Source organism: Anser brachyrhynchus (genome assembly GCF_964034855.1).
Source record: "Anser brachyrhynchus genome assembly, chromosome: 28".
Taxonomy (NCBI): domain Eukaryota; kingdom Metazoa; phylum Chordata; class Aves; order Anseriformes; family Anatidae; genus Anser; species Anser brachyrhynchus.
The window spans coordinates 3,480,195-3,720,614 of NC_137721.1; the positions used below are offsets into that span (position 1 = coordinate 3,480,195).

General features: G+C 54.1%; 22 protein-coding genes across 41 annotated transcripts in view; 11 read left to right on the forward strand and 11 right to left on the reverse strand.

The window, feature by feature from the left end:
- The window catches only part of EFNA3 (ephrin A3), a 10,752-nt gene extending 5,099 nt beyond the window's left edge, over nt 1-5,653 (forward strand). Inside the window, exons 2-5 of the mRNA XM_080570357.1 lie at nt 3,620-3,909; nt 4,426-4,491; nt 4,642-4,719; nt 4,831-5,653. Coding sequence (XP_080426483.1) covers nt 3,620-3,909; nt 4,426-4,491; nt 4,642-4,719; nt 4,831-4,952 — 556 coding nt within the window. The 3' untranslated portion in view covers nt 4,953-5,653. The remainder of the gene's footprint in view (nt 1-3,619; nt 3,910-4,425; nt 4,492-4,641; nt 4,720-4,830) is intronic.
- A 4,517-nt stretch (nt 5,654-10,170) lies between these two features.
- On the forward strand, nt 10,171-13,605 carry EFNA1 (ephrin A1). The gene is made up of 5 exons (XM_080570356.1): nt 10,171-10,329; nt 11,910-12,205; nt 12,296-12,361; nt 12,649-12,699; nt 12,816-13,605. Exons 1-5 carry the CDS (start codon nt 10,214-10,216, stop codon nt 12,929-12,931), a joined length of 645 nt encoding a protein of 214 aa, XP_080426482.1. The 5' UTR covers nt 10,171-10,213; the 3' UTR covers nt 12,932-13,605.
- A 479-nt stretch (nt 13,606-14,084) lies between these two features.
- SLC50A1 (solute carrier family 50 member 1) lies at nt 14,085-19,779 on the forward strand. Of its 2 annotated transcripts, none has more exons than XM_080570375.1 (6): nt 14,085-14,416; nt 15,272-15,402; nt 15,542-15,665; nt 15,744-15,905; nt 15,987-16,106; nt 16,401-19,779. In XM_080570375.1, the coding sequence occupies exons 1-6, from the start codon at nt 14,099-14,101 to the stop codon at nt 16,500-16,502; spliced, it is 957 nt and encodes a 318-aa protein (XP_080426501.1). In that variant the 5' UTR covers nt 14,085-14,098; the 3' UTR covers nt 16,503-19,779. The 2 variants fall into 2 exon arrangements, with proteins under 2 accessions (XP_080426501.1, XP_080426502.1); XM_080570376.1 differs by having other exon boundaries at nt 14,288-14,416; nt 15,325-15,402.
- On the reverse strand, nt 19,462-19,769 carry DPM3 (dolichyl-phosphate mannosyltransferase subunit 3, regulatory; the record flags this gene model as incomplete). The annotated part of the gene is made up of 1 exon (XM_080570378.1): nt 19,462-19,769. One exon carries the CDS (start codon nt 19,767-19,769, stop codon nt 19,491-19,493), a length of 279 nt encoding a protein of 92 aa, XP_080426504.1. The 3' UTR covers nt 19,462-19,490.
- Nucleotides 19,780-20,221: 442 nt separating the features above from the next.
- Nucleotides 20,222-29,446, forward strand: TRIM46 (tripartite motif containing 46). Its single transcript, XM_080570359.1, has 11 exons — nt 20,222-20,225; nt 22,920-23,018; nt 24,298-24,553; nt 24,668-25,011; nt 25,144-25,287; nt 25,461-25,556; nt 25,688-25,941; nt 26,051-26,172; nt 27,356-27,655; nt 27,766-28,063; nt 28,168-29,446. Exons 2-11 carry the CDS (start codon nt 22,956-22,958, stop codon nt 28,541-28,543), a joined length of 2,253 nt encoding a protein of 750 aa, XP_080426485.1. The 5' UTR covers nt 20,222-20,225; nt 22,920-22,955; the 3' UTR covers nt 28,544-29,446.
- Nucleotides 20,704-22,453, reverse strand: KRTCAP2 (keratinocyte associated protein 2). The gene is made up of 5 exons (XM_080570377.1): nt 22,320-22,453; nt 21,656-21,810; nt 21,518-21,581; nt 21,162-21,228; nt 20,704-20,910 (listed from the first exon to the last, which is right to left on the reverse strand). Exons 1-5 carry the CDS (start codon nt 22,321-22,323, stop codon nt 20,790-20,792), a joined length of 411 nt encoding a protein of 136 aa, XP_080426503.1. The 5' UTR covers nt 22,324-22,453; the 3' UTR covers nt 20,704-20,789.
- A 2,254-nt stretch (nt 29,447-31,700) lies between the features above and the next one.
- On the reverse strand, nt 31,701-38,436 carry MUC1 (mucin 1, cell surface associated). 2 transcript variants are annotated; one of them, XM_080570372.1, is made up of 7 exons: nt 35,990-38,436; nt 34,421-35,103; nt 34,078-34,151; nt 33,813-33,955; nt 33,460-33,575; nt 33,199-33,345; nt 31,701-32,251 (listed from the first exon to the last, which is right to left on the reverse strand). In XM_080570372.1, the coding sequence occupies exons 1-7, from the start codon at nt 36,036-36,038 to the stop codon at nt 32,180-32,182; spliced, it is 1,284 nt and encodes a 427-aa protein (XP_080426498.1). In that variant the 5' UTR covers nt 36,039-38,436; the 3' UTR covers nt 31,701-32,179. The 2 variants fall into 2 exon arrangements, with proteins under 2 accessions (XP_080426498.1, XP_080426497.1); XM_080570371.1 differs by having other exon boundaries at nt 33,813-33,958.
- Nucleotides 38,437-38,565: 129 nt separating this feature from the next.
- Nucleotides 38,566-47,385, reverse strand: THBS3 (thrombospondin 3). The gene is made up of 23 exons (XM_080570358.1): nt 47,179-47,385; nt 45,770-45,976; nt 45,359-45,615; nt 45,159-45,261; nt 44,681-44,707; nt 44,174-44,256; nt 43,933-43,984; nt 43,699-43,847; nt 43,370-43,510; nt 43,098-43,175; nt 42,861-43,013; nt 42,630-42,740; nt 42,409-42,516; nt 41,993-42,152; nt 41,763-41,881; nt 41,578-41,630; nt 41,278-41,471; nt 41,021-41,199; nt 40,878-40,926; nt 40,503-40,699; nt 40,237-40,409; nt 39,187-39,326; nt 38,566-38,835 (listed from the first exon to the last, which is right to left on the reverse strand). Exons 1-23 carry the CDS (start codon nt 47,273-47,275, stop codon nt 38,777-38,779), a joined length of 2,889 nt encoding a protein of 962 aa, XP_080426484.1. The 5' UTR covers nt 47,276-47,385; the 3' UTR covers nt 38,566-38,776.
- Nucleotides 47,386-47,899: 514 nt separating this feature from the next.
- On the forward strand, nt 47,900-52,131 carry MTX1 (metaxin 1). The gene is made up of 8 exons (XM_080570374.1): nt 47,900-48,841; nt 48,936-49,005; nt 49,578-49,657; nt 50,317-50,409; nt 50,549-50,731; nt 50,916-50,992; nt 51,448-51,602; nt 51,737-52,131. The coding sequence occupies exons 1-8, from the start codon at nt 48,761-48,763 to the stop codon at nt 51,961-51,963; spliced, it is 966 nt and encodes a 321-aa protein (XP_080426500.1). The 5' UTR covers nt 47,900-48,760; the 3' UTR covers nt 51,964-52,131.
- A 1,705-nt stretch (nt 52,132-53,836) lies between these two features.
- Nucleotides 53,837-63,555, reverse strand: LOC308183547 (uncharacterized protein). Its single transcript, XM_080569745.1, has 20 exons — nt 63,098-63,555; nt 62,756-62,947; nt 62,533-62,679; nt 62,262-62,398; nt 61,761-61,933; nt 61,414-61,648; nt 60,498-60,722; nt 60,266-60,429; nt 60,007-60,132; nt 59,837-59,938; nt 56,509-56,585; nt 56,177-56,368; nt 55,938-56,084; nt 55,676-55,809; nt 55,308-55,480; nt 54,969-55,206; nt 54,654-54,878; nt 54,414-54,577; nt 54,206-54,331; nt 53,837-54,125 (listed from the first exon to the last, which is right to left on the reverse strand). The coding sequence occupies exons 1-20, from the start codon at nt 63,162-63,164 to the stop codon at nt 54,017-54,019; spliced, it is 3,153 nt and encodes a 1,050-aa protein (XP_080425871.1). The 5' UTR covers nt 63,165-63,555; the 3' UTR covers nt 53,837-54,016.
- A 3,322-nt stretch (nt 63,556-66,877) lies between these two features.
- Nucleotides 66,878-70,982, reverse strand: LOC308183862 (lysosomal acid glucosylceramidase-like). Of its 2 annotated transcripts, none has more exons than XM_080570366.1 (11): nt 70,835-70,982; nt 69,751-69,864; nt 69,384-69,575; nt 69,161-69,307; nt 68,902-69,035; nt 68,644-68,816; nt 68,314-68,551; nt 67,934-68,158; nt 67,660-67,823; nt 67,386-67,511; nt 66,878-67,237 (listed from the first exon to the last, which is right to left on the reverse strand). In XM_080570366.1, the coding sequence occupies exons 2-11, from the start codon at nt 69,815-69,817 to the stop codon at nt 67,135-67,137; spliced, it is 1,569 nt and encodes a 522-aa protein (XP_080426492.1). In that variant the 5' UTR covers nt 69,818-69,864; nt 70,835-70,982; the 3' UTR covers nt 66,878-67,134. The 2 variants fall into 2 exon arrangements, with proteins under 2 accessions (XP_080426492.1, XP_080426491.1); XM_080570365.1 differs by having other exon boundaries at nt 70,839-70,974.
- A 94-nt stretch (nt 70,983-71,076) lies between these two features.
- Nucleotides 71,077-77,201, reverse strand: ENTREP3 (endosomal transmembrane epsin interactor 3). Of its 5 annotated transcripts, none has more exons than XM_080570364.1 (12): nt 76,347-77,197; nt 75,619-75,675; nt 75,344-75,454; nt 75,065-75,190; nt 74,876-74,983; nt 74,520-74,680; nt 74,292-74,391; nt 74,131-74,215; nt 73,417-73,995; nt 73,061-73,126; nt 72,562-72,824; nt 71,077-71,840 (listed from the first exon to the last, which is right to left on the reverse strand). In XM_080570364.1, exons 1-12 carry the CDS (start codon nt 76,563-76,565, stop codon nt 71,670-71,672), a joined length of 2,046 nt encoding a protein of 681 aa, XP_080426490.1. In that variant the 5' UTR covers nt 76,566-77,197; the 3' UTR covers nt 71,077-71,669. The 5 variants fall into 5 exon arrangements, with proteins under 5 accessions (XP_080426490.1, XP_080426489.1, XP_080426487.1 ...); XM_080570363.1 differs by having other exon boundaries at nt 73,061-73,129; XM_080570361.1 differs by having other exon boundaries at nt 75,065-75,454; nt 76,347-77,200.
- Nucleotides 77,202-77,665: 464 nt separating this feature from the next.
- Nucleotides 77,666-81,421, reverse strand: SCAMP3 (secretory carrier membrane protein 3). The gene is made up of 9 exons (XM_080570373.1): nt 81,238-81,421; nt 81,068-81,145; nt 80,805-80,939; nt 80,608-80,728; nt 80,386-80,514; nt 80,037-80,196; nt 79,512-79,613; nt 79,313-79,430; nt 77,666-79,179 (listed from the first exon to the last, which is right to left on the reverse strand). Exons 1-9 carry the CDS (start codon nt 81,283-81,285, stop codon nt 79,033-79,035), a joined length of 1,038 nt encoding a protein of 345 aa, XP_080426499.1. The 5' UTR covers nt 81,286-81,421; the 3' UTR covers nt 77,666-79,032.
- A 1,992-nt stretch (nt 81,422-83,413) lies between these two features.
- CLK2 (CDC like kinase 2) lies at nt 83,414-92,208 on the reverse strand. 3 transcript variants are annotated; one of them, XM_080570369.1, is made up of 13 exons: nt 91,994-92,208; nt 90,097-90,266; nt 89,659-89,893; nt 87,809-87,902; nt 87,395-87,461; nt 86,946-87,062; nt 86,552-86,718; nt 85,984-86,078; nt 85,498-85,627; nt 85,137-85,219; nt 84,825-84,904; nt 84,501-84,591; nt 83,414-84,061 (listed from the first exon to the last, which is right to left on the reverse strand). In XM_080570369.1, exons 2-13 carry the CDS (start codon nt 90,264-90,266, stop codon nt 83,879-83,881), a joined length of 1,512 nt encoding a protein of 503 aa, XP_080426495.1. In that variant the 5' UTR covers nt 91,994-92,208; the 3' UTR covers nt 83,414-83,878. The 3 variants fall into 3 exon arrangements, with proteins under 3 accessions (XP_080426495.1, XP_080426494.1, XP_080426496.1); XM_080570368.1 differs by having other exon boundaries at nt 87,809-87,905; nt 91,994-92,187; XM_080570370.1 differs by lacking the exons at nt 87,809-87,902; nt 90,097-90,266; nt 91,994-92,208 and having other exon boundaries at nt 89,659-89,789.
- Nucleotides 92,209-92,601: 393 nt separating this feature from the next.
- On the forward strand, nt 92,602-102,222 carry HCN3 (hyperpolarization activated cyclic nucleotide gated potassium channel 3). Its single transcript, XM_080569723.1, has 8 exons — nt 92,602-93,037; nt 95,124-95,553; nt 95,711-95,872; nt 96,322-96,540; nt 96,964-97,110; nt 97,199-97,439; nt 98,022-98,186; nt 98,676-102,222. Exons 1-8 carry the CDS (start codon nt 92,709-92,711, stop codon nt 99,818-99,820), a joined length of 2,838 nt encoding a protein of 945 aa, XP_080425849.1. The 5' UTR covers nt 92,602-92,708; the 3' UTR covers nt 99,821-102,222.
- Nucleotides 102,223-103,401: 1,179 nt separating this feature from the next.
- On the forward strand, nt 103,402-106,318 carry FDPS (farnesyl diphosphate synthase). The gene is made up of 9 exons (XM_080570416.1): nt 103,402-103,697; nt 103,995-104,135; nt 104,217-104,297; nt 104,408-104,530; nt 104,768-104,856; nt 105,127-105,199; nt 105,348-105,425; nt 105,500-105,634; nt 105,917-106,318. Exons 1-9 carry the CDS (start codon nt 103,557-103,559, stop codon nt 106,115-106,117), a joined length of 1,062 nt encoding a protein of 353 aa, XP_080426542.1. The 5' UTR covers nt 103,402-103,556; the 3' UTR covers nt 106,118-106,318.
- Nucleotides 106,319-106,353: 35 nt separating this feature from the next.
- Nucleotides 106,354-114,512, forward strand: RUSC1 (RUN and SH3 domain containing 1). 2 transcript variants are annotated; one of them, XM_080570386.1, is made up of 10 exons: nt 106,354-106,475; nt 107,195-108,906; nt 109,731-109,829; nt 110,286-110,362; nt 110,642-110,816; nt 110,953-111,058; nt 111,159-111,205; nt 111,524-112,541; nt 113,006-113,134; nt 113,806-114,512. In XM_080570386.1, the coding sequence occupies exons 2-10, from the start codon at nt 107,337-107,339 to the stop codon at nt 113,972-113,974; spliced, it is 3,390 nt and encodes a 1,129-aa protein (XP_080426512.1). In that variant the 5' UTR covers nt 106,354-106,475; nt 107,195-107,336; the 3' UTR covers nt 113,975-114,512. The 2 variants fall into 2 exon arrangements, with proteins under 2 accessions (XP_080426512.1, XP_080426513.1); XM_080570387.1 differs by lacking the exon at nt 109,731-109,829.
- A 1,567-nt stretch (nt 114,513-116,079) lies between these two features.
- Nucleotides 116,080-174,794, reverse strand: ASH1L (ASH1 like histone lysine methyltransferase). Of its 3 annotated transcripts, none has more exons than XM_080570382.1 (28): nt 174,626-174,794; nt 166,414-166,933; nt 154,282-159,031; nt 149,386-149,487; nt 144,346-145,087; nt 143,101-143,280; nt 137,078-137,172; nt 134,432-134,505; nt 132,834-132,879; nt 132,520-132,628; nt 131,928-132,134; nt 130,769-130,915; nt 129,148-129,256; nt 128,812-128,973; nt 128,528-128,622; nt 128,104-128,261; nt 127,211-127,363; nt 126,702-126,756; nt 126,467-126,599; nt 125,745-125,993; nt 125,219-125,305; nt 124,879-124,969; nt 122,936-123,074; nt 122,175-122,347; nt 121,559-121,725; nt 120,357-120,397; nt 119,342-119,643; nt 116,080-118,386 (listed from the first exon to the last, which is right to left on the reverse strand). In XM_080570382.1, exons 2-28 carry the CDS (start codon nt 166,831-166,833, stop codon nt 118,295-118,297), a joined length of 9,078 nt encoding a protein of 3,025 aa, XP_080426508.1. In that variant the 5' UTR covers nt 166,834-166,933; nt 174,626-174,794; the 3' UTR covers nt 116,080-118,294. The 3 variants fall into 3 exon arrangements, with proteins under 3 accessions (XP_080426508.1, XP_080426507.1, XP_080426509.1); XM_080570381.1 differs by having other exon boundaries at nt 127,205-127,363; XM_080570383.1 differs by having other exon boundaries at nt 127,205-127,363; nt 158,968-159,031; nt 174,626-174,780.
- A 115-nt stretch (nt 174,795-174,909) lies between these two features.
- On the forward strand, nt 174,910-189,458 carry DAP3 (death associated protein 3). 2 transcript variants are annotated; one of them, XM_080570418.1, is made up of 14 exons: nt 174,910-175,042; nt 175,289-175,368; nt 176,319-176,365; nt 182,179-182,301; nt 183,913-184,014; nt 185,261-185,369; nt 185,695-185,787; nt 186,335-186,465; nt 186,838-186,918; nt 187,322-187,480; nt 187,952-188,011; nt 188,750-188,839; nt 189,108-189,225; nt 189,342-189,458. In XM_080570418.1, exons 3-14 carry the CDS (start codon nt 176,324-176,326, stop codon nt 189,425-189,427), a joined length of 1,194 nt encoding a protein of 397 aa, XP_080426544.1. In that variant the 5' UTR covers nt 174,910-175,042; nt 175,289-175,368; nt 176,319-176,323; the 3' UTR covers nt 189,428-189,458. The 2 variants fall into 2 exon arrangements, with proteins under 2 accessions (XP_080426544.1, XP_080426545.1); XM_080570419.1 differs by having other exon boundaries at nt 174,928-175,042; nt 175,116-175,368.
- A 19-nt stretch (nt 189,459-189,477) lies between these two features.
- MSTO1 (misato mitochondrial distribution and morphology regulator 1) lies at nt 189,478-194,320 on the forward strand. Of its 4 annotated transcripts, none has more exons than XM_080570409.1 (14): nt 189,478-189,611; nt 189,697-189,805; nt 189,901-189,955; nt 190,029-190,104; nt 190,615-190,663; nt 191,015-191,153; nt 191,284-191,401; nt 191,499-191,633; nt 191,743-191,895; nt 192,690-192,821; nt 193,017-193,201; nt 193,442-193,543; nt 193,625-193,743; nt 194,001-194,320. In XM_080570409.1, exons 1-14 carry the CDS (start codon nt 189,534-189,536, stop codon nt 194,237-194,239), a joined length of 1,689 nt encoding a protein of 562 aa, XP_080426535.1. In that variant the 5' UTR covers nt 189,478-189,533; the 3' UTR covers nt 194,240-194,320. The 4 variants fall into 4 exon arrangements, with proteins under 4 accessions (XP_080426535.1, XP_080426536.1, XP_080426537.1 ...); XM_080570410.1 differs by having other exon boundaries at nt 193,445-193,543; XM_080570411.1 differs by lacking the exons at nt 189,697-189,805; nt 189,901-189,955; nt 190,029-190,104 and having other exon boundaries at nt 189,484-189,611.
- On the reverse strand, nt 193,586-224,035 carry LOC308183873 (GON-4-like protein). Of its 2 annotated transcripts, none has more exons than XM_080570385.1 (31): nt 223,570-224,035; nt 221,430-221,591; nt 220,488-220,684; nt 219,337-219,411; nt 218,949-218,999; nt 218,140-218,190; nt 217,264-217,359; nt 216,956-217,060; nt 215,922-216,092; nt 214,951-215,143; nt 214,071-214,172; nt 212,753-212,793; nt 212,345-212,448; nt 210,042-210,240; nt 209,248-209,334; nt 208,555-208,726; nt 208,215-208,359; nt 207,873-208,023; nt 207,135-207,251; nt 204,227-205,963; nt 203,407-203,650; nt 202,273-202,454; nt 201,543-201,623; nt 200,838-200,981; nt 200,213-200,356; nt 199,795-199,914; nt 199,391-199,504; nt 198,695-198,902; nt 197,265-198,057; nt 196,643-196,745; nt 193,586-195,063 (listed from the first exon to the last, which is right to left on the reverse strand). In XM_080570385.1, the coding sequence occupies exons 1-31, from the start codon at nt 223,934-223,936 to the stop codon at nt 194,914-194,916; spliced, it is 6,606 nt and encodes a 2,201-aa protein (XP_080426511.1). In that variant the 5' UTR covers nt 223,937-224,035; the 3' UTR covers nt 193,586-194,913. The 2 variants fall into 2 exon arrangements, with proteins under 2 accessions (XP_080426511.1, XP_080426510.1); XM_080570384.1 differs by having other exon boundaries at nt 201,543-201,740.
- Nucleotides 224,036-224,394: 359 nt separating this feature from the next.
- On the forward strand, nt 224,395-238,342 carry SYT11 (synaptotagmin 11). 3 transcript variants are annotated; one of them, XM_080570413.1, is made up of 4 exons: nt 224,399-224,713; nt 229,260-230,083; nt 233,401-233,524; nt 235,335-238,342. In XM_080570413.1, the coding sequence occupies exons 1-4, from the start codon at nt 224,680-224,682 to the stop codon at nt 235,643-235,645; spliced, it is 1,293 nt and encodes a 430-aa protein (XP_080426539.1). In that variant the 5' UTR covers nt 224,399-224,679; the 3' UTR covers nt 235,646-238,342. The 3 variants fall into 3 exon arrangements, with proteins under 3 accessions (XP_080426541.1, XP_080426539.1, XP_080426540.1); XM_080570414.1 differs by having other exon boundaries at nt 233,401-233,521; XM_080570415.1 differs by lacking the exons at nt 233,401-233,524; nt 235,335-238,342 and adding an exon at nt 232,958-233,347 and having other exon boundaries at nt 224,395-224,713.
- Nucleotides 238,343-240,420: the final 2,078 nt, after the last annotated feature.

The following is a 240,420-nucleotide window of genomic DNA, read 5'->3' on the forward strand; positions in this document are numbered from 1 at the left end:
AGCCCGGATCTGTCCCCAAACCCTCCGGGCCTTTCCTGGGACGGATCCCGTGGTGTGGGGGTCCCCGTGGGGGTCTGTTTCCCCCTCGTGCTGCTCCTGCCAGGGGTGGCCCAGGCGTGCTGCAGTGCACCAGGCGTTCCGTAGCAGCGCGTTAGCGAGCGTGCAGCGCTCAGCCCAGATTTATCGCAGCAGATGGGAGCGGAGCAGCCGCCCAGCTCGCCAGCGGCTGCGGCGTGCCAGGTAGCCGGGGTCCTGCCGGTGCAGGGCCCACGGGCGCTGAGCCCAGCCTGTGCTCGGGATGGTTCTGCCAGGGGAAATCCATCTGCCCAGCTCCGACAGGATGCTGGAAGGTACCACTGCTTTGCGAAAGCCCTGCTCTAAAAATGCAGTCGTGCAGAAGTGATGCTGCCCGTTCTGCTCCCACGCTTAACCCTTCGGGCCCTGCCGGAGCCCGACGTGGCCCGCCAGCCACAGCAGGGCTGTCTGCACCCAGAAGGGCTCTGGGATCTGTCCCGACCGGGGTCACCTCTCCCTGGGGCTTCCTGATAACCACGTGGGCCGCCAGGAACCTGGCGCCCTGCGCGCTCTCTAGGGTGCGTTTCAGTGGGGAAAGGAGGCTCGGGACGTCATGTTGGGGTCTGTCCCATCCTTCTGCCTGAAAACAGGGTGCTCCGGAGGTGGCACTGGGACTGCTGGGATTCAGGGGCATCCAGCCATGCCCTGCCGCGTCGCTCCTCACCCTGCAGGTGGGTGGTCATGGGGGGCTCACACAGTGCAGGAGCCGAGGATGCAGCATCGCAGCCAGATCTGCTGCATCCCCGGGAAGGGGTGGGGACACCCTGGGGCTGCTCTCCCCCTGGTACCAGGGAGCTGGCAGCTCTGTGGAGGGGGCAGCAGCTCGTGTCCCGCCAGAGCCCCTTGCCGTGCCCCAGGCCATCGTGGCCCCCCAGCTCTGCCCGCTTTGGGGGTGATCCCCAGCCCTTCCCGGCTGGGGATGGTGCCCTAATGCCTGTGAGCTCCTTGTGCACGGTGGCCGTGGGGCTTGTTGCTGGCCGTGGGGCTCGCTGCCACGGGGCACAGAGCCCCTGCAGCACCTCCTGGGCTCCCCAAACCCCTCCACTGCAGTGCTGGCATGCCCCAGCCCCATCCCTGCCCGGGGGAGCCCGGCCCTCGGTGCCCCAGGGAGAGCGCTCGTTAGTTAGCGAGGCTGTTTATCAGGAGCCATGTTTCCTAATGGGCCCCGGGGGGGTCCCAGGTGGGGGCACCCTCAGTGCTGGGTGCACCGGGGGAAAGGAGAGCTTCCAGCTCCGCTGCTCCCCGGCACAGCGTTTCCCTTGGCGCAGCGGGATGCGGCGCCTGTTTTCACTCCCGTGCAGCCTCAGCAGTGGTCCCGGGGGGGGGGGCGGCGGGGAACGGCTGCCCCAGCTCCTTGCTCCTGTAGTGCTGAGCACCAGCTACCGGCCCCCCCTCATGGTGTGGGGCAGCTGGTTCGGGGTGTGCTGGCGTCCCAGCCCTGAGTCCCGTATGGAGTTAATTGCAATTTTCTCCCCGGGGCCATTTCTTTAATAACAAGCCTCCCCCCCCCCCCCAACACCTCCCTTTCACACCACATCAAAGGTGGAACATGAAAGGTCGCCGGCACCGCGCGGAGCTAGGGTGGCTGCCTCAGCACCTTGATGTCGGAGGAGTTGCCCGGCGGCCGGCGGCTTGCTGGGCTCCTGCCTCGCCGGGCTGTGGGGCTGGGACGGGGAAATAGCGGCTGCGCGGCGAGGGAGGTGCCACGGGGGGGCTGCTCCCTGCCCCGTGGGGTCTGGCTCAGAGCCCCCCCCGGCACTGGCAGCACCGCCAGGAGGGCGGCAGCGCTGCTGGGGTCCCTGGCGGATGCTCGGCCCCATCCAGTTCCCTCCACGGTGCCGATCCGGGGCGCTGCGTGCCGGGTGCCCCGGGCCCTGGCCGGACGCCCGGGCTCCCCAAATGGTGCCGGGGGCAGTTTCCAGGGTGGGGCGTCTGCACGCGCAGCCTTGCCCGCTGCCTGCCGAGCCCTGCCGGGCGGCCATGGGAAGCTGCGCTGCGGGCACGGGTGCCAAGGGGTCCCCGAGCTCTTCGCCAGGGCCCCGTGCACCAAGATTCACTGGGAAAGAAGGGAAAGGGGCCGTGGGGTGGCGGTCCCAGGGGAGCGGGGCAAAGGGGAGGCTGCTCGTCCCTCCGAAAGCAGCAGGGTGGTGGCACCCAGGGGTGCCGGGGGGGTCCCCTCGCCGCAGCGTGGACACGGAGTCTCTGCCGAGCCGGGCGATGGAGCCGGGTCTGGTCATCATCCCAGGGCTGCTGCGGCATCTCGGTGCGGAGCCAGCGCCTCGCAGCGCCGGTTGGTAATTAATTGGCAGGAGCAGGGGGTCAGCGCCAGGCGGCTCGGCTGCGAGGATTACCGCGGCCGGGATTTCAATCGGGCACGGATTAGGAGCCAGCAGAGCCTCTCCTGAGTGGATCTGAGGGGATTGCCGCTCCTAATCAATGTAAATGAGGCTCCCCCAGGGCCACCCTTTACGGCATTAACAAAATAACGGGATTAGCCAGAGCGGGGTGAGAAATCCTTTCTCTGAGCCGCAGCGCGTGGCGGTGCTGGGGCTGCGGGGCTGGGTGCGCAGTGGGCAGAGGCTGCCAGAGCACGGGGAGCACCGGGGCCATCGTGGCCGGGGTCCTGAGCCCCTCCTGTGTATCCATGGCCGTGCTCTGCCCCAGGGCTGCGCAGGCTCTGTCCCCTCCAGGGTCCCTGCATGCCTTTGGGACCCTGGTGTCCCTCAGCCCCGCGCACTGCTTGGTGTGTCTGTCTGTCTGTCTGTCCGTCCCGCTCTGAGGCTGCCGACGCGTTGCCTGCAGCACCCAGCACCCCCGTCTCACGCTCCCGTGCTCACACGGCGGTGTCACCCGTGCACGTGGCTTGGCATCCGTAGCATCCTTCCCTGTGTGGCGGCGTCACTCCTGCCTCAGGCAGCCCAGGGGGGTGGTGAGCGCCCGGGAGCCCCCACCCCAAATCAAGCCCCAGGTCCGTGGGGCACCGGGCTGGGGGGATGGGACTGTGGGGAGAGGGGTTTGCCCAGCCTGATGTGGGGACACAGGGTCCCCCCTGTCTCATGTCGCAGAGGTGGCCCAGCCCCGCTCTGCCCCCCGAGCCCCCCATGGCACGGCCCTACAGGAGCAGCAGACCTGGCTGCAGCCCCCGCGGGCTGGGGGATGTGGGGCAGCCCCAGTGTGCCACGAGCTCTGGACCAACGTCCCCGTCTGTGCCGTCTTGCCGCATTGCTCAGCCCCACTGCTGCCTTCCTGGTGTCCCGTGGGTCTGGGAGGCTCGCAGCTGCCCTCGGGTGTCATGCACGGTGCTGCAGCGGTGCCTCCCGGGACAGGGTCTGGGGCCTGGAAAGGGCCGGATCCTGCCCCAGGCTCGCCCCCATGCTGGGGGTCCGTGAGGCTGAGGCTGGGCAAGGCGGGTGCGTGGGGTGGCTCAGATGGGGGGGTCGGGAGGTTGGTGGTGGGGGCAGAGCACTCTGGGGCCGGATCCTGATTGCCGTAAGCAGGTCAAGCACGGGTGTCTCTAACCCCATCTCCATCCCTTCCCTTGCAGCCTGCGGCGGGAGGGCTACACGGTGCAGGTGAACGTCAACGACTACCTGGACATCTACTGCCCGCACTACAACGCCTCGGTGCCCGAGCACAGGCTGGAGCAGTACGTGCTGTACATGGTGAACGCGGAGGGCTACCGCACCTGCAACACCAGCCAGGGCTTCAAGCGCTGGGAGTGCAACCGGCCCCACGCGCCCCACAGCCCCATCAAGTTCTCGGAGAAGTTCCAGCGCTACAGCGCCTTCTCGCTGGGCTACGAGTTCCGCGCGGGGCAGGAGTACTACTACATCTGTACGTGGGGCAGCAGGATGGGACCCCCCCCCAGACACCCCTCAGCATGCCTGCCCCTGACGCCGGGTCCCCTGAATCCCACCCCAGCTCGTCCCCAGGCTCTGAGGGTGCCTTTCCACATCCCCCCGAGCTGGGACCCCCCCGCACACCCCTGGCCAGGCGGCTGTGCCCACCCCTGCTCCGAGGAGGCTCCCTGACCTCAGGGATGGGGTGAGGGTTTAGGGGTGCTGTGGAGGGACGGGGGGTGGGGGGAGCTTGGGGGTGGGAGTGCCAGCGTGAGGTGGGGATGCCGGAGCAAATCTGGGGTGCTGATGGGTGAGGTAAGGGGGTACTGGGTGGGGATGCAGCGTGTTTCGGGGTGCAGGGTGGGGATGCAGTGTGTTTCAGGGTGCAGGACGGGGGTGCTGCAACCCTCCCACACCCAGAGCCAGTGGGCGGCAGCTCACTGAGCCGGGGGGGTGCCCGGCACTGGGGTCCCCTCCACAGGAGCCGCCCCAACCCGCTCTTGCTTTGCAGCCACACCGACACACAACCACCGCCGGGCCTGCCTGAAGATGAAGGTGTTCGTGTGCTGTGCCTCCAGTGAGTAACCCCCCCTGGCACCGCGGGGTGGGTGCTGCAGGGATCCATCGGGTCTTAGGGGGCTCCCAGGTCCCCCTGTCCTGGCTGGTGGGGCTGCGGGAGCGGGGTTGGCCAGGGTGCATCACCCCGTCCCCTCTCTCCCTCTTGCAGCGTCGCACTCTGGGGAGAAGCTGGCACCCACCCTGCCGCAGTTCACCCTGCGGCCCGAGGTGAAGATCGAGGACCTGGGTGAGTCTGGGGCAGCCCCAGCCCCACAGCACCTGCACCCCGCAGCCGCCTGGCGGGGGGTCAGGGCCAGCAGCCCCCGCCGCTCCGCTCACCGCCTCTCTCTTCCCGCAGAAAACTTCAACCCGGAGATCCCCAAGCTGGAGAAGAGCATCAGCGGCACCAGCCCCAAGCGGGAACACTTGCCCCTGGCTGTGGCTGCCGCCCTCTTCCTAATGACGCTGCTGGCCTCCTAGCTCCGAGCGCGGCGGGGGCCCGGCCAGAGCGGCACCGCGGAGCGGGGACCCGTCGTCCCCCCAACCTGCTGCTGTTTGCCAGGATGGAGCTGCCCCGGGAGCTGCGCCCGGCCCCTCTGCACCATCAGCGCCTCCAGCCCAGGGACCCTTCCCGTGCGGGGCAGGGGATGGTGGCACGCGCCCGGCCCCGCTGGGACCTGCATGGGACTCGCCCCCACCCACGTCTCCAGCCCCTGCTGGGGGGACTCGGCTGGGTGCTGCCGCCTCCCACCGATGCCGTCCCACAGCGTGGAGCCCCCAGCCCTGCCCGGGGGCTGCTGCGGCCTCCCAGGTGTCCCATGGCTGGGAGCAGCGCTGGGCCCCGTGAGGGCAGGGCGCCGGGGCCGGGCAGCCTGTACATACCTATATAGAGATCTATACATACTGTACAGAGAGCGACTATATAGATATATCTATAATGTACCATAGGCAGCGGCGCTGGCCCCGGGCTGGCTTGTACATAGTCAAACGTGTTGGATTTTCCTCGTCTTCCGTGAAGACCCGACCTATGCAAACGCACAGACACTTTTTGGGGAAAAAAAAAAAACAAACAATCTCGACCTTTTTTTCAAAGTGCTTTGGCTGGTGATTTTCATATTCTGCTCTTAGTCTATAAAAAAAAAGGAAAAAAAAAATCAAATAAAAGGATTTAAAAAAAAAAACACGAACGACCCTCCATGTCCCGGCCGTGCGCAGCGCGCCCCGGCGCCCAGCCCTGCCGGTGTGGTCCCTCCATGTGCAAACGGACCTTCCACGTGCCCCCCGCCTCAGGCACAAAGGCGCCATTCGTGGGGCTGACAGCAAGGCCCCCCCCTCCTGCCCCCCGGCTCGTAGCTGCCCCGGGGCTCTGCGCTCCCTCCTGGGGGCTCTGCTGCCCCCCGACCCCGAGGCACCGACACGGAGGCAGGAGGGAAGGATCCAGCTGGGACCTGGCGCTGCAGGAGCCCGGAGCACGCAGGTAAGGGCAGTGCGGGGCCATCGTGTTTGGGTGCCGGGTTGTGTCCCCCAGCCCTGGGGGGGAGCGGGACCGGGATATCCCCAGCCCATCCCTCTTCTGCGGGCTGGATGTTGCAAGCAGGGGGGAGAGGAGGGGGTGTGCAGGCACCCCCACGTGCATGGTGGCCCCACGGGAATCCCTGTGGTCCCCTGCTCATGTCTCTGGCTGTGCCAGGCACCCCGGGGCTCCTGCTGGCACTGGGGGGGTCTCACATGCCTGTCTGCATGGGGGTGCCCCCGGCGCTCAGGAAGGACCATCGGTGCCTAGCGGGGGCTAAGGGATGCGTAGGGAGGGGACTGTGCCCTGGGACCCCCTGGGAGGGGGGCACACCAAGGGGCGGTGCTGGGTCTGTTGGGGAGTGAAGTGCACCCAGCCCCACGCCTGGCACCCCACAGCCCCCACGGGGTGAAGGGGAGCAGGCACCTGGAGCAGCCCCGGGCCTGACCCCGCACCCTGCTGCGCCCTGGGGGGGCCTGGTCAGCCCCAAGGGGGGGGCAGCCTGCTCTGCCCACCAGGCAGGGTGGAACAGGGCTGCACCCCCTTCTCCTGCTGGGGACGAGCATGCTGTGGACATAGCCTCAGGTTCGGGGGGGGGGTCCCCACAGCTGTCCCGTCAGCGTGACGTGGCCGCTCTCCCCCCAGCCGGCGCTGCTGGGCGGTGGCTGCGCTTCCCGGCCGGCCTGGGCTTGTCTGGGTGCAGGACGAGGCGGCAAACCCGTCCAACGGGTCCTCGCAGCGCTCCCAGCAGGCGCCGCGCTCCCCAGCTCCCCGCGGCCCCGTCGCGCTCGCGCAGACCCGGCCCAGCTGTGGGGCCAGGGCCCCATCCCCCTGAACCCTCACCCTGGGGGCTCGGAGTGGGGCTGCCACGGCCAAGCTGGGCCACGTGGCCAGGTCGGGGGCCGTGGCACGCCATGCTGCCCGGTGCCGTCCCCACGCTGGGTGCTGGATTTTGGGGACCGGCCGCAGCCCCCGTGCCGGCACTGGCTCCCCGCAGCACACGGCAGGGCAGGCTGGGGAGCCCAGCGCAGCCCTGTTTGCCATTGCGTCGCAGTTGGGGGAGCCAGGGACTGAGTCAGCCACCCCGGCAGGGCAAGCTGCGCTTGCAAAATCCCTCCTGCCGCTTGCCTCGGCCTTGGCACCATTCCCCGGGCAGTGCGTGGCACCGCTGCCACCTCGCCGGGCACTGGCCACGCAGCCCTGCTCCGCTCCGTGTCCCCAGGTGCCACACAGGCGCTGGTGTGGGGACCCCCAAGCCCCAGGCAGGGGGGAGCCCTCGATGCAACCCCAGCTCTGGGGCTCGGGTGCTCCCCACGTGCAGGGTGGGCTTCCCCAGGACCCGGCAGCAGGTCAGGTCTGGGCTTGGGCGCAGGATGGGTGCCTGGACCAGCTGCATCGCGTGAGGCTTCGCACCACCCCACAGCAGTCCTCCAAGGTCGGGGCTGGCTGCACTGCGCTCTGGCCAAACGTGTAGGGGCCTGGCGTGGCCAGACAGCCTCCGGGACGCCGCACTGCCCCTGCCACGCGTGGGGCCGGCCCAGCCTTTGCCTACCTGCCGGGCTGCACGCAGCCGGCGCGGCACGTCACCGCGGCCTTCGCTCCCCGCATGGAGGGGACGGCTCCCGTCCCTCCTCCGGCCCCGTGGCCGCTGACGTCAGCCCAGGTAGTGGCTGGAGTGCACCTGGGTGTCCCGAGCCGATAAACCATAAACGGTTTGTCACGAGCTCGGTGGCCTCCAGCCAGCCCCACCTGCCCTGCTCTGTTTTGCTTCGAGTGTTTACGGTGTGTAAAGTTTTCACCTTTGGCTGGCGAACCGCGCCTGCGCGGCGGGAGCACTGCCTGCTCGTGCATCGACACCGTTCCGCGTGATGTGTGCTGGCCCCATGTCCTGCACGCACGCAGGGGGTAGCGTGGCCGTGACCTTGCACCCCCCTGCTCCTACCTCCGGCGTGCTGCGGGCAGGTGCCCACCCTGCACAACGCGACGCTGGCTCCAGCAGTCACCACGTGCCTGCAGCAGCCTGTCCCCCCGCTGTTGAGACATGGAGAGCCAGCACGGGGATGTAACGGGGCACCCTCCAGCCCTGGCTTGTCCCCAGGCTGTCCCCAGCATGGCACGCGTGCTCGTCCTCCCTCCCCAGGCCCAGCCTGCCGCCGCCCTTTTGCTGTCAGACTGGGAGGGAACGACGCTGGGACCCGGCCAGGTCCCTATGGCCTCTCTTCCAGCCCTGTCCCATGTGCTGGGGACCCTGTCCCATGTGCTGGGGACCCTGCCCCAGGGCTGGGGACCGCAGCACTCTCACCTCCGGCCATCCAGAGCAGGGGGAGCCCCTCAGCCACAGCACTGGGTGTCAGATCCTGGCCGTGTGTGGTGCTCCAGGATCCATCCCCGGGATGGATGTGGTGCAGTGCTCTTGCCGCACACCAGTGCTTGCACCAGCCCGCTGCGGGGGCAGCCCGGGGTGCTGGGGTTCGCTCAGCGCTGGAGCAGTGGAGGTGCCCACGGGGAGGGGACTGCGTGGCCCCCCCCACCCATCACTGCCTCAGTTTCCCCAGGCGCTCAGGCTGGCCTGGGGCATGCTTGGGGCAGGAATGGGGACAAAGCGAGGGGTGGGAAGAGGCCGTGGCGCTGACCCGCTCCACCCACCCACCGCAGCCTGGCTGCACCCAACCCAGCATCTCGCGCGTGACACGCTCGGGTGCTCTGATCCCGGCGGGCCGCAGACCTGAGGGGTGTTCCCGGGAGTTCCTCCCTGTACAAGCCGCAGCAGCGCCGGCTTCCCGGGAGCAGGAGGCCTCGCACAGTCATTCCAGCTCAGGGGATGATGTCAGGCCTGGCCACAAAGAGGGAGGATGAAAGGCAGCGAGCCGGGTCCCCGCTCCCCGGGGAACGTGGGGTGCAGGGACGGAGGGTGGGGAGAGTGGCCTGGGGTGGGACACGGGGAAGGATGTGGGGCACGGAGCTGCAGCCCCGCACAGGCCCCGCACCGGCTCCTCGGGCAGCCGAGAGCCGTGGCAGCCGCTCTCCGGTTACAACCGCGGTGCCGCCGCCTGCCCGAGCCCTTGCCGAGCGTCGGGGGAGCAATCCTCGCACGGCTGCAGCCAGCCCGCACCGCCTGGGCTGCGCCGGGCATGCAACATTACCCACAATCAATGGATCATTATGTAATAAACAAGAGGAAAGTTGTTTTGCAAATGCAGCTGAGTTATCGCTCCACGACACGGTGGCGAAGCATCTCTCCGCCGGGCTTAACAAGAACGGATCGGTGTCGGGGGCGGACGGGAGCAGGGAGCGAGCAGAGGCCAGGCAGCCGGCGGGGAGCCCGTGCCCCCCCTGCTCCTGCGGCTGGGGCTCGGAGGTGGAAATTTCACAATATCGAACCGACAGAGAGCGAATGTGAGCGGGGTGGGGGCCGCCTGCTGTGTTTGTCTGGCAAAGCCCTGGGGAGCGGAGGCAGCTGGTAAGGGCAGCAGGAGGACGAGGAGGAGGATGAGGAGGATGAGGAGGGCTGCGCTTGCTGCTCCCTGTCCTTCTCCCTACCCCCACACCTTATCAGCAGCCGCTCTCAGCCCCCAGCCCCCACCTATCCAGGTGTTTCTGAAGTCCCCAAACATCTCAGATAAAGTTTTTTTTTTTTTCTATGGCAAGGGCCGGGAGGACAACAGCAAGGCCCTGCGTGCCAGCAGCCTGCTGCCCGTGTCCCCTCTGCCATGTCCTCAGCGGGGGGGGGGGGGAACGGACAGTGGCAGCTCCGTGCCCAAACCCCCGGCACAACCCAGGTCCCCCCCTGCACAAACACACGCGTGTGCGCACGGGACCCCGGCCTCCACGGGTGCCACCACCACACGGTGCCACCGCAGCGGGTGGCAGCGCCTGACCCCGGTGACCTTCGTGCCGCATCCGTGCCTCCTTCATGCTGCCCCCCGGACCCCCCAGCACAGCCGGGGGGGGGGTTCAGGCCTCCCAGCCCCTCCCCACCTCGTCCCGGGGCCGTCCCCGCGTGGGGACGGGGGAGGTGGGGGGGGGATGTCCCCGCGTGGCACCGTCCCCGCGTGGGGGCCGCTGCCCGTCCCCGCGCCGCCCCCGCCGTGTTGTTGTTGTGTCTCGGCCCCGCGGCCCGGTGAGGCGAGGCGGGGCCGGCGGGGGCGGGCGGGGCAGCGGCGGGGCCGCATTTAAGGACCGGGAGCGGGCGGGGCGCGCAGCCCGGCGGAGCGCACCGGCGGAGCGCATGGAGCGGCTGCGGGTGGCCCTGGGGGCGCCCCTGTGGGTGCCCCTGCTGGGGCTGTGCTGGGCGGCGGCGGCGGCCGAGCGCCACACCGTCTTCTGGAACAGCTCCAACCCCAAGTGAGTCCCGGGAGCCCCCCCGACGCCCCCCAACCCGGGGCGGGGGGGGGGGCAGCGCGGACCGGGCGGGCCCCCGAAGGCGCGGACGGCGGCGGCGGGGCCGGGAGCGGGGCCGCGTTCCCCGGGGCTGCGGGCTTTGTTCGGGGCGGCCGGGGGGGGCCGCACGCTGCCCCCCGTTTTGCTCTTCCCCTCCCCTTGGCTCCCCCTCGTTCTCCCGACCCGGTACCGGGGGCGCCCCCGGGGCCGGGAGGGGCCGGGGCGGCAGCGGCGGGGTGAAGTCCGCGGGGCCAGGTGCGGGCCCGGAGAACCGGGAAGGGGGGGGTCACGGAGGGGGGGGGCGCCTTTCCGTTCCCAGGGCCGAGCGGAGCGGGGCCTCTTCCTTCCCCGGGGGGGTGGCGCGGCGCCAGCGGAGGCGCCGGGGCTCAGGGAAGCCGTGTTGACAAACACGGGGCTGGCCCCGGGTCCCGCGGCACGGGCAGGATGTGCGCGGCCGGCGGTGCCCCCCCGGAGGTGGGGGGGGAGGGGGGTGGGCGGCAGGGGCCCTGGGCAGTCCCTGTGTCCGCCCCGGGGCTCGGTCCCCAGGTAGGGCCGGGTTTGTGGGGTGCCCACCCGAGGTTGCGGGGTTCCCTTTAGCGAAGTGCTCCTGTGTGTTGTAGGGGTGCCCCCCTTCTCTAGGCCGTGCCCCCCCCCCCGCCTATGGTTGTAGGAGTGCTCCCTTACATGCTGTGGGTGTGCTCCCCAGCTGTGTGCCCCCATGTGCTATAGGGGTTACCCAAACCCCTGGGATGTGCTCCCCAGCTGTGTGCCCCCATGTGCTATAGGGGTTACCCAAACCCCCGGGATGTGCCCCCAGCCCTGTACCCCCACAAGTTACAGGGGTTGCCCAAACCCCCAGTTTGTGCCCCCCAGCTCTATGCCCCTACATGTTATAGGGTCACCCCCCTTCCCCCCCCCCCCCCCCCCCGGGATGTGCCCCCCCCAGCTCCATGCAGGGCAGCAGACCCAGGCGGGTTCCCACAGGGGGGGTTGGGAAGCTGGAGCCGGCCCCACTATGGAGGCCGTGCCTTCCCCGGGCTGCCACAGCCAGCGAGGTGAGGAGACCTCTCTGCGGCCCCTCGCAGGCTGCCTGCGGCCCCCTTCATCCCCCCCACAGCGGCCCCGGTGCCGTGCAGCCTCCCGGGAGAGCCGCGCTGGCGGGAGAGGTGTGGGGAGCAGCACCCTGGAGCCGGGCTGGCTGCCCCCCCCCGGGCGAGAGCTGCTCACACCTAATGGCTCCCCGGAGCTTTGGGGACAGCCGGGGAGCGCGTCCCAGCCGGTCCCCTCCCTCCTGCAGTGGGGCTGGCCCCAGGGGGGGAGGGCTTTTCCTTCCCCAGCACTACCAAAAAAAAAAAAACCAACCAAAAAAAAAACCAACAAAAAGCACTCCCAAAAAGCACCGCGGGGGCTTTGTGCAGCGCTGAGCAGCTCTCAGGTTGCCCTGCGTTAGGCTCTGAGGGTTTTGGAGAGTTGTGGGGCATGCTACCTCCGTGCCCCAAATCCCCCCTCCACACGTGCTGACCCCCGCCGCCCCCCTGCCCCAGGTTCCTTTGGAGCGACTACACGGTGGAGGTGCGCCTCAACGACTACCTGGACATCATCTGCCCGCACTACGAGGAGGGCAGCGTGGCCCCGCACGCCATGGAGCGCTACACCCTCTACCTGGTGGACCTCGAGGAGTACCAGGCCTGCAAGGCCCGCTCCAAGGAGCAGATCCGCTGGGAGTGCGACAAGCCCAGCGCCTTGCACGGCCCCGAGAAGTTCTCGGAGAAGTTCCAGCGCTTCACGCCCTTCACGCTGGGCAAGGAGTTCAAGGAGGGGCACAGCTACTACTACATCTGTGAGTGCCCGGGGGGGCTGTGTTCCAAGCCCCGTGGGGCTGGGGTCCCTCTGGGTTTTTCCCCCTCTAACCGCCGCCTCCTGCCCGCAGCCAAGCCGATTCACCACCACGGGGAGACGTGCCTGAAGCTGAAGGTGACGGTGGTTGGCAAAGGCAGTGAGTATCTGCGGGCTTCCCCCTGCCTTGTGCTGCTTGCCCTCCTCCCCCCTCGAGGCCTTGGGTCCTCCGAAGGCTCTGCCTTTCCTGCGCTGAGTCACGGCGGGGCCGTGGCCCCCTGCCAGCCCCGGCTGCGGGCGCTGTGGGGCCGGGGACGGTGCCAGCAGACAGAGTGGGGATGGCACGGGGGAGACCGGGCTCCTTGGCTGGGGTGGGGGAGCGCTTGGTTGGGGGCTCGGGGCACTGGAGCAGCCCCTCACCGGCGTGTCTTTGTGTTTGCTTTGCAGCTCAGGCGCCGCCTGCCCCCGCCTCGACGCAGAAGGGGAGGATCCAGGCAGGTAGGTGTCGGAGGACGCATCCGAGCGGCTGCAGGGCTGGCGGGGAGCTCCCCGGGGCTGGCTCAGGAGCAGGGTGTGGGGCACGGGGGCCGCTCACAGCTCCTTTCGCCCCGCAGACGACGCAGCCGCGCATGTCCTGAGGAGCGTGGGGCAGAACTCGGCGATGCGGGCCAGCAGCCCCTTCACCTTCATCAGCCTCCTGCTGCCCCTCCTGGTGCCGCAGGGGCTGTGAGCGGGGTCGCCGGGACGGACCGCACCGCGCCGTGCCACCGGGGATGGAGCCCTGTGGGGTGGCCCCCGCCTGCTCAGGGACCCCGTGGTCCTGCACGCACACCTGTGGTGGGCTTCCCTGCGGACATCTGGGCAAAGCAAAGGATTTGTCAGTATTATAGGGCCAGCGGGCCTGAACTGGAGCAGCCAAAGCCCTTGGGATGCCACCTCGCCCTCGCAGGAAGGGCGCTTTCGGCAGCTGGAGGTTGAGCCCTGGACTGGATGGGCTGGGGGCTGGCCCCCCTGCCCCAGCAGCATGCAGCTCCCTGGTGGACGTCTCTGGGGGGGGCTCCGACTGTGAAGTGTCCCGCGGGAAGGGACACGGTGCTGGCCCAGCTGTGGCGGTGCCCTGGGGCTGGCTTTGGGAGCCTGGACGTGCTCGAGATGCCAGGCAGCCGGCGGAGCGGAGTCGCAGGGGACGGCGACTGCATGGCGCTGGGACCCCCTCCCCAGCATCCCCCCTCTTGGGTGGGGGGGGGCTGTGGAAGCTCCCCCTGCCTGGTGCCGCAGGGGCACGCGCCCCCTGCCTGGGCCAGCACAGAGGCCGTTTTGCCTGCCTCTCGATTTGTACAGCTTTGTACAGCTTTCTAACACTGGAATTTTTATATGATTGTCTTGAATAAATAACTGAGACCATGCCTGAGTGCGGGGGGAGGAAAGGGCCTGTCCCCTGCACTGGGGGCTGCACCTGGGTGGGGGAATGGCTATGGGGGGGTTAATTAATTAATGGGTGTTTGCACAAGGCTCTGGAGGGGGAGGTGTCACACGGAGTAGTGCCAGGGGTTGGTTTCAGGTGGAGGTACAAAGTCCTCCTGGGGCTGGGGAGCAATCAGGGGGGGGGGCGGGGGCCTGGAGCTGTGGGTTTTGGGGTGCAGCTGGAGCCCCCTGAGCTGCTGGGGGGGGGGGGGGGGGAAACAACAACCGAGGGTGGTTATGGGGAGAGCTGGGCTCCAGAAACTGGGGGACTCTGGGGAAAAGGGGACCCCGTGGGGTGGGGATTCTAGGAAAGGGGGATCCTGGGACCCCAGGAATGGGGGAGGTGGGGTGCTGGGGGGGGTCACAGGGCTGTGACCCCAATCCTGGGAGGCCCTGGGGTGCTGGGGGGGGGTGTCACAGGACCGTGGGCCCCATGCACGCAGCGCCCCGGGGTGCTTTGGGAGGGGGTCACAGGGCCGTGACCCCAAACCTGGGACACCCTGGGGGGTGGGGGGGTGCCACAGGGCTGCGGGTCCCGCGCGCAGCACCCCGGGGCGCTGCCCGCAATCCCGGTGCCGGTCCCTCCCCGGTAGTGCGCCCCGCGTTCCCCCCGCCCCGCCCCGCCGCGGGCAGCACCGCCCCCGCCCCCCCCCCGCCTCCGGCTCCCGGTGCCCGCGGCGAGCATGGAGCCGCTGCCGGTGCTGGCCGCCGCCTGCCTCCTCTTCACCGTGGGCATGTTTTGCAGCGGCCTGTGAGCGGCCCCGCGCCGCCGGGAGCCCCGGCACCGGGAGGCGGCGGGGGCGGGGCGGGCAGCGGGGAGCGGGGGGGGGGGAGGGGGAAGGGAGGGGCTCGGGGTGCCGGGGGAGGGTCCGGGGGGGGGAATGGGGGGTGCGGGGGAGTGGGGGGGTGCAGTGGGGGGTTGGGGGGGGCAATGGGCGTGCAGTGGGGGACTGGGGGGTGCAATGGGGGGGTGCAATGGGAGGCTGGGGGTGCAATGGGGGTGCAATGGGAGGCTGGGGGGTGCAATGGGGGGGTGCAGTGGGGGAGTGCAGTGGGAGGCCGGGGGGTGTGCAATGAGGGGTGCAATGGGGGGGTGCAGTGGGAAGCTGGGGGGGTGCAATGGGGGGTGCAATGGGAGGCTGGGGGTGTAATGGGGGTGCAACGGGAGGCTAGGGGGGTGCAACAGGGGTGTGCAATGGGGGTGCAACGGGGGGTTTCAATGGGGGAGCAATGGGAAGCTGGGGGTGTGCAATTGGGGGTGCAGTGGGAGGCTGGGGGGTTGCAATGGGGGGGAACAATGGGAGGCTGGGGGGATGGAATGGGGGGATGCGATAGGAGGCTGGGGGTGCAATGGGGGGATTCAGTCGGGGGTGCAATGGGGGGAGCAATGGGAGGCAACATGGGTGCAGTGCGGGAGGCATTGAGGCTGGTTGGGGGGGTTGGGGGTCCAGGCTGAAAGCCAGGCATGCAGGGGAAGGTGGGGGCTCTGAGGGTGCCGGGGGGGGCACTGGGGTGTGGGAGCAGAGGCAGGGAAGGTCACAGCTGCTGAGGAGGGGCTGGCGGTATTTAAGGGGGTTAAGATTGTAGCCCCCCCCCAACACTGTAGGGGCCCCCCCGTGGCGCTGGGCACCCAGGAGGCCTCTCCCCCCCTGGCCCTAGGTCTGACCTGCGCTGGATGATCACCGCCAAGAGCGTGGAGAACATCCAGCTCCTGCCCTTCCTCGCTACTGATGCCAAGTACACAGGGGTCAAGCTGCGGGGGTGGGGGGGTGGGGGCACATCCTTCTGGGGCCGGAGGGTTAAATTTCGGGGGTGGGTGTGGGCAGAAGCCCCCAGCCTACAGCAGCAAGCAGCGCCTGTGCCGCTCGCCCTGCAGCAACCTGGGCTGGCTGGGTTACGGGTGCCTGAAGCAGGACCGGACGCTGATCGTCGTCAACAGCATCGGGGCGGCTCTGCAAAGCCTCTACATCCTGGTGTACTTCTACTACAGCACCACAAAGGTGGGTGCCGGCCCGGCTGGGTCCGGGGGGGGCACACAGCAGACCCCCACACTGATGGCCCCGCACTGTGTGCCGCAGCGCGAGGTGCTGCTGAAGGTCCTGGGGCTCCTGGCCCTGCTGGCCGCGGGCTATGGCTTCTTCACCTGCCTGACCCCCGACGAGGACACACGGCAGAGCTACCTGGGGCTCTTCTGCAGCACCTTCACCATCGCCATGTACGTCTCGCCGCTGGCCGACCTGGTGCGTAAAGCTGGGTGGGACTGGGGGAGGGTGTGTTGGGGGGGGCTGCGTGGCACCGGGCCAGCCCCTCGCTCCCCGCAGGCCAAGGTGATCCGGAGCAGGTCGACGCGCTGCTTGTCCTTCCCCCTGACCGTCACCACCTTCCTGGCCTCCAGCAGCTGGACGCTGTACGGGCTGCAGCTCTCCGACCTGTACATCATGGTGGGTTGGGGGCAGCGGGAGGCCGGGAGCTGCTGTGGGTTCCTCACCCCCCCCCCCCAAACCTCCAGCCCCTTTCAGCGGGGCGCTTGGCACCGGGCCGGACCCCGTCCGGCGTCGCGTGTGTGTCACACAGCAGAGCCCGTGACTAGGCTCAGCAAGATGAGTATTGATTTTAATTAATTAGATGGGATAAGGCCAATAAATCTCCCCCGGCGACGCGGGGCTGATGGCGGGGGGGGGGGGGCAGCAGCACCGCGAGCTGGGTAACGCCGCCCGGCCCCGTGTCCTCCGCAGGTCCCCAACGTGCCGGGCATCGTCACCAGCGTCGTGCGGCTCTGGCTGTTCTGGCGCTACGCCCCAGGCCGGGACAAGCCCTACAGACCCCTGCACGCCTGAGGGGGTCCTGCCGATGCCGGAGCCCCGGAGCCAGGCCGGTCTCAGACACTTGGTGACCAAGGAAGGCCCCCCCAGCTCGTCATTCTGCTCCTGCTGCCGCAGCGTGGCCAGCTCCTGCTGGGTGACACCAGGGCGTCCCCATCGGCCGAGGGCTCCCAGCAGGACTGGGGCCCTGGGGGGGTGCCTCCGGCCCTTGCCACCGTGGTTTGCCCTCTGGCAGCTCCTCTCTGTTGTCCCTCGAGCCGGTTTTCCTGCGGTGGTGGTTGGTTTGTTTGCAGCGATGCCTTTGGGGCGGCGGGCTGCCCCTGCCCCCGTCCCCGCGATGTTCTTCCAGGCCCTGCCCCAGCGCCGGGCTGGGTGGGCAGCCCCATTTTGTACGAATCGAAGTGCCTTTTAATAAATCGCAGACTCTTCCCAGCGCCTGCTTGTCGTCCCCTCCCGCTTTGGGCTCTGCTGGCTGCAGAGGCCGGCACGGCTCCTGTCCCTGCAGCGTTTTGGCCTCGGGACGCTGGGGGCTAATCCTGGCACCCTCTGAGCCCCGCAGTTCCTCATCCACCAGCACCCGCTTGCCCGTGGGGTGCAGCAAGCCCCCCGCAGGGGGCTCCAGCCTCAGCCTGGGGAGGGGGCAGCAGCACTGGGTGGCAGGGGCAGGGAGCGGGGCACGGAGGAAGGCAGCGCTGCCTGAGGGCGCTCCTCCGACCTCCCCAAGCAGCAGCACGGGGACACCGGTCACGACGTGGAACGAAAAGTCCTTTCTGTAGCATCGACACAGGGCTTGCTACCGCCCATTATGCCAGCAAACTTAAAATCAATTAAAATCCTCGCTAAAACCACGACGCTCGAGTGTGCGCATCAAATCAAGGCAGCCGTTGGCGTCGACCCAAGCTCAATTAATGAATTAACAATGATCTGGAATGAAGTTATCAGGCAAGCGCATCAGCAGATGGACAGGAGCGAGCGCGGGTGACCAAGTTACACAACAGAGGCCGGAGCCGTACAAAACCGGCGGCCCGGGGTGGCGGTGGCCCCGCGCAGCGAGGAGCCCCGTCCCTGCCAGCTCCCGGGAGGCCCTCGGCGTGGGCACGGCCGCAGCCCGGCTGACGCAGGCCGGATTAAGGAAGTGTTGACGAGGAATTTGGCCGCGCTTGTGCACTCAGACGCTCGCTCACACCTTGCGCCGTGTCCTGGGAAAAAATCAATACGGCGGCAGCGGCCCTGCCACGCCAGCAACAGGGCAGGGACAGGAGAGGGAAAGATGAACTCCAGCTGTGCTGCGGCACTGCGGGGCGTGCTGCGTCCTGCTGCCATGGCCTGCGGGGTCCGAGCCCTCAAGGAAGCTCCTTCGCTGGGCTCCCCTTGGCTTTTCCAGCTGCGAGTGCAGGTGTTTCTGCCCTCGGGACTCCCCCATGGAGCTGCGCTCCCCAGGGCCCCACAGATGCTTTTCCCACCAGGTTGGAGCCACCGATCTGCTCCTCCTGGCCCAGGAGGAACATGGGGGGACAGGGCAGCTTTTCCCGGTGACGCAAGCGAGCAAAAACCCAGCTGCCAACCGGTCACTCCGGCTGGCGTGTGCCGCGAGCGGCCGTGACGCAGCCCCGCTCGTGAGGCTGGAGGTGAGCAAGAGCAGCCACCGGCTACGCGAACGCCCGCAGCGGGCACGTGCCCGTGCAAGGAGAAGCCAGGGCCGTGCTGCTACCTGCCAGCCTGCAGGGCTGCGGGGAGCCCGCCGAGGGCTCCCAGCCTCGTGCCACGCCAGCACCGCGGTCCCAGCCCCGTAAAGGCTGCGCTGAAGCCGAGGGGCTGCCACCCCCCCCCAAAACGGCCGCACACGGGCACGGGACTGCGGGAGCCGCCCACCCCGCTCCGAGCTGCCACTGTTGCTCAGGAAACAGCTAATTAGTCGCTCCTGCTAATTAGCCCGAGTCCTCCCTCATGATACCAACTGCTCCTTTTTGCAGAAGGATGCGCAGCCGATAATTAAAAAAAACAAGAAAGTCCTTCGGCTGGTATGCGAAGAAGCCGGGGAGGCTGCCAGCAAGGCAGGCCCCAGCATGCGTCACCACCAGCAGCGCGGCTCCGCCAGCCGGGCCGGCAGCGCGGCTCTCGCGCACCCCCAGACAGGAGGCACCCCCAGACCGAGGCCACCCAAGGCTCCCCCCCTGCTGTGGCAGGGACGTCCCTGCTGCAGGAGCCCCACCCGCAGCTCCGGAGCACCTGCGCCCCGTTTTGCCCGTGGAGGCGTGGGGCAGAGCAGCAGCAGCCGCAGCCAGTGCTCCGCCGGGATCCGGGAGCAGCCCCCCGGCGTGGGCTGCGCCGCCCCAGCAGGCTGGGGGAGACCACAGGCTCTGGGCACTCTGCATTTTAAAGGCTGCGCCACCCGCTCCACCCAGCCACGCTCTCTCCTCCTTCCCCGGGAAGCAGGCCAGCAGGGCCGGGCCGACTCTTTTTTCCAGCTCCCACCTGACGGCGCAAACCACATCTGAAGGGCTGCCGGGAGCCCGCTCTGCCCGCAGTGCTACCCAGCGCCGCGGGCTGCTGAGGCAGGGCCCGATCCTGCCCTCCCTACCTCGCATCCCTGCCTGTGCGGCCAAGCTCGGGGATGCTCGGAGGCTGGGTGGGACGGCGCAGGCTCCCTGCAGCACCTGCGGAGGGGCGCGGGTGCTGAGAGGGGGCCGAGGGGACGCCCTGCTCTGCTTGGAGCCCGCACGAAGACAGCTGGAGCCCGGCTGCACGGGGCAGGGCGGGCGGCTGCCCCCTGAGCAGCACCGGGGGGACTTGGCCACCCCCTGCCCGCAACCAGGGCGGCACAGCCCAGGCCGGGGTCCCCCTTTCCCCTCCTGGCAGCATGGCACGGCCCGGTATGGCCCGGTACAGCCCATCACGGCCCGGCACAGTCCATCACGGCCCAGTATGGCCCGGTACAGCACAGCACGGCCCGGTACAGCACAGCACGGCCCGGTACAGCACACTTTGTCGTCTTTATTGTGCTCAGAAGCGCAGCCCCCGCCGCCGCAGGTCCTCCCGCGCTGCGTTGATGTGCTCCCGGAGCTCGGCGGCCGCTTCCTCGCAGTCGTTGAAGGTGGCCACGCGGTAGCCCACGGTGGCCAGCGCGTAGCAGCCGAAGGCCACCAGCAGGTAGACGGGCAGCGGCAGCAGGGCCTGGCGGTACGGCGCCGGTAGCCGCAGGCCCGGCGGAGACAGCGCCAGGGCGGCCCAGGCCGAGCCCAGCAGGGCGAGGCCCCACAGCCACTGCGCCAGCTTGGTCATGGCGGCCTGCGGAGAGACGGACAGCGCCGTGAGGGAGCGCCGAGCCCCCGGGGCCGACCCCGGTCCCTCCCGGTGCCCCCGGGGCCGGCCCCGGTCCCCCCCAGGCCGCCCCCCCCCACCTGCAGCGCTCCCAGGCCCGGCGCTGCTCTCCCCGTCGCTAGATGACGTCACCGCGGCGCGGCGGGCGGCGCGGGGCACGCTGGGAGTTGTAGTCCGGGACGGGGCCCCCTGGCGGCGGGGCCCGGCCCCGGTCCCGGCTCAGGAAGCGCCGCGCTTTGGCCGCCGGGGCCGGGGCCGGGCCGGGCCCCGCCGCAGGAAGCACCTGGCTTCCTCCGCGTCCGGCCGCGGCGGGGGGCGCGGGGGCGGCGTGGGAGCGGGCCCGGCCCGGCCCTCCCACGGGCCTGAGCTTCCCACGGGCCTGGCCGGGCACCGAGCCCCGGGGGGCACCGGGCGGCCACGGCCCCCAGGGCCGGGGGTCTGCGTGGCCCCCCCCCCCCTCCCCGCACCCCCAGCTCGGGGGTTTGGCGGCGCAGCAGCTGGCAGCGAGGGCAGGAGGTGGCCCCGGGGGCTGCTGACGGCGCTGCGGCCACGGAGCGCGGCGGTGCTGGAAACGTCCGAGCTCAGGAGGCAGCGGGAGGAGGCCGGGATCGGCCCGCGCCCCGCTGCTGCAGGGGGAGCGGGGTCCCCGCGGCTCCCAGGAGCTCAGTTAATCGCACCCGGGGCTGCTGGCGCCCCTCTTTCAGCACGTCACAGCTGCTGTTCCCGGAGCAGAGGGCTCCGAGCATTTGCGAGGTGCCAAATCCACCGCAGGCTGCCGCAGCTGCAGGGTTGAGCCGGATCAGCAGCACACATGAACACACAGCAGCTCGACAAAGCCGGGCTGAGGGCCAGCAGAGGGGACCCCTGGGTGCTGAGGAGGAACCAACCCTGAGGCTACAAAGAAACTGCTTTATTGCCTGGCTCAGAGTCCGAGTCCAGGCTGGAGGAGGGGGAACTGCCCCAGGAAGGGGCCCCAGGACATCAATTCCTCTTCCTGCCTTTGCCAAGGGCTTTGGTGGGAACAGCTGCGGGTGCTGCGGACTGGTAGAGCGTGGAGGAGATCTTATTGATGTAGTAGAGGCCGACCATGGAAAAGATGAGGCTGCAGGTAAAGAAAAGAAGAGGCTACTCAGCTGCACCCCTTGTGCTGCAGGCAGGAAGGAATACGCCAAGGCCAAACTGACAGCACCCCCGCGCTCCCACTGCGCTGCAGTGCCTAGCACCGGTCACCCCAGGTGCCCCCGGCCAGCCTTGGCCCCGCTGACAGGGAGCACGAGCCACCAGGGCCCCTGACAGCCGCCCCGGAGCGTGACAAGCTGCTTCCCCACCCTCCGGGGCAGGCTCTGGTCTTACCAGGTGGTCACGCAGACTCTGTGGATGAGGCCGGAGGCAAAAAGAGCCAGCAAGAGGCAGGTGAGAACTGCAGGGAAAAACAGGAGAGAGGAGAGATGCAGTCACACCGTTCTGTCAGCTGCACAGCCCCTCCTGAGAACCTCAGCAACGCGGCGAGACAAACCCACATAAAGCACAGAGGGAAAGAGCAGGATGGGCTCTTCCCCTAGCTGATGGCTGGCATGCCGAGGTGCCCAGGGAAGCAGAGCATCCGCTGGGAAGAGCCGCGCTGCGTGCCCTCTGCAAACCCAACGTGGGGCTGCACGCCCAGCGCCCGCAGCCGACGGCGCCTTCCCCTCCCCGCCGGTGGCACTTACTCTCGGGGAATATCTTGGCCTGGAAGCCTTTGCCAAACACCAGGTTCTCGAGGTTGTTGAAGGCCTGCGCAGGGGGTTAAGGCATGGAACCGGGAACCACCTCCCCAGCCCCGCTCCCCGCGCGGCCCCAAAGGATACGGTGAGGGAGCAGACGAAGAGCGCGGCGCCCAGCAGCCCGCCCTGGATGGTGAGCCACTCGGTGGAGGCCAGCTGCCGGCTGTACATCTGCATCCCGGCGAACAGCAGCAGCGACAGCAGCGACGAGAGCGCCAGCGACGTGCCCGTGCCTACGGCTGCGGCACAGCCCCGGCTCAGCAGGGTGGGGGGCTGACCCCCAAAGACCCCTCAAGGCCCTGAAAGCCCCCTGAAGCCTCCCCAAGGCCCCGATTGCCCCCTGACCCCCCCCCAGGGCCCCGATCGCCCTCTGCACCCCCCCCGAAGCTCCCCCCACCCACTCAGGCCCCGGTCCCAGTCCCTGCAGCCCCCCGAGGCCCCCCTCGCCCCCTGAGGCCCCGGTCCCAGTGCCTACAGCCCCCCCCACCCCCAGGCCCCGATCGCCCCCTGCAGCCCCCCCAAGGCCCTGATCGCCCCCCCCGGGGCCTCCCCCGCTCCCTGAGGCCCCGGTCCCGGTCCCCGCAGCCCCCTCCCGGGGCTGCAGCCTCCCCCCCGAGTCCCCCCCGCCCCCTCAGGCCCCGGTCCCGGTCCCTGAACCCCCCTTCAAGGCCTCGATCGCCCCCTGACGCCCCCCTCAGGGCCCCGATCGCCCCCCGCAGCCCCCCCCCCGCCCCCCCGGTCCCGTTACCCATGGTGCCCCGCGGCGTCGCCCCCCCGGCCCTTTCCCCTCCCGGCCCCTCTGCCGCCGCTCCCCCCGCACTGCGCAGGCGCGCCCCGGATCCGCGCACGCGCACTGCGCGGCCCCCCCAACGGGACACGGCGGCAGCCGCGGGCACGCGCGGCTCATGCGCGCCCCCGCGCGGGGCTCGGCCGCGGCTCTGGCGCCCCCTAGCGGCCGGGCGCGGCGCTGCAGGCCCCGCCGGTCCGCGCGCCCCCCGGCGGCGGGGAGCGGGGCGCGGGGAGGCCCCGGGGCACCGGGCGGGGGCGCGGCCGCCCCCCCCAGCAGCCCGCCCCCTCCTCTCCCACCCCCCCCAACCCTCCAGCCGGCTCCGTTCGGCCCCTTCCCGGCTCCGCAGCGGGCCCCGGGCCCGGCGCCGCGCTGCCGTCCGCGGGGAGCCGCCGGGGGCCGCCCCGGGGAGCGGAGGGGGCGTCCCGGTACCGGCCCGGTGCCGCCGCCCCCCGCCGCCCCCCCCTCTCCGGGGCGGGTCCCTCGGAGCATGCGCGCCGCCGCCCCCCCCCGCCCTCCCCCCGGTTCCGCCGCTCCCTGCACCAGAACCGGGCGGCCGCTGCTGCTGCCGCCGGGACCGGCCCCGGGCGCGGAGCCATGGCCGAGGGCGAGGACCTGCAGACCTTCACCTCCATCATGGACGCCCTCGTCCGCATCAGCGTGAGCGGCGGCGGGGATCGAGCGGGGACCGAGCGGGGACCGAGCGGGGCCGGGCCGGGCTCTCCCGGGACCGGCGTCGCCATGGCAACGCGGCGGGGCGGCGGCGGGGCCGGGGCGGCGGCGATGGCCGCGGTGGGGGGGGGGGGAGCGGCCGGGGTGCCCTTGAGGGCCCGGCAGGCCGCTGAGAGGCCTCGCTGCCTCGGCCCGTTCCCCGCCGGGCCCGGGGGGGCCGGATCGGCCCTCACCGAGCCCCGGGCGGGGCGCACCGGGGAGCGCTCCCCGAGGCCTCCCAGGACGCCGAGAGCCCAGCGCCCCCCGCGGGGACCGGGGCGGGGAGTGCCCGGTGCTACCCGTGCGCCGTGGTGGGGGTCCTGGGGCTGGGGCTGGTCCTGCTCCGGACTTGATCCCGGTGCTGGCCTCAGCCTGCATGCAGGTCCTGGTCCCTGTCCTGGTCCTGGTCCTGATTTTGGCCTTGATGCCAGTCCCTGATCCTGGTCTTTGATCCTGGTCCTGATCCTGGTCTCGATGCCGGTCCCTATCCTGGCCCTGATCCTGGCCCTGGTTCTGGTCTCAGTGCTGGTCCCTGATCCTGGCCCTGATCCTGATCTCAATGCTAGTCCTGATCCTGGCCTTGATGCCGGTCCTTATCCTAGTCCTGATCCTGGTCTCGATGTTGGTCCCTATCCTGGCCCAGATCCTGCTCCTGGTCCTGGTCCTGGCCCTGATTTTGGCCTTGATGCCAGTCCCTGATCCTGGTCCTTGATCCTGGTCCTGATCCTGGTCTCGATGCCAGTCCTTATTCTAGTCCTGATCCTGGTCTTGGTGCCGGTCCCTATCCTGGCCCTGATCCTGGTCTTGATGCCGGTTCCTGGTCCTGGTCCTGCTCCTGGTCCTGCTCCTGGTCTTGATGCCGGTCCTTATCCTGGTTCTGATCCTGGCCCTGATCCTGGTCTCAATGCCAGTCCTGTTCCTGGCCCTGATCCTGGTCTCAATGCCGGTCCTTATCCTAGTCCTGATCCTGGTGTTGATGCCGGTTCCTTTCCTGGTCCTGGTCCCTGCTCCTGGTCCTGCTCCTGGTCTTGATGCCGGTCCTTATCCTGGCCCTGATCCTGGTCTTGGTGCCGGTCCCTATCCTGGTTCTGATCCTGGCCCTGATCCTGGTCTCAGTGCCGGCCCGTATCCTGGCCCTATTCCCAGTCCTAATCCAGGCCCCAGTCTCCATCCCGCCCCGGTCCCCGGCCCGGCTGCGCCCGGTGACGCTCTCCCCCTCTCTCCTCAGACCAGCATGAAGAACATGGAGCGGGAGCTGGTGTGCCCGGTGTGCAAGGAGATGTACAAGCAGCCGCTGGCCCTGCCCTGCATGCACAACGTCTGCCACGTCTGCGCCAGCGAGGTGCTGCTGCAGCACGGCTACCTCTGCTGCGACCCCACCTCCGAGCCCTCCTCGCCCGCCGCCACCCCGGCCACCCGCAGCCCGCGCCTGGGCCGCAGGGGGGTCCCCAAACCCGACCGCCTGGACCGGCTCCTGAAGTCAGGTGGGACGGCCTGGGGGGACGGGGACGGCGTGGGCAGGGGGCAGAGGGGCTCCGCCGGCCCCGAGGAGCCGCAGGGTGCTGGGCTGCATGTGACGCCTCCCCGGCCTCCTGTAGGGTTCGGCACCTACCCAGGGCGGAAGCGGGGCACCGTGCACCCCCAGACCATCAGCTTCCCCTGCCCGGCCTGCCAGCGGGACATCGACCTGGGCGAGCGGGGCCTCGGCAGCCTCTTCCGCAACCTGACCCTGGAGCGCGTGGTGGAGCGCTACCGCCAGACCATCAACATCAGCGCCGCCATCATGTGCCAGTTCTGCAAGCCCCCGCAGCTGGAGGCCACCAAGGGCTGCACGGAGTGCAAGTCCAGCTTCTGCAATGAGTGCTTCAAGCTCTACCACCCCTGGGGCACCCAGAAGGCTCAGCATGAGCCCACGCCGCCCACGCTCACCTTCCGCCCAAAGGTACGGCCTCCTCCGGCAGGGGATCTTTCCTACTTGGGGTTCCCCGGGTGCCACAGCAGACGAGCTGGGGAGAGACCCTTGAAGGGGGGGGGGGGTCCTAAAACTCTGCTGAGCTTCCTCGTGTCCGTGCAGGGTCTGATGTGCCCAGAGCACAAGGAGGAGGTGACTCACTACTGCAAGACCTGCCAGCGGCTGGTGTGCCAGCTCTGCCGCGTGCGACGCACTCACACCAGCCACAAGATCACGCCGGTGCTCAGCGCCTACCAGGCTCTCAGGGTAAGGGCTGCTGCGGGCGCGGGGCTGCGCGCTCGGGTCGGGGTCAGGACGCCCACGGGGAGGCAGGGAGGAACCAGGGGTGCGAGCTCAGCTCGCAGCACAGATGGGGCGAGGGCTCTGTTTGTAGGTCGGGGGCGCACGAGGCCAGCGGTGGCTAACCTCCTTCCTTGCAGGAGAAGCTGACAAAGAGCCTTGCCTACATCTTGAGCAGCCAGGACACGGTGCAGACCCAGATTGCTGAGCTGGAGGAGACGGTGAAGCACACGGAGGTAAGGGCGCGAGGTCCCTGAGCAGTCCCTAGGTGGGGATTGGCACCGCCTGGCTGGTCCCCCTTTGTCCCGTGCTGTCTGTGGCGTGGGCAGGGGGCCGTACAGCACGCTGACAGCGCCGTGCTTGGCAGGTGAACGGCTCGCAGGCCAAGGAGGAGGTGTCCCAGCTGATCCAGGGGCTGTGCGCCATGCTGGAGGAGAAGCGGGCGTCCCTGCTGCAGGCCATCGAGGAGTGCCAGCAGGAGCGGCTGGCCAGCCTGCACTATCAGATCCAAGAGCACCAGGCCATGCTGGAGAACTCGGGCATGGTGGGCTACGCCCAGGAGGTGCTGAAGGAGACCGACCACCCCTGCTTTGTCCAGGCTGCCAAGCAGCTGCACAACAGGTACCGGGCTGCGGGGACCCATGTGGGTGTCCCCGCGGTGGCGGGGCTGGCCGGTGCCCAAGGCAGCCCTCGTGTGCCACCCTGACGTCCCTGCCCTCCTGTGCTGCAGGATCCTCAGGGCCACTGACTCGCTGCAGAGCTTCCGGCCTGCAGCCACGGCCTCCTTCAGCCACTTCCAGCTGGATGTCAGCAGGGAGCTGAAGCTGCTCACAGACCTGGCCTTCATCAAAGGTAACCACAGCAGGACCCTGGCACCGGCTGCGGCCCGTGTGGAGGCGCAGCCCCCGCGGGCAGAACAGCTCCATGCCCGCCCGTCTCCTCCCCTGGAGCCAGAGCTCGGCTCCGGCCACAGAGGGATGCGCTCAGGCAGGCGCTCGTGGATCTGTCGGCCCCCCTCCCTGTCAGGAATGGCCCCAGCAGCCCCCAAAGTGCTCCCTGCCCTGCCCTGTGCCAGGGCTGCAGGCAAGAGGGCAGGAAAGGCAGGGCTGTGGTGTGAGGTAAGGGCAGCAGGAGGGTGAGTACGGAGTGGAGGCTGCCCCAGGTGCAGGGCAGGTGCTTCCCCCCAGGGCAGGTGCCGCCCGGGCCCTGCCGGACCGGCTGGCAACACTTTTCAGACCTGCTTCTACCTCTCTTTGTTTATAGGCTGCGGCCGCTGCTGATCGTCACCGAAGTAACTGAGGCAAGTCACTCCCCTGCCCCAGAGCCACCCCTGCTCTCTCTGTCCCATCCCTCCATCCCCACTCCTGCCCCATTCCCACTCCGCCGCCATCGACCATCCCCGTCCTGCCCGCTGGTGGTGGCAGGCGGTGGCTTTGCCCGTGCTTGCCACCCTTCTCTGCCCCCTCCCTCCATCTGCTGCAGCTCCTCCTGCCATCCCCATCCCCTCCTCGCCCCATTTCTGTCTCTGCATCCCCTCCTCACCCCATTTCTGTCTCTGCATCCCCTCCTCACCCCATTTCTGTCTCTGCATCCCCTCCTCACCCCATTTCTGTCTCTGCATCCCCTCCTCACCCCATTTCTGTCTCCTTTCCACCCCTGCTTCCCTGCTCCAGTTCCGCTGGCATCTTCACACCACTCTGCCATTCCCATCTCTTTCTCCTCCTCCTCTCCTGCTGTCTCCATCCTCTCTCTCTCTCTCTTTCTTTCTTTCTCTCTCTCCCTCCCTCCCCCCGACTTGCACTCAGCCTCTCTGGTCCCTGGAGCCTCACAGCAGCCAGCTCCTCTGTCTCCCCAACTCTCTCCCCCCTCTGGTGCCTACACACAGTCTCTGCAGCCAGATTCCCCCTAGACTCCTGCTGGTTGTGCGTCCGTCCGTCCGGAATGCCCCCTCCCTGCGTCTGGCCGCCTCCCTGCCCGCGGGGGGGGGATGCTGCCTGATGCCTGCCCCCCCCCCCCCCCGTGCCTCTCCCCGCAGTGCCCGAGGCCCCCGTCATCGACACGCAGCGCACCTACGCTTACGACCAGATCTTCCTGTGCTGGCGGCTGCCGCAGCACTCGCCCCCCGCCTGGCACTACACCGTGGAGTACCGCAAGACGGACACCAAGGCCAAAGGGCTCAAGCTGTGGCAGCGGCGGGAGGAGGTGCGCGGCACCAGCGCCCTCGTCGAGTACCTGGACACCGACAGCGTCTACGTGCTCCGGGTGAAGGGCTGCAACAAGGCGGGCTTCGGGGAGTACAGCGAGGACATCTACCTGCACACGCCGCCCGCCCCAGGTGAGGGGATGCCCACGGGCTCCGATGGGGAGCAGTCTCCCCCAACCCGCCCGTCCCTCGGGCTTTTCACCGTCCCCTTCTCACCTCCTCTGCTCTCCTCCTCCCCGCAGTCCTCAACTTCTTCCTGGACAACCGCTGGGGCTTCAACCGGGACCGGCTGGCTATCAGCAAGGACCAGCGCGCCGTGCGCAGCGTCCCCGGCATCCCCATGCTCTTCGCGGCGGAGCGGCTGATGACCAGCTGCCACCTCTCCATCGACCTGGTCATCGGCGACGTGGCCGTCACGCAGGGCAAGAGCTACTGGGCCTGCTGCGTGGATCCCAGCTCCTACCTGGTCAAGGTGGGCGTGGGGCTGGAGAGCAAACTGCAGGAGTGGTTCCAGGTGCCTCAGGACGTGGTGAGCCCCAGGTGAGCAGGGTGGGGGCGCAGGGGGGCTTTGTGGGTGTGCGGGAGGTGGTGAGGCGGCCTTTGTAGAACCTCTGCGCCGGGCCTCACCTGTCCCCCTGCCGCAGGTACGACCCTGACAGCGGCCACGACAGCGGGGCAGAGGACACGACGGTGGACGCGCCCCCACCCTACGCCTTCCTCACCATCGGCATGGGCAAGATCTTGCTCTCGCATGGCTCGGCACTCACTTCTCGTGACCCCAACGGCTGCACCGTGCCCTTGCCACCGCGCATCGGCATCTGCCTGGACTACGAGCAGGGCAAGGTGAGCTTCTACGACGCCGTGTCCTTCCGTGAGCTCTGGGAGTGTGGCGTGGACTGCTCGGGGCCTGTCTGCCCCGCCTTCTGCTTCATCGGAGGGGGTGCCCTGCATCTCCAGGAGCTGGTGGCCAACAAGCAGGAGCGCAAAGTGACCATCGGGGGCTTCGCCAAGCTGGACTGAGCCGCGCGTGCGCTCCCTGCACGCACATCTGGTGTGACCCCTTATTGTCAAGCGAGCTTCAGGGCCTGGAGGGGACGCGACCATGCAGGGAGCGCAGCTCAGCAGGGGCGGCCCCAGCCCCGCCCGGGGCTTGGAGCAGGCCAGGTGTTTGTTTTGTGGGACTGGGGGGGGACGGGGACAGCTCCGCCGTCCCCTCCCTTCCCCATCCACCTGCCCCTTTCACCAGCTCGGCTCTGTGGCGCAGACCTGGGGCTGCAGGCAGAGGACGGCAGCAGGTCCTGGCAGAGGGTCAGCCCTAGAGGTGGAGCAGGGAGGGGGACGCCAGGGGGACGCAGGGCTGCACGGGGAGGGGGGAGGCAGGAGCTGGTTGGGGTGATGGTGGGGGGAGCGGCTGGGCAGTGGCTGGGGCGGGGGAGGCAGATGGGCTGGGGGAGAGAGGGAGGGGGGAGGCTGGGCTGGAACAAGGTACGAAGACTTTTTTGTAAAAATGGCTCATTTTTGACGCGGCTCACCCGGCTGCAGCATCGCGGCCAGGCACAGCCACCGCTGGGTCCTGTGGGGCTGCGGGACCTCGGTGTCCCCCCGCCCTCCTGAGGGGCTGCGGAGCACTGCCGGGTTCTCTGCTCCCTCCCCGCTGCGTGGGGCCAGCCCAGCGCGGCACCCGCCCCCAGGACCCGCTCAGTGCCCCCCTTACACCGCTCAGTGCCAAACCGCCCCTGCCAGCCGGGGCTTGCGGGGTTGGGATCCGACGTGGCCAGGAGCCACGGGGGGGCTGCCCCCCGCTGCAGGGGCCTTGGGGCTGCGGTCCCACGCTGGGAGCCGTCCGAGCTGCTGTAGTTTCTCATGGGTTCTGTTACAATTGCTGTCTTTTCATGGTTTCCTACAATAAACTGCAATGCCAGACTTCTCCAGAGCCGCCCGAGGGCAGCCGCAGCCCCCTGGGGGGTTGAGGACAGAGCAGCAGCACCCACCTGTGCTCTGCGGGCCGCTCCCCGTGGGGCAGGGCCCCGTGGTGTGGAGGCCGTGGGGCAGAGCTGTCCTTTGGGCTGTGGCCAGCAGAGGCCAATCCTGCCCGGGGCCGGCCTGGGCAGCGCTGACGTGTCCGATGCCCGCTCGGGCTGTGCCCGGCCACGTGGCCGCTGCTGCCCCCCTCTCGCTGCTCAGCCTCCCCAGGGTCTCGCTCCCGTCCCACCTGGGAGCAGCGGCCATCTCCTGCTGGCCCTGCGAGGGACAAATCCTGGTAGCGGGTTTAACATTAGTGGGGTATGGTGAGAGGGAAACATCGGGGTCCTGGGAGCGCTGGCGCAACCTCCTGGGCTCTCTGGCATCCTCTCGGGGTGAGCGGCAGGGGCAGGAACCCCCCCGGGACCATGAGGGCAGGCGGAGGAGCTGCCTGTGGGGCTGGGCCCCCTCCTCGGGGCCGGCTCCTGCTGCTGGGAGAGGCAGCACAGGTGGGGCCAGGCAAGGAGCGGGGCCAGAACGGGCACCCTGCAAACAGGAGTTTCATTGTGGGGCCCAGCCCTGCTCTCTGTTTCGATTCCTCCAGGCCCTGCCCAGGGCTGGGAAGGGGGGTGAGGGGAAGGGGGGTGAGGGGAAGGGGGGTGAGGGGAAGGGGCACGTTCACAGGGCTGGTGCACCCCTGGGGCTCTGCCCCAGCAGCATGGCCCCGCTCTGCTGCCCCGTCCCCAAAGCTGGCTGTGGGGTGGGAAGGGTGGACGTGGCCCCACGCCGCAGCCCACCTTCGGGGCTATTTTTAGCTTCCTTCCTTCCTCCCAGCAAATGGGGCAGGATCCGGCACAGCCCTCCCCACCTGGGCCATCCTGCTGCGGCCGTGCACGTGAACCCCCCCCCCGCGGTGCTGCCCTGCCTGCTGCCTTCTCCCACTGCAGCCCCTCGGCCCCGTGCCACCCGGCTGCTGGTTTCGGTTGCTGTTGGCAGCTCTATCGGCGAGGCACAATGGAAAATATAAAGCATCACCCCCCCTCACACACACACCGCATCCACACCCCTCGGCCCCATCTCCAGCCTCAGGGCTTGCGTCACCCACCCTCGCAGCCAGCGCAGCCATGCCCCGGAGCTCCCAGCCCCTCACCCTCACCCCCTGGCACCCCCCTGGCACCCGTCCGGGTCCCCGGGCACCCAGGTGACGTCCCCCTGCCCGGCGCCCACGTGCTGTGGCCAAGGGGCCCGCGAGCCACGTGCCATGGGGTCACAGCTGGTCCCGGTCCCACGGCTGGTTCCTGTTGAAGCTGCTGGCCCCGCGCCCGATCTGACAAATGATTTCTTTATATAAGTTGTGTTTCCTTGTTTTTCTGGCCCTTCGGTAGTTGCCAAAACTCTCCCAGCCCCCAGAGCAGGCGCCCTGGCCCAGCCCGAGCCAAGCAGCTCAGCCCGTGTCCCCACACCGGGGCAGGATGCGTCCCCAGCCCCGGGACTTCCCGCTGCCCCTCCGCACACCCTGCAGCCCTGCAGCCCAGCTCCTCCTCCCAGGGCCTCCAGGAGCAGTTTCGGGGCTCTGGCTGTGCCAGGATGGCTTCAACCACAGCTTTCCAGGCTCCTGAGGCCAGATGCAGCCCTGGCTCAGGCAGGGGACGATTTTGGGAGCAGCCTGGCTCAGACATGACTGCAGCCCGCAGGCGGCTGTGACAGTGATGCACATGATACATCTTTTACAGCTCTGTCCCCACGGCTTTATGGCTTGACTGTCACCTTCACGCGCTGCTCGTGCAGGGTGACAGGTTGCACTGACCGAGCCCCGTGTTTGCACTAAACAAACCCCAAGAGAACAGTGCTGGCCAGGCAGGGGGGCGATGTAACAGGAGCAGGGGCCTGGAAGGAGCCTGTGTCACACCCCGGGGGTGGGGGGGACGGACACCACCCACATGCAGGTGACTGTAGGAAAAGTGACAGAAATAACCTCATAAGCCGGAAACCTGAGAGTGCCTAGGAAGAGAAACGAGAGCAGCCGCCAAGCTGAGCGTCACTCGAGGTGATGGCGATGCCGGGGAATCTCCACCAGCCGCTGCTCCTGAAGGCATCAGCAAAGACCCCCCCCCCCATGGGAGCCGCCCCACGGGTGCTGGGGATGCCCCCCCACAGGACGCTGCGCCCAGAACCACCGCAGACCCCCTCGGCTGTGCAGGGAACCAGGCCCGACTGCGCCCATCCTTTTATTGTGAAATGCGATAAATACACCACCGCCAAGGACCCCGCGACCCCGCAGCCCCGCGGAGCCCAGCCGCAGAGCCTGGCACCGCCATCCCCTACATATATATATATATATATATATATATTATATAAAACAACACCACAAAAAGAACAATTGGAGCCCCGGGGGCGAGTGCAGGCAGGATGTGAGCCCAGCCCCCCGCCCGCAGCACGGAGCAGGGGGTGCACAGCCAGGCTGGGGGGCTTGGAGTGGGGCCATGGGGGAGGAAAAAAGGGTGTGTGGGGGGCACTCGTGCCCCAAATCTTTGTTCTTCCAGTTCTGTCATGCGCGCGAATCCGGCTGCTCCAGAACCATCCGGCTCCCGCTGCCCGTGGCGAGGGGCTGAGCGGCGCCGGGGGACGTGCCCAGGGCCGGTGCTGCCGCCCCAGGAGCTGGGGGGTCGCGGCCGTCCCGTCCCCTCGCATCCCTCAGAGGTTGTCGGAGGAGGCAGACGGGTTGGTGTAGGTGAAGGTGCCGCCCCCCGCAATGGTGCCTGCCACCTGGGAGGGGGGGAAACAAGAGGGGGGGGGTCACAACAGAGCCGGGCTGGGGAGGGCTGGGGGCTGAGCCCCCCCAAAGTCCCCACAAGGCCTGGGGGCAGTGGGAGACCCCCTGGCAAGCAGATCCATGGGGGTCAGCCCTGCAGCAGCCAGTGCCATGGGCACCACGAACAGCCCGGTTTTAACCAAAAATACCCATGTGGACACCCCCGGCCCTCCTCTGGGGCCGTCCCAGCCCCCCGGCCACGGGAGCCAGTGGAGGATCAGCGCAGCCAAAGCAGCCTGGGCCGCTTTTCTCTCCTCCCGCTGGCTAAGCCTGCCCAGCAAGAGCGAAGGTAAATATTTACCCAGGCCCCTGGTATTTGAACAGCGCGAGCTGCTTGCACAGCGCGGAACAGCTGGATACGGCCCCCGCCCCGCAGCACCAGGCGCAGCAAACAGCGGGGCCGGGGCCAGCCCCGAAACCCGCACCGCTCAGGGCAGCCGCAGCCCCGCACGTGCGCGCGCGGCGCCCGATGCTGCTGGTGCCAGGTCTGGACCCCCCCACACCCCACCCCCCCTTTGCCCCCTCGTGCCCCAGCTGCAGGGTGCCAGGATCTGGCCGAGCCTGAGGATGGGGCACGGGGAGGCAGCGGTTCCGCCGAGCCCCCGCGCACCCAGCGAGGGTGGGCGGGGGGGGGCGGCCGCCCAAGGTCGCCGGCAGCTTCCTGGCTCCGGCCACGGCTCCATCCAGGCGTGAAAGGTACGCTCACCTCCCAGCTCACCTCCCAGCCAGCCACAGCCCAGGGCAGGCTCCCAGGGACCGGGGCCACCAAGTCCCCGTCCCCACCGGCTGTTTTCGTCCTGCCGGCTCCGTCAAGGGCAGGGTCGAGGGACGCGGCCGCACCGAAAAGCAGAGGCCCCGGCACCACCTCGGTGCCAGGGCACCGCCGGCTCTCGGCTCTCACCTGGCTGTAGGGGTTGTGCTTGCTGTTGGGGGACACGTAGCGCCCGTGGCTCTGGTACGGGGGGTACTCGGCCATGGGGTGGTAGGAGTCCTTCGTGCTGAACAGGTCCAGCTTCCCTCGGCTCTTCCGGCGGCAAGAGCAGGTGGTCTGGGGGGACAGGGGGGCTCCGTGAGTGGGACGGGGCCAGGGGCCCAAAGGCAGCGGGGACGGGGACACGGGCTCAACAGCGGAAGGCCGGTGAGGATGAGGATGGGGACTCACCAGGAGAGCACAGATGAGGATGCTCAGCAGCAGCAGGATGCAGACCAGGACCAGCAGAGCAATGGCCCAGTCCGGAACCTGAGGCTGCGCCACCGGGGCCGTCACTTCCACGCCACCTGAGGAGCAGCAGAGCCGTGTCCGTACCATCGGGCACAGCCCCGCCAGACCCCCGGGAAGGGGCCAGAAGGGAAAGAGCCCTCCTCCCCTCGGGCCCAGCCCAGCACACTGACACAGGCACTCGTCCCACTTGTCCCACCAAGGATAAACCCAGGACGGGTGCAGAAGCCACCCAAAGCGGCCGTGCTGGGCTCCCCCTGCTCAAAGCACCCCCGGGGCCCGAGCCCCCCGCTCACTTTGGATGTCGGCCAGCTGCAGATCCATGATGTACCCGTTCGAGTCCAGCTGGCTTCTCAGCTTCTTCTCGGCAGAGTCACTCGTGATGGAGTCGTTGCTGTGCCCAAACACGAGGGTGGATTGCACTGCCACCGACCCTTGGCTGCTTGAGAGAAGAGGTGTTTGAGCTGGGACCGCCACCTCCCGCTACCCCCCCTGCTGTCCCCCCTGCCAGGGGCTCTGCACTGCGCTGGGCTTCCCAGCCTGAGCCCCTGCCCACGGTACCTGAAACGGAGCTCACTGCATCCCTTGTAGGTCTGCCTGCCCATGCAGCTTGTGCAGCCAAAGACACTTTCAAACTGGAAAAAAAAAGCATTGGGGGGGATCACGACCACATCCCCAGCTCTCACCCCACTGCCTCCCAACCCTGGCATCCTCCCCTTCACCCCAGCATGGCCCCATCTTCTGCTGCCCCCACTTCTCTCCCCAGTGGGACGGGGCTGCAGAAGCAGCTCACGGAGCTCAGGGCACGTTTACAGGGAGCCCCTACCTACGGTGGCTCCTTCCTGGCACAGACCACGAGGTCTTTGCTTGCCCAGGGCAGCCAGCGGGCAGGGCTGGCACTCACCATGGTCAAGACAGCACGGCTCAGGCTCCTGTACTCCTTCGACGTGGGATCGAGCAGGCTCTGGCTGAAGTTTCTGTTCAGAATGCGGAAGGACAGCGGGACGCGGAGGAGCAGCTGGACCACGGTGGGAGGCAGAGCTGCGGCTTTGCTGGGGTTGGGACCCCCGCTGCTCCCGAGCACGGCCGTGGGGGTCTTGCCGTGCGCTGTGCTGCCCTGAGAGGTGACAGAGGCTGTCTTTGTGGGGACAACCTCGGCGCTGCTGTTCGCGGTGGCGTTGGTGTTGGACGTGGGGATCACGGTGCCACCAGCCACGGGGGAGGTGGGAACCACGGAGCTGCCGTTGGCTGCGCTGCTGCTTTTGGAGGGGGGGACCCCATTGCTGTCATTTGCGCTGATGTTGGAGTGGGGGAACATAGGGATAATGGAGACGGGCACCGCGGTGCTGTCGGCTGTGGCATTGCCAGCAGAGCTGTTGCCTGTTGTTGGGAACGCTGTCACATGGGAGGGGACAGGGCCAAGGGACCCATTGCCGCTGGTGTTCTGGGAGGTCATGTTGTTCAGAGCGGGCGTCATCACCGTTGTCTCAGTGGTGGTCTCGGTGGTGGTGGTCTCTGTGGTGGTGGTCTCGGTGGTGGTGGTCTCGGTCGTGGTGGTCTCGGTCGTGGTGTTCGAGGCGTGCGTACCTAAAGGACAAAGGGGGTCAGGAACTGGGGCTACAGCATCAATTTGGGAAGAAATTCTACACAACGAGGCTCCTTTATGAGACCTTCCTTGGGACAAAAAGGTGCAGAGAAGTCCCACAACCTCCATGAGACCAACGCCTGCGAGGCCAGCAAGAACTTCAGGAACAGCCCCGGTGAGACTCATGCTGGGCGCATGTGGCATGAGCAAGGGGTGCCTGGGCGGCTGCCCCATGCCCAGCCCTGCAGAGCCGTGCCCCGCTCAGGACCCACTGCCACGTTGTGCCACTAAAATCTTTGTGATGAATGCAAACGGCTGGGCTACGAAGGCAGAAAGCCCCACGGCGCTCACACCCCTGCTCCCCAGGATGTGCATCGCCTGGCTCGCAGCCAGCGCAGGCGGCTCCTCGCGGGCGCTTTCCCAGCAGGTGCCGCAGGAGCCCTGGAGGAGCGCCCGGGGTCCGGACATCTTGCTGAGGCACACGCCCGCATACCAGCCTGCGAGCCCCAGGCGCAGCCTGCTCCATCCAGCCCCAGCACAGCCCGTCCGCCCCGTGCTCAGCCGCGGCCGATCCCTTCGGTCGGCGCTAAAAGGGACGTGGACACGGCCAAGGGCTGAGCAAGGTCCCCAGCTCCTGGGTTTTTTGGGGACAATCAGCCCTGGGGCACTGCACCCCGGGGACAGAGCACACCAGGCGGTGATGCACCCGCTGCTGGGTGCTGAGGGTCACGGGGTGCCACCAGGTCCCTGCTCACAAAGCCGACCGGGAGACCCCCCCCCCCCCCCACCTCCCCACCCCGTTACCACCCCGCGCACCCAAGTCCCAACCCAGCTCCCACCAGCTCAAGGTGCCGCCAGCCCCCGGTGCCACCAGCCCCAGCGCCTCACCTGCACCCAGAACCACGAGCAGCAGCGGCAGAAGTGCGGTGAACTCCATGGGGCTCGTCCGGGGGGGTGGGCCCAGTGCCTGTGGGGGCTCAGCGGCAGCTGCTCCTCCCGTTAGGCAGCGGCGTTGCGCGATCGGGAACTGGTGGCTCGGCGGCGGCTGCGGCTTTATAGAGCACCTGGAGCAGGTGGGGAGGCCCCACCCCGCCACCGGCCCCGACCTGCACGTGGTGAAGGGGGGGCCCCCTCCACCCTGCTTGACGCAGGGCACGAGGGTGCCATCTCACCACCGGGACCCCTGGGGCACCCTCCGTCCTGTGCTGGGGTCCTCCTGCAGCTCCGTGCCTTCCGTGCTGGGGTCCCCTCGTGGCTCTGCGCTCTCCCAGCTTGGGGACCGCGGAGGGGACACTGCCACAGCGTCCCCTGTGCCGTGGGACGTGGCCTCAGGCAGGGGCGCTGGGTAGGGGGCAGCCATCGGATGGTCCTCGTGCACGGGGGGTCCCGGCCGTGCCATGGCCCCTGGGAGCTGGTGGGGAGCATGGGGTGGGGGCCAGAGCCCCGCAGCCCCCCTGTAGATGGGGGGGCCTCATCCTCTCATTCAGCCTGGGGTTAATCATTACCGGCCCGGCCACTGCCTCGCCCTACACTCAAATAAACTCTGGCACCCCCCCCCCCCCAAACTGCTTACGCAGGTGAGGCCCAGGGCCCCACTAAACCCCAGTCCCTCCCCACCGCCAAATGTCCCCACCTGGTCCCTGGGTTGGGCACAAGGGTCCCAGGGGGCACAAGCCCCCCTCTGCTGCTGGAGAAGACTTTCCTGCTCGCCCCGGGGGACACCAGGAGCAAACCCCGTGTGGGAGACGTGGCCCCCCATGCCTGGTGCCAAGCCGGATGCCCGAGCCCCACCCCAGAGGCACCAGGTGCCACCCAGGCCAGGCACAGTGCCCCCGTCCTCCCCTGGGGCCATGTGCTCCCCCCACGGCCAGGCTGCGGGGTCCTTTCCGCCCCCCTGCCCCTGCCCAGGGGGGAGAGCCCCAGTTCCTGCGGAGGGCTCGGTGTCCCCGCTCCTGCCCAGCCCCAAACTCCCCCCCCAACCCCATGCAGGTGGTACTGCTGTGCGCTGGGGGTGGGGTCTGGGGGCATTGGGGCAAGAGGGAGGGCAGGAGAGGGGGGACCCCCGGCTGCAGAACAGCAGCACACAGGAGAGGTCGCCTGGGCACCAGACCCAGCTGCACCCAGCGCCCACAATGGGACCGCGCTTTCCTTACCCAGCCCCTCAGTTCTGTGCCCAGCTCGGCCTCAGCACCGGGGATGGGGGTCCCAGGCTGCGAGCCGTGCCCCCCCCCCCCCCCCCCAGCTCAGCACACGGGCACAGGTTTGTGGTTGTGTCGTCGTTTGGCTTTGTTTTTGGCGTTTTTATGGGCTGCGAAACTCCTCTTAGCAGAAAAACACGGGGGGGGGGGAAGGAAGGGGCCGGGCACCCGGAGCTGCGCCCCCGCGCCCCCAGCGCCCCCCAGCACCGGGCTCGGGAGCCGCGGGGCCGGGCCCCAGCCCCCCTCCACGCGTGGACGCGGGGCACGAACCCCACGCGCGCCCCCGCCCCACGCGCGTCCCCGTCGCCCCGCCCGGCGGCGCTGGAGCTGCGGCGCCTCCTGGCGGGCGCGGCCCCGCGCAGCGCCCGCACCGAGCCCCGGTGGCGCGGAACGGGACCGGGACCGGGATCGGGACCGGTACCAGGGCCGGGACCGGGGCCGGGAGCGGGGCCGGCAGCGGAGCCCCCCGCGCCTCTGTCCCCCGCGGCAGCCCGCTCCCTCAGGCCCGGTGCCGAGGGCTGCCCGGGGATACGGGCACGGCGCCGGGCCGAGGGCGGACGGGACGGGACGGGACGGGAGGTGCCCGGTACCGAGCGGTGCCTCCCCCCGTCCCGTCCCGTCCCGTCCCGTCCCGCTCGGCGCACGTGCCCGCAGCCCCGCCGCTCTGCCCGGTACCGGCAGCACCGTGCCGGTAGCAAGCACCGGCCCATCCCCTCCAGGCTCCGGTACCGACGGGGCGGCGGCTGCCCGGTACCGCTCGCGTTGCCCTTTTAAGAGCGGGGCCCACCTCCGCCGCCGCCGCGGGGCCGGTGCCGGTGCGGGCCCCGCGCGCTCCGGGGCGGGGCGGGGCGGGCTCGGGAGGGATGGGGGGGGTTCGGGCGGGGGGGGGGGGCACATTCCGCCGCGTTGCCGGGCCAGCCGTCGCCATGGCGACCGGGCACTGCCGCCGGGGCTCGGCGCTCACGGCGCAGTTCCCACGGAGCGGCCCCGCGCGGCGGCGGCGGCGGCGGCGGCTCCGCTCCGGTCCCTCCGGGGCGGCGGCAGGGCCGGGATGCGGTGCAGTGTTGTGCCCTCGCCTACCAATATTGCACTCGTCCCGGCCTCCCGCCGTCCCGGGTTCCGCCGGTAGGACCGGCCGGGCACCGGGCTCCCCCCCCGACGACCCACGGGAGGACGGCGAGGGAAGGAACCGGGAGCACGGGGCGGGGGGGGTGGGGTGGGGGGGGGCCGGGGCCGCCCCCTAGGAACGGGGCGCGCAGGCGAAAATCCGGTGGAAACTTTATGGCCCGGCGGCGGGCGGGGCAGGGCCGGGGGGGGGGACACGGCCCCGCCGCCCACCGGAGCCGCCCCGCTGCTCCCGGCAGTGCAAAGTCCGCGGGGGGGTGGGTGGGGGTTGGGGGCGTCGGGGGGCAGCGGAGCCCGGACCGAGCCCCGGTGCCGCGGGCGGAGGGGGGGCCCCGGGCCGGGGGGGGGCGGCTCACTCGCGGCCCTCCAGCAGGAACCGGCGGAAGGGCTCGAAGTCTGCGGGGATCGTGTCTGCGGGGGGGCGACAGCGGGGGGGGGGCCGTGAGGAGCCGGGGCGGGGGGGAGATAAAGCCCCCTCCCGGGATAGCCGGACCCCCCCCCGAGCTGCCCAGCCGAGCCCCAGTGAGCGGGACAAAACCCCCCGGGCACCGGGACAGGCCCCGGCCCACGCGGGGGGGGGTCCCGAGGGACTCCCTGCTGGGGGGGGCATCCCGCTCCCCCCCACCCCCCCCCCGTTCGCCACGGGGCAATAGGGGCGAGGCTGCTCGCTCCCCGCCCCGGTGCTCGGGGGGGTGCCGGTGCTCGGGGGGGGTCCCGGTGCTCGGGGGGGGTCCCGGTGCCCGGGGGGAGCCCCGTGCTCACCGTTGCAGCGGTACTGCAGGTTGGACCAGATGATGTTCTCCTGGGAGAAGCAGAAGACCCCCAGCCGCCCCCCGCGCATGGTGGTGTCGATGATCACCCCCGAGTCCGCCACCAGCCGCGGGCCTTCGTACAGCCGGACCCTGAGGGGGAGGGTAAAGGGGGGGGGGGTCAGCCAGGACCGGGGACCCCCAACCCGGGGTGGGGGGGTGCGGCACGCTGAGGAGCGGGGCGGGGGGGGGTGAACCGGGGCACCGCGACGGGGCCCCCGTCGGGGCTGGAGGCGCACCGGGGGGCTTCTGTGAGCCCCCCCCCCCCCCCTTCCCCACCCCCAAAATAATAACCACCGCCGGGATGGAGGCCGGGGCCCCCGCGCCGCCCCCGGCCCGGCCCCGCTGCCTTTTGTCGGGCGCTTTGCATGTGAAAGGCCCCGGCGGCCGGCGGGGTCGCCATGGAGACGGGACAATGGCCGCGGGGGCCCGGACGGGGCGGACGGGCCCGGCCCCCGGAGCCTCCCCCCCCCCCCCCCCGCGCCGCGGCGGCCGCCCCGACGGGTTCCTTAAAGGGGAAAAAAGCGCCGGGGGGGGGGGCAACGGGGCCGGACCCACCCCCAGCGGACGGAATCTGCCCCACAGGTCTGATCCCCGCTCCCAGTGGGTGCCGCCTCCCCCCCCGCCCCGTCGGTCCCACCGGGGCAGGAGCCCCTCCGACGGGATGGCGTCCTCCTCTCCGGGTCAGTCCCAAGGGGACAGGACCCCCCTCCCGAGGGGACAGGACCCCCCTCCCGAGGGGACAGGACCCCCCTCCCGAGGGACGCCATCCCCGCCACCGTGGCAGTCCCACGGGGGCAGGACCCCCTCCCCATTGCTGTCACCCCCCAACTCCAGTCGGTCCCACGAGCCCAGGACCCCTCCCCATGCTGTCACCCCCTCACCAGGCCGGGACCCCTCCCCGAGGACCCGCAACCTCCGCGCTGAGACTGGCCGGGCTCCTGCATCCCCCCCCCGGGTGCTGCCAGCCCCAGCGTCCCCCCCCCCGTGGCCCCCCGCTCACCTGATGTAGCCCACCTGGGGCCTGTGCACCAGCTGCCAGCGGTACGACGTCTTGTCCCTCCAGCCCACGTTGCGCGGGTCCTTCCACAGCAGGCGGACGTGCTCGGGCGTGTGGCCCGTGTGCCACAGCGCGTTGCGCAGGTGCTCGCCGGGGCCCGTCGTGGACTTCACCGCCTGGGGGTGCGCGGGGCATCAGGGGGACCCCGCTGGCAGGGCCTGACCCGGTCCGGGGCGGGGGGGGACACACAGGAGGGTGGCAGCACCCACCTTGAGCTGCAGCCCCGGCTCGGCCACGGCACGGAAGGGGGTGGCCTGCCAGTACGTCTGCTCCGTCTGCTTCCACATCACCACGTAGAAGCTGGCGCTGTCCTGGTAGCTGAAGATGAAGCCAGCGTAGTCATCGTCGGTGACGGTGTTGACGTGGAAGGTGCCCTCAAAGTCCACCCCGTTGAAAGCTGTGTAGCCTGCGGGTGGGCAAATAGAGGAAGGAGCCCCCTCCCCAGCATGGGGACGGGACCCCGCGCACTGCCGCCATCCAGGGCGGTTTTTACCCCTCTCCACGGGGCACAGAAGTGGCCCTTGCCCCCCAGCGAGCAGGGGACAAGGATAAAGGGGCTGTCCCATGGGGTCTGCACCTCTTACCAACAGCCAAGCCTGGGTCGCTGTTCATGGTCTGCACAATCTCCATGCCCTGTGGATGAGACCTGGGTTAGGGGCGTCCCCGGGGACCTCCCGGCCCCTCTCCGCTCCCACCCCAGCAGAAACATGGGGGGCAGCACCCACACCTGGTTGAGGACAACCCAGTTGGGATCAATCTGCGCATCCCCCTCGGGGTCCAGGATGACGGTCTGGTAGGCGCGGAAGTCGGTCAGCGTCACCTCGGCGCTCTCCGGGCACACGTCCAGCTGGTCGATCACCGTGTCGTTGTCGAAGTCCTCCTCGCATGCGTCGCCCACGCCGTTCCCTGGGCACACGCGCACGGGTCACGGAGGGACGGGTCCTTCCAGAGGGCTCTGCCTCCCCCTGCCCGCCCAGCGCTCACCATCCGAATCCTTCTGGTTGGGGTTGGGGATCAGGCGGCAGTTATCCGGGCCGGGTGGTGTGTAGTCAGGGATGCCATCGTTATCATCATCATTGTCACAGTCGTCCCCCAGCCCATCGTTGTCTGAGTCCAGCTGGGAGCTGTTGGGGATCTCAGCGCAGTTGTCCTTGGTGTCCTGATGCCCGTCCCCATCACTGGCAGGAAGAACGCAGTCAGGGCAGCACCACAAACGCGGGGACCTGGCGCTGAGCTCCAGCACCTTCACCCACCCCAAAGACCCCTCATCTCAAGGACCCTCACCTGTCCTCGTTGGTGTCACAGATGTCCCCTACCAGGTCACTGTCCATATCTGTCTGGAAGAGACCAAAGCCCTAGTTCAGCGGGCACCCCAGGGCGACAGGACCCCAAACCCCGCCAGCCGGGGGCAGGGTCCTGCAGACCCCAGGACACCCGTCTCGACGTGTGCTGGCTGCCCAAGGCCATACCTGAGTTGGGTTGCTCATTTCAGGGCAACTGTCACAGGCATCCCCAACGCTGTCCTCGTCCCGGTCTGTCTGCAGCGGGTTGGGCACCTTGGGGCAGTTATCCAGCATGTTGGGAATTCCTGCAAGGACAGAGGCGTGTGGGTGCCCTCAGCACCCCAGCGTGGCTGTGACAGTCCCCGCTCTGCAAGGAGCCCCCCGCCACACGCAGTCAAGCCTCATGAGCCGCTCACCGTCCCCATCGATGTCATTGTCACAAGCGTCCCCCTCGCCATTGCTGTCCGTGTCCCGCTGGTCATTATTGGGCACGTTGGGGCAGTTGTCGCAGGCATCCCCAAAGGAGTCGGTGTCCGAATTCTGCTGGTCTTTGTTGGGGAAGAGCCGGCAGTTGTCCTGCAGGGAAGGGAAGGACAGAGATGCCCCCATTGTGGTGGCTGGCAGAGCAGAGCCACGCTCTGGCATGGGTCAGGGCAGGGGGACATCTCCAGTGTGCCTGGTGAGACCGTCCCAGAGCCACAAGCCCCGGTCTGCTGCCCCCCAGGAGCAGCATCCTGGGGGCGCCAGAATCAAGCCAAAGCAAGAAGCTGTGCCCCTTGCGCAGCACGAGCCCTAGCGCCACGGGCATGTCCTGCCCGCATAGCACAAACACCTCCACGTTCTTGATGCCATCACCGTCTGCGTCATCGTCGCACTGGTCCCCAATGCCATCGTTGTCGGCGTCCTCCTGCCCTGAATTCGGCGTCAGGCGGCAGTTGTCCTGGAAGCACAGACACCAGTAAAGGCAGGGAGGAGGACAGCTCTGGAGCCCAGCCCCATGACAGGCTAGTGGGCTCCCAAGCCCCTCGCGCCCCTCGCCACGGGGAGGCCCACCTGCTTGCAGTGCTTGTTGTTGTCGATGCAGGGCAGGGGCTCATCGGGGTAGCCGTCGAGGTCCGTGTCTTGCCCGCACACATTGCCGTTGCCAGCCCAGCCCACGTTGCACTGGAGAAAGGAGGAATCAGGGGCTGGGAAACAGGGAAGAGTCCTGGCAGGAGCAACCACTGCTCATGCCAATTCCTCCGGCACCCTCTGCTTCTCGGTCGTCCCCGCCTTCCCGCTCACCGCACAGGAAATTTCACCGTTCCTCTCAAACACGCAGAAGCCGTTGATGTCGCAAGGGTTGGAGGTGGGAGTGCTGCAGGACCGCTGCGGGATGCAGCCGGACGTCTGATTCCCCACGAACCCTGACTTGCAGGGGCCACATTTGTAGGAGCCCTGGGAGAAAGGGGGCACGGGGCAGGATCAGGAGAGTGAAAAGGCCCCCGATGTCGGGCAGGGGAGCAGGGCAGCTCCGCTCACCAGCGTGTTGGTGCAGATGGAGTTGGGGTCGCAGCCACCATTGTTCCCATCGTTGCATTCATCAATATCTGTGCAAACCTGCAAGCAGGATGGGAGAAACCATCGACCTTCTGCCCCCGCAGCTCCTGCAGGAGACCCACCCCATGCCCGCAGCCTGCCTTCGGCACTGCTCTCCTTCAGAGCAGATTCTGGCAGGCTCAGCATCCCCTGCTCGTCGCTGCAGCCCAACAAACCGGAGCACCCATGGCCAAGCCCCACAGCACCGCACTCACCTGCTTGCTGGCCTTCGCGTAGTCGGCCCCCACACCAGAGACGGTGTTGCCTCGATAGCCACGGGGACAGGGCTCACAGCGGAAGCCGGGTGCCGTGTTGATGCACTTCGAGCCGGGGAAGCAGGGGTTGGCATGAGCGCACTGCGGGCACGGGGAGAGAGAAAAGCTTTGCCCCGGGTACGGCACCGGCGAGAGCACCCCGGTGGGCCTGTCCCTGTCGGGTGGCTTAGGGACACATACGGTGAGGGGAAGCATCTCGTGTGTGACACCTGCCCATGCTGTCTGCCAGCTCTGGGGCTCAGACCTCCCCCATTGACAGGCCCGCTCACCTCATCGATGTCGGCGCAGTGTGTGCCGTTGCCCTCCAGGCCCGGCGGACAGGGCCCGCAGCGGTACCCGGGGTACTCGTACGTCTCCATGCAGTCCACGCCGCTGAAGCAGGGGTTGGGGTTGCAGCGAGAACGGTGCTCGTGGAAGCCTGCGGAGATGAGGGCCGGGCAGGGTGGTGAGCCGGGACAAGCGCACTCTCCCCGGGGTGGCAGCCGAGCCACGGCAACACTCACCGCAGACCTGGCACTCCATGATGGTGTTGCGGATCAGGGACATCTCCTTCACCTGCGAGGCAGCAGAGCACAGGGAGTTAGGGACGGGGGTGACTTGGGGAACATCACGCCCCTGGGGTGCAGAACCCACATCCAAGCCCTGCCATGTATCTTCGAGCTCCACGCTGCCCTCGCGGTGCCCAGCGCCCTGCCCTTGGCCAAGCCCAGCCTGGGCAGTGCCGGTACCACTGCCCCGCCTCACCTGGTCCCTAATGTCTTCTCGCAGGTCTGTCAGGATGCGGTTGAAGAGGGTCAGCTGCGTGACCAGCGCCTTGGTCTGCTCGCCTGCCACAAGCAGGGAGGACAAGGTCAGCCCCAGCCCCAGGACAGAGGCAGCCTCCTGGGGCCAGGGGCTAGGGGCTGCCGTGCCCATCCCACGCCGCACCGGGGGGCACGAGGCAACCCCCGATCCTTCCTTCTCCTCCCTCGTCGGGCGCAAAGTCACCCAGGTCCTGGGCCTTGCACTGCAAGGACAGGTGCCAGCAGCAAGGACCTGCCCAGCTAGTTCATCCCCACTGGGGTCCCAAGACCTCGCAGGACCCCTCCTGTACAACACATCCCATGCCCCTCTGATCTGCCCCATGCTGGGGTGCCCAGCAGGTGCTAGGGACTCTGGGACAGGCTCCAAAGGGTTTTACACCTCCATGGAGCCTCAACCACCATCACAGTCCCCACAGCTGGAAAAAGGGGAAGCAGAGCAGGGACTTACCCAGGATGGAGGCCAGCGCGTTTGTCACTGCAGGGAGGAAGACAAGATCTTGTTGAACACTGCTTTGGCCAGCACTCGGCCTGGAGACCCAGCACACCCCCTGCCAGGGTGTGCTCGAGGGACAGAGGAGCCACCAAGGAACAAGTTCCCCACGTGGAGGACTGCAGTGCCACCTGCCATCCCTGCACAACAAACTGCTGGGCAGGCTCTTGAGGCTCCGTGGCCCTCCAGACCATGGTCCTCACCTTCCCTTGCATGGTTGCTCCTGGCCACCACGTGCACAGGAGCTCCCGTGTGCATAGGGCTGTCTGGCATGGGGCAGAAGCAGAAGCTCCACCTGCACGATGTGATGCTGTGCCCCCTACGCACCAGCCTGTGCTCTTTGTGGTGCCCACCCAACGTGCCGTACGACACGTAGCACGCATGGGGGAACCAGCCAGCCCCCCGTGCTCGGAGCAGAACATGGACGTGCCGTTACCTGCGCTGTGAATGGATTCATCTCCCTGGAATGGACACTCGCTCAGGGCCCCGACTCGGCTCATGGAGCCTCCCAGAATCAGCTTCATGGACTCCACGAACCCCTGACGTACCAGAGGAGACGCAGTCAGCCACGGGAGGCTCTGCCTGTCCGAGGGGTGCGAAGGACACTCGGCCCCAAGCGGGGGTCCCGGCACTCACCTGCATCCTCTGGTAGGCCTTCTGTCCTGTGCGCACCTCGATCGACTCCACCTCTGCCAGGGGGATCTCGGACAGCTCGGGCAGCCCCACGCTGGAGTCCACTTGCTTGCAGTCCACGTAGAGCTCCACGCTCAGCATGTCCCCGCGCAGCCCACTCAGGCGCACGATCACCGTGTGGCTCTGCCCGTCCGCCACGTGCGCGTGCTGCAGGTTGACCGAGTGGAGCTTGTTGTCTTCCCGCAGGTAGCGCACCAGCACTGCGGAGGAGTGGGAAGGGGCCGTGAGCTCTTCTCCCCGGCCCCTTGGGACCAGTTGCAGCAGACCCGAGCAGACCCCGCCGAGCTCGGTCCCTGTTTCTCTTGCCACATCCCCGGCGTGTGCCCCCCACGTCCCCACGCAGCAGGCACCTACCCTTGTTGATCTTCCCCACCACGGACACCTCCAGCCACCTCGTGTTGTCTTTTTTGGAGTAGAGGCCAAAGAGGGTCCCCCCCTGCTTGGGGGGCAGGCGGAAGGTGGAGAGGAGGAAAACGTCGTTCACCGTCAGGAGCTCCATCCGGATTTTGTGCGTGATGCTGGCCATCTGCCGGGCCTCGCTCACCAGGAGCAGGTCGATGACTGCGGGGAGCCAAGGACGGGGGTCGCATCCTGCCCGGCCGCGCGGGATGCAGGGGGATGCCCGCTCCGGGGCACCGCCGCCGGCCCGACCCGCTGCAAATCGGCCCCGCCGGGCCCGGGGAAGCCCCGAGGACTCCCGGGGAGGCTCCGCACGGCCCCGCCGGCTCCGCCCAGCCCCGGCCCCGCGCGGTGGCGCTCCAGGACCGGGAGCGGGAGCGGCCGCCCCGCCGAGAAGGATCCGCGGAGTCCCCGCCACCGGCGGCCCGGAGCCCGGGAAACGGGCGGGGCCCCCGGCTCGGGGCCTTCCCCGCTCCCCCGTCGCTCCGGGGTTTCCCCGCGGGGGCGGCCGCACCGCCCCGAGCATCCCAGCTGCCGGGCGGGGAAGGCTGGCGGAGCCCCCGGCCCGGCGGAGGCGGGGAACGGAGCGGAGCGGGGACGCGGCTCCCGGGGAGGCTCCGGGAGCGGGAAGCGCGGAGCCCCACCGGGGCCGGGCCCCGGGAACCGGCGCGGAGCAGCCACCGCGGCCGCCCCGCCGAGGCGCTGCGGGAACCGGAGCCCCGGCGAGGAACGGGCCGGCTCTCGGCGCAGGCCCGGGGCGCTCCGGGGGAGCACGGAGAGCCCGGTCCCGCCGGGGCACGGCAGCCCGCTCGCTCCGTGCCGCCGCACCGGGCAGACCGGGAGGAGCCGCGACCCCGGGGCGAGCGGCGGCCGCGCAGCCCGACCCCGGCAGCCTCCCCGCTGGCCCCAACGCCCCTCGAGCCGGAGCCCTCCCGCCGCGGGCACCGCTACACGGAGCCGGGACGGGGACCGGCGTCCAGGCGGGACTGGCGGCGGCCCTGCCCGCAGCTGGCCCCGGGACTGCGGGCAGCGGCGACCCTCGGGGGTTCTGGCGGCCGTCCCGAGCTCCGGGGATGAATGTCCCTCTGTCCCCAGCGCGGAGCGCCGGCTCGCCGCAGCTGCCCGCAGCCCGGCTGCCAGACCTCCCAGGGAGAGCACAGCCGCTGTCAGCGGCCCCGGGCCGCCCGGCGGGGGCCGGCAGCCCCCGGCTCAGGGCAGCGGGGCAGAGAACCGCCGCCTCCCCGGCTCGCAGCGGGCCGGGAACGGCGGGGGCGCCCCGTCCGCGTCGCCCCGTCGGGGCTGTCCGACCGTCCCCGCGCCTGCCGCTGCCCGGCGGGACGGAGCGGCACCGGGAGCCGCCTTACCTTGCAGCCCCTGGCGAGCCGCGCCGGCGGCGCCCAGCAGGAGCAGCGCCAGGAGCGCGCCGAGCGCCGGGCCCCCCGCGGCCGCCGGTGCCCCCATGCCGCCGGTGCCGCCGGTGCGGAGCGGAGCGCGGCGGGGCGGAGTGGCGCGAGCGGGGAGGGGCCGGCGCTGGCGGCGAGGAGGAAACAAAGAGCCGTCAATCACGGACGCGCATCCCGGGGACCCCGGCGGGCGCTCCGCCGCGGCGGGCCGGCCGCAGCCCCGCCAAGCGGAGAGGAGCGGGGCGGGGCGGGGCGGGGCGCGGTGCACCGGGACCGGCCGGCGGCAGGGCCCGGAGCTGCGGGCGACCCCCGGGCACCTCGGCGCTGCCCGCCCCTGCACGGCTCCCGCTCACAGAAATTGAGTGTGGCAGGCGCCGGTTCACCGGGAGGTCAGGCAGTCTGGGGCCGCCTCGCTGAAAGCCGGAGCGGCCCCGGCAGCGCCGGAGCGTCCGGCCCGGGAGAGACGGGGACCGGGAGCCGCGGGGACAGCGCGGGGGACGGGGGGTGGCCGAGGCGGAGCCGCTTTGCCAAGGGTGCCTCGCGGCGGGGTCCCAGCCCCCGGGGCCAGGCGGCGCCCCCCGGGCAGCGGAGCCTCCGGGGCCGGCCCCGCTCCCCTGGCCGGAGAGGAGCGAGCGGAGCCAGGCCACCTGGAGCCGGCTCAGCGGCATAAATCAGCCTCAGGAACCGGCCCAAGCCTCCGGAGCAAAATAATGAGCTCATCCGAGAAGCTCCTTCACCTCTGCCCCGGGCTGGGAGCGGGAGCCCTGGGGACGCCGCAGGAGCCCCGACGGCGGGTCCCGACGGCAGCGGGGCGCGGAGCTCGGGGTGCGCCCAAGCCCCCGGACCGGGGACGCTCAGCCCCGGGGGCCGCCTCCGCTCTCAGGCCTCAGCCTCCCGGAGGGCTCGGGCAGAGCTCGGGGCACTCGGCCAGGCTGCAGCTGGAGGCCGCGGGGAGCGGAGCCGCGCAGCCGGGAGGCCGGGGCGGGCCCGGCGGCGGAGCAGCCCCGGCAGCTGGCCCCGCAGCTCCCGCTGAGCGCCGGCCAAGGCGAAGGAGCAGCGCGGCTCCCCGGCCGTGTTTACGGCTGTTTCCCCCGCCTCCATAACAACGGGCCGGGCCGGGCCGAGCCGAGCCGAGCCCCGGGGGCCGTCCCAGCCCCGCTCCCCCCCCCCCCCCAGCCGCTCCGGTGCACGCCAGGGCTGCCGGGGCCACACGGCTGCCTCCCCCTGGTCCCCCCCGTCCGGTGCGTGCCCGCTGTCCCCCGTGTTTTTTTTTTAATTATTTATTTTTTATTTTTTTTCCCCATAGCAACGCGCGGAGCGTCCGGTAACGGACCGGTGTGGGGGGGGGGGTGGGCTCCGCTCCGTGCTGCTCGGTACCGGGATCCCGGCCGCGGAGGGGCCCCGGGCGCTGCGGGAACTGCCCCGACGGCGCGGCCACGGCTGCCGCCGCCGCTAACGGGCTCGCCGCCGGTGCCGCCGGTCCCGCCCCGCGGTGGTGGCGGGCGGAGCCGCCCCGCCGTGTGGTTCCGGGTCGGGCGGGAAGATGGCGGCGCCCATGGAGCTGTTCTGCTGGGCCGGGGGCTGGGGGCTGCCCTCGGTGGATCCCGACTGCCTGGCCGTGCTGGTGAGCGGCGGCGGGACCGGCGGCGGGGCCGCTGCGTGCCCCCGGGCCGGGCCGGGCCGCCCCCTCCCGCCCCGTCCCCTCTCCTCTCTTGCAGACGTACGCGCGGTTCACGGGAGCGCCGCTGAAAGTGCACCGGGTGAGCAGCCCCTGGAGGAGCCCCTCCGGTAAGGGTCCGCACCGGGGCACCAAGCCCCGCTGCACCCCCTGCCCCATTGACGCACTGCCCCATTGTACCCCCCACCCCGTTGCACCCCTTTGCCCTGTTGCACCCCCATTGAGTCATCACACAGCCCTGCTCCACTGTACCCCCACCCCACTGCGCCCCCCACCCCACTGCGCCCCCCACCCCGTTGCATCCCCACCCCACTGCGCCCCCCACCCCCTTGCGCCCCCCACCCCGTTGCACCCCCTCTCCAATTGCATGCCCCCCATCGCAGAACTGTACCCCAGTGCACGCCCCATGCCCCGTTGCACCTCCCTTTGCCCTATTGCTTACCCCCCCCAGCGTGCTCCACCTATCCCATCACGCAGCTTTCATCCCCTTATCTGCCCCCCTCGCATCGTCCTAGCCCCCTAGCCCCGTGCGTGTGCCCTCCCTCCCATCCTGCACACCCCTCGTTCTGCCCTGCGTGCCCTCACCCCAGCGTGGGGGCCCTGCTCCCCCCGCGGACCCCCCCAGCCCCTCATCACCGGTTGCAGGGGGACGCCCTGCAGCCACCCCTCTCCCTGCCCTCAGGGCGCCTGCCTGCGCTGAAGACGCGGGACGAGGGCACCATCTCCAAAACGCAGCAAATCATAACTCACCTCAGGAAGCAGGTAGGGGACGGCGACGGGCACCCCCTGGGTGCTGCAGGGGGCAGGAGCGCTCGCTGGGATGGAGGGAGCTGGAGCTGGAGCAGCAGCAGCGAGGGCATCCCCGGGGATGGGGCCAGGGCGCTCTGGAGGCAGCATGGTGCAAACCGGTGCGAGCTTTGCCCTGTGGACCCATCTGGCTGTCCCAGTGGTGGTGTTTGTTCTGGGGGCAAGCACAACCCCATCTCGAGCCTCATGTATCTCGGGCAAGGTGGGCGCTGTCCCCTCCGTGCTCTGTGCTCCAGCGTGGCTCTGAGCAGGGAGCAGACCTGCAGGGCCCCTGGGGCACCCTCAGCTGCCCGCTCCCAGCTCTTCCCTTTGGGCCTGGAAGTCAAGACAAACCGTAACTCTCCTAGCGCTGGGTCTGGACACGGGTGGGTAGCGCTCAGAGGGGGCACAGCACCAGATCCTGCCCGCTCCGCTCCTGGGGTTGGCCGGGTGTCCATCCGGATAACCTCCCAACCTCCCAGCACACAGAGGAGTGAGAGCAAAGGGGGGTACGGAGCAGGGCTGGCCCTGCTGGCCGGTCCCTCTGCTCGCAGGCACTCGCTTTGTCACGGTCCCCTGAGGTTGCAGGATGGCTGCTTCCCTGCCAGCTCAGCCCCGTTTCCTTTCCTCCGCAGAAATACAATGCAGACTACGACCTCTCAGCCACGCAAGGAGCAGACACGCTGGCTTTCGTGTCCCTGCTAGAAGAGAAGCTGCTGCCAGTGCTGGTGAGTCTCAGTGTGGCCGCAGGGAACATCTCAGAGGTGCCTGCGTGCGCTGGGCACGGGCTGTCCTTGCGCCACCGCCATCGGCTGTGCTGGCTCTGGCACTCCCCGGAGCGTCGGCACGGGTTGTCCTCTGCTGCAGATCCACACGTTCTGGGTGGATGCGAAGAACTACGTGGAGCACACGCGGAAATGGTACGCCGAGACCATCCCCTTCCCGCTGAACTTCTTCCTGCCCAACTGCATGCACAAGCAGCACGTGGAGCGGCTGCAGCTTATGTGGGGAGATGGCTACATGGAGGATGAGGAGAAGCTGGAGAAGGAGGTGAGGGGATGTGTGGGAAGGAGGTGCCCAGCTCCGGGCACCGGGGCTCCTCGGGGATTGCCCGGAGGGACCATGTAAGGCCGAAATCTCAGCCTGGGATCTGGGGTTCCCAGCCTGAGCACCCCCTCCCCGTCGCAGTGACACCGCGACGCTCTGCAGCCCTGGCTCTGTCTTCATTCTCTAGCTGTACCGGGATGCTCGGGAATGCCTGACACTCCTGTCCCAGCGCCTTGGCTCCCAGAAGTTTTTCTTCGGAGACTCGTACGTGGCTACAGGGAGAACATACTGCGGGGACTGCAAACCCCCTGCACCCAGGCAGGACTGAGCCCCCGTGGCTCACGGGGAAGCCGTAGCCCACAAACATTGCTTTGGGGAGTTGGACAGGCTGGAGGGGATGGAGCAACATGGGCAGGAACGATGTGAGAGCTTGTGGGATTTGCCACCAGCCTCAGCATCGTTTTTCCCCGGCTGCTGGGCATTTGTTGGAGCCGGCAAGGCTGCTCAGAGACAGGACTGTCCTGCATCCCACACCCCTGCCCTGTCCGCACCGCTGGGACTGGGAGCAGGGAGCCCTCCCGGCAAGGAGGAGCTGCTCGCTATCCCCAGGAGCGTGGCAGGGTGGCACAGAAGGGTGGGGGTGGCCGCTTCTTGGTGGCTTCGGGTGGGGACGGGGGATGGAGCTGCCCATGACCCAGTGGAGGATCTCTGTGCCCCAGGCCCGCTTCCCTCGACGCCTTTGTCTTCAGCTGCCTGGCGCCGCTCCTGAAAGCGAAGCTGCCCAACGGGAAACTGCAGCAGCACCTGAAGTCCCTGCAGAACCTGTGCAACTACTGCACCTCCATCCTCAGCCTCTACTTCCCCTGGGACGGAGGTGAGATGCACCCCCCCGCCTCACGCTGCACCTTTGGGGTGCCCCCCCCCCTCAAAAGAAACCACACTTGAAACCAAACACTGGTGCTCTGCTGCACCCTGTTCCCCCCCCCCCCCCGCTCTGTTCCCCCCCAGGTGACCCCCCCACCAGCGCCCCGCGGGTTGGGGGTGCCGAGGGTGGCGACGCGGAGGAGGACCCCCACAAGCGGCGCAACCAGCTGCTGTCGGTGCTGGTGGGGCTGGCGGCCATGCTGGGCTACGCCTTCCTGAGCGGCATCGTCTCCATCCAGCGCGGCGCCGTGGGGCCGGCTGGCCGCCAGCCCATCGCCCTGGAGGAGGAAGAGGAGGAGGAGGAGGAGTGAGGAAGAGCGGCCGCTCTCAGAGCTGTGATTATTTACTCGTCAGGCCACTTGAACTGACTGTTTTTACGCCGGTGGCCTCGCAGCGTTGCTCCCTGCAGGTGTGCCGCTCTGCGTCCCAGCAGAAATTACAGCCCTCGCCCGCCGCACCAATAAACCTCACTTTCTCCACCCGCGCTCTCCCGTCCTCCCTGCGGCCTCTCGTGCGTGCAGGGCCAGCCGCCTTTCCCCCTTCTCCCAGGTGCCCAGGCTGGGGGCACTAACGCGCTGCTCCATGGTTCCTCCAATCCTGTCTGCCCCCCCCCCCCCCCCCCCCCCAAATCCTTCCCTTATCCCCAGGAGGTGGAGGTCTGCAGGGTCTACAGCACCGGGAAACGTGGCGAAGAGGGAAAACTGTGGGTTTTCAAGGTCCTGTAGCTGCTCAGCACCTTTGTTTGCATCTGTGGCAGTGCTGGGAGCATCTCCCTCCCTCGGCAGTCGTGGGGCTGAGCCCTCTGCCTCTTGCCCTCGCAGCTCCCCTGCCCTCAGGCTGGCCAGGCAGAGCCAGCAGCACGTCCCATGGCACTGGTGTCCCCCTCCTGCTGTGTCACAGAAGGTGGTGCCACCCAGGTGGTGCAGCAGAAAGCAGCAGCGCAGGAGCCCAGGCTGGCAGCAGGACGTGTCCCCGGCCCGGCAGGCCACGAGCTCTCCCCTCGCTGCTGGAGGGCCGCCCGCCAGCCCGGCTCACCGCAGCAGCGCGCGTGGGGCGGCGAGCAGCCACCGGGCCTGTGGCTGCAGCAGGAATTCCTCCAAGGATGACAACTCTGTTTGCATTCCTCCACGCCTGCCAGGAATGGGGAGTTCCTTGCAGCTGGCACTGCCAAAAAGCACGTAGTGCGGTGAACGTCGCTCCGCAAGCGCTGCAAGACCCAGGGCTGGGGGGTCAGGGGGGGCTCTGTCCCAGCACCTAGCGGAGCTGCCGCTCTCACCAGGGGCTGCCCGGCCTCAGGGCTCAGCACCCGGCCCCGGGGGCGAGCGGGGCCATCAGCGATGCTGCGGTTTGCCCCAGCTGCCGTCAGTTTACGAGGATGTAAATGGAAAAGCGGTGTCTGGCCAGGCTCGCACACGCGTGTGCCGGCTGCCAGGCGGCACACAGCCCTCGCTTGTTCGGCTGCATGCTGGGGCTGCCACCCTGGCTCCGGTGCCCTCTGGGGTGGTGGGGGGATGGGGGTTGGTTCTGCACCCTGGGAACACAGCCCCATGGCACACGGGGTCCCGGTGCAAAGGTCCTGCACCGGGCATGGGTTTGCAGGCCGGGGGCCCCCGGGTTTGCACCGGGGCCGGGAGAGGAGCCAGGGTGTGAATGGTTTCCCTCACCCGCGTGGCGGCCGTGGAGCCTCCGGTTCGAGGGGCCCTGCCGGGAGGGGAATGACTCAACGCAGCTCCCCCCGGCCCCGCTCCCCCCATAACGTCACTCGGGAAGTATGCGCCCGACGCTCCAGTTTCCCATTAGCGGAGGGGTTTATGGCTGCTCCAGCAGCAGAAACCGCAGCGAGCAGCCTCCTGCTCCTGCCAGCGGGAGAAACTGGGGCTGCTGACGTCAGGCCCCGCACCGAATCCCAGCGGCCGAGCCCAGCTGCCACTGTCCCCAGGCCCGCACTGGCTTCGTGTCCTGGCTCTGCCACAAGGACCCTGCCGGGGGGGGAGGGGGGAGAGCAATGTCCCCGAGCCCCCCCCGGGCACAGCCTTCATGAGGCTGCCTCCCACCAAGGTCACGGCTTGGGGGGGAGTGGTGGGTGCCCAAGGGGTGCCACGGGTATGACCGCTTCCATGCCTGCCTCCTCACCCAGCTCCAGCACCATGCGGCGGCAGCAAGGCAGGGCAGAGGACGCACAGGCAAGGTTGTAGAAAACCTCTTTATTTTATGAAAACATCTAGAAAACAGCAGGCGTCGTGGCCTGTTTGTCAATCAGGTCCCCTGGGGCGGTGCAGGGCCACAGGGGACTGCCCCCGAGCCCCCAGGGGGGTGAAGCAGCCCCCCAGCAGCGCTGCTGGCACCGGAACCGCTGCAGCCACGCTAGGCCGGCTGCTTCCACAGGAACGTCTGGATGGAGTCGCTGGGAGCTGCGGCCTCAATGAAGCCGACTCTGGGGTCTGAGATCCCAAAGGAGACATCCAGGGGGGACCTGGGGGGGATGCGAGGAGGGAAGTGGGTCAGGGGAGGTGGCTGGGCTTTGGGGTCAGGGCACAGGGCCAAGCTACTCACCGGTTCAGGACCACCAGGACCACAGCGCCGTCGGGGCGCAGGAAAGCCGTGTGCTCCAGGTCACACCTGCGACACTTCTTGGAGACAGCCAGCCCCACACGCTGTGAGCCCTCAGGGATGAACTTGCTGCAAGGACAAGCAGGGTCTGAACGCAGCACCCAGGGGTGCTGTTGGGTCCCCTTGCCGGCCGCCCCCAGCCCCAACCCACCTGAAGTGCCCCATGTGGTAGAACATGGGCTGCTTGTAGAAGACGTCCTTGCTGCTGTCCACGATGATGGGGCTGTCCACATAGTTCTTGCTCCAGTTGGGGCCCCCCTGAAGGTCCAGCGCCAGGTTCCAGTCAGTCCAGCCCGTAACATAGTTGTTGAGGTCCTGCAGGAGTGGTCGCGGTGCTGAGCTGCACGCAGCCGAGGGGGGCAGCACATCCCACGGGCCCACCCAGCCCTACCGTGAGGATGCTGTGGCTGTACTTGCTCCCGCGGTCCCAGCCACCAAGCACCACCCGGGGCTCCCAGAAGTAGGAGCCAGTGGAGGCCTCTGTAGAGAGGAGGAAGTAATTGGGGAAGAGGTGGTGGGTGATGGAGAGGGTGAGATCGATGGGTGCCAGGAAGTCCAGGTACCAGTGGATGCCAATGCCGCTGATGTAGCTGGCGGCCACGGGGTCTTTGAGAACCTGGGAGGAGAAAAGAGCAAGGCCCTCAGAGCCGCTGTGGGGCAGGGCAGAGCCGCCGTGGGGCAGGGCAGAGCCGCCGTGGGGCCTCACCACTTGAGCCCAGTAGGGCAGCATCACGCGCTGGTCATCCAGGATGATGAGCTGGACGTTGCGGTGGGAGCTGTTGGCCAGCGCAGGGCCCAGGTCCTGTGCGATGAAGTCCCGCTGGTGCTCCGGGGAGAAGCCCAGGCACTGGAAGGGGTAGAAGACGATCTCGCCGGCCGTGGGCTCGTTCCCTGCTGTCACGGCCCAGAAGGTCAGGTTGTGCTTGGCATATTCGTCCAGGAACCTGGGCACAGGAGCAGCAAGGTGAGTGACCTCATCACAGCAGTGCCAGCCTGGCTCTGGGGTGCAGCCCCCGGTGCCCTTTGGGGTCCCTCAGCTGCTCACCGGATGAAGTATTTGGCCCAGGCCTTGTGGTACTTGTCCCCCGGGTTTCCCTTCAGTGTCCCTCTCCCTGTCATGGCGCCGTTTGTCTTCATCCAGACCGGGGACGTCCAGGGGCTGGCATACAGTGACAGGGGGCGCTTGGCTACTGCCTGGGCTGCCTGGAGGATCGGGATCTGGGGACAACACAGAGATGGCAGCGAGTTCTCCCAGGTCCGTGCCAGCTCCAGCACCATGGGTGGCAGGGTGAGCCCTCTCCCTCCCCCTGCCATGGGGAGCCACCTTCCCCAGGCCACCCGTCCCACCCAGGACCCAGCCCCAGCACCTCAGGCTTGCCCAGCCCATGTCTGCCCCCCATCCACGGGACTCGCCTTCATCCGCGTATCCTCCTCCGTCAGGTTGAAGTGCTTCAGCTCAAAGTCACCCTCCGCATCAGCATAGGTGTAGAGACGCACAGAGAAATCGGTGCTGGCCATGGGGACGCGCACGAGGTTGTACTCAATGCCTGGGGATGGGGCGGGGGGTGATGGGGGGGCCCTGGGAGGCATTCGGGGGGTGCAACCCCCCAGTCCCTCAGCTGCTCTCCAAAACCAAGGCCAGGCACCCAGCGCTCTTGCCCTGCCCCGGGCTCACCTTCCTCAGAGAAATAGGAGCGGAGCAGGTGGCTCTGAGCCTCCTTGGACAGGGACTGGATGTTTATGGCAGCCGAGTCTGTGACGGAGCCTCCAAAGCCCTTCACCTTCTGGTAGCGCTGCGCCGTGTCCAGAGTGAGGTGGAAATCTGCGAGGGGTGAGCAGCATCACAGCCGCAGCATGGGGACGGTGCCTCCGTCCCTGGGGATGCGGCACCGCGTCTGCACCCGGGGCAGGTACCTGGGGTCTCTGCGTTGCGCTGGAAGCTCCCCTCGCTGCGCTCCAGCCGCTTGCCGGCCTTGCTGCTCTCGTACTTGACGTAGGTGCCTGGGGCCGGCAGGACCACGGGGTCCAGCGTGTCGCAGTACACGGCGCTGCAGGCACACACCAGCGAGCCGTGCCCGAAGTCCTTGGCATTGCAGGGCCGGCCGCCTGCAGCGGGAGGAGAGGGGCAGGCAGAGGTCTGCCGCAGACCTTCCCCTGCCAGGAGGGAGCTCCTCTGGCCCCCAGCTCACCCCTTCTGCCCCGCACAGATGCCAGACCCCCCCTTGGGACACAGCCCAGCTACTCACCTGCCACGTGCGGTGCTGCCTGCAGCAGCAGGAGCCAGCCCAGGACGCTGGCACACCCAGGCCACATGGCGCCTCCACTGCCGTGGGACTCGGACAGATGCAGTCAGCGAGCTCCGGGGCTGGCAGCAGGGCGGTGGATGTCAGCAAGCAGCTCCTCTGCCCCGTCCCAGCCCCACACAGGGTCAGAAACCCCAGGCAGTGACAGCTCCTGATCTGAGACAATGGGGTCTGGGAGCCCCAGGACCCACCAGCACCCTGGCCCGGCACTCGCCCTCCCTCTTGCCTCACTGGCAGCATGCTGCTCCCATGGGGCTGTCACCCATGGGTGTCTCCAGCCACACTGAGGCCCAGAGCATGCGCACCCCAGCCAGAGGTGCAGCCCCCAGCATGTGCCGCGCTATGCCTGGTGTTCTGGCACAGCCAGCCGCCCACGCTGGCGGCACCCGGCGGGTCGGATCACTCCCGTCCTCGCCTTCCTCCTTCCCTGCTCACGGTGCATGCCTGCCTCCTTCCCTCGTTGTGTGACCCTCAGCCGTGCCATGCCCCCGGCAGGACTGGGGGGCTAGCACATGCTGTGGCCCCGCGGGATGGGCTCTGGATGTGTCCCTGGTGCCTCCTGAGCCACGGCCAGGAGCAAACAGCTCCGTGCTTGCACCCCAGAGCGTGGCAGCCAGGGCTTGCCCAGCCAGAGAGGTTTGGGGCTGGAGCCCAGAGCATGGGGAGGTCCCACATTTCCCTGTCCTCTGCAGCTGCTCCCACACTGTCTCGTCCATCCCGCTCTGCTGGGCAAGGAGCATCTCAAAGAAAACACGGGATCAGCCACCTCTGTGCCTCCCTGCGCTGCTGGCACCAGGACAGGGGGAAGCAAAGTTCGGGACAGTGCCACCACAAGACCCTGCGGGATGGGGACCGGGGCCAGGAGGGCTCTCATGCACCCGTCATCTCCTGCCAGCAGTGACCAGCCAACACGGTGCTCACAGCCTTAGCCTGGTCCCAGGTCCTCGGCCAACCCCATCCCTGCTGTCTGAAAAAAAGCCATTCCAGATCCAGGCTACTCACCTGCTCCCAGAAAACCTTCTCTTGCCGTGTCTCTGCTCGGGAGCAGGGCGGCGAGGCGGCAGGACCTGCTCCCTGGGCTGCAGCTGGGTAGGAGGCGACAGCTTCTGGCTGAGCAGGAAAGGTGAGTCCCAGGCGAGAGGACGGCTCATGGGATTTGGGTGCGTTTGAAGAGGAGCCCGAGGAGGGTTTTGCAACACCGCGCCAATGAGAGCTTTCAACACTTCCCTGCAGCGTTTGCAAAGTTCTCCCGAAACCTGTCCCAGCATCTGCAAGGCAGCCAGGGAGGGGGACGGGACTGCCCACCTGCACCTCCCTGCAGCAGCTCCCCCTTATGCCTTGGTCATTCTGGCCACATCTCCCCATGCAGATACCATCCCTCAGCCCTGACGTGGTTCTCTCTGTGTCTCCTGTGCCGCAGACGCAGGCAGAAAGCGTCTCTAGCAAGTGCTGTGGCTGAGACCCACGTCCCACTCATGGGGAGCAAGCACCAGCTGGCTTTCCCCATGTGGCAGCCGTGTGGCCAGGGCTGCAGGGCACCCCAGGACCATCCGAAAGCAGCAGGAGCCATCACACCACCCCTCACCGCTCCTCCTTAGGGGTGATGCCAGGGGCCGCAGGCTCTGCACCGTGCTCCCCTAACTCGCCCCTGCCGTGGGGTCGCATCCCCCGATGCCAGCCCCGGCCACGCGGCAGTGCTGGGTGGAGCGGGCTGCAGCACTTCATCAACCGCATCGTGGGCTGCGGAACAAGCCCAGACAGCGCACCTTCTAATTTAGGATCCTTTCTAATTGCCAGCACCTGCCCATCAAGAGAAACAGGATGGGGGCAGCACCTGCCCCATGCCAGCCCCACTCCCCCCCAGGCTCCCCCCTGCAAGGTCCCCAGGGCAAATCTCACAGCCTGCGCCTCTCGCAGCCACGGCACGGCACCGGGGATGGCATGGCCCTCGCCGTCTCCATCGGCGCACGGGGAGGAAGGCAAGGCACCAGCCTGCGGCAGCCGTGCTTGCAGCTGGCAAGGGAGCACCGAGGCTGGCTGCTGGGGCTGTGCCGAAGTGCTGCAGCACACGCGTGTGCTTCAAGCATGGCAAACAGCAGCTGCAGGCTCCAGACATGCCCATGTGTGCCTCCTCTGCATGGCAGAGCTTTAATTTAAATTAGGAAGGGAAGGAATTCCAGCTGCGGTTTGGTTCAGCACTACCCAGAAGCATCGACAGAAGCGCAGGACGGGCAGAAGTGCCCTATGAATAGGGCTGAGAATGAGCCAGGTGCTGTCTTCATGTCGAGCTCCAAGACAGCTGTTAAACCTCTTTTTTTTTTTTTTTCTTTTTCCTCCAACATCAGCAACTCCGCAGCTTACACACAAGTGGAATTTGCTAAGGAGCTCTCTGGCTTTCTAATTCCTGGACTTCAAAGATACTGGTAACCTTCCCAAAGACTGGAGCAAGCAAAAACTGTAACTGGTATTTAAAAAGAGTAAACAGGATGGTCAGGTAATTGTAGCCTGTCAGCTTGATTTCAGACAGAGCCAGAATAGAGGGGAGTCTGTCATGAGGCTCTATTAGCAGAGGATTACTGGAGATGGCAGGCGGTGTGAATTTATGGAAGAGATGGTATCAAATTAATCTGGCTGCCGCGGCTGCGGGGTTTGGTCGATGGGGACATGGCTCCAGCATACTCGGCCTTTTGTGCAGCATCCCCCCTGATGCAGCATGACATTTTGATTTAAAAAAAAAAAAAAAAAAAAAGCAAGCTAGGAAAACCAACGGCACATATGAAACGAATCAAAAGCTGGCCCCCGGCACAGCCTCTGGCTGCAGCTACAAACGAGGCAGCCACACGGAGGACGCGGGGACGGAGGCTGCCCTAGGACCCCCTCGGCACTCAGCGCCTCACCCACGTTGTGGAGGAAAAGGGAGGAAAACGGAACAATTTCCGAGCACGTAGGGGAAACAATGACGGGGAACGGTGCATACCGGAGAGAGCACGTCAAGGCTTTACTTGGCGTGCGAGACACACGCGAAGGTTTGGAGGGAGCCACGTGTGGAAGCGTGGCCTGGTGCAGGGCATGGTGTCCCGGGGGACGCTGCTGCACCAGGAGGGGGATGCAATGGGACCGTGGCACCCCTGGCACAGAGGTGGGAGGACCCCTGGGCCACCCCATGTCCCCGGGGTGCCACCACTGCTGGAGAATGCTGGAAATGGTGTGGGGAGGGCTGCCACCCGCAGCCCCCAGCACCCACCCCCAGCCCTGGGGACAGCCCCGTCACTGCTGCCGCCACAGGTAGGTCTGGATGGAGCTGGCCGGAGCCACGGCCTCGATGAAACCGACCGCGGGGTCCGAGATCCCGAAGGGCACATCCCAGGCAGACCTTAGGGGGAAGACGAGAGGGGCTGAGTAGGTTGGCACCGCAAGCCCCCCTCCCCAGCCCCCACTGACCTATTGAGGACCACCAGGACGACGGCGCCGTCGGGGCGCAGCAGTGCCACGTGCTCCAGCTGGCAGAAGAGGCACCGGCGGCTGCTGTGCAGCCCCACGCGCCGCGAGCCCTCGGGGATGAACTTGCTGCAGGAGGGGAATGGGGGCTCCAGGGGATGCCAGCAACCCCGTCCCACTCCCAGTGACCGTGGGGGGCAGGCGGCCTCATCCCAGGCGTAGGGCACAGCTCCGAGGACCACTGGAGCCAGCCCCGACCCACCTGAAGTGCCCCATGTGGTAGAACATGGGCTGCTTGTAGAAGACATCCTTGCTGCTGTCCACGATGACGGGGCTGTCCACGTAGTTCTCGACCCAGTTGGGGCCCCCCTGAAGGTCCAGCGCCAGGTTCCAGTCAGTCCAGCCGGCCACAAAGTGGTTCAGGACCTGGGCAGCAAGGAAAGGGGCTCAGGGCGGCCATGCCGTGCTCGCGGCCGTGCCGGGAGAGGCCGTACCGTCAGGATGCTGTGGCTGTAGCGGTCCCCTCGCTCCCAGCAGCCCAGCGACACGGAGAACCGATAGGTGAGGAAACCACTGCAGGCCTCAGTGTAGAGGAGGAAATGGTTGGGGAAGAGCTTGTGGGTGGCCTCCAGGCTGCAGCTGGCTGGGACGATGCTGTCCAGGTACCAGTGAACGCCGACGCCAGCCACGTAGCGGGCGGCGGTGGCATTGCCCAGGACCTGGTGGGACAAAGGAGATGCCTCAGGGGCCACCCCGGTCCCCACGGGGCTCGGCACATGGACCCCATCATGCTCTGCCAAGACTGCATGCCTCCCCTCTTGCAAGCACCAGGGGCTCCTTCACCTGCACCCTAACTGGCAAGGAGCACCCAGAGGTGGCTCCAGCACCCTGCTGGGCACACGGAGGGACACCTCCCACCCTTCCTTCCTCATCCTTGGCACCGCTGACCCCCAGGGTCTGCTGTTCTGAAGGAAGGAACACGCTCACGCTTTGTCCGCCCCCTGCAGCTCCATCCTTGCTCAAGGCAGAGGCAGGAGCAAATTTTCCTTTCCTTGTTCCTAGTCTAGATGAATTCCCATGGCGGCTCTTCAGTATGGCAAAGGAAGGAGGGCAAGGAGTAAAACAAAGCAGCTGAAACTGCCTGGAGAAGCAGCCGGCGTACAGGCAGTGCCTGTGGCTGCCCTGCTGCAGGAACATGGGACGAAGAAGCCACCTCCCGTCCCTGCCTCAGACAAGAGCGCAGGGGTGGCTGCTACCAATTACCCAGCTCCTGCTCCCTCTGCAGCACGCCTGATTTGCCTTCCCGTCTGTCTAGGACTGGGAGCGGCTGCAGGCCTAATTTCAGTTTAACATTCAATGGTTAGGCGTGAAGCAGAGCAGACCAGCTAGAGGGGAAGCCCTGCGCCTCACCGCTTTGGCCCAGGCGGGGAGGTGGATGCGCTGGTCGTCCATGATGATGAGCCGGGTGCCGTGCGAGCTCCGGGCCAGCGCAGGGCCCAGGTCCTGGGCCACGAAGTCCCGCTGCTGCACGGCGGTGAAGGCGATGGTCGGGAACTGGGGGTGCGCTAAGAGCGCTGCGAGGGGCTCGTTCTGCGCCGTCACCGCCCAGAAGGTCAGGTTGTGCTTGGCGTATTCGTCCAGGAACCTGGGAGAGGGGAAAGCGGAGGGATGCTGGCCACGCCGCGAGCGTCCCCTGCCCCAAACACGCTTCCCTGTTTGCCCCAGCCCCAGGGCATCCCAGCCGCAGGGAATGGTACTTGATGAAGTAGTTGGCCCAGGTCTTGTGGTACTTGTCCCCCGCCTGCCCCTTCAGCGTGCCCTTCCCGCGGACATCCTCATTGCTCTTCATCCAGGCCGGGGAGGTCCAGGGGCTCGCGTACAAGGACAGCGGCCGTTTGGCCATGGCCAAGGCTCGGTGCAGGATGGGGATCTGCAGCACGGGGCAGAGAGAGGCTCAGCTCCAGCTGCAGCCCTTCAAAACCCCAACAGGAGGAAGGGGAGCACCGAAGGGCCCTTGCGAGGGACGGCAGCCAGAGAGCGCCACCCATGGCACGGTGCCCCGGCTCCGCTCCCTGCCAGCACCAGGCGGGCACAGCGGGACGCACCCCAGAGGAGGTGCCAGCTCCTGCGGGCTGTCCCCACGCACCCCTCACCGGGATGGCAGTGCCCGGGCACCGGGGTCCCCACACAGGAGCTCCTACAGCTGAGCCGATGGAAAGAGAGGGACCCAGGCACTGGCGGTGGGCTCAGCCTCCTACCTTCATCTTCACGTCCTCCTCTGCCAGCTTGAAGTGCTTCAGCTCATAGTCATAGGGGACATCATCGTCGTAGCTGTAGGGGCGCACGGAGAAGTCGCTGCAGGCCATGGGGAGCCGGACGAGGTTGTACTCAATCCCTGTGGAGAAGGAAAGGCACTGAGCAGCACCGGAACAGCAGCTCAGGCGATGCATGTCCCTGCAGCTGGGACACCGCAGCTTCCAGCAGGGACCCAGTGAGCTGCCCCATGCTGCCGGCACCCTCGCTGCTCACCGTTCTCGGAGAAGTAGGACCGCAGCAGGTTGTCCTGGGCCGGCTGCGACAGCCCCAGGATGTTGAGGGCAGCAGCATCTGAGAGAGACCCACCGAAGCCCTTCACATGCTGGTACAGCGCAGAGATGTTGAGCGTCAGCAGCAGCCCTGCGAGGGACAACCCAGCCTGGCTCAGCTCACGGGGGACCCGCAGGACCACCCGCTGCCTGCACACAGCAGGTACCTGGGGCACGGAGGCTGCGCTGGAAGCTCCCCTCGCTGCGCTCCAGCCGCTTGCCGGCCTTGCTGCTCTCGTACTTGACGTAGGTTCCCGGGGCCGGCAGGACCACGGGGTCCAGCGTGTCGCAGTACGTGGCATTGCACACGCACACCATGGAGTCACGGCCAAAGTACTTGGGGCTGCAGGGCTGGGCGCCTGCGGGCACAGCAGATGCTGGAAGGAGATGCTCCCTAAGGGGCTGCGGCCCCTCGAGAGCTCTCCCTGTGCCTTGGGGTGCTCCCTAAAACCCTACAGCCCCGCAATCCCCACCCTGCTCACCCCACCCCGCCACGTCCCTGCACTCACCTGCAGCTCTGGGCACCGTCTGGAGCAGGAGCAGCCAGCCCAGGACCCCGGCACGCTGGGCCCACATGGCACTGCCACGTCCCCTCGGCTCGGGCAGACCCCAGGGAGCAGACTCTGTGTTTGGGGGGCACGCCGTTAGGAAACCCTGAGCTGGCGCAGAAGGGGATGGACAGGGCAGGCTGTGCCCTGCATCGGGGAGCAGGGCTGGATTGGCTGCTTCGCCTTCAGCTGCTGGAACTGCTGCCTCGCCAGCCGTCCTTGCCCTCCTGCCAAGACCCTCGTTTGGGGCAGGGGAGGTGGGTCTATCCTGCCCCCAGGGAACCCGGAGCCCACCTGCCTCTGTGTCGCTTGCCGTGCGTTGCTGCCTCCGGCCCCACGCTGCACCAGACCTCCTCCTCCCGAGGCAGCTCCGAGCTCCCCACCTTGCCTTTAAGGGGAGCCGAGTCGAGACCTTCCCTCGCAGCACACCCTCCTCTCCCACCCCCACAGCTCCTCCTTGCTCTCCCTCTGGTCTCGGACCCGGACCATCAGGTATGTGTCTTGCCACAGGCTGGCGGGGCCAGGGCTGAAGGAAATCAGGTCCCATTTGCCTCCCACTGCTTTACCCCCAGCAGAGGCAGAGCCAGAGACATCGTGCTGATGGATCCGGCTGTGCCACCAGCCCTGCCAGCACGGGGAGACACAGCGTGGTGCAGCTCTGAGAAGCCGTTGCAAGGTTCTGAAGAAGAAACTCATTTCTTTCTTTTGTCAGACAGGCTCTGGATGAATCCCAAAAACCACAGCAGAGCCCACAAACGCACTCGGGGACATTTTGGGCTGCCCTGCTAATGATTTCCAACAGCACGTTGGGCAATTTACCCCTGCCCGTCACCTTATTTCCCTAAGAGCTGCCACAGCCACACGCTGGGCTGAGGAGGGTCCTGGATGCCCTGGCAAGGATGGCAAAGGGAGAGCAGCCACCAGGCACTGTGCGGGAGCCGGGGTTGCTGCCATGCCCGAGCCTTTTTGTGTCGCTCACCCCCACCCCAGCACCGCTGGCGGAGGGCAGCAGCAGGCTGCCTAGCACCGCCGTTCCTCCGTCTCAGCACCGAGGAGCCAGACCTGTGGAGGGGAACCCGCTGCGGTGCCAGCGGTGCCTCCACCCCGACAGCAGCGCTGCCAGGGAGCAGAGCTCAGCTCTTCCACGCCCGCGGGGCCAACTCCGGGAACGCTCCCTGCCACGGGGCTGCTCCTCGAGCAAAGCTTCGCAGTCAAAATTGCCAGGGCTGAAACTGGCTGGGCACACGGGTACCGCCTGCTCCTGGTCACATCGTGCGGGACACGCACCCGTTTCTGTACAGGCACCCTCAGCAGCCCGGAGCAGCAGGGAACAGCTCGCCCCCTGCCCAAGAGCACCAAAAGCTGGGGCTGGCAGCAGAGCCCAAAGCTCCCCGCTGCTTCTCCACCAGCACTTGGTGAGGGTTAAACTGCTCAGCCACCCTCTGCGCCGTTAGCTCTCCCTCTCCAGGGTGGAGCAGCAATTTATGACTAATTTTCTCCTTTTCAGCCATATCAGATACAGCTGTAGGGCAATCCGATCCATCTTCCCCTGCCCTCCAGCACCGTCCCGCTGCGGTGGGGTGCACACCACAGCCCCCCACGCGTGCCCGGGGCCAAGCCCCAGGGCCACCCACTGGAGGAAGAGGGTTCCTGGGGCCAGGCAGCCCCCGGATAAAACCTAGGGAGCCAACAGCCAGCCCCAGAAGGAAGCTGCTGGCCCGTCCCCTCTGCCCCATACGACTCCCACCTCCAGCTGTGACTAACCTGTCAGCCAGGTGCTACGCCCAGGCTAATTAGCCCCAGTTTTGGGGAGGGATTAATTGATCAGCTGCATCCTGAGGCTGCTGGCCTGCTGCCCCTGACCTGGGATGCCCCGTGCTTGCCCCATTCTTTTCCTCCCCGTTTTGGGGTCTGGCACGGCTGGGACCCCGTGGCCAAGCTGGGTTCCCACCGCAGCCCCAGCAGAGCCTGGCAGCCCCGAAATGTCCCCAAACAAAAACAGCGCGGAGGCTGCCGGGACAGCCGGGAGCTCGTCCCTATCAACAAGGGCTGATAAGAGCTTCTTGCTCAGCAGGAAAAGTGAGACCCAGGGGAAGGGCAACGCCTCGGCGCTGAGCTGGTGGCACAGGAGCCGCCGGGCAACCCCATCGAATCCCCAGCCAAGCCGTTCCTTGCTGACGTCCCCAGCACATGGGATTTCTCGCTCCTTCTCGGGTGAAGGAGCCTGGGGCACGAGGAGTTTGTCCCTCAGCCAGGCCAGCGCCGTCCTGTGGGGACGGGAACCTGTGCAAACACAGAGCTGGGGCTGAGCTGCCTGTGCAGGACTGGGGGGTCTTGTGTGTGCCCCAAATGTGTCAGTGCTTTGTATGTGGGTTAATGAGCCAAGCCCCGAGCGCAGCGATGGGATTTTCCCCTCTGCGTTTAACCCAGGCTTGTTTGGTCCTTCGGGGCCGAGCAGAGCAGCAGGACGGGGGGATGTGCGCGGAGGAGGTGAAGCATCTGGACACTGGCTTTTATTACTGAGGCTGGGAAAACCTCCAAAAGCGTGTAAGTGAGGGACCTGCGAAAAAAAAGAAGCGGGTGGGAGAGCAGCAGCTGCTTGCTGGAGCCTGGTGCTGGGCTGTGGGGATGCCTGGAGCAGGCTGGGAGCCGCCGCGATCCTGGAGAAATATTTCCCTCTTGTGGACAAACGCAAAGGGCCTCTGGGCAGCAGTGGGGTCCAGCAGCCACCCCACTCCCCAAATTGCAGCTGTGCCCCCCCAGACATCAGACAGGGGGCTTAAGGGGAAGTCCCTTCACTGCTGTCAGCCCTGATGGCACCGGGAAGCTGCATCTTGCCTGCCCTGACCCAGCCCCAGCCTCCCTTCCCAGCCCTGCCTGCAATCGTGACCTCCCCTGCCCTAATCCCCTGCCCAGCACACCCTCGTCGCTGCCTCCTTCCTTCCTGGGTGTGCCGGCACTCTGCACCCACTCCTGGTCCCATGCCTGCTTACTCACCCTGCCTGGCCCCGCAGCTCCGGACGGTGCCGAGTCCCACTGGGGACAGCGTGCCCCCTCGCAGGGCTGCTGCTGCCTGGCGGGTGCCATCTCGGCTCCTTCCCTGAGGTCTGTGGGCTGAACCTGCCTTGCCAGGGCTGAAGCTCACCCAGGTGATTCAAAACCTCAAGTGGCTCGTGGGGATGAAAGCCACCCGAGCTCCAGCTACATACAGGGATCCACCTCCCTGCAGAGCCCCACGAAGCTTGCAGACCCGTGACCCCATCCAGAGCAGACTCGTGTCCCAAGCCCCCCACGCTGCAGTGCTCCTGGAGCTGGTTCTGCCTCCAGCCCCGGTGCTGGGGAGCTCCCTGCAGCCTGGGCTAAGACATGGCCAGGGAACATGCAGCCCTGCAGGGCTGGGGAGCCCCAGGACAGAGCAGAGACGACAGGGGGCAAGCCCCAGCTCCAGGAGAACGAGGCCAGGCCACATGTGAAGCCCCCAGTGCTGGCCCAGACGGCTCCCACCCGGCAGGGTGGAAAGCTGAAGCCTCCTCCTGCTCCAGGAGCATGCGTGTGCAGGGTAAACCTGGAACCATATCCTAAATCTGCCCACAGCAAGGCAGCTGGGGAGCATCCAGGCTTGCTCATCCCCCTGCCAAGGATCCCCTGGTGCCTGGATCCCCTCCCAGGGCTGCACCCAACCACTGCACCCACGGAGCAGGGCAGGGACCCGGAGGTTTCTCTTCCAGCCACAGACACAGAGCCAGCATCAGCATTTAATGTTGGAGCAGCAGAACCAGCGCTCACAGCCTGTAGGATCCCCACCCTGGGGGTGCCAGTGCCCCTGGCCTGTGCACGGCGCTCCCTGTCCCGTCTTGCCCGAGCGCTCGGCTCTGCCACGGGGCACAGCACCGCGCCGCCTCGGCCACATCTTCCCGGCCCGAGCACGCGAGCAGCGTGGGGCCACATATTCACTGTCTCAGTCCAGCCCCTGGCCAGCCACGGGCATCTCAGCCCCGTCACTGCCGCCGCCACAGGTAGGTCTGGATGGAGCTGGCCGGAGCCACGGCCTCAATGAGGCCGACCACGTCAGCCAGCCCGAAGGTCACATTTTGCAGGGACCTGGAGGGTGAGGAGGGGCAGCAGGGTCAGGAGGACCCTGCAGCAGGTCCTGAGCGCCAACAGTGCACGAGGCCCAGCAGGATGGGTGCGCACGTAACGGCCTGGCTGGCTGGGGTCCCGTGCTTGCAGGCCGGGCTGCATCGCTCACCTGTTGAGGACCACCACCACCACGGCACCGTCGGGGCGCACGAAGGCCGAGTACTCCAGGTCGGTCTTCTTGGACTCTTTGGAGGCGACGAGCCCCACGCGCTGGGAGCCCTCTGGGATGAACTTACTGCACGAGCAAGGCCAAGAAGCAAGCCCAGGAATGAGGTCAGACCCCAGCAGAGCTCTCTCAAGACGTCCTGCACGGCTCTCCTCCCAGCAAGCTGCTGCTGTGACCACAGAGCTGGAGGCCAGGCAGCTGGGGAGCCCCGACCCACCTGAAGTGCCCCATGTGGTAGAACATGGGCTGCTTGTAGAAGACGCCTTCACTGCTGTCCACGATGACGGGGCTGTCCACGTAGTTCTTGACCCAGTTGGGGCCCCCCTCCAGGTCCAGCGCCAGGTTCCAGTCGGTCCAGCCAGCCACAAAGTGGTTCAGGTTCTGCAATGGGACAGCACAGATGTCTGCCCAAGCAGCAGGGCGATGAGGGGAGAGGGGGGTGCCAGCACCCCTCCCGGGGGCCCACCATGCAGGGCAGGGCAGGCTCTCACCGTCAGGATGCTGTGGCTGTACTGGTTCCCCCGCTCCCAGCAGCCCAGGATAACATCCCGCTCCCAGAAGTGGGCCCCGATGCACGCCTCCGTGGCCAGGATGAAGTAATCCGGGAAGAGCTCATGAGTGGGCACCACGGTGTCCTGTATGGGACCGATGAAGTCCAGGTACCAGTGGATGCCAATGCCGTGGACGTAGCGAGCTGCCTGTTCGTCCTCCAGCACCTGGAAGGGACAAGAGTCGGCCAGCGCCAGGTGCCGGGGGGCAGCACGCCAGCACCCGAGCCCCAGTGCCGCAGGACGGAGCAGCCGAGCCCTCCGTAGGGACGCACGCCCCAGCGGGACCGGGCTCAGGACCCCCTCTCCTTCGCTGCGCTCACCACTTTGGCCCAGTGCGGGAGGTGGAGGCGGTTGTCATCCAGGATGATGAGCTGGACGTTGCGGTGGGAGCTGTTGGCCAGCGCGGGGCCCAGGTCCCGCGCAATGAAGTCCCGCTGCTGCTCGGCCGTGAAGCCCAGGCACTGGAAGGGGTAGTTGTTGATCAGCCCGGCCGAAGGCTCGTTCTCGGCCGTCACCGCCCAGAAGGTCAGGTTGTGCTTGGCGTATTCGTCCAGAAAGCTGAGCGCAAGGGAAGAGGTGTGATCCAGGGATCTCCCCAGCTCCACCGCCGAGGATCCCCTCGGCGTCTCCCCCCGTCTGCGCCTCTGTACCGCACGAAGTAGTTGGCCCAGGTCTTGTGGTACTTGTCCCCCGCCTGCCCCTTCAGCGTGCCTTTCCCAACGAAGGACTCGCTGGTCTTCATCCAGGCCGGGGAGGTCCAGGGGCTCGCATACAGGGACAGCGGCCGTTTGGCCATGGCCGAGGCTCGGTGCAGGATGGGGATCTGCAGCACAGGGCAGAGAGAGTGGCTCAGCTAAAAGCCCCTGTGCCCCTTCCTGCGTGACCCCTCGCTCCCGCCCACTGCTCACCTTCAGCTTCGTGTCCTCATCCCGCAGGCTGAAGTGGGTGAGCTCGTAGTCATAGGGGACGTCGTCGTAGGTGTAGGCATGGAGGGAGAAGTCACAGCTGGCCATGGGGATGCGGACGAGGTTGTACTCAAGCCCTGCCAGGCACAGAGGGGTTGGGATGGGCAGTGGGACAGGTGGGCTCCAAGTCCCATCGGCTCCCACACAGCAGCTCCCGAGGGTCCCCATCACCAGCCCCTCTGCCTTCCCCACGACTCCTCACCTTCCTCAGAGAAATAGGAGCGCAGGAGGTGGTCCTGGGCTCTCTCGGGCAGGGAAAGGATGTTTATGGCAGCCGAGTCAGTGACAGAGCCACCGAATCCCTTTACCTTCTGGTACCGCTGCGTCGTGTCCACAGTCAGGACAAGATCTGCAGGGGAAGAAACCCAGCGTGACAGAGGGTTGTGGGAAGGGCTGGGCCCATTTCCACCAGCCACAGCAGGTACCTGGGGCACGGAGGCTGCGCTGGAAGCTCCCCTCGCTGCGCTCCAGCCGCTTGCCGGCCTTGCTGCTCTCGTACTTGATGTAGGTTCCCGGGGCCGGCAGGACCACGGGGTCCAGCGTGTCGCAGTACGTGGCATTGCACACGCACACCATGGAGTCACGGCCAAAGTACTTGGGGCTGCAGGGCCGGGCGCCTGTGGGCACGGGCAGATGCTGGAGGGGGATGCTCCCTAAGGGGCTGCGGCCCCTCGAGAGCTCTCCCTGTGCCTTGGGGTGCTCCCTAAAACCCTCCAGCCCTGCTCTCCCCACCCTACCCGCACCCCAGAGCCCCCCAGAGCCCTTGCCACCCCGCCATGTCCCTGCACTCACCTGCAGCCCTGGGGACCACCTGGAGCAGCAGCAGCCAGCCCAGGACCCCGGCACGCTGGGCCCACATGGCACTGCCACGTCCCCTCGGCTCGGGCAGACCCGGGGGAGCAGACTCTGCAAGTTGGGGGGCACGCCGTTAGGAACCCCTCGAGCAAACCCCAAAAGAGCCGTTCGCAGCTGTGCTGGCACCGTGTCCGCGCTCGCTGCCAGGCCGCCTCCGCAGCGCCAGTGCCAGCCTCGCCTTTAAGGGGACCCGAGCTTCCCGTCCCTCCCACGCCGCAGCTCTTCTTCCAGGAGCAAGATGGGGACAGGGCGTGATGGGGACAGGCCGCGGCCCATCCCGCACGCGTGCCTGGCACGGCAGCGTCTTGCTCAACCGGGGTCACGGAATCACGGCACCGCGGGCTGGGGTGGCGGGGAGCTCAAAGTCCCCGTCGTTCCTGCCCCCACCATGGGCACCGCTCCTGCCCCCATCCCCATCCAGCCCCCATCCCAGGCTGCCCCCATCCCCATCCAACCCCCAGCCCCACCCAGCCCCATCCTGCCCCCAGCCCCATCCTGCCCCCACCCCCATCCTGCCCGCAGCCCCGTCCAACCCCATCCTGCCCGCAGCCCCATTCAGCCCCACCGTGCCCCCAGCCCCACCCAGCCCCATCCTGCCCCCACCCCCATCCTGCCCGCAGCCCCATCCTGCCCGCAGCCCCATTCAGCCCCACCGTGCCCCCAGCCCCACCCAGCCCCATCCTGCCCCCAGCCCCATCCCGCCCCCAGCCCCCCCAGCCTGGCCTTGCTCCCCCCATCTCCCCCGGGCAGCCTGCGCCGGTCCCCGCCCCCCCCCCGGGAAGGATTTGAAGGATTTCCCCCCGGTACCCGCCCCAAAGCTCCCCCCCGGTCAGCCCCGAGCCCTCCCCCCCTCTCCTCTCGCCGCAGCCCCGTGCAGAAGCCGCTCCGCGGGGCAGGAGCGGGGCCGCCCCGGCAGCAGCAGGGCCCCGCAGCCCGGTTCCCGTTCCCGGGACGCCCGAGGGGAGCCGCCCCGCCGCCGGCGGAGCCCCGGGAGGAGGCGGCCGGGCCGCCCCGCGCTCACCCACCGCCGGCCCGGGGCTCGGCCCGGACCCAGGCTCCCGGACCCAGGCTCCCGTCCCCGGGCACCAGCCCCGTCCCCTCGCTCCCCGCCGGCCCGGCAGCCAACGGAGCCGCCACCGGGAGCCGCTCCGCCCCGCCGCTCACGTGACCGCCGGTGTCAGCTGACACACCGGCACCGGTTTCCCCCCCCCCCCCCCCGGTCCCCACGGAGCCCCCAGGCGCCCATCCAGCCCCCCCCGGCCCTGTCGGGCAGGCGAACACCTTTATTTGGTTCTCTAGCGAGTGGCAGAGCAGCTGCAAGCGCCGCGGCCCGGTGGCAACGGGACAGGCCCCCCCCACCGCCCTTACCGACCCCCCCCATCTGTGCAGGGACCCCCGGGGCGGTACCGGGGCGGCGGGGGGCGCGGGGACACGCAGGCACGGCCGGTGCGGGACAGGGCTGGAGGGGCCAGGCACAACTGGCGGGGCTGGGACGTGGGTGCAGGGCCAGGGCGCTACCGGTATGGGGCCAGGGCACTGCCGGTACGGGGCCGGGGCACGGCCAGCGCAGGGGACCAGGGACAGCAGTGGGGACAAGGCACGGGCACTGCGGGCACAGGCACAGGGTCGGGGCAGGGGACGGGGGCACAGCCCGCTTGGCCCCACAACAGCCACCCCAGGGGACCAGCCCCTCGCCCCCGACCCCGGGAAGGGGCCATGAGGAAGCCCCAGGACAGTGACACCAGGGCCCAGCCCCGCAGGTGGGCAGCAGCGTCCAGGAGCGGGGCCCTCCTGTCACCCCCAGCTCCGGGGGTCGCTGCGGAGGCCGAGGCCGTGCCACGGGGCCAGCGACACCCTCAGAGGACGCTCTCCTTGCAGGTCCCACTGAGGCTCCGCGGGCGGCCACGCTCCAGCCGGCGGGCAGACAGGAGCCGGCGCAGGGACGAGGTGGAGCTCAGGTCCCCGCAGCTCCGCAGGTGGATGCCTTCCTGGGGCTGCTCCGCTCCCGGCCAGGCGCTCCAGGGGACCTGCAACCCCATGGAGACAGGCTGTGGCAGTGCTTGCCCACCCCGTGGGACGACCTCCCGCAGTGGGAGGGGAGGCCCGTGCTTTTTGGGGAGCCCCGTGCTTTTTGGGGAGCCTGTGTGCTCCAGCAAGGAGGCTGGAGGCAGGCGGGCGTGCTGGGCAGGACAGCAGGAGTGGCAGGGGATGGCAGAGGCGTGCATGACACGCATACGCTGTCATTAAGGACAGACTCATTCCCATCGCGGCTCCCCAGGCTGCGCAAGGCCTCCAGTGTCCCGCAAGGGAGGGCTAATCCCAGAAAGCAGGAAAAGGATCATTACGCTCCCCGGCTGGGAAGTCAAGGCTGGGATGTCACAGCGGCTTCCTCGAGGCTGCAGTGACTCAGGAGCAAAGGCAAAGCCATTGCAACACACGGGGTTCTCACACTCACGGCTACAGCTGGTCAGGGCCAAGGGGAAGGGACGCATCCTGGCTCCCGGAAAAAGGAGCTGGCGTGGGGAGAAGGGCTGGGCAAGGGACGGTGCTGCGGGACGGAGCCCCTGCCTGCAGCCAGGGCCCCGACACCAGGACAGGCAGCACCCAGCCACAGGGGGCCAGGGGAGCCAGGACCCCAGAGAGGCCAGCGCCGAGGTGCTGGCAGGTGGGAGAGGGCACGCGTGGGGCTCCCTGGGGAAGGGGAGCTGGGGAAGGGTGGGCAGGGATGCCCCGGCTGTCGGAGCCTACCTGCTTGTGCCCCTGGGGGCTGTGCCCAGGCACCTCCACTCCAGCTGCGGGGTTGCGCTTGGGTCTCTGCAGGAACCTGGCCACCAACCCGCGGGTGCCCCGGCAGACCTTCAGGTCCCCCAGGGAGCGGGTCGTTGTCTTCGACAGCTGCTGCGTCACCTTCTTGGACACCGGCAGCTTGTTCTTCCCCACGGAGCCAGCGCGGAGCAGCGGGGGCGAGTTACAGTGCGAACGGTGGAGCAGGCAGGCCTCCGAGCACAGCCCTGCAGAGACGCAGCTGTGAGGTACCAGGCAACGTGGCCCTGTCCCTGCAGTCCCTGTCCCCACTGTCCTTGTCCCCGCAGCTCTGGGGACCCTCTCACCTCCTGTCGCCTACCAGTGGGCACAGAAGCACATGCAGATCTCCAGCATCCCATCGCCAAAACGGGTGGTGCTGACCCCTCAAGGGGCTGCCGAAACCCTCCCCCTAACCCTCCCCAGTGTTCCCCAGTGCCCTGACCTGTATCTGCAGAGGAATTGGACACGGTATCCTCCAGTGCTTTGGTATAAAGTACTTCCCTGAAATCTGCTGGAAGCACAAAGAGCACGTTCAAGGTTTGGCGCTGTCCTGTGCTGCTGTGCAGCCCCACAGCACCAGCCGGTGCCCCCGCCAGGCCCAGCACCAGCATCCCCATCCTCCCAGCCAAGCACTCCGTACCTGCCTCTCCCCCATCCCCCAGAGCAGCCGCCAACCCCAGCCCAGCTTTAACCCTGCCCGGCCTCAAAGAAATGCAGCAAACCCCACGGAGCATCCCAGCTGCACCAGTCAGAAACCGCTGCACACATGTCCCCGTCTCGGCAGCCGTTCCCACCTACCGGTGTCACCAACCATCAGGACACCGGGGTCGCTGTGCGATCTCACGAGTGGCCGCTGGCTCAGCCCCGGGGCTGGAGACGAGGGGCAGGAGGTCTCACTGTTGCGCCGTGGGTGGAAGAGGCGCCCGCTGCCGGGTCCTGCGGAGCGGCTGCCCCTCTGCCCCTGCAGCGAGCTCTTGTCCTTGAGCCGCACCTCGGGGAAGCAGGGCCCGATGCAGCGGGCCAGCCCCTCCAGGCGGTTGCAGCTGTGGGTCACGGCTCCCCCCACCAAGATCCCGTTGTGGCCGGGCTCTGCTGTGGAGCAGGAGTAGGAGCGCTCGCCACGTGCCCGGGGCTGCGGCGTCTCCTCGAAGGGCCCCTGCAAGCCCAGCATGGGGCTGCGCGCGTGGTGGCTGCACTGCACGCAGTCCACGCTCAGGCAGTAGTCAGCGCGGCTGCGCTGGATGGAGCGGAAGAGGACGTAGTCCACGGAGCGCATGGAGCCCTGGAGCTCCAGCAGGCATGAGTCCTCCGAGGGGCTGCTGTCCCCGGGGATGTCCACGATCTCGGACATGATCAGGGACCCGCTGTCCATGGACACTGCAAGGAGAAGAGCGGGCGTCAGCAACGAGCTTGCTGCAGAGGGCAGCTCCTGCAGCGCCGGGCCCGGCCCGCTCCCTCCTGCCCCGTGCCCTGCGCTTCGCAGCGGGGGTGCGCAGACAAGGCTGCGCTCACCTTCTCCGCTGAGCACGATGGAGGGGACGCGGTCGCAGGTGCAGGCGTGCGAGCCGTCAGTCAGCTGTGAGTCGAACAGCGTGGCCTGCAGGACAGCACCATCAGGGCACAGGCAGGGCAGGAGCGGAGCCGCGCTCTGCCCACGGCCCTGCGGCTCCCACCTGGCTGTCCCCACGCAGCCCCATGACAGTCTCGTAGGAGGGGGGAAAGTCGGTCGGGTAGAGAGGCACAGGGCTGTCCATGGAGCCATTGTAGGTGATGCTGAAGAGGCAAGAGGAGAAAAGCCACCTCAGGTAGGACAAGCTCCGTTCGGTGACAAACGGCCCCCCCCTGCTCCTGCACCAAGGCGCGCAGGCCCAACTACACCGGCCTTGCTCCCTGCCGGGTACCTCTGCGCGTCGGTCTCGGAGCTGCACGTGTACTCGGGTGGGTAGTACGGGGGGGGTGGCACCGGAGGCACAAACTCCTCGAAGTCCAGCATGCTCTGCAGAAAGGTGTCGGGGGGCGACGTGCATTCCAGCGTCACGGAGTTGGAGCGCTGGGGGACCAGCTGCAGGGAGAGGGAACAAGGAAGAGCTGGCACAAGGGGCAGACCTTGTCCAGAGATCCGGCAGGAGCGCACGTCCAGCTCCTCTTGGTCCCCGCAGGGCCCCTGGGCCACGTCCTGCCCCGGCCCCCTGGTGGCCCAGCCAGCCTGGGGACGCTGCCTAGTCCCGTGTCCTCCCGGGTCAGGGCTGGGCCTCACCACGTGGACGATATCCAGGGAGAAGATCTGGATGCAGCACACGACGGCAGAGAGCGTGCAGATGATGGTGGAGAAGACGGTCAAGCCACAAACGCTGAAGAGGAGATCCTGGGGAGGAGCAGGACGAGCTACGGACGCCTGCAGAGCCTGGAGGGGTGCGCAGCTGCTCTCCGAGGAGCCCTCACCCACCTTGAGTGCCACGCGGATGCTCCGGCAGTCAGGGTTGGGGAACATGGTCAGCATCTCGTCCTGCTGGCTGCAGGAAGCAGGCGCGTGCCCTAGGCGGGTCTGGCAGCAGATGCACGAGTCCTTCTCCTGGGGACGAGGAATGCCATGAGGGACCTCCAGACCCCGTGCTCTCTCCCAAGAGCCACCAGAGAGCCCTGTCACCAGCTCCCCACGTCCTCGGAGCCCTGCAGCTGGGGACGATTCGCTGTGCCACGGCCTCTCCGCCTTGTCCAGCCTCACCCTCTCGCAGGCCTCCAGGGACTTCACCAGCTGCGCGTTCTGGCAGGACAGGATGGACCCGGCCAGGCTCAGCATGACACCCAGCACCGACAGCAGCGTGAAGAAGGTGATCTGCAGCAGGGAGGAGAGGGCCTGAGAGCTGGGCAGGGCTCGCAGCGCAGGGAGCCGAAATGCGGGCACGGCCACGAGTGCGAGGGTGGTGGGGGGGGGCACACGCGGCCCCCTCCAGCCTGCCCCAGGACATCTGCAGAGGGGAGGGTCCCCACGACACCTACCACCAGGGTGAAGGGCCGCTTCCAGGAGACGATGCCGATGAGCCCGGACAGCGCCAGCTGCAGACACATGCCCAGCAGTGAGGATGGGGAGGGGTCCCTGCTGGGCAGCGTGGCCCAGAGCAGCCCCCCCCTGCCTGGGAAGAGCCCCCCAAGTCTTGCTGGCCCAGAGCTGGCCCGGGAGCAGCAGGGCCATACGGACTGCTCCTGCGCCGCAAGCCTGGAGAAATTGCTGATTCAGGGCAGCGGAGAGCCTGGGGACTGCAGGCAGCTCGGTGCCGGGCAGCAAGGCCAGGCCCGGCCCGGTGCCGCAGGGTCACACCAGGGTCCTGCCCTCGCCCAGTGCCCGTGGCAGGCAGAGCGTCCCGCGGCACAGCTCGGGAGCAGGGCCAGGCTGCCCCGTACCCCTCCATGCTTGCCACTGCCGCACCCCGCACACCCTTCCCCTGCCCCTTCAGGACAGGGCCGTGAGCACATCACCTCGATACGTACCCCCCACCACCAAGACAGTGCCCTGGGGTCCCCATCCCTGATAGTCACCCCAGGGGAACCCCTGGGATTCTCCCGCGGTGCCTTGCGGCAGCCCCCGGCACAAGGTGGAGGAGCAGCGGGGCCGCACTCCCCCCAGGGACCGGCAGCGAATTCAGCACGGCGCCTTGGGAGCAGCGGGGACCCGGAGGAGCAGACCTGCCCCGGGCCCCTCGGCACGCGAGCCCCTGCCCGGCACTCACCGAGAAGCCAGCCCAGGAGGGGCAGGAGTGACGGATCTTGGCGGAGGGCGTGATGGTGGCTGCCACCAGGCTGAAGGTGACGATGAGGACGCCCAGGATGACCTGGATGAAGCCCAGCACCAGCAGGATCTGCAGCCAGGTCCTCTGGACGCGGAGGTGGGTGAGGCTGCGAGACGTCCGGCCGGTCAGCGAGCGGCTGGAGTCGCTGGGGGAGGGCATGGCGGCCCCGGGCAGCGAGCGGGAGCCGCCAGCCCCAGAGCCCCCTGGAGCTCCGGGGCCGCCGGTGGGACCACGCCAGGACGGGGACGAGCGGCCCAGGGGAAGCAGGAGCGGGCGCTCGCCACGAACAGGCCGGGCTCCACCTTTTGTCTCCCGGAGGATGCTGAGGGTGGTTCTTCCCAGCGCTGGGTGCTCGGGGCAGCGCCCACGGCCACGCAGGACCCGGGGCCGGTCCCGCCGCTCCCAGAGGAGGTCCGGGGGACGGCCCGGGAAGACAACCGGCCTCAGCGGTCTCTGCGCATCCCACCGCTGCCCTGGCTCGGGTCACAGAGCCCGCCCGGAGCTGCGGGCTGGAGGCAGCGCTCGGGCCCGGGGCTTCTCCTCTCTCGCCGGCCCCCCAGCCCCAGGGTCAGGCCGCCAGGCGCCGGGGCTGCTCCGCAAAGGCCGGGAGACGGGGCCGGGAGCGCGGCCCCGGGGCCGTGCAGCGGGTCCCCGAGGTGGCAGCGGTGGGCAGGGGCGAGCTCGGGGCTGCGCTCCCCCCCCCGAGCCCCCGAGCATCCTCCGGAGGCGGCGGGCGCAGGGGCCGGGCGCACGGAGCCCCGCGCGGAACCGGCCCGGCCCGGCCCGACGCCCTCCCCCCCTCGACCCCCCCCCCCCCAAAAAAAAAAAAAAGAAGAGCCCCGGTTCCTCCGGTTTCCCCGCAGCCGTTATCGGCGGCCGCGCCTCCCCGGGCCCCCCAGCCCCGGCTGCGGGCGGAGGGAGCGCCCGGCCGCCGGGATCCCGCGGGGAGCGCGCCCGAGCATCGCCCCCGCCGCGGCCTCCGGGGCCGCTTCCCGGAGGGCGGCGGGGTTGGGGGCGGGGGGCGCCGGTGCGGCGGCGGAGCGGGCGCGCCCCAGGCAGAGCCGGGCGGATCCGGGCACGCTCCCGCAGCCCCGCCGGGAGCCCCGGGATGCGGCTGCCCCCCCCCCCCCCCCGGCCCGCCCCTGCGCGGCACGCCGGGAGCTGTAGTCCGGGAGGCTCCGGTGGGGCCCGGCCGTCCCCCCCCCCCGTCCTCCCCCCCCGCCCTCCCGCGCCCCTCTGGCGCCGCAGCGGAGGCGAGGTAGGAGTCGGAGTCGGTTTATTTCTTAAATAAAACCTGAAGGCGGCGTGGCGTTGGGCACGGCAGCGCGAGAGAGGCCCGAAGGGGAGCAGGAGGGGAAGCAGAGACGGGGCCCAGCCGTGGGGGGGGGACAGGGCAGAGCCCCCCCCCCCCCCCCCGCGGCAGGGAGCCGGCCCCCCGGGGAAGGGCCGACCCCTTCCCACCAGCCCAGTTTCAGCAGGAGGGGAACCCAGCCGCATCCCCAGGTGGATGAAAGCAGAACTAGCGGCCCCCATCGCCCTGGGGGCACCGGTGGATGGGGCTGGGGCCACCTGGGACAAGGGGACACAGGGCACAGTGCGGGCAGCGCTGCACGCAGGGACCGGCTCAGCTCCCCCCCCCGAAGGGAGGAGGGTGAAGCCACACAAAGAAGGGACACGGCTGACTGAGGAGTGCCAGGGAGAGGGAGGGGGGCACCGGCCCCACAGCGGGCAGAGAGGAAGAAGGGAGAAGCTGTTCCCCACGTCCCCGAGGGCTGGGAGCGAGGAGGTGCAGAGGGAGCCCAAGCTGAAGAGGTACGAGGAGCCTTCCTCAGCACCCAGCCCACAGGTAGGGTCCACCAAGCACCAGTCCGAGAGAGGGACTGCACGCAGGCTAAAGGCAAAGAGCCGCCATCAGAAGCTGATGCGCCATCGCTGCCTGTCCAAGCAGTGCTCTCCTCACGTCCCCATGCTTGGAGTAGGCTCAGCCCAGCACCATGAAGGACAAAAGAAAGGGAACTGGATGGAGTCTGCCTCCCAGCTCAGCGCGCTGGGGGCAGAGCCAGCCCAGTCCCACATGAGCACTCCCCTGGGGAAGACAGGAATGATTTCTGGGCAGGGACTGAGGTCCTGCTTCAAAGGAAAGGCAGGCAAAAGCCTCCAGGGCTGAGCCAGCCCACGCACACCCTGGGACTGGACACAGGTGGGAACCCTCCGTGCCCCGGAGCACACAAGTGGCATCACCAGGTGGGGAAAGAGGAGATCCTGGCCAATAGAGGGGGGAAGGGCAGCAGCCATTTCAGTCCCTGTCACACACCCGGAGGAGACTCCTGCCCCCCAGCAACTGGTGCTGGAAGGGAGGACAATGACTGGGCCACTGCACCTCCCCACCCTGCTCCTTCCCCCAGTCCGCTGAGGGAAGGGGACCAGCACGAACCAGACCAGCCTCCATCCACGAGGAAAGGGGTTAGAGCAGCAAATGATTCAGGCACCAGCACTTCCAAGCTGGGATGAGGCAGCCTCTGACAGCTGATGCAGACACACGGGGATCCAATGAAAGTGCAACTTGCATTTCCTCTTCTTTACCAAACAGCCCACGTGTGAGGGAGAAGCCAGGGCCCCCACCCCGCTAGGGTGCCCGGAAGGCGTTGGTGGCTGCACCCGCGGCAGCGTTGGCCGCCGCTGTGCGCACCGCCTGGTTGGAGAAGACCCCTGCGGCAAACTCCTCCTGCGCCTTCTGGAAGCTGGCACCCGTCCGGCGGTACAGAGAGTGAATCTGCAAGACAGCAGCAGGCTCAGGAGCCAGTGCCCCAGCCCCATTCCAACACCAAATGCACAGAGCCGTGCTCCACGCCAGCCCAAACCCACCCGTCCCAGTATTTCGCCCCAGCGTTCAACTCCTCACTCACCTTCTTCAGCATAATGATGCCCAACACAGCCACCGCCGTGAAGAACAAGGACACCAGGATCATCATCACAGCCACAGCCGTGTTCTTCCTCAGCGCTATCAGGCTCAATATCCAGCCGCTGTAAAACAAGCAGCGGCTGTCCCCGTGTTCTCTCTTCCCCACCCGCCTCCTCCCGCTCCGGGGCGAGCGCAGCACGTACCTGAAGCCCCAGTTGGGTATGCCGATGGCCTGCAGCACGTACATCACGTTCTGGGCAAAGAAGACGAAGAAGAAGACAAAGAAGTTGAACGAACTGTCACTCCTGGGAGAAAGAGACAGGCGAGGTTAGGCCAGAGAAAGCGATTCTCAAACCTTCCTCAAAAGCAAGGAGAACAGGCAGGCGCCAGACGTGCAGCCACCGGTTAAGGGACTTGTAACGGGGAGAAGGGGGAAGCAAGAGGAAGAGGCACGAGGCAGTACAGGGACCTCCAACAACAGCCACGGGAAAACACTCCTGGGACCTCCTTAGGGCGGCCCCATCCAGAGCAAAACGTGTTCCTCACAGCGAGGTTCAGCCCAGGAGCACGTCTCTGAGACCCGTAGGGAACACCGACACGGAGCTGGGCCACCCTCCACACGCAGTCCTGCTTTAGCACAGAGCCCCGCTTCCCCCGCTACAAGCGCCAGCCTGGCAGACATCCCACCCCGCCGCTTTGCTGGCCAGTGAGCTCCAGCAGGTACACACCTGAAGGCTTTGTACATTGGCCTATACCAGCAGACGAAGGAGCAGGGCGTGTAGAGAAGAGCCCAGAGAATGGAGAGGCCGAACCCAGAACCTGACGAGGGATCCACGCAGAACCAGGCGAGCGAGGACAAGAAGTTCAGGAAGAGAGCAATGGTGCTGGCTGAGGGAGAGGACATTGGTCAGGCCACCCGAGCGAGGCTCCCCGCTCCCCATGCTGAGAAATCATCCCCCCGGGGCCTGGGCACCAAGCTGCAATCGCAGCTTCTCCAGAGCGGCAGCACTCCCTCGCGGGTAGGAGGCTCGATCCTCTACCCGCTCCCCAGACCTCAGATTCCACGCGGGGACTCACCCATCCAGAGGTAATACATGGTAGAGACGGTCTTCTGGAAGTCCGCGGGGATCTCCACGGGGATGTCCTGGTAGAAGCAAGGCTTCACGGGGCAGAAGGACGGCAGCGGGGGCCAGTTGTTCGGTCTCGCTGCGAAACGAAAGGAGGTGAGAAGCAGAGAAGAGCAGCAGCCGTGCAGAAGGGGCCCGAGGGGACCTCAGCCGCCACCCTGGGGGCACTCACCGGCACCGCTGCTGAGGGCGGCGTTCTGCAGCTCCCGCTCCCGCCGGTCCAGCTCCTCTGCCTTGCGGTTCAGCTCCTCCTGCCGCTTCAGCAGCTCGGCCGTGGCTGCCGCCGCCGAGGCCTGCGGAGGACACGCAGCCCTCAGCTCCCGGCTTCTCCCCCGGCCCACCCGGGCTGCCCGCCGCCAGCCCCAGTACCTGCGTCCCATAGGAGCCGTAGTTCCGGGGCTCAGTAGGGCTTGGTCTCCTCGGGGGCTGCGCGGTTCCCTGCGGCGGCGGCACTCCTGCGGCGGGCGGGGCCCCGGCCGGGGCATGGTACGGCGGCGGTGGAGGCTGCGGGACCGAGAAGGGGGCGGTGAGCCGCCGGTACCGCCCGGCCGCGGCGGGCAGAGCCCCGGGCAGGGCCACCGGGAGGCGGTCCCGGGGCACCGCGGGGCCTGGGCCCACCACCCCCGCCTCACCGCGCCGTTCTCGAAGGGGTTGTAGGCGTCCAGCGCCGCGCTCTCGGGGCCGGGCCGGTGCTGCACCACGGCGGGGTCCTGCAAGAGACGCGGCGGAGGCTGGCACCGGGAGCGGGACCGGCACCGGGGCCTGAAGCGAGGCCCTGGGGCAGGACGGAGCCGCCCCGCACCTGGAACGGGTTGTCCGGGAGCACCGCGGGGCCACCGCGCTGCGCCATGGCCGCACCGGGACCGGCACCGGGAGCACCGGGACCGCCCCGCGACGGCACCGGCGGCTCCGGGGAGGCCTCGCCGCAGGGGGCTCTGCGCCTGCGCGGGGCGGGGCGGGGCGGAAGCGAGCACGTGACGCGGCCACGTGGCCCCAGGGTCACGTGCCGGTGAGCCGTTTTCTCTCCCCCCCTTCCCTTTTCGGTCGCTCTCCCCCGGCCCCAGCGCAGGGGCCGCTGGGAGCGCGTCCCCATGGCAACGCCGTCCCCATGGCAACGCCGGGATGGGGCCCGGCCTCTCCGAGGCCTACCAGGCTCCACCAGGCCACACCGGGCCTGTGCCTCCCCCCCCCCACCCCCCGGGCCGGTTGCGCTGCACGCAGGGCCCCGTTGAGCCGGGCCCAGCACAAAGCCGCCCTCCCCTGCGGGTACCCAAAAGGCCTCAGCCCCAAAGGCAAAGGTTTGCCCAAATCTCACCGCTGCAGCCCCCGCGGACAGGCGAGCGTTAGCCCCAGGTGCTGCAAGGTAGCTGCTTCGCTACCCCCCCCCTCCCCCCGGCGATGCATGGCTGAATTCGTGGACGTGAAGGACGTGAAACGGTCGGGGATGGATTTGTGGCATGGCAAGCGGTTTGGATAATTAAAGTGGGGCCTCCCGGATCAGTTATTCGTAGGGATCGCTGATTCCAGCAGCTACAGGCAGCATGCCGACAGCCCCCTCCCAGAAAGGAATTCCTCAGCATCCCGAGGGCTGGGACAGCAGCATGAGAGAGAAATCCCCACCTGCCCTTAATTGCCATCCCAGACTTCAGTGCTTAGCGGCAACTACACCTCTCATCTAAAAATATTCCCTCCCTCTGAACGGAGGAGACTTAGAGTTACGCACAAAGCAGTGAGTTCCTCCCCCCTCAGCCCAGACAGCTGGCACCTCAGCGTGGTGCTCTTGGCTGGGAACTTAAAAGCTGTGGATTCAGATTTTGGACACCGGGGTGCTGTGTTTTTTGAAGTCCGAGAGACCGCAGATATTATTTGCTCAATTTAATTCTCATCCAGGCTCACCCAGGGGCTGGCTATGGACGCAGCAGGACCAGGTCTTCCCCACACTCTCGTTCCCTGGCACGCACCGCCTATGAGCTGCATGGCTGTCTGCCCTCTGACTGAGCAGTACCGCAGGAAGCAGGTAAAAGCTCCCAGCCCAAGCTCTTTAAGACCACAAGCGCGTGAAGATGAGCCAGTGTCGCTCCTTTTGCACCTCCCCCCCACTAACTCCAGGTGAAGCTGGTGTTTTCCTTTATCTCTTTGCATGATGACATGGACAGAGCCTGCCACAGACTGATGGCGCAACAGCAAAAGGGACACACTCGTGTAGAACAGACCATGTGTCTGCTGTTCCTGACGCAAGACTCTTCCAGACATGCGTGGGCAAAGCAGCAACACAGAGGTCCCATCAGGTCCGTGACTTCCCCCAGCAAATCCCATGGAAAAGTCCAAATCCCATGGAAAAGTCCAAGTCAAGGGCCCAGCCTCACAGAAAGGCACAGACAGCCCCAGTTCCCTGTGCTGGGCTACAGCGTACACCGTTGGGCCACCCACCGTAGGCATCTGGACAGCCATCGATCACCCTGTCCGTGGAGCGAGGGGGTTTCTCTAGTAAAGAAAAAGCACCTAGGCTGCTCCCTTCGGACCTTTTGGGCCTGCATTTACCACACTTATCGAAGTAGCCCCTGTTGTCCTTTTGCTAGAAGAAAGACTTGTTTCGTATACTAAATCTTCCCACCTTTGAATACCGGTCTCAGGGCACAACACAGGATCCATGTTTCGCCACCCACCGTGCCAGAATCTGCTTTCCCTGGGCCTACTTCAGGCCCAGCTGCAGCAGCTCAGAGCAGGTGCAAGCTCAGGCAACAAGGCCATCATCCAAGCTCGGGAAGAACTGAGCAGGTGGGTGGATAAAGCTGGCTTTATCACACAGGGTCACAGAGGGGTTTACCAGACTGAAGCAGCTTTCTTCCTGCAACCCGAGGATTTATCTTCCTTCCCTCTGCAGGGTGCAGCACACAGTCACTGCCTCTCAGGAGTAAAAACAAGCAGCAGAACAGCCTCACGATAGGCTGCTGCTGGTCCGAACACCAGCCGGAAGGTTTATTCACTTCATATTTATTTTTCACAAAGACTGTACAAAATTCTTATAAAACTCTGGTGTGGGGATGGGCTATGACATCGATCCAAAAAATAATTCCCATGCAATCCCACCAGTTTCATAACTTACAAGGAAACAGATAAGCTACAGAGCTGCGAGTCCTGGAGTATTTACACTGAGGCGGGCAGGAGAGAACAGGAGACAAAGCAACACGTGAACAGAGGTATTTACAACATGGACATACAAGCCCCTCGCCTCATGACAGCGGCAGCAGCAGCAACGGCAGGAGGTTGTGGTGCTCAGAGGCTGATAGAGAATACGGGCTATTTACAGTATCTCACATATTAACAGCTTTACAAACATGTCCAGGGAGTTTATGTATAAAAAAAAGCACCAAATGTCTGAATAGAAATCACACAGGCCTCCACGGGGGCTAGAATCTGAGGGCAGGCTGGCACCTGTGGCGTCACCGGCTGATGTCCCGGCTAGAGTCCCACATTTTTGTGCTTGGCTCCATCTCCAGCATGTCAAAGAACGGGTGCTTGAGGGCTTCAGCCAGGCTGATGCGCTTGGACGGCTCGTACTCCAGCATGCTCTCAATGAGGTCAAAAAGGCGGTGATGGTCCTCGGCCTCAGAAGTCAGGTACCGCTGCGGAGAGAGAGGGGAGAGGTCAGGGTGGAGGACGCTGCACGCCGTGCCGGTCACAGTACGCTCCCTGGGCTGAACAGCTAAGGTGGGGGAGGACTGGTCTGTTCAGACCTTCATTCACCCTAAACCTGAACTCTAGGCCACTTTAACAAGCACGGAACTGTCGAGGGTTTCCCCCAACCCCTCCCCATCTTCCCCAGACACTTCCTGAAGTCTCCTTGCCCTCCTCCTCATCCACTTGAGGTTAAGCTCAGGCTGCTGCAGTCTTCCTAGTTTATGTCTGGGACAGCCAAGGCTCCTTCAGGAAGGTACTGGTCTGACCCTTTCAGTGGCCCAACCTTGCCCACGGGAAGAATCTTCAGAACCGGGGCTGGCACTGTAAGACTCTGCAATGAGAAGAGGATAAAGCAACCAGGTGCTCCTGCCCACCCCACCTTACCCGCAGTGGCTTGCAGTTTTCCCTAACATAACGGCCAGCAGAGGTGTTCTCATCCCAGTCCAGGCGGCCATGGTAGAAATATTTTTGCTTCCTGTCAGAGTGAGAGGTGGGAACAGGTTACACCCAAGCACCAAACGCCTTGCAGCAGAAGCAACATGCCAGCCCTGCCACTACTCTGCCAGGGGCGCACAGATCACTCAGGACACTGCGGCAGCACGGACTGACTCAGGACGCAGCCACAAAGTTTGATCCCTTGAAGAGAACCGCTGCACATAAAGCGAGAAAGAGCCGGGAAGCCTGCAGTGCCCAGCTGGCCTTTCTCACCTGGTCTTCCGGATCATCCGAGAAGGAATTGGCCCCAAGATCCTCTCCATCATGGCCAGGTGCTCCCGGTTGTCATGCGTCTGAGGGAGACAAACACAAAGGGGAGGCATGGAACGGCTTGCGGTCATTCTGCCTCCAGACCCGGGTGATTCCCAGTTCAGGACCCCCTGCTGGCCAACACCTCGGTCATCCCTACAAGCCTGCAGTGATGGAGGGAACTCCAGCAGCCCCTGAGGCTCCTGGCTGTGCTGGGACACAGCCAGCGTCCTCTTTCATCAGCTGTGAGGAAGCCACAGAGCGCACGGTTCTCACCTGAAACAGGGTGAAACCCACATAATACTCAAAGATGATGCAGCCGATGCTCCAAACATCACAGGGCTGGCTCCAGCCAAGCTCTAAAAAACAATGTTTTTAAAACAAGATATAGTTATGGCCCAGGATTCCAAGCCCCTCTCCCTCACCCTTTCAAAAACCAACAAGTAACTGGAAAAACAATTCCCATCCTGGCCTTCCCCTGCTGCGTCAGTGGCAACACACTGCCCAGCTGATAGCAATGCCAAACCCACCAGTTTCAAGTTGTTGCCCCCAGCCCTCTCTGAATTAATCCAGCAGGCACCACCCGGCGCCCTTGGGACAAAAGCCTGCCGCTGCAGAAAGGCCAAGGAGAACCTACCCAGTATGACCTCCGGGGCCCGGTAATGCCTGGTGGAGACAATGGTGCTGTGATGCTCGTGATCGAAGGTGGCACTGCCAAAGTCCACCACTCTGATGGCCGTGCTTTTCACACTCCGCTCATCTCGCTTCTTTGAGAGGGAGAAAGACAGCAGTTACTCAGGAGCTTCCAAACAAGGACTGACACCCTTCCTTACACAACCGAGGCTTTGCCACAGGGGAAGGGAATGCTCTGCAGGGTCTATTAGGGCTGGCGGATACCCTCCGATATGCAGCACAGCCCCCCCCCAAAAAAACCTCTCACTCAGCTGCAGTCTGTGGTCTCCATAGCTTACTTGTATACAGGCCGTTCACCCAAATTTGTCCTGAACAAATGCGTGAATGCAGCCGGCCAATGCTATCTGCTATATTCCAGCTCCTCCCCCTGCTAAGGTCAGGGACACCAAGAACCCGAGAGGAGACTTCTAAAGCAAGGCTGTTGCGTTACCTTTTCCAGGTTATAGGTGAGCTCATAGTCAGAGTTCACAAAGAGGATGTTCTCGGGCTTGAGGTCAGTGTGAGTGAGTTTATTGTCGTGCAGAACTGAGGAAGCAAACAGAACCAGGGTCAAGAAACAGAAGCAAAACGATGCTGCATCCACCTGAGGAGCGAACAGCATTAGCTCGGGTTGCTGCTGGCACGGTTTTAGCCCGTGTTTGAAACTGGGTGTGAACAGACAGGCGACTCTAGGCCAAGGTGCTTCGACAGAAGCACAAGGATTGATCGTATTGATCACCACAACGTACACAGGAAGGTGGACGCTGACATGCTCTGGGCTGCCGCCAGCCCACAGGCATCAGAAACACAATAACCAGGCAAAGAAAAAGGATTCGCTCCAAGCACACGTTCACCACTGAGGGGCAGGGAAGCTCAGTCTGAGGACTGGCAACAGCAGCACCACGGCAAAAACTCGTTGCATCGGGCCAGCAGCTGCAGAACTGGCGCTCAAGTTGGGAGCCGCACAGCTCTCCAGGTCAGTCTAGGACCAGCAGAGAAAAAGAGCAGTGAACACTTACATTTCACGGCCTGGCACACCTGGTAGGCCATGTGCCGCACTTGGTGGATGGGGTAAGGCAGATAGTTGTTGTCCTTCAGGAAATCGAAAGTGCTGAGCCCCAGCAGTTCGAAGGAGATGCACATGTGGCCGTGGTAGTCAAACCAGTCAAACATCCTGACACATAGGCTGAAGAGAAAGATTCAGATTCGGGACGGATCCGCACACACCACTCAGACGGGCTGTCCCTGCACCAGGCTCGCCCCTTCCTTGCTCGGTCTGTATCCCATGCCACCGAGAGCTAGCTACAGGTGAATTCAGTCACGCGCCAACCCAGTACCTCTCTCATCCCATCCCTACAGCCGCGCTAAGGTGATGCTTTCCCTTCCATTTTGTCACACGCTGAGCGCACTCACTTCTTGTTCTCGGGATCCTTCTCGTTGATTTTCTCCAGCACATTTATTTCTAGTCGGGCAGCCTCTTTGTATTTCTCCACGTTTTTAATGATTTTGAGAGCAACGCGTGCACCACCCCTGGGGAGAAACGGGAAGAAAACTCGAGGTCACTCTGGAGTTGGGTCAGAGAGACTGTGCCCTGCAAAAAAAGGGCTTTCTGAACTGGTCTCTTCCTGCGAAGATTTATACATCCTCCCCCTCCCTGTGAACAGCCCTGAGACTCCCCCCAGTCCCTCTCCACTACACAGACGACCCACCGGGTGGAGCACCCACACCAGCGGAGGAATACTAGAAATCGAGACACCCGTTTCCACCCCAGGCTCCTGCTTTAAGCAGGGGACTATTTCACCAGCTGCGCTGTCTTTTTTCCCTCATCGCCGCAGCCCTCCCTGCCCCAGGAGCAGGCGTACCTCCGGTGATCCATGCACTGCACCACTCTGCCGAACGTGCCTTCCCCTAAGGTGCTAATAATCTCATCTGGGAGGGAGAGAAGAAGAGAAAAGCCCATGAGAGAGTGAGCACGACCTGGATGCAGCGCATACACAAGGCAGAGGAGAATGCATTGCAACACCTAACCTGCACACAGCTTGAGAGACCGGAGCAGCGGAAGGCTGACACCGGCTGCACAAGGCAACTGCCCTAGTTCCCTGGCACTTCAGTAACAATACAAAATATAAACGTAGTTTTAACAAAAGGGGAAGGAAAAGGAGAGGGTTTCTCTTTAATAAACAATGAAAATAAAATGAAACAGAAAGATAAGACAGATCTGCGACTGCGATGGGAGCTTAACTAGAGAGCTAAATTATGTTACGATTTGGCTGTACATCTTTCTTGTAGCCAGTCGCCGACGCGATAGATCAGATGCCCCTCGTCGTCGTCCTCCACACTCTTGGCCCTTCTGCTGCTCTGTCGACTCCGCTGCTGGCCCAGGCAGACAGGGAATTCATCATTCACCAATCAGATTTTCAAACCAGCGCAGCAGCCAGCGTCACGCATTGGTTGGTTTGGAAATTCACATGGTTGTTTGAGGAGGGGTTGCAGGAGGAGATTCCCAGCCAATTCATACGGCACAGAGGAATATATAACGATAGGGATATTGCAAGGGAACATGTCAAGATACAACACACTAGCTCAGAAAAGAAAAAAACAGTTTGCTTTTCGTTGTAGCAAAAAAAAAAAAAAAAAAAAAAGAAAAAAGAACCTACAAACAGCCCCACCCGAACCAGTGTGAGAGCAGAGACGGGCAGAATGAGGGCTAGCAGAGGGGCAGTGGAAGGAGCCAGCTGCTCTTGCTCCTGTGGGGGCTTGGAGAGGAACGGCGCTGGCCTATGGGTCCCGGATCAGTGCCAAGAGAGCACGCCAAAGCACGACTCCGCAGCCGGGCACTCAGTGACCGCAGGGAGAGGCTCGCTTCAGCCCCGCATCAGCCACTGAGGAAAGGCAGCAGGAGGCAGGGGCTGGGAAGTCCTGCACAAGCAAAGGGCCAGACTGCCCCACAGACACTGCCCATCCCATTCCAACAACCTCCCACGGTGGCTTCCCCCAGCCCCACCACTCGGATTAAGATGAATTCAGAGGTTTCAGAAGCAACTCTTGGTATGGTACAACGATCCGTCAAAAAAACAGAGGATTTACAAGTAACTGCCTGGGGGCAGATGTGACACTTCTTTCTAGACCCTCCCCCAAAGAAGCTGATCCTGGAAAGGCCAACTTCCAGGAGAGAAGCAGAGGCCCAACAGGGAATAGGGACAGCCTGGGACGAGGCAGATGAGAGATTTTACGCCAGAGAAGAGAAAACTCCTGCCTTTGGTTCCGCTAAGCATCCCCACACCTGGGAGCAACCAGACAGCAGCCTCGGGACCTGAATCCAGCCCATAACCCCGTCCCCGGACACACAGTCAGAACAGACCGGACAACACTGAGAGCTCCACACACAGAGCAGAGAACACGTCTGGGGTCTAACAGAAGTGGAAGGCGAACAGCAGAACAGATGAGAAGAGAAAGCCGGGGACACTGCTGGGAAGAGCCTGGGATGGTTACTGCCTCCACCCGGACTGACCAGGCCACAAGCTACGTTCACCTGCCAAAGCCCCTGGCACGCCAGCCCAAGTCAGCTGCGCCCGCCCAAAGGATCCTGCTCTGCCACAGGACCCAGCTCACAGAGACGGGGCTTCCTGCCACACAACACAGGCCCGGATCAGGGATCAGCAGGGGCCACGGGGACCTGTCGCAGACAGACCGAGCTCTCTGGGATCAGGAGCAGCTGAACGCTTTCTGTACAAACCTCACACAAAGACCGCTCAGCTGGGGTCCCTAGCCAGCCCTTTAATGGGCATCACCCAACCGAAGCAGCGCTCGGTAGGGATAAAGGAGCTGTGGAGCACGGCACCACGCCAGGGGGACGGTGCCAGCCCTGCGGGGCACGCCTGTCCTTCCACTTCTGAGCGGGCAACGCTAAGGCAGGGTCTGAGCTGCCTGTGCCCAGCTGGCACCGGGCAGCCACCGCTGAGGCGCACCGGGACGGTGGACAGGAACTGCTGCCTGCATCAAAGGCTTTCTAGGCATTTCTCAAGCTGAGTCCGAGAGAGCGTTAGAAAGTGAGTTTTCTACTTACCCAGCTTGCCACCTGCGAGAGAAAGGTTACAGGGGAGGCCCAGCACAGCAGGATACTCACCGATGAGGAGCGACTAAAGGACCGGCTGCGGCGCCGCCTCCGCCTGTGCTTACGCCGGCTGCTTTTGCAGCTCCGGTAGCTGCCCTCGCGGTCCCGGGAGCGCCGGTACTCGTAGGAATGACGGTACTCGGGTTCATAGTAGGCTTCTCCTCGCTCGCGGCTGTAATCGTTCCGCCGGTAGCTATCACAGTAACGCCGGTCGTAGGCCCTCCTGTCTGCCGAGTGGTCGTCGTAGCTGAGGGGGGAAGCAAGCCGTGGGGATACGATTACGAACGCTGCTCGGGAAGGGACAGCTCAGGGCACGCGAGCCCGCTGAGTACAGGACGGGCTGAAACGCTTCGGGCCACCCGGGGACAGGTGAAGCGCGGGGTGGCTCTGGCAAAGCGATAGCAAAAACGAATCGGCCAAAACCTGAGCAGCTCTGCGGGGCTGACTCACCTCCTGGACCGAACGTGGTAGCTGTCCTCCCGACGGTGCCGACGGTCACGCTCGCTGCTGCTCGACCGTGACCGCGTCCGCCGTCGCTTGTGCTTGCGACTTCTGTAACGCTCATGGTAGCTGCCCCGGCTGCTGCGCTCCGACGAGCGGTACCTTCTGGAGTGAGGCATCTGCAGGAACGACAGGAGGCTGTGACTACGAGGCGATGGCAAGGGAGAGAAACCAGCACGTACGGCCAGTAGCCAAAGAACCATTAAGGCAAAGAGGGGGAAGCAACCAGCAGCGTGTCCGAGTACCCACGAGGGATTTGAGAGGGAGGGGACAAACCTCTGAGAAACCCCAGAACCTCGTAAGAGCGAAGATGCAACCACCCCCACGGGCCATGCCTGCTGTGTTTTTGTTCCCCAGGTTACGTTTCCCCCTTCACTTCTCATCCATGGTCTTTACTGGCCACAGCTCCAGGAGCAGCATTTGCACTTTCAGTGCCCCTGCTTTCTCTCCCTGACCCGACGCCCTCCCCAGGAAGCAAAGAAGCTCCACCAGGACGAACTGAAGATAAAACAAAGCTCAGGATATTACTGATGCCAGGCCCAAATCCTTGCAGCAGCACTGCAGACACCTAAGTGGGCAACTGCTGAAGAAATGCCTCTGTCCTACTGCCGAGCAAGCACCAACTACAGCTCTCACTCCAAGCGCAAAGGCCCCTACAGGCTCCAAGGAGGAGCAGGAACGCCGTCTGCATGCACAGATGTGTGAAGGCAGCCTCACAGGCTGTACCTCAGAGGCAAGGAATACTCCCAACTCTGCCCTGCAGGTGGGATGTTAGAGTCAAGAATGAAGAAGAAAACACCTCAGTGAGACCACACACCAAGTTCCACCTCTGAAGCGCGAGTTCTTAGGGTCCTGCTCCTATCCCCAGACCTCGCCCCACAGCTACCAGACTTTCCCAACGCGTATTTTGGTTGTCAAGCATCGAGCTGCTCAATCTGCCTCGTCTCCGCAGGTAAGAAGCTGGATTTCTGCCCACAAACCTCCTAGTGGATCTTCTCTCCCTCCCCCAGAAGGCACACTCGCCTACCTGGCTGACTTTCCGCACGCAAAACTCTGCTGACGTTAGGGGCAGGGCTACCAGAAGGCAAAGCTGCTCCCACAGACGTGGCGAGCTACAGGCACGTACTCAACGCCCGCCAACAGATTTCACCCTCGGCAGCCAGGCCGGGCTCTGCCGAGCCCCAGGCGGTCCCTCCCCGGCAGTGGCTTCACCGACAGCCGGCGCCGGGGCCGGGGCAAGCGCCGAGCCCGTCACACCCCCCGCGAGCGCCGCGCAAGGGAGCCGCTCCCAGCCCTTAATTAAAGGCAGCGCCGGGAGGCGATGCTGGCAGCCCTCCAGCGGCCGGGCAGCCCTACTCACAGGCAGGCGGAGGCCGCACCGGGGCGTTTCGCTGCTCTGGAACCGGTTTGGGGATCAGCGGCGGCGGAGCCGGGCCGCGAGCAGCGAGGGCGGCCGCCGGGCGGGGCCCGCACCGGACGCTGGCCCACCGCCGAAAGAGGAAGCGCCGGGACCCGGCCGCCAAGAGAGGCCACCGGGGCCGGGGCACCGGGACGGACCGCGCCGGGGGGGTGGGGGGTGGGGAAGGAGCGGCGGGCTCGGAACCCCCGCCCGGTGCCCCCGGGCCTGGCCGCGGCCTCCTCGGGCGCTCCGGGCCCGCCCCGCGAGCGCCCCCCCGGAAGCGCTCGGGCCTCGGCAGCGCGGCCCCGACCTTGGCGAGGAGCCTCCGGGCGGCCCTGCCCGGCCCGGCCCGGCCCGGCCCTGCCCAGCGCGGCCCCGGGAGCGTCGCCGCCGAGCACGGAAGCGGCCGCCGCGGCCTAACCCCGCCCGCCGCGCCCCGAGCCGCACCGTCCTCGCAGCCAGCCCCGTGCGCTTGTCCCACAGGAAGTCCGTGATGGCGGCCGTGGGCCCCCGGGGATCCCGGGCCCCGCTCCGGCTCCTCTCGGGCTCCGCCGCTCGCTCGCTCGCTCTCCGCCGCCTCCTCCTCCTCCGCCGCGCCCCGCCGCGCCGCGCCGCCGATCCGGGTCTCAGCCAGGCCGCGCGCACGCACGACGCGCACACGGACGCGCTTGCGTCACGCGACGCGGCGCGCGCACGGGCCCGCGCGCGAAGGCGGCGGGGCGGGGCGGGGCCGGGGGACCGGGGGCGGGGCGGGGCCGGCGGGGTGGTGGGCGGGGAGGTGGGCGGGGCGTAGCACCGGGCCACGCCCCTCCCGGAGCCCCGCCCGCCCCGCCCCGCCCCGCCCCGCCCGCCGCGGGGTCCCGCGCTGCCGCCGCCGCCGCCGCTCCGGTGCCGCCGCCCGGGCCTCGGTTGCTCGGCGCCGCTCCGCTGCCGCCGGCGCCTCCCCGCTGGCGGCGGGGCCCGGCCGCGGGGCCCGCGCCAGGGCGTGCGCAACAGGCGGGCGCCGCCGGGGCCGCGGGCGCCGGTGAGCGAGAGGCCGGGGGCGGCGAGCGAGCGGCCGCCCGGGGCCGGGCATGTGCGGCGGGGCGGCGGGCAGGGCGCCCGGGCAAGGGCGTTTGAAGGAAACGTGAGGCGCGGCGGCGGCGGCGGCGGCGGCGGCGGCATGGACGCGGCGCCGGGCCGGAGCCCCGAGCCCCGGGAGAAGCCGCCGGTGGCGGACGGGGAGGCGGCGGCGGCGGGGGCGGCCGCTCGGGGGGCGGCGGGCGCGGCCCCGGCCTCGCCGGCGGCGGCGGAGCAGATCGTGGCGGAGGGCGAGGCGGCGGCGGCGGCGGCGGCGGGCACGTTCGTGCAGCGGCAGCTCGGGGCCATGCTGCAGCCCGCCGTGAACAAGTTCTCGCTGCGCATGTTCGGCAGCCACCGGGCCGTGGAGATCGAGCGGCAGCGGGTGAAGTCGGCCGGCGCCTGGATCATCCACCCCTACAGCGACTTCAGGTGGGACCCGGGCCCCGCTCCCCTCCCCGGACGGGCCTGGCCCCGGTGCCCGGTGCTCGGTGCCCGGTGCCCGGTGCCCGGCCCCTCCGCCGCTGTCCCTGGTGCTGAGCGCGGCTCCCTCCCGACCCCGCCGCACCGGCAGCGCCCGGCGGGGCAACAAGTGAGGGGCGGCCGCGGCGCTCCCCCGGCCCCTCACGGGGGCCCCGGAGGGCGGAGGCGGCCTCGAGCAACCGGGACCGGCGAGGCTCCGACCCCGCTGCCCGCACCGCGAGCCCCCCCCCCCCCCGGTCCCTTCCCCACCCTGGGCGCGTCCGAAGCCGGCCCCGCAATAACTCAGCCAAGTTTCCTCCGGTTCAGCCCCTTCCCGGTCTCCGGTATCCCCCCGGTCCCCCGGGGCTCCCCGCCGGGCAAGGAGCTCCCCGGCATCCCCCAGCTCCGGGCATGCCGAGGAGAAGGAAGGGGCCGCCTGGTTTCGCCCCCAAGCAAAGGTTTCCTCCCTTGACACCGCTTTGAATTTCCAAATGGGCGCAGGACTCGCGCCGACCCCACACGGTGCCCGCGGAGCCTGCCCGAGCACCGGCCCCGGCCCCCCGCAGCCCCGGGCTGCCGGAGGAGGAGAGGGCAGGGCGCTGCGAGGCGCCGGGCCTGGCTCACCGTGTCACCGGGATCGCCGGGAAGAGCGCAGGGCCGGCTGATGTGGGAGGAACTGGGTGTCACGGGGATGTTGAGTCATATAGGGTGGGCTTTCTCTACGGGGGATGAAGCTGCGAGGCAGTCATCTCCCACGGCGAGCTGCGACACGGCCGACGTCCCCAGCCTGGCGAGGAGCTCCGGAGTGGGGCTGGCACCCGGCGCGGGTCCCCGGCACCTGTGGGCAGCTCCGCAGCCTCCAGGGCCTGCTCTGCCCCTCGCAGACTGCCCTGCGCCTCCCCAGCGTGACCCCGAGGGGCGCAAAGCCCTTACGGACCTTTTTTGGGGGGGGGAAGCTGCCCCCCAAGGTTTGCGAGCCCGAGCTCTGCAGGAGCTTCACCCCGCTGTGAAGGTGACATGCAGCGAGCCGGCTGGATTACGCCGGTGTTTATCACATTAGGTGGATACTCAAAGGCCACGGAGATCAGGGCCCTGTGTGTTCGGCGTGACACGGAGTAAAGGACGGGGCCTGCCCTAAAGAGCTTAAGCCTAAATCTGAATCGAGCGCGCCCGGCAGCGGGGGGGGGGGGGGGGGCAGGCTGTTTTCCCATTCCGGGCGCAGAGTTGGGGTGCGGGAGGTGTTTGTGCAGCCAGGTCAGCTCCGTTCTGCCTGGCCGGTGCCTCCTCACCGACACAAGCAAGCCCTGGCCGTGGCTGAGACAGCGTTAACACGGGCGAGGGGTCCTCGCCCCCGGGGGCAGGGAGCACCAGCCTCAGCTGGGACTGAGCGGGGCACCCGAAGGCGGGAGCTGGGCTTTCTTTCCCAGATCCCGTAAAAACTTTGGGCGTGGAGCTGGGAAGCCCCCCCGAGCATTACGTGTGCTTGCATGAAGGAGGCAAACGCAGCATTTACGTGTGGCTGGGGATGCTGAATTTCACGGCACGGTCAAACTCTAATCAACCGATGCTGGGGACCTCATGGTTTTTCTTCTGAAGCCTCTGAGCTTGTCCTCTCTCAGAGGAAGGAGGCAGATGAGGTGCTCCTGCAGGCCTAGCACTGTGTGGCTCCTGCCCACCGCTCTCAAGCACCCTTTTGGGGTCAGACACGTTCCTTCCACCTTCTCCATGGGGATGGCACTTGTCTGGCCTTGCTTCGCTCCTGCCCGGCTGCCCCACGCTCCCGTCCCAAGTGCCTCCCTGGCCCCGAGTCCCTCGGATGCCCTGGGAGCTCAGCACTGGGTTTGTGTAAGCAGCAAGGCTTATCCCAAATCCTTCTAAGCCAGCCTGGGCCGTGGTTGGGAGCTGGCGGACGACGGGGAGCTCTGGGGAGCAAAGCCCGTGTCCTCCCTGCGCTCTCCTCTCTGCGACATGTTGGACTCTGGCTTCGGTCCTGGGTTTCTTTTCTAACTGGCTGTCCTACCCCTCCTCCTGCTCCCTGCCCACTCCCTTCCTGCAGGTTTTACTGGGACCTCATCATGCTGCTCCTGATGGTGGGGAATTTGATCATCCTGCCTGTGGGCATCACCTTCTTTAAGGACGAGAACACCCCTCCCTGGATCGTTTTCAACGTGCTTTCAGACACCTTCTTCCTGGCTGACCTGGTCCTGAACTTCCGGACAGGCATCGTGGTGGAGGACAACACAGAGATCATCCTCGACCCTCACACCATCAAAATGAAGTACCTGAAGAGCTGGTTCCTGGTTGACTTCATCTCCTCCATCCCGGTTGACTACATCTTCCTCATTGTCGACCTCGAGACCCAGGTGGATTCGGATGTCTACAAGACAGCGCGGGCCTTGCGCATCGTCCGCTTCACCAAGATCCTCAGCCTGCTGCGCCTGCTGCGCCTCTCACGCCTCATCCGCTACATCCACCAGTGGGAGGAGGTGAGGGTCACTCGGAGGTCCCAGGCCCGGGGCAGGGTCTCGGGGCAGGTCAGGGATCTCTGGCTGTGGGGTCCGGCTGGCTGGAGGAGGGAGTTCAAGCGACCGTACTGGGGAAGGAGACAGTTTCTCTGTAGCTGCGCTCCTGCCTCTTCCCCAGATCTTCCATATGACTTACGACCTGGCGAGTGCTGTGGTGAGGATCTTCAACCTCATCGGCATGATGCTGCTGCTGTGTCACTGGGATGGGTGCCTCCAGTTCCTGGTGCCAATGTTGCAAGACTTCCCTGAGGACTGCTGGGTCTCCATCAACCGCATGGTGGTGAGTGCCCCGGGCGGGGGCGATACCGGTGCTGCATCCACCAGGGGGAGGAGAGGAGGTGGTTGCACGTCTCAAACGCTCAAACGCCGGGGCACACTCAGCCCCCAGAGCTGCCCGGCGGATCCGTGTGCTGCGGAGCAGCAGTGAGATGGTGTGGGGGGAATCTCTGCATCCTCTTCCTGTCTCAGCGCACCTTGGCTGCTGCTGGAGTTGGACCAGCCAGGGGAATCCCCTGTGCCCTGCCAGGAGGGAACGGGGCACCGGGGCTCCTGTCTGCTCCCCCAGAGGCAGTCACAGTCCCTGATCCTCTTCCCCGGGCAGAGCTCTGCCCTTCGGTCGTGGCCACATCAAATACCTTTTCCCTGGCTGCGGGGAGGGGGAACTGGACGGTTCGGCCCAGCGGCTCCTTCCGACAGAGCCCCCCAGCGCTGCTGTTCCCTCTTCTGCAGAACGACTCCTGGGGGAAGCAGTACTCGCACGCCCTGTTCAAGGCCATGAGCCACATGCTGTGCATTGGCTATGGCCAGCAGGCGCCCGAGGGTATGACCGACGTCTGGCTCACGATGCTGAGCATGATCGTGGGAGCCACCTGCTACGCCATGTTCATCGGCCACGCCACCGCGCTCATCCAGTCGCTGGACTCGTCCCGGCGCCAGTACCAGGAGAAGGTCAGCAGGGTGCTGGAGAGAGTGCCTGGATCCTGGGGGAAGTCATCCCGGCACAAGTGGGTCGAGCTCCAAAACCTGCTCGGTGCGGGCTCCCTGCCCTGCAGCCTCCTGCCCTGCTCTCTGCCCTTGCTGCCCGCTCAGGAGGTGGGGGTGTCAGGGGGGCAGGCTCCCTGTTTGGATAGGGACACCCCACTCATTGTGCCGGGGTTCACCCTAGCATAGTGAGGCCCGCATCCTGGCCTCTGCCGTGGGACCCTCTCTGCCCTGAGCGCACGGGGGTCTCGTGTGGCCGGATCCCAGCTCCGGCAGCGGCTGCTTCTCACCACCAAGGGGAGGGAAGGCGTGAGCCGGCAGTGCTGCCAGCCCTGGCATGGCGCAGCTCGTTTCAGCGCAGCCCAGCGTGGCTCTCTCCTGTACCCGCAGTACAAGCAAGTGGAGCAGTACATGTCATTCCACAAGCTGCCTGGGGACACGCGCCAGCGCATCCACGAGTATTACGAGCACCGCTACCAGGGCAAGATGTTTGATGAGGAGAACATCCTGGGGGAGCTCAGCGAGCCACTTAAGGAGGTATGGGCAGGCACCCCAGTGCTGGCGGCGTGGGGGAAGGAGGGCAGTGCTTGCTGGGGTCAGCGCTGACCTGCTCCTCACCCCACAGGAGATCATCAACTTCAACTGCCGCAACCTGGTGGCCAACATGCCCCTGTTCGCCAACGCGGACCCCAACTTCGTGACAGCCATGCTAACCAAACTGCGCTTCGAGGTCTTCCAGCCTGGAGACTTCATCATCCGCGAGGGCACTGTGGGCAAAAAGATGTACTTCATCCAGCACGGGGTGGTCAGCATCCTCACCAAGGGCAACAAGGAGACAAAGCTGTCTGATGGCTCCTACTTTGGGGGTGAGGCTGTGCTGAGGGGCTTGGAGAGCAGAGGGAAGTGAGAGCTGCTGGGGGATACGCGATGCTTGCACCCTCTGTCCATCCCCTCAGCACCAGTGCCAAAGGCTGGGCGTCCACCTCACTTGGGGTTTCTGGGGCTCAGAAGTCCACCTCCCTGGTTCTTGCAGGGTGTCTTGTCCCACAGGGTGAATCAGGGGAACCAGCAGTCAGAGAGCCCTGAATTCTGGCTGTCTTGGCCAAAGGGGGCATCCACCCAGCCAGCCTCTGGCCATAAAGCAGAGGTGTTTAGAGCAGAGCAGCTGGGCCAAGTTTATGGGCTACAAGCACAGTTCTGGGAGAGAACTGGGTCGGGTGACTGCAGGAGCTGCATCCAGGGATGTCTCCGTGGCCCAGGGAGGGAGGAACAGGTTGTGCGTGGCCCAGGGCACGGCTGTGGCTGTCCAGGCTCCTGGCTTCGCTCCTTCTCCTGAGCCGTGCTGTTCCTGTGGGAGCGCTAGGCAGTCCTGTCCCCGCTCTGGGAAGGTTGCTGGGGAGGGGACGGATGGCTGCATCACCCCGCCACCCGAATCTCTCTCCCTGCAGAAATCTGCCTGCTGACACGGGGCAGGCGGACGGCCAGCGTGCGAGCTGACACTTACTGCCGCCTCTACTCCCTCTCGGTGGATAATTTCAATGAGGTGCTGGAGGAGTACCCCATGATGCGCAGGGCCTTCGAGACGGTGGCCATGGACCGGCTGGACCGCATAGGTGAGGAGTGGCCCCTGTGCCCCGCGCAGCCACCTCTGTATCTGCTCCCAGGGTCCCGGCACCCCAGCCTCACGGGTCCTCAGCGGTGAGGAGGGGGAGCACAGGGATGCAGTCTGCCACCAGGGCCCCTCTTTCCTCCCAGACAGGATCTGGGCAATGCTGATGAGCTGCCCAGGGTGGGGCTGTCACCCTCCCTACACGTATTTGCACTGTCTGGCATTGGCCAGCTGCTCGTCCTCGTCCCCCCTTGCCTGCTGAGTACAAGTGGGACCACAGACTCCAGCCCCCAGCCCGGAGCCTTTGGGATCATCCTTTGGGCTCTGTTTTGCCCCTGCTTCTCCCTCTGTGCCGAAGCCAGGACCCTCCCCAAAGCCTTGCTTCCATTTGGTAAAGCAGTGAGGTTTTATTGTCCCTTCCCCACCGTCACCCTGCCCTGCACGGTGTCCCCGAGAGCTCCTAGGGTGGGTGACACCGCTACCTCTCACCCAGGGAAGAAGAACTCCATCTTGCTCCGCAAGCGAGCTGAGCACAGCTCGGGGCCCATGAACAACGAGATGATCCAGCAGATTGTGAAGCACGACCAGGATGTGGCCCACAACATCCAAGAGCTGCAGCAGATGACGATGGGCCGGGAGCTGAGCGGCAAGCCGGTGATCTGGGAGCCGCTGGTGCACGCGCCCCTGCAGACAGCCGCTGCCACCACCAACGTGGCCATTGCCTTGACTCACCAACACAGCCTGCAGGCCCACATCTTCCTGCCGCCCTCCTCCATCTCCAGCCCGCTGTCACCTGAGGCCACCCTGCTGACGAAGCAGGTGCGCAGGTCCCAGCCCAGCCTGGGGGGCTCCCGGCCCTCCTCTGTCAGCTCCCCGTCGGGGGCGCAGTCCCACCTGCAGACACCGGCCGCCGGTTCGCCTTCCTCCCCGATGGTCCAGTCCCAGGCACCCCTGGAAGGCGGGGGCCAGCGACCAAGCCACGGGGGGCAGCCCTTGCCGCGCGCGCCGCAGAAGGGAGAGCTGCCGGCAGCGGCCAAGCAGCCCCCGGCAGGATCCCAGCCCCAGCTCTCCAAGTCCCGGGGCACCTCAGTTTCCACTTCTCTGCTGCAGCAGGCGGCGGGGGCGCCGTCCCCCAGCTCGGAGCAGGCGCTGCTGGCGGGGAGAACTCTCCACTACAGCCTGTCCCGGGCCACCGGCTCCCACATCTCACTTCTGATGCAGCCCCAGCAGCTGGTGAAGCACAGGAGCATCCAGGGCCTGCCGGTGGGGCGGCTCACCCAGGATGTCCGTCTCCTCTCGGCCTCCCAGCCCTCCTTGCCCAACAAGGTTGCTCAGCAAGCAGACGGGAGCTCCTTGCAGCAGGGGAGGAAATCCGTGGGGAACCTGGCCCGCAGATCCTCTCCCTCGGTAGCCGGACTCCTCGCCAAGCCATGTCCGGGGATCGCAGGCCAGCCAGCACACCCGCAGCAGATGCCTTCAGGATCGCTGGCTCAAGCGAGCCGCTCCGTGGCAGGAGCGTCCACCCCGCAGTCCCCAGTCTCTGCACCCAGGCAGGCAGCAGCTCCCTCCCGCAAGGGCTCCGTGGCCTTCAGCCCTGAGGTGGAAACGGGGAAGCCCAAGCTCCCATCCAACATGTGAGCCCCCGGCAGCACCCGTGCACGGGTAAGAGAGAGACGGGCACCCGGGTGGCACCCGCGGGAGGAGAGCGGAGGCAGCAGGAGAGGCAGAGCACCTTGTGGAGGCCTGGCTGTGTCCGAGGGAAGGTGAGGTGAGAGTCAGGGCACGGGGACGTGCACCGGCCGTGCTGGGTGCTGGGGACGCAGCAGGGGTGGGCTTGGAGCAGCCCCAGGAGCTGGCCTGGCAGGATGAGGAGGGGGCTCTCCCGAGTGTCCTGAGAGCAGGACCATGCCCTTGCTCTCCCCACCCGCTCCATCACCGTTTCCATCCTGCCACCTACCCTCCTCCTGGAGGCAGCAGGCAAAGCTGGAGCCCTCGCCCCAAATCCAGGCCTCCCAGGGGAGCCCAGCTCCCCACAGCTACTCCTTCGGGGCTGGGCCCCTCTCTGCTCTGCCCTCGCACCCTGCAGCCTCTCCTCGGGGCTGGGGCGATGCTGGCAGGCTCCGCTGGGCTCGTCCTCCCACAACAGCACCTGCAGCATCCCCACCTCCATCCCTGCAGGTGCCCAGCGCTTTGGCTTTTTGGGAGAGGGGAGAGAGCCAGCAGCCTGCTGGTGCTGGGGGCAGAGGGGGCTGGAGCCCACTGTGGGGTCTCACCGGGCAGGCAGAGCGCGGGTACCTGGGGCCGGGCGGGGGCCAGGTCCCCGCTCCCCGAGGTGCCAGCAGCCACGCTCGGGGCTCAGTGTCGGGCCCTGGTGGTGCTGGAGCCCTGTGCCAGCCAGGCGGACGCCCTGGTGTGCCAAGTGCCAAAGCCAGGGGCAGACAGCTCTGCCTCCACAGCATCCCCCGGGGTGCCTCTGCCTGGCTTTGCAGGCCTCACCTCTGAGGTGCTGCAAGGCCTCTGTGGAGCGCGTGGCCCTGCCGAAGCTCCGCTGGCAGCTCACCGGGGCTGGGATGTGCCTGGCGGGGCTCTGCCCCGTACCTGGGCACCAAGCCCAGGCCCTTGGCCGTGCTCCCATGCGGAAGCAGCGCGGGGGCAATCCGGCTGCCCGCAGCTCCAGGGGGGATGCGTGCTCCGGGCTTTGCTCCCCTCACGCCCTGTGCTGCGGTCCCCTTTATGGACCGCCTGGAGAGGCTGATCATCAGTGCCGCAGCGAGCAGAAGGTGGTCTTGAGGAGACACCAACCCCGGGCAGCGCCTGGGTGGCGTGTGGGGCTGTGGGGCTGCCTCCCCTCGCCCTTCCCACACAGAAGGGCAGGGGCTTGGGGGCTCTGCAGCCAACCCCGACTCCCCCTCCGGAGCCAGTAGTCATCCGTGTGTGTTCGAGTCGTGGCTCTGCCGAGCAGCTGAGCTCTGCTTACAGTGTTGCTTTGGGCTCAACCGCGTTACCAGTCCTGGTTAGAGTAGTGTTCCCTCCCGACCCCGCTGCGCTGTGCGAGCTGCTTTCCACTACTAGAGTCAGGAACCATGGCTTGTAGTCGCGCTCTGGGGCTTGGCTGCCGCTGAGCGGGGCCCGGGGGACCCAGTGGCCCTGGCACGCGTGGCCCCAGCCGCCTGGCGCAGTGGGCGAGGGTTTTGTTTCATGCAGTACTTCTTGAAGTGAGTTCTTCAGTTCTCCCCCCTCGTGTTTTGGGATATTGGGACCAGTCTGAACCACTTGGCTGCTCCGGGAGCCAAGCCCTCAGGGCGCAGCAGCCCGGTGGGAATCCATTAGCGTGTCTGTCGGAGGGGATGTCCAGCACTGCCTTTTTTTTTCATGGACTTGAACTCCCCTTCCCCATCCAGCCCCTGCGTCCCGCTCTATCCCCATGGTCGGTGTCTCCCCGGCAGCCCCTCGGGAAGGGGTCTGCGGCCGGGCCACGCAGTCAGACGTCCCCCAGGCCGTGTTTACGCCCCGTGTTGTAGATGTTTTAGTGGTCATCATAGGTGTTCCTCACAGAGCGCGTGGGCCAGGCTGGGTGGCACCGGGTGCGGCACCATTTCTGCCAGCCGTGCTGCCGGTGACCCCTCCCCACGGCCGCAGACCCACGCCAGGAGCCGGAGCCACCCCGCGCTCCGGTCACCGCTGCGGCCGGCTCCACCGTGGCGACCAGCGCCTGCTGCGAGCTGCGGCAGCTCGTGCCCCCGGCTGGCAGGACCCTGGCGTCCCGGCCCCGAGGGGAGGCGAGAGGGGGGCGGCTGGGGGGGGCCAGGGCTGGGGCTGCCGGCCACGCGCGCGTCTCTGTGGCGTGGGTGGGCGCGAGTCTCGTCACCAAAGACCATGATCCTTCACTCTTGCACTCACGGCAGTCGATGTACAGAGCTTGTAGTTTTCATATTGCAGAGAATTTAAAGGCGTTTTTTTTTTCTTTTTTTTTTTTTTAATTATTATTTATTTTTTGGTCGTTGTACATAATGGATTTAAATAATAAAGAGAGATTCTGAGCTGGTCTGGGGGAGCCTCCTTCAGTGCAGCCGGTGCCTTGCCCGCGAGGATGCGATGGGGCAGCGGTGGGGTACCGCAGAGGGGCAGCCCCGCTCCTTGCTAACAGCAGGATTTAATTGCCTTCCCCTGACAGCCAGGAGCAGATGGGAAACCCCGAGGAGCATCTTGGGGTGCCTCCGCCCGGCCCCACAACCTCGGGCACCACAGGAGGAGCAGAACGGCCGCAGATCCCCCCCCCTTCCCCTCACCCCACCAGGCATTTGGGCCCCGGGGGATTAATGTTTAATCTTTGGTTATTTTCCCCTTGCATTTCCCTTCCGTTTATTAATTCGGGGGGGGGGGGGGGGGGGGGGGCTTGACCCTGCTCGCGGAGCAGGCTGCGGGCATTAAACAGATTAAATGAAGGTCACGCAGCACGGGGTGGGCTGGGGGGGGGGTGGTTTGCGGTGCTCAGCCCCCGTTCCGCCGTGCCAGCACACCCTGCACGGGGCTCGGCTCGGGCCTGTGCCCGGTGGCTCCGCCCCTGCGCCGGCACCGCCGGCACCGGGCACTGGGCACGGGCACCACGGGCACGCCCCCGCGCCGTGCCCAGCCGCGGGCAGCAGCACCGGGGCAGCCCCCAACAAGGATGAGGCTCGCTGACGCCCGAGGAGCCCCGGGCCCACCGGCGGCCCCTCCCTCACCCCGTTATTCCCGGTTACACCGGGGCGAGGCGGGGCAGGGGCGCGTGGAAGCCGCCGGTTCCCCCGGCCCCGGCCCCCTGAAGGGGCCAGGCTGTGCCGACGGCTCCCTGGCAAAGACGATCCCGGCTCGTGCGTCCCACACCGAGCCACGGCCCCCACCGGGCCGGGAACCCAACGCGGGACGGGAACGGGAACGGCCCCGGCCCCGGCCCCGGCCCCGGCCCCGGCCCCGGCCCCGGCCCCGGCCCCGGCCCCGGCCCCGGCCCCGGCCCCGGCCCCGGCCCCGGTGCCCGGCCCCGCCCCCGCGCTGCAGCCGCGCCCTCGCTCCATTCCCTCCCTTCACCAATCGCACGGCTCGGTCCCGCCCCCCCCGCTCTCCTATTGGCTGAGCCTCCTTGGTTCCATCTTCATGCGATGGAGCGGGCCAATGAATGCAGGCGCCAGGCGCGGCCTCCCGCTGGCTCCTCCCCCTCCTCGCGGGGTGCGCCGGGAGTTGTAGTCCGCTCTGCTGTGCGGCTCGCGGGGCTCCCCCGGCTCCGGACTACGCGCCCCGGCGAGCCCCGCGCCCGGCGCCGGGGCGGAGCCGCCCTCGGAGGTCGCGAGGGCGCGCGGACGAGCGGAGCCGAGGGGTCCGGTGCGGGCAGGGCGCGATGAGCGGGGACGGGGCGCGGCGGGCGGCGGGCGCCGAGCGGGAGGAGTTCGTGGGCTTCTTCCCGCAGGTGGTCCGCGACCTCACCGGGGACGGGCTGGGGCACCCCGAGGTGGGCGACGCCGTGGTCCGCCTGAAGGAGGTGAGGGCGGGGGGGTCCCGGGGGGGTCCCGGTAAGGCCCGGGCGGGGGGCTTGGGGGGGTCCCGGTGAGGCCCGGAGGGGGGGTCCTGAGGGGGTCCCGGTGAGGCCGGGGGAGGTCCTGAGGGGGTCCCGGTGAGGCCGGGGGAGGTCCTGGAGGGGTCCCGATGGGGCCTGGAGGGGTCCCGGTGATCCCGGTGAGGCCGGGAGGAGTTCCTAAGGGGGTCCCAGTGAGGCCCGGGGGAGGTCCCGGGGGGGTCCCGGTGAGGCCGGGGGCTGCCCGCTCGCCTCTCCCCGCAGGTGCTGGAGTACAACGTGCCGGGCGGGAAGTACAACCGGGGGCTGACGGTGCTCGCAGCCTTCCGGGAGCTGGCGGGCCCCCAGCAGCAGGACCCCGAGAGCCTCCGGTGTGCCCTGGCCGTCGGCTGGTGCATCGAGCTGGTGAGAGTGGGGCACGGGGCCGCGCCCTGCGCCTCTGAGGGCTCCCGTCCCCCAGCTGCCCCCTAACCCAGCCTTTTGCAGTTCCAAGCCTTTTTCCTGGTGTCCGATGACATCATGGACCAGTCCCTGACGCGCCGGGGGCAGCTTTGCTGGTACAAGAAGGTGAGAGCAGCCGCGGTGCTGGGACGCTGCTGCCTGCTGGGGGGGGGGCGCGGGGGTGCCGCAAGGTTGGGTGTGCTGCAACCCAGCCTCTTCTTGTCCTCCTGGTGCAGGAGGGAATTGGGTTGGATGCGATCAATGATGCCTTCCTCCTCGAGTCATCCGTCTACAGGATGCTGAAGAAGTACTGCGGGGAGCGCCCGTACTACCTGCACCTGCTGGAGCTCTTCCTGCAGGTGAGGCTGCCCCCCATGTCTCCTTCCATGGACCTATCTCGGGACTAGTCCCAGTCCTATTTGACAGCGTGTGGCTCTTAGTCTGCTCTCTAAGTCCTTGGGCATCCCACCAAAAATATGCACCCTTGCTCAGCCTTGGCAAGGAGCTAAAATGGGGCTGAACTTCAGGGTTTTTACTGTACTGTTGGGACTTTTCTGGGGACCGCGTGAACAAATCCTTAAACGTTTCCTCTTCAGACTGGCTACCAAACTGAGCTGGGGCAGATGCTGGACCTCATCACTGCTCCTGTCACCCAGGTGGATTTGAATCGCTTCAGTGAGCAAAGGTGAAGAAATTGGAGGGGACAGATGCCAGCCCAATGCTGGCTGGGTGGCTCTGCTGCTGGCCCTTCTGGACTGTGAAGGAGACAACCAGCTTGCTAAAATTCTGCTGTCGTCTATCAGACCAAAGTCCAGACCAAATCTTTGTTTGCTGTCAGAACTTGGAGGTGGTTTAGAGGGAGATGCTGCTCTTTTCCTGCTGTCTTTGATTTGCTGAGCACCAGTGGGAGGGGAAGGCCTGGGATTTCTCACTAAATGTGATTCCCCTCCCACAGGTATAAGGCAATCGTTAAGTACAAGACCGCGTTTTATTCCTTCTACCTGCCAGTGGCTGCTGCCATGTACATGGTGAGTCCTGTGGAAAGGAGTTAAGGGGAGAAAGGCAGTGCCTAAACAGCATAAGGCTGTCTAAGAGAGCAGGTGGTCTGGGAGATGAAGATGTAAAAACAAATACTGGAAGGCTTTCTGTCTTTTTTTAATTCCTTCTCCCTATTAGACTGGTATTGACAGTAAGGAGGAACACGACAACGCCAAAGCAATCTTGCTGGAGATGGGTGAATTCTTTCAGATCCAGGTACAAGGCGCCTCCCAGTCCCTCAGGACTTGTAAGACGGTGGTTGTGGTGCTCATGTTTCTGTCTTTGTACAGGATGATTACCTGGACTGCTTTGGTGACCCGGCACTAACAGGGAAGGTTGGCACTGATATCCAGGACAATAAGTGCAGCTGGCTGGTGGTGGAGTGCCTGCGGCGGGTCACACCAGATCAGAGGAAGATCCTGGAGGTAATGCCTTGCAGAACCCCTCTGGACACGGTGGGAGAGGTAACACGGACTCCCTGCCTAAGGGCACAGTGTAGAGGAGGTGTAGAGCTGTAAGGTGTACCTGGAAAGCTGCGCTAAGCATTGCAGCAGTGGTGGTACCTGGGTGGGAGGAGGCTCAGTTGTTCTGAGCACTGTAAGACACAAACAAAGCAGAAGAGGTGACTCTTGCCACGTTTTGAAGGAGCAGCTGTTGTCGTAGCCATAAGCTAAACGCCAGACTTACTCATTCTGGTGCCTCCTCAGGAGAACTACGGCCGTAAGGAGCCAGAGAAGGTGGCTAAGGTGAAGGAGCTCTACGAGACTCTAGGCATGAAGGCTGCTTTCCAGGAGTACGAGGAGAAGAGCTATCAGCGCCTGCAAGAACTGATCAACAAGCACGCAAACCGGCTCCCTAAGGAGATTTTCCTTGGCCTAGCTCAGAAGATTTACAAACGACAGAAGTGATGGGGGGCTGGCGGGCCTGTTGGTGAACTCTGGCCTCTGCTGCCAGGGGTGGGCTGGCAGCCCTGGTGCTGGGTGCGTGCCGGTGCCCCCCCCGCCACCGCCCTGCTGCCTTGCGGTGGAGGGCGGCGCGGCGCGTAGCAGCCCCCCTCCCGGTGCTCGGGCCGCCAGGCCTGCTGCCAATAAACGTAATTTATTGCCGTTCTGCTGCCTCTTGTGTTCGCTGACGCTGGGGGCAGGCCGGCTCCCCCCCCCCCCCTCCTCCCGGGGTTGCGCTCACCGGGGCGGGGCCGGGGCCGCGGCTCCTCCCCGCCGCCGCCGCCGCCGCAGTCAGCGCCCGGAGCCGCCGCAGCGCCGAGGGGTGAGAGGGGGAGCGGGGCCGGGGGGCGGCGGAGGGGCTGGGGGAGGCTCCGAGCTCCGGGTCGGGCTCTCGGGATTCCCCGCACCCTCGTGGCTGGGCCCCGACCCTCCGGCCGCGGGGCTCTGCGGTGAGGCCGGGGCGAGCCGGGGCTGCCCCCGGTGCGGGGCTTTGGGCTGGGGCCGGAGCTCGGCAGCGCCCGGGGAGCTCCGGGCTCCGCAGTGGCTGCAGCGGGGTCCAGGCTGCAGCCTCCTGCTGAGGCCAGGCCAGGGCCGAGTGACACCGCCCCCCCCCCCCCCCCCACCAGCGCATTTTGGGCTTCTTTGGCCATTGATGCGCTGGCCTCGGGGCACCGCCGGGGCCGCGTTCCTCTGGCCAGAGGCCAGGAGCTTCGCTGTCTGACATTTCAAGGGCGTTTTCTCCTTGACAGCATCTCTGAGACGCTCCCTGGCTGCCGAGAGCTGGCAGAGGGAATCCAGCCCTGCTACTGCAGGCGCCTGGACCTGCCCACGCTTCCTCAGCCTGCGCTCGAGCCCTGCCCAGGGGAGCCGCGAGCGGCTGCAGCCCCCTGCCCAGCCACAAGGCCTGAGCCCGGGGGGGTGCTGTGGGGGAGCCCCTTCTTGCTGGATGCGTTTCTGTCCGCGTGAGCCCTCAGGCTGGTCCCTGCAGCCTGCCCTGTCCGGCGACTTCCACAAGGTCAGCATCTTTGTTCTTTTTCCCAGTTCGTTGTTCTCCGGGTTTGCGCTGCTGCTTTCGCCGCTGCTGTGTGAATAGACGCTGGATGTTTGCAGGGAGCTGGATGGTGTGAGCAGAAGAGCTGTGGGGCTCTCTGAGGAGCCCCAGAGCTAGCGGTAAGACAGCATCATGCTGGCTCCGAAGAAAGGCCTGCTGTGCAACCTCAATCACATCCACCTGCAGCACATCTCCTTGGGGCTACATCTCTCCCGGCACCCGGAGCTCCAAGAGACCTCTGACTCCATGAGTCAGGGGGAGCAGAAATGCTGCAGCGGCTGTCAGGAGAACTGTGAGCAAGTGGATGCCAATTCCAACAATCCCTCCTTGAAATGCCAGTGCTGCGAGTCTCACGCTGAGCTGCCTGTGACGCTGGCTCTCCAGAACCAGGCAGCTCAAGAAGATTTCTCCTGCCTGCATGCTGGGGAGGAGGTGGCTTCCCCTTGCAATCTGGCTTCCACCTCCTCCTCTGTCAGTAGTTGTTCGGATTTCAGCTTGGATGACTCCCCGGTCTCCGTGTACTGCAGGGGGTTCTCAGGAGAAGGGTCCCAATCCCCTGAAAATCAGCCCAATGTCATTCCCATAGAAGATGTGGGGGACGGCCTGCTGCTGGCGGACCAGGGCAGGACGTGGGATGGAACAGATGGCAACCTCAACCCAGCAGTGCTCCAGAGAGCAGACATCCCGGCTGGAGAGAGCCCAGACAGCCTCTGCAGCAGCAGCTCGCTCAACTCCCAGTACGACGAACCCTTTCTCAGCACGGTGACACAGGAGACCACAAGCACCTGCGTTGACCTAGACCCCAACTGCAACCCCCTTCCTGACCCAGTCGCCGCACCTCCAGCGTTGGCTGTGCCAGGCCAGCAGGATCACAGTCCGAGCAGTGCTCCTGAGCCGCGGACCTGGGTTAAGAGCATCCCCCCTCCCATACCTCCCCGTCCCCGGAGACAGCTGCAGATTCTCAACGGGCACAGAGCAGAGCAGCCGGTGCTGCCCGTGAAGCCAGCTGAGCCAGAGCCCGCCTTGGGTGACCTTGGCAGAGATGGGGGCAAGAAGAACATCACCTCCTTCCATGAGCTTGCCCAAAAGAGGAAGAGGAACACCACTGGGACCACGCTCACCCAGGCCAGGGGTGACCGAAGTGACTGGCTGATTATTTTCTCACCGGACACGGAGCTGCCACCCCCCAGTGAGCTCCTCTCCAGCACCGCAGGCCAGGAGCCGCCCCGGCCCCAGCTCCAGCAGGAGTGGCGGGCGAGACCTCCCGGTTTGAGGCAGAGAGAGGTGACCACTTTCAAGGAGCTCCGGTACCGCAGTGCCTCCAACAAGCCCAAGGGCCAGCCAGACAGCGAGCGGGTGGAGCCAGTGGCATCTCAGCACCCGTCTGCACTCCTCGAAATGCCTGCAGGCAGTTGTGGCTCGAGCTGGATGCCACCTGTGCCCTCGGGCAGACAGTTGCTGGCATCTACAGAAAGCCACCAGACCAAGAGGAGGAGATCTCGACCGGGACTGCAGCCCATCGCAGAGGGACAGCTGGGGGATGCTGAGGAAGGCAAGCTGCTGCCACAGATCTGCATGCCAGAAGAGAAGGGGCCAGGCTCTGGCTGCAACGGAGACGCGCTGATTTGGAGGCTTGGGGGGCCTGGCGGGGACCCCTGGGTGCCAGGGGAGGTTGAGCGAGGAGATGAGACCTGCAAGGAGGGTAAGTTTGCGTCATCAGAGGCGACCACCCTTGCTGCAGGGCACCCCCTCTTTCAGGTGCCGGGTAAGGGGACTGGGTCTGTAGGATCGCCCTTTAGAGGACCTGTGCGCGGGGCAGGGAGGAGCTGCAGGATCCAGGGCTGCAGCTGCGGCCAGGGGCTGCCGGTCCTGGAGCTGGCGGGTGCACGCCGCAGCTTCACGTCGAGCTGGCCTCTTCATTGCTGGCCGCTACAGATCATTTCTTTGCCTCCCGGTCGCTGCGTGTGAGGCAGGCCTGGTCTGCTGCGAGGTGCCGGGTGGTTCCAGGGGCTCCTCGCACGCGCGGGTTTCCCCCTCCGTCACTTCTGCAGCGTTGGCTGCCCCGAGGACGGGGGGCTGCGGGGGGCCGGGAGCCCCCCCGGGCTGCTCCCCCTGCGTCTTGCGGCGCCTCCGGCGCGGCCCTTCCCTCGCCCCGCCGCCCTTCTCCCCTTCTCCTTCGTTTCTCGCCCCGCCCGAGCCCGCGGGGTAAGGCCCTGGGCGGGCCCCAAGGGCGGCAGGGCCCGGCCCGCCCCGCTCCACCGCCGCCCTTCGCCCGGCCGCGGCCTCCGGCTCCATGAGCGACCGCGGCCCGCCCGGGCCCGGCCCCGGCCCCCGGCGCGGTGAGTGGGACCGGGAGGGGCGGGCCGGGGCCGGGGCCGGGGCCGGGGCCGGCTCCTCCCGGCGGGGCCGGGCCTCCCTCCCGCGGCCCGGAGCCCCCCCCGGGCCCCGCTCCGCCGGCTCTGCCCCGAGCGAGGCGGCGGGGAGCGGCGTCGGGCCGCGCCTCACGGCGGCCTCCCCTCCCTCCAGCCAGGCCCTCGCCGCCCGCCGCGGGAGCCACGGGCGCGGCGCAGCCCCGCGGGGGGAGCTCGGAGAGAAGCCGCGGGGCCCTGGCGGAGCAGAAGAAAGGTAACGGGCCCCGGGGGGGGGGGCGGGAGGGGCGGCGGGGCTCGGCCTCCGCCTTTCTCGGGCAGCCCCGGGCGCAGGGCTCGGGCCCCGCGCTCGGCAGGCGGTGCTGCTGAGCCAGGACCGGGCTGGGGAGGCCGCAGCACGTCGCGGGCTCCTCGGGTGCATGCTCGCACCCACCTGGGCTCTTCCCTCGGAAACCGCCGCTCTTCGCAGCCCCGAGGAGCTGAGGGTCCCCACGGCAGCCCCCTGGCAGCCCCCTGCCCTGCAGAGGCTCCTGGAGCCCCCGGTCCTGCCAGCCTGCCCCTCTCCGGCTCCTCCAGGCCTTGGGGTGCTGAGCTGCTGCGCGCCGCAGCTGGGGCTGGTCAGCTCCATGCTGCTGCAAAGGGACGAAGCAGGTGCTGCTGCAGCCGCGGTGTTCGTTGCCGCGTTGACTCCTTCCTTTCTGTTGTCCGGCAGCCCTCTTGATCGCCGTCAGCACCGCCGTGGATAAGATTATCGCCCACTTCAGCACCGCGCGGAACCTGGTGCAGAAGGTGAGGGCCTGGGCTGAGGCGCTGACGGGGCTGGGGTGGTCGGAAGTAAGGAAAGGCCACACAGGCTTTGGCAGGAGGGGTTTGGGGAAGCTCAGTCCTGCTCCCTGGTGCATGTCACGTCCTGATTGCCCATCTCTGGAGGTGGCACAGTCAGGCAGAACCAGTTGGGAGTGAAGAATCCCACCATCTGCCCCTGCAGGCTCAGGGTGAGGGGCTCCCCTTCCCTTCCCCTCCCCTCTCCTCTCCTTGTGTCTAAATGCTGATGCCACCCTGCTTCAGGCGCAGCTGGGAGACAGTTGGCTCAGCCCAGATGTGGGCTACCTGCTGCTGCACACGCTCTGCCCCGCACTCTATGGCTTGGTGGAGGATGGGCTGAAGCCATTCCAGAAGGATGTTATCACAGGCCAGAGGAGGAATTCCCCCTGGAGCTTGGTGGAAGCCTCCGTGAAGACAGGTAGGTTGTGGGGGGTTGTGCTCCTGGAGACATTAGGACCAGCACCTCAAGGTGCCTGGAGTCCTTTTCCAGCCTGGGCTCTGACTGGGGAGGACTTGTGTCCATAGTGATTATCTGCATATTATGTGTTCCACAGGGCCCAATACCCGCTCTCTCCAAAACCTCTGCTGGCATGTGGCTGGACTGGCCCCTCTCAACAGCACCAGACAGAAGTTTCATGCCTTTATCCTTGGCCTTTTGAAGTGAGTATTGGTCCTTGTTGACCCAGGCTGTCCTTGCCGTGATGGCTGGCTGGAACAGAGTTCTGAGGGCTCTAACTCTGGTTTCCTTTACTTTGCTTAGTACTAAGCAGCTGGAGCTGTGGATCTCTCACCTGCAGAATAGCCCAGGTAGGATACAGTGCCCAGAAGTGTCCGTCCTCCCCCAGTCCTCTTCTACTTGTGCAAAGTCAGCCTAGTAATTCCCACACCCTTTCCTCCCACAACGCTTGCTCAGGATTCCCACAGTGAACGGGGGCGTTGCTTTCCGTGGCCATCCCATTGGGTGAGGGCAGTCAGGGAGGCAACTTGGAACACCTTCAATGCAGCCCTCAGCAGAAAGCTCTTTGTCAGACCTGCTAGGATGGACCAGCTGGCCCCGGGGGGGGGATCTGTGGGTAAGGGGTAGGGGGCATTTGCCAGCTCTCCAGTGTTGCTCGTATCTCGTAGGTGTAATATCCGTGCTATATTTTCCCACGGCCTTCTTTGCCCTGAGCCAAGGCCCTCTTCCCCACCTCGCTGATGAACTGCTGCTGCTCATCCAGCCCCTCTCGGTGCTGACGTTCCACCTCGACCTGCTCTTTGAACACCATCACCTCTCCGTGGATGTAAGACCTTTGTCCCGTCAGCTGGAGTCGCCCCCAGCTCCTGCCCATCACTCTGCTCAGGCTCGGGGGATTGCGCAGCCTCCTCTGGAGGGCCAAAGCACCACTGCAGGGGCCAGCCTGGAAGACGAGATGCCCCCTGATGCTCTGGGGAGGGCAGCTGGTGCGGAGGAAACCCCGAGGTCCCAGTCCCAAGCAGCTGTGTGCAGCCTGGTCCCCAGCCCCCAGGTGGGGGCTGCCCTGCAGCAGACCTTCCAGCACGTGCTGCGCTGGGGCGACCAGCTCAGTCGTGCTTTCCTGGGAACTGACAGCTCCCCGGAGACCGGCAGGCCCGAGGCAGGCCCTTGGGATGCAGAGGCTGGCCCTGGTGGCTGGTGGACCCAGCTGAGCCAGGCCTCCAGGATTTATGCTGCTCCTAGCAAGGAAAGGTTCCCCTTCGTCTGGTGGACAAAGACGGCTGCGGGGGATTCCAGCCCTGGCCAGGTGGCGCGACCCCAAATACCTGCAATCGAGCCTCGAGGCACGGAGCTGCAGTTCCTTCAGACCAAAGCTATCCCTGAACTCTCCAGTCCCAACTCCAGCAGCGGTGCTGACACCTCTGGGACCTCTTCCCCTGAAGACCTCATCCCGCCCTCTGGAGCAGGCGCACCCACCGATCCAGCTGTTCCCACTGCTGGAGAGAAACCCCGGGCTGCTCCTCCAGAGCCTTGTGCGGCTAGGAACCAGGCAGCCCCTTCCAGCCCACCGGCCAGCAGTGCTCCTCGCCCCGACAAGGGCACCTGGCTGGGCCGGCTCTTTGGAGCCAGCAGCCCCTCTGTCCGGAGTTCCCCGTGCAGTCCCAACACTGTCTCAGCTAGGTCCAGGTAAGGCCCAGCTTGGGCAGGCGGGGGGCTGAAGCAGCTTGTGCTCAGGAAGGGATTGTCTCACCCGGCAGCACGGATATCTCATTTACTTTTTTTTTTTGTAGAGCCCGTAATCCAGGGCTGCTCTGCCCTGTCATGGGATTAGTGCGCGTCCCAGGTGCTGCTGCCATTGTATGATGGCAGTCCTTTAGAGCAGGAGCTCATGGTCAGGCCGCAGTGGTATTGCCATGGCTAAATCAGCTCCCAGAGCACCAGAACTGCCCTGCTGAGCGGAACTGCTGGTGCCTGGCACTTGGTGCTGCAGGTGTGCCTGGTGCGCGCAGCATGGTACTTACTCGAGGTTTCAGATGGCACAAAGTTTCTCTTGGTGTCCCGGTCGTGGCGCAAAGCCTCATCCCACCCAGACACGTTCACAGCCCCAGCAGCTTGCTAGCTCACAGTGTTTTCCCTCTCCTTTGTGGCAGGAGACCCTCCAGCTGGCTGTCCCCCAGTGCGCACGTCCTTGCCGTGGTGGTGAAGGGGCTGGCGGCCGAGAAGATCCACGCCCAAGAGCAGCCGGAGAGGAACACATCCAACTCGCCCCAGACCCACAGGTGATGCAGGGCACTTGCTGTGATGGTTGGGGTTGGAAAGCTGGTGGTGGACTTTTTGGGGCGGGAGAAGCAGCGGTTGCTGCCAGGCATGGCTTAGGGATCCAACACCCTTTTCTGGTGAAAGGCTCATTTGACCTCTCACTGTTGCTAACTTGCACCTTGACTGCCCGCCCTGGGGCTTGCCCTCCTCTTCTGCTGAGCTGCAGGTGACCGTGTACCCGCCTACATGGAACCAGTTGCTTTTCTCAGACATTTTGGTGGGGGAGTTTTGAGCGTTTTCTTCGTGTGCTTTCTGGCTTCGTAGTACCCCGTTTGGAGCAAGTATGTGGCAGGTCCCCACCCAGCTGTGGTGGTACTTCTGTGCTCCCCCAGCCTGTCCAAGCGAGCACAGAAGGGCGCCTGGCCCTCCCGCACTGCATTTGGCCATCTCCCTGCTCCCCAGCACTGACCTAGAGCTTTCCTCCTCCGCAGTGCAAATGCTGCTCACATTCTGATGCTGCTCCAAGGGGCTGCTTGGCAGGATGCTTTTGTGATGTGGACTGTTGATCAACTATTGGTGGTCACTGGCTCCACAGCTGAGCATCAAAGCCTCTCCCAGTCTTAGGCGAGCCTTTCTTAGCCATCTGTGGGGTTGGTGGGGAGGCGAACCCCTGATGGCATTTGTTGTGTAGGGAAGTTCGGGCGCTGTGTGACCACACAGGTGCTGCCGATGGGCACCTGAGCTTCCAGAAAGGAGACATCCTGCAGCTGCTCTCCACTGTGGATGAAGACTGGATCTGCTGCTGCCATGGAAACAGCACTGGCCTTGTTCCTGTGGGCTACACATCCCTGATCTTGTGAGGAGGAGGAAGAGGAGGAGCCCTGAGGAAGCAGCTGAGTTTGCAGAAGCAGGTGCCGCCTCTGGGAAGGACTGTCTCCCTGCCACATCTTCACCACCGTCGGGGCTGGCAGTTCTGCAGGGGGCCCCTGCTCTGGTGCCAGCCCCTGCTGCTTGCTAGCACGATGCTACCTTCTGCCAGGGCTGCGTCCCGCGAGCCGTCGCTGCGCGTGTTGCCACGGAATTGCTGCCAATTCACCGCAGGCCCCCCATGGGACCTGCTCTTGCTAATGTCGTCTCAGCTGCTGCCCGTGCCTGTGTGAAGGGAGGGAAAGGCCCTGTCCCCGTGCATTACTCACAGTCCTGTATGCTGTCTCTGTGCCGTCATGTCCTGTCACTGCCACGTCCACCACCTGCCTTGCTTTGCCCCATGGCTGGGGCATGCAGCCCGGGCCAGCCCCAGCCACCCGTGTGCTGTTCCAACACTGTAAATAGTTGTAACCATGGGAAGAAGCGTATTCCAGGGAAAGAGCTGGAAATAAAGGTTGTGACTTACGTGTCCTCGGCTGTGACTGGATCATTGCAACTGTGGGGCTGGAAATGGCTGCATTGCCCCTCCCTGCACGCGTGGCTGGGGCTGGAGCTGGGTGGTAGGTGCCTGCAGGGGAAAGCCACGTGTGCAGGGACGGTGCTGGTGCCCAGCTTGCTGCTCCCTGCCCATCCAGGTTCCTCCCGTGCTGGGGACAGGCTGGCATTTACAGGGAGGTGCGTAGAGAACAGGACCAGGCTCCTGTGAGGTGCCTAGCGGTGCCAGGACACCAGGCAATAGCACAAAGTGAAGCACAGGAGAGGCCACGGTTGCTGTTTCAGTGGCACATGAGACTGTATTTCAGGAGCTAGGCTGTGTCCTGCTTTGAGGATAAAGTGGATTTTTTTTCTTTTTAATTCTGTTCTCATTTTCATTTCTCGCTCCGTAAGTTTTATTCTCAGAAAAGGGATGTTACAGCTTAATTGGAATGTTATTTGGATTGCCTTAAGTAGGTTTGATTGAATTCCACAACTGCCTCTGGATTTTGAAATGGGGTCAAGCCAGCAGGATGGTAATCCGGGTACTTTGTCAATTACTGTTATTTTTAAAGCACTACAATCCTTGGCATGGTGTCTCTGTTTAAAAGAAAAAGACATTGCAAAGTGTACAGGTCAAGCATGGTGTTTTAATGACACCACAGAGAGTCAGGAAATGGAAAAAAATTATCAAGTTACATTAAAAGGGCTCATCAATATACTATTTCATTCCTGCGTAACTAATGCGGATAGTTGCCAAATTTATTCCCAGAAATTACTTTTGAACCAGAGGAAATTTAAACCCTAAATGAAGATTTGTGAGGATCATCGATCTCATTAGTGCCAACCTTGGTAGAGGCAATCGGAGAAAGTGCAAGGTTGAAGATGCCTCAGAAAGGACAGCGTGCAGGACACAATGTTCTCAATTTCTGTCTCTCCCCGTTGCCACATCCTGTGTGTTCCTCATGATCACGCCGATGGTTCCCAATAACTCAAAATTAATTACCTCTCAGTCTTTCTAGCTTGCTTGACTTTTCGGTAATGGCAGGGGGGATATTGCTTACAGTGCAAATCATCTGTCTGATGTGACTCACATCTGATGCTAGTGGCGACTGAGATGCACTAACAAACCTTGGAGCTGACGGAATCGACTCTGTCGTCTCTATGGGCATGGGGGGCACTGCCTCTAGGCACCAGGGGTCTATATTCTGGAAATAGGCACTAAATTCATAGACTGAATTATTCATGTACTAACCTGCCGTTGTACATGGTTACACATCCTCTGACTACCAAACTGCATGTCTGTGCTGATGCTGCTGTCTCTGCAAACACGCTGCCACCATCCTTCCTGCCAAGGGCTGAACAGAACCATCAGCATCAAGCTACAACCTCGCAAAATGCCATCAGCAAGCAGGAAATTGGGTATCTGAAAGAAACGGGGCAACAACTCACATAAAAGAGGCTGCAAGAGAGGCAGGACATGACAGGAGGGGCCGAGTCAAAGAGGCAATTAAAAAAAAAATAATAAACCAAAGACATGTCAAAAAACACCCCACAAGTCATCGATAGGAAAAGATTTTCCATTTAATACTAGACTCTCTCAGGATTGAGATGCAGGCTTTTTATGCAATTACATCCAATGTTAAAATTGGTAATACATAATTTACAAAGATTAACATCAAAACAATGATCTATTTAGATATGCTTTGTAAAAAGGAAATATATTAGCAGCATTTATTTTCAGCAATCACACAGCCTACACCCATGCAGACTAAGAGTTCATATCTATTTGCAATAATGTAGTGCTTCCTGGTCTTAAAACAGCGATCCTGGTGACACACTGGTCTTCTCATTATTATAAAATAACCGAAAAATAAAAAAAGTCATTAATTTCTACACCAGTAAGAAAAACAATTCTTTGCACTTACCTAACATTTGATTGTCTAAAAAACATTTTGTTTAGTCTTTCAACAAAAGAAAGATAAAATGACAGAGCTAGTGTCTCGCTTCTGTACGCACTTTATTTTTTAAAAACTTTTTAGTGTTTAACACCATTTGAGACAATGATTTCTGTTTTAAACTAAATGAGACAACTCAAGATTTTGGACATGCGATATTCCTACTACACGCACGAGTATTTTATACTCAGGGTTCCTGGTACTGTACAGTGCTTCTCTACAGTAAGAAAATATTCCAAACTATTTTCTTATTTCTTTTTTTTTTTAATAAAATATTTTTTCTCAAAGGGTTTTTTTCCTTTCTTTTTTTTTTTTCTTTTTAAATCAACACATAAAAGTTAATGGAATGAGTCATGTTCCACTAAGAGTAAAATAATTATAATAATAACAAGAATGTACATTAGGACAAGCTTGGTCCATTAAAAAGGAACATGTAACTACTGTATTGCTTTACATCCACGCAGCAGATATATACAACTTGGCACATTAAAAACTGGTTTTCTTATAAGAACATCTAAAACAGGACTGTATATGCATATGTACGTCTGAAAGACAAAAAAGCAAAGCCATTTTAAAGGGTCAGTGTATGCCTATCACCCCCTCCCTCTGCCACAGCCTGGGCTGGACCCAGAGGCAGGTGACAGCTTTGTGGCTCCTCACGCCAGGGCAGGTTATCGGTGTAACGCGAGGGGTCCTGCTACAGCACTAGCTCATGGTACACCACGGAAATCGAGATTTCATGCAGTGAGATTCAGTGCCTTGGCTCTTACTTTTGGGAATAATCATCTTTGTCAGGGCAGAGAGAGAGGGTGGTGCGAGATACACTGTCTCTTAATTTAAGAGACGGACATTTTAAGCTGTACAACCAGAACACAAGAATAGTGTTAGCAGTTGATATATTCTACAGTTCACAACAAATACTCGCTCTGAATACTGCTTGACGGTTCATGTAGTGAAGGTTTCCTTTTTTTTTTTCCTTTTTCTTTTTCTTTTAACAGGTTTTAATTTGCACAACACACTAGACACACAAGAACCACAGCTTATCAAAAAAACCAACAGCAATGGTGTTGTCAGGATTTGACTTGCTTTATAAAATTTCTCTGCAGAAAAAAAGTGAAAAAAATCACACCCCGCCCCCTCCCCCCTCTACAATGCAGTACAAGTGCCTCAACCAACCAACTCTTGCTTTACTCCAGCGTGACTTTGGAAATTGCTCCTTGTCACAGATCAAAGGTACATGTGTGCACTGGCCGTTCCACGGTGAACATTTTGCACATTCGGGTACGTTTCTCTCTTCTTGGAACTTGTGCAAATCAGAGGCCACAACTTTAGGGCAGCCTTTAATTTTAAGCCACTGGGCCTTCACCCTCCCATCTGGATTTCATTCACTGGCATGGGCAATGGTGGTGCCAACAGTATCTTGTACAATCACAGGTTAATTGGCGAACGTGGGGAATATTCTCAGAGTAAGTCTGTCCTCATCCTTCTTACCTCCCCATCTTTTTTTTTTTTTTTTTTCCGCTGAGTGGGAATATCAAGCAAAAATAAATTAAATTTGACCATCCTGGACAATAACCACGAGGTTTTTCTCAGTACCTAACATCAATACAAGGCACGCCCAACAACACACACACCATAAGAGCACTGCAGAGCAGGGCAGGGCAACCTGCCAACCCAGACATCTAAGTGCTAACTGTTTGTATATTTGTCAGTTTTCTGCTGCCCTCTTTTCCTTGGCTGGTGCACAAGACGTTGGGCTCCTGCCCTCAGTCCTCAGCAGACCTTGTAGCAGACTCCAGACCACAACTTCCTCTCGTGGCATCACTTTCTGAAGCTGCTCTCTGGGATGGTGAGAGTGCGCCGCCTCAGTTTTCTTCCTGATCCTTCCTCCAGCAAGTAAGTGACATCAATAGCTGCAACAGACCACAGGCTATTGGTAAAGATGGTGACACCAGGTATAGCTTTACTATTTCCTTACTCACAGTTTTTTCAAGGATGATTGCATCCATAGGGATATTCAAAACTCCACTGGACAAGCTGCTGAGCAACCCAATTTGTCTGAAGTTCGCCTTGCTTAGATGGGAGGATGATTAGACCTCAACCCAAATTACTCTATGAGGCGATGCATTATTATTTGGTGTTAGCTCCCAGAACATGAAAGAAAAAAGTGATTTACTGGTCTGAACGCAGCTCATCCTAGGTTTTAATTCTAATAGTTATCTAAGCTATCTCTAGATCACCCTGAGAAGCGTGTTACAGTATGATTATGTATACACAAACCAGTTTGTGGGGAGCATACGCCAGCAACCAAAGCACGAACTCTTCGAATACCACTGGCCTGTTAAAAGGATGACCTGTAGCAACATTCAGGTTGCTGGATCTCCACTGTCACAGCAGCTAATGATATTGCAATTAAAAACAGGGAACTACTTAACCAGGGCAACCACTGCACCATCATTCTACAGTTCAGAAGTTACCCAGAACCCAACAGTAAGAACTATCACTAAAAGTCAAAAATTACTTCCTAAATTCTTTCGTCTTTCATTGCATGTCTGTTATGTTTCTCAGTTGTAAACAAGGAGTAATGGGGGAATGTCCTCAGACAGTCTTTGTGGTTACTAAAAATACTATACAAAACAGTGTCAGTAGTAAGAAATTTCATATGAATTCAGAAAACTGCTACTGTTGCAAAAGAAAACATTACTGCAAAGAAAACTAATTATTAGTAATGTCCACTAGAAAAATATTCAGACAAAAGTATTAATTTTATCAACACAGTCTGCAGTGAGCTAAAGAAAAAAACAAACAAAACAAAAAAATCAAACTACAGAAGAAATGCTCTTGTGTAACCACAGCATAAAATCTCACCGTTTTTCCCTGGGATTTTCTCTAAGAGGGTTAGCAGGATTTGATTAAGTCTCTCTCTCTGAATATGCCGCCTTTCCTCTGGAGTGCACAGCTGCCTTGTGTCAGAATTGCCTTCTTCCACCTTTTTATCAGTTTCACAGGTCTCACTAGAGACTGCCTCTTTTTCTGGCTCCTCTGTGCTAGGCACCTCACTTGAAGTTTGCTCTTGGTTTCCTAATACATCTTCAATAAGTGGAAGAGAATCTTCTTCTTGGTTTAAGTCTTTGATCTGTGTTTTTGAGCGATCTGTTTTCCAGGATGATCTGGCAGGAAAAGAAGAGTTTAAATACCAAATTTTTTCCAGACACTTACCTGAAAGGTGAACTACTAGAGAGTCAAGGACTCTTCAATAGGTAGGAGACTTTCTGGAATCTCGGTCATTTTACTTAATAATACGTGCATTCAAACCCACCAGATCTATGGGAGGATATAGGCCTATAATCTCATTTGCATAAGGTCAAATGCAGTCTTTCAAAAAACAATTCCTTTTTAATTTCAATTTGTAAATATTTTCATTTGCCAAAATAGTTGAGCACAACACATACTGATGTTTTCTTGTCAACTACCATGGCTCCTGGTAAGTACTTGTAAAGTCTCTAACAGAACTGAGAGAATGCACTGGCCCTGGCTGTTATTACAAGGAATACGTGGTCAGTCTATTCAGTGACTGATCTCCCTCCTGTGCTGGGCTATGCCTTCTCCCACATTCAGCTGCTTCTGCTAACTTTCAAAATGGCTTCTGTACTTTCCTGACTAATAAGCATATTATTAAGGAACACCAAGGCTGGTTCTATATTCCCTCTCTTCCCCCTCATTCCCTTTTCTTTCTCTGAAAGTTCAGAGAATTGCTTTAAAGAATTTAAGTATTATTTCCACAGCACCCAGGAAAATGGGTACGAAGAACACTGGACACTTGACAAGCACACAGGATCTATCCCATCTCTTCTCAACCAACAATCTGGTAGGTAAGACTTACCGGCCTCCATTTCTCTTGTAGTTGTCTGGTACATAATGAGGCTATAACAACAATAAAGATTATGGTTAATACTGAATAAACTTCACAGTGCTGGTCTAGTATTATGGAAGTACCAATACAGGACTTGCCTATCTGGCACTTTGCATATGCCAGTGCATGGCTGGTGTATCTCACACATTAGACAAATCCAAAGGAGAAGGGATAAAAACCTCATGTAATAGGGATAAATTAGAGCCAGACTTGCTATCTGATTCTTTTTATCTTCTAAACAAATTTTAAGCCATAGACCATTATGAAAAAAATGCTCTTTACTTTTCGCACAGCACAAGTTCGGAGCCTTCTCGAAATTCACTATAAGAATCTCTCTGCTCCCGAAGAAAAGTGCTTACTTGCAGAAAATCTGCTACATCTGATACCTCAAAACTCAAGAGACAAAGTAGTGTTGGGCAGGAGGATGTACACAATGAAGAGTTGCTACTCCCACAGAATAGAGGAAAATAAGACTGGAATGAATGGACAATCAGATGCAGCATGGTAAGGCAAGGTGTACTTCATGATCAGGCCACCTACCTATTAGGCTGCTGTTTTTTGATAAGACATCCATTTTCAGTGATTATTATATAAGAAAGCAAGTGGTATGTCATTTGATAAAGCAGAGAAATGGAAATAAGAAAATTCTGCTTTTCTGTATTTGGAATTCAAAGGTACTGCTGAAAAGCATTTTATAGGCAAAGTTTATTAAAACATCGAGCAATTATATCAAAGGAAAGAAAGCCTGACACAGACTGGCTAACAAACTCACACTGGACTATACGCTGTGTGGTTCTCTGAAACATACGAAATTATTTTAGAGCTGCAGAATTGCTGCCCAAAAGTGAATTTTAAGATTTCCTCTGTTCAGGAACGACTCGCACGAAATTACCATCTAGATTTCTGTCAGAAACCAACATCTCCAAACTTCCACATCACTATTTGTTTGCCTCAACATCTGTTTGCCTTTCAATTGCATATTCTGTGTCTACAGTCAATTTTTATTTCTGAGCTTTTTTCTAGCCAACTATTCATCCAGTCTGTGTATGCTTATGTGCCATTTTCCTCAGGTTTACAATCCTTCATTCATAAACAGAGAGGCAGGGGCTTCCGAAAAATATGTCCAGCCTTCTGGTAAAAAAAATAAGGAAGCTACGAGAAGAAACACTTACTGAGAAGTCTCTCTTGGGTGTGAGTTTCTTGGGGAAGTGGTCAAAGGCATAGGGCTTGGTGCAGACAGGGTAACGATTCCGGTGGATCTTGTAGAAGAGATGAGCAGATTTATCAAGGCGGTAATCACAAATATATACATCCTGCTCCTTCACACCTTTTGGCCTCCCTGCAGTTTCAAAACGAAGTACATATGAAAAAAATATTAATCAGATTCAAGAGAAGACAGAGGATACCAGAACAAAGCCATACGCAGTGTCAGAAGTATGGGCTTTAAGGTGTTAAGTGGGATGGCAGGTATCGTTACGATTCTGAATCAAGGGGAACAAACGCTGGACACATTCCTAGTTCAAATGTAAGAGAAAAACCTGTAGATTCCAACCAAATAATTCCAAACCTATTTTTACCACCATCACCGTCTCTTCCTTATGCACTGCAATACAACCCTGCCGCTATCTCCTCAGTACTGCCCCTTGTGCAGCAGAAACCACTGTTCAGTGCTAAGGCAATAGCGCCTCCTCAGCTCTGATACCCTGTAAACACTGGCTACTGCCTTTTTGCAGCACTATTTTAGCATACTTCCCAAATTTAATTTCTCATCCTATTAAGTTTCCTTACCTTTGCAGTAGGTGTATAGGTCAAGAACACAGCACGTTCCCACAACAGCCTCTAAGGGGATAATTTCATACAATGGCACCCGGAACAGCTCATTGTGATAAAACTTTCGAGAAGGGGAATGATGTGTTTCATGTGGACGGAAATAATGATGACCAAATGCAAACCGCTCCTCTCTGCTCGAAGATGTGTAGGTAAGAGAAAAGAACAAACAGAAGAAAAAAAGACTATTTCTATAAACCTGTGATACAACTTTACCTAATGCCCTCCATTTAATTTTGAACTATCTACCTTGTACTTTGCAATGGCTGTGATGAAAGGCAAACTTACATGAATATAACACTTTCAACTTTATCTCCTTCAGCAAGTGGAAATATTCCTATTGTGATTTTTATGAACACAGCAGACTTACCATGCTGCTATCAATGGGGCATAAGCATTTAATCATGTTACAGTGGCTTAGCAAGTCAGTGATCATTAGCTGAGCCAATTCAGCTGTCAGTGTGTATTCTCAGCCTATTCCAACAGTGAAGGAAATGTATCAACTTATATCTCTTATCCCCTGCTTACACCTCCAACTTTATATGTTTTTACTTCACAGTTGTGGAGTACATGCAGAGACAAGTGGGAAATCATCTAGTCTTTGTAACTTAACCATGTTCAGTCCCGCATTTTTAAGCTATAACAAGACTTCCACAAAATTACTGTATTTTGACAGGTAGGTATATGGAATGTCTCAAATTCAAAAGATGCCTTGAACATACTTCTCATTTTTCCAGAGTTTTTCAATGCGGAAAATATCGAGTTTCTCCCTGTTGATGTGGGACAGCAGCCGATACGACTGCCGGACAGGGTGTCCATCTGGAGTTCTACGGCTGTCTCTCATCAGGTAAACACAATCACCTGGCAATAGGCACAAAATACACACCTGTAACTTCTCATCAGTCCAGCACACCAAAAATAGAGGAGTAAATGGTTTCATTAAAACTAACATGACAGAGCTACCTAACATTGAATTGCAGAGTGATGCAAAACCAATCCAGAGCCAGTAAAAGGAGGAAAGGTGACCCTCATCATTTTCAGAAAAACTTTACTAGCAAAGAACTAAACATAACTTGAACTGCATGCCCACACTGAAAATAGTAACGTGTAACGAATCCGGATAAATTATGGCAGGACATGTAACAAAGGAAGTTTTTATAATGACAGTATGTACAAATTAGTGATAGCTGCAATTTTTAAAGAATAAGACTTTAAGAGGTCCTCTAACCAGAGACTGAAGAACCCTCACTTATTTATAGGGATTCAATCACAGTAAAGTGTACACTCACATGTCAGGCAGTTGGAAGCTTTTCAGCCTTGTTCATTGAAAACATGAGGAGTTCTCAAGCTTGGAACTTGAAGATAGACTAATTCAATTGTTCAGACAACTCCCTGGCAGTGAAGGCAGACTGACATAAAGAAATGCTATCCTCTCATAAGCCTTTTCAGTCTTATCACAAGATCAGCCTCTTCCTAATATACAACATGCAGGAAAAATGTCATAGTCTATGCATACTGCAACTGCAGGCCTGATGGTCACTACGGTCTCTTTTGCCTTGCAATCTGCAAATTGCATGACCTTATGGAAACCAGAGACAGAAAAAAACTGTTTCAACTCTGCAACTGAATCGCAGCAATTACTATAGGCAAACATCATGCTTCAGAACCTTTGGTGGAGAACTCGAGATCAGCAAAGAATCCATGTTTTTTCCCTTTTTCTACTGTAATGTGTATTACTTCCTAGCACCTTCCGGGCATAACCTTGCTCAGTCTATTCCCTGTAACTGCACAGGCACTGTTGGGGCCTAACTGTTGGTGGCAGTTCAGTCTCCTTTGTCCTCTGCTAATGATACACGGAGTTTAGCCATGTAAGCTAACATTTTTCTAATTAATCACCAATCAAGCCCTACAAAATTAGAGGTATGTGGTTTTGTCATGACAAAAATGACCTTAACACTATAAATGACTGGAAGTTGACACAAAAAGAGCTAAAACATAACTAAATGAAACAGATTACAGAAATGCTGATGCAACCCTAGAAAGACAGTTATTCTCCAGGTGGCAACCCAGCAGAAAAACATGAGATGGGAACACCAAATGGCTGAGCTATAGACAAGACAGAGAATGCAGAGCAATGTTGAGAAAGAATGAGGGAATGTAAATTCTAGAATGCTGCAGAGGATAAAGAATGCACTGTTCCTTGTTTTTTTTTTTTTTTTGTTTGTTTGTTTTTTTAATTCTCCACTTCCCTGAGGACTCCTATTCCCCCCTAGCAAACATGCCAACTGGTTTCATTCACTCAAGAGCATTTCTCTTAAGAATAATATAGGATTCTTTCTAACCTTGTATGTATCTGAAGAATGAAGTTTAAAAAAAATCAGTGATCTTCTTTGCCTCTACTTCTAAATGTTAACTACTGGAAGCTGACTCTACATCTTTCTTCTTTGGCCAGAAGCAGAAACCTATCTGTGTTAAAGGTAATTAATGTTTCTTCGTCAACCAGTCAGTGAGAACTCAGGTTCCTTACTATGTGTCATCCCCATGCGAGCACAGGGCGCAGCTTTTTACTTCTAAAAAGATAAAAACACTTGAAACGAGGCGATGCCAGAAACCTGTGTACTCTTATCTGATGGAAATCATGGTAGGCACCAAAGTAAGCACATACCTTGGCGCAGCAACAGATCATCCCGTAACAAGCATATGTAGTAAACGCAGCCAGGCTGGGCATAATGGGGACGAGGAATCATGGGAACCTCCTGGAGGAGGAGAGAAAAAGAAAGGAGATGTTAAGACAGCCACCATAATCAGCGCAGAAGCAAGTCTGATACCCTTTTTGAAATATGCAGACGTGGCTACAGAAGAACTGACACTTAACATGACTAAATGTAATCCAAGGAAGCTACATTATAAAGTAAGAATCTCACAACGGCCTTGCCAATGTCACTATATATAAATGAAAAAACTGCTTCAATTTGTAACTGTAGTAATGAAGAAATATTTTTTACTCTGTTCACAGATCGAGGTTCACACTGCTCACACAAGTAGTGTTCAACGTCAGAATTCACACCCATACAGTCGCAATGCTGCCAGACCTAGAAAAATAGATGCATCCCAATTAGAAATTCTTGTGATATATATTATTTATAAATTGTACTTTCTCAAAAAGTATTAAGGAAAGCATGAAAATAAGCTTCACAAAGGAAATTCAAGACTTTCTCTGAACTATTTCATACTGTGTAAGAAGACAGGTAAGATCTCCATGCAACTCTTTATGTAAAAGCCCGTAATTGTTGAAATTCTGCTTGACCAAAGACAGGAGTTCTGGCAGTTTCAGGAAGTGCTAGCTACTCTATACAGAAATGCAAATTGCATTTCCTCTTTGAAAACAGAATCTCTCAATTCTTCTGGAGAGGAAATGAAGTTCTGAAGAGGTAATTTAGGCTATTATTAGTGATGCAGAGGCTGCTGGTGGAAGTTCCACTGGTTATAGTGAATAGAAAAAGAGCTCCATTTTGTGTTCCCAAGCCTCACCATGCACTTTTCACACTGGATCATGAGTCCTTCATCTTTGTAAAGGCCACAAATGCAACGGATCACATCCTCGTCCTTCTCATGACCATTTTCTTTTTCGCAGACAGATGTCTCGCTGCTGTCAGCTTCACTTGCTGTTTCTCCCACTATTTCATCAATTTGGGCAGATGCCTCATGACGAGCATTATAATACGCTTTCCGTAGCCGGCATACATCACGACCAGTTGGAGACTTTCTGCCGTAGTATTTCTGAATAAAAACAAAACAAAGAAACAAAAAACCTTTGTATGTGTTTGGTTTCCCCCCGCAGGTTCCATGTTTTTGCGCATTTCTCCTGTTTGTACACACTCTTGAAGGTGCATCCACCCATGTGGTAACATGACTGTACACCTACTTCCTTTACTTTGAACCGCAGGTCCATGTATCTTAACGTATGACACTAAAGGACAATTTACTTCTCCCCAAAAGTACTGAAATTTCATTACGCTAGCTATTGATGCATGTCCTTTACTTTCATTCGTCTGACCTAAGGCAAACAAAAGCACTAAGAATAAGCTGAAGTACATTAATTATCAATGTCTGTTCATCAGAAAAGGATTATCAAAAGTTCCCCTTCTCTAAAATATTTTTTCTTCTTTCATTACTCTAAGTCAGCAAGAGCATTAAACTAGGATATATTCCCAGTGTCTATGCAACAGCCTTAAGGCCAGAGGGAGCCTCACCTCTGCATTCCGGAAGACCTTCAGCATGTCTCCATCAAAAGCCTCCACAGTTTTATAATAGCCAGTCAAGATCTGTTTCTCAATGGTGGCAAGGTCCAACGGGTCAGAGATCTTTTCATAATAGTCTGCATTTCTAAAATGGGAACGTATGCAGAATGTCAATTTCACCAGCATTTCAAATGTATGCAAATCCCTTATAGAAAACCATGGGTTGCTCTGAGAAGCAAATACTTACTTTTTCTTTGGGGGTAGGTTGAGGAGGGGAGCTGCAAGAGCCTGCCTGGAGGAATCTGTAACAGGAACACACAGTTTAGCAACACTTACTTGAATAAAACTTAAAAAAAAAAAAAAAAAGTAACTAACTATATTCTATCCATTTTTAAAAGAAAGGCTCTTCTGGTATCAGGGAACTAAAATGGAGTTTGTTTCAAGAAGCTGGTTGCTGTACTCTGGATATATCAAAATGGAGGGCAGTTTCCTTGCAGTTCAGTAAATTGTACCATTTTGCTAAACTACTGAAAAATCAGTTTAAAAGCACAGCAACACCTGCAGATTCTGGTGTCAGAGGAAGGGGTTGAGGATAACATTGGTAGCAGGAGAAAGGAAAAAAAAAAAAAGCAAGAGGTTATTTAAAGTCCTGACATAAACTCTTTTTTCTATTATTTCATATTCAGAGAATTCATTGTTCCGGAGGCTGAAAAACATCTCTGCAGAGATTTTTCAGGAGCATCACATCACCTTCACCTTTGTAGGATATGATGCTATCACATATTTCCTTGAAGATTTGTGCTAGGCGGGCAGCACGAGCCACTTCAATATTCTCTTCAGCTGCAGCCAAGCGTCGTGTTCTCACAGAGCGGGCGGTCTGAAGGGCTGAAAACTGGGTCATGAAGACGTCTGAAAGAGAGCAAAAAAGAATTATGTCTAAACAAGAATTTACTTGAAGATCAAATTACAGTGTCTTTTCGGATCCAGCAAGTCCATCACCAATTATTAAAATTAACTTTTTTTAAAGCTACTATAATAGTAAAAGATTATTTTCACAAGTAGGTTCTCTCACTGCTTATAGCTCATCCAAATGGTTAAGATGGTTACTAAGGTATTTTATGTTGCTGGAGCAAACGTAGCATGTCGCTAAATTCACTCAAAATACTCATTTCCCAACTTCTCGTATACCTTACAGTGGGGACCAAATCCTGCACAGCAGTGAAGATTATGGTCCTATGAACAAAGGGCTATTTTGAAACAGTATTAATACATTCATTCCAATACCTATGTTTTGTCCCATTCCCAAAACTGAATGCCAAAAAGCTTTCTTCTCTAAAGGCCTAATTCGTAAGAAAAAAGCATTAATTATTTCAGAGGAAATTGCAGAATCCCCTAATGCAAAAATACATTGAAAATATAAGAAAAAGTCTGTCTTACCCTGCTATGTAAATATAAGAGCATACATACACAACTACACACATATGTATTTTTTATCTGTAGGGCATTCCCTGTGTGCATTACAATAGACACATTGATCCTGTAGGAAGGCTAACTTTGATTTACATACAGAACTTAAGCTCTTCTTGGACATATCACATAGGATCTCAAAGGAGAAGAGTAGCAACATGAGGAACCTGTCCTGGCCTTACCAGATTTAATGTTGCCATCATCCCGACAGATTCCATTCCAGCGGTTGTATAATGATGCAGTATGGATATTATCACTGACATGCTTCACTTCCTCTTGTTTTTGTCGAATCTTTTCCCAGTTTCGTACCAAAAACACATGGTGTTTTAACACAAAATTTCTATATGAATTTAAAAAAAAACAGCATTCAGGAATCACATTCTCTGTAATTAATACCTTAACATGGCAAAAAAGAGATGTTCAGACATAAGCTTTTCATGTCAGTGGTGAGAAATGCCACCCTAACTCGTTAAAGAAGAACCAAGAACTTCTTACTCAGACATTCAGCGATGCCCTACCTTTTAGAAAATATCAGTTCAACATTTGCACTGCCCCTCAATTTCGGAGGAAAAAAACACCACCACCACCACTGAAATCATTCCCTACCTTTCTCTGTTAGACATGGGCTTCATCTGAAGCTGTGGCGTCAGCCTTGTTGGTGTGTTCACGCTTTCACTGGGTTCCTCTGGCATGTGGCCCCTCTGGAAAACAGATCATTCTGATAGACAGGAAAAACTGTGCCAAGAACCTAGCAAACCAGTAAAAGTAGTTTCTGAGACAGAAACCGTAGTATTTCTTTTACGTTTAAAATACACTTTTTTTTAGTATGATGTCACAAACTGATTTCTTACTAACTTTTATCCATGAAAGAAGCTGTCTTTACTACTTACTCTCTTTTTTAGTTTGTGCTTTGACTTCCTTTTCTCTTTTGACCGTCCAGTCCTTCTGTGAGTGCTCACAGGCTGGTTGCTTTTGCTTGCAAGTCCATTCATTCGTTGACTTTTACCTCCAATTATTCCTCTGCATTTGTCAAAACCACACTTGCAGAGTTGCTTTGGAAAAAAGAAAAGTTACTTTAAATAAAACCCGAAACACTTGGATTATCTCTCAGCATTAAAACCCGTTCTATTAAATACAACACAATAGGTTTTGCTAATTGACCTTCAACTCTACTGAACTGTTTGTCGTTGGTTATTTTTTTCAAGGTCTTGCATTGTGATCCTTACCTGTTTTTCAACATTAAATGAGTGAAAATTGTAGTCATAAGTCAATTCAGTACCAGCAGGCATGTCTTTAAGTGCATACAATCCAATCCGGTAAACACCATTAACAGACCTGCAGAGAAAATATAATGAAATATTCCAAATAATTAAAACGAAAATTGTCTTTGTCCACATAGTGGAAGTGTTGCAGACAGGAAACAATACTTCTGCCATGCTCAGGAGTACTCTTGTTCTTCATTTGACCTGTTCTCTTGTTTCTGTCTCTTACAACAGACTTTGAAAGCCACCAAAACTCAGTGTTATGTTTACAAAGAGCAGGAAGTTGTGCTACAAATAGAGAAGCTATAAACTGTATCAGCTAATATGGCTGATCCACTTATCAACTCAGGCCCTCTCCATAAATCAAGAGCTTACACTGAATGTTTCACCTCATTTCACAAAATGCGCCAAAATTTACTGTCTCTCTGATTCTTTCACTCATTTTTCGTGTTGGATTCTAATATTTTTAAACTTAATTACTATTGCTTAAAACTACTAGAACCATCTGAGAATCACAAGCTTCCCTGCTGTACTACCACTATAGCTGATCCCTATTACAACCATCTGCTTTTTCACTCCGAATTTCTCAGAAGCCCTTCCTACTAGCCTGGCACTCAATTTATTCTGCTAACATAGTACTGGTATGACACAGGGTGTGCTGAAATCAGACCACTCCCCCGTTCATATGCTTTAAAAACATATTTGAATTGCCAGACAGAAAGGATCTGGCTGGGACGGAGTTAGCTTCTTCACAGCACCCTGTAAGGTGCCATGCTGTAGATCTGGTGCCAAAATAATGCTGGTAGCACACTAATGCTTTAGCTGTTGCTGAACAGTGTTTGCACAATGCCAAGACCTTATCTGTTTCTCTCTCTGACCCTACAGTGAATAGATGGTGTGTGTGCGCGTGCATGCGTGTGTGTGTTTCACAAGAGGTTGGGAGGGGACACAACCAGGAAGATGACCTGAAATAACCAAAGAGATATTTCACGCCATATAACGTCATGCTCAGCAATAAAAAGGGAGTGGAGGGTGTTCAGAAGGTTGGGCATCAGCCTGCCCATGGGACGTGGTGAGCGATTACCTTTACATCACTTGCTTTGTCTTGTTTTCTTTCTCTCTGTCTTCTTCCACTTCTTTTTTAGTTATTAAACAATTTTATATCTACCCACAAGCTTTCTTGCTTTTACTCTTCTCCTGTCCTTCGCACCAGGGGTGTGCAGGGGAAGTAAGCAGCTGTGTGGTGCTTAGCTGCCTACCGGGATTAACCCACAACACCAGAAGGAAAGAATACACACAGCGATTGTTTTATGGCATTACCTAGTCTTCAAAATTTGTAGCAGGTTAACAGCACGACAAACAAAAATGTTGGATTTGCCTTGCCAGAAAACTTAGATCCTGTCTCCAAAATGTCCACTTGAAAACCATACTTCTCTTCTGCAATGCGACCATGATAGTAAATATTTTTTACACCGTTCAGCTCGATCCCCCTATTTTTAGATTAGATTCTCTTAGATGATCTGGTTATCTATATTTTAGCCACTGCCATACCAGTCTCCCAGTAAACAGAATATATTTTTCTTACCATTTCTGCATCTCACAGTTAGGATTACAGCTGTGGTTGATAAAACGAGCCTCATTGCCCATACGATAACTATCTATCACCATTCCACTGTCTAAATTCAGGCAGTAATGATCACTGTGATTATGGTACTGTTCAATCATCCGGTTCCTATGAAGCAACACAGGAAAGTTATTTGTGATTCTCCTTCTTGCTGCAAAGCATACAGGGAGTAACATAGGAATAGCACATTCAAGAATTCTGAGAGAGGGTTTTGAAGAAAAAACAATTGTAATTTTTATACTTTATAGAATCGTACACCTAGAGATGGAGGAAAACCATTATAATACCTATTTTTATAAGTCAAGGCCACTGACAGAGCTTGGATTAGAATTTAGAAATTTGCTCTTCTGGAATGCTCCCTTTTGGGTTCTGCAGATTATTTGTATACATTTCATGTTGATAACCTGTGTGTGGAAGAGAAAATGCAAGTATACATTCTTCGATGTGTATATGTATGCATGTGTACAACAATCAGCTCCTCCCTTTCATTATCTGGGGTTGGACACAATTTCTGCAGTTACATCCATGGATTACAGCTACTTCTTTTTCGCAAGAGAGCAACAGTGACAAGAGAGTCAGTTGTGTCAACAGTTATCTCTGTATGAGGAGATCGGATTTGCCTTCTGATGGAGCTCTAAGAGAAGCACATATGTCTCGCCAAACTAAATTATCCTCTGATGTTATGTAGTTAACAAGACTCATAATTTCTTTCTTCCATTAGGTATTAGTGCTCCCACTTGTTCTTTTGTCTTCATACCTATCTGCGAAAGCTCATTTCTTTTTCTGCCCCATTCTGCCCCCTCGATTCTATTTTTCACAATTCAAATTCTGCACAGTACTCATAATATCAAATTCACATTCACTTGTGGCATTTGGCATTTACAGAGCAGATGTTGCATTCCATACACTAATCACTCCTCTATTTGACTGAGAAAAAGCTGGTTGATCAAGAAAGCTGAATTCTAAGCCTTCCTTCTGGTGGCAGTGACCAGAAAAGCATTCTTTTTTCTTTCCATTATTCTCCCATTCATTTCTGTCTTAGGATTTCCCAACAATTATAATAGATGCTAAAGTCATTTATTGAGCCTTACATGCTAAAATAGTGAATAAATATTTCTACCTGAATTCTTGCTCACTAACAACTTCTCCCAGATATTCAATGATAAACTGTCCTGCTTTCAGGGGTTCTTTGGTACGAATACCCCATCCTTTCTCCTCAGCCCGGAACCTTTCCAGGCACTGCACCCATTCGTGCCTCTGTATCCGCTGGTTACAACACTGTTCACCACAAGGGCAGGTGTTTGGTGAACACTCCGCAAAGATCATCCTAAAATAAAGAACAAAGAAGTTGAAAGAAGACAAACAGAATACTCTTTAAACTATCACACAAGCAAAAAACCTTCCTCTGTTAAGTAAAAGTTAATTAATAATTAAAATGCTTCTTGTTTTCGAGGCACAATTCACACAAAAATTCACACCCCGGCTCTCACTGATATTCAAAGAGCAAGATGTAGCTTTTATTGGGATATTCCTCTGAAGAAAAGGTAGAGGAATACCTGCAGCAGAGAGTTACAATGTTTGCTCTTTAACAAAACCATTTTTTTTAACAGGTGTGCATTCAGCACAACTCTCTTCTTAAAATATTATTAGTTTATGTGAAATAATACATATGTTGAAATTCTCTTATTATTTACAGTCAACCTGTTTCTAACCTGTTAAGACAGTCTTCCACACAGCCCTTTCCGTTGCCATCATCTGGTTTCTTACAATTGCAGGTAGTGGCCTCATAGCCAGAAAGAGGTTTGACATCCACATAGACATCTATAGAGGGGAGGGGAAAAGAAAAGGAGAGGGGGGAAATTCTTGCCAGGTGAAAAATGTAACTATCTAGAAATTTTTCAATCCACTTACGTAAAGCAAAAATAGAAGTTGGAAGTGTCTTTGTTAGGATGAAGAGCACAAAAGAAAGGAGGAGTGTTATGAAAATTCCAGTTGTACATTTTAGTAACAATAAGATTTTACTTACTAGAACGGATTTTTTTATAAAGTGGGACATCTGGCTTTTTATACAACTAAAAGGAAGAGAAAGAAAATTTTAATACATTGCATAACTGCATCTGTTATTCAAAAGAATCAGGGAAATTATGTCCTGTTAATATATAAAGGTTTTGTAATCATTACTAGATAATTTGATTCTATGAAATATATCTGCATTCTCTTCTTTAGGCCCAGATTACATTTAGAAAGAGGTCACAGAAGTACCCAATCAAGTAGAAGTTATGCTTAATGAAGTAGCTAAGCAGTTTTTCTAACATACTGCTTATTCCCTCCATAACATCTGAACAGAACGAGATGTTATCATGAGGACCAACTATTTTGGGATTATTCTGAGCAATGCTGGTTTTTTTCAATATTTAAAAGAAGAACAATTATTTAAAACTACTTTGGAGAAAGTATCTTTGGTGGAATTATCACATGCCAACATTTAAAAAAAAAAGTGAAAAAGTAAAATTAAGGTGATAATCAAAACTGTGACTACAGGTAACAACCAAGAGAAATGAAGATTCCATCTTCTAATTAGAAAAGCGTCCTCTGCAGATGCAGATGACTGGAGGGAAAAGGGAAATTCTTTCAGACAAGCTTTAAGGAATAATTTCAAATTACTACATATATAACCCACGTACTGCACTAAGAGCCTTCCATCAGTAACATACATGGCAGACAGGCATTGTACGAACTATACAAATGTTGTACAAACAAGACTATTCTGTAATGGTTTTCAATATTCTAGGTAGCTATGGAAAATGTCAAGGAAATAGATCATATGTATCCATTATTTATGCAATATTGAACAGATAAGTCAGGCAGATGTAGGCAATCTTCAGTACACGGCAAGAAACTGTCCTCAGCTGAAATGTCAAGAGCTATCATTACTTTAAGATTACATTTTGGTGGTATTTCAAAAGGTAGCTGGAGCCACAACCACCTGGGAATTTGTCTTGCTCATTCACATGCTTAAGTTACATGTCTCAGAGCGCTTTCTTGCTGTACAGCTGGGGACAGATCTACCTTCCAGCATTAAATCCTGTGTTAAATCACTTGGTGGAAACTTCTCAGGGAAAAAAAAAAAATCCTATTTTTAGTTTTGCACATATTTAAAGCTCTTTAAAAAGAATGTGACTGTTAAACACTTTCTCTTCTTTCCTCAGTACGAAAATTTCAGCTTGCAAGTGAAAAATAAATTCCACTCTGCTGGGAGTGATCCAAGAAAAATAAGGCCTGAAATTTCTCTGTGCTGTTGGCAGTACATCTGAATTCTCCTGAGGCGTGTCTAAAACAAGATCATTGCAGAAAGCAGGCACACTACCAAAATAAAAGTCTGCAGCAAAACTAATGACTTTTTTGGCAGAAACCTATAGGATTGCTATTTTGTAAGAGATAGAATAATGGAAACTCTTCACATTTAATACATATGCAAAGCCTTTTTTCCTCACCCAGTGGCAGCAATAAGAATATTCATTAATACATAGAATATATAAACATAGCTTTCATGCAAGAATTCTATTTTTTTTTTCCAAGACTTCCAATCATAATCTTGGCAACGAGTAACTTTTTATCTTGTACCTGATTGTGTTTCCACTGCCAGAGGATGTCGTAAGGCAGCTGGAAGTCAATTCTCTTTTGTCTGAGATACTTCCCTGAAACAAAAAGGTTTATAAGTTGTACACATTCATATTCACATATCCCCAAGGGGCAAAAAGGACTGCTCCTAGGCATACTGCCAGAATTCTGACAGGGCCTCTCCATGTCTGAAAGTCAAAAAGGCAGAATAGCAGAATCTTCCGAGAACATTTTATTTATTAGTGACGAGCACAGGAAAGAGCATTCCATCTTGCTAGCCTTTGCATTCTACTCTGGTTTTGCACTGAGGTTTAAAGCTGTATAGACACCACGTAAGCTACTGTCTCAGAAACGAGATGGGCTTGCTGAGTTAGGTGACAGAGGGGAGCTGCATTCTGCTTCGATGACTGAACTTTAAGGGTGTCATTAAACTTTAACAGTTACAGTTAAAGTCTGAAGAGCCCTGCCAGGAACCCTGCAGGTGTTTGTCCAGGAGGGGTTAACTGAATGCAAGTTACAGAACAGCAAATAATTGACAAAACTGAAGACGGCTCTGTGTCATACAGCAGACACTGGTAACTCCTTGCAGCAATCCCAAACAAAGGAGATGCTTTCTCCTTAGCTGTGTACATACTAAAATGACTTAGCACAGAGATCAAACACATATACAAAAATTCTGCATATGTGATTCATACAAGGTGGTAAATCACAGTAGTGTACTTAAAGGAAACAGATTTTGAGTTTTGAAAAGTTTCCAAACCTTTTCCTACAACCTTTACCAAAGTAATTCAGACTTGACAAAGACATTCCTAATTGTTTCAGAATGACTTCAGGATATTTTCAGCAATATTTGAAACTTTTTAGACAGGAGACACTGCTTTCACTGTAGATTTTGTCTTTATTCCAAAACTTACCGTCACCCCAATCCTTTCCTAAAGGAAGGAAACTGACTTAATAAATGCTCTGTTAATATTAAGACCTGAGGCTTGACACAAGTGCTAGGCTACTTCTAGCTAAGATTAAAATGTTCTCTTGGCATGTTGTTGGAAAATTGTCACAAAACTGTAGCGAGAAGAGTGACTAAAGATGAGGTGTCAGTCTCATGTCAGATTTTCCCAGGTTTTCTAAATGGTGATAAATGCCTTTACGTTCCTCCAGCAATAGACTGTGATTTTGTGTAAATTCACATGCATACCCTCACAACTGGAAATTAAAATTGTGCTGTTTTCCTTACAATGTACTCCTAAATTACTTTTTATTTTCAATGCTTTATTCATCCATAGCAGGTTCCAGGAAAGAGCTAAATCTGCCGGGAATTTGCTTTCACTTCTATGACCTCACCAGGCGAAACAAAAGGCTCTTTCAAGTGCCCTGGCACCGTGCCTGCAGTATGTGGAATGTCCTTCCAGCCCTCATCAAGTAGGCACTAGTACAGTTATCTGGCACAGTCCTAAACCTTGTAACTCTGCTCTGCAGTTAAACTACTCTCCAGCTACCCAATACAGAGCAATTAAAACAGCCTTATCTTTATTGCAGAAGCTTGTTTGTGTCTGCTACTACAAACAAACTTGAGGTCACGGCCTTATGAAGAGAACAGGATCACTGCACTGCAAACTGAACCTGAGCATCCCAACAGATGGTTCAGTCGTGCAGCAGGGTTATATGACCTAATTCAAAAATGAATTGAGAAAGGTCATGTTCTTGTCAATTTAAATTAACACCTTCAGTTCTGAAAACTGCTTCTTAAATGTTTATGCTTACTGATTCAAACAGATCTTTCAAACTCTTCAGCTGGTATTGCCTCTCTGGGAAAGCTGTGCATGGAGCACAAAGGTTCAGTTTAAGATGACAAACCAATTAAACATTTGTATTTGATGGGACAAATACTCCTTCTGAACAATGTAAAAATTCTCAAATCCCTTTGCATGACAGTACTTGAAGTGAAAAACCGCAGCATTTTAGGGGATGAAAAAATTACCTTAAAAATAATAAATCGATTTTGTTTTGTACTGGGAAATGACACGAGCTGCAAAAACTTCAGTCTGAGAGTTCACAACCATCGTCCCCAGGCAGTTCAGTCAAATGGACTGGACTTGTCAATGGCGTCATGGGACACAACAAGTTCTAAGTCCTCATGCTACCCATAGGTCATGGTTTCCTTATGCAGAGGGCAAAGAAAAGACCCAGGCCTCATTTATGTCCTACTTCTCATTTCTATCCTATGGGGGAATTTATTGCTTGCTTAGCATTTGAGATTTAAGAAACAGTAATCATCATCTCTGGCTATTCTACTGTAATATTAGTTTGAAAAGGAGGCTACTGTACTGCATTTAAGCTAAAGCATTATGGCAGTTAAAGCGTGCTTAGAACTAGACTGCTACTTTCTTATGATAAATAAAAAATGAGAGCAAAGGTCAAACAGCAACAAAGAAGCCTGGAGTCAAACTTGTGCACTGAAAAACACAGAAGGATGAGTATGACCTCTGACAAAGTTCATATGCTGAAAGATATGAGTAACCTGACAATGCCGTAAAATAAAAAAGAAGAAAGGGAGAGAGACAGAAAGACTATGAAGTTCAAGCAGAGTACTTCAATGTCACCTAAGAGTGATATTTGTTTCCCAACAATTAAAACATGTGAATTACCCACCAACGTGAATAGGGGCTGGAAACAGTCCATGCTCGTGCTCTCCAGGAGTGTACTCCAGCTTTTCTTTCTTTAACTGTATGAGGCGGCTCTTCGGACTGTGGACAACAGATGAAGGCAACAACAACAAAAAATCAGAATGAGGCACATTTCTGACATTTGCTAAAAAAAACGTATTTTCTGTTTTATTAAGGCATGAATGTCTAGAACATCGAGCAAGAGAATAGTAATGTAATAGGAATGGCCAAAAAAATTAATTTCCAGGTTGCTTGCCAAATTGACTTATTGTATTTGCTTTAAAACTGGTGATTTGATTTTTTCCCCGTAATTTCTATTTAGGCAACACCTAATGGGACACCATCAACTTTAAATTTGTAGTACGCAACAGATAAGTAATAACTAAGATTACAAGAGTAAAGCAAACTTAACAAATCATATCCAATGTTGTTTGCTTAGGTATTTGACATGTTATACATATATAGTGCCTGCTTTCTTACTTTGCTGAGAAGAAATGTTCAGGTTCTGTTCCTTTAGTAGGCTATTTATCATTAAAAGCAGGAAAAGAACAGAAACCAGAGTTAAAAAAGCAACAAGATAGCCCCTATACAGAAGGAAAAAAAAAACAGGAACATGAATTAAAAATGGTTGTATGGATCAGGCAGATGTCAAACCACCTAGCTCAGTACCCTCTTTTCTAAACACCTCCTTTTGGCTACTGACAAAGAAAGCATGGAAAGAAAAAACTGATGTGGTTATATTTAGTACCATAGCTCTGCAACATTCAGAAGAGGCATCTAAATGTTAAATATACCAAAGATAAAAATGTTATTAAAGCCTATTAAAGTTTACTAAGCTTTTTAAGGAATTCATGTTTAATAATTGGACATACAACTAACTGAAAGCTGACATTAAAAAAATACGGCATTGTTTAACCAGTGAACAGAAAACTCAAGTTAAAAACAAATTTTGAGATACAGAGATCAACAGTGGAAAACCATTATTCAAGGTAAAAACAGAACTTATAGATGGCAGTAATATGTGGTCTGCACACTCCTGTAATCCCTTCCGGATTTCTAATATTTATTCTCAAAGTATAACAAGTTAACTAAATTTTAGATAGTGGAAGAGAAATTAAGGCATACTGCTGAAATGAGGGCTCTGAATTAGATGCTGCATATATTCTTCATTAAAGTACTCTGCTTTTAATAGCATTGTGTGTTAGGGCTCTGGTTACTACAATACGCTTGCGTTTAACCTAATGCACATATACAGGCAGATACATACACACGGTAATGAGACATTTTAAGATCAGAAGATATTTTTACAGTAAATTAATTTGACTTCTGATATAACATCATACACTTGAACTCAGTCAAGTTTCTCTCTCTAGCCAAACAATCCCTACATTTTGTGTTCAAAGGATGCATTTCAGGAAGCCACTGTACCTTGATTCGAAGATCTGAAATGAAAGACAACTTGCTGTCTTCTCTGAAAGACTGTTTTGGCAGCTCGCTACAGTGCATTATTAAAATGAAACGGGACTATCTGAGTACAACACATCTGAAAGCTATTATCTTCATTTAAGGCACACAGGTATAACACCACCAGAAGGAGAGGTTAGCCTGCTCCAGGTCACAGCGTAGGGCAGAAGGAATGTTAAAACACAGATCACCTATTTCCAGTCCAGTGTTTCATGTTCCAGAACGTATCACCAGCACAAAGCTACTGCTTGTTCTTTACATAAATACAGCAATTGCAAACTGAAGTATACTTTGTCGAGCTATCCTAATAAAAAGCAGCAGCATTCTCTCAAATAATAAAGGTTACTGCTTTTAATATTAATTATGACCCTCTGTTTACTAACGGCAGGCATTTGTTTAATTTGCTTTGGCAAACAGACAGCTCCTTCACCCACCAGGAAAAAGAGTTAACCTAGAGAGGATAAAAAAAGAAGTCGGGTCTTCTGTCAAGTTGTGCTGCACTGAATCACTAAGACTTGCAAAGAAAGTTACTCTGCAGTAACTACTTACAAGACCTGGAAGGCAAGTTCTTATTGAGAGGCAAAGGAGAAGCATTTTGAAAAGGCAAAGTGTGAACCTCCATTCTCAAGAGACAAGCAAATCCTTAAACTAAAGGCAAAAAAATAAAGAAAGGAAAACCATTCCATAGAAAGGTACGACCTAATTCCAGCCAAACACGCACCCTTTAACACCCACCTACTCAGTGGTAACTGAACTGTAAGGAGGAAACCAACTGGAGAAGGAAGCAGCGAAAGCAACTAGCTAAAAACACTCACTGTAACACAAAGCTCTTTAGGCATTGTCACAAAGAACAATGGGAAAGCACCTATTTTATTTTTCTCCCGAACACAGTGATGAAGTATTGTTAGAGCCACTTAAGAATTGTCATGACAAATCAATGAGCTGAACCAACGTCACCAATACTTCTGCGATTTCAGAAGGATGGGGTGAGAAGTTAAAATGAAACAAGTATTCAATAAAAAAGGAGAGTATGCTAAAGTAATCAAGGATAGACACACAGCTTTATAAACATCAATACCATGCAAAAAAAAAAAAGTCACTTGGATTAAAAGAGGCCTCTCCACAACATCAAGAAAAGGTCCGTATTAGCAGGCCCATGCAGCCTCACTAGGAAGATAACAAGCTTTTCTTTTGGGTTGGGGTTTCTGGAATGGCAATACAGGTTCTGTTTGGTGGACAGACCCCTCCATTCCCCTTTGCTGAGGCACGCCGACGGCCTCGCAGAAGCTTCCAGCGGGTGGCCGAGTGCCACCACCAGCCCCTTGTGACCCTGTGCAGCCTCGCCAGGGGCTTCCCGCAGGTCCTGTGCCCACGGCCCCAGGAGATTTGTTTATGCTCAAGCCCTGGGCACCCGGTCCCTGCCAGGCCTGTGCTGCGTGCCACCCATCTCCAGCCCAGCCACAAGGGCTGCTGATGTGGGGCGAGCCCTGTGCTGCCTCCATGGCTGCAGGCTGCACCTCTCTGGTGATCCCTGGACTGCGTTGGACGCTGGTCATTGCCACAGGGCCTGATCCTGACCTGCACATCAACGCCCCCGCTCCACCTTGGCCTGCCTCCTCACCACAGACGGCTCTGGCAAAGCGGACTCTCGGTCTCTGCAGGCTTTTTCTACAGCTTTGCTTCTAAAGCATTCCATTAGCTACTGTGATTCACCCTGCAGCTCCACAAACATCAGCAAAAGGAAAGCCCTGATAGGAGCAAATGGGTGGAAACCTCACATTCCAGCCCGTGCTAAACTGCAGTGTCTGCGTACGCCAGGCGAGATGCAATTCAGTTCTGATCACAGCACAACTGTGCAGACAACACTCCTGGAATGAGAACTCAGAATTTCTTATTGCTGATAAAAAATCATAGACAATATGAAAAACCTTGCCAGATATTTCCCTAAAGATAACCATATTTTTGTTAAATACTAATTTACTTTTAATTATTTAATTTCTCTGGTGAAGTAGACTTTGTACTCCTCTAGGAAAGCTACTACTGGGTAAACAGATAGTGACTCCAGTACACAATCTTCCTTTGTTCTCAAACCTGCAGTCTTGTGCAACCACACACTGAACTTCTCTTCAGCAAAAGATCTGTGTAATTCTTCCAGTGGGAGTTGAGGATTTTGGAAAATTCATGTGGACCTAACAGCTAATGCTGTCTACAAAATTACTTTTGGAAATCGAGGTAGAACTGAGGCTAACTTCAGACATCGCTCCTTTCCTTCTTAGCTTATTTGCAAGGAATTACAAAGTTTGAGCTTTCTTCACTGCGTTTTAATAAAATCTCTACATCGAGGTCAGCTGGAGTGAAATTCTGGTTAGGCAAATCGTACAATTCAAGTGGCAGCAGAGAAACTAATGCACAGTTCTCTCTTAAAACAGCACAGTAAAACTAGCAATGAAATGACAAATATTTTCTCTGCTGTTGTTTTAGCAGTTGGATGTAACTGATCTAGAGAGAGGCTGTAAACTGTAACAATAAACGTCAGTAAAACTTCCACTACTTTATCTGTTCTAAGGACACTTAGGATAATTTGAGAAAGACGCAGTAGGGTAGGAAAATGGCCTTTACAGTGAAACGTCTGCAATTGCACATTACAAAGAGAAACAGAGACAAATGAGTACAATATCAAGTAGAGAATGCAGAAGCTGTTTTTGAAACAATGACAATTAACTGTATCATCACTAGAGGGTGCCGTACAATTACAGAGCTGCATTTCTGTTTTCAACTAAGATCGTGTTTTCATACTCACACAGCTGCAAGTTATATGAATTATCAGGATAATAACATGAACTTCTGATGTTCTCTTGCACTGGCACACCTCTGACTGCAACAGAACTGGAAGAGCGAGTTTAATTAACAGAAAATTATTTATAAAAAGTGACTACTACACTGCCAACTTAGTTTGCTGAACCAACTTAGTACAAGTAAGAAGAGAGCCAGTGCCAGGACAAATGAAATGCCAGGATCAGCCTTTTGCACAGCACCTTGGTGTAAGAAAGGACACCTAGAACAAGATGGCCACAGTTCTGTCCTTGCCCAACTATGCATCTCCGTACCTTGTTTCAGTATTAGTGTTCAAAAAACTATCAAGAAAGGTAGCTCAGATTGTGTAGGCTGCATTTACTTACTTGACCGGGAAAAGTTTCCTCAGTAGTCTTAAGCAGCTCGTCACAAACATCCTTACCAGTGCAAGGGAAGGACTCGCTATGTGGAGCAAGAGGCAACATGAAGACCAAATCAGGCCTCTTCAAGCTTCCATGGAAATGCAACATGAGATGTGATGGGAGAGGGAGGATTGCAAGCAGAGGTCAGCTTTGTGCTGGTCTTCTCCATGGCAGTGACCTCCATTCCACCATCACTCACAAACCTCAACTTTCATTTCTTGCATTCATGCAGTTTTTCAAATGACATCTGCTTAAAGGCTATGAAGTAAGGGTCCTCCCTGGGGGCTGACTAGGACTGACAATGTCACTGACGTTTTATTGTAAAAGATTCTCTCAGGTCCCATCCTAAAGCAACACACCCCGTTTTTAAGAAGCAATACTGGAGTGTTGCATGACTGTGTATACCAGTGACAGAACATCCAAATACTATAAATTTTAGCACAGCTGCAAAAGAGCATGCTTTCTAACTATTAGGAACAGATGCACTTTGATCAGACCTAGATCTTTGCTTCTTCCTTAGAGTCTTGATCCCTTATTGATGCCCTCACTCTACAGTACAAAGGACAGTGACCGGAACAGCAGATAAAACTACGCTAGCAGCCTCCCAGCAGGCTGCGTAACCTTAAGTGGTCTACAAAGTAGGATGAGTCAGAAGGTGAACAGTTTCCCTCTTTTTAATCTGACAGATCATATTATAAGAGAAGTGCAAATTCCTGACTTTCAACACAATTGCTCAAATGGCTGCAGAAATCTTATGTAACTACAAAGAGAAGCAGAAGCGAGCTGGTTATCAGAAATGGGAGATGCCCACCTTCTAACGTACACCAATGAAGTGCTCGATTTTTACACTGAACAGCTCATACAAAGCAAAGGAGATGAACTTCACTTAGCTGTGAAATGAACAGGGTGCGTTCCTGAAATTCTTTCATACCAAAGATGACCACTCAACACCATTCAGTCAATAAAAATAGAAAAGTAATGGCCCCTTTTATGTAGACGCTGTACTCGTTACCTGAACACCTCAAGCTCTGCCAGCAATTTTACTGCCATGATCATTAAGATTGTAGAAAGAAGCTGTCTTACCTTCTTCAAGGTCGATACTCAGAAACACTTTCAGATTGCTGGAGGCTGCTTTCTGACCGGGGCTATATTTTAAATCTTCACTGGGTCAGATTCTGATAATTATCATGTGTGTTATTTTTCACGGGCTTGAATTAAGTTGATGGTTTTATTTCAGCTACTTATTAGTAGCAGCTCTTTATGGCTCTAGCTGAAAGGAGACAGTTTCCACCGGAATATCAGACAGCAACTTTCCCCTGGTATTACTTACTCTGTTGTTTTGTACACATCAGAGTAGAGCCCTGCCTTCTGGTACTTCTTCTTTGGGGGCCGAGGGGCTTTTTTCTCACGCTGGGCAAGAGAAGGCAAAGGCTGTTCAGTGTTTTCAGGTTCCTGTGGTTTCCCAAGGGCATCATGTGGACTGGGTGGTTCAGCTGCTGTCTCAGAAAAACTGGAAGGAAAAGTAAAGATTATCTTAAGTATTTCTTACCATAAACATCTTACCACATGTCATTATTCCTTTTTATGGTCAGCAGCAAAATAAAAAGCCCAGGTTTCTGAATTACTAGGTGCCTCAGCTATTTAAAAATGTAACACAATGATCATGATCAAGTGGTAGTTAATCATAAAAAATGGAGGATCTTTTCAGAGTAATGTTATTACTCCTAATATTTACTGGTTGGAGCCTTAGTGGAGTAATTTAGAAGGTGGCTTATGCTATCTGCTTTTGTACTCTAAAAATAGTATGTGGTAAACCTTTTCTGAGCTTTTGGGAGAGCCATACAATATATCCTTTGAACACACAGTTCCAGCAAAACTGTGCAATTCTAAATGTCTATATTTTAGTATTAATTTCTGAAACACAAATGGATGATTATTGTTCCAAATTGTTCTGAAAACACAGGAAGGAAGGCTTCTGAAAGAGCTTGATCTGTTTATACCGATGACTTTGGGGATAAGCTCGTGAAGATTAAATCAGAGACTTCTAGTGGGTTCCTTTACCAGCCAGTGATTGCACTCCTAAGACAGGTGCATACCGTAACTCCCATTTGCAGCTTTGGTTTTACTCTTTATTTGCTGTATATCAGTTGATCTCACCTGACATTGTGTCGCTTGTAAATATTTGCTTATCATGCATAAAAGTCACACACTTCAGGTTCCCATGGAGCATGTAGCTCCTATAGTTCATTATTCAGCACATGATGATTTTTGCTAAAGTGCCTCATTAGTAAACTTGTTACCAACACATTAAATGTATTCTTCATTGAGATAATCAGAAGACATGTTTCACTTGAGACACAAGCACAAAAACAAGTTTTAGATTACCTGCAATTCCAGTCCATTTTGGGGTGTGACGTTTGGTAGCTTAGAAAGACCCTAAGCTTTCTTAACACTGACAAACTCCTTTGTGAAACCAAATGTAACGAGCAGAGGTCGTATGAGTAGGATCCTTTGATGGTCTGAAATGTTATAAGTGCCAACATATAATGGAGGTACATAATTGTAAGAGAATTACCTCTTAGTGCTCTCCTGTTCTTCTTCTGGTAGAGACTTTTGTCGCTTCCTGGCCTGTTCCTCTGCAAGCCACCTCTTTCTCTTCCAGCCTTTTCGGTGATCTGTATTCAAGTTCACACTTTGCACTACAGCTTCAATTACGTCTGTGATGGTATCAGGTCCAAGGTGTAAAGGACTGCTGCTTTCTTCCCTTTTGTCTAACTCCTGACTGACCAGTCGAGCTGCCTGGAAAGCTTGCATTGAGACAACAGCCTGCATTGGGTATTTCCGGGGCCTACCTGGCCTGCGCTTCACAAAATTATTCCCTGTCCGTGACTGCCTTTGCAGCTTTTTGGCTTTCAGGATTTTATTGACGTGGTCAAGATTTTTTTTTGTTGCCAAGATCTTGTTATAATTGCACATTTTCCTAGCTTGTCGCTGCATGGCTTCAACCACACTTCTCTTCAGATGATGTGGGGAATAGCTGTTTGGTAATCTGTCTGACAGAAGAGAGATACTATCACTGCAGGAGCTGCTTGGAATTGCTGGAGCTACAAGGCTGTCCTGTTTTCCTAGGCTCCTCTCCCTGTTGTGGTTTCGAGCAGGACTGGCTGATGGTGGAACAGATACATTTGCAATGACTGCTTCTATGGTTTTGTCCAAAGTAGCCTGGCCTTCATGTTGTGCCATGCGCTGCAGTAAGCTGTCCACTGAATCATCAACAGCAGTTGCCAGCCTTGTCCCCCGCGTAGGTACTCCAATCACTGAAACACAAATAAATATAAATATACTGGAACTTAAGCTGGAGATTGAAAAGCATGTACTAATGTAACTGCTAAAGGGAAGATGACAAAATATTTCTGTCAAAGGGTTTGTCTCTTTTGGCAATAATGACATCAAGCATTAGCTGTCAAAGATACAACACAATGTACAGTATTTTCTAGTCCAAGTCTGTTACTTTGGGGAAATGTGATCCTCATCAATTTTCCAAAGTAACAAATTTGCAAGTGCAAATGAAAACACTGTTCCCAGAGTCGAAATGATTTAAAGGAAGAAGAATCAGCAGGTCAACTTCTAAAAATCCTCCTATGAACAACCTTCTTCCTGCAGGATTCAAAAAAGAAACAGAGCAACATGCTTGTATGGGCACTGCTGTAAGCACAACTACAACCACTTGAAAAACCTAGCAGCCTGAATAATTCTGAAAGCAAGGGAAGGATTTACACTTTCAGCTTTCAATTTTAGATGAAATAATGAAGACAAATTACCCTGCTTTCTTATGGTCTTTAAATACACATTGGGAGGGAGCTGAAAGTTTCTTGCAGAAACACCATCTGTTTAGCACAGTGAGCTCCGTAAGCAGCTGCACCGCCCGTGATAACCAAACGGCATGACACAACGCATTTGGACAGCAGGTCTAGTGGCTGTCCTTGAACTAGTGGTTCTGTTTGGAAACTGATCCAAAAGGATCAGACAACTGAACCACAAACCCCAAAACAGCTGCAAGCACTGGTCATGCATGCTTGCTTGGCTGCAAAGCAGCTCTCTCTATGACAAATGCACTGAAATCCCACATGCAGCCAGATCTGCATAAAAAGGTAACGAAGTCTGGTCTTTACTAGCATCACTTCAATGTCTTTGAAGCTGAAAAACCCATGACTCAGTTTTATTCCTGTGCTCTCCTGCACAAGAAATGCCTGAACTTTTAACACCTGCCTATACACAGCCTTAGTTTGCTGTTGCTCCTTTTAATTGAGCAAGTAAAAGAAATTTAACAAGTCAGAGAAAGAGAACACTTCTTCACTGTATTTTCTTTAGCATATGCTGAAGAAAGCATCTGTGACAATGTTTGTTTAAAGGGAGGAGGAAATAGCAGTTTTGCCACATTCTTTACATACAGAAATTGTAATACGTAGTTCTGTAAGTACATATCCTAAGGATGTTTACTACAAATTTGCAATCAACTTCACTGTCTAAGAATGTCTGAATTCTAACAGAAGCTTTTTCTGCAACTGGGATTCCATACAAAATTCATCAGAGTTAAGGATTTTTTGTGTCCAGCAGCAGGTAAGCTTACACTCAGTGGCAGTGGGACTGCAAACAGGGTCTCTTTTTACTACATGGCTGACAGCTTCCCGGGAATACACAGGAAATGAACATTTTCAGATCTCTTTCCCTCTGACAATTTGGTCAAAGGATTCAACAGTTCCGTAGCTGTGAAAATCCAACAGAGCAACACGTACGCATTCACTCCCAGTGTGACTGCACGAGTCTTGCCTCCCTACAAAAAAAGGGATCAAATCCCGTAAGTGCCTTGCAGAACGACTGCTGACTACACTACAAGTCACTTCATGCTGTTAACAGACAACTAGGCACACTCTGACTTAACGGCTGTCCTATTAATCCAGCAAATTCCTGCGATATTACTGAAGTAATTTATACGTTGATACAATTTACCTTTGCTGCAGCGCTCCCCAATCTATCATTTAAGGACTACATGAAATATGGCTCCAAAACTGCAAATTGCTGGATAATCTGTAAACACACACTACATACGCTACTGTGCAATGACCCACAACTTTTCCACTCACGCAAACGTGCGCGTTTGTCTGTCACCCAGCCCACTGAAACATAAGACCTTTTCTTTAAAAGAAAGTTACCCGTGGACAGAAAGCAGCAACACAGTTACAGCAAAAAGCAGACTCCATGTCAAAGACAGGATTAGACTGAAAATCGAGGAGAGGACAAGCATTGCTCCTCCACAACATTAACTGTCAACTTGCAATTTTAAGAACAGTACGGTGCACGAGCAAGAGAAAGGTGTGCTGTTATAAAACAGCAGCTAACACAGAAATGCCTTCTTCATCTTAAAACCTGCCAGCTTAAGTAGCAGTTTATCTAGCACAAGAATAACAAGAAACCAGACTAGAAGGGAACCCGATGCCTACTTGTTAATGCCCTTTCTAATGAGAACTGGAGCAAAAAATGCACCGCATTACATGTACTTCAGACACACTGTGATTCTTAGCATCACTTGAGGAAAGCCTTCCCCCTTTGCTAAGCATCAAGAACAATTCTATTCCCTGCATTTCTTCTAGTTAACGCGTACTCACAGGATGGATTCTTCCACCTTCATGTCCCTTGTTAGTTTTATCTCATTATAGTTCTTGAGGATTTGTTTTGTGAGGATTAATGTCCTCACACGTTTGTGCTGTTCTTTTATAATTAGCTTTAGTAAACTGTCCTACATTTCAAACCAGGAACTTTTAACTTTCTACATGCTTTTCTGCTTGCGTTTGAGATGACTAAAAGGTCGTGGATTCTGCCAAGCTAGTCTTTTCACATGCTTCTTCTCATCCATCATCTCCAGTTCATGTCCCGAATGACGCTTTTTAGTGTGAGCCTACCTTTAGCACTCTTTTCCATTAAACTTGCCTCCTAAGAAATCATACCTACAAGATCTGAACTCACTGATATCTTCCTTCATGAAATCCAGTTTTTATTTTACTGTTTGCTATCCAACTGCTTCCTAAGGATATTTTTTTCGTGCATCTTTCATTCATATTGTATTTCACATTGACATTTTCAGTCCGTTCCCCCCTAATGATCACAATCAAATCTAGGAGTCTCTCTTCCCATTGCTTTTCCAGTTTTATGGTTGAAAAAGACTGTCCTCCATGCTTTGCTCATAAGTTTTTATCTTGCCGAATTCCCTTTCTAATGAACGTCACACCAGTTTCTTACTGCTGTTTGAAAGATGCTGCAGATTGTGCCAAATATGCCTTTCTTGCTTCATCTTCTTGGCCCAATGGGCTGTGGTAGATTGTTACGATAGTGCCCACAAGCTTTCCTACCACTAAGTATCACTCGAGTTATCTTCTGCGGCTCTAAAACCTCCCTTCCATTTGGGACACGAGGAGGTGAAAAACCCTTCACTTTCTTCCTTGCCTAGCCTTTCTACAAAAGTTACATTATTTAGTGTGAATACCTTTGTAGTGAACTACCCCACTAGGTGTTCATTGTGCCGGTTACTCAATCTTTTAACTAGCCTTCAAACATTTCTATCTAATCCTATTTATTTTCCAACCTTTTTTGCATTAGTATATTGGCTTCTGTTTATTAGATTTCTGACTCATCCCTCTCCTTGTTCCTCTTTCTACGCAACGCTATCTTTACCTCCCTTCAAATCTTAAGCCTCTGCTGAGGTTCTCAGTGTTTATATTATCTATATGTTTTTATCACCTGTCTTTGCTGAGCTTATTTTTAAGCCATACTTCCCCAAATTAGCAAACTGGTACACAAATATAGGCTTTCCCTCCTTTGTCAAGTGAAGGGATTTGGACTTCAAGCAGCAACCTGTGTAGCATGTCACCCCACGGCTGACAAAGCCAACTCCATTGACATCTTGCCGACATTCATTTGCTCAACTTCACAATACATTTGTGCATCAGTTCTTGTTTGATAGAACTGATGAAGAGTTCCCAGCCCTTTCGGTACTTCAGACTCTTTCCTGTTGTGATTTTTGACCTGCCTAGGCTCATTCACAACTATGCAATTGGGGTTGACTAGGATGGACGAGCTGCTTGTCATCCTCCATCACCTTAGCAGGATTCTCGCATACGACAAAGACAACACATCAGCACATCCCTTGTTGATCCTAATAATTATCTACCCCAGTTATCTGCCTTCGGAACAGCCCAGAAGTCAAGCTCTTCCCCACAGAGGAATTTATTCATCTAATTTATTGATTAACTGTAGTGTCACAGGTCTTAATAGCAATTAAAGACTCAAGCTTCACGAAGACTAATTTAACATGGTGAGGAGCCAAACTCCATTCCACCATAGCTACGCTGCTGCTTCCATATGTATCAGCTCAGTCTCCCCTATTCTACAGTCCAACCTGAACTGCTGGTATCCCAAACTCTAAGCAGAAAAACTCAGCATCTCCATGAAAATACTGCTGCTGTAAAATTCTCATAACAATGTTGTCTTAGCTGCCTGTAGCAGTATAGGTCTTAGTATTGCCGTGGTCCCCAAAACAAGATCAGCAAATATTACTTGCCTGTAGAAGATGTGCTCTCAGATGTTGATCTCTTTCTGGAAGGGCTGCAATTTGTGCTCTCTGACTGCCTCTGGGAAGGTTTGTCCTGTGTTGGCAGAGTGCCTGAAAAGCAGATTGGGGAAGACAAAAGCACAAAAAAAAACACCTCACTTCAATCTGGCAGTGACAATAAAACACACTGTAGATGCTAAATATTCAAACTAATATTACTCTTTTTTAGCTTTAAGAACACTTGCTATGATGCACGTACCTGCAGAAGGATGGAACTGAACCAACACAACAGAATTTCTTACAGAGAAAGGCATAGAAAGGACAATAAACAAGCCATATGGAAGAACCACTTGGTATCTGAGTATTGGCTTTTATGTAAAAAGCAAAAAAAAGGAAAAAACAACCAACACGTCCAGGGATGGAGACTCCATAACCTTCCTAGGCAACCTGTGCCAGACTTCAATCACCCTTATAAAGGCACATTTTTTTCTTCTGTATGAACATCATTTCCCATATTTGAGTTTGTGCCCACTGCCCCTTGTCCTGTCACTAGGCAGCACCGAGTTTGGCTCCATTTTCTTTAACCCTTGCCATCAGGTATGGGCAGCATGGATAGGCTCTCCCTTGAGTATTTTCTGCTACAGGCTGAACAATCCCAGCTCTCTCAGCCTCTCTATGATGGAATTTCCAATCCCTCGCCGCTTTTGGCTTTTCACTGGGCTCACTGCAGTATGTCCATGTATTTCTGGTACTGAGGAGTCCGGAACTTTTATGATGGGTATTATTAGCTTGTGGTGTAACAACTAAGAAATGTTCCACTGAAAGAGGAAGTAAACAATACCACTGTTCCAATTATTCTAACTTCTTGACAAGGCAGAAGAATCAGATTTAATTTCTCAGGAATTCTTCTCAGCAAGGGCATGATTGTAAGGCTGCTGGACACTGTCCTGAGCTGCAAACCAAAAATCTTCCTGTGAAGATTTTCAGGTTTTCCTGCATGGCATCCTGACGTAGAGATGGTGCTGAGGGCTCCTGAGGTGGCTTCTTTACAGTCTGTTTCTACAACATGCAGGCAGAAAGGAAGGTGTACTGGGACTCTGCAGGGAGACTACATGCAGTTGCTTAATCTTAGAAAGAATGATTGTTTCCTTATTCCAGAATCAGTTTTTCTAGTAAAGAACTGTAAGAGACAGTGATTTCATGCTGCACAGATTAAAACAGATGTCCTGGGACCTCAGGAAAATAAGGGGGTTAAGGAGAAAAGAGGGAAAAGAGACGAAGCAGAGAGGGAAGGAGGCAAAACAGAGAGAAAAAAGAAAAAGCGAAAAAAAAAAAGATCAGAAAAAGAGGGGGAAAAAAAAAAAGGAAGGAGAAGACTGCTTGCTCTGAGCAGGAGGAGGTTATACGGCTGTCCTAGGACAGAAGAAAAGTGAGAGGGCCCCGGGGGGCCGCTCGGTCTCGCCCTGAGTCCCCTCCCCGGGCAGCTCGGTGCAGGCCCGAGGCGGCGCGGCCCAGCCCGGCCCAGCGGCGGCAGGGGGCGCCGCTGCCCGCGGCCCGGCCCCGGTACTCGGATGGAAATCCGGTACCGGTACCGGCCCGGGGGTGGCTAAAACGCCAAGAGGCCTTGCTTGGAGAAGCGGGCTTCCCTCGGCCGCGCGGACTGCCCGTCGGCCTGCGGGCCCCAGGCCTGCCCTCGCGTTGGAATGGCTCCCCGCGGAACGGCTTGTTTTGATTTTGCCCTTTCCTTCCAGGAATTGTGAGCAGCCCACCGAGGCCGGCCTGCGACAGGCGATCGTCGCGAACAACTCGTGGTGCAGAGCTGCACACGCTTACACACCGCTGCGAGCCCCGGCTGAGCGGGTCACGGTGCCCACCACAGCCCTGCTCCTCCACACGGCCCCCAGGCCGCGCTCCCCCGTTTGACTTTGGCAGCTGGCTAACAAAAGCACGCCAGGAAGGGAACACGAAGCAACGAAGGAGCCCGCGATACTTGCTTCTCAACATCCTCGCTTCACGGTTTAAGAATAAATCCGTGCTTTTTTTGTGGGACCCCTGATCGGAGCAGGCGCTGTTAACGCTGCTCATGTATAACGCAAAGCAGTTTTGCCTCGTGGACACGAGACTGAGCCCGTCACCCGCTGTGCTTCCATACCCTTTTTGGGACGTGCTCCCAGCTGCTCTCACCAGAGCCAAGGCAGCAGGCGAGGACGCTGCCACGGGCAGCAACACCAGAGCTACCGCCTATTTCACCATTTAAAGACAAAAAGTTACAGCCTAGGGGCCTTTGTGTCGGAGCGTGAACTGCCAGTTTTAAACAACACATCTCTAGCATGTAAACATCTCTCTAAACTCCATCCCCTGTGAGATACCAACACTCGCTAGCATCCCTTCCCCAAAACATTCACATTTTGATTACAACTCTGATACAAGCGATCAGAGACCGTCTAGCATCAGCTGCAATCACAGCATCTGTCGGTTCAAAAATCTGTGGAAAGGAAGGGTATTTTTCAGGTGGGTATTTCTGAAATAAACTATCATGAATGTCCCCTATGGATCATACAGGTCAATTTTAGGAAGCATTGCCCCAATGCTGGTCTTGGACTTTTCTTTTTAATAGCTCTGATTCAGCATTCCCCCCACCATGCACCTTAGCTGCATCTGGCTTAATAAATAAAAAAAATCTTTGCTGCACTTCATTTTTTCTCTCCATCTATGCTATTTTGTGAAGTACACAAAAATATCTAAGTCTTTCACGGTAATAGCTTCAGAATCACAATTCAGCAGCAGAGAGAAAAAAACCAAACAACTATGCTACTTGACATCGATCTAAGCAAAAATAGAGGCCCTTAACACGCAGCTTTTTTCTAGATGCAGTCTTAAGTTCTCTGATGTACTGCACATACGTGATGCGGGGCACTAGGAGCTCCTTGTGAATGAGATGAATACTGAGCTGAAGGCTGGCCTCACAATAAAACAGCTGGTTGCAATTGCGAGAAATACATGCACTGGAAGTGATACATTGCATCTGATGAACCAATTAAACACTCCAAGAGGGAGAGTGATTCAGAGCCTTCACTAGCAGGTTTCAGCTTAAAGCATCTCTGCTTTTTCCTTTAATTAGGCTGTTCCTCATAAAAACCCAAGTCAGATCATTCACTGTAATGGAATTCCTCAGGAAATTCCCTGAACTGCACAAGCTACCACAACTAATGCTTCAATCCTCCGAGACAAATTTAACCCTTCAGTGACCCAGCACTTTGAATTTGTCTTTCCATTGCAGCAAGAGAAGCAATCTTACAGCTTTATCTCTTTCTCCTGACACCCTCCCCACAAGTAGTTTTAATAATACGAAGTAGAGATATGAAAAACCTAAAATTTTATGTTTTTCTAACTACATTGTATGCAATGTACTTTACTTTCCTCATATTGGACCATAAAACAAACGCATGTTTTCAAAAAAAAAACACCCCAAAACTGTTTAGATACACACTATTTAAATATATCATCAAAAGTTATGCTTCTTGGGTGAATGGACAACTTGTAAAAGAACCCTGCCACTTCCAACTGCCCTTAAAATAATGAAGCAAACCAACCAACCAAAAAAGCCAAAGCCAAAGGCAAAATAACACCTCCATCCATGCAAGGTACTGTAGTGAGAGCACGAAGGTGGCAGGAGGCATCAGAATGGGAGCGTTACAAGAAAAGGAGGAAGATGAAAGTAAGGAATGCGCGGAGTTAGTATTCCTTATTGACAGTTAGCTGTTTCCTTAGCTCTCGGTCTGTGAAGTATTAGTCACAAGTGGTTTTGGGTAAATGACTTAAATTTACCAGGGAGAGCGTAGACAAAGATCAGAGCAAGGGAGGAGAAGCTATCAGGCTTCTTTTATGCAACAGAAGCAAGTAAGTAAAAGCACAAGCCACACTTTTGTCTTCTGCATATTATGTTTGTTATGTACTCTCACTAAAACCTCCATGGCAATTAAGACAAAAGTGGGTAAAATGTGAAAATTACTCCCACCAACAACTGTAATAATAAAGTACAGCATGAAATGACAACATGAAGCCAGTAGGGAAACCGAGGTATAATATAGTTTGTTCCAGTCCTAAACTTTGTATTACATATTCTGTTCTTACTATCATGTAAATGACAAAGTTCATAGCTTCAGAGACCAGGTCCTTCCCTTGAACAGCAATCTTTTGATACCGTCATTGCAGTTTTCTGTGTATACAGTCTCAGCTAGTTCCGTTTCACTTCTGTTTGAGGCTATATAAGATGAGTTTCCCAGCTATTAATAAAGCAGTCATTACAAAGTTTGGTCTTAAGCATTCCCAGAATCATTTAGCAACTGTTTGGAGGTACTGCTAGAGGCCTCAAGTCAGGGATTCAAAGCTACACTGCAGTAAAAATTATCAAAATACCTAAAATGGAGTCATAAAAGAAATATGAAACGTTTTCTTTAATGGAGAAGTCCTTCGCAATAGTAGTACTAATAGCTAGTCTAAAACCAATGAACCAAACTTCAAAATAAGCAGAAAAAAGACTTTTACAGTATCAACAGCCTTGAGAAATTTTAGATAGTTAAAACTGTAAGGGAAAAACAAACAAACAAACAAAAAACTTTTCATGAGAAAGCATCCCTAGCAAAACTTTATATACTGTTATAACAAAGCAAGACAGATCTGGTGGGAAGAGGTACTTACACAGTCCCAGAAGTCTGTACCAAAAGATACGCAGAACTTTAATAGTAGAAATTTTCAAGAGCAAAAGCACTAGTAATACCGAAATTCAACGCAGAAAAACTGCCACACAGCCAAAGCTATACTTGCTTGCCTTTTCTAGGGCACATTTGCTAGAACATAAAATAGCAAGGCTCGTATGAAATGATACAATTAGAGCTCCCTTACCTGACAGAGGCTGCAGTGCCTTTTCAATAGAAGGCAATGGTTCCTTTCTAAGAGGTCGATTTAGCGAGGTGTCTTGTGCACTGAAGAGTCCAGGGCTGTCAGTTAATTTTTTACGTCCATTGGTGCTGGTAGAGTTCGTGACTCTGCAGCTGCCTATTGCACTTGTGAAAAGATTTGTGTGCTCATCATTGCTGGCTGGCTCCGAGCTGGGAGTAAATCCCCCCAGGGACAGACCTGGGGAATTTTCCGAACAGTCTATCTGTAACGGTGTCTGCAATCCCAGTGCTAACGAATTCGTCTCCGAAGGCTCTCTCCTGACCCATTGTTCATCTCTGCTTAGCAAACCCTTTGAAGGTGACAGGTGTGGACAAGACATATGACATCTGTGTTTCTCCTTGTGTTTGTACCTCTCACCAACAGCCTCCTTCCCAAATCGGTAGCGCTTCAAGGACTCCAGAACAGTTCTCGAAGAGCTATTAGCTGTTATAGTGTCCATGGAAACCTGTGGCTGTTCAGAAGTACGATGTTCTCTGTGTTTGTGGCGATGTCTATGCTTATGTTCAAGCATCCAGCCATAAGCCATTTCAGGTGGCACACTGGGGTAGGTGCTCATTGACAAGAGCGGAGTCCTACTCGTTGTGAGGAAAGCCTCCTGGCGTAAAAGTTTATGCTTCTTCTTGTGATATTTGGTGGGATTGAGAAGCAAATGGCCTGTATGCATGTAGGAAGGTGGTGGCAGTGGGGTAGTGAAAGACGGGGAAGGTGGAGGAGGATAAAGGGTTGGAGGGTACCTTCCATAATAACCTAAACCTATGGGAGCAGCTGCAAGGGGAGACGGAGAATAAGGCATGCCGTAAGAGGGATAGAACCCGGTACTGGAGAGAGGAAAGCTGAGACTATGCATAAAAGGCATTTCTGCCATAGCCTCCCGCATTTTTGGAGGCCTGCCTCTCTTTTTCTTTAAGTCAGGTTTTCTAATGTAGTGCAATGGATCTAAAGGAAAAGTAGGGTGAGTATAGAAACTATTGAAATTTATCCTAAAAATGGTAGGCAGCAAGTCTCGGGGTATAAAATGGTGACTTCTGTGGGTTATTCTAATTTCACTTAACCGACTTATTAATTCTTCTAATTCAGCTAGAAAATCTGGGTCCTGCCTGCCTCGGAGTTGAGGATACTTCTTTTTCCTTTTTCGCTTCTGCCTCTTCATTTTGTCGTAGCTAAGGTAATCGTGACTTCGGCGCTTGCACTTGTGTTTATGCTTCTCTTTGAGATTGCTTAAAACCGTGGAAGTTTCAGGCGTAATAAGGGAAACATGATCAAATGAATGCCTTTTCTTTTTTTGCCCACAAAACTTCTCCGCTCGATCCGAAGTACTGTTATTATCTGTTCCTATCCCGCTGTCACTGGGTATCGTCTCATCGCTGTGAGACTCGCTCACTGGGGAAGGAGTAGCTTCTTTCAGGGATGTCAGCTCACTCAAGTGAGAAGGAGAGTTTGGCAACAGCGTAGGTGGAGATAATCTCCTCCTTCCCTTAGCAGCTTTCTTCATTGCAAGTGTCTGAACAACACTTCCTTGTCTGGAGTGGATATGTAAATACGGCACAGAGCTGGGCTCGATAAATCCGGCGTCGCTGCTGACGGGGCTCTGTCCCCCACTCACGGCAGAAGACTGAGAACAAACGGGAGATGGAAGAATCTCGGAACTATTAGCTGCTGAAGGCAGCAAATGGGGAAGTACTTGTCCAAATGATGTCCCGGGAGTTTGCTGGGCAGACTTCTCAAGAACCGTCAAGCTGGCAGAATTGCTAGTTAAAATACCATTCAGGACAGCTTTAGGTTTCCTTCCTCTCCTTTTTCCTATATAAATTGTTCCTTTCTTGCTGACATTTATTTGCTGGCCTAATTTTGAACCAAAAGTGGCAGCAAGAGTTGACACCGTATTGTGGAGTTTAGATTGCACTTTCCCTTTGTTATTTGGTTCCACTGTACTAGAGAGAATCTGATTCAAAAGTTTCTTTCGCTTCAAAGTTTTCATTTTATTTATTTTTCGAATAATTGTTTTCATTAACTGTCCATTATTTCTCTTGGCAACTTTTCTGTCTGAGTCTACTTCCAAATCAGTCATGCTACAAATATTAGGTTTTTGGACTTCTTCTGGCCCTCGGAGCTGGTCCGTTCTCTCAAAAAAATCCCCACTTCGATGCTGATCACTTTCAGACTCTATCTTGTTTGAATTCTCTGTTCCAACAAAAGGTGCCACAGAAAGAATAGGTGGCTTCATTTTAATCGATGACCTGATCTGTCTTTTAGGTCTCCCTCTCTTTTTAGGAAAAGCTTGTCCCGATAAACTCTGTTTTAGTGAAGGAATTTCTACTTCAGGCTGCAAAATGGGAGGTTCTTGCTCTTCTTTTGACTGCACTGAGAAGACTTTTGATGCTGGGATCTTTAGAGTTCTTTTGGGGGGACCTTCCAGCTCTGGCATCTCCTTTGATTTGGGTCTTCCTCTTTTGGGTTTATACATGTCAGGTAAGAAATCATCCGACATACACAAACTTGAGGGTTGTTTGTGAGTGCTGTAGAACTTTTGAGTCTGCTTGTCAGTCTCAGTTAACAGTGCAAGAGACTGTCCATTAGCCTCATTCAGTTTTGGCAACTGATGTTTGACAAATTCGTGCTCCACGAATGTAGATGATCCTATGTTTTTCAAGAACTTGGCCTGCTCCAAATTACTGCTTGATAGTGCACTGTATGAAATGTTTTTAAAAAGCTCTGACCTTTCTAGTTCCAGACCCTTTGGAGGTCGACACGTGTTTCTTGACACCACTTTAGTCCATCGTGGTTTCCTCCCTTTTCTCTTCTTCAAAGGTTTTGATTGCTGACTAGCGCTCAGATTTTTTGCTCCTTGGCAGGATTTATCTGGTGCAGCTATTGCACCAATCTTTAGGAACTGCTTGCTACTAAACAAGCTTGTAAAACTAACTACTGAAGGGGTGACAGTAGCATGAATGCTTGTTTCAGCTGCCAAAATAGGTTTTTTCCCTAGAGAGGGACTAGTTCTTGAAGTTTCTACATAAGTAGCTTTCGAATCATTTAGATCTTTATCAGCACCTTTAAAATCGGTGCTCAGAGTATGGTTCAATGTTCTGTTTATATTCAGAAGTGTACTGTCAGGCGAAAACTGAGTTTTGCCAATCTGATCTGAAATGCCTTCTAAGAGATCAGCTGTGGAACTTAAATGCAACGTGTTAGATGCTAACTGGGAAGATGCTGTTGAGAGGTTCCTGTTTAAGGTTGTAACAGACACCGTGGGTGAAGGTGATGGGAGGTTTCCCTCTCCTACTGCACTAAACGGGGACTTTGCTGTGGATACATCTGAAGCACCTCCTGTCCGGAAGTCTGGTGAAGTGCAATATACTGGAGGCTGTTTTTCATGCTTAGATGCTTCATAAATCCCTTTTTCACTAGTTGAGTAACTGTCCTGTGGAACACAGATTCCTTCATTAAACATCTCTTTGCCCACATCAGCAATTTCCTTCCGAATTGAAAATTTTTCCAAGATACTTTCTTTACTTTGCCTCATAATATGCTTCTCAAATGTTTTGCTGGTAGTATTTTCTTTCAGTAGATCTGCAGAATCATGGCTTTCGAGGCTACCAAGGTTTGAATTGCAAGGAAGCTTAAAGGGCTCTGAGGCAGGCGTAAGAGTGTCTGCTTTCAGAGTTCCAGAGTCCTTGTTAACCAAACCCACTGGAGTGCTGATTCCTGTTGGCTTCTTTCCAGAGTCCTTGTTAACCAATCCCACCGGACTGCTAATTCCTGACATCTTCCTCCCAGAGTCCTTGTTAACTGGTCCCACTGGGCTGCCAATCCCTGGTGTCTTTCTTCCAGAGTCTTTGCTAGTTAGAACTGTCGTACTGCCATTCCCTGGCATCTTTCTCCCAGAATCCTTGCTAAGCAATCCTGTAGGACTATTTATGCCCAGCAACTTCTTCCCAGCATCCTTGTTAATCAAGCCAGCTGGAGTGCCAGTCCCTACTGCCTTCTTTACAGACTCCTTATTAGTCAATCCAGTTGGAGTGCTGATACCCGGAAATTTCCTCCCAACATCCTTGTTGATTAATCCAATTGCAGAGCTGGTCACTGGCTGTTTCTTCCCAGAGTCCTTGTTAACTGACCCAGTCGGAGTGCTGATCCCTGCCGGCCTCTTTCCAGAGTCCTTGTTGACCAATCCAATTAACGGGCCAATCCCTTGTGGCTTCTTCCCAGAGTCTTTGTTAACCAATATGGCTGCACTACCAATCCCTAATGGCTTCTTCCCTGAGTCCTTGCTAACCAATCCAACAGCAATGCCAGATCCTGGCAATTTCTTTATCAAATCTTTGTTTACTATCCCACTAGCAGTTATGGTTCCTGGTAGCTTCTTCCCAGAGTCTTTAACCAAACCAGATGCAGTTCCACTTCCGGGCTTCTTCTGCTTTGTTTTGGAAGACTTCGAAGGAGGACAAGTTGCAATAAGCTGAGCCAATTTCTCTGTTACAGTTGTTGCTCCATTAATTTGTGTTCTATCCTTTAAGTCAGAATTATGGCTACTGATAAGAGTTGGAGGAGATGACTTTATATAATCTGTCATTTCAGAGTGCAATGGGGAAACTTTCTTAGATAAAGGATTTGTTTCTACTTGTATACCTTCTTCCACATGTAATTCAACTGTTGCGACATCTCCAGCTTTCTTGTATGACTTTGAAGGGTCCTACAAGTCAATAGAAAGAGAAATTCTTTAGGAATAGAGCACAAAGACTCTGAGTGACACAGTGTCTTGCGGAGCTTATTAATACTTGCTTTTGGTAAGGTAACTGTATAACCTGAATCTATGAATTTTAAAGCAATTATATTTCAGTGGACATGTTAAGGCTTTTCTAATGTTAAGGAAAAACAAACTCACCACCAGTTCTCAATACAAACCATTTAATCTGTTCCCTAGTTATAAGAATTCTCCCACCACCCCTGAAAAAAACCAACAACCCACAACCAACCTACCAAGCCCTACTGATATTAAAACGTCTCAATCTTGTCTCGTGATACTCTCAATCAATGTAGTACCAAGTTCTCCCCAGAGAAGACTGCTAATTGTACTAAAGTAATTCAAACTATTCTCTTGTTTGTATGGGATGAGGGAGAGGGAGAAGAACGTGAAGTAAATGAAGCTTGCAAAGTTTTTTTCAGTTCTGTTCTAATCAAATTTGAAACTCTGTAAAAAAAAAAAAGCGCAATATCCATTACCTCAACAAATCCTATTAGGAACCTGTCAATAATATATTTTAGTTGTTGTTTTTGAAGGACTTTCTTTTTACATATAGCTCCCAGCACATCTTTGAAATGTATGGGATCCAGTCTCTCCAACCTGGACCTAAAAATGGAAGACCGCCATCCCTTACAAGATAATTACATGCACACACTATTTGAAAACTTTATGGGATCTACTATCTCAAAGATTAAATGTACAGCAGAAGACATCAATGCCATACCTATCCATCCCTCTCCAATAAAAATAAGACAATTGCATAGTATTTCTTGTACTTAATTACAGTCAGCACTAGATTAATTACATTTTAGAAAATTGTAACTATGGTTGGCAAATATCTGATTATGCTGAAGAAAGATACAGCCTGGATTCCTCTGAAATTATTTGATAAATAGCAAACTTTGGTGAAATGAATGAGGTATTTACTCAGCAAGCTAACACCAGCATGATTTTAACAGAGGACTGCAAGCTGCATTCAGGCTCACATTATTTCCTAGAGATGGGAAGAAGTTGCTTGGGTAACACGTGTTGCCTGAGCTGTCAGAGCCTCTGCAGTGCATAAACAGGCACTCCTCATGCTGAGCTACTGCTTTTCTGCAGGGCCGGAGCCAGAGGTATGCTTCTTTCCGCCTGGCACTTACATGGAAGCTACTGAGTCAGCACGATGCACAGAGTGGTTTCAAACCTGGAATCCAACCACTGCAGCCGAGGCTCTCAGACGTACCGCAGGTGCAGGCAGACAGAGTACTGCAGATCTTCACTAAGCAGGATTAAAGCAGTCTTTCTGATCGGGGTGGAAAAGACCTTCAAGATCGTCATGTCCAACCATCAACCTGGCCTGCTGAGTCCCATCACTGAACTGTGACCCTTAGTCCCATGTCCCCATGGCTCTGAAATCCCTCCAGGGATGGTGACTCCCACTTCCCTGGACCCCCTGTTCCAATGCTTGACCACCCTTTCCAAGGGTGGTCAAACAAAACACAAAAAAGCACACAGATTCAGAGCTCTTTCTTGCAATTTTGTATTATTAAAAGTTTCTATTAAAGTGAAGGGGAGGCATCGCTGTCACTAAGGAGTATCACAAAGAGTAACTGCTGTAAAAGGATGATAAAAAATTAAACTTAAGCAGTGCACAGACATGAACTTAGGAACACTAAGGAATTTTTTGTACGGAAGGTAACAATGGAAGAAAAACATCTGAATATACTGCTCCCATACTGAGGAAATCAAGCAAGTCTCAGCTGAAGCCAGCATCTGTACAACTCCACCGGCACCAGCCATAGCCTAAGTGCTTATAAATACCAACTATAAGTATTTTTAAGGAAGTTATTTAAAAACTAGTCAAAACAGGTCACCCCATCTATCTGAGTCAAGCCTTGATCACGGGCTAGATCTTTACTAGGCTCACACTAAAATCCGTGATGGACCAGAAGCTAAATTTCACCGGCTGTTACCACCACCGCCCTATCAGCCTAAGTGTGTTTCCAGAAAACGAACAAGATATCCCCGGAGCAATATGTAACTGATCAAAGTGCTCCTTTTGGGGGAGGCTGCCGACAAGCACTGGTAGGGGTCGGATGCCTCCAAACCTGCTGCAGCACCAGAACAAAACCCACCAGTCATATTGGCTCCTGGTTTTTAGCTGCGGTGCAAAAAGACTGTGGTCCCCAGAGAACAGTTTGGCGCATAGCCCAGCTTTTCTGTGGCAGCTGCAATCTTATGTAAATTACACAGGAGCGTCACATTTCAGAAACTTCCCCCCTCAGTTCACCCACCCTTGTACTCACAAAACACAGAGCTGGGGGGGCAGGGAGCAGCCGTGGTATCCTAACGCACGGGCAACAAAAAGGTGCCAGTCCTTCATGAAATGACTTATATTGTGCAAACAATCACTGCACTGCATGGAAAGGAGTAATCTGAAGTCCACAACATATTACAGAGTGCTTTTGATGAGGACAGCACTTCAAAGCTTCAGTGGTTTGCTTGGCCATGTTCACATGCAGCTCCACAACCGTGCAGCGAGTCTCATGCCTTCGTTTTGTCCCTGGTGCGGGAAGCTTGCCTTACGTGTGGCTCAAACAGCATTTCACTTTTCTCTTCTTGTGGTTCCGCAGAGTAAAGAGCCCTATCTCACCTTCTGAAATGATGGAGTACAGTTTTATATTCGAAAAAAATTAAAGTTAAATTTTAATGGAGATAGTTTGGTGAGCACTACTAACAAATCACTCAGAAAAAGAAATCTCATGTCCCCTAGGAGTTTTGTCCCTGTAACTCGCCTAACATTTCTGCAAACAAGAACACATGCCAAGCTTCTGCTCTGATAGCTCTATGCTGCAATACGCAGAGACCGGGCCATACGAAAGTCCCAAACAATTCTTGGATTACATGCATTTCCAATTAAAAATTTGTCCTGGTTTCGGCTGAGGTAGTGTTAATTTTCTTCCTAGTGGTTGGTATGGTGCTATGTTTTGTATTTATGATGAAAACTCTTGACAACATACCAGTGGTTTCGGTACTTCTGGACAGCGCTTATGGAGCAAGGACTTCTCTGCTGGGGGGGCGCAGGGATACGGGAGGGTGCCCAGCTGGCCAACGGGATACCCGTGCCACGTGGCGTGCTGCACAGCACAAGCTGGGGGAAAGCAGGAAGAAGGGACGTTCGGAGCGATGGTGTTTGCCTTCCCAAGAACCGTTACCTGTGCTGGGCCCTGCTGGAAATGGCCAGACACCTGCCTGCCGGTGGGAAGCAGCGACTGAATCCCTTGGTTTGCTTTCCTTGGGCCCACGGCTTTTGCTTTACCTGGTGAACTGCCTTCACCTCGCTCAACCCACGAGGTCGTGCACCTTCACCTTTCCGATCCTCTCCCCCACCAGCGGCTGGTACTGAGCCGCCTCCTGGGTTAACCTGCGCGAAGGTCCTGGACCTGCTCTGCATTACTCTGCCTTTCAGATAGGAAGTTTCAGTGAGGCCCCAAGCTATTAAGAAGCTCTAGATTACATCATGACAAAACTCATTCTGCGCTTTAAAACCTAAAACATTTATTCCCGTGCAATCTTTACCTACGACTGCCTGGATTAAAACTCTGTTCAACAAAAGTCTCACCCCAAACAACTATAAAATGCGTAATTTTTCATAAAATTGCTATTATTGTTAATTTTGCACTGATCTGCATTTAAAGTTTTAAGTATCCTATGTGGACATACAGTTACTAGACTTGCATTGTTAATTAACAGGTTATAATCAATCACTGCAGAATCATCATAGCCACCAACAGCAAAAAATTGGCTCTACTTCTGGAAAAGGCATTCAGTGTTACACGACAGTGTGATTTCAGCCTTTATTATTACTAGATTATTGTTTATTATTGATACTTATTTGCAAAAAGCTTAAGAGCAGATAATCTCTTGAAAGAGATCAGCTGCTACCTAGGGAAATTTAAACTTCTCACACTAGAACGAAATTAGGAACTGCAGGAGAGCTTCCAGCTCCAAAAGCTGAAATGGTTAAAAGCAACCAGCCTGGTAACAAAAAGTGTGTTGGTTAACTCTCTTGAGAACTACCAGCAAGCAGTAAGGATTATATATATAGAGAGAATTTTAAATATATAAATAATAAATATACATGTATATAACTACTATATAGAACGTGTAATATATAATATACCATATATAATACATATTTACTTGTTATTATTTTAGCTGCTATACTTCTGGTAAATGCCAGGCTCTAATTCAAACAAGCATTCTGAAGAATCACAAAAATTACAGTGCGTATGTAGTTGTGGCATCAACGTGTTCTACACGAGTTCCCAAAATAAAGGGTGAAACCGTGTTTTGTGTTTTTTACCACTGAGACTCTTCTAGTCTTTTCTCAAGAAAAGGTTTAACTAACTACCAGGAAAAACGTGATTTTGCGTAATTAGACAAAAAACTCATGTCTCAGATCCCGCAGAAAAGGTTCTTGGGATACCCAAAAGAAAGCAAAACATTTCTTTAGCTTTGTTATTTTTTTTTGCTCAAAAGTTTTCAGTTAGCGGCCGTGATTTCATCAGCAGACGTTCCCACAGAGCTTCCCTATGTGACCAAGGGCAACAGAAAGCACTACAGAACGCTGCACTCAGCAGTTTTACAGAGGAGTAAGAAGATGGAGCAAAAGGGCATGTTCCATCTTGCTCCACTGCTTTGCCATGAGTATTTTAGGATTTCATCTGACTGTTACTATCACTTCTTGCCTTCCTGTTTTCAAAACCTTCAGTAATGCAACCTGGCTGTGCCGCTGTCTGTACCCACCCCGTATCCGCAGGTGAGCTGTTCAGACACCTCTCGTGTTAAAACCAGTGGAAGATTGTATTTATGTCTAGGGCTCCCATTTTCAGGCTTAGGAAAGGTGCACTAGCCATACAGCAGTGTCTGTTGGTCACAGGACAGTTTTTTTTTCGCATCAAAGAAGTCCAAGTTTCGTACTCGGTGCCAAAAACCAAATTCAGCACTGCTTCGCTACGACAGTATCTTCTAATCCTGTTCCTCTTAGCACCTGGGAATCTTTGCCATTTCTTTTCTGCCCAATTCTCTTCAGCAGGCTGTTAGCTCTCTCCCTACACACTTCTGGAAGACAAACTAAACAAACTTACCCCCTTCTGCTAACCCACTGGTCTTTGCAAGTGAGGGAAACCCTCTGTTAACAGCTGAAGACGCTGCTCAAGCTGTAGGAGTCCTTTCGGCAGCGAGCTTGAGAAAGAAGTGTAAAGGTAAAGAGATGGAAGCGCAGAGGATTTTCCTACTACTTTGATGTTTTACACTGATATTTCCAGGCAAGGAGTAACACTGCTTGTGTCGTAGTGGTTAACTGAGTACGCTACAAGTGCTAAATTGTCATTCAAGTTCTGAATTCCTCCTGTAAGTACGGACAGCCTGGCTTCACAGCTCAACAGCTCGTCACACCTTGCCCTGAGCTGGCCACGTAATTGCTTCCCCCCGCCTCCTCTCCACAGAAAGGAAAGATTAAGGGATCAATTTAATTTTCCGAAGCGTAATTTTCAGTGCTGAAGCTTGCTTTATTTCACTGCAGTAAGATAAAAGAAATCCCTCGGGTATCATATTCAAAACATGCAATAGTTTTAAACCACGTCTGCCATTTGTTTCTAGAAAGACAATTTTCATCACTTGCTAGAAATGAGTAGGATGCTGTAAACCATTGTTTCTATCAGGGGACACACGGAGTTAAAGAATTTATAAAACATTTTGGTACGATTCTACAGAGAGAGTAGGGTATCTGAAGTGAATTATCATTAGTCAGGGATTTGGAACTATTTTAAGCAAGGAGCATTTGAATCGTAGAGACAGATCTGCATTTCTCTATGCTACGCATTTAGGTTATTAACCAGACAAGCAGCAGGAGTAACTCCACTTAGAACTGCTGAATGAAAAATCGATACCAGATCTATGATATAACATACTGACAACATAAAATCATATAAAAAAGGGTACTACTGGAAGCATGAAATATAGCTTTGAAATTTATTTAAGGGCAGAAAGGACCACTGATCATCCACTGTGACATCCATCTGAAAAGGACCAGGAACTCCACCTAACTGATTTTACCCCCCCAAATTTCTAATTTCCATTTGAAATATGATGGATCTTTTTGAGAAAAATCCAGTATACAAAGATGTCAAGGAAGAAGAATCCACGTTGTCACTGAGTTCCAACATTAATTATTCGCTCTGGTAAAAAAAAATCCCAGGGCATGATCAATTAATGGAGTGGAAAAGTTTCCATCCTTAACGGTTCAGGGCTTTGCTAAAAAGAGAGTTTTAAGCGCAAGAAGTACCTCAATTCGGACGTAAAGAGAGATCAGTGACTGGATATTCCAGACTGCCATAGCCAAAGTATTATGTTACATACTGCACCGCTTCTGCTTGAGAATTTCCTGTATCATAGGCTGGCTAAAAAATCCCTTCTGTTGATAATGTAGAAAAGGAAAGGAAGTTGTGTGGTAGAATCTGGAAGAAGTCATTTGAGTCATCACCTGTAACATACAGCACACTTGGTCCTTAAGGGCATCGTTTATTATTTGTCCTTGAAGATGCTCTTCCTGAAGGAAAACTTAACCATGGGCATGACAGGCAAAAAAAAAGGCTTGGGTATGTCAGAGAGACATCATCGCGGTACAAAATAAAGGAATTTTCCTTCTTTGGGTAGGCTGTACCAAGACAGAATTCACACAGGCAACCTGACCAACAGGACGCAGGCTGGAGCAATGAAATGATCTTTGGTTTAGGGGACCTTTTACCCAGGATCTGTTACATGCCGTAACAAAACACCTCTAAAATTTAGTATCTCTGCAACTACATTTGTAGGTCTTGTCATTTCTCCTGCTCTCCCCTTCTCTTATGGCTGCTGTTACTTGTTGTATCATGACGATGATGACAACAAGACATCCCCGAGGCAGGGCTATCTCTTCAGATTTGGAAAAGTTTTAAATACTATATTCAAATACCATAGAGACAAATACAGCAAATACACAGTCCGACTTCAATAGAGGAAAAAATAAAAATCTTCAACACAAGAGACTTAAGATTACACTGTTGCTTTTCAGGTTCACCTCAAGTCAACATCATTTTTCATGACTACTTAAAAAAAGGTGAAAAGCTGTGAAAGAGCAAAATCTCTCAATCAGAACTAAATCAAACCATTTCTAACTTCAGTATCAGAGGTCACATCCAAAGCAGTCAGTAGAACGTGATCATGCAGAGATGCTAAAAGCTTTTAAATGGAGTTTAAATTTACTCTGACTTGCAAAACACTTGATAAATAAAAGCACTACTCACTTGTTTTGAAGGACAATGCTCATTCTTCTCATCTGTCATCTTCCCACTCTTTGGTGCCCTTCTTGGTTGCTTGATGCTGGTTTTTATAGCAGGCCGGCACACATAATTCTCAAGGTTCTTAGGAGGCTTTTTTGTTCTCTTTGCTTGAAGACCAATCTTCAATTTCAAGTTTCCCTCTGAAAAGTTTGTTTCTTTCACTGAAAACTGTTGCTGTGCATCAGTTAGACCCTCGTTCTTCCCATTCTCAGCACTGCTCCCCTCCCGATTCTTCTTCTCACCGTCTTCTTCCTTGGTACAACTTTCTAGCTCTACTTCTCCTTTTCCCACCAGCGTGCCAATGTTTACCACAGAGGGGCTTTTCCCAGAAAACCCTTCAGAATCAGAGCCCAAGCCTAACATAGCAGTATTCCGAGGGTCCATCACAGGCGGAATATATGCCTTCGGGTAATTTTAGGGAAGATTTACAGAGATATGTTCCGCAGCAGATCTGTTCTACTACTGGCAGTCAGCATCTTTTACTCTGGAACAAGAAAATAAAGACAGAATTAAACTTCAATTTTACAGCAGAAGTGAAATAAATATTCAAAATGATTAGAAAGCAATCGGATTTCAGAAAGTTCCAGAAAAGCTGTCACACAGCTGAAGTTTCAAAAACACCAACCCTTCCCGTAACCTACTACAAAATAAAATTTATCTGTAAAACCAATTTTAAATTGTAGTTGAAAAACAAAAATATATGACTATTACCATATACTTTCCAATTCACCCACAAGGCATTTTTAATTAAGGCTTTAAGACTTTTAATATAGATCATGAAAATAACTTTTTTTTTTTTTTTTAAATCTGTACCCTGCTGCTTCTAGCACTGTCACCCTGCCCGAATGAAATGAACTAGTCGCAGCTAAGGAATGATGCAGATGAGCCAATGAAACCTACGATAAAGCATGCAAAAATAAGAAACAATGTGGCTTTAATCATCTGAGCCACCAGGAAAGTTAGGCTTAACCCAAGTACTCGCTGGTTCTCAAAGACGCTGCAACAGGACTTTTCACAGGACTTTTCACAATCCCAGAAGGATGGGGAAAGGGGAGAACAGCAAAAAAAATAATGTCACACTAATTTGTACTTCCAGGCGTACCGAAACAGGGAAGTCCATCCTTCTACCCATCATTGTTGCACTGTTATGTATGTATAATTAACCTGTTTGTCATAAGATAAATTATGACAAATGATACATTTGAGGGAACTTTTTCATCTCAAATTCTCTAAGAACTAAAGCAAAAGTTTACTTCAATCACCTTGCTACTGCAAGGCTTCCTGGTCCCCGGCTGGCAGACTGCTCGAGCAGCGTGCCAGCACCACCTCCTGTGCTTGCACACAGACCACCGCAGAGCCAGAAGCTATTTCCCCCGCCGCCAAAGAACAAACCAACTCCGCGCACCCCGTTACATTTTCATCCACAAAACCAAAAAAGCATCGTAGAAAGCATCCGTGGAGGGCACAAACACGGCGCATCGATGACTGCCGGCTGGGACAAATCGCAGGTCTGTGTGCGTGGGCCAAGCTAAAAGCACGCCTTGCACCATGACCTGACATTTGGAGAGAGCGATGTAAGAAAAGGGACCCGAGCGCCGGCCGCAGAGTGGGGGCTTGGATGAGCACGAGGGCAGGAGGAGCACAGCCCCTGGTGCAACGCGACGACGGCACAAGGGCGGACGCGGCCTCACGGCACGCCGAGCGAGCGCACAGTCGTTCTGCTGCTGCTCTGGCAATACGCCGTCCACCTGCTCGCCCACCCCGTGGATGTAACACGTGGTACCCCAGATCAACCCCCTCAGCCTTAGCAGCCCCTCAGGGAAAGGCTCTCCCTTCGGAGACTCCAGGGGCTGAAAGTCAACCAAGCCAGCAGGCGGCCTTTGTTACCTTTGGGGCATTGTAAGCAGATCGTCTTTAAATACCTTAATCGTTTTTGAAGATGCAAATATACAAGGAGCAGGCCTGAAAAAACCATCAACGTACTGAAAAGAGCACCACAGGAACTAAAGCAACATGATCTCCTGTTCTTATTTTCTATAGGATTAAGGTAAACCAGCACGATCGTGGAATCGTGGGATGGTTTGGGTTAGAAGGGACCTTCAATATCATCTGGTTCCAAGCCCCCCGCCATGGGCAGGGAAACGATGAAATGAGCACAACGATCCGTTCCTATTTTCTACATGATTAAGGTTGAACTGTAACAATGCCACGAGAAGATTTTCGTGGTTTCAGTGAGCTCCAAAATGAGTTTCAACGGTCGCAGAGAGCTCGGCAGACCCCTCGGACACACGGCCTCCTGGGGGCTCAGCCCACCGGCACGCAACCAACAGGGTCCAGAGCCACCGGCCATATGGCCCACGGGCCTCCTGTCGGAGTCAGGAGGTGACACTAGGAGGTGGCTCACCGAGCACTGAAGTACAGAGGAGACAGGAGCAGGGGTGTGTAAAGTGGCCCCGAGGAGGACAACGGCGGCTGCAGCAGGCATAGACTGGAAGTCAGACACCAGAATTATGGGGGGCAGAACACAAAATGGAAATCGCCACAAAGCTGGGCTTCACCAGCTGCACTCTCAGAGAAAAATGACTTATTTCCGTGTTATTAAAAGGGATTTCTGTTTACAGCTATGACTTTTTAACTAAGGACATCCCCCCCCCCCCAAAAAACCAAAAATGGTATCGTTGCTCAGAAGACCAGAGGTAATTAGACAAAATCTCCATTTTACAGCCAGAAATAAAAATAAAAAATCAACAGAGGAGCACTAGAAAGCAAGCTGGGGACAGCTCCCAGGCCAAGGCCCAACGTTCAGGCCACTAGGCTACCTCAGATCAAGGGAAACGGGATTTTCTCCTACATGCTGATGAACAAAGGAAAACCGGCCAACAGTATGGTAATTCTAAGCCAGGACATGAATTTTTATTATTCGTATTAAGGAAAAGGAGGGAATCCACCAGCCAAGGCAAGTCTCACGTCTACATTCACACATACGTTTCCTTCTCTAGTCCGGTAACTATTGTCCACAACAGCCACAAACCTTCGGTCATTTTCTTACAATTATAATTAATTAATTAGCTTAGAATCTGAAACCAAATCAAACTGAAACACCACCATACAGCACTGCTGCATTTGGCTCCGTATTTACTTAATAGTGAGGCTTTGAGGAGGAGGAGGATCACACTCGTGCTGCAAACCGCGAGACCAAGACAACGTTCAGACTCCAAGGCTGAAGGGAGAAGGGGGCTAAAACCTCAGTGCGTGGCAATGCCGCATCAGTCACCACCCAAGAAACAAAGTCACAAAATTGATGACTCTCATAAACATGTGGCAGGCCATTTTATTTATCCATTAATTCCTCTCTAAACGGACAACAAAAATGCTAATCCCGGACCTAATCATCGTGTTGCCTTGATCACTGTAATCTTCTTCTCTCAGACTCTCCAATTACCCTACGCTAATTCATAGCAAACGTGTCTGCCAATTTGATCATTTTCATAACCACGATGAGCAGATCTCATCTCTTTGAATTCCAATAATGTTTTTTTCTTCCCTACCTCAATACAAGCTTCCTGTCATTGTCTTCAAGGTGTGCACAGCTGGACCTTGGGTCTTGAGTTGTCCCCCTGCCTTAGTGCTTTCTGTTTCGCTAGTGATAACCATGGCATGTGTTCTTTTTTGGTTGTTTTTTCCCCTTTTCCTAAGAAACTACAGTTTCTGCAGTACTCTTCACGCCTGGGCTGGTTGACTTGTACCAGCCTATAGGATCTTCTTGCAGGTCGTGCCTTAAGATCTCCCTGTGGATGTCACGGAACCAAGCAGCAAAATGCCAACAGCCACAGTTGGAGCCATGGCAGAGAGGAACCTCGGGAGGTTCAACAAGGGATCAGCTCCGGAGGCCCCTTCCAACCTCAACCACTCGGTGGTTCTGTGACACTTCCACGGCGGCTATAAAAGCTTGTAATGAATTTACCCCGAAAACTCTGACAAATTGGTACTTTTGAGACAAAAGTGTGATATAACGTACGTATCTGTGTCTTCCCTTTCCACATTTGTTCCACTAACGTGCAAAGACTGTTTTTTATTATGCTAAAGGCTTCTTCAGGTCAGAAAAAACAGACTATCGACTTACAAAGCACCTGCTTCGATGATGCCGACCCCTGGAAGACATCTCTGCACGTCCTGCGCTACCAGGAGCTTTCCAAGAAAAGTAGCATATCCCGTCCGGTGTGCCCCAAAAGATTCATGTGGAATTAAAGCAGTGAAGCCTGACTGCCCATGCCCACAATTAAGTATTTGTTAAACTTGCAAGCTGTCATTTAACCACACCGCTTCTTAACTTCCAGGGCTAGGAAGTACCGCCACCGCCAAGCAGCACGGCATTCTGCACCAGGCCAAGAGCTCTGCTCAACAATTCCCTTCCCACTGCTCGTGTTCTGCAGGTCTCTCCACAGCAACACCCACGTCTCTGCTGTAAAGCCTCAGCGTGATGAAACAAACTGCCATGTCCCACTCTACTCCAAGACCTAATCCGCATCTGCCAACAACTTCCTTCCATGGGATCAGAGGCTAATGCCAAGTTTGCTAGATTACAAACTCTCCAGGATCAAATATCTCTATGGCCCAAACAATGATGAAGACCCAGCCTACCCATCTCCCTAAACGAACTCCCCTAAATGCCTACCCATCTCCCTAAACGAACTTCCAGGCCCTCACCCAGCAGGTTCTGTAGATCTCAAATCACTCCTGTAATCGCTGCTCACCACAAAAGATTCAGTAAGAAGCATTTTAACATCCCTTTTGACACGTGTCCCTAGAACTAAAGGGTGTGCATTAATGACGTTTCTAATTTCGTATACAATTTTAATTCCTGTTATTCCTTCTTATTCCCTTGTTGACACATCCGAAGCCCTTTGTGCCTGTTAGCCATTAGGATTTTGGTTCTCCAGACTCCCTACTCTTCCAGAAAAAATGCCAAGAGTCGGCTTCTACCGTCAGCTCCTAGATACGCTCCCCCCCCCCAAGTTATAATAAATTATTTTTTTTTCCTCTGCCATCTTAATTTCTGTTATTCTTATGCTGATGTGAATGTATTGTGATTTTATATTTGAAAGATGTTTTCTTTTGGCTCTTTCCATTGCCTCTGTTCCAGAGGACATGTAAAAAATTCAGCTGCCAGAATCAAAAATTTGAAATCCCACAATATTTCTAATATCTGTATGGCCTCCCACAAGTCCTTCTCATATGCCTTCCATGAATTCTTTTTTCTGCTACTTAAGAAAGCTGCTACACTCAGAAGTTCCTTCTCAAAAGGAGAATAAAATGTCATAAAAAAACCACAAAAAACTATATTCCTCCACATCACGTACCCCGAGAAGCAACACGGATCACTGGAAGTCACTGAAACAGAACTTCAAGGACCTGGGATTACCTCTGTGAGTATTTTATAAAAGTTCAGAGATGGAGACACTTGCCAGAAATAAAATGACTTTGTTTGTTTGTTTGTTTTAAATACGAAGTGACAAATATTTTACAATTATAAACTGTTGGATGTGTTTTTGACAGGCATAAAACAACAGAGCCCCTGTCTTGTCAGGAATGAATATTCTGCAAACTTGTCAGTGGCAAAGACAGTGGGGACCTCGTGCTGGAACGGCCAGCGGTGGCGGGACGTGCATTTTGTAGGAAGAAACGAGTGCAGACACGAGGGCACTTCACAAGGATGTTCTAGCGGGAGAACAACTCTGTAAGGAGATACAGGATTTCTTTTGATTTCCTAACTGAAGAGTTTGGAAACACAAAATTGAATTTTGACCCGCCTGATAATTTGGTTGTTTTGCTGCTGATATGCAAATTAATTTGTAATTGCTGAACGCTGCATACATTTCGCCTTGTACTGTTTGTCCCAACATTGGCCAATACTGATTGCCTCGAAAAAGTATGAAAACCAAACGGACAAAGTATGCTGTGATAATCCCCCTACAATATTCTCCTAGCCCCTAAATTTGTGATTCAGGAGCTTCCCGAGAGGTACATCTCTGCGTCTAATGCCTTTCAATTTTTTTTTCTGAACTCCAACTTGTCATTTATACCCACGTAGTAAAAAATAACGTTAAGGACATAGTAAGCCAGTATTTTGCCTTGAACCCAAGACATACTGCCTTTGGTTATGCCAAAAAGCCACTGCTAGGACGCTCACACAAACCACGTGAGCCATGCTGCCCAACAGGTAAGGCTGTGATACAGGAAATTAGAAACAAATAAAGATTTTGTTTTCACAGAACAACCACACTAGATCTGCATATTGGATTTTTTTTTTTTCTAAGCTGTGAAATGAACACAGGATTTCACTGGGGTGGAAGAGATGTGTCCACAATGGCAGAAGCCCACTTCTTGCCACTGGCAGCGCAGCAATTTAACAAGTCAACAGTCCATATGACAACAACACCTATTTCAAAATAACCACCATTTAATTGTACATGCTGCCTCCGTTTTTCTCTTCTGACATCAGCATTACAGCTTGTATCAATAAGCCTGTATCTTGCACCAAGTGTTGAAACTGCTCTTGGTATCCTCAAGGACAGTTTAAACTTCTAAAAACAACTGAAAACAAGTTTCTTCTTTTTGTAAACTATGACTTAAATTGTTTTGCTGTTCATTAGTGCTTAAACATTAACTATTTTTCAGATGACTGTTGATTGCTTGTAGCAATCAAATGTAACTGGAATCCAAAAAGTTGGGATAATTTTGTTTTTGAAAGCAAGATGCATGAGAGCCCTCCCTGCCAGTCTGCCTTTACTTTTATAGAGTTTAGTATAGAGTTTAGGAAAAGCTACTGAAGCTTTCATTTTCGAGTAAGAATGCTTCTTAAGAACTCAAGTAGGCAAACAGATGATGATTTTAGAGCCCATCTCTACCCATATGTTCAACCAGCTGCTAGAACAACTCCATTCACACGGAGGCGGAAACACCAGGGATGGTCTCCAGGTCCTCATGGATGACCATGCGAAACACAAAGCGTTCAGGATTAACCCCCAAAATCTTACACGCTCCCACATTCACAGAAAGCACTGCTTTTGCAGGTGCAATCTACGGTAACACAAGGAAGACAGCCCAAACAAATAACACGAGATGCAAAAAGGCATGCTGTTCTTGAGAATGAAAACTAAGTGTATGTAAATGTACGGCCATAAAGTCAAAGAAAATTTATTTAACCACACATGCAGCAGGGCCAGCTCCCCCAAACTCTACTGACAAGACTGGAAAGCCAGTGCAAGATCCCACTGCCTCGTTTCTCTGACCTGCTCCTGATAACGCACAACTACCAAGAGTGCGAATCTATGTCCTGAGGCCATCGCATGGAACCCACGCTCCAAGTTGTTTCCAGTTCTCTGCTAAGTAATTAACGGGGTGAAGGAACCACAAAACCAAGGGTGCAAAGCAGAAGCTACAAACTCCGGGGATTATCTAATACAAAGAAAAGGATAGCAACACGGTTTGGCTTCTGGTCTGACAACCGAGTCAAGCTGAGGACCCACCAAATCCCAGATTACCGGCCGGGAAACTAAACGAGATTAAAACCGCAACGGAAGGGAAATTTTGTGAGTATGATTTGGGGCGGGGGGGGGAGGCCCGCAAGCAGAGGAGCCCACCCGAACCAGCCGGCATCCCGACGAGCGGAAAGCCGCCTACTCCGCGAAAGGCGACTCGGGGAGAGCCCAGCGGGGCCCGGCTGCCGAGGGGGCTCCCCGGGAACCGGCTGCCGCCCGCCGGGCCCAGCTGTCAGGCGGCACCGCGCCCCCCGCCCGGCCCGGCCCCACGCGGGGGCACGGCCGGCGGCCTCCCCCACCCCCCCCGAGAGGCTCCGGGCGCACCGCGGGCACCCCGGGCCCCGCTCCTGTCACCGGGGAGCCTCCCCCGCCGCGTCCCGGCCCGGCCGCCGGGGATCCCCCACCACCGCCGCCGCCGCCGCCGCCGCCTCGGCAGGCCGCGCCGCCGGGGCTGCCCCGAGCCCGCCGGCAGGGCCGCGGCGGGGGTGCGGGGCGGCGCGGCCTGGGCGCCGGTGCGCGGCGGGGCGGCCCCGCGGCGGCTCCCGGCCGGGCTCCCCTCCCCCCGGGCTCCGGGCCTGAGGCGGTCCCGGTCCCCGCCCGCCGCCCGCTCGCTCGCCCGCCCGCCCGCTCCTCACCGTGTCAGCGACAACGCGGCCGAGGCCGAGGCCGGGCTCCTCCGCGCCGCATCCTCCCGGCCGCCCAGCGCGGACGGGGCCAGGGCGGGACCCGGACCGAGCGGCCGCCGCTCCGGCCCTGCTCCGAGCCGAGGCAGCGACACCAAAATGGCGGCGGCTCCTGCTCCTCCGCGAGAGAGCGCCCGGCCACGCCCCCCCCGCGCGCCAGGCCACGCCCCCGCCCGCGGCCACACCCCGGGGTGGCCCCGCCCCCAGCTCCTCGCCCCGGGGGGGGCGGTGCCGGGATCCGCGGCCGTGCCCCCCGGGTGGGGCCGGCCCGGGCCGAGCCCGCCCCGCGCCGCCTTTGGGCCTCGCGGGGACCCGTAGCGGGCTCGCGCGGGCCGCGGCCTTGCCTCGCCGTGGAGCCTGGCGCCTGAGGTGAGTGCGGGGGCGGGGGGCGGGGGGCAGGAGCGGTTTTAATCTCCTCTTTCCCTGCCGCCCCCCTCTGAAGGAGCGCCAGACTTCCCAGAGGAGCCCTTACGGCGCGCTCTGTGCTTGCGGAGTTCTGTCAGGGCGGCGGGGATGCCCCGAACAAACAGGGACCAGCGCACCTGGCCGTGCTTGAGCCTTGCGAGCCGTGTCTGAGGAAACGGGGCTTCACCCTGCTCTTTGTTATCGTCGCAGCTGGGGCTGGAAACAAACGGGAGCCGTTCCCCTGACGGACTGAGTTTCTTCCCCCCTGCCCGCCGGACGTGCACAGCAAGGTAAAATGACCTGAAAGGCCCTGTGGGCTCATCGCTTCCCTTATTCCCGAAGCAGAAAAACTGGAGCTTGGTCTTCAAATGTGTATTGTGCAGTAGGTGAAAGAATGCAAAGCGTCCTTACAAAACTCCCATCCTTCAGTGGGAGGTTATTTTCTTGTCCCGTGTGCTCACAGCTGTAAGCATTGTCCTGTACAGTCCGAGCAGCTTCAACGTGCTTAGCGTTAGCGCTGCAGTTAACCGTGAGTTCCACAAAGACACAAATTCCTCCTAAGGAATTACAGAGTAATTATCTTGCTTTGACTGTACCATGTGTCTCACCACAACCAAGGATTCTTACAGCATCTCGTTAGGGTATTGTCACTTTCTTCTAAGAAAGTGGATGGAGAAGGCCTTGAATGCTAACGGAGGCGATTTAACTAATTTACTTACGTTTTGGCTCCGTTGCATCACAATTGCTCGAGTGTATTTTTTTTCCTCCTGTCATAACCAAAGATGTCTGAGCAGTAGATACTGATACGTGGTTATGCTGAAGCTGAAAGCATAGAAGCACTTTCAATCTCTTCCTTATTTCAGTTTCTTCAAAATATTCGCTGTGTAGCCCTTGCTGTTACATTTCTAACAGCTGCAGTCAAAATAAATGCCCATCCCCAGGAAAAGAATCTGTCTTCCTCATGAGAAGAATGAAAGATCTTTGCTTATCAAATAAGTTGCTTGTTTTTCTCCCCAAATGCTTTTCCAAAATGGCAACATAACTAATGGAATATTTTTTCAGATAGGCAAATTATGCTGACTAATAGTCAGCTGTATTTCTGTAGAGCAATCTGAGAGCTTGTGTGAATTATTTGTGTGCTTGGACTTTAACCTCTTTGGGCAGGAGTGATTCTCCCCCAGGCTAAGATACATTAATCAAAATAATCAAAACAATGGAAAATTCACTTCTGTCTCTGCAGGAAAAATGCTGAGAAGTCTGAAAGGTCTTGTCTGCCATCCTCTGAAGGTAAGTCTTGTGGCAGTATGATGCTGCTTCCAATACTTCAGCTGTCCTGTGACCTGGAACAACAGTCTACAACTATAAAAAGTGGTGTCTCTTATAAACTGGTCGTGCAAGCTCCCATTACGGAGAGAGACCACTGAGTGTTATTTCTACTTTTCTCTCCATTCCTGTAAACGTGTGGGACAGCAAATGTGTCAGTGAGTCTGGGCAGTTGGCTCAAGTGAGATGGTTGTTAAACGACTGAGTCTAGCATCCTGAAATGTCCAGAATGCTGAAGAGTCTATATCTTTGATACAAGCGTATCCCAGAAAACAGAGAACCTACTTGCTCTGCACTGCTGGAAAATGTAAAGGAAGAAGCCCTTTCTCTTGGTACAGAAGAACCAATCTTTCACAAAGGCTGTGTGTGGCTCTTTCACAAAGCCAAAGATGGCTTAGTGCTTCAGGTGGGTGTAGGAATGTTAGCTCTGTCACAACACTGCAGCAACACTATGTTATTAGTAAAGCTTCCTTGTATTATATGTAGCATAATGAATTGATGTTGCATATCTGGAGTGACTTCCTAAAGGTAAAGAATTTCAGTTGTTTAGTTTTCTGTTGTCTTTGAAATGTTTTTTCATTAGTACGTAGTGATTATGCACCCGTTGAAGAGGAAGACTGTTAAAGTCCTTGCTTCTGGAGACGAGATCCTGGTTGTTACAGTACGGGGTTTATCATGGCAGCCTGTATGAAATCAGCAGTCTTTTCTAGAGACTTATATGTAGCATCATGCAGGAACAGCTCCACCTTATGGCACATGACTTTATGATTAATCTCCATGTACCACGTGATAGTTTGCTGCCATTTCAGGGATTTGAGTTAAACTACTGTCCTTTTGCAGGTGGAAACTTACTATAAAGTCCACTCTATGTTGTTAGGATAAGCTGTGTTAAAAGATGACACGACAATGTGAGAGCTTTGCATGCATGTTAAGATTTGCTATGCAGACCTACAGTGAGCCAGAAAGGTGTATGCACGTGTTTCTGTCATTCTGTGTAAAGCGAGGGGATCAGTGTTAAGCACTGTCCTCTGTTCAGGAGAAGGGACCAAGTGATGTGTTGCTTGCTACTCCAGAAAGTCAGAATATATAATGCATTAAAACTGATATTTTAGGTCATTCAAAGGTACTCTTCTGTAGCCTTGTTTTATCCAGATGTGCCTATGCCTAAGGCCAACAAGGCAAGCATCCTGGTGGGGGTCTGTTACAGACTGCCAAACCAGGATGAGGAGACGGATGAGGAATTCTACAGGCAGCTGGCAGAAGTTGCGAAATCGTCAGCTCTTGTCCTCGTGGGGGACTTCAACTTCCCAGACATATCCTGGACATGCAGTACAGCTCAGAGGAAGCAGTCTAGGAGGTTTCTGGAGAGCGTGGAAGATAGATTCCTGACACAGCTGGTTAGTGAGCTTACCAGGGGAGGTGCCCCGCTGGACCCTCTGTTCACAAACAGAGAAGGACTGGTGGGAGGTGTGGTGGTCGGGAGCTGTCTTGGGCAGAGTGACCACAGAATGGTAGAGTTCTCTATTTCTGGCGAAGTCAGGAGGGGGGCCAGTAAGACCGCTGTCTTAGACTTCCGGAGGGCAGACTTTGAGCTGTTCAGGACACTGGTTGGCAGAGTCCCTTGGGAGGTGGTTCTGAAGGGCAGAGGAGTCCAGGAAGGCTGGGCAGTCCTCAAGAAGGAGATCTTAAAGGCTCAAGAGTGGTCTGTCCCCACGTGCCCAAAGAGGAGCCGGCACAGAAGAAGACCAGCCTGGCTGAACAGAGAGCTGTGGCTAGAGCTTAGGAAAAAAAAAGAGGGTTTATGATCTTTGGAAAAGAGGGCAGGCCACTCAGAAGGATTATAAGGATGTGTAAGGATGTGTAGGGACAAAATTAGAAAGGCCAAAGCTCATCTGGAGCTCAATCTGGCTACTGCTGTTAAAGACAACAGAAAATGTTTTTATAAATACATTAACACAAAAAGGAGGACTAAGGAGAATCTCCATCCTTTACTGGATGCGGAGGGGAAACTTAGTTACAAGAGATGAGGAAAAGGCTGAGGTGCTTAATGCCTTCTTGGCCTCACTCTTTAGTGGCAAGACCAGTTGTTCTCTAGATAACCAGCAGCCTGAGCTGGTGGAAGGGGATGAGGAGCAGGATGTGGCCCTCATAATCCACAAGGAAATGGTTGGTGACCTGCTACATCACTTGGATGTACACGAGTCGATGGGGCCAGATGGGATCCACCCGAGGGTGCTGAGAGAACTGGCGGAAGAGCTGGCCAAGCCGCTTTCCATCATTTATCAGCAGTCCTGGCTATCAGGGGAGGTCCCAGTCGCCTGGTGGCTAGCAAACGTGACGCCCATCTACAAGAAGGGCCGGAGGGTAGACCCGGGGAACTATAGGCCTGTTAGTTTGACCTCAGTGCCAGAGAAGCTCATGGAGCAGATTATCTTGAGTGTCATCACGTGGCACTTAAAGGGCAAGCAGGTGATCAGGCCCAGTCAGCATGGGTTTATGAAGGGCAGGTCCTGCTTGACGAACCTGATCTCCTTCTGTGACAAAGTGACGCGCTTGGTGGATGAGGGAAAGGCTGTGGATGTGGTCTACCTCAATTTCAGTAAGGCTTTTGACAGCGTTTTCCACAGTATTCTCCTCGAGAAACTGGCTGCTCTTGGCTTGGACTGGCGTACGCTTTGCTGGGTTGGAAACTGGCTGTGTAGCCGGGCCCAAAGAGTTGTGGTGAATGGAGTCGAATCCAGTTGGAGGCCGGTCACTAGTGGAGTCCCCCAGGGCTCAGTGCTGGGGCCAGTCCTCTTCAATATCTTTATCGATGAGCTGGATGAGGGGATTGAGTGCACCCTCAGTAAGTTTGCAGATGACACCAAGTTAGGTGCGTGTGTCGATCTGCTCGAGGGTAGGAAGGCTCTGCAGGAGGATCTGGATAGGCTGGACCGATGGGCTGAGGCCAACTGCGTGAGGTTCAACAAGGCCAAGTGCCGGGTCCTGCATCTGGGGCGTAACAACCCCAAGCAGAGCTACAGGCTGGGAGATGAGTGGCTGGAAAGCTGCCTGGCCGAGAAGGACCTGGGAGTACTGGTTGACAGTTGGCTGAATATGAGCCAGCAGTGTGCTCAGGTGGCCAAGAAGGCCAACAGCATCCTGGCCTGCATAAGCAGCAGTGTGGCCAGCAGGGCTAGGGAGGTGATTGTCCCCCTGTACTCGGCTCTGGTGAGGCCGCACCTCGAGTACTGTGTTCAGTTTTGGGCCCCTCGCTACAAGAAGGACATGGAGGTGCTTGAGGGAGTCCAGAGAAGGGCAACGAAGCTGGTGAGGGGTCTGGAGAACAAGTCTTACGAGGAGCGGCTGAGGGAGCTGGGATTGTTCAGCCTGGAGAAGAGGAGGCTCAGGGGTGACCTCATCGCTCTCTACAGGTACCTTAAAGGAGGCTGTAGCGAGTTCTCCCTGTGCCTGGTGACAGGACGAGGGGGAATGGGCTAAAGTTGTGCCAGGGGAGGTTTAGGTTGGATATTAGGAAGAACTTCTTTACTGAAAGGGTTGTTAGGCATTGGAATAGCCTGCCCAGGGAAGTGGTTGAGTCACCATCCCTGGAGGTCTTTAAGAGACGTTTAGACGTAGAGCTTAGTGATATGGTTTAGTGGAGGACTTGTTAGTGTTAGGTCAGAGGTTGGACTAGGTGATCTTGGAGGTCTCTTCCAACCTAGATGATTCTGTGATTCTTTGCATGAATTTTGTAAAGGGAAACACAGTAATTCACAAAATGCAAGTCTGTGTCTCTGAAATCCAGATAACTGTTAGTAGCGTGGAATTCTCTCACTCTAGGACCTTACCTTGGTTTGGTAGCACTTTGAAGACTTAGGAAGGATTTCATGTCTGCATGTACTTAGAAGCTGCGTCTACAGCCCAGCATGATCTCAAGTCCACCGTGGAAAAGTTCCAAACCACTGGAAGGCTACGTAGTGATTATGAGGAAGATGTCATGCTAAGGGGCAAACAAGTGATATTCTAAAACGGTATCTTTCCAAGACTCTGTAATGTAAAGATGGGGTCTGTTCTGCTGATAAAAAATAGAAATTCTGCGTATCTGGCTGTGAGAACAGAGATCTGGACTTCATGACAAAGTCCCTCTCACGCTTGCATCCTGTCTTACCATGCTGTCTCCTACTCCTTTCGCAGGACTTCCTAGTAACGGGCTTTTGTACCGCAAAGGCTTTGTGTGGTACTCCAGGTAGAAGATGCCCACAGTGCAGTAACCTTGTCTTTTCTCTTAAACGAGCAGAACACACGGCCCTAAGACATCCACTTGTGATTTGAGGAGGCGGGAGCATAAAATGCTCAAAGAAAATGAGAGAGCCTGAAATTCTAGGCTAAGAATGACCTAGGGGTGAAATGTTCTGGGTGAATGGGTGACAATAGTTGCGCATTGTACTTATTCATGTATTAAATTAGCACCTTAGTGTCTTGCTCCAGGCTGTAAATTAAGTCACTTTAGAATAGCCAAATAAGATATCCTAACTGATCATTTGAATTTAAGGAGGAAAAGAACACTGTGGGAACAAGAGAAGATGGTATTAAAATGTGATGATAAAAATCAATATTTATTGTTCTTCCATATTTACACCGCCGCTGTTCGTTATATAGGTACACAGTATTGAGTGCAAGACTGTTAACTCCTTCCTTCCCCCCCCTTTTTTTTTTAAATAATGTGCTGAAATGCTGATTGAAGAGTCCATTGTGTACTTAAAGGGGGATGTGGGGTAATCCGACATCACACTTTCTTCTGAGCCCTTGTGGCTCTCAGATGACCCCCTGAGGAAAACTCGGGTGACAGCAGAATTGCATCATGCTGCGTAGAACTGCAACAGCTGTTCCTGTCTCTAAACTTGAGTTTAGGACTACTCTCAACTACGCACACAGACAAAATAGGAAAATACTTGCTCTGTTTATACTTGGGGCCTGCAACTGTTCCAGTCAGTAATATGGAGGGTAGCTTTCAGTTTTGGTTGCTTTGGTCACAGCTGCTGGAATATAAGCATTTTTTATTCATTGATGAATCTGTTTTTTTCATATTTTCTTGCACTGTAACATAATAAAATGCTTGTCCTTCTACTGCTCGCTCTTACCTGTTCTGGCTGGGCTTTATGGGCATGCTTCAGGAGTCTGTCTATGGAGAAAAGAATTAATCAGCTTAGCTGGCTGTTTCAGTTTCTCAGCCACATCTGTATTATAATGAAAGAGTCTGTATGCGGGGACACAGTTAGGAAAATCAGTGCAGGGAATGTAATTATAAATATCAAATAGTGGGCAGCGCTGTGCTAATCCCTCAATAATTGAGGTGATTATGGATTACCAGACAGCTTGAATTTTCAAGGTAGTAGCTACTGTTCATCAGTGTAGGCAGAAACACTATGGGAACTTCCCAGCAATAAGGCCCCAATGGCTGTACGTGTGCTCTTAAGCAACCTCAAAGGGGATAACTCGTTTTGGTGCAGGATTTGGCTCGTTAGATGACCTAAGTGAACGGAAACAGTTTAGAAGCAGGCATCTAAATATGAAATGTGGTTTTAAAGCGCTTGTTTTTTTCATGACGAGTTTACACTCTAATCGTGAATTTGTCTTCTGATTGCAGAGACTTCTGCCCTGTGTTGCGTGTTACCTAGAGCCTATCACAATGTGCATGCAGTGGGTGCACAAAACAAACTCCTGTCTGGTTTTCACTGCTACCAGTCTTTGACTGCTGAGAAGTTGGTTGTCTGATTGCATTTTTCTTTCTGTAGTTGGACCACGGATATGCTCTCCATACAGCAGCCAAAGATTGCTTAAGTTCTGTCCTCAGCCAGGATGTCCAAATCCCAGCAGAAAGACCAAGAGCAGTTTTCTATACCAACGAGACTGACCCGGTGAGTAACTGCCAGGATTGTTATTGTCAAACAGCAGGTATGTACATCCCAACAGTCTGTGGATGTGACGGAGCCAGGAGTGCTTACCGGGGCTGTGTTGTTCTGGTAAGCATCAGGGAAAGCAGCACAGAGACCTAGTAACAGGTACCTAGACCATGATGCCCAGCCCAAAGGAAAACAGGCAATGGCTGTGCAGTTTAAAACAATACAGGGCCGGTCCTCTGCCTCAAAGCTCCTGGGAACAAGTATTGATTCCTTCTCTATAGTTGCGTAGATGAAATAGCCACATCTGAGGCTCTGCAATATACAGTTTTAGCTTGTCATCAGACACCATTAATTTCAACTCCAAGGTTATCCTTCCCTGACTAACCTCCCCAAATTGCCTATGGAGGGGGATAAAAAATACACCCCAGATGACTTCAGCACAGGATAGCTCTCCAGTCTTCATCTCGAGCACAAAATGAAGTGGGATAAAGGAATGGAATAAGCCTTTGAGATGCTTTTCTGCTGCCTCTGTAATTGGAGTCTTTCAATACTGATTCCTCTGGGGTCTCTATGGAAACAGCAGCATGCAGATGATCTTGCTCATGTGGTCGGAGCGTCTCTATAGATTGCACAGGAGAGTCCAGATGGCAAGAATTGTCTCCACTGTCCTGTACCTACAATTTATGTTGCCAGGCAACTGGCTTTGGCATTCTGGCTTCACGTGCTGATGTTTGGCGACATCCACCATTGCTTACTAATTTATCAGATCAGCATTCCTCAGACTTGCTGTATTGCAGATCGCATGTTGCAGCGGATCAGCTCCGCTGGCTTGCTTCATCAGCAAACCCGATAGTTCTAAGTGCAGTCATACTTGTGCACAGTAAAGACCCATTAAAAATGGATTAAGAAGGCCAGACAAAAACTAAATTTTTAATAAGACTTAGCATTTATATACCTTTCCATTAGCAAAACTCAAAGTGACTAAACATGATGATAAAGATACTGACCCACTTTGCAGGTGTAGGAGCTGAAGAGTGAAGGAATTTGCCTGAAGTTACGCAGTGGGTCAGTGATGAAAATGAGAATAAAAATGATCTCTGGAGTACTGCCTGTCTATTCCAGTCCATAGATAACGCTGCCATGCAAAAACACAGCTGCTGCTAGTCTGTGTCAAATGGAGATACACGCTCCTTAATCAAGTAACAGATACTTAGTGAAATTATCTAGTTGCAGACCTGAAGTACACTTGAATCTAGCAGACAACTCAGAGGGCAACCACATTACTGTTCGGGTATTGCGGTGATCAGAAGTACAAGCGGACTAATAAAAGATTACATAAATTCATAAAGCACAGGGCTGCGGGTGCCCACAAAACAATGGCTCATACACAAGTTGAAGTAATCTGTTTCTTGCCTGGTAGGATATACTTTAGACTGTTCCTAAGCATCTGCCAGTAATTTTCTGATACTATTTCTGCCTTGCTTTAATATTCAAGTTCTTCTGACTCTCCGTAAGCATCTACTCGTTTTGATTGAGCGTTCCCTCCCAAGCCTTCTGGGTGCAGAAGAGGTCAGACTATCTAATCAGACTATCTGGAGCCTTACAGTTTGCAATTTACCTTCCCAGGCCAACCACACAGAACACCACGAGGGTCGCCACTATAGCATTCCTCTTGAGGAGGTGAAAGCTGTTTTTCCACATGGACTGCCCTACCGTTTCCAGCAGCAGGTACTTTTGTCTTAAAGTAGATTTGTAGGGAGTGGACTGGTACTAGGGAAGAACCGATCTATCAACTGCCATGCTTTTCTGTTGGAATAAGACAGAGTGGTAGGTGTGCTGATTATTCAGCTGAAAAAAATATGCAAGAATGCAATTATTCCTGGTCCTCAGCAGCATTTTCTACATCTCAAAGATACAAGTCAGTCTAACCAAAACAGTGGCAGAAGAACACGTGGATTCTACCTTAGGCAACATTCCTTCCAATGTTTTTCACCTGTAACTTTTGAATGCATAATGAATTACAGAAATATTTTTCCACAATTACGTTTCTGTATGAAATGGGGTAGCGCAAGAAATAATCTTACCAGCGACAGACGTCTTGCTTCTTGATTTCTGTTGTGAGACTGATCGTGCCATGACTGGATCAGGCTTTGTAAACACGTAACATAGACTGACTGACTTTAGGAACAGATTTCTTATCCAAGTTAGCAATTCTAGGTGGTCAGATCTTGATTCATTGATGCTATTGAAGCACTAACCACTTTTAGTCTTGCACTCACTAGCTTTCCTACACTCAGCATTTTCCCAATTCAGACTGCAGTTGGAACCTCTTAATTTCTCAATGTGCCTGTTGTTAGGCTTAAGATAACACAGTAGGGAGAGCGTGTCTACTACTACAGCTTGGTAGCTTGCAATATTCAAGGCTTGGGTCTGTAAGAAACATTTTTAATATTACAGAAAAGACGGGAAATGAAAAGATAACATTCTTTAACATCTTAGATGCTTGGCTGTTTGATAACAGGCTTGATGAAGTATTACAACTATTTATCCAAGGCTTGGGAACACTGAGAAATACAGAAGTATTGTTTAGGTTTTATATTTGAAAGTAGTTGGCTGTTTTTTCAGCCTGAGATTACAGAAGAACCTCAGTGTAAATTGCTGTGTTTCTGGTAAAATCACCTCTTTACAAATTTGTTCTGTTCTAGTCTGGGAGATTGAGAGACCAGAGTGCAGACTGGTTAGAACTACCATAGAAGTTTGATGTGGAACTTAGAACGGCCCTTCTGAATATATTAGAGATGGTTGTATAGAGCAACAGCAGAAATGTCACGATGAACCAAGGCATAATGGAGTTTTCCTTCTGCTGGCACCATCCGGGAAGGACCCTTGACAGTATCAGAGACGGAGTCATGCTAGGAACAGCTGTTGTGTGCTGGCATGTGGCTTCTTATTCATGTTCTGTTCCTTTTTTCAGGTGAAGACCTTCAATGAAGCCTGCCTGATGGTGCGAAAACCAGCTTTAGAACTTTTCACTTACCTGAAAAACTCCAACTTTGCCCACCCAGCTGTCAGATATGTGATCTGTATCTTTTATCACTTACTTGATAGTAGAATGCAAGTTAAACACAAGCAGGTGAGATTACACACATGACGAGATCACACACATTTGATTACTGCTGAGTACCGTGGTTTAGTCTTCAGGGAGTGGTTCTACCATGCCTGTTGTCAGCAAAAACTCCTCTGAGGAGTTCCTGAAGCTTGTCTGTGGCACAAATAAATGTGTACAAGTCTGACTTAAGGTCCACAAACAGTGGTATCAGCACAGCTGAGGGAATGGCTATCAATTAACAGTCAACTAATGCTCATTAGCGTTTTGTTGGAGACTTTCCTTGATAGACTGTGTTGGAGATGGTGAGAGAGGAACAGGGAAAACCATGACCCTGTGCCATGTGGTTCACTACTGCGCGAGGCAAGGCTGGCTGGTGCTGCACATCCCAGATGGTAAGACCACTGATGCTGTCTGTAACTACATCAAATACACTTGCCTATCTGGAATATGCTGCTTCAAGAGAAAGCTGCAGGGTAGGCCAGTGCAAATTATCTTTGTTTTTCTGTAGTGGAGAAGGTTTACTAAGCACACAAAAAAAACCATCAACAAAATAAAGTGGAACATAATGTGGCGTTCATCTAGAAGAAGGGTTCTAAGGAGGACCTGGGGAACTACAGGCCTGTCAGCCTGACCTCGGTGCCAGGAGAGGTGATGGAACAGGTCATTTTGAATGCAATAACACAGCATGTGCAAGACAAGTAGGGTATCAGGCCCAGTCAGCATGCATTCATGAAAGGCAAGTCCTGCCTGAGCAACCTCATCTCCTTCTACGACCAGGTGACCTACCTGGTGCATGAGGGAAAGGCTATTGAAGTAGTCTACCTAGACTTCAGCATATTCTTTCTATGTAGCAGAATAAGGATAAGAGAGAGAGACCCTTCCATCCAATTTATACAATTATTGTAACTAAAAATGGCAACTGTTTTCTTTTGCTTACAGCTCATCTCTGGGTGAAAAACTGCAAGGAGCTTATGCAGTCTTCCTATAAAAAGGAGCGGCTTGATCAGCCTTTGCAAGCATCTTCCTGGCTCAAGAATTTCAAAACCTCAAATGAGCACTTTCTAAAAGAGGTTTGTAGAGTTGTCTTGGTTAGTAGCTAAGAACTATCCACAGGATTGTTTCTCAGGAACTACATGTGCATGTGCTTCCAGTCTTTTAAGACCTGGACGTGAAATCTAGACTTGCACATTTTTGAGAAATGCTTCATGTATTAACGCATGTACTCATATTGCATACAAACCCTACCCATCACTAGAATGCAATTTTTTGTAGAGAAAGAAGTACTATAAATCCCCCTCTGGGGATGGCTATTTGAGCTGAATTCTTTGCACATATTCTGCACTAGACTTTAATGCCAGAAAAGAAGCAGGAATCTTGCCATCCAGAGCTGCGAAGCTACCTCTGTGCTCCCTCATTCCTGATTTAATTCTTCTCTTACACAGATAAAAACACAACAAAAATATGTATGGGGCAAACGAGAAAGTACGGAGCAGGGCAGACCACTGGGTGAAGTGGTAGAACAGGTAAGGAGTAACAACCATTTCTGGCTTTGTCTTGCCTTTTATTAGAAAATTTCATCATTGCATTTGTAAAACAATACTGCTTCTAAAAAAAACAACTTACAAACAGTATTCTAGGAAGCGGAAGGCATTTTCCTATCAACAAGGTCACTATAAAAACCATAATGGAAGTTGCGATGGATCTCTAAAGGGATATGTAGACCCAACTTGAATAGAAGCAAAAATCAGAACTTTCAAGTTCCTACGTTGTTTACTATGACACCAGGTTGCTCCTTTGAAAGGAAAGAACAGACTTGACTGTTGTTACATCTTCCTTACCACTTAGGAAGGACAGATAGTGCCCAGAGCTGCCAACATCATCTATTGACGAGAACAACCTGAGTTATGTTTCTTTTCCTACTCTAAGGGTTTAGCTCGAGTGAGGAGTGCCAGCGATGCTGTAGGGGTGGTGCTGAAAGAGATAAAGCAGCAATGTCATCTTGGTTCGTTTAGAGTTCTTGTGGCAGTGGATGGCGTCAACGCGCTCTGGGGAAGGACTACGTTAAAAAAAGAAGACAAAAGCCCTGTAAGAAGTGATTTGCTCCGATGAAATTTCTGTGTATATAGCTGTACTGCAAGGGAGAGCAGGGGAGGGTGTATTGTTTGAAGTTCAAGAGTAATCCCTACTGTAGAACTTCTTATACGTAGTAAGGTACACATTTGGCTTGTCGCCTATAGTAAAATGCATGTTTGGCTTTGCTAGCTCAGAGGGACCTGCAGAATACATGCTGTTCTTTACACATTTTTTGCTGAAGAAAGTTCTCTCAATAAGAAGAAGGGATGTATACATAGTGTTTTGGTAGGAAAGGTTTGGGCACTTCTCCATGTAACATTACCAGGGCTGAATAGTGCTAAGTAAAAGCAAAGGAAAAAAATGCACCTAAATGATGCACACGAGAGATTTCCACTCTAGTTTAAAGTGGGGGGAGAAGAATTTATTTCTTGGATGAAAACTACTGGCAAAAAAAAAAAAGTCATACCAGACAATTTTCATTAGGTTTCTCCAGAGGAGCTGACACTAGTGTACAACCTAAGGAAGATGATGATGAATAACTGGGTGAGTCTTGTTCTTTACCTTCGGGTGCCTTATTTGCAGCAATTAAAGCTACGTGCTGGTAAGTGTAAAGCTGCAAACTAACATCGTGCTATTTCTTCAGTGAAGAGGAGCATAAGCACAATGCGACTGTTTAGGGTTAGTATCTCATCAATGTTTCTGACATCGGCCAGCAGCAGCTGTGTGTACCAGAGTATAAGAACAGCTTAAATGTGTAGTGATGATTTTCTTGAATGCCAAACTCCAGTTTGACTCACACTTCCTGAGGTAGCAGTTTTTAAAAACTCTTAATAACATTTTGTTTTATGATTTTGTTGAACTAATGAGAACTTTTAGTTTCTAGAAACTGTTAAACTTCGTGCTGTAGGAGGTTAATTCCTTCTGCTGCTTTTTCAGTCCCTTGCATGTTAATCTCTCAGGTAGTCTTCAGATTTAAATGTATACAGAGAATTTCTTTTAAAAGTCTCTTCGATGTTTCAGGTGTCATTCTTACTCATAAATGCCATTCATGTTTCAGTGCCGACACTTAAACACCAGCTCTCTTTCCTGTGCTGCATGTATACTTGGAATAGCCACGATTAACATACTTAGGAGCATTATATTGGGTCCATTACACAGAATTTTGGAATTGAAGTAACTGTGAGAACAGGGAAGAAAGGACCTCACTTGTTTAGAATCTGTAACTATTTCACAAATGCAAAGTTTGCAGGTAAAATATGCTGTAATCTACATCTCTTTTAGAATGGAGGTGCTATTGTGACAACACTTAGCCAGACTGGCTCTCTATTCAAACCAAGTTCTGCATATTTGCCCCATGAGTTACTAGGAAAGGTGAGTTGTCTTTTTTTTTTTTTTCTTCCCTTTCTTTCACATTAGAAAACAAACAGAAATCCTTGTTTTGGAACTGTATTCAGGTCCAAAGATTGCAGGCTTTCTTTAATCATCTTCAGATCACGCGCATCGTTAGTTTCCTTTGCTTAATTCTGTGTGAGCTTGCCCCTTGCAGACAGCTCCACCAGTGCCACGAAGCTGTGCCCGTGTGCTCCTGACTGTCGGCAGCCTTCCTTTTGGCACTCTCAGGCTTCCCTTTCCCTTCCAGGAAGGATTCGACGCTTTGGATCCTTTTGTCCCTGTCCTAGTTCCCAACTACAGCCAGCGGGAATTTGAGAGCTGCTACCACTACTACCTCCATCGGAAATGGCTTCAGCACGAGCAAGGTGCGGCCTGAGCCGGCCGAGGGCCGGGCAGAGGCGGGCCGGGGGGGATGCCGAGGGTCGGGGCCGGCCGCGGAGCCGCAGCCTCAGCGCCCCTTCTCGTCCCTCTTGTCTTGCAGCGCGCACGGAGGCCGGCAAGGAGGAGCTGCGCTTCCTGAGCGGCTCCAACCCGCAGCAGCTGGAGCGCCTGGCGGGGCCGCTGTAGCGCCATCAATAAAGGGCGGAGCCGCTCCCGGTGTCGCTCTCGGTGTCGGTGGCTGGAGGGGGGCCCGCGCCGTGACGCGCCTCCGGTTCCGCGGCCCGGCGGGGCGATGGCGGCGGGGGAGGCGGTGACGCTGCAGCTGGGCCCCTACGCGGGCTGCGTGGGCTCCCACTGGTGGGGGCTGCAGGTGGGCGGCGGGAGGAGGACGGGGGGGGGGGACCGGGAGGGACCGGGAGGGGGCCCGGCGCTCACCCGCTCGCCGTCCCCCGCAGGCCGCGGCGCCGCGCGGCTCCGCCGAGCTCGGCAGCGGGGCCCTGCTGAGGGCCGCGGGCGGCCGGGAGGAGAGCCGCACGCCGCGCCTCATCGCGCTGGAGCTGAAAGGTAGCGCCGGGAGGGCCGGCACGGGGTGAGGGAGGGCCGGAGGGAGGCCGGGGCGCGGCGGGGCCACCCCGCTCCCCGCTGCTCCCCTCTTGCAGGCGGCGTGGGCTCGCTGGGGCGCGGCGCCGCCTGCCCGGAGGCTCCGGCGGCCTGGTGAGTAGCGGCGGCGGGGGCGGTGCGGGGCCGCCGAGGGGCAGCCGGCAGCCGCCGCCGCTTTGCGTTGCAGGCGCGGGGACGTGGCGAGCTACGTGGAGCAGCCGGCGGCCGGAGGCGCCTCGCCGCGGGACCGCGGGCAGCGGACGGTGAGGGAGGGAGGAGCGGGGCCGGAGGCAGGGGCTGCGCCGGGGGCCTCGCCTCGGTTTCCCCGGGCGCGGCGCGGCGCCTCCGGGTCCCGTCCCTGGTGCAGAGCAGGGCGCCCAGCACCGCGTCTGGGTGGCGCTCGGAGATCTCCAGGGTCTCTCGGGGCTCCGCGCTCGCTGGGTACCCGTGCCGGGGCTCCGTCACCTGCCCGGCCGGGCCGTGCTTCCCGGTGCCCCGGCAGAGCCTCGGCACGACGTGGAGGCTCTGCTGGACACCGCTGGCAGGAGCCTGCTGCTCTCCGCGCCTCCCGGCAGCGATTGATGGACGTGGATGGGATCCCTCGGAGCTGCCTCCTCGTGTCTGAGCAGCCCCAGCTCTCAGCTTCTCCTCCCCACAGAGGGGCTACAGGCCTGTCCGCGGTCTGGTGTCCACACGTTGGGCTTTGTCCTGTACGTCCACGAAAAGAAGAGGCAAAGCGTCCCGTAACCGCCTTCCCTGGGCTTTTTCTTTAGGGAGATGCTTGTTCTGATGGAAAGGGCAGCTTCGGCACTTCTCGTCAAGGTGTGCATGTGCTTTCTGTATGTTATGTTTTTGTCTTACCTGGTTTGTTCAGTCCTGATGGTTTTGGTTTCCTTGCTGAAGATCAAAGAATTCTGGAAAGGCAGAGCAGCCCTCGTGACTGCAGACTGATGGTAGATGGTTTGTCTGTGAACTAATACAAGGGCACAAGAGGAAAAGTTACAGAATAGCATTTCTTTGCTTAAAGAAGCATTTATTTGCTTAAAGAAGCAAACAGGTTGAGCAACTGTACCACACAACTTCAGGGGAAGCTTTTTTCCCCATTTGCCTTTCCTATCAAGGGGATATTCAGAGTGGAAAAGATGTTGGCTCTTCATACTGCTCTCTTTCCAGATGCATCTTCTGCCCCAGCGCAGCTCGATGTTTCCCAGGATGTTTACTCAGGTAGCAGCATGCAGGTCTGGTCCGATTACCTCAATGTGCAGCTGCATCCCCGGAGCATCTACGTCATCCAGCAGTACAATCACAACGGGTAGGTCTTAGCAGAAGGCTAACAGGCAACAGCCATTTAGTTCAGAATTTGTTATCCAGAACAGGATCTTAATTTTGTCTTCAGGGGAACATTAAGAGAGAGTAGAATAAGAGCTTTTTCTACTTTTTAGGGAGTCTGGTCGTCTAGAAGCCTTTGGACAAGGTGAAAGGCTCCTGCAAGAGCATGGCTGTGTAGAGGAGCTGGAAGATCGGTTGCACTTCTATGTCGAAGAGTGTGATTATCTGCAGGTTTGATAGCTCAGTCCAACCTCCCCCCCCTTTCTTTTTAAACAAACTTCTTTTAAGATTGAACAGAAACTCATGTCATGTCTCTTGTTTTACACAGGGATTTCAAGTCCTCTGTGACCTACACAGTGGGTTCTCTGGAGTTGGTGCCAAGGTGACAGAACTGCTCTACGATGAGTATTCAGGAAAAGGAATCCTGACCTGGGGCTTGACTCCAGTCATGCATAACATGGGGGTAAGTAACTGAAAAAAAAACAAGAATATGTAAAGCTATCATGCCCAATCTGAATTAAATGATCTCGTTTGCATCTTTAAGAACACATTTGTTGGATTTTTCTCCCCAGGATTCTCAGAAGAACTTTTACAGGCTGATGAACACAGCCCTAGGAATTGTACACCTCTCCAGTCACAGCTCGCTGTTTTGCCCAATGTCGCTCAATGGGAGTCTAGGACTCAAGCCACAACCTCCCATTACATTTCCCTACATAAACTATGATGTATGTACTGTGTAGCAGTTTACCTAAAAAAATGCTTTCTTTCGTAGCTTACAGCATTTTTTAAGACTTGACACTCAAAATATTTTCTGCAGCTACATATTTTAGTTGTGTATTTTATAATGGTGCTCTAGTAAGCAGAAATTATTTTTTCCCTGTCAATAGACCCATCTGCTGACCTACTATTCCCCCTTTTTTTTTTTTTTTTTAACTTTTAAAAAGATTAATGAGTTTCTCTTTTTGGATGCTTTCAGTTAGTGTACTATTTTTAGTTTCTGCACTGAAAAAAAATACTGGCTAATAAGCTGTTTCTCCCTTTTTATTGTATCGCTCGGTCTTAGCTCCTGTTCCATGTTATTATTTGCATTATTACTGTTAACTTTTAATTAAGTGTCAGTCTGTTACAGCTGAAACTAGATTTCTGAAGTATATTAAATACATGCAAAGCTAGTTCTAAGTCAATAGCCTGCTTGAGGTATGAACAATACTTCATTCCATTACAGTTTAATCAACTGAACAGAACATGATCTTAACAGTGTAGGTATTCTAGAGGTGCAGGGTATGAGGGTATGCACCTCAAGCCCTGTCCAGGCACTAAAAAGCTGCTGACAAGAAAACAAGTAACAGATCAGTTGTTAGCCAACAGCTGACACTTACCCAAAATCTTAAATAATTGTTTAGCATACTGTTGTTTTTTTTATATAGGCCATGTTTAAGTTAATTGCTTTTTGTACATATTTTTAAGGAACAAAAGAGTTTAACTTGTCCTGTAACAGTTCCATTTGTGTCCTCCATAGGCGTCACTTAACTACCACAGCAGTGCAATTTTGGCAGCAGCACTTGATACCCTTACTGTTCCTTACCGACTCTGTTCCTCTCGGGGCTCTATGATGCACCTTGCTGAAACACTTAATTTTTCTGGGAGAAAGGTAAGGGCTTAGAGAACAGCACCCTTTAACTCTTTCAGCTCTACCTGAACTACTGCTGTAAACAAGAGCTGGTGTTATTCTACTTCACGTACATGCAGCAATGTAAGCACCTTCTTTATAGGACAGAGGCCTGTGTCGGAAGCATGGGGAGCGTATTACAGACCATGAGTTGTCACCCCCCTCTCCAACTCACAGGTTGCAGCTGCATGGGCTTCAGTTCCCTTTCCTGCTGTGTATGGCCACTCGCTTCCAGATGTTTTACACACATACCAGCAGGACCTGCCCTGGAAGCTGCTGTCTTCATGTAGGGAGCAAAACGTCAGCTGCTGTTTTGCTCAGTCTGTTGTGCTAAGAGGAATTTGCAAAGAAGGTCACATCAGGTAATCAACATTTGCACTACCCTTTTCCTTCAGAACTCTGGCAACTTCTGACACAAGTTTTTACAAAATGACTGTCTTTCCATTAGGAGTGTGACTTGAATTAAGACAAGCTAGCGATCTTATGCTGCTAGTTTAATAGCGAAACAACTGAAGAGCAGCTAAATCATCACCATCTTCATTCAAGCCCTCCCCCCCCCCCCCCCCCCCCAAAAAAAAAAAACCATGAATTTTTCTTTGTAGCAGCTGTCCAGGAAAGCAGCCTACTTCTCCACTCGATGCTTTTGAGACAGCTGAGCAAATTCTGCAGCAGTATTTACATGCTGTGTTTCCTGGGGCATTCAGGTGGGTAAGTCTCTTTACAGAATACCAACTAGAAAGGGAAGATAGCATTTTGTGTAACTTTATTCAGTTTCTTCTTTACAGCACATTCCACGTTCTTGAGCAGCCGTGTATGACCCGGCCTCCATATCCCCGTTTTTTTTCTCCTCTTCTGACCAGACAAGGCTTCCTCCTGGACAAACCTTCCAGTTATTCTGCAGCAGGTAATGTGTGGTTAAACTTATTTTGTAACACAAAAAGGGGCAGTAGGGTCTAACAGAGCTAAAGTGTTGATTTATTTATTTTTTTTTCCTTAAAAAGCACTTCTGAGGTAGCAGGGCAAAAAATGAGTCGCAAGCGCATTTTTTTGCTATGCTGACTTCAAGTAAAGCAACTGCTTATCAAGAAGATCATTAAGTAGAATAGACTAGGGAAACACATTTTGATCGCTGTATTTAAACAACGCTATCTTTCCCTGCAGCTGTTGAAAGTATTCCTGTATTAACATCCCTGCAGTCTTCGTCTGTTCTGCACACGCTCCTCTACAGCTTATACAAGGATCTACAGAAGCTGAATACTCGACGATGGGCCAGCTTTTTCTCTGCAGGAGTTGAACAGGCTGACTTCCACGAGGCCGTAGAGGCACTAAGAACTCTATCACAATGCTATGAGACAGGTTTTGGAGATGATAAATCTGAAGATGAAACAGATTCAGACTGACTCATCTTTATTACTGGAGATAGGGGAAGGAAGAATATTCTTCAAGATTGCTTTCAAAATAAAGGAAATGGTGCTTGAAGATGGCCCCTCTGCTCCTTCCTTTTAATTTCACCCTATTACAAAGGCTGGCTTAAGTTGTCCCCCTACTTGAAGTTGTAAAGGAGGAAAGCTGCTTGTTCTGGTGGTGTTCTGTTTTTCTAAACTCTGCAAACTCGTGTGCTTTGCATGTTAGATTAAGACCACACAATAAATACAATTTGAATTCTGTAACTTTCCCATGTACAATCAACACAAAGGAAAAAATTACAAAAAAATCGTGTTCCACATGAAAACAGACATCTTATGATACAGTATTTACATGTTCTCTGCAAAGGTATGATGGCTGAAGTCGTCGTAACAGACAGAGGTCAGTGTCCACAAACATCACTCCTGTCATTTTGTTTCTGAAGTACCCTGTATAGATTCTGAAGGATGTTAACGCTTTCTTTGTTCCTTTAGTTTGATACAGATGGAGAAGTGCTGCTTGTCAGAAGTTACTAAGAAAGTGAACCAAAAAAGGTGCCGTATTAAGTACCTGCAAAAGCATTTTTTCCTTTATCCACAGCACCTGTCTAGCAGCGAACTGGCAAACAGCTCTCCTGATGCAGTCAGCAGCTTATCAAACCAGGAAACCCTTAGTCATCAGGTTCTTCCTCAGAAAGCAGCAGATCTTTATCTGACAATTGGTCTGCATTACTAGTACTAGTTGCATCCTCCTCATCTTCAGAGCTCCCATCACAGGATGTATGAAACAGCTTCATCAGTTCTCTGAACCTGTGGGATACCTGAAAAACAAGGGAAATTCAAGCTGATTAGTGGCCTGAAAGGTGGTGTGAAATAGAAGTTTCATATTAGGAAGTTCAGGGTTATGTAAAAGCACAATCACATTCTATGCAAGACTCAATCATAAAGGGAAAGAGGAATGGAAGTGCACAGGGTTGTTTTCTTTGGAAGAAAGACAGGTTCCCTGTATTTAAGTAGAGGGCTGACAACCCAAGTACCATCAATGAAATAATTCTGGTACCAAATATAAGGCTAGATTACAATGGTAGTGTTGTAAAAAGGACCAAGTCATGTGTTACATTTTTTGGCTCCACTGCAAGATACCAGCTTGTTAGCCTTTTAGAAAGAGTCAGAATTTTCCAAACAAAATCTTCATGAATAGGGAAAGCTATCAGGCACAGGCAAGCACTTAATTCAAGACAGCAAAGCCTAAATACTCGGGGAAGAAGATGTAGCTAACTATCAGTTAATAAATAAGGAAACAATTGCAGTTAACTAAGGCACAGCAATAAGGAACAAGTTTCAAGCAGATGAAGTAATAATCACCCTTCAAACTGGGTTAACTAAAATGGCTGTGAAGGAAGACAGCAGTGTTACAGACCTTTCAGACAAATGAAATTAAATTGTCAACAGTACAAATGATTTTGGAATAATATAACACCACCACTTTGCACATGCTGTAGAAAGCCACATAACATTTGATCAAAATGCACTAGAAATGCAGGTATAATTGCATACTTTTGGGGAAAAAACAGAAAATATGATGCATATTTGATCTATAGTAGAATCTTAAACGTACATGGTGTTGGTTACCTGACAGAAAAGTTTATAACAGTCAGAAAAAAAGACAAAAAAAAAAAAGAATGGATAGCATACAGCAAACAGACACTAATCCTTGGCTAGATTTAAAAAAAAAAAGGCAAAATTCAGGAATGGAAGCATTAGATATGATGAGTGATTGACCTATCTCCTGTGAGTAAGGTGGCTTAATGTGAAACCTCCAACTTAAATCCCTAAAAATCACGCACTACTGAAAATAACAGCAGCATGATGGGGAAAAACGACTACATTCCTATACTTCTCCTGTTCTCACTGAGCACGTAGTAGGGCCTACTACCAGACAAGACATCAGACCTGTTGTTTAAACTGACTGAGCTGTTCTTCATAATGAAGCTGATTAATTAATAAAAACACGACGAAAAAAATCTGTAAAGAGACTTGACTATCTTTACAGGCAATAGCTTCTTTCTCTTCAGTAGTCAGGTACACTGAAAATTCAAAAAAAAAGGAAGTCTGTGATGGTGCCAATCATTTAATGGGGTTATAATGTGTCGCTGCATAGTCATTTCCTCCAAAACTTTGATCTTCATTAGCAGTCTCTTCAGCAAATAATCATATAATTTATCTGAAAAAATCCGTGACTGTGCAGTCGGGATTATTTTCCTCTGATGCCTCAAATTTCAAATTGAAAATTAGGTCTGAGAGGCTATTACAACAGCCAACCCCCACACCTCCTTCCTTTCCACCCCCTTTTCCCTACTCACTCTAGCAAATGCAAGCGTTTCCACACCAACCCCTTACCTCACTAGCGGTCTTGTTGCCCAATTTCTGTGAGATGGCATGGAAGGTTTCCAGATGGGCTCCTTTCTCCTGACAGGTGGTAAGGATGACTCTGTCAGCTTCCCTACAAGGCAGTACAATGGTTATGAAAGCAGTCAAAAATGAGCGTTAACACACTACAACCACTACAAACCTGAGAGGTTTGTTCTGAAGTAAAGATCTAAAGATCAAACTTAAAAACTTCATCATGGAACAAGTCCAGCAGACCTGTTCATTTACTACTACTACCACCACCACTCACAAGACACATCTCTAAGCAGAGCCACATTTAGCCTGTTTACATTTTTCTCATAAGCTTTTTGTGGGAAAATAGGTTTCTTTCCTAGCCTGGAGTATTACAGTGATTACACTGCCACAAGCAGGCTATACTTCCGATCAGACCAAGATGGCACTTATGATGGACTGTGGTTAGAGGAAACAAGGCAAGAATATTCAAAGAAGGGAAGCTGCAGAAGACATTAGAAAATGGGAGAAAAAGACAAAAATAAAGAACTCTATAAATATCAAAGCCAAACTTTGAACACCAAACAAAGCCAAACACTGAACGCACTGAAGTTGTAAGGTGCAGTTAAGGCAGATATACCTGGTCCAGAGGACAACCTTCTCCCCTGTGGAGCTGACTTTGCTGTTCTTGGCACACACAGTTGCTTCTGTGACTCGCTGCTGTTGCTGCTCCTCTTCCTTCTGCCCCAGGGAGGCAGTAACCACTCTATACTCTAGCTCCTCAGAATGCTGATGCACCTGGAAGCAGTTGTTTGCATTTGACTTTAATCTGTTCTCAGGAAAACTTCCAATGCAGCTCGTATCATCTGCTTCCGAAACACAATTATTGGGGGACTGTGAGCAGCAGCTCTTACCCAGTGCTGCCTTTCTATCTGGCGTTATCCAGCCTTGCTTTGCTTCAGATTTTCCTTCCAGAGGCAAAGGTGGTCCTTCAAATTCTCTTGCACTTAACTTTGAAGAATGACCGAAGATGGCATACTTGTCTGCTGATTCAGAGTGAAGCCCTTCAGTCTGATACAAACTGTTTCCAGAAAAGGAACTAGGTCCTGTTAAACCTTTCATTGTAGCAGAATGAGAAGACAACAGCAGATCTCTGCTCAACCCAAGGGAAGCATTTGCATTTCCTTGATGTTGTTGGTTTAGTCCCTCACTAACACTTCTTGCAGTGCAAGGGCTGCCTTTGGTTTCTTGAGGTAGGTTTTGAGTAGCTTTTTGTAGATGTGTGCATCCAGGGCCAGTGATAAAAGAATGACTGTCTTTTGTGGTATTCACGACGGCACTGACGCCTGCTTCTTGAACCTGATTATCAGGCAACGCTGCTTTTTCTGAAGATATATGTCTGCCACAGACAATTCCTCCTTCCAGGGGAGATCCTGGTAAGAAACCCATACAAGTTCAGACTAGCTGTTAGTAAGAAAAAAAACTTCCAGAAGTTTAATTTGCTTATTTTAAAGAGATTTTTGGATTCTAGGGGATAATGCTGTAAATGAGAGCACAGTTTGGGAGCAGCTTTGTAATTCTAGCTGCAGTTTATACATCCTGTACTTCAAAGAATGCACTCTACAATCAATTTTGTTCACCTTTGTGGCTTACTACAACCAGGTAAGGGGAAATGATGAGCACATGAAAGAGCTTAAGTACGCAGCCCAGAACAAAATTCTCTTATTTTGAGTTGTGCTAACATGAAAACTAGCAAAAAAATAAATAAAAACTATCATGGACAGGTAGTACTGGGGATAAGATTAATATGCTGACAACAGAAGCTTAAACGTATCAGTAATTCTACAAACTGGAGAGTATTTCTCTGGTCAGGAAAGCTTTTTTCAATGTTCTGGATATATGCATGTTTAAAGCATCTAGAATGGATGAAGACAAGGAAAAAATGAAAGAAATATTAGAAGTTATTATCTCAATGAATCTCTATTAGGAAGTTCTATACTTATTTTCACTTGTGGGAACCAGTTTGGACAAAAATGATAGTAGCTGCCTGCGCAAGAGACTTTCACGTACCTGACGTGAGAGAGTCCACTTTCCTAGATATGGTTTTTGTTCTGCGCTGGACATCCTCTCCCTCATCTCTGTTTTCCAAGCTTTCTTCTGCAGGTTCCTTAGACATTCCAGAATCCTTCCCTTCAGGCTGAGGACTTGATTCTTGTTGAACAAGGGAAGCAGTCAGTTCTTGAGAATCTTTATTTTTATAAAACTTGTTTTCACACACCTGCAAACCAATATATAGGCATGTAATTATAGACACAGTGTACCGATCCAAACCTAACACCTCAGCCTTTCTTCCAAAGCATTACTTGACTCTAACTAAGCCTTCAATTTGGCAATATGCTTGCATTTAGGAAGCTGAATCTTTATTATTAGGAATAGGTAGAGTTCTCTCCGTATAGTGGCCACACAAGCATCTTCCACCAAAAAAATATATAATCTTATTTTTAACTCAAAGGAACGTCAGAATTGACACTATTTAGCATAGCAAGGAAGGGCAACAGAAAGCGAGGAGATAGACGAGAGAAGGCCGGGTAGGGCAGTCAAGGCTCCAAAGAAGACAACACTATTGGTTATCTTTTATTTTCTTCCCCAACACATTACAGAGACAGGAGGTCCCAGGCTTAACAGATCATCACAAAAAAACAGTGGGACTCTTGACAGAACTATTCTGCTCACTCACCACTCCAATGACGTGGCCTATCAACTAACCTTACTACTGCAATGGCTGCAGGTCCTCCTTTTGCTTTTCTTTAGCTTGAGGTCGATACTCCCTTCATGGCAGGAACATGAACATTCCTTCATCCCATCTACCCACTCGACCTCCTGGAAACAGACAGACTCCAGCTGATAAATGTGCACGGTACACAAAGATGACGGTCAGGGCAAGGTTGACCCCAAAGGGAGTCAGGAAGGGCTGGAGCAGCACTCTGCGTGTACCCTGAGAGAACTAAAACAATTATGCTGCTAGCAAGCAAAGCACAATGGAAACATTTCATTCCCTTTCTTAAAATCTTTATAGGCTATTGTCATGTCTCTATACAGACATTTATCCTCACAGACATGTGTTTGCTTAGAGTCCAAATATGTGGACTAGTGAGATATCCCAGGCCCACCTTGTCATTGTTCTGGCCTCCGATCTCTTTACGTTTCTTATTTTTTGAGGCTGTGTGCATCTTGGGTGGTTCATCCTCTTCTTCTACATCTGGCAAAGACACCTCTTCAAACCCATCAAACTAAAAAAACAAAACAAAAATTGCTTATCGTGATAGCTCTTCACAAGACCAAACTTAATTTTCCCCATGAATTTCTGAGTATTGAGCTCAGTTCCAGTGCACCACCAGTTCAACTATGTTAGAAGAGACATAAATGCTGTGAAGACATTTGAGAAGTTTGCTCCAGTCCACCAACAGCTATCCCACCCTGCTATTTCAGTCACTCTGGAGATGCAGCCACGATTTGAGTCCTTCAAGTTGAAACATTTCTATCATCTCTGCTTTTATCTTTTCTGGTCTTGCAAAAAGATTCCTCCACCTCATATTCCTTCTCTTCTGTCCAGTTGATTTCCTCAAAATCTCCCATGCGGTTGGCCGAGGGACGTAAGTGATCAAAGAAAACTGAGAACTCATCCTGCAAGTGGTCATGTCCTTTCAACAGTTGCCACACCTGAGTCTTCAGCTAAAATAAAGAAATCCAGAGAAAACAAGCATTTCATTCCATGTCATCACGTTCTTTGAAGGATTTCTTAGGGTAAGCAGAACATCAAGGCTTATTATAACTCCAGCATGGAATTGTATACTTGCATTGTTACTACCTCATGAATATTTTGAGATCACTCCATATTCAGCTATCAAATTAGCAAAAAAATAAAAATCCCTCCAAAACTCTAGGCAGACTGCAGAAGGCACTAAGCTAAAATGTCACTGGCAAGGTGATAAAAGCAAGGTGGAGGTAGGAGAGAGGAGACTCAGGCGGGCCAGTTAATTGTAAAGCCTGTTGAGAAGGGCAGCTTCGATTCTCTACCACACCCCACGGAGGGGGATCAGACTTGGTAAATGCTCATGATCCCAAAGAGCAGCACATGGGAACAGTGAAGCAAGCTAGCTTATTGTGTTCTCAGGACTTATGAGAGAAAGGAGGTACCTGGAACCCTCATTACCTCTGCAATCTCCTGCGGAAGGCAGTCCACACAACTCTGCAGAACTTTGATGATCTTTTGATGGTGGGCAGGATTTTCAGCAAAACAAATCTCCAGTTGCCTGAGGAACTTCCGGCTTTTTTCAAATGCTTGCTGCTCTTCAAACTGATCAAAAGAAAAAGATTCACCCCTCACATCCAAAGATGTACTTCCAAGTATCTCTAGTTGGCTTAAACAAACTATTAAAATACCTCTCCTCTTTTGCTATTTGTTTTCCATTTGTATGGATACACACTGCAAAACTGAGAAGAGGTGGAAGATGAGAAATAAATAGCACTTTGTATATTGATACTTCCATGAGCTGTAAAATTTTACTTCAACCACATGCGCAAAAGACAGGAAAATTCAGAAGGAATGTAACGGGCGAAAGCCTGCATCTTAAAAAGTGGAAGGCTGATTTCTGAGACAAGGGAACCATTCCACTTGCTGCACATTGCCTCTCTGCAGTCAGGTTCTAGGATGCAACTTGGAAAGGCTGATTCCCCACAGTCATATTTGAGTTTTATAACAGACACTAGACTTTTCAATTCCAACTAATAAAACAGAAGGTAAGCAACTGATTTACCCTGTTTTTCCTTGCCCTAGGAAGATTTCCTCATTCTTTCATTCCCACAAGCATTGTCATTGTCTGCTTAAATTCTGGTCTGCTTCTTTCATTCTACCTACCAGTCCACACTCCAAAGCTTGTTCTGGTAAAAGGAAGGCAGCGAAATCTGTGAGCAACTGTGGCCAGTCATGCAACAGTTTCTGTAAAGTGAAATAGAGATCCACAGCTGTTCGCTTGTCCATGCTAATCTCAAATTCATAGATAACACGAAGGAAGTCTTCATACTTTCCAGGAACATGCTGCAATGCTTCACGCACCTGCAAAGAACAAGACCTTTATAGGACTGCCTAACATTCAGGAAGAAAATAAATTAATCTGGGAATCTCTGATCACTTGTTACCCAGCTTTCATATAATGCTTCCAGTTTTGGTGGGCCAAGAAAATCTCTTCCTTAAAGATAAATGCAGATTGCTCACAAGAGAGAAAAGAACCAAATTCAAGACCCAAGAAATTCTGAAATTAAAACTGACCCAGTGTTGTGGGCTGACCCCAGGCAGCAGCTAAACACCCCCACAGCCTCTCACTCTCTCCCTACCTCCCCAAAAGAGGACAGGGGGGAGAATAAGAAGAGCAAAAGCAAGAAATCTCACAGGTCAGGATAAAGACAATTCAGTAAGTGAAGTACCACCAAATGGGGTGCTAAGAAGAAAGGTAACTCCATCCTAGTCAGAACCGTTAGTTAGTTTCTAACCGCAGTTAGAAATGGCAGTTATGTGGCTCAGGAGGGAACTGTGAGGATTCACAGTGTGCGACGTTCCTGTTTCTGGGTTACTTATTGGTCTGGCTTACTCTGGTTAGATAGGCTTGTGCAAATGCCAGATCTTTCTGTTCCCGCAGGGGATCTCTCTCCAGAATGTCTTCATCATACAAGAGGAGCAGCTTAGACGTGTCTTTGCTGGCACGAGTCCGTCCCCTCTTATTTCTGGCTCTGTGGGAACTCCTACTTTTCCCAGGGGCTTTCACGTTCTCTCCTGTGAAGAAGCACAAAGCAAGTTGTACATGCACTTACACATTCTCTGGGCTGGCAGACAACTACTCCTCTAGACCAACATTACGATAGAGAAGTAGGTTTTCAGACTTAGCGATGAGTGAACTGTTTACATCCTCTTGTATGTGTATGAGCAAAATACCTCTTATTAGTCAGGCTGGCTAACATTTAAAATTGGCTGCTTACAGCAACTGATGAGAAAAGTCTCTGGATACATCAAGAAACCCATCTTTGACCCTAGCTGCTACTCACCTAGCAGTCTGCTAAAAAACGAGTAGGTAAATCTAGTGAATACCAGGGGCAAAACTGCAGATGTGGTATGAGCAGCAGAGCTGGACTTAACACTTGCAATTTACTCTTCTGGCTTATTACTCGCACAAATACAGTTAACATCACAGATAACTAACTGGTGTCAGATAATATGGAATGAAATACCACACAAAGATTTGCTACCTTGAGATTTTTGTGTCTTTAATCTTGGGAATCTACTGGTCTACTGGGTCAACCTCAAAGATCCCTGTTTAAATTCATCTACTGGTTGCTATATTCTGTAAAGGCATTATTTTGTTTCCTTGACTGCTCCCAGCATGACATTATAACACAAAATTCAACTTAAAAGTATGACTATTTAATCTTGTTCTTGTATTGATTTGGGGTATTAGTTGACACAAGGCACAAGTCTCACGTCTGCAAATTCCTAAAGCATAAATACATTAAAAAGAACTGAAGATGCTCAGCTGACATAAGCAAGGGCTTCTATGTTAAGAGCCATTCTTACAGAATTATGATTGTTATAAAATTTTCAGATGGAAAGCAATACTAAGCTCAGAAATGCTAAGTGAAATTAAACCCAGATGAAGTTTCCCTATGGTTTTGCTTTTAATGCAGGCAGCAGTGCCCTGTACCCTGCATCAAAAGAAGCCAACAAAACTTACCTGGTGGTATTCTGTGGGCTTCCACCTGTGGGGCCATCTTTGTCAAGGTGAAGGCTGATTTAGGTTCTTCTGACACATCTCCACAAACTTCATCATCTTTCTGTAAACTCTCTATTCCTTCCCCTTCCTCCTCCTCTTCCTCCTCTGGCTCAGAGTTCTCTTCCTGGGAATTCTCTTCTTCAGAATCTCCTTCTTGGCTTAAGCGTCTCTCTGTTGCAAGCCAAGTAAGTTTTTCCATTGTCTCCTTTGAAAGCAACAACAGAAATCCACATTATTTTCTTTCAGTGTTTCTTTGAACGTCATTCAGCAACTAGCTCACTCCATTATAATCCTAACAGTGCTGAACACCACCACAGATCAATATCTGACCACAGGGTTCTAGTAAAATGACAGAATTCCACAAGAACCAGAACTGCCCATTTTTGTATCACACACAAACTTCAACTCAGAATCGAACATGTAAAAAAGCCTTAAGTTAGAAAGGATTCCTTAATGGTCTTATCTCTTAAAGGCTCAGTGGAATTGTGTCTTGGAAATTAACGCAGTTAAAGTATTTCTTATTAATGAACAGCTTCAGCTGAGAAAGTCCTTACAGATCAGCAGAATTTAAATCTGGAATTTTGCAAGACATTCCTTTCGCTTAGACTTAAAATCTCAGAAATACGTGGTGTCCAGTTTCTTCAAAACCAGCACAAATATCATGATAATACATGGTTAACAGTCCAGCTTTCCAATTGGAATCAAATTGTGATTTGCCCTTACGTCACTAAGGTGTTTCAGCACACAAATTATTAGCAATTTTTTAAATCTTTGCTTTTACCTGAAGTTCTGGCACTGAAAGAATAGATTCTTCTGAGGCTGATGACATTTCTTCATCCTCATCTTGTGTGAAATCATCGAAGTCATCATCGTCTTCTTCCTCTTGTCCTTCTCTCTCTCCTCCAGCTTCAGGGCCAGCTGGTGTCCCAACAGACTGGCCGTCCATACTGGACGAATCTTCTGGTCTTCCTAGCGGGCTACTAAATTCTGCTTCGAGATCCACTGTGTATGAATGATTCTTTGGAGACTCGCTGCTTACTTGTGGTCCAGTAACACCACCTGCATCTACCTGCTGTTCATCACGGGGAGATGACTGCAAAGCCCGTCTTTCTTCTTCTCCCTTCTCTTCACACACAGCGTGCTCCTTTTTAATTTCTTTCAGCTCATTTGGACATGAGCAGGCCTCCATGTTCAGCTCCTGGCCAAGACCCAGCATGAATTCCTCCTTCACCTCAGCACATAGAAGATCCCTCTTCGGTACTGGATTTACTTCCTTGACAGCATCGTTTGAATCTTCAGGCTCAATTTTCACCGTTTCATCTGGATCTTCTAAATGAGGCAAAAGGTCCACAGACAACGGCTCTGAAGCATTCTCTTGTCCTTCTACCACTGTCCAGCTACAGCAGTCATTCTTATTTACCATCTCCTGACTGCCATTATTTGAAGTGGCAGGATTTGTACTACATTCCTTCTTGGGGGAGACAGCTGAGCATGTAGCATACAACTCCTGGGGTTCAGCCTTGGGCTCCACCGTGGGGTAGGAATTTTTGCTGTTTCCAGTAGGGCACGAAGGAACCAGATTCAGTTGTTCTTCATTTTCACCAACGGAAGATGCAGAAAGACCAACAGGGTTAGGAGAAACTATCAATGAAGGAATTGAAGAAGTCACTAGAGGCTGATTTAATGGACATGGGAAAGTGGATGGATTTACCAACAAGGTTGTAACTGGAATAGCCTGAGTGCCTCTCCCAACAGTTGTATTTATGGGCTGAATCATGTTGCAACCACTGCCTATATTTACCACTTTCACTGTGGTAGCAGGTACAGTAAGGATGACTGGAGATGGCTGGATCAAAGGCGAAGTCTTTATCAGTGGGGCAGATTTTGTCCCTTTTTTCTTCTGATATCCCTTGCGAACACAAGGTTTGCGTATTTTTGCTCCAGCCAAAGCTGGTAACATTAATTTTGGCTGAAAAGTTATTGGATTTGAAGACACTAATGCTGGTGGTACAGCAGCTGAGAAAGCTTGCCTGGAGTCTGGATGTGAAGCAGAGAGCACATTCTGAAATTCCAAGCCATCCCCACTTCCCACCACTGCTGGAACATTCAAAGGCTGCACTCCTGGCACTGTCTGCATAACCGTAGCCGGTTGGATTAACCGAGGAATCTGAACCATAACTTTGCTGGGTGGAGCCTCTGACTGGGATAACTTCATGGTTTTCTGAATGTTAATAGTGTTGGAAATGGGCTGCAGACAAGGACTTGGTCGAATGAGGACAGGCTTCAGAGCTGAAGACCTCTGTCTTCTCCATGCTCTCCTAGAGAATCGGTTGGCAAGAGGCTTTAAGGTCAGTACTAGTCCCTTTGGCATGAGTAGAGGGTATTTTTCATCATGTTCTGTGTCTGAAGTTTCCTTTTCTGTGCCCAAAAAGACAGATTCTTCATCAGGTGAACCTGGCATCTCCCTCGCATCTTCTGCTAATTGCTTCAATTCCCCCTGAATGGAGGGCAAACTTGCCTAAAGGAAATAAGAGAGTTTTTAGTCCAATCCACAGGTTCTGCCTACCTTCAAACAGCACTGCAGAAGAAAGGCAGTAACTTGCTTCTTAAAGTAAAGCAATTTTTTATTTACTGTTTAACATTCCCAAGTTTTACTCCAGAGCCTTCAAAGGAATCCAAATGCCTAGAAGAAATAACAGAACCAAATTGCTTTGTAAGCGTTCCTTCAGTAAATACAAGGCTGTGGGAGGGAAGCTTCACTGTAACAGTGCCATTAAGAGAACTAGATTTTAGGGCATCTCATTTTTTCCTCAGACACAGACCTCACTGAGTGACCCTCAGTGCAGTCACTATGCCTCCAACTTAGTCTTCACTGTGCAAGGAATCTCAGAGAAAGAATCCTTAGGAAGGGTGAGACATTCGGGTATAATAATCACCAGCCACACTGCAGGTGAACATCATCTTACAAAGAAAAACACAAAAAGGCTGATGGAGCACTGGAACAGGCTGCCCAGGGAGGCTGTGGAGTCTCCTTCTCTGGAGATATTCAAGGCCCGTCTGGACGCCTACCTGGGCAGCCTGCTCTAAGGAACCTGCTTTTGCAGGGGGGTTGGACTTGATGATCTCTCGAGGTCCCTTCCAACCCCTACAGTTCTGTGATTCTGTGAAAAAAACCCACAGATTTCTCCTTTCCTCTTAAAAGGTTAGGTTTTAAGGAGAAAGAACAAACGCTTTCTCCTGGCTATAACACAGTGGGAAAGATAGCAACACCGCTAACCGTAATGCGTAAGGCAAGGGTCAGACTATGTCAATTAACAAATTGATGAAGTCAAATTAAAAAATAAACACATCGAAACAGTCATTAGAAATATGCCCATGTAGCGTGTACAAGGATGTGCCAAAAAGCAAAGAAAATCCACAACAACTTCAGCTCCATACTGCAGCTGGGCAGACACACCAGGAGCAGTGTATAATACTTCACGCTGCTAAGTGCTGCTCTTGATAGATTTACTACCTAGACCCAAGATAACACAGGCTCCCCTGCAATACAATCAGACTACTTTTTGACTTCAGAGCTGTAGCCTACCCAAATAACTCATTCTGAACCTATACTGTATGAAGAACAAAAAAAAAAAAAAAAAGAGAAATAAGCAAAGCTATGCTGGATGAAGAAACAGCAGAAACTGTACCTTTAGCCAAAATGGCAGGCGATGTTCTTCTCTCTCCACAGGTGGTTTCCACTCACTAGGCTGGATTTCCTCACAGCACTTGAACAGAACGGGCAACTGCTTTGTCTTTTTATAGTACTGTGTGAAGAGAGGAGAGAATGCAAGACAAGACAACCACGGTCAGAACATCTGTCCAAGAACTGCTGGGATGTAGGCTAAGAATTGTGCTCTGGAAAAGTGTTCATATGAACGCTCGCTGCCATCTTGGTTTCTCTCAGAAAAAAGCACGAAGTTCTAGCAGTTGTGCACGTGTACTAGCTTTAAGTTTCTGTTTCTTATTTTCTTTTCAGCACTGGCCATTAGTTATGGGAGAGGATATTAGGCCTGTTGGACCTATAGCTTGACTGTATGTTTACGTTTACTTTATGTTTTGCTATTTAAAATTTATTTATACAAATTTGTCTGGATTATTGAAGCTACAGCTGTACCAGGACTGTTTGCAATTAGGCTCTGGATTAGATTAGATTAGGCTCTAGGCTGTCAAAATATTAATTAAAATACTTGCAAAATAAAAATCATACGGTCATTTTGAGGAAATTGTCACCCTTAATGGAAGGATCACATTTTCCTTTAAGAAAGCATCAGCACATGTACAAAAAGGTCCTCGGAACAAACAGCACATCTCTTTTTGTATGACAAATATGAACCAGATAGACAAATGTGAAAAATACCAATCCATAATCTGAATGCATCACTTACTCTGATGATATTATCAGGGGCTCGATTCATATTGAGATTCTTGATTCGCACTGTCAGCTGGTGGGCAGTTTTTGTTGGCAAGAGATATTTGCTGATCAAAGGCTTTGGAAACTCTGTCCCTTCAAAATGTTTCAGACCTAAAGCTAATAAACTGAAGAAATAAGGAGAGGGGGAAAAAAAAGAAAAATAAAAAAAAGCAGTCTTTTAGACAGTACTTCAGATTGCTACTTGTATGTGCTGTTCCACAACAGACAGATATTCTTAAAGACTGCATCCTAAAACTTTCCCATATAAAAGGAAGTTCATTGGTGTGCATGTTATTCAGCAATTCTAAGCACCTACTTGTCCTCTGCTTTTGTGAAGATAATCTTGTCCCGGGGAGGGTTTGCTTTCAAGGAACATATTGGCAATAACTCTGGATACATAAAGACTCTCCTTGTTGCCAAAATCCATGCCACTTGCTTTGGCAAACATGGAAATTCATTGGCTGTGTAAAGAATGAACAGATGAGGATAGATAGAGGCATGGGCAAATACTGTTATTCACTACTGACTTCTTGAAAACACTGTTTCTTTTATTCCCTTCACCGCAGAAAATGCTACTTCCTCCCTGGTTTTTAGAATTTGCATGTTATTTAGTTTCTGCTTAAATTTAGATCAGGAAAAAGTAAAAGTATACATACCACTCTTCTTCACAGCTTTGCGAGGGCTCCAGTCAACTTGAACTTGGGCATGAAAATCTTCAATGAGCTGCAGTGCTCCCTTCAAGTTACATGGCTGGAACATTGTTTGAAATTTAGGATAGAATGACTGACGAAGCAGTGTAGAGCTTCGAGCAAAGTTACCAAGCTCACTCTACAAAGTCAGACACAGAGAAAAGATAAAAGGTTAAGAACACATATGTAAACACAATAATGTGACCTGTAAAAGCTGGTGAAGTCACAGGCACAAAAATACATCACTACAGATATCTTCTGTCTTATTTTTGACCTCTAAATCTAGGAATAATCTCTGTATTTTTTTTTAAAAACTTACTTTTGTCTGATCATATTAATTCACCAACTTTCTGGAATCTATCAAGATCACAGAATGTTCACTAATTACATAAGTTTTTTGAACTTTGTTTTCAGTGTTTCCAAGCAAACAGTAGAAAACTACAAAGATACGCCACTTCAAAGCACTGTTATTAATCAGCAAAACGTGATTTATTTCTTCAAGTAGTGAGCATGCTAACAGGAGGCTAACACCATTGTCTTGTTTAGTGGTAGTCTCTCTCAATTGCATGGGATCAGTTAAACAAATTAAGCTCTCTAAATATCACCAGTGACCAGAAATCATTAAAGCTTGTGTAGCTCTTTTTAAAGACATATCCTTACCAAAAACATCCTAGTGGTACTGGCCTCTGAACTTAAAGCAGGGTTGGAACTTGCAAGAAGATGGATTTGAGTCAGAAGCTGAACATGCTTGAAGAATAAAATCAGACAAATAGGGATTGTCAGCGTATCAGTAACACAAGAAACTGGAAAGCTTAAGTATAAAGGTTCAAGAAACATCTCCCAAGCACCACAAAAAAAAAACAAACCAACAGTCTGACTTCAAAAGAAATCCTTTCAACAATAGAAAACTGAGGGGAAACTGGAATACAAATAGGCAGCATAAAAAATTACTTCTGATATTATAGTTTCTATTCCACAGAGTTGGAACACATCACCTGTTTAAGTCTTAGGGCACATTCCTAGCTTTTATACAAAATCTCACACCATAATGAGCAATACAGAAAGGATTTTTTTCTAATAAAATACTCGTTTCTTCAGAAAGAATGACTTCAGCAATCCCTATGTGCACATGTTCAAACAACATATGCCTTGCTTTGCAGCTGAAAGATTAAAAAGGTAATTTGCTTTACATGTATAACACAAGATCTTTTTCTTTAGCTTGCATTTGAGAGATTTGTGTCCTTTCCTTGCTGCTACACACCACGACAAGACACTGTATTGGGTAACTATAGTTAATTGTAGCTTTTTCAATTAATTTCTAAAAATGAAACAGCAAGCCAAAGTGCTTGCCGTACCACTGGCTTCCCCCTTTCCCATGCTGCAGCAGCATACAGCATACATACAATATATGAATATTCCATAGCCCAAATATAATATTGATAATATTTTATTACCTGCTGCATTTGCTGCTGGAGCCTTTTTCTTTGCGTACAGTCAAGAACAAGGCTTTGGAGAGGCTTCTCATTGTGAGGTTTTGATTTCTCTATCTCTTGTGGTGGCTTGATAGAAGACTTTTTCATTCTCAACTGCTCAAGTTGTTCCTTCACTGTCCGGTGTTGTTCATTCAGTAAATTGGCCAGAGGCTCTTCAAATCTGTTTGAGACCACAGAATCACAGAATCGTCTAGGTTGGAAGAGACCTCCAAGATCATCTAGTCCAACCTCAGCCCTAACACTAACAAGTCCTACACTAAACCATATCACTAAGGGCTACATCTAAACGTCTTTTAAAGACCAGGCAGACCAAAATATAAAAAGCATAGGACCTAATGACCATTCCTATTCTATTAGAATATTTTACTTTTTTTTCCAAGTTGAAATATTCTGTCAAAGTGTTGAGTAGCATGGAGAGAGTAGTTCTTAAACTGTACACCCCGTAACACTGTTTTAGTTTTGGGATGCCATGCCAAAATTATTCCACTTAACCTCTATTCCAAGCACAGCTAACACTCTTGTTCACTGTTCTCAGTAGTGCTCCACGTTTGTTGTAGTCAAGTGCTCAGACACACTCCAGAGCAGCCAGGAGCTAACGTAATCTATAATACAATAAACCCAACCCTATTTAAATTATAGCATCAGGCAAGGTCCAAACTCAAGGTGTTATGGGTGGCACGTTACTATAATTATCTCCAGAAACATCACACGCTGACTCAAATGCTATTACTTTTTCTTCTTCCTTTATTTTTCTCCACTTTTTTTTTTTTTTTTTTAAGGTTTTGCCTAGCTTTATGCAGACTATTCCACTGGACATCCGATGACACGATAGTAAAAGCTACTTCTGTAGCAGAAAAGGGGATGTACGTATTTCTGTTCTTTTCAAAACTAACTTCATGCATCCTCCCTGGCCTTATGGTGTAATTAAAATACGTATTTTATTTTGTTTTGTTATTCAGTTAATATTCTGATTTGTTAGTTAACAGCTTTACTTTTGTAACAGGCCAAAAGTCGATTATAAATGAAGTTGTTCCAAGATGCATCTAATGTAAGATATCATAAAAACAATAAACTCAGGAAACAGGTATTTTGCTACAAAACATACTTAAACTTCAAGAGTCCTGTACACAGATAAAACTGGGGAAGAAAAAATTAGGAGGAACGGCATGCCAAAGAAGTAAGAATAAACTAGCCATCACCAAAAACAAGTGCATACAGATTGTAAGAGAGAGCATGAAGTTTCCCTGATTTTAGTCTGTAGCTGGTTTAAGATTTGCTGTGCTCTCCTCTGGTACTGCTCATCCAGAGAGAGTATCAAGAAATTCCAGCCGTCATTTTAGCTCCTTTCCCAAACAGATACAGCTTGATCTTGAGGTGATCTGCCCCATAAATAAGGAGACACCATTCTTATCATAGTTCACCTTTAGACAATTTTCGTAATTTCTTTAATAGGCTTGTATTATTACCTAGAAAGTAATGCTTTAAAGTCTTTTCTCTCTGAGGTGCTACATCAAGTATAACCCACATCAAAAATCATTAGAAGATAATTTCTGAATTTTATAGCTGTTTCAGACCTAGGCCTCAGCAATTGTATGTAGTTCTCTTCCTTTGGAAATGCTACTATTATATTCAAGTTATTTGCTTAAAAGACAAGATTATACGCTTGGTCAAGCTCCTCAGGAGTCTCTTATAAAAAAATATAAGGGCAGTAACTGAACTTTACCAATCAACCCTCCCCCCCAACAACAACAAAAAAAGGCAAGAAAACTATTATCTCTTTGAAAGGAGTTCAGAACACTACACCCACCACCAAACTGTAAAGCACAAGAATTAGAGAGCTAGAGTACCTATTGCTTTGAGCTTGGGTTGTTCTCTGCACAGAATATGCACAGCTTTGATCACATACACAAACAACATATGCAGCAACACCCCAGTATCCAGTGTCTCTATCCATCGCTTTGAATCATTGTGTTGTTGTCAATCAGGCAATATACTGCTCCAATAACTATTGTTTTATTGTTTAACAGCTGAAGCAAGTGTCTTAAAAGCTTGCCAAGCCATTTTCCCAGAAGAATTAGTGTAATAAAGGGGTTATATATGGAAGGCCTTCAGATAAAATGGATGATAGCCTTTAAAGCAGTAGCCTTTTCTCAAAAGGCATTATCTCCTTAGGGGATGGCATAGTACCTGCAGGTGACCAAAGGCTTTTTACCGTAAGAGAATTATTAATATTTAGTTTTATGACAACTATCAAATGATCCTACCTAAGCGCCTGTGGTGTATTAAAATTTGGCCGTGACTCTGTAACATTATCTTCATCTTCTGGACCTTCATCTTCCATGTTTGAGAAACCCATCTCATCCTGAAACTGACAACACGTGTAGTAACAATCAGAAAAAAAAAAGCTCAACAAGTACATTTACTACACAGTGTCTTCAGTTAACAAAGCTCATGGTGATCCTCTTAGCACGTACATTCATCTCTACAGGAATTTATGGAAGTTCCTATGTAAGTTCCATCCCAATGGTAAAAATTACACTTTTATGGTAGAGCCCTTTGCACATATTCAGCACTGAACATTTACAAAGGCCCCCCTTATGGCTTTAGCGATTTCATGCCAGATCTGACAAAGATCTATTACTCTTCAGTGCTATACCCAATACATCACTTACTGTCTCAAACAGCTCCTCCATCAGTTCATTCACTTCCTTTTCTGCAAGTAAAATTAAAAAGAAAAATGAAGATTCCTCGTGCAAGAAACATTCATCAATCCTGTCATAATCTCAAGCCAGTTAAGGAATCTCTCTTGCAAAGCGTAACCCTCCTCTTGTAAACAGAGGGCCGAGAAGGAACAACCTCTGATATATACAGAATGTTTGAGGTTGGAAGAGACCTCTGGCTTCATCTGGTCCAACTGCCTTCCTCAACCAGAGTCACCCACACCCACTTGCAACATCCAGGCTGCTTCTGAAAAATCTCCAAGGACGGAGATGCCACAGCCTCTCTGGGCATCCTATGCCAGGGCTCAGTCACCTGCACAGTGTAAAAGTGTTTCCTGATGCTCAGACAGAACCTCCTGCTCTTCACTTTGTGCCCATTGCTTCTTGTCCTGTTGTTGGGCACCACTCAAGCAAGCCTGCTCTGCCCCTTCCCTTCAGGTATTTACAGACATTGGTGAGATCCCCCTCGATCCTCCTCTAGACTGAACAGCTCCAGCTCTCAGCCCTTCCCATATTTGAGATGCTCTAGAACCCTTATCATCTTTGTTGGACTCTCCTTGTTACATCCATGTCTCTCTTGTAATGGGGAGCCCAGAACTGGAACTTGTACTCTCGGTGTGGCCTCACCAGTGCCGAGTAGAGGGAAAGGATTGTCTCCCTCAACCGACTGGCAACACTCCTCCTAAGGCAGCCCAAGATACCATTAGCTTTCTTTGCAGCAAGGACACACTGCTGGCTTACATTATATTATACCCCTTTTTATTGCTGGGCCCAAGAAAATTTCTGTTGAGACTGTTTTTAATCACAAATATTTTGGAAAAACTAAATTAAAAAATAATAATTTTAAAACGAAGTTAATCTGCAGTAAGACCTAAAATAAATACGCTTTACTGAGAACACAATAAATGATACACTCTTTAAACTGTAACTCAAAGATTGCAATGACTTGAAGAAAACACTCAAAACATAAGGCAAGCATTCACTTTCCGATTTGGCTGTAGCTTTATGAAAGACTGCACTATCTAAAAATTATTCTTCATTCTTTGCTATACAGTAAAATGCATCTGATAGCACAGCAGCTCTGGCTAGATACTTTTATGTATTCACAGAAAGCCAGTTCTGCATGGAAAAGGTGTTCAGTATGCAAAGTGTTTTTATTCTATTTTTTTTTACTTATTAGCCTACACTGCAAAGCCTTTGCAACAAAACACTTTTCAAAATAAATTACTAATCCTAATGAGAAAGGAAGTGGGATTCCCAAAGGACTTACTGGTAATTCTCACCGCACGATCATTTCTGAAGTCTTCTGTATCTGGTTCATCCAGATCTTCCAGGAAGTTGTACTCAGGGTCATCATCATCATCTAATTCATCTAATAGGAAGCATGTTTTGAAACGTCATTACCCTGCCCCAAGACCAAACAGTATCCAGGAAGAGAAGCACTTAGTTTATTGCCTGATCTTACACAAAGAGGGCTAGGATTACTGCTTGAAATTAACTGTTTATTTTTATGGAAGCAATATCAAGTCCATCCTCTTCAAACTAAGCTACTAACCACCTTTATTCTTAGTCATTCCCATTTAGAAAAGTTAGATTTGTTCTGTATGGCCCGAGTTTCAGCTAAAATTAGAAAGAATGAAATATTGCAATACATTGGAAGAGTATTCCAATTTTTGTTTTACAGTCAATTGTACAACTCTATGTAACCTGTAAATCCAGAACAAAAGAAAGTCAAGCCCAAAACTGTTCTCTCTCTTGAAGAACAAATTAATTTTTTTTTCTACCATAACAGGTCATGTCCCTGCAAAGGAGCATGGCACATTCAGATTCAGGCATACCTATGCTGCCAGCTTCATGACACAGCATGATGCATTAAAGGCTGAACAACAACTTTCATTTATGGTTGCCAGTTACTGCATGTGCTGGCTAGTTAATATTTAAAGTGAGGGTTTTTAACTTCAGGTGTCTCAGAAGTGTCCATGCAGAAGATGAGGAAAACTGACTGTGTGCAAAACACATGTGTATTGTTAAACAAGATAATGGATGCAGCCAAGAAAATCACGAGCAACGGGAAGAGAAAGTAGCCAAGAACAGGAGGAAAAACCTCCAGGATCCCTCTGTTCCAATGAGCAACGATGTGTTGTACGTACCTTCATTCTCCACATCATCATTCATGAGCCCTCCAAGCCACCTTTTCCATTCTTCATCATCTGCAGTATTGGGATCATACATATCAGGCGTGATATCTGGGGCTCGGAGCTCAGCCTCCAGTTGACCAAGAGGAACATCCTTCAGCGGTCTCTTCGATCGGGTTCTGAAGGCAATGAGGCTGTCTTCCAGAGACTGAAACATGAAGGAAAAGCACAATGGAATTAAGAGTTTCTCTGCTTTCCTCACAGCTTCTTTGGCAGTAGGATTTTCATCAGAGCAAGAAGAATCCACTATCAAAAATATTAGATTCTTGCCACAAAGAATTGTTTATTTTGGTATTCCAAAAAAGCCAACCATTCATTATTCTTGCTATTAAATTATTATTCTTTATGAATATATTATTGTTCACTTATTTTGTGCTAAACTTTTATCCCCCCCTTGCAATATTTGCCCCCTTCATGTACATTTTACTCTGTTGCCCCGTTTCCACTATCTGTAATTAACCTGAAGCTACAGTACAGGACTCTTTCTTTACAACTCCTCACCCTTGTGCAGTAGAACAGATCAGTAATATTTTTCTCATTATCAATATGAAATAGTGGTTGCCTTTGCAACCGAGCTTCTTTGCACGTTCATAGTGTACCTGCCTGCAAAATACAACCAAAGTGACCGTTTCCTTTTAAAAGGGGAGGTATTTTCCTTACCTGTGTAAATGCCACAATTACAGTTAACAGTAAAAACAATGTAACTGAGAAGCCTACAAGCATAAACAGAAAGCGTAGTTATGATAGAAGAAATTAAAAGTACGTGTCACTGATAGCCCTGTACTAACAGCTACCTCTATTCTCACACAGAGCTTGCATGCTACCCACTAAAGAGATTCATCTTATTTAAATTTACTAAAGGAGCACAGAATGAAATTTTAACTCAAACTGAAAAAATACCACTGTAGCATCCCAAAACACAGTACCTGGTAGGAATCCATGCATACTGGGCTTGAAGCCAGCTCTTCATCCACTGCATGCAGCTTCTCCATGAATGTGCTGTCTTTGCTTTGCTTTGGTTTAGGAGGTGGTGGAGGTCCCATGGGAACTACTTCAGCACTAATATGTCTAACAACAGGTGTAGTAACCTTCTCCACCTAATTAGAAAGGCCTTTGTGTTATAAAGCTGTATTTACAGCAGATTTCCAAGGACAGAATAAGCCTTTTTTTTTTTTTTTTTCAGTTTGACCACAGGCTAGCAAAATAGAAATGAGAGAAATGCTTCACAGAAGGAAACGGATGATTCGTATTACGTTCACTTTGATTTTCAGAAAGTACAAATTCACTATTTAACGAACTTTCAGGAAAGGAGACATTTGGAAATGGTCATATGCTGGAAAGTTTCAGCATTCAGATTTATCATCTCTAGTTATGCCAGTATTTGTGGCACACACCCAACCCTCCCCGAAACAGTCCCACAGTGAGTAAACTTGGAAATATCAGTACATTATTCTTCTTTCTCTGATTCCAATGCCAATGGTCAGTTCTCACAGTTGCTTTCTGATTCTTGTCTGGTGATACTCACTCCCTGTCAGCTCCTATCACACCGCATATTCTTTCCACTGATCTGATAGTGCATACAATCACTACAAATACTTTTATGCTTTTATTAATATCACCATGTCCTCCTGAGCCAAGCACAGAAAGCATTTCTCCCTCAAAAATAATCAGAAAAATAAACATTATCTGAAAAAGAAGCAGATTGTTTCCATTGGTAGTGCCTTTTTTTTTTTTTTTTTTTTTACGGATTTGCATTTATTTTTGACTAAGCTTTTTCTGCAAAGGATGAACTTAACTGCTTATGCAGGAACCATTGCAGTGGTACCCCAAATCTACATAGCACCTGTAATGCCGCTACAACTTAAACCAACAGTATATATTTTTGCTTTCTTATTAATAATTTAGGAATAATGACTGAAGATTGCTTTCTTTAGAAACAAAAACTCTCTTGCAAGCTCACCTCACAGAGCGTCCCTCCCTCTTCATCAGATGATCGCCTTGTCCTAGATCGTTTTGCTCCCCGAGGAGAAGAAGCAGTGCTCTCTACATCACTTTCCAGTAAACTCTATAGTGTAAGAGATACAGAACTCAATCAATCATGCTTCAATCAAGACAAGACACTTCTTTACCCAAATAATACAGCATTGAAGGAAGATTACTAGAAACTCTGGGGTGATTTACAATCATTCGTGTGTTAAAACAGAGCATTCTGTGGCCTTAAACGTGCAAGCTCCATGCTGAACAGATCTTTGTACAAGTTACATTTACCTCTTCTGCAGTCTCATCTTCATCCTCATCATCAGGCTGGTATTCCTCATCAGATGAATCGTCTTCCTCAAGTGGAATGTCCACAAACTGAGGAGGCTGCAACAGAGCAGAAGAAAGGTGACAACTTTTTACTGGCAAGATAAAGCATTGCACTCTAATGGTACACTATCTGATCAAATATATGCAACAGCTGAGGAAATACAATGAAGCTCACAAAGGAAGGAGACTACAGAAAGAGGCTGAAGAAACCAAATATATTACTAAAGTAAGATTGGTAAAGCAAACTAAGTGGTATAAAAAGGTATGAGAACAAATGCTTTATCATTTATACAATGGAAACATTACATAAGCAGACACTTTCTCAAGGACATGTTTCTTTTACTTGAATGGCCATTCATTCCTGCTCTGCTGCTGAATCCCCTCTACACCTATATTATAAGTCTTTTGGAGCAGGCAGGTCTCAGGCCAAAAATTGAGATCCAAGCCACATTTCCTGGCAGTCCTAAAATACGTATAACAATCTCAAGGAGGAGCAACTCACAGCATGAGACCTGGGCAGCAGCATTCGCTATCAGGCATTTCATCCAGGTAGAGGCTGCTGCAGTACCAAAATGGGGAGCTGGATCAAGTAGAAGAAAAGACCCCTTCCTCTGGCATGTCATCATTCTTTCGTGTTCTGCGGTTCCACTGCAGGCAGCTCTTTTGGGTTCTCTGCACACTTCTACTTTAGCTGCCTTGTCCTTCCCTGCATAACCCATTCGCAATGCTGGTCACTGATACTCCCAACATGCCAGAGGCAAGTCTGTTCCAGCCCACCATTAAGATTTACTGCTAAGCAGGGTGTCTCTAGCACTGACTCCAATTTCTTTCACTTACCTTTACCTCATTTGCCTTCTTAATTGGAGAAATATTCCATGTTGGAATCACCTAAAGATAGCAAAAACATTTTAACTCTCTGAAAAGCATGCTTTTGTATGGCTTAGATAACCAATTTTATCAAATAAGTATCATAGAATCATAGAATATCCTGAGTTGGAAGGGACCCATAAGGATCATCAAGTCCAACTCCTGGCACCGCACAGGTCTGCCCAAAAGTTTAGACCATGTGACTAAGCGCACAGTCCAATCTCTCCTTAAATTCAGACAGGCTTGGTGCAGTGACCACTTCACTAGGGAGCCTGTTCCAGTGTGCAACCACCCTTTCGGTGAAGAACCTCTTCCTGATGTCTAGCCTAAACTTCCCCTACCTCAGCTTAACACCGTTCCCACGGGTCCTGTCACTGGTGATAACAGAGAACAGGTCACCTGCCTCTCCACGCCCCCTCGCGAGGAAGTTGTAGACTGCGATGAGTACTTGAGCTTGACATCTTATTCTCCAAAGTAGCTGCTTAACAGACTTTGAACAAATGTTTTCTAAACCACCCATGTGATCTCTACAGACAGTAACTTTAGTATAATGGACACTGTCAATTCACTGCATCTTCTAACTCTGTCCTGGTTCTATTCTGCTCATCTAAAATGATTTTTTTTTTTTACATTGTTGTATCAAAAAATATATGCACAGAACTCACCTTATCATTTTAAGAGTATAAAAAGCATGCATGACACTTTTAATAGAAATCCCAGCAATCAAAGCCATTAGGGTAGGGGAAGGGTGCGATAATGAAAGCAGATGAGCTACTTACCACTCCTTTCTCCACAACTTCCTTCAGTTTGGAACGAGTCATTTTGGGTTCCTGAGAGTTTGAAACAGAAAACCACAACCTGCTCAGCTATTTTTCTTAACTGCAGCCTTTTCCCCAGCAACTGTTTACTGGAAGCTTTTTCTCATTTTTGAGCTCATTACCTTTAAGACATCATCAGTGACATGAAAAAATAACCCCTGATAATTCTGTTTCATGATTTACACTCAGACACGACTCACTTCACGCAGGTGCCAAGTCTGGTTGCGAAGTGTAAATTATACTACCTATTCTCCTCCTACCACATCATAACACAGACCAAGAAGGTAGACTGGTAAAGGAATCATCATTTGAATAGACAAAAACTGTGGAAAAAAAGTTTTTTACTTACAAACAAAGGTATATCTTCTGTCTCACTGATGGCTGCTTTCATCATGGCAACCACATGCTCATTTGTGATCACCTCCTGCAGGAAACACACAAATAAAAAAGTCTCCTTTACATTCTGTTTGTTAAAAAGAAGCAGACTTAACGATGAAATAAAACAGTTGGAACCATGATGGAGAAATAGTGAATGTTCAATAGATGTTGCAATTATGCTGTGAAAAAGACTATTCAGTGATCTGACAAGAAAATATAAAGTGAGCACAGCAGTGATAAAAACATTTGCACTGCATTCTCTGTGAACGCTCCAAGGAGGAAACTGACAGAAGGAGAAAAGAAAATGGTGTAAATAAAAGTCCACACCAGCTTCCCTTCCCTCCTGTCACACAGCCAATTTACAATTTTACGATGTGCTGGTCCCATCCACATAAGACACACAGCTGCAACAGAAAACTTAAATCCTTAAGGTCCCATGAGCTTGCAAAACAGTAAGGGTCTAACTCTAGGGAAAGTATCTAATGATCTGCTCTTTGAAACATCGTGCTGTATCATTTCAGAGAACACTGGAGATATTTGAAAAGAAAAAAAAAAATATATGTGAAGGCCTAGGAGACCTAGTATCAGTGACTACATTTTCGGAATGCCACCACGAGGTTCCAGGGAAGGTAGGCACCTGTGAGATGTTTACAGCCCTTCAATGGTGCCACATAACAAAGAAAGACACTAACTTATGGCACTTGCACAAAACCAGCCGATGAATCTGCCTGAAAGAAGGGTCATGTCAGCCTCCAGTTTGTTTTCCACACGGATTGCATAACATGAAAATATTTGACATCACCTGGACTAGAACAGTACTAGATGGAGAAAAGAAATGCACAATTTTTTATCCTGGGGAAAACAAATAGCATTTCTCTCCAGACACTGCTCATGGGACAAACTGAAAGATACGCAACTGACATATACATAAACCTGGAACCAAAAGCATGAATTTTAGTTCAATCACTTTAGTGAATTTAGTTCACTCCTACTACTGCTATTAGGGTACAGTAAAACAGACCCACCTGTCAATAAGTTGAAGTCAGGGACCGATACCCACCCATAAAGCCAGGTAACTTGTATGTACATAACTTGTACATTTGCTGTATTAAGTGCACTCACATGTAGGATGTTTCGCACATTGACAACCGTCAGGTTATGCTGCTTAGCACCATCTTCTAAGGTGCGATCAAGGGTATCATCCAGTTTGATGTCACAAGACAGAGAGCCCTCCTCTTCTTGACCTTTCCCTTCCCTTTTCCGTTTGTTTGCTTTCCTCCTCCTCTTTCTTCTCTCAATATCTTCTCCATCTTGCTCCTCTGAAAATTAACAATGAAAATTAAAATCTAAAAACTCAGATAATTCACATCCAGCACATTCAAACAGTATGAGTTTTTAATTTAAAAAAAATAAAATTATGTAGATTCTGAAGTGACTACAGCTTGCCAACAGCCAATAATGAAATCTTCCAAACAGAAATGGCCATAAGAGCTAGAAGCAGTGTTTTTGAACAAAGGATTCAAGTTCTGTAGGACCTGAGCAAGTCATACTAGTCAAGCAAACAAAGGTTACATATCTGACACCTCTATTGGACTGATTTTGAAGAATAGTCTCAGCACCCCTTCTACGCTTTTCCAGAAGGAGCTGTTTTACGTATGCGGTCAAGATTAAAACAGCAGCAAAACTACATGCCCAATGCAGCAAGACTTAAAATGTTTCCCTAGCAGTGCTGTTTTGCTGACTCAAGGAAAGGAATCAGAACTTCCTCTGACGGAAAACAGACTTTTTAGTAACTGTAAAACGCAGAGATCAACTCCAGCAAGTTTCACTTGAATACCAGTGGTTTTGTGAATTCAGAACACATAATGAAAGTGAAATTTCAGAACACATGATAAAAGCTTCAAAACACACTGCACTTGAACAGCCCCTAACATGGCACACACACATCCCATGTTCCTTGTCTACCATACCAGGTCACTGGTCTGCTCCTTGCACAAAGCTAACCCAATGGAACAAACAGCCCCAAACTCTCATTTTCTTCATCAGTCTGCTGGAGACACTCACCAGTTCTGGTGTTCTTCAATGGCTTCATCATGGTAGGACTTCTAACAGCCAGCTGCAAAGAACTTCTCGCTGGAGACTCCTGCGCTGCAGATTGGTTGTCAGTCAGATATGGATCTCTCTGCAAATTTACTTCCACCTCTGTATACAGTTTAGGAGTTTTCCCTGTAAACAGTATACACCAGGTTGTAGTCCGATACGCCATACGGACACAGATGAGCAAAGTTGAAAGGCTGCTACATTACAAAAATTCATCCTGATCCATTTAAATCTGTTAAACCAACTGCACAAGTCACGCTCCCTCACCCAGGTTGTGAAAGAGATCCAGGTACACTGAACACTTCAACAGCAGCAGTCCCATGTTACTATCCTCCAGAAACAAATCTGGGTGAAGCAATCCTTACCTCCAGCTATTTCAGTCTCGCTACCAGCATTATCAGTTTTGCACAGCTGTGCTCAAAACCATCCCTGTCAAATGATCTAACCACCAAAAAATAGTGATTTCTTTAAAGTGTGGTTGCATTCCGTGTTGAATAAACAGCTAGGGGCAAACACTCTTTCACCCAGTCAGAACAGCCTAGTGGACTACAACCTTAGCATGCACTTTCATTGTTACCCTGGGCTAATTTCAGACTGTACTGCTGCTGAGAAGTCCAACAGATGTCCCTTCCCACTCCCATTCTGCACATTTCTGGAAGTTCGGCAGGCCTGGATAGCAACTGTAAACTGACCACTATGCCACCACAAACCCAGCTTTCAGTCAAATCAGTGAGCTAAATCACAGCAGCACAACAAGCAGAGACAACGCTTCTCACAAGCGAATAAGGAAGCACTGTCCTTTTTTGCTGCAGCCTGTAGTTTGATGCATTTACAATGAATATAAAAAGTAACTGAAACCTGAGGTTTCTTGAAAACGTTCAACCAGTATGAAAACAATTTGTCTTCTAACAAAACCAGCTCTCCCACCCCACAGCATTTCCTGTTTTGTGCCCGCACAGGTATTTGTGTAGTCACGCACTAAATCGGATCAGGTGGTTGAACCAGACGAAGAGGAAAATACACCACCTCCCCCCCCCCCCTTTTTTTTTCTTTTGCTAAATCTATTTTCCAATCTCATCGAACTCAGAGACAAAGATGTATGCCAGGAAAAGAAAAAGATGAATACAACACGCAGTTTGGGAAGACAGGACCACCACTTATGTCAGCAGACAAAGAAGATCTGAGCTACAAAGTGAGTGTCATTTTGATCACGAACACCTCACCTCTTACACAAGTTCACACATCAGAGATTCACCGAGTAAACCTCTGAGCAAGCAAGGTTTAACAGGGCCTTTTTACTTCCAGAACACCTCTTTCCACAGCAAACTTGTAACTTTGTTAACACAGGTCCTGCTTCAATGGTTCTCCTAAGGGGTCACAATAGAGTCCCACACAAGTGCCACTCTAGACTACATCTTCTGAGAATGAAAACAAGGGTGGATAAAAAAATGAAAAACGGGACTTTTCGAAGAAGCAGCTTGTAGTTTTACCAGTCTTTACACCTCACTAGCAAATCACTTCTTTTGAAAAACTAAATGCCAAACAATTGTTTCAGATCAAAGCTTGAATTTACAAAGACTTGTGTAAAGACCAGCTGAAAGTCAAATACCTTACGCAATAGAATATTATTTTTATGAAAGTTATCATTAGGACTGATCACTACACACGGTCCACAGAAGATTAAACACAAAGATTAGACCAGGAAAATGCGTGTAAAGACTGTACAATTGGGTACTTGAGAAATCTGAAAGAAGCTACTTCAAAAGTGTTTGGCAGTGCTGCTTAAGTTCTCCATTTGTTTCCTAAGATTTTGAGGGAGGGCAAAAAAAAAAAAAAGAAACATTTTAAGTTGGAATGCCTTCTAACCTGTACCACTTCAGAACCAATTAAAAAAAGAAAAAAAAGGAAGGGAGAACAAAACCAAACAGCAGAGGTCACGAACCCCTCCCCTGGCTCACCTCACCCTCACGGCGACACCGCCGATGAGGTTCCCTCAGCGCCCCCTCTCCCGGGGCAGCTCTTCGCAGCCCCCCGGCAGCACAAGCCCCTTGCCTCGAGTGTTTACACCTGACCGAACCGGCGGGGTCCCAACGCACACATTTACCTTCTCTGCCCCCTTCCAGGTTTTTAATGTCTTCGGCGAGCTCAGCGGCAGAGCACGGATCCTTCGCGCCCGGGCGGCCGTCGGCGCTCTCCTCACCGGAACCCGGGGCCGCCTTCGCGGGGAGCCTCTTTCCACTCTTGAGGAAAGCCTCCCCGGGTCCCCTCCACGAGCCCGGGCCCGGGGGCAGCCCGGCGGCCCGGCCCGCCGCCGGTTTCACGGGGGAGCTGCCGTCGACAGCGCCCGCCACCGAGACGCCTCCGGGCTGCTCCCCGTCCTCCCCGGCGCCGCCCCGCTCCCGCGGGCTCTGCAGCCCCGCGACCGCCGCTCTCCTCTTCTTGCAGGGCAACATTTTCAGCGAGAGCGACATCTCGGCGCCCACCTAGAAGACAGGAAAGCGGCTGGCCGCGGGGCCGCCGGCCGGACCCCGCCGTCCCGTCCCGTCCCGTCCCGTCCCGCTCCGCTCAGGAAGCGGAAGCGCCCGGCGGGGCCGCGCGCAGGCGCCGCGCCGCCATGTTGGGGCGCTGAGGGAGCGGCCGCCATGTTGGCGGAGCGCGGGTCGCCAGCCCCGCCGTGACGACCGCGGGGGACTGCAGGCGTCGGAGGGGGGGGGGAAGTGGGGGTGATGAGGAGCGCCGCCATCTTTACGGGGCGGCTGCGTGGTGACAGAGCCTCGCTCCCCGCCTGAGCCTCGCCCCCGCCTCGCGGGGCTGCGCCTTGTGGGGAGAACGGAGCCGCAGCTCCCGAGCGCTGCAGCACGCTCGGAAGCGGCCCCTTCTGTCCCGGGAGCGGAAACGCCGCCTTCCGCAGACCCCGCACCGCTGCCCCCGGGGCCTCGCCTCTGCCCGCGCCCCGTCCCCGCCGCCACCGCCCGCCCGGCTCGGCGCCCGGAGCGCCGCCACTTGCCGAGTCACCGCTGGGCGGCTCCGGGGCGGGGCGAGGCGGTGCGGGGAAGGGGGGGGGGGGAGGCGGGGCCGGGCGGGGCGTGCGCTGCATCGGGACCAGTCGGCAGCTCCTGCATCCCGGGCGAGGAGCATCCTCCGGGCGGGGGCCGGTACCGCGGCGCCTCCGCACCGGGTTCCGCATTTCGGTTGCTCCGGCTTATCCCGGACCATGGCGGAGATCACCACCGTCCACCCCAGCTTCGGTGAGTGGGGCCGGGCCGCGCGGAGGGCCCCGGTCCACCGATTCCACCCCCGCCCCCCCCCCCCCCCCACTCCGCCAGTGCTGAGCCAGGCCCTGCCTGGTGCCACCGCCACCCCCCCCCCCCCCCCCCCCGCCTCACAGCGACGGCCCCGGCAGCAGCCAACACCCACCGGCAGCCGGGGCCGCGTCGGGGCTCGCCCCCGCCGCCGAGAGGATGCCAACGGAGCTGGAAGAGCCCGGGTGGGAGGAGCGGGAGCCCCGCGGCTCGGCCCGGCCGCCGGTACCGCGATGCCGGGGCCCGGCCGCGCCCCAGCCTTTGTCTGCGCTTCCCCGCAGGCCGCCGGGGGCCGCGGGAGCGGCTGCGGGCCCGTCAAGGCGGTGCCCGCCGGGGGGGGGGGGGGGTGGGAGTGGCGGGGACGGCGCGGGGGGGTCCCCGAGGCGGGGGCGGCGGCAGCCTCCGGCCGAGCGAGGCCCCCTGGGGCTGTGGGGAGCGGCGGCGGCGACGAGGAAGGGGGTCGGGCAGCCCTGCTAAATCATCGCAGGCGAGACGGCCCCGAAGTGCCCCTGCACGGCCGCGGTCGGGCCCCGGCGTGCCTACGGGAGGTGTTCTCGTCGGCCGGGCCGCCGGCAGCACCGTCTTCCTGAGCGCCGGCAGACCTCTAAGGGGCCTATGCTGTCCCCACAGGGCCTGGTAATAGGGCAGTTGGGGTGCACGTCAGGTTGGTTTCTCCAGCCTTGCAAATTCAAATTGCTGCCTCTTTCTGTCCTCCAGCGACTGACTGACCTTCCCTTCCAACTGTAAGGCCCACGAATTAAAGCACGGTCACCGCATTTCCTTTAAATTCTGAAACGCTTTATAATAATAATCCATACTATACCATTTATCTAATATACGCATTTACCTTTTGTGTCTTTCCTGGAACCTGAGAGCCTCGTACTGTCATAATTCAACTGCTGGCCACCAGTGGCCATTAGGGTATGATCAGCAAACACCAGTATTAACAAGAAGTTTTCAATGATTTTTCATTAACTGAAAACATCATTCCATATCCCAAAAAGTTAGTTTGTAATTCAGTTAAATATTAGCATCGCATCAGAACAAAGCTCTCTTTTACAAATTTTGAATAAAAAAAGTTCTTTTTGAGAGGAGACAAAATAGGCTGCTGTGTTATTTAAAATGGACATTCAAAACACTATTCTGTGCAGAAACTTGCAAAAGCTTCACTAAAGTATTTTTTAGGTAGCTTTGTATCTGTGCAGCTTAAAACTGTAAGGAATTATGGAAACAGAATTCATGAATGTATGGAAAGATTACGTAAAGTAGGAGTCTTCAGCCAGGAAAAGAGAGGTGCCACAAGAAGCACAGAGCAAGTAGGGAATGATCATTTCTTACTCTTTCTTTCAATACAAGAACAGGCATCAAACAAAGTGAGGTGAGGTGCACTCAAAATTAAAGCAGTTGATTTTTCAGGCCACATAATTAAGCTGAGGAACTCTTTGCCACAAGGCATTATAGGAGCCAAATTCAGGAGTTCAGACATTTTGATGGAAGACAAATCGCAAAGACTCAGCTGACACTTCCTAGTGTGACTGCTGGTTGCTTCTTCTAAGGTTGTGTATCAGGAAATAAAAGGTACAAGAGCTGATTCTTTGAGGACACACTAGAAACAAAACCCACAAAAAAATGAGATCAGGACAAGAAAGGAGTTTCAGCACTTGTCTTTTTTTGCTTGTGCACTGAAGCTTTTCATATCTGCATATGGCTGAATTGTACTGTATTCAAATTGGCTGTTAAAGACCACTTGCCTCATTTCAAGGAACATTAAATAACAAAATAAAGATATGCGTATTACTGTTTTGTTAATGTTGTCAATACCTCTTGCTTTAGTTATTCCAGTCCCATGACTGTGCTTGGCAGTAGGTCCTAAGACAGATTTATCTGTGGAGTTGGTCACCATGTGAAAGATATCCAGCTTCAGTAAGGGAAGACTTCTATCTAATCAAAAGTGATTCTCCTAATTCTGCAAAAAGGAGGCGTATTGTTACTTGAAAATCACAGTTTTCCCTCAGTTTATCAGATAATCAGGTTATAGTCTGCCAGTCTTGTCCTCTGGACTAGTAACCTGAATGAAAAATAATATAGAAAGAACAGAGAAGATAAAAAATTCAGGTGCTCTTTGCAGTTTCAAGTATGAGTTTGGAAGATTATTTTCTGTTGCTTATGGTACAGAATGAAATTAAGAAAATCAGACGAGTTTATCTTTTGTACCGGCTGTTGCATTTAGCTATTGTCATGGCAGTGATTTTTTTGTTTTCTATTCTACTGTGGAAACAATTTGGAAAACTTGTAAAGAAAAAGACAGGGCTAGTTGGTTTTGTTTTCCTCAAAAAAAATTTGCTTCAATAATTATTAAAGCAATAACACAATAATAATGATAGCAATACCTTGATTACCAAAGTAGTACAGTAATATAAAAACATTGCTTTTAGTGACAAGTAACTTTTTGAACTTCAGATGTTTAGACTATACAGAAAGGTAAACACCTCAGAATCAGCGGCTTGTTTATTTTTTAGATTAATTTAATTTCTAACTCCTACTTACTCCTTCTCAGTTTTAAGGGGGTCAAGGAAAGTCTTGCAGAAGGCATCTGTCCAGCAGAAAATAGGAATGTTGCAAGAATTAAAAACAAATTTGAATACTGTGTGTAGGGAAGGAAGGGAGTTGCTTCAGAGAGGGAGCAGTTCTATGGCAACTGCAGTAAAGATGTTTGCAAAATGCCTTCAGCGCTGTGCAATACTGGAGGAGGAGTGTCTGGGCTCAGAGGCACCCTTCCTTCTCTCCCAGCTTATACTACCCACAGCTAGCGTGCGAGCGCCTCAGTGCAATCATCTGCCTGCGTTGGTCTTCTTTTGATTAGCCGTGGAATAATCTGCTGCCACGAAAGGAGGGATTGTCTCTGCAGTAATCGGGCCAGAAATCGTTCAGTATTGATAGCACGATGTCACCGGTAGGAGCGCTGATGAAGATAAGGTGCTGTGGTTGCTTGGTGGGTTTTGCCATCGCTGTGTGCGCTAGGCTCTTAATTTAACGTCTGTCCATTGGAAGAGAGAAATCAGGTTGCTGAGGCCCATTTGAGCATCTCCAGTGCACAGTCTCCACAGGCTGTCAGCCCCTCTGCAGTGTTTGGCCCTCCTTACTCTGAATTCCCTCCCTCTAATTTCTCCCTGGATTTCCCAGTGTTACGGTCTGTGTATGGTGCTCTTCATCCCTTTGCTGCGGGGGGGTCTGAGAAGAGCCTAGCTCTGTCTTCCCACTAAGAAAGTGAAGACAGCAAAAAGATCTCTTCCTTTCCCTTCTCTTTTATGACTGAGCACACCCAGCTCTTTCAATCCATCCTCATCTTCCGTCTGCTCACCGTTCTCCATCCTCCATCTGCTCCAACTCTTTAATTATCTTGGTGGCCCTTGACTGAATTTGTTGAATACGTCAATATAATGTACTGGAGAAATCAAAACTCCTGGTTTCATTCTGTGTTTGATAATACATCCCCAAAGTCAAGTGCTATAAATAGAAAGTAACTAGCATGGTTGCTAGAAATTAATACAGCGCCTTTTTATTCTGGCCTGTCATTGCTGAAGAATCCAACTGATAAACTCTAGAAAATATCAAATAATCCTGAAATACAAATGCCGGATATTCTGTCCGTTGGTTTTGAACATTAGATTTTTCACATTAAAAGGAGTCTTGGTAACAGTGGGGTGGAAAGACTTCTGTCAGCAGCTGCCAGCTCATCAAAATCTGAAAGAACGTAAATAGCAATACTGGGGTGAAAAAGCAGAGAAATGTTGAATGCAACACAGCGGAACAGCTAGAGAGCAACCTCAACTTTTGGGTGAGACCAATGCGACCACTTCATTCGTGTACCACCCACTTTCCTAGAGGAGGCTGTGGGAATGGTCAGAATGACAAGTGGGGGAAAACGATCCACCAGTGTGATAGAAATCATCATCATGTTAGAGGGACATACACACACTGTCCCTTTCTCTTATATAGCTCGGCTCAGGGTCATATTCACCCCCACCAGAAAAAAAAATAATTGTAATCTATCCAAGGTTTAAATTGTTCATAATGGATAACAACAGATCCAGTGTTTTGTCTGTAGTTATCGTTCCCTTCCTGTTGTTAAAATAGAACTGTGCAGTGTTTTTAAACAGGGCACTAAACAAAAAAGAGAGCCTCCTGCAAATCAAGGAATTCTGTTCGTGTGGAGCTATGTTACTGCTGGCAAAACGGGAGATTGGTTTTAGCAAGATCAGGAGATCAGCTGAGAGTAAAACATAAGTCAGGCATGCAGTAGGAGTGCAAAATGTCTCCCACACAGGAACACAGAAGTTACGGGAAGTCACTTTTTACTCTGGGGAAGCTTTGATACAAAGGTTATTGAGTAGCATCCGATAGATTTTCTATCCAGATGCGCCAGCTCCTGTAGGGCTATGGCAAGCACAAAGGTACGAGCTGTCTCCTCACTGCCTTGTCTTCCCTACAGATGTCTCTCCAGTTGTGGCAGGCCTCATTGGTGCTACTGTCCTTGTGGTTTCTGTCTCAGTAACAGTTTTTGTGTGGACATGCTGTCACCAGCAAGCAGAAAAAAAGCACAAAACCCCACCGTATAAGTTCATTCACATGTTGAAAGGCATCAGTATCTATCCGGAGACCTTGAGTAACAAGAAGAAAATTAACCGAATCCGGAGAGACAAGAACGGCACTCCTAAGGAGACTGGAAGGGGAAACCTTTTGGTGGATGCTGCTGAATCTGGTTTAATAGGGTCTGATAAAGCTTCAGATGGGCCAAATGCAGCTCCCCACATTGATCAGCTTCCAATAAAAGTAGATTATGGAGATGAACTAAGTCCAGATCAAAGCCTCACTCCGGGAGGAAGTAAAACCTCCTCCCCGTCTTCTCCAGGGGATGATGTCATGTTGGGAGAACTGACTTTCTCAGTGGACTACAACTTTCCCAAAAAAGCACTGGTAGTTACCATTCAGGAGGCTCATGGGCTGCCAGTTATGGATGAACACACTCAGAGCTCCGACCCATACATCAAGATGACAATTCTTCCAGACAAAAGGCATCGAGTGAAGACTCGTGTCCTTCGCAAGACGCTGGACCCAGTCTTTGATGAAACCTTCACCTTCTACGGGATCCCCTACAGCCAGCTCCAGGATTTGGTGCTTCACTTCCTGGTGTTGAGCTTTGATCGCTTTTCTCGAGATGATGTGGTTGGAGAAGTCATGGTGCCCCTTGCGGGAGTGGATCCCAGCACTGGGAAGGTTCAGCTGACCAGGGAGATTCTCAAAAGGAACATACAAGTAAGTGACTTCATGTGGTGTGACTTGAGACTGCTTGCATTATATTTGATCCCAGTTCTTTTGATTCGGGAGCCTGTGTGATCTAGTGAGCAGGAATTCTTAGGCATGAAACCCATTTTTCCACAGATGCATGTTATTTTAATAATACATGGCTGTGCTCTTTTAGTTCAGCAGCTCTTTGCTGTGTGGTTATGGAGGTTTGATAATGCAGAGACATTACAGAGTCATGCAAATGAGGAATGTTATAATCAATGAAGCTAAGAAAAAAGTACAGTCCCCATCTGCAAATAGAGGAGCTAATGTGAGAAAGGGGCATTCATTGGTGGCCCGCCTTCTTTCACAGACTGTGTTTGTGGGGGACAGCTAGAGATACGGGTGCTAAGTTTTATTGCAGGTTCTCAGTAACTATATCCTGCTCTGCAAAGACAAATCTCACTTAAAGAGGAATTCATCTGACCATTTTAGACACCTACATTTGTAATTGTCTGCATCCAAATTTGTTACTGTAGGCTGTAAGTCAGTAGAAGAACATCAGCATAGTCATCAGACTCTGACGTATGATTCTTCCTGGCCTGGAGTAGACATCTAAAACAGCTCAGATAAATCCCACCCTAAACGACCCTCTTTTTTTCGCCACGTGAGGATGAAGTGTGTCTAAGATGGTTTTGTCAAATGTAGACATCTAAAATCCAGGTGAAATGAATCCTATTCTTAGTGTCCCGTGCTGTAAACTAGAAAGATAAACAATCCGTATAAAAATTACGGCTTACGTTAATGAAGATGTCTTCCATCCTCAGGAAATAGAATCTCCGCAGCAGAGGTGCTGCAGCCCCTGAGCAACCTCGCAGCCTCCTCTGGCCCCGCTCCAACAGCCCCACGTCTGCCTTGTGCTGGGGACCCAGAGCCGGACGCGGCCCTTCAGTGGGGGTCTTCATGAGAGCGGGGCAGAGGGGGACGCCCCCCTCCCTCGCCCTGCTGCTTCACCACATTTGGTGCTGCCCAGGGTGCAGTCGGCTTTCTGGGTTGCGAGGGCGTGCTGCCGGTTTGCAGCCCCTTTTACATCCAACAGCACCCCAGGTCCTCCTCTGCTGCAGGGGCATGGTACTTAAGCGTTTTTTGTGTGGTTTGTTTTTTTGCTTAGTTTATTATTGCTGCCTGTCCTCCAGGTTCAATAGCAAATGTCATTTGGGGTCGCTTATTGCCAAAGCATGCCGAAAATTGTTGCTGAGCTCTATAAAACACATCATGCCTTAGAGCGACAGTATTTTACTTGAAGTTTTCTTCTACTTTATGCAGCATTAAACTTTTTTTTTTTTTGTAAAGTTATTTAAAGGAGACTTTGTCAGCAACCCAAAATGAACCAAAAGAATCACAATAAAAATGGAGTTCTGGTGTTTGCTTTTCTAAAATTCTTGGGATGCTTTACATTCTGATAAAACAAGTAACTGGTTTAGGTTCTTTTATTGTATTCTTTTCAATGCATTGACTATATCTGCTAGAATTTCTAGAAGTAATAGATTAAAAATAGAGGAAAAGATCATGCTAAATAAAAACGGATTTACTCAAGGATGCAAATTATTTAATGTTTCTTAGTAATTAAAGATAGATTTACCTTGGTGTCAGGTGTGCATTCTTGAAAATCTGCATAGTTTCAGAGTGTCAAAACAGCTTTTACTGAACATAATTTTCAGTGTTACAGGAAGTTTCAAAATCTGGAATATAGCATTGCTTTTAAAACCCAGGAAATTATTACACTTACCCAAGCCAGCAAAGATGCACATCGAAATGAACATTCCCAGTAATTTCGGACAGACCATTTAATGCAAATTACATGGAAGTGACTTCATTAAATTAGTTTAGAACGAAAGAACCCCAAAATGCTGACAACATACACCACCAAGGCTACACACGTTGTTTTCCCTCCCTCAAAAGATGAAAAAAATGTTATCGTAAAACTTTTACTATCCCATTTTCCTTTTTCATGCAGATAACAAGCCTTTTGAGAAGCAACAGACCAAACAACTGCACTAGATAACCAGTGTCCCTGTGGCCAATACTTGCGTGCTAGACCAGGGTCATTTTCTATATTATTAAGTAGCTGGCAACAGTATGAGAAGGTTATTAAATATTGCTCCCTTCCTAAAAGGGAGGGAAAAAGGTACTCCCTTTGTCCATTGTATTCTGGTAGCCAAAGTTCTTAGTATTTCCTCCTGGGCCAGGAAATAACATATTAGCAATATACTGTATGTAGTTATGTGTACTCACATCCCATAATTTTGCATACGCAGCAATGGCTGCCGTTCCTTACTTTCGAAAAATTTATCTTCAAATTAAACACATGGGAACTACTGAAAGAAAACAATGCCACCCCAGTTAGAACGAACGTTTTCTTTAAGTTTACACGCACGGTTTTCTCCAAATAATCGCAGCAAGAGCATTTGAAAAACATTGTCCTCCTAGGCGATCACCAGAGCACAGCTCACATTTATTGTAGTGATTTTCCTGGTGGAAGTCAGGAGAGTTCTTCCATTTGTACTGTACTGCAGGGCTAAAAGTACGAGGCAGTGATGGGGGCAGTGCAAGATGCTAAGTCAGAGCTTTGAGCATAAACTGTACGAGTTGTTGCAGTGGCTCTGCCATCAGTACTGTTACTGACACCACGCAATCCCATACCCATACTGCTTTCCTCAATTGCAAGTAAACGTAATCTAAATAAACTTAATCTAAATCAGTGTCATCTCAATGAAAGTTAATGAATACCATCTGGAAAACAAAACTAATAATCTTAATAATGTTACTCTTTGAAAGGTTGTACAGAAAGTTTAATGGAATAGTTTTTTTTTTTTCTTTTATCTTCACCCTTTACCTTTGCAGACTGGATTGATGCTGAATCTTTCAAAGTATGCCTACAGAACTTCAGCTACTCTCCAATCTAAGCTACACCAAAAGTCAATGAACTTTAAGCTGCGAAAACCCACAGCTGTTTCCAGAAGCAGACCTCAGATTGTAGCCAGAGCTGCTCTTTTCTCTAAGTATGCCCACCAGGTTTACCCTAAGGGAAACAGAATTCAAGGGGAAAAGCTGTAGCGATGTTTACTTTGCTCAGCAGGCACAGGGTGCAGAGCACAGGATGATTTACCTTATGCAACTTCATCTCCTTCTAGAGTTCATGTGGGTAAGGCTAAAAATGTACGTAAATAGACTGCACCTAATTTTCCAAATTCTTAGGCATTTAGCGTAGGGAAAGGAGAATTCTGGTGAGCTCCAACATTTGCCCGTATTTATAAGACCATCTTGTTGCCGTTTCTTTTTCACAGAAATGCATTAGCAGAGGAGAGCTGCAAGTCTCACTGTCTTATCAACCTGTGGCGCAGCGAATGACTGTTGTGGTGCTGAAAGCCAGACATTTGCCAAAGATGGATATCACTGGCCTCTCAGGTAGAAGCTATTTTCTCCAGCTCTAAATGTGTTTGCACTCTGTTTCACAGAGTCACACAAGAACACGCAGAGTGCAATTCTTAGGTTGACCGATGTATTGGACACCCTTACACAGTTTGGGGGTGCTGTAGCAAAATGTCACATTGTCGTTTGTAACGTGAAAGAAGTATAGCAAAATACAAACTGGGTCGGGGGAGAAGGGAAAGAGAGTAGCTGCTCATTGTTGGATGGGAATTGTATTGCAGAAGAAAAACGCTGTGCCTTCTGATAAGTAACAACCCTTGAGAGAAGAACCTCACTAGAAGTGAATTTTTTCTAGTCACTGGAAAAGTCACTAGATGTTCAGTTCACTTTCAGATCTTTTTACCTGTCTTGTCTGAACATCTTTTGATTGACTGCTTTTTCTCCAACTCTTTCTAAGGGTGGTGGATCACTAAGTGACAGAACAGATCAACAGAGGGTTATACAAACAAGACCAAATCTTTCCTAATGTGTTACTAACAGTTGCATCTTTCTGGCACCATCTAGTTTCATGCAGGTAGCATTTTCCGAATCCAGTCAAATCTCTGCGCCTCCATGCTGCCGTCAGTCATCATCTCCCTTAGAATCATTATGTCCACTGGGAACTGCACGTCCCTCAAATCCTGCCCCTGGCATAGGAGGGTAGAAGAGAGTGAGGAAAGAAAAGAGTAGGAGATAGCTTTGGAATGATCTGTGACATTAGAAACATTTCTGTTTGGTTGGTTGTTGGGAAATTCTGCTGTGTGAAGAGAAGAGCAGCTGTTGTGGCTTTCCTATTCTGCAGTCACAGCTTCTCAGATTCTTGAATCCCCCTAGCAAAGGTTTCTTTCAGAATTACGGGAAAATGACTGGAATCAACTTGAGATGTAGTGATTACCTGACTGATACCAAATGTAGTCCTGTTTCTGCAGCTCTTTGAGGTGGACAGAAAAAAGAATGGAGACTCGCCTTAATTCTCTATTATAGGTCTTAACTTTTTCTCAAAAAAAAAAGCTTCCCATGTATGATCTCCAATTACAGGATACATTTTTTAGTAACTGTTCTCATACCTGCTGAATCTCGCAAGGCTATCACCATTTCCTTATGTGATCTTTTTATATTTTTATATCTATTTATTCTGAGTGAGCTCATTGTTTCAGTTTTAAGAAGTGAAAATTAATTTTGTCAGCTGGGCAGGTGGCTTCCAGCTTCAAAACTTGCGCTACATGTGAAAAAGGACTGGATGCCAGGTGTCTTAATTTTAATCCTAAACAAACATCTGCATAAAGAGCAAGCTGACTGATAAAATAACGATGATGGTAGAAAAATGACGGCATTATTTTCAACTTTTCTCAGTTTTAATACCTTCCACTACAACTGTTTTCCATCCACAAAATCTTAAAACCATTTTGATACTTTTTGGGACTATTTCCTGAACTTGGGTAAAAATATTTTTTGTTATAGCTGACATTGCAAAGTGAACATTTTGACCACTTGGGCACTGACCTCACCAAAAAGCTACCTGTTTGGTAATTCTAGGCTTACTTACCACAATTTACATGCAATTTGCTTCCCCCAGTTTCCCATACGGTGCTGAAACTTGTAAAGAACGTCAAGTGGTAACTTCAAGCTGGTTGCCCTGCAATGAAAAAATGTGTGAACAATACCCCCTTACTGTGGGAGGTGAAGTGAGTAGCCTAGACTTGCACAACTAACTTGTAGCTGGCTCAAGTTCAGCAAGCTAAACCATATCCATTACCTCGAAGAGCATTACTGGACTGTGTTATTAGTTTGTTTCTCTCTTCTCTGGCAGATCCCTACGTTAAGGTGAACGTTTATTACGGAAGAAAGCGTATAGCAAAAAAGAAGACTCACGTGAAGAAGTGCACTTTGAATCCTGTCTTCAATGAATCCTTCATTTATGACATCCCTGTCGATCTCCTTCCTGACATCAGCATTGAATTTCTAGTTATTGATTTTGACCGTACCACAAAAAACGAAGTGGTGGGACGGCTGATTTTGGGAGCGCACAGCATCACCGCAGCTGGTGTGGAACACTGGCGAGAGGTGTGTGAGAATCCTAGAAAGCCAGTGGCCAAATGGCACAGCCTGAGCGAATACTAGCAGAGGTTGCGGCAGCAACAGCTGACTCATAGAACAGACTTAAACTTTGTTTTAGCTGTAGAACTAAACTTTCGTGAGCAGCAGCAGCTGATCGGTTCTCTAGTGATGTGATTTTGCAGGGCACTAAAATTCTAAAGAGCATTAAATTAAAAAAAAAATACCACAAATATATATAACAGTGTAATCACGCTATTGCATGCCTAATACAAACTGAAATTAGTATAACTACCAATATCAAGTTGCAGATTTTAATACAATTATCTGTCACTATGGAAGTTGTGTTTGTGCCGAACTGTCTTTGCTGGTATTCACCAAAACTGGCCTGTCTTTTTTAGGCTTCTCCCAAAGGTTCTGAATTCTGCTGTTTAACCTCTAGTTTCTTGTTAGTTTGCCTGCCCATTGATTCTTGCAGTTCTCTTCTTTATTGGTTTGGGAGTACCAACTGCATTTCCATATAAAGGTGGTTTTGAATTCTGCACTAATGCAAAAGGAAAATACAGGGGAAAATGGCACTTTCCTTCAGAGAAAAAAATAATTAATTTATCAGGTATTAAAGGATTTACGTTGTGATATACTTGCTATGGAGCTGTAAGGCTACATCAAAGGTTTGCATCTAAAATTCAGACACCAACAAACTGGTCACTTCGCATTTGCCACACGGAAATTAGCACAGACATGATCTTACAGACTATCGGAATTGGAGGAATTCCACTATATTACATTTTATTTTACCCTGTCTGTGCATGAAGGGCCTGAGAAAAACAAAAACTGACATCACTGATTCTTAAGGAAACTCTTGCTGAGTATTTTAAACATGAAATCTGGAATTCTACGTGACTGGTAAGTTCTGTTGTAATGGCGTAACACTGAGATCGGAAAATAGCTTGCGGAAAAGAGCTTTGAAGTGAAAACTTCACCAAGCTTCTCTTAAATTCATACCTGAGTGAATTTGCATTACATATGACAGCTCTCAAAAAAGGGTAACATAGGGCAAAGTCTGTCACTACAGAACAAACTCTTCAAGAAGTTAATTTTTAGGATTTCAAAGCAGCTTGAGTTAGCTCTTAAACTGTGAATATGACTTAGAATGCGCTTACTATCACCTCCTCTGAAATGTAAAAAAATGTTACTTGATAAATACAACCTGCAGCACTTTAGGCTATTAACCCTGAATAGTCAGTAGTTTTGAACAGAAGTTCATAAAATTCCAGAGATATGAGTGAAGTTTGGAAAGAGCTGCATTAGATCTCACTGTAAACACACTAGCCTGACATTTTTTTAAAATATCAGAGTAATAACTTGGCAAATGACGTGATTTGGCTTCTTACTACATTCAAGCCAGGAAAGGATAATAATTGGCAGCAAATAATGAATTGTAAACATTGCTGGTAAGCTGAGTGTAAATATTCATAACAAGCTGTAGAAATTCAAATTATTTCTGAAGTCTCCAATGGAAATATAAAGCAGAATGGAGCTTGCGAAGAGGCATGTAGAAGACTGCAAATTTTCAGTATTCATTTAGTTGCTTCCAGGCAGCCAGTCTGTTCTGTGCCCTGTGGAATGTAAATAATGTACTATAATTAACAAAAAAAAAAGATCATTTAACTCATTTACAGGACTTGACTACTTAATTTTAGAGCCCTGTTGGAAAAATGATCCTTTCCACCTTCTTACATATGAAAGTAGAATAATGGAGCAAGTCTTAGTTTTCTTTCCAACCACAGTGTAAAGCAACTGCTGCTGGGATGGCTCTTCATGCGAACAGTCAGCACTTTGTTAGTTGCCAATACTTTGCATTTTTTCCTTAGAAATTATTTTTGGAAGACTGAATTTTCTCACTCATAACGAGTTACTCATTGAAACTTCCTTCTAGACAGAGTGTCTTTTTAGCAACAGAAGTTGCATTGAAGCTGAAGCTCTCTATTTGTCAGTCTTGCATGGCAGATGGAAGCGTGAACTTTTGTTAGTGATTATTTGATCTTGATCATGAGGATTTCTGCCTGAGGTTATAGTAGATTTTATCTTTGTCTTAAATGCTTTCTAGCTCATGCTCTATTGGTGGCTTACAGCCACAAACCACAATTCTCCTTTGGAAACTGGTGTAGATCTATTCCACTCCTCGTTTTTGCACTAAGCAATTGTGTTGCTGAAGTTTAGAAACTTTTCCTCGGAACTGTGCTTTCCAATGCCGCTCCAAACACCTGAATAGAACACACTAACAAAAAAAAACGTTCCCTTTTTTCCTTCAGTGTGAAAAGCATGCTTAAGCCTAGATGATCTCTATAAGATTCTTTTAGCTGAAAACGAAAGATGAACTTCTTTGTCAAGGAAACATGCTCAGGGTAAATAGACTTAGGCTATCGGGCAGGTAGAAGTAGCTCCAACACTTCTGGAATAATAGGAAACTGAAGATGTGCAGATATATATTTTTTAAAACGTAAAATAGACAGTAAGTGACAGTGGACTCACTGTAAAATCTCCCAGATGTGGTTATTCTTTACCTTGTGTCTTCTATTGTAAAATTAACTTGGACAGTTACAACTTTGTGTGAAAAAAAAAGAAAAAAAGGCAAAAAACCTAACTCAACATGTGTGAAACTGCATAATGCTATAAGCTACTTGACATTATGTAATGCTATCTTGTATGTTGAATTTGTTAACGCACATTGAGCGTACAAATAAAAATTAAATCACTTTAGCTGCTGACTGTGCCCTGTTTGATTGTAGGCAACACATGCGTAACTGTACTGAACACGAAGAAGATTTCTAAAAGCATGCGTTTCTGCTGTGTCAGTTCACAGGAAAAGCATACATAAAATCTTTCTCAAACAAATAAAGAGATAACAAAATCCAGGCAATGTAAGCATAAAACTTAATTAAATGTTAGCATATACAAAAACTCTGTAATCCACACAGCTTAGTACATGGGTATAATTTAGCATGAATGGATGTTTATTAGCTGGCTAATTTGAACCTAAGTAAAAAAAAAAAAAAAAAAAAAAGACATTAGATGGGCAGAAAAAGATGCAATTTGACTTTTATATTTCTAATCTAGACACATTCCTGGATTCCAAGGCAAAACTGAATTCTTCAGGAACACTTTCGTCCGTATCACTGTGTGAGATACACCAGTCTCTCCTATGTACAGTGATCTGGCTTCTGTAACTGGCTTTTTCTGCAGCTCCCCATCAGAACAACATTGCTAGGCACAAAGCCATGCCTATAGAAAATGCCAAATAGCACAGAACACTGAACTGTGTTTCCACAGCAACATAGGCTACAGCAAGCACTTTAATGCTGCACTTCACTCTTTGTGTACTTCCCTTGTGAAAGGGAAGCTATCACAAAGAAGCAAAATCCAAAGGTATTTTAGGTGTCTAAATACCTAAAATAAACTTCATGTGAACTTCAGGTCTCATTTTTAAGGACCGTGATGGTTTCAGTCCACACTTTATGAAAAGATTGTTTAATGTTCCAGAAAATTGAATGTGGTCAGTGCTCTTCATACACGATTTTCCACCAGAAAGGAACGGCTCACTTTCAAAGGAGGGAGCACCACATCCAAGAGATAAGAATATCACAAACTTTTGTGCCTTGAATTCCAACTGTAAAGTGCACTTTTGGAAGATTTTTGCATGCCTTCTCAAATACAAATGCGCCATAGTGAACATAGTTAACCTTTTCGGCAGGAGGCCAAGGCAGCACAGGGGTGCAAAAGGACAGGAAATACTAAGAAGTTGACGTAGAAATTCTGCCTCGACTTGACCCACCCTGTCGAAGGTGGGATCTTTGATTCCAGGAATTTTGAACAGTTCTTAAAGGAGAAGGTTAAGGTCAATAGAAAAACTGGAACCTGGGGAAACACCGTTCACACTGAACATTAAAAGAACAAACAAACAAACAAAACAAAACAAACACCTCAACTTGACTCCACTACAAGATGAAAATGATCAAGTTGCAACAGGTACCATGACCAGATTCACTGATGTCATTCTCAGCTATTTTAGTCATAAACTTAATAATACTGAGGAGGAAGTTACTGAAACGCTCAAGAAGTTTAATCAGCATGACCTGACTCCTGCTTTGGTGAGGCCTTTCTTAAATTCAGTTCCACCATACAGTTTTATAATGGCAGTCTGACGAGGTGCTTTACACAGAAACCAGAAATATTAGAAGCCACTAACTGCGATGCAGTGAGCCACGTTACTTGTGCATGCATCTGAAGCCAACGTCCGACAACTCAGAAAAGAGGGCTCCGTGTTTTAACACCTGTACGTTGTTGTCTGCGCTGGGATTGATCCCAGTGTTTAAGCACTGTCGGTTATTTATCACTGTAATAACTGCAGTTAGCAAAGCGGTTGACTCAAACTGCTCAGCCAAAGCACAGAGTCGCTGACTGTTTTCTACCGTGGAAGATGTGAAAGCAAAAATCTCTCTTTGCCCCTCTCTGCTTGGCTTCTGTGTCTAATACTGCACGCCTTTAACAAACATCCCATTTCAGGTTCTTACACTATTCAGCTGAAGCAGAAACAAAAGAATTTGCATTAGAAAAAGAAGAAAAAAAGCAAATAGAATGGGTTTGACAAACCATGAAAAGAGAAATGGTTTTCAGAAAAGCATGGAAGCTCTGCTCTGACTCTCTTCCCACCTTCTTTGGGTCTGAGTGCTGCTGCCATTTAAATCAACGGGATTTTTGCCATTGCTTTCACTGGCAGCATAATTGGGCCCCTCCTTCTCTGACAGCTCCTACCTCACCTAATTCAACAGAGGAGCAGG

Coding starts and splice junctions, on each gene's coding strand:
- EFNA1 (XM_080570356.1), top strand. CDS start 10,214: ATGGAGCGGCTGCGGGTGGCCCTGGGGGCGCCCCTGTGGGTGCCCCTG. Junction 10,330..11,909: donor TGGAACAGCTCCAACCCCAA/GTGAGTCCCGGG, acceptor CCCCTGCCCCAG/GTTCCTTTGGAGCGACTACA. Junction 12,206..12,295: donor GCACAGCTACTACTACATCT/GTGAGTGCCCGG, acceptor TCCTGCCCGCAG/CCAAGCCGATTCACCACCAC.
- SLC50A1 (XM_080570375.1), top strand. CDS start 14,099: ATGCACGCAGCGCCCCGGGGTGCTTTGGGAGGGGGTCACAGGGCCGTG. Junction 15,666..15,743: donor TCTACTACAGCACCACAAAG/GTGGGTGCCGGC, acceptor TGTGTGCCGCAG/CGCGAGGTGCTGCTGAAGGT. Junction 15,906..15,986: donor TCTCGCCGCTGGCCGACCTG/GTGCGTAAAGCT, acceptor CGCTCCCCGCAG/GCCAAGGTGATCCGGAGCAG.
- KRTCAP2 (XM_080570377.1), bottom strand. Junction 21,582..21,655: donor TCTTCGTCTGCTCCCTCACC/GTATCCTTTGGG, acceptor CCCCCTGCGCAG/GCCTTCAACAACCTCGAGAA. Junction 20,911..21,161: donor AGAGTCTGCGTGACCACCTG/GTAAGACCAGAG, acceptor CTTTACCTGCAG/CCTCATCTTTTCCATGGTCG.
- TRIM46 (XM_080570359.1), top strand. CDS start 22,956: ATGGCCGAGGGCGAGGACCTGCAGACCTTCACCTCCATCATGGACGCC. Junction 25,012..25,143: donor CGCTCACCTTCCGCCCAAAG/GTACGGCCTCCT, acceptor GTGTCCGTGCAG/GGTCTGATGTGCCCAGAGCA. Junction 27,656..27,765: donor GCACACGCCGCCCGCCCCAG/GTGAGGGGATGC, acceptor TCCTCCCCGCAG/TCCTCAACTTCTTCCTGGAC.
- MUC1 (XM_080570371.1), bottom strand. CDS start 36,038: ATGGAGTTCACCGCACTTCTGCCGCTGCTGCTCGTGGTTCTGGGTGCA. Junction 35,104..35,989: donor GCTCGTGGTTCTGGGTGCAG/GTGAGGCGCTGG, acceptor TTTGTCCTTTAG/GTACGCACGCCTCGAACACC. Junction 34,152..34,420: donor GCCGTGCTGTCTTGACCATG/GTGAGTGCCAGC, acceptor TTTTTTTTCCAG/TTTGAAAGTGTCTTTGGCTG.
- THBS3 (XM_080570358.1), bottom strand. CDS start 47,275: ATGGGGGCACCGGCGGCCGCGGGGGGCCCGGCGCTCGGCGCGCTCCTG. Junction 43,848..43,932: donor CATGGAGTGCCAGGTCTGCG/GTGAGTGTTGCC, acceptor TCATCTCCGCAG/GCTTCCACGAGCACCGTTCT. Junction 41,472..41,577: donor TGTGACACCAACGAGGACAG/GTGAGGGTCCTT, acceptor TCTTCCTGCCAG/TGATGGGGACGGGCATCAGG.
- MTX1 (XM_080570374.1), top strand. CDS start 48,761: ATGGCGGCGCCCATGGAGCTGTTCTGCTGGGCCGGGGGCTGGGGGCTG. Junction 50,410..50,548: donor AGAAGCTGCTGCCAGTGCTG/GTGAGTCTCAGT, acceptor CCTCTGCTGCAG/ATCCACACGTTCTGGGTGGA. Junction 50,732..50,915: donor AGGAGAAGCTGGAGAAGGAG/GTGAGGGGATGT, acceptor TTCATTCTCTAG/CTGTACCGGGATGCTCGGGA.
- LOC308183547 (XM_080569745.1), bottom strand. CDS start 63,164: ATGTGGGCCCAGCGTGCCGGGGTCCTGGGCTGGCTGCTCCTGCTCCAG. Junction 59,939..60,006: donor GTCCTGGTGGTCCTCAATAG/GTCAGTGGGGGC, acceptor CTTCCCCCTAAG/GTCTGCCTGGGATGTGCCCT. Junction 54,332..54,413: donor TACCACATGGGGCACTTCAG/GTGGGTTGGGGC, acceptor TTGTCCTTGCAG/CAAGTTCATCCCTGAGGGCT.
- LOC308183862 (XM_080570366.1), bottom strand. CDS start 69,817: ATGTGGGCCCAGCGTGCCGGGGTCCTGGGCTGGCTGCTGCTGCTCCAG. Junction 69,036..69,160: donor CTCCTATTTCTCTGAGGAAG/GTGAGGAGTCGT, acceptor TGTGCCTGGCAG/GGCTTGAGTACAACCTCGTC. Junction 68,552..68,643: donor TGGGCCAACTACTTCGTGCG/GTACAGAGGCGC, acceptor CCTTGCGCTCAG/CTTTCTGGACGAATACGCCA.
- ENTREP3 (XM_080570360.1), bottom strand. CDS start 76,565: ATGCCCTCCCCCAGCGACTCCAGCCGCTCGCTGACCGGCCGGACGTCT. Junction 74,984..75,064: donor GCATCCGCGTGGCACTCAAG/GTGGGTGAGGGC, acceptor GCTCCTCCCCAG/GATCTCCTCTTCAGCGTTTG. Junction 73,130..73,416: donor CCTGATGGTTGGTGACACCG/GTAGGTGGGAAC, acceptor TTGTGCTTCCAG/CAGATTTCAGGGAAGTACTT.
- SCAMP3 (XM_080570373.1), bottom strand. CDS start 81,285: ATGGCGCAGCGCGGTGGCCCCGCGGTGCTCCCGGACAACCCGTTCCAG. Junction 80,940..81,067: donor ACCCCTTCGAGAACGGCGCG/GTGAGGCGGGGG, acceptor TCGGTCCCGCAG/CCTCCACCGCCGCCGTACCA. Junction 79,614..80,036: donor CCAATGTACAAAGCCTTCAG/GTGTGTACCTGC, acceptor TCTTTCTCCCAG/GAGTGACAGTTCGTTCAACT.
- CLK2 (XM_080570368.1), bottom strand. CDS start 90,266: ATGCCTCACTCCAGAAGGTACCGCTCGTCGGAGCGCAGCAGCCGGGGC. Junction 85,220..85,497: donor GGCCCCGGAGGTCATACTGG/GTAGGTTCTCCT, acceptor ATTGTTTTTTAG/AGCTTGGCTGGAGCCAGCCC. Junction 84,905..85,136: donor TGGGTTTCACCCTGTTTCAG/GTGAGAACCGTG, acceptor TGTCTCCCTCAG/ACGCATGACAACCGGGAGCA.
- HCN3 (XM_080569723.1), top strand. CDS start 92,709: ATGGACGCGGCGCCGGGCCGGAGCCCCGAGCCCCGGGAGAAGCCGCCG. Junction 97,111..97,198: donor TCAGCGAGCCACTTAAGGAG/GTATGGGCAGGC, acceptor CTCACCCCACAG/GAGATCATCAACTTCAACTG. Junction 98,187..98,675: donor GGACCGGCTGGACCGCATAG/GTGAGGAGTGGC, acceptor CCTCTCACCCAG/GGAAGAAGAACTCCATCTTG.
- FDPS (XM_080570416.1), top strand. CDS start 103,557: ATGAGCGGGGACGGGGCGCGGCGGGCGGCGGGCGCCGAGCGGGAGGAG. Junction 104,857..105,126: donor AATCGCTTCAGTGAGCAAAG/GTGAAGAAATTG, acceptor CCCCTCCCACAG/GTATAAGGCAATCGTTAAGT. Junction 105,635..105,916: donor ATCAGAGGAAGATCCTGGAG/GTAATGCCTTGC, acceptor GTGCCTCCTCAG/GAGAACTACGGCCGTAAGGA.
- RUSC1 (XM_080570386.1), top strand. CDS start 107,337: ATGCTGGCTCCGAAGAAAGGCCTGCTGTGCAACCTCAATCACATCCAC. Junction 110,363..110,641: donor CGCGGAACCTGGTGCAGAAG/GTGAGGGCCTGG, acceptor ACCCTGCTTCAG/GCGCAGCTGGGAGACAGTTG. Junction 112,542..113,005: donor ACTGTCTCAGCTAGGTCCAG/GTAAGGCCCAGC, acceptor CCTTTGTGGCAG/GAGACCCTCCAGCTGGCTGT.
- ASH1L (XM_080570381.1), bottom strand. CDS start 166,833: ATGGACCCTCGGAATACTGCTATGTTAGGCTTGGGCTCTGATTCTGAA. Junction 143,281..144,345: donor GAACAGGAGAGCACTAAGAG/GTAATTCTCTTA, acceptor TTTTCCTTCCAG/TTTTTCTGAGACAGCAGCTG. Junction 125,306..125,744: donor TCCAGTGTGAAAAGTGCATG/GTGAGGCTTGGG, acceptor CTATTTTTCTAG/GTCTGGCAGCATTGCGACTG.
- DAP3 (XM_080570418.1), top strand. CDS start 176,324: ATGCTGAGAAGTCTGAAAGGTCTTGTCTGCCATCCTCTGAAG. Junction 182,302..183,912: donor ATACCAACGAGACTGACCCG/GTGAGTAACTGC, acceptor TTACCTTCCCAG/GCCAACCACACAGAACACCA. Junction 188,840..189,107: donor CCCATGAGTTACTAGGAAAG/GTGAGTTGTCTT, acceptor TTTCCCTTCCAG/GAAGGATTCGACGCTTTGGA.
- MSTO1 (XM_080570409.1), top strand. CDS start 189,534: ATGGCGGCGGGGGAGGCGGTGACGCTGCAGCTGGGCCCCTACGCGGGC. Junction 189,612..189,696: donor CCCACTGGTGGGGGCTGCAG/GTGGGCGGCGGG, acceptor CGTCCCCCGCAG/GCCGCGGCGCCGCGCGGCTC. Junction 191,154..191,283: donor CAGCAGTACAATCACAACGG/GTAGGTCTTAGC, acceptor TCTACTTTTTAG/GGAGTCTGGTCGTCTAGAAG.
- LOC308183873 (XM_080570384.1), bottom strand. CDS start 223,936: ATGTCGCTCTCGCTGAAAATGTTGCCCTGCAAGAAGAGGAGAGCGGCG. Junction 207,252..207,872: donor CCCCTGATAATATCATCAGA/GTAAGTGATGCA, acceptor CTCTTCACACAG/TACTATAAAAAGACAAAGCA. Junction 196,746..197,264: donor AAGGTTGTCCTCTGGACCAG/GTATATCTGCCT, acceptor ACTGCCTTGTAG/GGAAGCTGACAGAGTCATCC.
- SYT11 (XM_080570413.1), top strand. CDS start 224,680: ATGGCGGAGATCACCACCGTCCACCCCAGCTTCG. Junction 230,084..233,400: donor TTCTCAAAAGGAACATACAA/GTAAGTGACTTC, acceptor TCTTTTTCACAG/AAATGCATTAGCAGAGGAGA. Junction 233,525..235,334: donor TATCACTGGCCTCTCAGGTA/GAAGCTATTTTC, acceptor CTTCTCTGGCAG/ATCCCTACGTTAAGGTGAAC.